The sequence below is a fragment of the Opisthocomus hoazin genome, chromosome 6 (genome assembly GCF_030867145.1).
Source record: "Opisthocomus hoazin isolate bOpiHoa1 chromosome 6, bOpiHoa1.hap1, whole genome shotgun sequence".
Classification (NCBI taxonomy): domain Eukaryota; kingdom Metazoa; phylum Chordata; class Aves; order Opisthocomiformes; family Opisthocomidae; genus Opisthocomus; species Opisthocomus hoazin.
This window is the reverse complement of record NC_134419.1, coordinates 24520895-24809252: the sequence shown is the minus strand read 5'-3', so window position 1 is coordinate 24809252 and position 288358 is coordinate 24520895. Positions and strand designations below refer to the sequence as shown.

The window sequence follows — 288358 nt, the reverse complement described above, 5'->3', positions numbered from 1 at the left end:
CCTTGTATCTAATCTAAATCTACCCTCTTTCAGCTTGAAGTGATTCCCCCTTGTCCTATCCCTACATGCCCTTGTAAAAAGTCCCTCTCCAGCTAGCTCTCTTATAGGCCCCTTTAGGTACTAAAAGGCTGCTAGGTCACCCCGGAGCCTTCTCTTCTCCAGGCTGAACAGCCCCAACTCTCTTAGCCTGTCCTCACAGGAGAGGTGCTCCAGCCCTCATTCAGTATTAGTTTTGTCCAAATTTTATATGTACCCCAATCTTTCTCCTGTGTCTGACCAGAAGGAATCCGTGTTTCCTCCTGCTGCCTGCCTTATTGTCTTTTTGCTTGTCCACATCTCTCTGTGTTAGATTTCATCTGTTTGGCCTGTTGCTCTGCCTATTCTTAAAGCTTTATCATTTTTTTTTTAAATCTTTGGTCTTCTATAATATTTGTTAGCTTAGGGAGCAGTCTTTGTTCTCTGTAAGCTGTTGTTAAGGTAGCTTTGATTTAGGTGATTGAGCTTGTTCCTAATAGTTCGCAAACACCTTATCCCCTAAATATCTCAATGAATCATGTTTAAATAAACAGATTAAATCATAAAATATGTCAAGAGCATGTACTTGGGGTTTTTTTTTTTTGTTTTGGTTTGGGTTTTTTTTATATATATACAGCTTTCTTCAGTGGCCTCTATGTAATCATCCACATGGAAATGAAGAACTGTAGTTGTGCTGCATATGCTCAGAAAAATTATAGCAGAATGAAACTCTCTGAATGGAATAGATCTGCTTCTGGTATTTTGGGTTCCAGTGTGACAAAGGAGTGCTTATTCCCTAAATAAACATCATCCTGAGCAGAGAGCTTTTCCCTTTGAACTTGTGTGAGTTGACTAAAGCTTTGTTACAAGTCTATCTGGAGAGGGCTGACACTCAGGTTGCTGACAGAACCCTGCAGATAGCTCAAGGGGATTTCTGCATCACTTCAGCTGCAGCTATGATCAGGTTTTTAAAGTTCTTCTTGAAGATGGGCTGTAACTGTTTGAAAAGCAAACAATTCTGGAAGCTTCTGTGGAAGAGGGAGGGAAAACCTAAACAAAAACCCCCAAAAGAAACTCCCAACAGCTAATAAATTGCCCAGAGGACAAAAGGTGAAGTATTACAATTGAGCTCTAAGTATATACTGAAAAAAATACCTGCAGCTTTGTGAAAAATCCTCTAAGGTGAGATCTCACATTGTTAATTGCAGTTCTGAGGTAGCACTGTCACTGCAGAAGGAAGAGCATAACTCCATCTGTGCTTTCTGTTGAGAAATTTGGACAGCAAAAACAGAAAACAGAAGGGATTTGGAAAAATATTTGTAAAGATTGGTCATCACTGTGTACAAATCACTGGTCCTGAGTTGTTAAGTAGGACTCCTTCTTGCATAGAAGGTAGTTCGGTAGTCATCTTTTAAGTAATTTTGAATTCTTTTGAAATTCTTGCTGAAAATGTGTCCTGGGTTCGGCCAGGACAGGGTTAATTTTCACCAGAATCCTGGAAGGGACACAGCCAGGCGGGCTGACCCCACCTGGCCAAACAGAGCAGGGTATTCCATACCATGTGCCACCATGATGGGTTCCGGTTGAGCGGAGCTGGGCAGTGGGAAGCCTCTTGCAGCTCGGGAACGCGCGGCAGTGGCGGGCGGTGAGAGTTCTGCTTTCTACTGTTTTGTTTTGTGTATTCTCCTTTTCTGTATCGTTGTTGTTCCTGTTCCCTTTGTTTGCTGTTCTGTTAAACTGCCCTTATCCCGACCCACCAGTTTCTGCCTGTTTCTTTCCATTCTCCTCCGCATCCCGGCAGGGGGAGGGGTGGCCACGTGGTGCTTTTGTTGCCAGCCGCAGCCAAACTATAACAAAATGCCAACTTGATTTTACCTTTTTTTTTTTTCTTTTTTTAGTTTACATTTTATATAAATCTGTCAAATCTGTTTAAAATTAATTTATGGTTTTACCCCGAACTCATCAAATATGTGTTCACAGCTTTTTTTCTGGAAATTGATTCCAAAATTTCCACTCACAACTTATTAATGAAAATAAAATAACATCCTGTACTGGATAATTTACATTCTCTGAGACGCTTCACTGTACAATAATGACTGAGATTATCCATAGGCCCCAGATTATCAACCACAATTGAGTCAGTTATCAGTCAGCCAGTACAAATGGCTATGCTTGAGAAAAGTTATTACCAGCTAAACAAATTAGTTTTATCACCGCAAGCTACTAAACTACTAGAGTACTCTTATGCATGACTAGCCTTAAGTTCTAATTATTAACTTCAGTGTTGGTTAGATGCATGCCAAGCTAAAATTAACTACAATTTAAGGAGGAAATGTTTAAATCTAGGTCCTAATGTAATGTTAATTTAGCTGTTGCTCATATTGTTGCATGTCTGAGATTATGCAGATTGATACTAGCTCCTTCTTACTGTTCTACTGTAGGAAATCCATGTTGTGATCTGAAGAACAGATACAACTCTATGCATTCCTGCTCTTTTCATACCAGAATGATTCACAAACATATACCTTCCATGGAAAGGAAAGATTTTTCCATTAAAAACTAGCGGAAAATCAGGATTTCTCTTACTGGGCAGTCTCCTGTCCAACACACCCTAAGAGGGACTATTATTTTTGTTACCTGTCTGCAGTAACTGCAGAGTGCAGTTGATGAAAACTGAAACAGAGATGCTAGCTTTCCTCTGCTTTCAGCTGTGCCATGCAGAAGATCTCCTCTGACTTTACACAGAGGAAAGATGATCAGAACCTGCTGGGACCACGAAGAGACGGATTTTGGATGCGGAAATTCGAAGGAAAGAGATTAGGTGTCAGTAAAGAGGAAAGCCCAGCTGTTAGTAATAGGTGAGGAGGAGATGATGAACTGAGTGGCTAAGGAATTTTGAAACTGTGCCGAAACACAAAGAACAGGAACAGAAAAGCAGTGATACAAAGCAGGTTTTTATAAGGAAATAGAACTGGGCCTATGCCCATCATAAAATTTGCTTTTCCTGAGCCCAGAAGAGAACCAAAGATTCTCAGATTTCTCCATGTCTATGCTTGTTAGCAAATGGCTGGGGAAGTCCAGTGACTGTCCTATGGAACTCTGGTTTTTGTCTGTGTTAGTGAAAGTATGAGAGATCATTCCACAGTCATAGAAAACTGCTGTAGAAAACTGTGAGGGAGGCAAAGATTTCAGCACTGCTTATTACTTGTATCAATGACTGAGATCAGGCCACATAATGGAATTTCTGTTTAGCATCACCCCCATCCCTCACATCTGAAAACAATTTTGCTTGTAAATATTTGGGAGATATATCTCTTCGTGTCATTCCAGGCATTTTATAATCATATAAACACTTCAGTTCCCGAGAAGGTACTATGCTACTTTAAAACCATGTGTCAGTTTATCCTAAAGCGCCTGAATTTGTTATTGTGTGTAGTATGTTTTTGTCATAGTGTTACCAAGTTTCTCCTTTGAGAGAAGAGGAGGAAAACAAAATAAAACTTCTTCAGGGAGATGGGAGCCATCTGCCCCTGTTCCGAAGAACACCAAGGGGATTTCACCACTTTTCTGTTTTTTAACCATTGACAGATTGTGCTAAGTCAGGCACCCAGTAATTTAAGAAATGCCAGTGTTTCTGATCCATAAAGCTTTCTGAAAATTGACTATCTGCTGGCCCATATTATTTTCGAAAACAAGTTCAGTGGATCGTTCCAAAGCAAACCATATGGATGTTTTAGCGGATCAGATATGAATCAAAAATAAACATTTGGGCAGCACATTTTAAAGACAGTATGCACAAATTAATATGGCGATAATTATTGCTAATTACTGGAGCTGGTCAAATATGGAATTTTATGTTTTGGAAGAAAATCTGTGTTTTCTGCAGTTTTCCAAAACTGAATAACAACAATGCATTTTACAGAATGAAATAAACCCCAGAATTGCTCAAAACCTTTCAGCTCAATAAACAAAAAGAATTCTACTTTGTTTTGTACTTTTTTGATTTTCCAATTATATTTATTTTTATATTCAAGAAGATATTCATATTTCTAAATATATTTATTTTCAATATTATTTTTATATCTGATGTAATAATTATACCGAAAAAAAATTTTTCTATGTTGGAGACGTTAGACTAGGTGGCTTAGAGCTTTAGTTCAAGGCTTTTCCCGTGCTTCTTCCTCAGTTTATAGAATGGTAATTCCTTTTTTGAAAATAAAACATTGCTGAAATTAACATATCCGACCAAACATTTTCCTTTTGTTAAAACAGCATAGCCATTTAAAAGATATCCCATCACGAAACTCCCACAAAACCTTGGAATTTGCTGATAAGTTTGACTTCCTTTTTCTTTTTATCTAACCTGCACCTCTTAGCAGATACTTATTTTACAGGGCATAGGAATTGCTTTTTATGATTAGCTGTACTGTATTAATTTCAGTTTCTTTCCTGTATTTAGAGGACTGGTATTCAAATACACCTACTCAGCAAGACTGAATGAAACAAAAATTGTTGTCCATTTTTTACATATCTGTGTATCATGGCATATGTATTCTGGACAGTGAATTATTCATTTTGAAGTCATGAAGTATTTTGCCATTATCTTTAATGGTACAAAGCTTTCACCCTCGGGATGTTGTTTTAGATTCAATTAATGCGCCGATATCTTTATTGTTGCTTCATTTAGCCCAGTTATTATCAGTGGGAACCATATACACAAGCAATTCAAAGTTTTCATATTGCAGAGCAAATAATACCCTAGTAAGTTTGCTTTGCTATAGGTTCTACTTAAATGTTAGTTGGTTGTAAAATAGGTTTTCTTTAAAGTATTAAACAAAAACTTCAGGAAAATTTTATAAAAAATGTCTCTAATATTCTATTCCAGTCCATTACCACATGGTAAAGCTTTTAAATTTTTTGTTTTGTTAAAGCAAATTAAAAATTGACTCTGCTGCCTTAGAGCATTTCAGGAAAGCACAGGAACGGATTGTGAATCACAATGCAGACAATACATTTTTCAAATGTTATATGCTGTATATATGTGCAAATTAATTACGAGCAGAAAATTTTAACTCAAATTAAGTTCATATTTTCAAAATATAAGTTCTGTTTACAAACATCCAACCATTTATCAAACAGGCCAACATACGTTTACTTGCTTGTAGAAGGACTACAAAGTAGATTTCAGTGTTTGAACCATGTAAAATTGGTGCAGTCAACAATGTGGTTTAGATAGATTTTTGATATAAGCGTTCTTCGTGAATTTTGTATTGCTGCAGTGTTTCCATTGTCTAGTCCTCATCTCTCTTATCAAACTATAGGCCCTGGTCAGAGCTATGCCAAATGATCTGAAACTGATTTCAGCTGTTGGACTGCAAACCATGACTTAAGAGCAGCAGAAGTCAAGCACAGTAATACTTCAAAATAAACAAGAAAAAGAAGCACAAGGAAAAGTGTACGCAGAAAGCATTCTGCATAAGAATTAAGTACAAAGGCAGACATGAATGAAGAATGCAGATCTTAACCAACTCACCCTTCAAAAGAATCATTTTACATGCTAGAAAAACTTTGTACAGACATGGAAGGCAAAGCTGGGTCACCGGTGGCATGGGAACATTCAAATTTGCTCCAATAGAGTCACTGTAACTATAGTCCTGTATGTTAAAAGCATTTACTGTTGGGTGAAGCACCCTGCTGCTGATCATAGAATCATAGAATCATAGAATCATAGAAAGTTTTGGGTCGGAAGGGACCCCTAGAGGTCATCTAGTCCAACCGCCCTGCAGCGAGCAGGGACACCTTTAACTAGATCAGGTTGCTCAGAGCCCTGTCCAACCTGGTCTTGAATGTTTCCAGGGATGGGGCCTCCACTACCTCTCTGGGCAACCCGTTCCAGTGTTTCACCACCCTCATTGTAAAGAATTTCTTCCTTATATCCAGCCTAAACCTACCCTGTTTTAGTTCAAAACCATTACCCCTCGTCCTGTCACTGTTGTCTCTACTAAAAAGATTGTCCCCATCTTTCCTATAGGCTCCCTTTAAGTACTGAAAGGCTGCAATCAGGTCTCGCCGTAGCCTTCTCTTCTCCAGGCTGAACAAGCCCAACTCTCTCAGCCTGTCCTCATAGGAGAGGTGCTCCAGCCCTCGGATCATTTTTGTAGCCCTCCTTTGGACCCGCTCCAACAGTTCCATGTCCTTCTTGTGCTGAGGGCTCCAGAGCTGGACACAGTACTCCAGGTGAGGTCTCACCAGAGCAGAGTAGAGGGGCAGAATCACCTCTCTCAACCTGCTGGCCACGCTTCTCTTGATGCAGCCCAGGACACAGGTGGCCCTCTGGGCTGCCAGCGCACATTGCCGGCTCATGTCTAGCCTTTTGTCTATCAGTACCCCCAAGTCCCTCTCAGCAGGGCTGCTCTCGATCCTTTCATCCCCCAGCCTGTATTGATACCGAGGATTACCCCGACCCAGGTGTAGGACCTTGCACTTGGCCTTGTTGAACCTCATGAGGTTCACTCAGGCCCACCTCTCCAGCTTGTCCAGGTCCCTCTGGATGGCATCCCGTCCTTCTGGTGTATCAACTGTACCACTCAGCTTGGTGTCATCTGCAAACTTGCTGAGGGTACACTCGATGTCGCTGTCCATGTCATTGATAAATATATTGAACAGCACCGGTCCCAGTACGGACCCCTGAGGGACTCCACTCGTCACTGGTCTCCATCCAGACATTGAGCCGTTGACCACCACCCTTTGGCTGCGACCATACAACCAATTCCTTATCCACCGAACAGTCCACCCATCAAATCCATGGCTCTCCAATTTAGAGAGAAGGATGTTGTGGGGGACCGTGTCAAAGGCTTTACAAAAATCCAGATAGATGATGTCCATTGGTTTTCCCTTGTCCACTCTTGTTGTTACACCATCATAGAAAGCCACTAGGTTGGTCAGGCAGGACTTGTCCTTGGTGAAGCCATGCTGGCTGTCTCGAATCACCTCCCTGGCCTCCATGTGCCTTAGCATATCTTCTAGGAGGATCTGTTCCATGATCTTCCCAGGCACAGAGGTGAGGCTGACAGGTCTGTTGTTCCCAGGGTTTTCCTTTCTACCCTTTTTGAAAGGGGCACATTGTTTCCCTTTTTCCAGTCACTGGGGACTTCCCCTGACTGCCATGACTTTTCGAATATCATGGAGATTGGCTTGGCAACTACATCAGCCAGTTCCCTAAGGACTCTGGGATGCATCTCATCAGGTCCCATGGACTTCTGTACGTTTAGGTTCCTCAGGAGGTCCCGAACCTGGTCTTCACTTACAGCTGGAGAGATTTTACCCTCCTGGTCTCCTTCATGCCATCCATCGACTCGGGAGGGGTGAGGAGAGAGGTTGCCAGTGAAGACTGAGGCAAAAAAGTTGTTGAGTACCTCAGCTTTCTCCTCATCTGCTGTTACCAGTTTGCCGGTCTCACTCATGAGCGGGGGTATGCTTTCTTTGACCATCTTTTTCCGGCTGACATACCTATAGAAGCCCTTCTTGTTATTTGTCGCATTCCTTGCCAAGTTCAGCTCCAGCTGTGCCTTGGCCTTCCTGACCCCATCCCTACACAACCGGGCAGCTTCCCTATACTCTTCCCAGGAAGCCAGTCCCTGCTTCCACTGTCTATGCAGTTCCCTCTTCTTCCTTGGTTTGACCAGCCTCTCTTGTCTCAGCCATGCCAGTCTCTTCCCTTCTCTGCCCGACTTCTTACACTTGGGGATCGAGAGCTCTTGCGCTCTGTGGAGTACATCCTTAAAGACCTGCCAGGTCTGTTCTGTTCCCCTTTCCCTGAGGACCATTTCCCAGGGAGTCCTTCTGACTATCTCCTTGAAGAGCTGGAAATTTGCCCTCCTAAAATGTAGGGTCCTGAATATGCTCTTTGTTATTCCCATTTCCCTCAGTAGCATTAGTTCCACCAGCGCGTGGTCACTGCAGCCCAGGCTGCCTCCGATCTTGACATCCCCAACGAGCTCACTCGCATTGGTGACCACCAGGTCTAGTATCGCATCCCCTCAGGTAGGGGTGCTTATTACCTGGCTTAAGAAGTTGTCCTCAATGCATTCTAGGAACCTGCTGGATTGCCTACAGCTTGCCGTGTTGCTTTTCCAGCAGATGTTGGGGTGGTTGAAATCCCCCAGTAGGACGAGACCTGCGAGCGCAAAGCCTCCTGGAGTTGGAGGAAGAACGCTTCGTCTGTCAGCTCCTCTTGATCTGGCGGCCTGTAGTAGACACCAACTACTAGGTTCCCTTTGTTGCCTCTCTCTCCGACTCTTACCCATAAGCTTACGACCTGCTCATGGTTATAGTCTATAATGCCAGTGGCTTCACAGTAGCTGGGCTACTATACATTTCTCCTCTGTCAAGACGCATTTTCAGTGTTTCAAACTGTGTAATTAAGCCATCATCTTCCCATATAGTTTGTTACTGATTAGTATATTCTAACAGCAAAGACTAAGTCTGATTGGCGCCAAAGTACTATGGGAGATCCAAAAGCAACAGAAAAGCTCCATGAACGTAGGCAAGTCTCTCTTAAGAAGTGCTTTATATCTGTTGATCCCACAGTTTTTATCTTAAAGCTCTCCTCTCCATCTTGCAGTTGTGTATTTCGGAGAATAAAAGCACAAAGTAAGTTACTCAGCATCACGCAGCACAGCCAGGAGAAACTTTCTGGTTTTCTGACTTAAATCAAGACTCTACATCACTGAAGTATGCACTTTTGTGTCTGGTTAAACCCATCATAATTAGGTCCATAAAAGGAATGAATAATGAATAAAAAGTCCAGTTGATAAAAGAGAAAGCTAAAATTTCATACCAAATACAATGCAAAATCTAGTGTTTTCACACTTTTATTCATGTGTTCTTGTTGCTTATGTCTGTCCTTCCCATAGGTGGCTATAATGAGAAAAGAAATAACTTTAACTTTTCCTGTTAGAAGGATAATTGTTTCAGTGATATCCACAAATGATGTGTTATGAAAAGATGTATTGGAATTACCACAACAAGGTATTTTCCTCCTAGGTTTCTAAAGTCCTAGATGATAGAGAGGTGAAGTCATTATACATTTAAATTAGATTATTTTCTGGAGTTCTGTAATGAAGTATTAATTTTGAATCAGTAGATATTGCTGTCACTATTTGTAAGTACAAATATAGTCTCGTTTAATCTTTTTAAACAGTATATTAAAAAAGTACAATTATTAGTCTATTTGTAGTCTATGTAATGCAAAAAAAAACATAATTGCTCTGCCTCTTGGACTTGATACCTGTGCCATTTATTCTCCACTTATTTCACTTTAAAAATTCAGAAACCTTTCTAACTTTTAATGAACTAGAAGCATTAGGCTAATAGGGGTTTCTGTGTATCTAAGGCAATCCTCTACTTCCACAGACATAGCATCATATAAGCCTGTTATCAATTTTAAAAGAAGCAAAGCTTTTTCTCTTTAACTAATCCTATAGGAATGCAGTTCTTGAACTTCCATGTTAAAACATCTTCCAGTTTTCCAGGCTAAATCCATTCTAGTTAATAAACATTTGTTATTATTCCCAGATATTTTTTTTAGCTCACATAAGCTATCTTTGTCCTACAGGTTGAACCTTCCAGCAGACACCCAGGATTCTTTTGTTCTTCCTTCACTAGTCTCTCTTTGAGCAAGCTCTCTGTCCTCTTCACCTGTGATACACACTTTATTTCTGATAATGTCAGCAGCCTTCCACTTCACTGGTTTCTGTATAAGTTCAAACTGAACATGGATGAACATAATAGTGGTAATACACTTAATAACTGCACTTATTCAAGATGTCGCAGGTATGTTTGCTTTCTTTGATAATTCCAATTGTGCTGTACAATTTCAGCTAGGAAACACCTTTTCGGTCTTCACTAGTTCTAACACTAGTCAGGGAGCTTCTTACTGGAATGTTTGTCTACAGAAATGTAAAGTAATTGGAGTTTCTTAAGACTGTTTTGAGATAGTTGCTTACAAATATATTTGAAAACAAGTGAAAGGCACAGCTGCATCTTAAATACATGCAAGGTTAGGTTTCCAGTATTGAAGTTCATTGTTTCAATGGAAGATTCCTAAAAATTCTACTACCATAGTTCAAGTTAGAAAACAAGCATTCATATTTTAAGTGAAAGTTCAGATGGAAGTGAAGGCCAAGTAAAATCTTTTCCTTTTCATGCATCATCACCATCCATAAATATTCTGTAAGCTCAGTTATACCCTAAGCTCCACCTGTAGAAATCCCTTCTGCAGTGAGGTGGCATAACTATAATTAAGGACAGAAATTACTTTGTAATTTGTAATCCAGTTCAGGTCCTCAGTGTTCATCAGATATTACCAATTTCAGTGGAGCTGTTCTTGTTTATTCTTAGTACCTGCCCCACAGTTCATAAGCCTGCCAATACTTGTTGAGAGAAAAGAAAATTTAGCTCACTTTCTCATGGTCTCTTAAGGCTAATGCAATTAAAAAATGTATTGTTTTGCCATTCAAATAAAGAGGTGAGACTTGGAATACAAAGCAAAGAGTGGAAGAGCTGCCTAGGATGGTGACATTTAAAGAAGATCATTTATTCTAGCGGTTCTGTATTTGTAAATTATTATGTATTATGCTCTAAAGTAGATGGCTAAAGTTATGATTGTAGGATGAATTCTGCACTGCTGTTGTCAGAGTAATTATCTGTCTGCCAACAAGATACTGTAACATAGGATGCCAACCACAGTTACTGTCTGGAATAGCTGCCATTTCTGTTCTTCATTTTCATGTATTTTGTGCAACCACTAATTCTGTTGTCCTTCCTCTTAGCTGATTTTTTGTCTTGGTTTAGCATAGCTGCATCTCACAGAGTACAGGCAATCTTGCACTTTAGGTATGCTACACATTTGAAAGAGTATAAGCTGCAAAGAGATTATCCCATGAGAACAGATTTATGACTATAGAACAAATTCAATGATGAGAGTTGTTGGATGATAGCAGTTTGTACAACCTGTATTATAAAAGCATAGCCAGAGCCACTGTATGCTAATTTGATACAAGAGCACCCTTTCTTCCCTGTGAGCATGTCTCCCTCCTTAGGTTTCCGTCCAGTTGACAAGGGGCCCCTCACACTCATGCCATCTCCTTTCCTCCTACATCACAGTGAGCCTGAATCTGTTGTTCCTGGGTGGCAGCAGGAACCATCTCTAAAATCCAGAGGGTTGTGGTTTTTTTCATCTGTAGCCTGTGTTCCTTAAGTGGAGACTCAGAGTAGATGCCTTGCTTTCCCTGGCCTTTGCATGGTTCTGCTGAATCTTTTGCATGGGTCTAGTATGCTCAAAACATTTTAGGGTGCAATATTTTTTCCCAGATTATAACGTCCCTTGTCAAACAATGCAGAACAAAACTTAGTCTCAGTTTGATTTTGTTTCTTAGGATACTTAGTAATATTATGAGTAAAAAGGTCTGTTAAGGAAAAATATTCCAGTAATCTGTGGGAAAGAGCTAAATTGGAGTTTGATCTTAAGCACGTTGTAACAAAAGAACAGGCTATAAAGATAAGCAAATGCAGGCTCGGAATGACTGCAGGCTCTGATACCTGTGCATGAAAGAATGATTGATCTTCTACTGTCAAAAGAGAATACATTGGGAAGGCCTATATAAAAACGTCAATGGCAGCAAGAAGCAGTAACACAAGCAAAGCTGGAATAGGTAACTGACTTGGAAGAGCAGGACCATAACTAAGCAACGAAGCAAGATCTAATGACAGGGAAAGTAACCCATTTGGAATGTAGGATGAGATGTGTTTGGGGAGAGTGCTGAGGAAAAAAGGCACAAAAATCAAAGACAAATGCAGTAGGTGTGCTGCCTGTAGGTTTTGCACCCAGCAGAATCGAATGTATTATTAATGGCTTGTCTGGGCAGACAGCAAGGATAAGTAGCAGGAACATGAGAGAGAGGACCTCTCCACTGGAAAAACAATGAAGAGAGCTCTTGAGAGGAGTCTTTCAGATATTTTCCTAGAGACTTAGCTTTTCTCTAAAATGATGTGCATTGTTGCTGCTGTAGACTTCAGCAGATGTAGAAAGAAAAAGCCGCCTTCCTGATGTTCATTATGAAAAAAGTGGGAGTTTATCCTGTAAAGATAAAATGCTGGCAATTAATGAACTCTTACGTGGAATTAAAAGGTTAGTGGACAAGTGTAGGACCTGAACCTTAATTTGGATTTAAGTGGAATTTATGTATTTATTTTTAGAATCTTATTTCCTGCATTCAAACTTATTTTTAATTGCAAAAAGAAATTAAAAACTCGAACCAAAACTGATAGTCTGATGATGTCAAATTACTTTTTCCTCCTTGTATTGAAGTCTGGAAAGAAAAAGGATTGGAGAAAATTTGAAAAAAATGCAGAGATATCTGCACCAGTAAAAAATTACTGGTGAAAATTTACTGAAAAAAGAGATCACTGAAATCAGAGAAAAATTAATGACAAAGTATGAAAACAAGAATTTGCGTATTGCTCTTGCTTTTTAGATAAAGCAATGATATGTTTAGGATTATAGGTCTTGAAATTGATAAATACAAAATAGCTTTCAATAGGTCAAACAACATCCAAACTAACACATTCTTAGCAGAGAATCTTCCAAGAACTACACTACATGACAATGTTTCTTTAAAAGATGCAGTAAGCTCCATACATTTCCTTGAAATATGATCCAGCAATGAAAAATCATATATAAATTATGTACATAATTACATTTTTTCTCTAGGCATCATAATTTAGCAAATGCGGCTTAGAAATATCATCAGAAAGTGAAAACAAGAAAGTCAAAGTTCAAGTCTCATAATCATTTTTTCAGTTCTTATTTAACATCAGTATTTACTTTTCCCTCACTTAGTTCTTTTGTGTTTATTCAGTTTGTTCTTGGGAAATTGATATCATTGCTGACAGTTATGCAAATTTGTCTCTTGGTGTTCTAAAACATAAGTGAATCTTTTGATTTTGTTTTAAATATAGCTTGCTTTATTTTTAGAGGATTCACAGTCTTCTGGTGTAAGTATATCTCTGCACTGAAAAAATCAGATTGTGTTTACTTGACACATTTATGCAATATAAAAAGAAAAGCCTGGATCTGAAATACTTTGAAATTAAATCGTCTGCCTGCATACACATCAGTTACACTAGATTCCGAGATCTGAGCTTCATGTGGTCTTAATGTCTAAGAACTATTTCTGAGTCTCAGTAATCACGACTAAGCAATAGAATGACTATGCATGGAAAACAGGATCTTACATGTGTGCTAAAGGAATAGAAAAGCATCTGTAGAACGAACAGTGCCTCAGAATAGTAGTTGAGATATTTGCTAGCAAAATTTTATCTTCCCAAGGGCTATTGCAAGACTCAGGTGGGCTTCTAGTTTTCATCAAGTCCAAGGAAATGTGTTGAGCACTTCCTGGAAAGGTTCATCACACAAGTCATTTATGCTTCCTTTGCCCCTGAGGGGGAAAACCAAACATAAATGATTTCTCCTGTTAAATATTTTTCCCCTATCATTCAAATCCCTTCAAATTGCGGGAGAGTAAAAGCTCTGTTTTCTTCACAGGAACAGGTATAATATGGATAGCTGCAGAGTAAGATTTTGTGAGAACCATATGAATAATTTTAAAGAAGATCAGGTAGGTTTCTAACTAAACCTGCTGAAAATCACTACGGGCTCTGGCTTATATTGTCCTTTGAAAGCACTATAACCCAGTGTACCCTTTTATAGATTTTATTAAAGTTGAATAAATAAAAATAAGCTAAAGTAAGCATAGTATAAAATAAACCTACTTTTGGTGCTTCTTGCTGAAGTGAAACTAAACTATACAGTTACCAAATCAAAGTAAGAGTATATCCATAAGGCAGTGAGTTAATGTTAATATTGCATTATAATCAGAGCACAATGTTAGTTTTGACACCAGATGAATACAATAAATTTTCAAATTTTTATATAGAAGGGGAAGATTTACTTTTAAACAAAACTACAGAATTTGTTTGGAAGCCATGTTTCCAAATTATTGCCTAATATCTCAAGGCACAGACAAATGGTCACGCTAATTCACCTTAACACCTCAGTTGTGGAAGCTGTCCATACACATGCTCTTAGCTCTCAGAAAATGGGGAAAGAAACACACCGTAAGTTAAACTGATAATGTCAGTTTGAACGGTGATTTTTAAATTTACCCCAAGCCTCATAGCTTCATGCCATCCATTCAGCACCAAGAGCTCACAGGCTATTACAATACACACACACACCTCTGATTCATGAAAAGAGAACTTTCTTATGATAAAACTGACTCTTCCCATATGTAAAGAGACTCTTTCAGAATATACTAGTTAGAATATTGAATGTTACTGAAAAAGATTAATCTCCTAGTAGTCAAGTCAGCAGCAATAAAAATGTATGATCCTACTGGAGAAATCTGTCAGACAGTACCCCATCCAAACATAAAAGAACATGTAAGTTACTACACTTTCACACCAAATATGACGCAAATTGCAGTGTTTTCCTACCTTTTTTCATGTGTTCTTGTTGCTTATGTCTATCATTCCCATACATGGCTACAAAGAGAAAATAGATGTGGAATAGTAAGTTTTAGGGGAATAATTAGTCAGAAAGATAGCTATGATAAAGGCAAATATGATACAAGAATGGATAGAGTTAAGGCATTTCCAGGAATGGGGGTGCTTTTTGTAAAAGCTTAGCATTAAACATGAAGAGCTTGAGGACAGCATTGGCACAAGAATAAATGACTATTACCTGGCCACAAATAACTTCAGCCTGCAGGTGAAAAAATGTAATGTGTGATGGAGATTTATGATAGAAGAACATACTGGGACCTTGCTGGAAAAGTAATCAAAAGCTTGACGTTTCTGGGGTTTTTCACTTGTATGCTTTCCATGATAGGTGTTAAACCTAGAGAGCAGGAGCGGTGGATTCTCAGTGAAGTTTTGTTTGCTGAAGGAACTTTTTGCATAGTTGTTACCTTAGCTTTTAACAAACATTGAACAAACTGAATGGGCAACACTGCTTAGTCTCCAATAATGTAACTCAATCACACCAAAATAAGGCAAAGTTTATGCTGACATCTTCATACAAAAAATATACTTTACAATTTTTTTCAAAATGGCTGTGTGCCCTGAAATTCCCACATGATCAGAAAGGAAAGAGCCATGCCTACTTCGGAGCCTGAGTCAGAAGGTTAGAGCATTAGCCTTCATTTCTGATACAAATGCAAGTGCCAATCTATGCAAAGACCTAGTACAATGCCAGCTGGCACCAGACACTTTCTGACCTGCAGACCTGAGCTGGGAACTAGAGCAGTCAGTTCCAGAAAAATGCAAAGTACTTGATTTTAAAGGAACTTTACTGAAAATGAATCACAAACCAAATGATGCACTATAAGTATTTCATGAAAGATATACATAAGTAGTATAATTTTATGTTCCATTAGGAAAGAAAGGATATTTTCAGCTGAAATCCTAATAAACCTTACGATGTGAAGAACTAAAATGTGGCACAGCCTATTAGGGCAAAATTATCCTTGTGCTTTAGAAGTTTGATTGAGAGGGAATGCATGTCTTTGTGTGTCTTTTCTGAAGGTAAGTCTTTCAGCAAAAATGTGAGTATTCCTGTTATTTATTAAGTAGTCACTATCATAAAGCTGTCATTTTACAAATATGTTATGTGGATGCACTTAATTTACAATCCTAAGGAGAAGAATCTACTCTTTAACCTTGTTTATATTCCATGGTTACATAAAGCAGTCTGATCATGTCATGTCACTGGTTACAGCTGCATCATTTCTTAAATATCACCATTTTGCTTGATTCTTCTGTACTTGACTTCTGGTTTTGACCTGACTAAAGCTGAAAACCCTAGTTCACGAAGTACTCTGCAAAAACATCTCCATTCTTCCTTTCTGCTTCCTACTAACTCTACAGTAGGAGAAGTCTTCTTACTTTCTTCTTACAGCAAGGTACATAACAGAGTTTTGGTCTGTCACTAGGGTTCCTAGTTGCTTCTAGGAAGTCTGTCCAGTCAATGCTGTTCTTATCAGCTAGCTCTGGGACAGTTTGGCCATATTTTTTTCTGGTAAATCAACCCGCATATTTATAACTAATAATGATATTACTAATAAAGAAGTCACATGCCTTTCTTCTGAACATTTCTTTGTTAGAGAAAATATAAAGAATATTTGAAAGTTTTAGAGTTATACCATTAGTCAGAAATATATTATTGGCTCTATATTTTTGGCTAAAAAAATAAAGATATTCTGAAATTTTTGTTTTTTTTCTTTTTTCTGGAGAGGTGAAAGTTGGTATCAAGTGGTAAATTTTCAATTGCAAAATTGTAGTAAAAGCCCATAAAATGTATTAACTAAAACACTTGTGAATAAAATGCCTTGGGCTTTTTTTGACAAAAGAACATTTTCAACACAATTTCAGAATTCAAAAATAAAAATGCAATTTTTGGTAGTAATAGTGAATGAGCAAGACTTTTAAGGTAATGGATCACTGGTGTGAGATACCTTTTCTGGTAATTTTAATCTTGTAAGATAGTAATTTTAAAAAATATGGGCTCTCACAAAAATAATTTTCAGTCTTAATATAAATGTTATCTGGAAGAATTAAAAGAAATCATACCAAATCTATCCATTTCTAAGATAATTTCCTTCCATTTCAGAATCTGACTCTGTTTAGCCACTAAAAGTTTTTTTAAACGACATTATTTATTATTCAGGGTTGACTGCAGTGAACAATTTTCCTTGAATCCATTTTCTGTCTGTGTGAAAAGGCTCATAATATTGTTCAGTCCCCTTGAAGGAAATTACTTAATGACAACTATTTAAAAGAAATTAAAAATACCAGATATGACATTTTAAAATTTCCAGTGGCTGTCTAGAACAGGCTTTCTGGTGTTTAGATGGTGGGCAGGTACCTTTTCCAGAATAGTATAACAATAGGATAAGTGTACTTAAAAAACAGCCTTTGCAGGAAGAAGCACAAGAATTTATCTAGGCAGTGGCTCAAGTAAATAAATTGTGCAAAGCATTTTATATATCTATAGTGGTGTTTGAACTTGATATTTCAGACGTTGTGTAGACAGAATACCATATCACAGGTGGGACTAGAACATCAATACGAACAAGGCATTTTCTTATATTTCCCACCCAAAGTATCAGAGCTGTTCTCCATGCATGTGAACCGACAGAGAAAGACTGGAAGAAATTGGTCAACAAAATGTCTTTATATTCCAGCCATTCTGTTCTGGTCAGCATCAACCCAGGATACTGCTGCACTTGAACATCAAATAGATGTTCTTCTTATGTCTGTGTATCACGTGCTTCTTTGAAATGATACTCTGAAACCTAATCAACCAAAGCTCTGGTGAAAGACGAGAAGGGAACTGTAGAAAACAATTGGCAGCATGTTTTGGGGAGAAATCTGTCAAACAGTACCACATTCAAGTATAGAAGAACATGTAAGTTATTACACAGATGATGAGTGGTGACTACAGAAGTCCTACAAGCACAGTGTTATGGTGATGATGTGGGACTTGTTTGTTAGCACTCTTTGGTTATACTATAGTATAAAAAAATCAGAAATCCTATTATAAAAGTTATGGAATCAGAAAACTATGGAGATAGGAAAGACCATGTGTTCATCTTGTGCACTACCATGCCAGCATAGGGTTGCTCCCTCTTCTGCACCTGTCTGTATTGCTTCTTATCTAAATGGTTATGCAGCAGTCATCCGAGCTTTCCATATTGCTTAGGAGGAAACCATTCTATTCTAAGAAGAGTAAAAAGTATTCTGATATTAGTCATGGTCTCTGTTTTGATAAGTCACTTACAAGGATTCCATTGTCATAGCAAGTACTTCCTCATACTCCTCTGAATTATATTTTTCTCTTTGTTTTTTGAAGCAGAGGTGTATGTGTGTATTGTAATAGCCTGTGAGATCTTGGTGCTGAATGGACGGCATGAAGCTACGAGGCTTGGGGTGAATTTAAAAATCACTGTTCAAAGTTTATTGGAACATTCAGCCACTGTTTTTATTGCACAGGAAAGACAGGAATCTGCATTGCTCTTTCTGTTTAAGAAAAATCATTTAAAATTGCCCGCACCCTTTTGTAAAGTTATGTGGGTGGTCGTTCAGGGTTTTAATAGATAGCTACTTACCACTATTAATATAATGCCAATAATGCTATCTGGCATGAATAAATTTCTTAATTGAAATTTTCATCTTAACCTCACCGTAGTTAATAGTATTTGCAGGACTCTCTACTCACTCATTTATGTGACAAATAGAGATTGCAGGAGCATAGTTTTTAAATTCCTGTCTTTGCAAACTGTAGCCTCAATTTCCAAGGTGTAAAATCTCTACTAAAATTATGTAAAATGGGGTACTTAGTCAAAGATCCAGGTGAATTGCTGGTCCAAAATGCATTCAAACCTAAAGTCTATCCTCATTATGTATCCTCATTTTGTGTCCATGGAATGTGGAAAGAGGGGCAGGCCACTTGGGAAGAGTACAGGAATGTGGTCAGAGCGTGCAGGGATGCGACACGGAAGGCCAAGGCCCACCTGGAATTGAAGCTGGCAAGGGATGTCAAAAACAACAAGAAGGGCTTCTTCAACTACATCAGCAGCAAAAGGAAGGCTATGGAAAATGTGGGGCCGCTGCTGAACGAGGCGGGTGTCCTGGTGATGGGGGATGTGGAGAAGGCAGAGCTACTGAATGCCTTCTTTCCTTCAGTCTTCAGTGCCAAGGCAGGCCCTCAGGAATTTCAGGCCCTGGAGGTAAGAGAGGAAGCCTACAGAGAGGACGACTTTCCTTTGGTCATGGAGGACTGCGTGAGGGATTGCTTAAGCAATGTAAACGCCCACAAATCCATGGGCCTCGATGGAATGCACCCATAAGTGCTGAGGGAGCTGGCGGATGCAACTGCTGAGCCACTCTCCATCATCTTTGAGAGGTCCTGGAGGACAGGAGAGGTGCCCGAGGACTGGAGAAAGGCCAATGTCACTGCAATCTTCAAAAAGGGCAAGAAGGACTACCCAGGGAACTACAGGCCGGTCAGCCTCACCTCCATCCTGGGAAAGGTGATGGAGCAGCTTATCCTGGAGTCCATCATCAAGCAAGTGGAGGAAAAGAAGGTTATCAGGAGTAATCAGCATGGATTCACCAAGAGGAAATCATGCCTGACCAATCTGATAGCTTTCTATGATGACATGACTGGCTGGGTAGATGAAGGGAGAGCCGTGGATGTTGTCTACCTCGACTTCAGCAAGGCTTTCAACACTGTCTCGCATAACATCCTCCTAGGGAAGCTCAGGAAGTATGGGCTGGATGAGTGGTCAGTGAGATGGATTGAGAACTGGCTGAATGGCAGAACTCAGAGGGTTGCCACCAGCAGCACTGAGTCTAGTTGGAGGCTGGTAACTAGTGGTGTCCCCCAGGGGTCAGTACTGGGCCCAGTCTTGTTTAACTTACTCATCAATGACCTGGATGAAGAGTTAGAATGTAGCCTCAGCAAGTTTGCTGATGACACCAAACTGGGAGAAGTGGTAGACACACCAGAAGGCTGTGCTGCCATTCAGCATGACCTGGATAGGCTGGAGAGTTGGGCAGAGAGGAACCTGATGAGGTTCAACAAAGGCAAGTGCAGGGTCCTGCACCTGGGGAGGAACAACCCCATGCATCAGTACAGGCTTGAAGCGGACCTGCTGGAGAGCAGCTCTGTGGAGAGGGACCTGGGTGTCCTGGTGGACGACAGGTTAACCATGAGCCAGCAGTGTGCCCTGGCTGCCAAGAAGGCCAATGGGATCCTGGGGTGCATAAAGAAGAGTGTGGCCAGCAGGACAAGGGAGGTTCTCCTCTCCCTCCACACTGCCCTAGTGAGGCCTCATCTGGAGTGCTGTGTCCAGTTCTGGGCTCCCCAATTCAAGAAAGATAAAGAGCTACTGGAGAGAGTCCAGTGGAGGGCTACAAGGATGGTGAGGGGACTGGAGCATCTCTCCTACGAGGAGAGGCTGAGGGAGCTGGGCTTGTTCAGCCTGAAGAAGAGAAGGCTGCGAGGGGACCTAATATATACTTACAAATATCTGAAGGGTGGGTGTCAGAAGGATGGGGCCAAGCTCTTTTCAGTGGTGCCCAGTGTCAGGACAAGGGGCAATGGGCACACACTGAGGCACAGGAAGTTCCGTCTGAACATGAGGAAGAACTTCTTCCCTCTGAGGGTGACGGAGCACTGGAACAGGCTGCCCAGGGAGGTTGTGGAGTCTCCTTCTCTGGAGATGTTCAAGACCCGCCTGGACGCGGTCCTGTGCAGCTTGCTGTAGGTGACCCTGCTTCGGCAGGAGGGTTGGACTAGATGACCCACAGAGGTCCCTTCCAACCCCTACCATTCTGTGATTCTGTGATTCTGTGTTAAGCAGAAAATCATTTTAATATAACACACTGGAAGGAAAGGTAGACTTTTTTTCAAAATGCACAGGCTTTATTGTCAATCTGTAGAACAATTACTAGAATAGTGTTCTTATTTGAAAAGAAAAGGCAATTACAAAATTGATTCCTAATAAAGTAGGATCATATACTCTTATTGCTACTCACCTGACTCTGTGGGTTTTAATTTTTTTTCACTAAGATTCAATATTCTAACTGATATATTCTGAAGTAGTCTCTATACATATGGGAAGAACCAGTTTTATAATAAGAAAGTTCTCTTTTCATAGTATGAAATAAAATAGCATTGGGGTTTATGGTGTATTATGATAAACTCCCTCTTGTGTTTCAGTATTTTGAAGTACTTGGATTAAAGAAAGTATAATCAAGAAAAGAATGTTTAATCCAAAAGAAAAGTGTGATATGCAAAGAAAGGTCAAATGAAATTGTTACCAGTTACTTTTTTAATGCAGCAGAATATCTGAGATTTAAGAGAAAAATCTTCAAAGATCTACATGCTTCTGCACTTTCATGAAGAGAGAGGAACAAATTAATACTTCATTATTATAGTACTTGAGTGTTTGTATTAGAAGAGGACCCATTGCTCTAGTTGTGCAAGGCATCACACCACAAAGTTTGTGGTCTATGCAGCCATAAGAAGTAATGGAGTAGGGAGGACTGCACGCAAACTGGTTTGCCTGGATTCACTTAACAAGGCAGTCACTCATCCAGGGGATTATACTACATCTTAAATGTGAGCTAATGCAGAAGAATTGGGACAGAAGGAAAATGTAGCTATCTTTCCTGTTCTTAGTATGCTAAGCAACTTCAGAGTGGAAGCATGGCATGAAAGAGCTGCTGTGTATGGGACATACTGCAGTAGATGGAAGACAAATTTCACACTAAGGTTTGAAGTAGACTTGAATACTGAAGATATCATCACTGAAACTGTTGCGTGCTATATTTTCCATGTCCATGTCTGGGTAATTGTGATGAGGATCCATAGATGACTAAGCAAAGCAAAGCAGTACAGCTAGGAATATGGAATAAATACTGGGTTTTGGCATCTAGGATGGGATTCAGCTCACTCTGTATTAAAAGGACTGTCTTTTCCTAAATTTTGGTGCATAAAATGTAGAAGTTTTTATCTGATATACATCTCTAGGTTCCTGTAACAGTCAATAAAAATTGAATCAGTTTACTCACTGGAGTTAAGACAGTTTCCAAGCTAACCAGAGCTACAAGCTTTTTTTCAGGGAATGATGAATCACCATGTAAACTCCACTGACAGCAGCCTAGTCTCTGTTGCCAAAACGCAATTGGGTGAGCTGAATCTCATCCTTGGAGTCCATATTACGAGCAGTCTCTCAAATCTTGCTATCTTTTGCCTATTCATGTAGATCCTTGAATAAACTGCCTGAGCTGCACAATGTGAAATAGGGACAGAAGGGTAAACTGCAGCTTTTGACATCTATTATTGTCTTTCATGACAGTCAGTGCAGAATCTTAATTACAGCGACTATGCACTTTCTTAAACAAAGACTTAGTGAAGTCTAGACCTGGGTTCTTCTCAGCAAGATCTCCTACCGAGATAAATAGGCATTTTGACTAACTAGGTACTGCACTCTTACAAGGGAGATACCTGAGGCTACCCACAGCCAGCAAGAATATCCAGTTACTATGAAGAAAAAGGGCTACAGAAAAGTACAGAAAAATAAAACCACTAAATTTTTTGCCTTTGTTATTTTTCTAGATTTCGTCACTTGGGGAACTCCGAATGAAAGTGTTGAGCTGTGTATCTATATATGGATTAACAGCTTAATGGTGTGTATTCAAGATCCTGCAGAACCTTTTAGACACTAGGGTTATAAAAAGAAGAAAATCAAGAACTGATGAACTTTTGCATTATAGAAATATTGTCCTTGGAATTTTTCCCTAGGATTTATTTCAAGGGACTGAAGGCAATGTTAGAGAAAATGAACTTCCACTGAGTCATGATGACACAATTACAGTTTTGGTCTTGAAAAAAAGAGATCTGAATGGTACCAGGAATTTGCACAAGGCATTTCTCTGCTCTCCATAAAATAAGTAATTTGACTTATAGATCTAGCAAAGCCTAAGAAAGCAGTAATTTGCTGAGCCTTTCTCTTTGCCCTATTACATTTTCGCTTGTGAGGTTTTATTTTAATATAAGTGTTTCTACAACAGTATACATTTATTGCTTTGGTAATTATTTGATTATGTCAGATCAAGAGAAATGACTCGTTATTACATTAGTATTACAATAATCTTAGAACGTGTGTTTAAAGAGAAACTTATATTGAACTGAAATACATTTGATTGCAACATTTGAGCAACTGGGGCAGCTACATCGCTGGCCACATTGGGATAAGTGGTTGATATTTTCTTGGGTTTTTTTAAATGTTAATGAATTTTGAAAGATTTTATTTTCTTGGACATTTATACCTGAATGGTTTAGATGTACAATCTCACAGACATAGGCAATTTTTCCATAGTGCAGAAAGAATAAAAGCAGTACCAGCAATAAAAAAAAGCCTTCAATAAAATAGAAAGACCTAAGTCACAGTATATCAAAGAAGCAAAGAAGGATGTTGGTAACTATTTGTGATTTGAAGTTATGATGTTATAACTATTTTGAATATCAAAAGTGAACTCTTGACTGACCAGTATTTGGCTGTGTGACTTCGTGCATGTTCTCAGCAGGCTTATGTTAATTAATGTTTAAAACTCTGGAAACAGATCAACGGAAGTTGCATCTCAGGAGCTGAACTGAAGGTACTTTCTGTGCTACATCTCAGGGTCCTGCTGCCCGGCTTTCTAGATGACAGAAACGTTCAGCAGGTGCAGCAGATTTTGTTTTGGCTTTGTATCCAGCCTCCTTCTTTTCCTGCAGCCCAAGGTGCATGTGGAAGAGAGGGGTTGGTCTGTAGCTCTGTCTCACCTTGTCAGCAAGCCAGCGTGTGGCCAGCAGTCTTTCTCAGAGTTGCTGAGATTAGCTGTAACTATGGACAGCTAGGAAGAAAATGTTATCAAGAAACCAGATAACATTCTATTTTTGTAGCAATTCAGCTGTATCTATGTCTTTGTTAGTATCAGCAATTATGAGTAACAGAACTGGAGGACCATGTAAATATTTCCATTGGACAATTACAGCACATATAACCAGGATAGTAAAGGATGCTGAGAAGAGACAGTCCTACATTTCCTAGCAGAATGGTTTTCAAGCCTGAAGCTGCCTTAGAAGAGAGCTACGTACAGGAAATGTCTAGAAACATGAAGCAGTCACCGAACTCGCCTGGTGTTTCAAGCACATTTGAACAACCAACAATAAACGCTACAGTCAAGCACCAAGCGTTCACACTTGGTGCCCTGTGGTAAGTCATTTTATCCAAAGGAGAATAATAAAGTTCTGTTACAACTCTTCTTCTCTTTTGTTGATGGGTAAACAAAAGTTGGAGTCTGAAAGGATGTTATAAGAGACACCTATGCAAATAGCTTAAGTCAACATTTGCAAATATGGGAGTCCAATTTTAGAGACTCAGATTTGTATTTTAGCTTCTCAACTGGATGACCTGATTTTGAGAGGTGCCATGCACCCACAAGTCTGCATCAATTTCAGCAGAATCATCAGGAACTGACTGAGATGTCTAATTTTAAAGAAATGCATGTTTGAAAATACTTGTACAAATGTATTTTTAGGTCTGTTTCCTCTTTACAAGACATGTAAGGTCTCACGGTTAAATTTTTCTATTTGCATTCATTGTGTTACCTTTTCGATCATGACCCCAGTCCACTTCTTTTTGGCTAGTTGTTGTGAGTATCAGTGTAATTAGTGGATATTTAGAACCTTAAATCTCTTTTGAACAAAATCCAATACCTATGGCACATAATGTTTTTTGTAATGACCACACATTTAACATACACTGAGATCAGAGTCTCAAGCTATCACTCAGTTTTCACTCAAACCAAATAAGCACCTACAATATGACTGCCTTGAAAACTCCATCACTTATAGGCTACCTGACTGTAAAGCGCGGGCTCAGTGTGACCCACTCATTGCTATGTAGATTTCTAATGGCAATGTAAGAATTTCACAGAACACATACACAAAGACGAATTGTTATAAGGGAAATAAGATTCCCTGGTGCCATTTAACTGGAGGCTCCTTTACTGACTTACCAAGGACAGGTCTGCATCGTGAGGCACATCTTCTGATACTAACTTTATTGAAGTCTCCAGCCCAGAATTCTGGACACCATTAATTTTGGAGCCATAAAGACCTTCCCAAAGGACCCCTGTTGTAGTGAATAGTTGGAGGATGAACAGGACACAGTGTGAGTTTAGGTCTTATTTTATTTCTGATTCTTTTCTCATATGTACAGTCCCAACTATTATATGTCTCTTAGATTGAAAACCTAATTAATTTTAATTACTGGAAGGAGTAGAGATCAGTATATGCCAGTTAATCCTTCTGTTATAGGATTACCCAACTGCTGTGCAAATTATTTAGAGGAAGCACTGGGAGGAGTCTGACCCAAATTAATTCACATAACAGGTCTTAACTAAATGCCAGAACATATGCCAGAACAGTATGAGGAATAAGTATGAGAGACAAGGTGACAGAGCTGAGAATAATCATCTTTACTGCAATGAGATGAGCATTTTTAAACAAGTAAAATGTTGTATATTGAAAAACAATAATAAAAGCAGAATGTTTGGAAGAAGTCTCTATGCAGCATGCAGCCTGTGTATTTAGGGTTAGGGTTTTTTGCTCTCTTTTTCTTTTAGAAAAGACATGGTGGATAAAAACACCAGCCCCCCAGATCTGTAGCTAACTTTAGTATTATCTTATGAATTAGTCTCCTAATATCAAAATTAGCTTCTTTATACTTTATTTTTCTGTTGTGGAATGGAATACTAAATATGCTAAATCTTCACTTAAATTATTTTTTTATATATCTCACCATAAACCTCCAGAAAATACCCTTCAGTATAGTAAACTGTGCTTAAGAATTATTTGACAGGAGACATTTTGATTCAAGGCAGGAACTCCAGTAATGATACCTTACTTTGAATGTGTTTTTATCAAATAGCTTTCTTCTGTAACTATATCTCAGGCTCTTAAAGATCAGGTAAACTTGAATAAAACAGGTTTCCAAGAAATTTCAGAGAAGATATTAAGCTACTTTGGTTTTAAATAAAATAGTGGAATAGCTTGGTTTTAAATAAAATAGTGGAATAGCTTAATTAGATGCAAAAAGAATGAGAAAAATGAACAGCTAGAATTGGCAAATTCCAAAATTACAGATTGCACAGTAGTTTTGCCTTATCTTTACTGCTTGTTTTTTTTTTCCCCTATGACTTTAACTAAGGGCAAATTAAACAACTCCAGTACTTTCTGATTAGTAGTTACCAATACACATACTCCCTTACTGATGCAAGAATAAGTTCCTAACATTGTAAATTTGCACAAAGCAGTGTCTTGTTAAACAACATAAATGAGACTGATTTAGATCTGTTATTTTAAAGGCATTAGAGGGCTTGACAGCTAATATCCCATTGACTTTTAGTGACACTTAGGTGCCTATTGCTTTTAGAAATCTAAGAAGATCCCAGACTACTAAACAGACATCATAAACAAGCAGTGTTTTGGTTTCGGCTGCCGCCGGCAACAAAAGCACCACGCGGCCGCCCCTCCCCCCGCTGGCGTGCGGAGGAGAATGAAAAGAAAGAGGCAGAAACTGGTGGGTCGGGATAAGGGCAGTTTAACAGAACAGCAAACAGAGGGAAACAGGAACAACAATGATACAGATAAGGAGAAAACATGACAAAAACACACCCGCTCTCTCGGACCGCACCAGCGCCGCACGCTCCCGAGCCGCGAGAGTGAGTTCCCGCCGCCCCCTTCCCCCGGAACCCAGCCTGACGTCACATGGTATGGAATACCCTACTCTGTTTGGCCAGGTGGGGTCAGCCCCCACCCCCTGGCTGTGCCCCTTCCTGGAGTCCGGTGAAAATTAACCCTGTCCTGGCCAAACCCAGGACATTATCCACCCCTTATTCCATACCATCTACGTCATGCCCAGGTCCCCCATTGTCCGGTTGATCACCACCACTTCTCCTGTCTCCAGATATCATTCCCTTAGTCTATGGATCATCACTCTAAAGTGTCCGTTGAGTTCATTTAATCCATGACTTCAAGCTCCATCTGTCGTTATGGTCTTCCGTGGCAGGAGAGGTGATGTGTGGTGACAGGCGGTCACTTGCTGCATCCGGAGCTCACGGCTGATGGATCTGGTGCGGCCCGTGCCCTCAGTCTGCAGCAGGAGATGTTGATCCTGATGAAGTTGCTGGATGCCAGTTGTTGAAAACCAGGTCCAGTTCCATCATCGCTGTGCTCTGCTAGGGTTCATCAAAAAAGTCCATCCTTCTTTAATCTGGATGATTCTTACTATGCTACTACTGGTACTAAATATAACAATTGTAACAGTGATAACAGTGACAGGGCCATTTAACAATTAACTTTATACAATTTATTTATGGACTATTCTCCCCTAAAATCAAATCCCCATGAAGTACATAACGGACTTCCCCATCCTTCCGCGTTACCCACCAGGTACACCTAGGTCCTTGAGCAAAAGCAATCCCGCGGACGGGCTTGCCTTTGCCCGAGGCAGGACTAACCCGAACTGTCTTCCCTAACATGTTCCGCATGTGCACTACAGGGACTTTATCTCCTTCTACGGGGCGCTGAGGTTTTGACTGGGCAGGACCAGCCTGGTTGGTGGACCCTCTGGTGTTAACCAACCAGGTGGCCTTTGCTAAATGAGTATCCCAATTTTTGAAAGTCCTACCCCCCATTGCCCTCAAAGTGGTTTTTAGCAGCCCATTGTAATGTTCGATCTTTCCCGAGGCTGGTGCATGGTAGGGGATGTGATACACCCACTCAATACCGTGTTCTTTTGCCCAGGTGTCTATGAGGCTGTTGCGAAAATGAGTCCCGTTGTCCGACTCAATTCTTTTGGGAGTGCCATGTCGCCACAGGACTTGTTTTTCCAGGCCCAGGATGGTATTCCGGGCAGTGGCATGGGGCACAGGGTAGGTTTCCAGCCATCCGGTGGTGGCCTCCACCATTGTGAGCACATAACTCTTGCCTTGGCGGGTTTGTGGCAGTGTGATGTAGTCAATCTGCCAAGCCTCCCCATATTTATATTTTAGCCATCGTCCTCCATACCACTGAGGCTTTACCCTCTTGGCTTGCTTGATTGCAGCACATGTTTCACATTCATGGATGACCTGTGCAATGGTGTCCATGGTCAGGTCCACCCCTCGGTCACGAGCCCATCTGTATGTCACGTCTCTTCCTTGGTGGCCCCAGGTGTCATGGGCCCACCGAGCTATAAAGAGTTCACTCTTATGTTGCCAGTCCAGATCCACCTGAGCAACTTAAGTCTTGGCAGCCTGATCTACCTGGTGGTTGTTTTGATGTTCTTCAGTGGCACAACTCTTAGGGACTTGGGCGTCCACGTGACAGACTTTTACAACCAACTGCTCTAGCCGGGCAGCAATATCTTGCCACAATGGGGCAGCCCAGATAGGTTTGCCTCTGCGCTGCCAGTTGTTCTTCTTCCATTGCTGCAGCCATCCCCACAAGGCATTGGCCACCATCCAAGAGTCGGTGTAAAGACAGAGCACTGGCCACTTCTCTCGACTGGCAATGTCTAAAGCCAGCTGGATGGCTTTCACCTCTGCAAACTGGTTCAACTCACCTTCTCCCTCGGCCGTTTCCGCGACTTGTCGTGTAGGGCTCCATACAGCAGCCTTCCACCTCCGCTGCTTCCCCACAATGCGACAGGACCCATCTGTGAACAGGGCATACTGTTTTTTATCTTCTGGCAGCTGGTTATACAGTGGGGCCTCTTCAGCACGTGTCACCTCCTCCTCTGGCAATGCTCCAAAATTTTTGCCTTCTGGCCAGTCCATGATTACCGCCAAAGTTCCTGGGCGATTGGGGTTTCCCATTCGGGCACGCTGGGTGATCAACGCGACCCACTTACTCCACGTAGCATCGGTGGCATGATGTGTAGAGGGGACCCTCTCTTTGAACATCCAGCCCAGGACCGGCAATCGTGTGCTAGGAGGAGCTGTGCTTCAGTGCCGACCACTTCTGAAGGAGCTCAAACACCTTCATATGCTGCCAGAATCTCTTTTTCAGTGGGAGTATAGTGGGCCTCGGATCCTTTGTATCCCCGGCTCCAAAACCCCAGGGGTCGACCTCGGGTCTCCCCTGGTGCTTTCTGCCAGAGACTCCAGGTTGGGCCATTCTCCCCGGCTGCGGTGTAGAGCACGTTTTTAACATCTTGCCCTGACCGGACTGGACCAAGGGCTATGGCATGAACTATCTCCCATTTAATCTGTTCAAATGCCTGTCGTTGCTTAGGGCCCCATTCAAAATCATTCTTCTTCCGGGTCACGTGGTACAGAGGACTTACAATCTGGCTGTAATTTGGGATGTGCATCCTCCAAAAACCCACAACACCCAGGAAGGCCTGTGCTTCCTTTTTGCTGGTTGGTGGGGACATAGCTGCTATTTTGTTGATGACATCCATTGGGATTTGACGGCGCCCATCCTGCCATTTTATTCCTAGAAACTGGATCTCTTGTGCAGGTCCCTTGACTTTACTTCGCTTAATGGCGAAACCGGCTTTCAGAAGGATCTGAACTATTTTCTCCCCTTTCTCAAAAACTTCCTCCGCTGTGTCACCCCATACAATGATGTCGTCGATGTACTGCAGATGTTCTGGAGCTTCACCTTTTTCCAGTACAGTCTGGATTAGTCGATGGCAAATGGTGGGACTGTGTTTCCACCCCTGGGGCAGTCGATTCCAGGTGTACTGGATGCCCCTCCAGGTGAAAGCAAACTGTGGCCTGCACTCTGTTGCCAAAGGGATGGAGAAGAATGCATTAGCGATGTCAATTGTAGCGTACCACTTGGCTGCCTTTGACTCCAGCTGATATTGAAGTTCTAACATGTCTGGCACGGCAGCACTCAGCGGTGGTGTGACTTCATTCAGGCCACGGTAGTCTATTGTCAGTCTCCACTCTCCAGTAGATTTTCTCACTGGCCATATGGGACTATTAAAGTGTGAGTGAGTTTTGCTGATCACTCCTTGACTCTCCAGCTGGCGGATCAGCTGATGAATGGGGATAAGGGAGTCTTGGTTAGTACGATACTGTCGCCGGTGCACAGTTGTGGTTGCGATTGGCACCTGTTGTTCTTCAACCCTCAGCAACCCCACAACGGAAGGATCCTCCGAGAGACCAGGCAACATGGACAGCTGTTTAATTTCTTCTGTCTCCAAAGCAGCTATGCCAAAAGCCCACCGATACCCCTTTGGGTCCTTGAAATAGCCTCTCCTAAGATAGTCTATCCCAAGGATGCACGGAGCCTCGGGGCCAGTTACAATTGGGTGCTTCTGCCACTCCTGCCCAGTGAGGCTCACTTCAGCCTCCAGTACACTCAGCTCTTGGGAACCCCCTGTCACTCCAGAAATGCAAATGGACTCTGACCCTTTGAAACCTGATGGCATTAAAGTACACTGTGCACCAGTGTCCACTAGAGCTTTATACTCTAGTGGATCTGACATGCCAGGCCACCAAATCCACACCGTCCAATAAACAGGGTTGTCCCTTTCCTCCACCTGGCTGGAGGCAGGGCCCCTCTAATCCTCGTCAGAGAATTTGCTGCTCACCTGCTGTAAAAATGACTTGGAGGTCCCCTCCAGAGGATCGGAATCAAGGTCAAACTGTCTACCTGGTCTGGAGAGCTGGCTGCTGGAAACTGGAGCGGCATTTTTCCTAACAGAATCCCCTTTTGTGATTGTTTTACCTCGCAACTCACGTACTCATGCCTCTAGACTTGAGGTGGGTTTTCCATCCCACTTCCTCATGTCCTCTCCGTGGTCACGCAGGTAGAACCACAGGGTGCCCCGGGGTGTATAGCCTCTGTATTCCCTCTCCTGAGCAGAGAAACGCCTGCCCCTAATAGCTGAGACACTGGCCCGTACAGGTGGGGAGTAGGACATATTCCTGTCTAGTCGCTTGACCAGTTTCTCCACAGCTGAGACAAGGGAGGAAGAGAGACTTTCCTCATATTGCCGTAGTCGGACAGCCACCTCATCCACTGTTGGTGCCTCTTTACCTTTCCAGTCTACTATTGCCAGTGAGTTGGCATATGAGGATGGTGCGCTCCGCACAAACTTCCTCCACATGGATTGTGAGCACTGCAGTTCATCTGGGTCTGTGGGCTCATTGTCTGTGTCACAGTAAACCAGCTCCCGCACAGCTAATTCCCTCAAGTACAGAATACCCCTTTCCATATTGGTCCACTTGCCAGGATAGCATACAAAATCATCACTGAAGGGGTACCTCTCCCTCACGCCTGACAGAAGTCTCCTCCAGAGGCTGAGGACTTGTTCCTTTTTCCCAATGGCCTTGTCAATGCCCCCATCCCTGGCCAGGGATCCCAGCTGCTTGGCTTCCTTGCCCTCTAATTCCAAGCTGCTGGCCCCGCTATCCCAGCACCGCAGCAGCCAGGTGACAATGTGCTGGCCAGGGTGGCGGCTGAAATCTTTCTGCGTGTCTTGCAGCTCGCTCAGGGACAGGGACCGGGTGATGATCTCTGTCTCTATCTCCCGTGATGACCCTGGCTCATCATCATCCCTCCCAGAGCGATCTGCTCTCTTTGCATCTTTCTTTAGTTTTACGGGGGCGACTGCAACCGGCACAGGTTGGTCATTGGGCTCAGTCACTGTGCCTGTGGCTAGAGCTGCAGCAGCTGTCGTGCCTGCCGGGGGAGCCGGGACAACACCAGTGGCTGCAGCAGCCGTGGTGCCGGTTGGGGGGGCTGTGACTGCCTGCTGGGCTGGAGGGGCTGCAGGGCCGGCTGGGGGGGCAGTGCCAGTCGCAGCGCCTGCCGCTTCGTTTCCCCCCCTTTCCCCTTTAGGGCACTAAATCAGGTTGAACATGGCTCGGTAGGCATGGGCCAGACCCCAGCACGTTGCTGTGATCTGTGTCTCTCTGGAGTTCCCAGGGTGGCAGCACACTTTTTGCAGATATTTTACTAGTTTTCCGGATTCTGTACTTGCTCAGGGGTGAGTTTAAAAAACTTCGGGGGTATCCACTGCCCTAGGTACTTGCCCATGCTGTCCCACACACCCAGCCACTCACAGCTATCCGGCCCCGGGGCAGGTCTCTGCACGATGTTCTTAACGACTTGTTTAACCCTAAACAAAACCTGCAACCCATTCAGGAGGCAAAACAAAAGGAGAGTGCTGGCCTGAGCATCCCACGGATACTCGAAATTCTCAAAAGCCTTAGGACCAGCCTGAGGGAAAGAGGGGGGGCGAAAGAGTGGGGGAAGGTATCTCCTTCGGTTTTCCCCACAGACTGGGTTTGATTATTCACAAATTCTAAGACATAGGACCCGAGGTACGGAAATGACCGCAGTGCTGCATGCAAATACAAGCCTAATTTCATACACAGTGATGCTATCATGTCATAAGTCGATATCGTACAGTAGAGGAAAATCATCATCCTGATCTTTTTCCCAGCCATGATGAACAGCATGGCAATGAACACATAGTGCAAGTACGGATTTACATAGCAGAGCCACTTGATCAGTCAGAAACATTTTTTTTCTTTTTTACCGGTGACTACTTAACACAGAAAAATGCGTATAACAAAATTTAAGCAAATCTAAGAAAACAGTTTTAACACCCGCTGCTCAGCCCTGCCGTTATCCCTGCCCCACGCTTGGGCGCCAATTTAATGTTTTGGTTTCGGCTGCCGCTGGCAACAAAAGCACCACACGGCTGCCCCTCCCCCCCGCCGGCGTGCGGAGGAGAATGAAAAGAAAGAGGCAGAAACTGGTGGGTCGGGATAAGGGCAGTTTAACAGAACAGCAAACAGAGGGAAACAGGAACAACAACGATACAGATAAGGAGAAAACATGACAAAAACACACCCGCTCTCTCGGACCGCACCGGCGCTGCACGCTCCCGAGCCGCGAGAGTGAGTTCCCGCCGCGCCGCCCCCTCCCCCCGGAACCCAGCCTGACGTCACATGGTATGGAATACCCTGCTCTGTTTGGCCAGGTGGGGTCAGCCCCCACCCCCTGGCTGTGCCCCTTCCTGGAGTCCGGTGAAAATTAACCCTGTCCTGGCCGAACCCAGGACAAGAAGTTACTTAATGGATTTAAATTAATTTTGAGAAAAAAATCTTAACTTAATTTCCTGAATTAAAACAGAATCATTCAACAGTATTATGACATTTTGCATTTACTTCCTCCTTTGTATTTTTAAATAAAAATAATTAGAGTTATTTCCAATCATATTAACAAGACCAAATTTTGATTTTAATTAAAAGAATATTGAGGTCAGGCCATCATGGGCCAAGTCCAGGTAGGAGGTTGTTGGGAGAGGGTTCTCTGCTTGTGCCATATGAACCAATGAAGTAGCATCAGGTCTTCCACACTGCAATCTAAAGCCAGAAAAGATGACTTGTTTTTAATTTAAAGCTTCTAGAGGAAGGATTGCTGTGCTGTAGCACCTCATCAGCTTTCCCACTGCACTGTAAAGGTAGCTTGAATGCCTGACTTAAGGCTGTGGATGCCATTTGGATAAAGGCACTGACAGTTTGTGGGTTGTTGGGGTCGATGTAGTTTGAGAGTTAGCATGACTGGGCTGCTTAAGCAGAACAGTTAGCATAACTGAACAGGCCGCTGGAAAGGACCGCTAAGAATAAACATGATGTGGGTTAGCAAAAACAAGATGTGTTCAAGGACATGGAGGCGGTCTGTTGCTATTGGCGTTAGTGCATAGTTACCAATCATAAGGGAATGTGGGGTGCGTGAACAGCACGTGATTTATGTCTGTAGCCTATCCAAATAAGCATGATCGCGTGTACAGAAAAAAGATGTATATAAGCACACAAGAAGACCAATAAATCGAATCGGCTGTGCATTGTATCAATGTGTGAGAGTCATTCCTGTCCCTGCATGGATGCTGAAACTCGGCAGTGGGTACATATGCCTTTCACTGGACGTAGATATTTGTATTTCCCATGTGAAAACTGTTCCAGTCATAAATCCAACACTGTGCATTAAATTGTAACCAAGAAACATCACTGTTAGTTTCTATAGGCCAAATATCTTTATGTCATAATGTATGCAACACAGCGCTTGGTATGACCTTCAAAAAGTCAGGACAAGTAACACTGCATTAGTGGGGTATCCCCTTGTCTTCCCAGCATAAAAAACAGGATGGAAGGGAGACCTGAGAAGTCACCTAATCCACCCCACTGCCATCAGGCAGGATCAGCTGTAGTTAACAATTCCTGTGAGATGCTTGCCTGACATAGCGATAGACAAATTCAGTGACATCGTATAGGAGTTTTGTTGAGCAGTACTCATATAGCATAAACCAGATTGTTAAAATGCAATGAGACAGAACTGTTGACCTCCACCTGAGATCAATAATAGTGCACCCATGATGGGATGGGAATTTGATCTGCTCTGTGTTCTCAGAGTTCCTTTTGCTCCACTAGCTCACAGCCAGATGAAGTCTCTACATTCCCTTCTTGAGCCTGCTGTCACTTTCATTCTTTGCTATGTCAGCTCCATACATCTAGCCAGAAGCATGCCAGTGCAGCTATTCTTTTCCTCTGGAGACTTGTATGCAGGTTTGAAATCCACTATTGGTTGGATGGGACAGGTGGTGATGAGCCTGGAGACAAAAACCCTGACTTACTAAATCAGGGTGTGGGAGCCGAAGAGAATGCTGTGCAGTCTGTCTTGGACTCCTGCACTGATGTGGCTGATGCTAGTGGTCCTCAGATCAGGAGAAGTGCCCGCTTCAGGAAAAGGAGGAGGATGTGAGAAGGAAATGTAGTCACTTGAATGAGGTCTGCCTTCCTGCATGGCAGCAGGAGATACGCTTTGCAGTGTTCACTTTTAACACTTCCAACAGACTAGATGGACCTGGGGAAGAGAGGAGAATGGCTGGACTGGTTTTCCCATTGCCTAACAAAGTCTGCATCTCTAGACAAGTTGCAAAAATGAAACAAAGTGGCTCGAGGGAAGTCTTTCAGGCGTAGACCAATTCTGTTCTCTTTCATAGTACCACCTGGCATAGATGCTGAGGGGGAAGATTGCTGGAGGTCTGGGGAAATAAGCAGTGATGGTTATTTATTTCCTTTTTGTGCTAGCCCTTATTTATGTGAGTGTTTTTCCATGTTCAGAATATGCTGTTCATTGGGTGGGTTTTTTAGTGCTGTATTTTTTTTTAATAAATAAATAAATAAAAAAAAGAAAATAAAAAGAAAAAAAAGCGTCTCAGAGACTGGTGCCATCAGTTGAATTTTGGTTTCTTTGATCACGGAGAGGTGCACACAACACCGGGCCTGCTGGCAACAGACGGATCGCCGCTGTCTAAAAGGGGAAAAAGGATTCTTGCCCACAAGGTGGCAGGGCTCATTGAGAGGGCTTTAAACTAGGTTCAAAGGGGGAAGGGGACGTTGCCCAGCTCACTAGGGATGAGCCCAGGTGTGGCATGCCAGGGTCAGGGGTGAGACTGACAGCAGAGCTCAAGTGCGTCTACACCAATGCACATAGCATGGGCGATAAAGACGAGCAGCTGGAAGCCATTGTACAGCAGCACGGCTATGACATGGTCGCCATCACAGAAACGTGGTGGGACAGCTCTCATGACTGGCAGGCTACCGTGGATGGCTACAGACTCTTTAGGAAAGACAGGCCAAAAAGGAGAGGTGGTGGAGTTGCTCTGTATGTGAAGGAGCAACTGGAATGCACTGAGCTTTGCCTGGGAGCAGATGAAGAAGGAGTTGAGAGCTTATGGGTTAGAATTAAGGGACAGCCTCATATGGGTGACATTACGGTGGGTGTGTACTACAGGCCACCTGACCAGGAGGAGGAAGTTGATGAGGCCTTCCACAGGCAGCTGCAAGCAGCCTCACAGTCACAGGCCCTGGTTTCTCATGGGGGACTTTAACCACCCTGACATCAGCTGGGAAGACCATACAGCTAGGCAGGTGCAATCCAGGAGGTTCCTACAGAGCATCGATGATAACTTTCTGATGCAAGTGGTGGAGGAACCAACAAGAAAAGGCGCACTGCTGGACCTTGTACTAGCAAACAAGGAGGGACTCGTCGAGGATGTGAAGGTTGGAGGTAGACTCGGCTGCAGCCACCATGAAATGGTGGAGTTCATGATCCTGCATGCAGGAAGCAGGGCAATAAGCAGGATTAAAACCTTGGACCTCAGCAGGGCTAACTTTGGCCTCTTCACGGAGCTACTTGGAAGAATTCCGTGTGCCAGGGCTCTCGAAGGCAAGGGGATCCAAGAGTGCTGGTCACTCTTTAAACGTCACTTCCTCCATGCTGAGGAGCGGTGCATCCCCCTGAGAAAGAAACCTAGCAAAGGAGGCAGGAGACCTGCATGGATGAGCCAGGAGTTTCTAGTGGAGATCAGGTGGAAGAGAAAGGTACATGGAATGTGGAAAGAGGGACAGGCCATTTGGGAAGAGTACAGGAACGTGGTCAGAGCATGCAGGGATGCGACGAGGAAGGCCAAGGCCCACCTGGAATTGAATCTGGCAAGGGATGTCAAAAACAACAAGAAGGGCTTCTTCAACTACATCAGCAGGAAACAGAAGACTAGGGATAATGTGGGGCCACTGCTGAATGAGGTGGGTGTCCTGGTGAGGCAGGATGCAGGGAAGGCAGAGTTACTGAATGCCTTCTTTCCTTCAGTCTTCAGTGCCAAGGCAGGCCCTTAGGAATCCCAGGCCCTGGAGGTAAGAGAGGAAGCCTACAGAGAGGATGACCTTCCCTTGGTCGAGGAGGACTGTGTGAGGGATCGCTTAAGCGATCTGGACACTCACAAATCCATGGGCCCCGATGGAATGCACCCACGAGTGCTGAGGGAGCTGGCGGATGTCATTGCTGAGCCACTCTCCATCATCTTTGAGAGGTCCTGGAGGGCAGGAGAGGTGCCCGAGGACTGGAGAAAGGCCAGTGTCACTCCAGTCTTCAAAATGGGCAAGAAGGAGGACCCAGGAAAAAACAGGCCGGTCAGCCTCACCTCCATTCCGGGAAAGATGATGGAGCAGCTCATTCTAGAGGTCATCATCAAGCAAGTGGAGGAAAAGAAGGTTATCAGGAGTAGTCAACATGGATTCACCAAGGGGAAATCATGCTTGACCAATCTGATAGCTTTCTATGATGGCATGACTGGCTGGGTAGATGAGGGGAGAGAGTTTATGTTGTCTACCTCGACTTCAGCAAGGCTTTCGACACAGTCTCCCATAACATCCTCCTACGGAAGCTCAGGAAGTGTGGGCTGGATGAGTGGTCAGTGAAGTGGATTGAGAAATGGCTGAATGGCCGAGCTCAGAGGGTTGTCATCAGCGGCGCTGAGTCTAGTTGGAGACCTGTAATGAGCGGTGTCCCCCAGGGGTCAGTACTGGGCCCAGTCTTGTTCAACTTCTTCATCAACGACCTGGATGAAGAGTTAGAATGTACCCTCAGCAAGTTTGCTGATGACACCAAACTGGGAGGAGTGGTAGACACACCGGAAGGCTGTGCTGCCATTCAGCATGACCTGGATAGGCTGGAAAGTTGGGCAGAGAGGAACCTGATGAAATTCAACAAAGGCAAGTGCAGTGTCCTGCACCTGGGGAGGAACAACCCCATGCACCAGCACAGGCTTGAGGCGGACCTGCTGGAGAGCAGCTCTGTGGAGAGGGACCTGGGTGTCCTGGTGGACGACAGGTTAACCATGAGCCAGCAGTGTGCCCTGGCTGCCAAGAAGGCCACTGGGATCCTGGGTTGCATTAAGAGGAGTGTGGCCAGCAGGTCGAGGGAAGTTCTTCTTCCCCTCTGCACTGCCCTAGTGAGGCCTCATCTGGAGTACTCTGTGCAGTTCTGGGCTCCCCAGTTCAAGAAAGATGAGGAGCTACTGGAGAGAGTCCAGCGGAGGGCTATGAGGATGATGAGGGGACTGGAGCATCTCTCCTGTGAGGAAAGGCTGAGGGAGCTGGGCTTGTTTAGCCTGAAGAAGAGCAGGCTGCGAGGGGACCTAATAAATGCTTATAAATATCTTAAGGGTGGGTGTCAGGAGGATGGGGCCAAACTCTTTTCAGTGGTGCCCAGCAACAGGACAAGGGGCAACGGGCATAAATTGAAGCACAGGAAGTTCCGTCTGAACATGAGGAAGAACTTCTTCCCTCTGAGGGTGATGGAGCACTGGAACAGGTTGCCCAGGGAGATTGTGGAGTCTCCTTCTCTGGAGATATTCAAGACCTGCCTGGACGCAGTCCTGTACAGCCTACTCTAGGTGCCCCAGCTTCAGCAGGGGAGTTGGACTAGATGACCCACAGAGGTCCCCTCCAACCCCTAACATACTGTGATACTATTGCTAGTGGCATTTGTAGAAGGTGCAGTTCTGACAACCTTCTCTTGCACGTAAACTGTGGGAAACTTCACTTTGCTGCTTTTGGAGACATATTTTGGAAAAGTAGATTATAACGTGGGATATATTGACTCTCTCCCCCAGAGCACCAGCACTGCAATACCACAATTTGAATTTTTCTTTCTTAAATTTATGGTTGATATACCAGATGCCCAAAGGTACAGACTTCTGTTTTTCCATGTACTCAGATGGTATAAATACATACACAAAAAATGAGCTTAGCACTCTCTCCATTAACTTACACATCTGATGCAGTGACTCTGTCAGCTGTTTGAATTGTCAGTTTCCCATTATAGGCTGGATATTGATAAGGACGAGGATGGGAACACTCAGTTGCTCCAAATCTTTGAAACTAGAGATGAACCATAGTTTTTGATCATCATGTGTCCACTCTAAAGCTTCTACTGTGAGTTCTTTGATAACGGAAAAGGAAAGTAATTTCTTGATGGGAGCCAAAAAGAACTATTCTATCAGATCCTTCTCATTCCTGATGATCTCCAGGTGAGTACTTCTAATTGGCATGTGGGGTGTCTATTTGTATTCTGAGCTGAACAGAGAATGCTCAGTTTAATTAAATTATAAGTTCTTGTCAGGAACAATGTGATTATGTGATAATAGCCATGAATCTGCATGGACATGATCCTGACTGGGTTTAAATACAGTTGCTATAGTGGGCAACTATAGCAATAAAGAAAAAGGAGAGAAAAAGAGGAGGAAGACAAAAGTTTAAAACTGTTTCAAGCTGCCAATTTGTCATCTGGATCTTCAGCATTTACAAAGTGTAATTTTATCAAAAGGGTATTGTGCTTTATTAGCAGAATTAATCATAGGAGTTTGTTTAACAGCAGAAATGTAATTTCCTGTGAATTTTGGGTGTGGGTGGCAGTGGTTACAAATGCTTCCCAGAAGTAGTGGAAGAGTAAAAAAATAAGCCTATTTGTGAATTTTGATAGTAAAGAATTTTAAAATTTGTTGTAAAGGTAATGCTTCAATATTTAAAGACAACAGTGAACAACATCTCTGTCATTTCAGTGTTAAAAAAGGACTTGGGAAATTATTTAGAAATGTATTGATTTACTTCTTGCAAACTTATTTCTGAAAAATGTAGTACCATATTTACCATTTACTTAAGCAGTTTCAAAGTGAAACTACCATTTTGATGACCGCAAAAGTGTTTGTGCACAGATACATTAAATCCAGCATAGCAATGTGCACTACAGTAAGCAAAAATTCCTTGTTGTCCTAGAAATCAGTAAGCCTAGATATCTTTTTCAAGGATCTAGGAACATGAATTCTAAAGAACTTGGCAAAATCTGTGGAGCAATATCAATAAAATGTGTATTTTTCAAAGTCTTCAAATACTTCCTCCAAACAGTTACTAGATTTTGCTTTTGAAAAAAGCACTTTTGTTCTCATAATCAAACTTCTGTGAATTAAATGCATTTTTTGACACTGCTGAAACACAATGAAATTGACTAAGAAACAACTTGCATAATGGAATCATGTCACCAACGTATTGAATGAGTACAGGAAAAATTGCTATGTATGTATGTATTAGGCAATTTCTATAAGAAAATAATTCTGTAGAAAGGAAGGAATAAGCAAATGTTCCCAGTCAACCTAGATAATCCATTTATACTGTCCACTTAGAAACATTGGTTTTCTGTTGCCTATAAAATTCTTCTTTCTTGGTGTAATATGCATCAACATTGACACCCAGTGGCCAGACAGACTTAACTCATGCTACTCACAACTCACTTTCTGTGTCTAGTTTTAACAAATTAAGACCCTGAATTTACTCTAATATCTATATAATTATGCTTACATGCATACAGGCACACAGGTCTAGGCAGAAAGAGATTTTTCCACTTAAAATACGGATACTAACAAACGGAGATACATTCAGTAGCACAAAATAGCATTTGGGCATCCATCTTTTTCTGACATTCAATAGCAATTAGACCTTGGGCTGACATTTATGCTAGTGAAAATCGTCGCTTATACAATGTCCTTGTCTGGTTGCAATAAGTAAAGAAACAGGTTCATACCAGTCAAACAGAATTAGTTCCTACTAGAACTAAAAAGTCCACAAAAACTGCAAGTGCCATGTCCAAAGCACAAAACTAAAGTATATTTATCTCCTTATTTTACACATTTCTCATGTCAGCGTGTACAGCGTTGATGTGAACAACAGTCTCCCAAAATTTTTGTTCTTTAAGCCAACATTATTGAATGAAGACTGTAGACAGATGCATCTGCAAGAAGTGGGGCAATGCTGTAAAATAGACAAAGAATTTAAGGACTGAGGATACTTTGCACAGATGTGATTGATAGAAGTCGTCAGGCAGTGAAAGAACAAGGTGACAGGCTTCCCTTTGTGAGAACACTGGAATACAAACAGGAGTTATGGACACTGCAATGGCGAGAAAATAGATTCTGGTAATTTTGAGGGGAAAAAAAACCAAAAAAAGACCCCCAAAAACACCCTTTCATGTTTCCTTAACGTGTGCACAAGTTTGTACACTTTTCTTATGCTACTTACTTCAAAGGGCATATTTTCCTAGAAGATGACTAGTGTCAGATAGTCTACAGTCTATGCTCTACAGATAATCTTCAGAGCATAAACCAAGGCAAGCTTGTAAAAACAATATTTGGTTCACAAGCCAGAGGCTAAGTACTTTAGATCTCAGGGCAGTTAAGTACAAAATAACTGGACTTTATGAAAGCATTTGAGAACCAGGAGGAGAATGGAAACTGAGAGAAACACACATAGTGAATAGTTTGACTGAGGCAGAATTTGTCGTCTTCATTAGATTCAAGACGCCTCTCATTTCTTTCAGAAGAGCTAGGTGACCTAGACTGTTACCTTCTCAATAAACTTTTGTCTCTTTATTGCAAAGCTTCATAATGCAGAGTGAGAAAAAATCCTCCTGGACTGAATATTCTGTCCACATTTCTTTTACATTTCAAAGTATCATTCTAAATTTCTGGGAATAATGGGAGATTTTTGTGGAAAAATTAATTACAATATTGGGGACTCACAGTAAATAAGTAAGTGCAGAATGTAGATCTTTATGGATGTATTACTGTCAAGGTAGAGAGGAGGACATCATGGGGTAAGAAAATATGGGGACTAACAGCAACAGAAATGCAGACATAATTTCTATGTTAAGAAGGTAAGAATAAAGTAAGGCAAAGAATGGCAATTCTTTTCAATAAGTACAAGAGTGACAAGGCTACCAGTCTTTGAAAGACCATCCACTGTGTCTTCATAAGGCTAAATTATACTAATATATGTATTATACTGGTAGGCATCTCACAAAAATGAAGAGCAGAAGCACAATAATGGAAGTTCTGTTATATAGGTAGCTGACATTAGAGTTCTCCAATTTACCTGTTGTTATCCAAATCTTACTGTACCTTGCACTTTTAAAGCCCTCTGCTTTGATCTCTGATATGGCTAATCCCCACACAGATATTCCAGCAGGTATAGACAATGAAAAAGGCAGTTCTGTGTTGTGCCATAAAGATTTTTTAGGCAAGGCTTGTAAGGAGTCACAATACCACTTAATAGGGGAAGGGGTTTTTATGAATAATAAACTTTCAGCACATGAGCATTGCCACATGTCTTCCAGCGGTTGGGCTGAAAACTCATGTGTTATTTCCAGCTATGTTAGTTGCTATAGTCAAATGTACTCGTCTCCCTGTAGACTTTATGTTTTCTATAGCCTGAAGCTGCTAAGGCTACAATAGCACTATAATACAAATTCCCAAGAAAAGCATATTATATAAGCATTCAATATCTGATCAACTCCATGCTGAAGGACAACTTTGGTAAACAACTTTAAAATATTAGTAAAGCAAATAAATTTGTTAAATTATTAAAAGTTTTCTATTTGCATTAGATTCAGCTGGAAAAGGACAACTGAAAGAAAGAGGAGTCAAGATAGGTTTGCATTTGCAGAATGAAAATCACTAGAGGCTAAAATAAGAAAAAGATGTTAATTCATATCCTATAAGGATGAAAAGATGTGTTCCTAGACACAGTGATCTCTGACAACATGATGACACTACTGCAGAAAGAAATGATATATGTGTGTGTGCATGTGCATAGGTGTACAATGCCTATAATTGCTTGGCCACTTCTGCAAGTAATTCCAATCAATGAATGTATATTCTGACACATGCACATGACTTTAAACACCTGGCAGACTGCTTATGTTGTGCATCAAATGTGTTTGTTGCATGCATGACTGCCATCTGAGAACATTATAGCATCTAGTGAAGAGGATGTGTCATTAGTGATCGTGTTCTAGCTGCATTAATTTTAAAAATAAGAAATGCCTTCTGAATATTTTGTCCTAATTGCCTTGAAGAATGTTAGATAAGTTGAAAAATCATTCTAATTAATTATTCAGTCACTGTTGTAGATTCACCTCTAAATGAGGCTGTTCTAGAATAGGCCAACAATAAATCTTGTAGCCTTGTTGATCTTACTATTAACGGGTCAGCCAATGGCAAGGAAATGTGTGTAGATTAGATCTCTGAAACAGTACATGAGGATAGTGAATACCTCAACTGACATATTCACGGATTACCTGCTTAACATGAATACAATAACCCTTACATTTTTCAGTATTATAAAAAATATGTTATATAGAGCAATTAATCATTATTCTTTGAAGTTTAATGAGCCCTTAGGAAAAAGGCATTGCAGTAGACAGCATAGGCTGATGAAAAAAATGCTTAGAGTCAGCATTAGTTATTATCTTTCAAGCCAAATGAAGTATAACTACTCATTAACATGTTCCTTCAGTAAGAGAGAAATGAGCTTGCCTATATTGAGAACTTACCATTGTAAAAAAAACTGAAATGAAAGAATGAACTTCTGCTAAGGAAATATAAATGAATAGAGAGAGGAACTAAAGTTTTGAGAGCTGGTTCCATATTCCTCTGCATTCCAAGACCACAATATTGTGGTTAAAAAGCAATATATTTTCAGTGTTAATCACAACAGAAATGAAAATAAACATTCGAATCCAAATAGTTTTAAGTGTTCTCCATAACACTATTAGCAAGTATACCTAGGAGATATATTCATTACTGCTTATAGTTAACAAAGCAGCTAAAATTATCCAATGAGTGGTGATAAGCAGGAGCCACAGGAAGAATGATCAAGAAAGGAAGTGAAAAAGCACATGACAAATAAAGAATAGAAGAATGTTGTCCTTCCCATTCATGATCAAACTAAATGAAGTGGTAATGATTAACTAATACCTTATGTAATTGTAAGTTTAGCACGTATTACTGCCATTGGAAATGTATCACAAAGATGTTTTCATTGTTTTGTTGTTTGTTTGTTTATTTGTTTGTTTGTTTTTTTAATATCCTTGAGAACTTTGACTCAAAATCAACTAAAGGGGACGAGAATTTAATTTTATTTCCCTAATTGTAAAACTATGCATTTCTTTAAAATGGTCCAACTTTGAAGGTGGTCCCAGAGTTTCAGCCTGCCTGCTCTATGAGCTAAAATAACAGAATACCAGCCAAATGAGACACGGCAATTTTGCTGAGTTTCCTATAGATGTAGAGTTTTACAGTGTCTGAATTCTATCCTTGGAGGAAAAGGCAGAGACAGTTTGAGTGAAGTGTAGTAAAATTCATGAGGATATTCCTGTATCTGCACTTTAATGTCAGTTTCAATGCCTTTATTTCAGCCTTTATATAGAACTTCTATTTTGCCTTTGAGCCATCACAGACAGGGAACTGAGGAGTCACCTTTCATTATTTTTCTCCAGTGCTTCAAAACCATTGAGTTAAAAATATACAGAAATATTCACCAATAGTCATGACTTTTTCTGTAAAACATGAACGAGAAGGATGACTTATTAGTGATGAACATTTTTATCACTTCCAACATTTGTCTTGAGAATCTTCCCTGTGGCTTTTTCTCTTTTTCCTGCGTCCCAGGAAACATTACAATTTTTGGAATGTGTGTGGTACCCCTTTCATATGGGTGGCACACTTTGTATGTGGTACCCCTTGCCCCACACACTATTCCGAAAGGCTGATACAAAATTATTAAATTAAAAATACAAAATTTCTTATAATGCAAATACAACAGTAACATAAAAATATAGTCAAAATACTAGTGCAAGATAATATTGCCTGAAGGAGCAGTAACATTTGATAGATGCAGATGCATTCAGCAGCGGTGGGGACCCTGCATCTTTCTGTCTACTTAAGAGGCTATGGAAGAAAAAATGATCTTCTAAAAGCTACTGTTTCTATTTTCAGTTCTTTTTGCACTAAATGTCACTGTCAGTTTCTGAAACTTTTTCTTTAATGTATTTTGAAAAATTCCCCTGACGTATCAATGTACACAAATACTATGATGCACAGTGCTTTTAGTCATAACACCTGTTAGTCTTTTATTCACTGGTATCTTGAAACATATTATTTGCCTCTTACATTCAGGTGAGATCTCTCTTTTGGTGGAAACCAATTAATCTCACAACTTGAATACTGACAATGACATTATGTAATAATTTTGCTGTCTAAGTATTGCAATGACTCTGGAAATAAGAGCAACTACTTTAAAACAGAGAGAAAAAGAATCACAGTGTGCTGTTGCTGATCTTGCTCATGAAGGTCAGAGATTTAAATGCCCTCTTGCAAGGCAAAAATGCACACTATATTTTCCACATGAGCAGCCTATTTTCAAGTGTGACCATGCTACCTCCCCTTGCAACTAGAAGGCAGCGTTATTTTCATGATTATTGAATTCTTTGGATTTTCATTCTACCTGCTCCATAATATAATTAGGACCATATCTAATAGCAGCAAGATGAGTCTGAAAACCCTGTTGTGCCAAACATGCAGGATTGAGCACTGCGTGGGAAGTGTAATTGCTGAACACTCTATAGAACATTCACTGCTTGACTCCAAACTGGGAGAGGCTGCAAACATAAGACAAGTAGAATCAAAAATGAATTGGGCAAGTAGGAAAAAACACTTGAAAAAAATTGAAGGCAATTCTGCAAAGACAAGTACCAAGTATCTTGCTTTTTATGATAGAAATCATCAACTGCAAAATAGAAGATGGGGTACACCTGGCATGGCAGTAGTTTTGTTGAATCTGTCATTCTGTTGTAAAGAGGAAGAAGAAAAGTATCAAACTGTAATGGGTATAGTAGAGTTTATACTCTTTTTAACATAAGCTTAAGAGAAGTTTCAGTATTATCTTCAGATGTGGGTGCCAGACTACAATATAGAGAGGAAATCTTTTGTTTGGAGAAGGGAAACAGGAATGAGTAGGTTAGAAAGCAAGATCTTTCAGAAATTGTTACAAACCTCAGGTTGTTTTGTTTAGACAAGTTAATTTATAGCTGCTCTACTGAAATCAGCAGAACTATTTCCTGTGAGTTGACTCAGAAAAGCCATGAGATTGCTCTTATTCTGCCCCACTTGCAAAAGCTACTGCTTTTGCCTTAAACTGGTTTCACACACTTTCCTTCACAGCTATGGCAGGCAAAGAACAGGGGAGTTATCCAAGGTGAGTTAATAGGTGGGATAAACACATGACCTGGGATAAAGTTACTTTTACAGTGGATGCCCCTTAAGAAGTGACATAGTAACAGTTTTCACATGTTAGAGATTACTACAAAGAGGAAGAGAATGCATTAATCTCCGTATTCATTGTGTATAAGAGAAAATGGAAAGGGTGTCAACTACAGTATGAAAAGTGTAGGTTAGACAATAAGAAAGGAATTCCTTTCCCAACAGTAAGCACTGGAGTGGATTTCCTAGGAAGGCTGTATAATCTCCATCAGTGGGGACAGTTAAGAGTACACAAGGGAAGTATCTGTCAAGAATTGTTCAGGTGTAGTTGATCTTGCCATGAGGATTTTTTTCTGGAATGTTTCTGTTACTGTGGTTTTGTTTGGAAGGAGCTGTGGAACCAGGTCTGCCAGGGGAAGTCTACACGGGAAAGAGCTATATGTTTCTTGTCTGACTGTTCTCACACACACAAAAAAAACCCCACTTACTTTTAATCAGTTTAGATCAGTGAAAATGAAAACCAAAATAGTAAAATTTCTGCAATAAAACTTCATATACATTCTAAGCCAGAAAATGGCTACTGGCGTCTGATCACACGTTAATTCTTCTAAATTAAATGCACTGACAATAAAGACAAGACAGTTACATCCCTAGTGACACAGGCTATTCCAACTTTTAAAGCTGGCTTTACTAAAAGCTTCAAGGACTTTCTGAAGTAACAGTATTGTTCTGCCTTGCTTTTAATACTAAGTTTACTCTCTGATAAATAAAGAGCAATGCAAAAGAGTTTCCTGCAAAAGTAGCCATAGATCACTGTTTTCCTGCGGGTATATTTTTCACAATGCCTTTGAAAAAAAATCCTGTTTGGTATCCTTCATATTTACTTTACCAGAGTAACTTTAAAAAAGATATCTAGTCAGTCAATCACTGGTGTATTCTCACAAACAGACAGCTAGATAAAATGATATCAGATAATAAGAAACTCAAATTTATCATACTGATTTTTCAAAACCTTCAACTACTCCAAAACTAAGTGCTATCAATCTTTGCCTGGTATATAAATCTTCCTCGGAACATACCATCAGAGAGTAGTTTCAAATGGAATCTGCTAATTTCTCTTTCCTACCACCTGAATGCTTCTATTGCCATGACAACTAACAAGTTCTAACTCCAGTCAAGGTTGAATGTGAAAACCCAATGTTTTGTAACCAGCTGATGTGCTTCCAAAATGACATGAAGAGGAGGTTTTTCTGGCTTGTGAATGGTGCATATTCAGTACATAATTTTTAGTAATGCCAGTTAATGAAAGAATGAATATCCACTGATTAAAGTTGTCAGAATGAGTAATTATTCATGTAAATCTGTAGGTTTATTATGAGAGAGATTTACTTTACCACCGAAAAACCTGTGTCTGGGTAGGGCAACTAAAGTGGAAAGAAATGGCTCAATCTCACTCAAGCTGGCACGTGCAGCTCAAGAAAGTACAAAGTTTGGGCTGGTTATAAGTCCAGGTGGGCAACAAGCAATTGATCTAGTGCATCAAAACTGTTAGCCCCAGAGCCATCAAGGCCTAGGGCCTATGCATACAGGTATTTTGGTGCAACTGGGTGGAAAAAGCACCATTCAACCTGCTTCTAAACCCAGGGATGCCTAGATTACCTTTCTGGGAAATTAAGTTCGTACTGGGCTGGGCCAAAGACCCCATTTTGAATTAAGTATTCATATGATTGAACATGAGGGCCCACCTGATGGTCAGGCTGTTGATATATTGATCACAGTTTGGTGGCACTCTCAGAATTCAATGCCACTTTGGTGGCATTACAGCAGAGACCTGGATATAGGCAACTAGGTGCAAGCTACGGTATTCCCTGCCCTTTCCCCAGTACTTCACATGCAGCTGCAAGACAAGGTGTGTCTCTAATTTACGAATGCTGTTCCTTTCTCAGAAAAGAACCCTGAAAACTTAGTACCTATCTTGTGTATTAGATGTGGATTCCACTTGACAGCTGAATTTATAAGCATTGTTGAATGCAACGCCTCAAATCTTCATCTTCTGCCATTGACACTAATGGGAATTTAGTGGTTCCTTTCAAGTACATAGAAAATTAAGTCCTTGGTTTCTTTTGTATCACAAGTTGTGAAGAAGGATAACAATTAAAACTATATCTGAAGACTTGTCTTTCTTTGAGGACACAAGGATTCAGCAAAAAATAATGATTACTTATTAGGTTCTTTGGAAATCCAGATCCTTTTGTAGAGGTGAGGGGCAGAGAAGAAGAGAGCATAATGTTAGATGGAAATGTTTGTTGTTTCCTAAAAAACCCTTGGTATGTTAGTTCCCATTTCTCTCTCCTGCTTCGTGTCAAGCAGAATGATTAGGAATAACTTTCTTTTTCTTGTAGCTAAGAAGCTAAAGGACTGTGGAGGATGGGGTGGCAGATGAATTGTCTGTCTCATTAACAGAAATTCTTGGGGTTAGCAGAGCTTGCACAGTCCACAGGAGAAATGCAGTAAAACACAAATTGTAACAAGCCAAAAATCACATGCGAAATACTATTGAACCAGAACAAGAAAGACTGCAGACAAGATGTACAGAATCTGAAATCTGCACTATCTGAATTTGTCACCCAAATTAACTGCCTGTGTGTCTCTGGATTCTCAGCAAGAAGAAATTATTACAGCTGCTAGACCTAAATCACAGCTGCTTAAAATACTGCAACCTTGCAAAGGAAAGGAAGGTAGTATTTTTAACTCAAGCAACAGACTTGATTAAAAATGTCACTTCTGACCTGCATCTTGCAAAGGTGCACAGAGCTTTCACAGTAGTCTGACAAGCCTGGAGCGGGCTTGTGTACCTAGCGGTGTACCTGATCAGGGCTGGGCCACCTCCTGCAATTCTCTGCTGAGTTCCCTCTACAGCTTCACCACAACTTTCCTTCAGTTGGGGGGCGGGGTGGGGAGAGAATTATTAAGAAATAGAAGACCATGGCTAGGAAGGAATTCAAGACAAGGGGAAGAAACAGGGGGAATCCACTATGGCGGCAATACCCTTTTTTCAATTACCTGCTTATGTCTCAGCAGATATAAGAAAGAATTAGACTGCTTAACCTAGGTCAGGAAAGGTGGAAAGGAATTGAAAAGGAAGAGAAAAAAATAAAAGGAGGGAGGAAGCATGCACTAAGGGTTTGTTTGTTTGTTTCTGAAAAATATGACTTCAAGGTAAAATTTCCCTTGGCTCAGGATAACAGATGAGATTTCTGTGAGCTTAATTTGAGCCAGTTACAGAGTAATACAATCAAAGATGCACCTCTGCTCTAACTGTACTTTTGCCTTTCAGATTACAGGCGTATCAATTGTCTTCGGAAGTTGGCAGAAGAGACGTTAACTACTCCTTTGTGAAAAGAAGAAATACCCACAGCTGTCTGCTCTTGGGACATAGATTTTCAGGCTAGCAGGGTTAGGCGAGCTGTAGAGAATTAATTAATTTCCCAGTTCAGTAGAAGTGTAAAGTGGGAGAGAGTATGTATGTATTTATTTATTTTTGTGTGAGAGTATCTTTTTTTGTAGAAGTAGGATAGAGTAATTCTTGTTGTTTGAATTGGCTCACCTCTTCTCTGCTTGCATTTTAAACTAGTCTCTTCTGTCTGAAAACCATTCCTTACTGCTAGTAGTTTGTATAGAACAAGAGAAAAGAACAGAATTTCCAATGCCTTTTCTTTTCTTGTGAAGGAATCGTGTTTATGCAGATTTGGATCTTGTTTTGCAGTCAGGACACTACAGGGCACATGCCATAAGTAGGGCAACAAAATGCTACAAACCTGACAATATAGGGGGATGTACAGCAGGTTATTGTGGGACTAGGCATATTATTTCATGTGCTGCTTCTCTTTGGAGTCTTCATAGATTTAGTTTTAATGTACTATATTATTTCTTCTGGAAGTGCTATTTTTTTATGCAATACTTCCAGTTAATTTTAAAGGCCTATTTTTCACTTGTATAGACTGGACCGAAAAATGGATGAGGGAACAAGGATGTAAGTTCTTTTTTTTTTCTTCAAAGATGATGAAATCTTTGAAATCCCACTAACCAAACATGATTAATCAAGCCTATAGATAGCTAGAGAGAGTGGATGAATGAAAAAAGTAGGAATGAGATAAAGACACTTCAGATGACAGAGAAAACTATCTCTGAACAATTGATTGAGGGCAAACATTAAAAAACACCCTTTCTGCCAGAAGAAATACAGCATTTAATCTAGTAATGCAGGAAAAAATTGGTGAGAGCTATTGTCACATATTTCTAACAAACAGGGAAAAGAAGTAATAGCAGATTTCATCAGGATTAGAATTCAAAACACTGTTACATTTGCTTGCTGCAGCTGAACAACAGGCTAGTAGATTAAAAACAATGAAATAATAAAGGGATAGTTGATAAATTAAGAGATTATATGCAGAAGTATGACAAACTTCAAAACCAATGGCAAATATCTTTGAAGTCTGAAAGAATATAGAATGCTTTCTGATTATAAATTAGAAATGCAAAGATCCATCCATTCTAAACTAAAGTTTATAATTACTGGTTATTTGGAAAAATAACACAGTTCTTCCAGGTATTTAACAGCTTCCTAGAGTGAATTAGTGATGAGTGAAGGGTGAAGGGTTCAGCTCAGCTTGACTGCCTTTTCAGTTCCTTCAATCAGATTTACACAGACGGCTTATTCCAGAAACTGAGAATCAGACTCTAACATAAAAATGAAGAAATCAAAATCACTAGGCCCAGCATGTAGTCTACAAATTAGTAACTGTCACAAAAGGTAGTTCTAGATTCAGAAGAAGGAAATTAGTCGTTTTATAACAGGAATAAACAGAAACTTGTTCAAATGAAGATGTAGGAGTTGCATACATGCTATGGCAGAAGATGGATTGAGCAGGAAGCCACTCCTCTGATAGAGCATACAGTACTTGAAGCAAAAGAGTATTGTCTCGAAAAGAGATGTTTAGGGCTAATTCAGAGGCATATTTTTGCCAAGAAAGCCAATTTCCAATCCTTCTATGCTTTGAATACTGCCAACTCTATTATTGATTTGCAAGGAGAGAAGAGGAAACTGAATAATGAGGTTTGTCTGACAGAATTTCTTTGAGGGGTATTAAAGTACAATCAAAGTGGTTTTGCTCTAGTCCTACCTCAGATTTTAGTTGTTATACATAGCAACTGGAGAAATGGAAGGAATAAAAGAGAAGTTTTCCAGGAAAATGTATGTTTGAACAGACTTTGCATACTGAACTGTATTTTCACTATTTCGAACTTAGAAAGGATGGACTTTTGCAGGTATTAGTAAACTTTTAGTTTAAATGAATGACTATTCTTTTTTGGAAAGCTTTTTTTGTGCTGGTAAGAACTAGTTACATTAATTGAAACATAAAGTCATTTCTTGTGGAAGCATGAGGGATGGAGACGTTTATCAGACTATGGTCTTGGTAGTAAAAATGTAACAGCTAACAAAATTCCATAGCAGCCAGACAATGTATAATACTAACAGTCCACAAATTAATTTTGTAATAGTTGCTGCAGTCTTACTGTGGTATATTAATCTAGTAGCTGATTTGTATGCTAAAGTAATTACAATACTTCAATAAGAGGTAAGCAGAAAAAATAATTCATAACAATAGCAGTAGTGGCAAATTTTCCACATAAACCTTAACAAAATCAATCCTGGTAGCTGATCATGTTCTTAATTAACTTTATCCCAGTGTCCCAAAATGTAAAAGAAGGGGGAAAATGCTGACTTAAAGCGTAGTGAAATACCATGTGAAATGATGTAAAAGGTGAAAAAAGATATTGAGAAATAGTGCATCTGGCTTATAATACATTCCACAAACCAATATCCTGGAATATCAAGTGCCTGGTGTTGTGTTTCAGAACTAATTTTCAATTTCTGTGGAGGACGTGAACTCAAAGAGTGGCTTTTCTTTTTCAAAGCCCTGTGAAACATGAAAAATTGGGAGGGGAAATAAACCTCTGAAGAACAATGATAAATCAGAGGCTTCATGTCTTTGCTGTGTGTGGCTGATTGGCAATGGTGAAACGTGCAAAAGATCTGCTCTTTGCACAGTCCACATCTTGATTTTTGGCTTCCTGGATATACAAAGTGCTTAGGCTGCTCAGCACCAGGAATGCAAATGTAGTCTTTTTTTGCAGGAGTGATCTGGGAGCGGATAGTTGCAGATCCAAATCTGTTATGGAATTGGAGTAAGGTACAGGACTTGAAAATTTCTGCAAAATATTGGTGATGCCAGTGAAAAACATTCACTTTCACACTTAATCCTGAAAGCTCTTTTGGAAGGTGGCTGGGAAGATGGCAATGTGCTCTGTGTAGCCCTTCTTCTCCTGGCTTCCCTGAAGAGTCCGCCAAGCTGCTAAGTGCCTTTGAGCCTCTCATCTTCCTCTTACCACTTCTCACTCTGAAGGCCAAGCTGGATAAGGATGCATCTCCTCTGTTTTTTCCTTTGGGGAAATCTTGGCGCTAAGTCCACAATTAGCAAGAAAATATGGAATTGTGACTACTGTTGTCCAGAATGCCTTGCAGTCTCTCTCCTTGGTTCTTTGACTACTGCGTTTGTATCACACTAGGATGTATTCTATCCTTTGTGAAAGTTGGTTAGTAGAAGAAACATTTGGTTGATTTCTTTAATGACTTGAAGGTCACCTAGATAAACCTTTAAACACCTCAGATAAATCTGAAGCAATATTTTGGCCCAGAAGCAATGTTTTATACAGAAATCTAATCTTATGGTAACTTGTTTGTTCCTTGGGTTCATTAGTTAATGTTCTCTGACATTAACTGTAACACGCTCCGGTAACAAAAATCACCACTGCTTATCCCAGTGGCAATGGTTTGATGGAAAATGTAACCATGATATCATTCTGTATGAAAGACAAACTGTGAGTGCTTGGTCAGCGTTCAAGAAAGGAGAAAAAGAAACAAGAGGGAACAAAAAAAAAACCTAGAAGGAGGGAGAAATCAAAAGCTAAAACATGAAGAAGGAGGCTGGTATAACATGTCAGGGAAAGGGGACTTCATCCTCCTTCTTCTGCCTGCTGAGGTTTGTTCACTATCTAGTCCTGAATATTCACCCTATGTAAGACATAAAAAGACAGAAATCTGAATAAGAGCTTGATTTGAAATATATTTGATATACCTACTGAATTCAGAAAATTAGGGACTAGCCCCAGATACTTAACCTGGTTAAGCTCTGAATTCGCTGACTTGAACAACAGAGTTCTGATGTGAAAGAAGTGACTCCATCAACATGGAATATATCAGACTACAAAGCACACGATATGTATCAGGCTGCAGAGACTATACATTGGGGTGAAATGCAATGCTGCTCTTCAAAGCACTGCAGCTTGTAACTCATGCCCATGGCGTGGCCCATGGCATAATTCTGAAAGTCCTAAGGAGCTATCGAAGCTAGTGCGATCTGTCTCTGCCAGCAACATTGCCCAGTTGTCTGCACTCTACCTGGTACAGTCCTGTTTTTCAAAAACCCGTCAATCTTCAGGCTTCTCTCAGGCATGTCCCTTTAGACAGAGTTTGTGAGGCACTCTTTCGGGGCCCAATTGCAACTTACGAGTACTTTATGCCAAACCAGTCATTTTACTTAGCCAAAAGTGATGAACAAAAACATCACCTCAGGAGAACAGTATTGATGACTTCAGATATCCCGGGAAAGGTGATGGAGCAGCTTATCCTGGAGGTCATCAACAAGCAAGTGGAGGAAAAGAAGGTTATCAGGAGTAGTCAGCATGGATTAACCAAGGGGAAATAATTTCTGACCAATCGGATAGCTTTCTACGATGGCATGACTGGCTGGGTAGATGAGGGGAGAGCCGTCACAGAATCATAGGGGTTGGATGGGACCTCTGTGGGTCATCTAGTCCAACCCTCCTGCTGAAGCAGGGTCACCTACAGCAGGCTGCAGAGGACTTTGTCCAGGCGGGTCTTGAATATCTCCAGAGAAGGAGACTCCACAGCCTCCCTGGGCAACCTGTTCCAGTGCTCTGTCACCCTCAGAGGGAAGAAGTTCTTCCTCATGTTCAGACGGAACTTCCTGTGCCTCAGTGTGTGCCCATTTCCCCTTGTCCTGTTGCTGGGCACCACTGAAAAGAATTTGGCCCCATCCTCCTGACACCCACCCTTCAGATATTTGTAAGCATAAATTAGGTCCCCTCTCAGCCTTCTCTTCTTCAGGCTGAACAAGCCCAGCTCCCTCAGCCTCTCCTCGTAGGAGAGATGTTCCAGTCCCCTCACCATCCTCGTAACCCTCCACTGGACTCTCTCCAGTAGCTCCTCATCTTTCTTGAACTGGGGAGCCCAGAACTGCACAGAGTACTCCAGATGGGGCCTCACTAGGGCAGTGCAGAGGGGAAGGAGAACTTCCCTCGACCTGCTGGCCACATTCCTCCTAATGCACCCCAGGATCCCAGTGGCCTTCTTGGCAGCCAGGGCACACTGCTGGCTCATGGTTAACCTGTCGTCCACCAGGACACCCGGGTCCCTCTCCACAGAGCTGCTCTCCAGCAGGTCCACCCCAAGCCTGTACTGGTGCATGGGGTTGTTCTTCCCCAAGTGCAGGACCCTGCATTTGCCTTTGTAGAACCTCATCAGTTCCTCTCTGCCCATCTTTCCAGCCTGTCCAGGTCACGCTGAATGGCAGCACAGCCTTCTGCTGTATCCACCACTCCTCCCATTTCAGTGTCATCAGCAAACTTGCTGAGGGTACATTCTAACTCTTCATCCAGGTCATTGATGAAGAAGTTAAACAAGACTGGGCCCAGTACTGACCCCTGGGGGACACCACTAGTTACAGGCCTCCAACTAGACTCAGCGCCACTGATGACAACCCTCTGAGTTCTACCATTCAGCTACTTCTCAGCCCACCTCACCGACCACTCATCCAGCCCACACTTCCTGAGCTTCCCTGGGAGGATGTTATGGGAGACTGTGTCGAAAGCCTTGCTGAAGTCGAGGTAGACAATATCCACGGCTCTCCCTTCATCTACCCAGCCAGTCATGCCATCATAGAAAGCTATCAGATTGGTCAGGCATGATTTCCCCTTGGTGAATCCATGCTGACTACTCCTGATAACCTTCTTTTCCTCCACTTGCTTGATGATGACCTCTAGAATGAGCTGCTCCATCATCTTTCCCGGAATGGAGGTGAGGCTGACTGGTCTGTAGTTCCCTGGGTCCTCTTTCTTGCCCATTTTGAAGACTGGAGTGACACTGGCCTTTCTCCTGTCCTCGGACACCTCTCCTGCCCTCCAGGACCTCTCAAAGATGATGGAGAGTGGCTCAGCAATGACATCCGCCTGCTCCCTCAGCACTCGTGGGTACATTCCATCGGGGCCCATGGATTTGTGGGCGTTTACATTGCTTAAGCAATCCCTCAAGCAGTCCTCCATGACCAAAGGAAAGTCATCCTCTCTGTGGGCTTCCTCTCTTACCTCCGGGGCCTGGGATTCCTGAGGGCCTGCCTTGGCACTGAAGTCTGAAGCAAAGAAGGCATTCAGTAACTCTGCCTTCTCTGCATCCTCCGTCACCACGACACCTGCTTATCGCTGTGCTTTCTCCACGAAGGATCCTGAACCCGACCATTTGATGTCACTGCAGCCGAGTCTACCTCCAACCTTCACATCCTCCACCAGTCCCTCCTTGTTTGTTAGTACAAGGTCCAGCAGAGCGCCTTTCCTTGTTGGTTCCTCCACCACTTGCATCAGAAAGTTATCATCGATGCTCTGTAGGAACCTCCTGGATTGCACCTGCCTAGCTGTATGGTCTTCCCAGCTGATGTCAGGGTGGTTGAAGTCCTCCATGAGAACCAGGGCCTGTGACTGTGAGGCTGCTTGCAGCTGCCTGTAGAAGGCCTCATCAACTACCTCCTCCTGGTCAGGTGGCCTGTAGTACAAATCCACCGTAATGTCACCCATATGAGCCTGTCCCTTAATTCTAACCCATAAGCTCTCAACTCCTTCTTCATTTGCCCCCAGGCAAAGCTCAATGCATTCCAGTTGCTCCCTCACATACAGAGCAACTCCACCAACTCTCCTTTTTGGCCTGTCTTTCCTAAAGAGTCTGTAGCCATCCATGACAGCATGCCAGTCATGCAAGTCGTCCCACCACGTTTCTGTGATGGTGACTAAGTCGTAGCCGTCCTGCTGTATAATGGCTTCCAGCTCCTCCTGTTTATTGCCCATGCTACATGCGTTGGTATAGACACACTTGAGCTGAGCTGTCAATCTCACCCCTGATCCTGGCACGCCAAGCCTGGGCTCATCCCTAGTGAGGTGGGCTATGACCCCTTCCCCCTTTGAACCTAGTTTAAAGCCCTCTCAATGAGCCCCGCCAGCTCGTGGCCAAGAATCCTTTTTCCCCTTTGAGATAGCTGCGATCGTCCTGTTGCCAGCAGGCCCGGTGCTGTGTACACCTCCCCAAGGTCAAAGAAGCCATAATTTGACCCATGGCACCAGTCCCTGAGCCACCTGTTAACCAGGTCAGTTTTCCTGCCCCTTTCAGTGCTGTTCCGTGCATGGGATGCATGGGATGGAGGAAAACACCACCTGCACCCCTGATCCCTCAAGGAGTCGCCCCAGTGCCCTGAAGTCTCTTTTGATGGCCTTGGGACTTCTCTCTGCGATCTAATCCCCGCCAACCTGTATTACCAAGAGGGGGTAATAATCGGAAGGCCGCACCAGACCAGGCAGTTCCTTAGCAACATCCCTAACCCGGGCCCCAGGGAAGCAGCAGACTTCCTTGTGGGATGGGTCTGGTGGGCAAATCGGGCCCTCTGTTCCCCTCAAAAGGGAATCACCTATGACAATGACCCTCCTTTTTTTCTTAGCCGAGGCAGTCGTAATACGTGGGGCTGACTGACTCATCCTAGGCAACTCCCTGGATGGAGCTTCACCTTCACCCACTTCCTCTGTGGCCGGTCCCTCACATTCCAGAGCCCCATATCTGTTGCTTAAGGGCAACTGGGCAGGTGAGGGAGGTCGGGAGGGGATTCGCTTGCCGCCCCCGAGCAGGGACCCGTTTCCATTCCCCCCATCTCTTAGGTCCCCTCTTGCTGCTCGGTGGCAAGAGGGTAGGGGGTCCTTTGCTTTTCATTGAGCTGCCTCCTGCTGCTTCTGCCTCAGGGAGGGCAGGGTGCAGCTCCACCAGTCGATGTCTCTCTCACACTCCCGATGCTCCTCAACCTCTCCACTTCCTCTTTCAGCTCTGCCACCAGGCTGAGCAGATCATCTACCTGCTCGCACCAAACACAGCCGTTGTCTCTGCTGTCCTCAGGTACGAGCGCCAGGCTCAGGCACTCCCTGCAGCCAGAGACCTGGACACCTGTGTCCTTGCGTGGGGCCTCCATCTGGGTCCCCACACTCCTTTGATCAACAGCTTTCCCACGGGTAGTAACCATAGTTAGAATGTCTCCTGGATGGGCGATGCCCACTACTTGAGCAGCCAGGAGGGGGACTGAACCCTGCCCGCTCGCCTTCCCTGCTCGCCCTGCCCGCGCGAACTGCCGCGCAAACCGCTGCGCTGCTCCCCGGCTGCTGCGCTGCCTCTGTTTGCCGGCTCTGCTCGCCCGCGCTCCCTGGGGGCTGCTCTTACACGTGAGGGGGTTTGGCTGCTTTCACACTCGACTCAGCATACTGATTTCACTGAAGCCACGCCATTTCACACCACCTGACAAATTGGCTGTAAGGATGTTGAATAGAAGCTAAGCTATTTGGAAACACCAGCAATAGAGTACAAGTACAGTGTTATCAGGAGAGATGCTTAACACTTGAGAAACAGTCTTATATCATATATCTGAGAAAAGAAAATAATGATTAGTTTTTTTAAGCATGTTGTAGCAAAAGACATCTTCAAGAACAATGCCTGAAAGAATTCAGACAGCTATGATAGTATCTTACAAAATATATTTCTGAGTTATTGTTGATACTGTCTCAGACACCAGGAATAAACCTACACCAGTGAACTTAATGGTTAGCATAGTGTTAGAAGTGCACAGTCTTGAAATTATGGAAGAAATCTAGTCAGTGATAACTTCATTTTGGACATGATCTGCCTTCTATTTTTTTTTAAAGGATCTATTGTATATGACAATCACTGAATTCCAGCCTGTTGATCTTTTACAGCCAAAAGATGGGCTCTAAGTGAAATTATCTTTTCAGACCAAAGAAATTGCCCCTTTTAAACCAGTGACAGTCTAAGAAAATAAGGATAATTATCCTGACAACTGTAGAAACATAGGTACATGAGAAGTATAGCCACCTCTAATGTCATTTGGATGAACGGTCCAAACAGTAGCCTGTAAGAAAGGAACCAGAAGATGTGTTAACATCTTTGATTTCAGCTAAATTCTACTGGAGCTGTTTATGCCTTTAGACAGCGTTCATTTTCCCTGAGAATCTAGCACTGAACCTTCTTTACATATAGAACCAAAATTAAGGAACAGATACATCTTTCGAAGTAAGTGGCTGAAGCTTTTTTTTATATAGTAATCCCACAAAAATAGAGTGGCTCATGGCCAAGACTATTTTATTTATACTAAAAGCAAAGCTATTTCAATAGGTGATTTTTGGAAGAAAAAGTATAAAAAATTGTTTTCTATGCTAGTTATTCTACAACTTTTACTTCTGGGTAATCTTTTACTGTTCACCTGAATTCTTGCAGACAAAAATTTCTGACTTCTGACTGGGAAATTCAGAACTTCTGGCCTTTAAGTCCTGGCAGCCAGTTGTTCAAGAGTACAGCCTCTTGACAGATTTTCAATTCCTGAATTCACAGTAACAGCAAAGATTTAACACAGGCTTCTTTTATATTATATATAGATCATAGATCTGCTTCATTGGAAGAGACCTCCTGAGATCATCTACTTCACCTCCTTGTACTGAGGCTGGAACAAGAAGCCCTATTCTTAGAACCTATTAGTGAAGGGATTCCATAGCTTACTCTGACAGGTTTTATTAGTGCTTATTTTCAAAGTTGCGAAGTTGTATCTAACACCTAACATATTTTTTCTACTGAAACTAATTGTTTTTTTCTTGGGCTGTTCCAATGGAAAACCAATAACTGAACATCCATCTTGCTTACATTTTCCATTTGCCGCTCTTTTGAGGGTGGTCTCTAGATTCATCTCCTTCCTTGCAATTCAGGGTTTGGACTCTTAGCTCTGTAGGGTCTCTGCAAAGATCCTGTCAATCATCTATCTTGCCTGTATTAAACACCATGCAATATGCCACATCACTATCATCACTGTATAGCAGAAAATCTGTGCTTTTTTTGTGCTGCTGTAGTACAGCTAATTGCTGTGACTGTCTTAGCTTGCTGTGCTCTGGGACCCATGAGGTTGCTTACTTTAGTTCTTGTCTTTCTTAGCAAGGACACAGTCTGCTAGACAAGACCTTACCACAACTGCAAGTACATAGCAATAATTATATAACAGACTGTAAGATAGCTAACTTCCTTCCTTCCACACTGTTTTGGTTTCGGCTGCCGCCGGCAACAAAAGCGCCACGCGGCCGCCCCTCCCCCCGCCGGCGTGCGGAGGAGAATGAAAAGAAAGAGGCAGAAACCGGTGGGTCGGGATAAGGGCAGTTTAACAGAACAGCAAACAGAGGGAAACAGGAACAACAACGATACAAATCAGGAGAAAACACAACCACGAACCGTAACGACCCAGACAGCCGCTCTCCCGAAACAGGACCGGCGCTGCGCCCCGCAAAGCCGCGAGTGCGTTCCCGCCGCGCCGCCCCCGCCCCGGAACCCCGCGTGACGTCACATGGTATGGAATACCGGGCTCTGTTTGGCCAGGTGGGGTCAGCCCCCACCCCCCGGCTGTGCCCCTTCCTGGAGTCCGGTGTAAATTAACCCTGTTCTGGCCAAACCCAGGACACACACACCTTTTAAATATTGGTTCTTCCACACCTTTTTCAGGAGGTTATCAGCGTTCACTTAGTTTCAGCTTGTGATTCACTGTCTCCCATATTTTCTGTAGTTCTGTTACATAGGCAGCTCCTCTCTCTCGTGTCTTGGTCACATGGTTTCTCCTCCTCATCTTATTGCCTGTGAAACTGCTTTGAAAATTTAAGTCTGGCCTCTTAAAATTCTTTCCATCCCACATTTTTTGGTATCAGTCAAATACAGTCCCTTCAACTTTTCTAATTTAAATGCCCTATAAAAAAAGTTGCATAGAAAATATAATCACAAAAGCAAACTGTGTGTGAAGTCCTTATGTTACAGACAACTGAATTCATAGCTGACATAACATTCCTGCAGAAAACAAAGGTGTGCTTTGTTTGCAGTGGGTCAAATGTTAAAGCAAACATAGAAATCTTTATTATTTTTCATTGATTAAATATTTCAAAAGTTTTCTTGGAAGCTTCCACTGTGTGCACTCCTGTATTAACGCCATTCAAAATAATAACAGAAGGTAAGACAAAACCTAAGGACTAGTAAATCAGCTCACAGCTAACTGAGGTTAGAGAGAGCTTGGCAAGGAAGGGAAGCCAGGCTTCCAAACTCCCAGGTTCAGTACCAGTTTGTAGTATAAACCTGCTTATTCATCTTCTTGTTAGCACGCAGTGGAACTGAACTGATTGGCACACATTGTTATCTGGATGGCTTTAGATCAAGCAGCAATGTCTCTAGAGATAGACGTTCTCTCTTCCATTCAAGATAAGCTCTTCTCTCTACTGCTTTTCCTCAGAAGTTAAAATGGAGTTTTATGCTTACTTGGCAATGTAAAAATAGCACTGCTGAATCTGCTGTTAACTCCTTACATCTGCTTCAGACTGTAAGTTTTTTTAATCCATAACATTAACACTGCTCTGGAGTACTATTCTCAAAATTCACTGCAACTCTTGGAAGAGAAAGTGATCATTGTCAGACTTTGGCTTTAATGACCTCTGAGCTGTAGAATCCACTGGGGTCTTGTTAAGCATCTCTTTCCCAGGCTATAAAGACAGATAGCAATACCTTCTGGAAAGAAGGCTTTCTGTAGTGTGATAAGGGCAGCATGATCTTAGCAAATCAGGCTAGAAGCAACATGCTGGTTACAAATGCCCACTATTTTAAGAAATAATTTTTGGAAGAAAAATTACATTTAACAATTTTTTTAAATTATCTTAATTTTTTTCTTAAGAAATATTTTTGGACAACACGCTGGTAATTCCATCACTGGAATTTCAGTTCACAGATTCTGTAATTTCTGCCAACAGCTGTGAGGTGCTAGGAGAAAAGAATCAATATTTAAAAGAAGATATCATTCAGGACTGTTAAGTAATGTATTTTCTTGTATGTATATTTTTCCTACCTGACAAAAACTTGTTTTCCTCAGTTTAAGAATGTAGCTCTTCAATATGCATAGCATTAAGCACTTGAGTAGTCCTATGGACCACAGGAGGTTGAGGAACGTATGGGAAAAGCAGCTGTTGAAGTCTTCTTTTTGGGGCTCAAACATTCAAATTGCTGTTCCTATGAACAATTACTAAATATTGCATGAATCTATCTTGAGGTAAAGTAGTATTGTGTCCTCTCAGCCTCTTACTCTCTGGAAGCAAATACCCAGTTCAAAGATTATCTCAAAGATTATCTCAATTAGTTCTACTACATAAGCCCCAAGTATGATAATTAAGAGAGAAGTACTGAACATCTGTTATCTTGTGATAATGCTGTCACCAGATATGAAAATTACGTGAGGACATTATAAAATATACAGCCCCAACAATATTGAACTTTCAAAAGACAGACTTTCAAGGAATAAATAATGGATGGAAAAAGACTGGTAAGAACCACCTGCTGTTTACTGTGGGATGTCAGAGGCAATTATAATACAGGGAGAAAAAATCACACTTATTTCAATAAAAATAAGGATAAAAATTAAATCTGATGTGCCTAGAAAGGAATATAAGGACTGAGAACAATGATAAAATGAAGCATCTAAAAGCTGCAAAGTATTTAGTATAGCAGGGTAGGGCAGAATATTAAATAGCTGCAAATATGGAAAAGCAGCATATGAGCAAATGGTACTACTCTTTTTTTATCATCAGTAAGTAGCTTTAGGCATAAATGTTGTCCTCTTAAAATAATCTAGCAAGATTTTTTTTTTTTGCAAAAGGAATAACATCTTTAAATAAGAGGCGAAAAAATATAAGATTTAGTAAGCATCCTGTGAGCATTGTGGCTATTATAGAGGTCCTGCAAGAGTACTATTGGTAATGAAAATCTGACCACTTAAAACTCAACATTCCTAAGAAATTGCAAAATGTTATATGTAAGTACACATTTTAAAACATTCTTTGAGGGGGCATGACGCAAAAAGAGAAATCCAGTAATTTCAAAGCAACTGTACGTTTTGTAAACTCATTTAGTAGTAGCTGAATTGAAGGTCATAGAATAAAGAAAACTTTACATGAGAAGGCAGAGAATTCTTTGGAGCTGAGCAATGGATAGAATTCAAGTTACATTTTCAAAGCCATGTAAATGACTTGGAGATATTGGCACACAACATCATTAATTAGGAAAGAGCCATAGAGAAAACACGAGACAACAATATCGTCTCTCAGTCCCAGAAGTGATTTAATTTTGGACTGTATATTCAGAGGTATTTTCCATAAAATAGATGTAATTTTTTTAAGACTTTCAGCAGAAGTTAGACACTTGAATACATTTAAATACAAATGGTACTGGGAGGTGGAGACGTTTAACAGCAAAAATGGAAATTTAGCAGCATTTCATTCTCTTTTGAAAGGTGGCACCTAATTGCTCCTTTTTTCTTGGAATGGTATTCTATTTTTGAAAGCAACTTGGACCTAAGGATACTTCAGTGCTCCTAAATATTTCCTTGTCATCTGTATCTCAAATACAAATAGGGTTCCAAGAGACTTCTTACATGGGGAAAATAATGCATGAAATGAGGATTAATGGGAAGGCGCAGCATTATAATTAAGCAATTATTTTGTAAATACAATGTCCGTAAATGAGGAAAAGTGATATTCCAAAAGTGGAGGTGCTGACCCATTTTTATCTGTTAACTGGAAAGAAGTGAATAACAGTACTGTGAGCAAAATATTCATGTGTGCAAGCTGAGTAACAGAACAAATAAAACAATCCAATCATATCTAGAGGAATTAAGATAATTTAACTTTTCTAGTTCCTTTATGCCAATCAATTATTCTGCTGTGTGTCCCAAGTATTCAAGCTGAAATTTGGCCAGGTTTCAAAAATTAATTTCTCTGTATTTTGTCAAGCTTTCAGATCTCTTTGATGACAATTTCTTAGATCAAAGTCAGTTGGACCCCTGTGACTGCCTAAAATAAGAAATGGTTTTCAGACATAAACAATGCTGCCGAAGTCTTTCAGTGGCTCTCTGTCACTAGTTTGCCATACTTTTTAAGAAATTAAGACTTCTACTTATAACATAGACCACCTTATTTTCATTTTTAAGTGCTTGGGTATGTCCTATATATTTATATTGCATCAGCCGCTACATGAAAATGTGGTATCATCAGAAAAGTAAAAAATATCAGTCATGAATGCAAAATTTCTTCTTTAAAGCATGAGGTATCTAGGTTACACATCAGTATAATCTTTTGATTTTTCAAAAATGAGGATGAAAAATTTTTCATCTCTGAGGATGATGAAATACCAGTAGCGTATTACAGGGCAGGGAAGTGGCACTTCAAAAATTGCCCTGTGTTTGAAACACAGCTGCATCACAGTAATTGGGGAAAAAAGGGTGGACTGTCTTAAAGATGTTCACACTTTCACATGTTCTCTCAGATAACACTGGCTGTACTAGACACCTTGTCCCTATCAAAGGCATTTCTTTGTTTACACATGCTAATACATATCAGAATAAGATTTAATTACATTTTAAATTTCACTCGTTGTTAGAACAGTTCTGATTTGAGGTAAATCCTGATTAGAGAGGGAAAAAATAAAACCTCAGTGGGTCATTGTTGCCAAGGCCAGTGACGATTGTCATTCAGAGAAGTGCTGCTACAGTCCCTATACACTTCTACAAGCCAGACTTGTGTGCCATCATGCACCTACCTGTCCTGAGACACTGGGATCTAGGAATCTATCTCAATATGTATAACCATTTTATTTATTCTGACTGATTGGTTACAAGTAAGGGAAATTCTGTGTTTCACACCTGCATGCCATTAGAGCTGTCTCCACACAAGCAGCAAGGGAGGTCAGGTGGGCCCATGGGCTACAATACTTCAGGTGGAATACCACTGAAAACAGATCTGCGTGAATTATAGGAGCTTTAAAGTACTGGCAGTGGTCAGTGCTTTGTGTCTTTAACACTTTGCAGTTTCTAGCCTATTATGTTCCTAGAGTCAGGCTTTTCTGGTTTATTACATGAAAATTGGCAGCTTTTAATGAGCACTCCAATCAGAATGGCAGCCGATACTCAGCACTTGGGGCTCCTGTGTTGTCCAACTGGGTATATTATGCTTTTTTATGCTCCTCTATGTACTATGTTTGCTTGAATGAATTCATCTTGCTGGATTTCCCTGCCGGAACCCATGTGTCATGACAAAGACTCTAGTCCCTGGCATCATGGTTTCTCAGAAAAGTTAAGATTTAAAGCTAAGGTGTAAGTCTGATTATGGGAATACAAGACAGATAATCCACACACTGAATCATGCTAAAAAGAGGGAATAAGTGGTTAAAATTAAAAGTTAATTATTCCATTTCTGTATGATGTTATATAACTCTCCAAAACCAGCAACACAGTGGGAAAACATCGTGGGGTGCTTGCTGAGTGATAATGGCAAATCTAGATTTTTCAGCACTTTTGGAAAAAAGCTAAAATGATTTGCTACTTAATAGTATGGGAAGTGTCTGAAGGGCATCAACAGAGAATTTTGTCTTTTTAGTTACATAGTGAAAGTAAGATGTGGTCTCAGGTCACTTTCCTACTCAACACATGCAGAAACGGAGCAAAGAGAAACTCAAAGCTTTGTTAAAGACAGGATAAAAAAATGTGTGGCAAGACTAAAAAATGAACTTGTTATTTTGGATAAGATATTTAGACAGTGTCTCCTTCCCTTCTTAGATAAGGAGGGCCCCTCACCAAGCTCAGAACTCTATTGTGTCAAGATAAATTGTCAGTCCTCAAAGTCCTGCGTATACTTCTACCAGGATCACACCTAGATAGAATATCTTCACTGATTGAAGCCCTGCACATGTAAATCAAGTCATGTATCTTACTGAAATCTATTTCCTAGCATGCTGTTAAGTAGAAACGCAGTTTGATGTGACAACTCCAAATCCTTGTTGTCTGCAGTCATTGAAGATCCCATTATACATTTACTGAAACTTAAGCCGTGCATTCTAGTGTATGAAATCTTCAGCTGGATTCCCTTCTTATTATAGTACATTTCTTGTAGGTATAGTAGAGATCATATGAACTGAAGTTTAAAAAAAAAGAAAAAAGGTAATTTTTGACATGTTTATTTCTAGTGAAAGACTGAAAGGTTATTCCCTAGGAAATGTTGAGGTAATTTGTTACCTTGTTTTATGAGTGTGCTGTTAAACAGCTGATTTGTTTCCAATGAGAGGTGGCTGCAGTGGTGAAATCAACTGCTTTGGTGAAATGATCCCCAGAGATTGATAATTAATTGCATTTTATTTTAGGTTTACATGATCTTTGATTTTCTTTGGGACCAGAGGCAACACAGAGTGGGAAGGTTGCTTTTATCTATTAATGAGGATTTTTTTAGCACCAAAAAGATCCAAATCCAAGCATAAGTTAAGAGATACAGAGAAATCTAGACCAATGAAGACTCTTTCCTTCCCTCTCTCTCTCCACCCCTCCCTTTCTCCTTTTCCTTTGGCAATAACAATTCATTCTCTTGGTCCATGAAATTGAAAAAGGAAAGGGAAAGTGCAGGCTGAAGTAATTAACTAGATGAAGACAAACCAAACCAACCATCTCCATTATTGCATCCTTTTTAGGTAGTATTTGTTTTAGGTATAGCTTGACTCTAAGGACAGCACAAGATGGAGAAAAGGAACTAATATCAGCATAGTAAAACAAATTCTAGTGAAATATTAAAAAAATCTCTGCTTCTACCTCCAGACCTCACCTCTGAGAAAGCATTAGCTTAAACATTACGTATTAGCACTGCTAGTTACTTGAGGACAACAATATCAGCTGTCTCCAGAGACAATATTGTAGTGGAACCAGTTATTTTCATTTATCTTTTGATTTTATTAACTGGTTTTTTACACAGAGGAGCTCACATGAGTTTCTCTAACCAGTTCTTATATACAGATGGTTTGGCATTCTTCAAAGTGGTAGAACATAGCAAGTATATTCATTGCTGCTGATGTTTCCTATGTTTTGCTTACAGACATGAGACAGACAGCTACACAAATAGATAGACAAATTACTATGTCCTTAATAATTAACTTGGGCTGCCTAATTAGGAAATCTCTCCCAGAAGACTGCTGCTAATATTTTATATTGTAGTATTTTAGAGCCTAGAAACTACCATTAAGACAATAAAGCTGTCCAAATTCTGCAGTCTATCCAAAGGGCAGTTGAGGTAAACATCATCACCAGAGCAACAATGCATAGGCACACACACAAAACCGTTGCCTTTAATTTGCTGCCTAGCATTTCAGCTCAATATATTCTAATGCAGAGAGTCAAATTTTCAGGGAAATAAAACTGGATTTTCAAAATATTTCCTGGCTGCTTGACATGTCATTACACTTTTTTTTTTTAATTCTTAAATAAAACATTCACACTTAGAGTGTCTGTTAATTAACATTGCATTTATATTCACCACAGCTTTATTTTTCTCCGGGGTTTTCTTAGCTTGAAGAGGCAATTGTTACAAAAAGTGCCAACAAAGTATTATGACAAACTCATCTGCAAGAATTCCTAAGCTGCTGGTATAAGAACAATTAGAAAAGCTCAGATGAGCAACTCTGTGTTGTTTCTTGTCTTATGTACATGAAGCACTTTTTACACATTTATGCAAAAAATAGCATCATTATTGAATAGCTGTGAGATGATCACTAGAGACTCAAACTTCATCAAGAAAGATCCTCCAAGCTGAGAAACATCCTTAGGTTTTGTTCTCAAGCGGAGAATGCTCATTCTATGTGCTTTTCTTACTGGGTAACTGGAAGAGGTAATCTAGTATACCAAATAAATTAAGAGTAGAAATGTACCTTTCCTTTATGTTTTGGAGGGAAAAAATATAAGTATTTAATAGGTGTTTTTATCTCAAAAATCCCTGCTTTTGAATATAAGAGAAATTTCCAGATCAGATGGAAGATTCAAGATCAGATGGGAGGATTAGAATGATAATGCCAGACTTTGCATTGAGCTTTATTTTAACTTTTGAAATTATGACCCACTACAGAGTGGGACGAATTTAAGATGAAGTGCTATAAGTAGATCTGGATAAAACTTTTTCATTGATGAGGATATTCTGAGATGGCGATATTTTGTAATTGGCTTTAAGACATGTCATTAACTGTGCCAGCTACAAGATGGTACATAATCGGTCCCCAGATATGAGGTCTATGCCACCAGCCAGCAGAACTACCATATGAGCAGCCAAGCAGCAATTTGGAAGACATAAATTAAACATATGGGAATAGTGGTATATGAAGGAGAGGGATTTAAAGCTAAAGGGGAGGAGACAGGGAGGCACAGAAAGAAGACGTTAGTATTGCTTGTGGACAAGTGGAGCATATGGTCACTTGTTTCATGTAGGGAATTGTTATAGTCACTGAATTCTTAGTCTGGTTAATAGAGCTCCCATTTCTTGTTTCATAGTGAAATCACCATGACTCAAACATCATTCTCTTTGAGGCTCCAGTCCAAAACCATGGGAAATTCCCTGTGCAAGAACAAGATTATTGCTACATGTGATGCCTCAATATTGGCCAGCACACAAGTCGAAGCATAAATCTCCAGATTTTCAAAATATGAATAGCTGCAGCCTGAGCCAATTCTTCCTCCTGCACTGAAACTAAGTCCCTTGGAATTGCTGCAGCTGAAACAGTAGTGGACTCATGATCTATTTATTCATCAGAGAAGTAGCAAATGCTTATAAGCTGGTTGCACATGTGCTTATGAGGGAGCAAAGCTGTGTTTCACGCTGGGTTCTCTCTTTAGCTTGTCTACATTAAGGTGTGCTCTCAGGCTGACAAAGTATCAGTTCCTTGGCCTGTTGGGAGTACACTGTCCCAAGTATTAGAGAAGAGTTTAATATATTTTAAAATTTTACCTGCAGAACAGGCAGCCTATCCAACCAGTTACAAACTCTGTCAGCTTAAAGAGTTGAGTTGGATGCCTTAATAGAAAGGGTGCTGGAAGTGAGGAGATAAAAGAAAATTTCTTCTTATAGCTTGAAGACTTGTGGGTTAAATTTTTGGGAGGAAAATCTCAAATGGAGATAGGTATGTTAAAGTGATAATACTTATCCTTAAAGGAATCCTACTATATAAAATTATATGATTATTTTCAAAATGCAGATGACAGTTGATGCGAGCTTTTATTAAATAGCTAATTTTTGTACAGACTTTTGCTATGATAAAGTAAATGTACCTGGTTTCTGTTAAGATGACTTGCAAGGAAAAAAAGGTATGGGTCCCTCTGCTTCCATTTAACATGTACAATTGAATGGAAATATTGAAGTTACTATGTAGTTTTGAGGATTGCATATGTTTCCTTATTTGCATCTTCGCTTTTTTTCACATTAGCATTTATTTCAGTATTTGGGTTTATTTCTGTATTTGGGATTTTTACCACATTTAACTTTTTACTAAGACTTTACAATCTCTTTTCTTGGATGATTCTTGGGTGATTTCATTAATTGCAGTAGGATGTCACCAATCACAGAACTATTGTGTGGAAGGGACTTCTGGGAGTCATCAACTCCAGGCCCCTGCTTGAGGTGGTACTATTACTAGGGCTTGGTCCAGCCAGCCCTGGCCTTGCTTTGCTGAGCCTTGAACACCTCCAAGGTGTTCTCTCTGAGCAACCTGTCCCTGTGCAGCATTACCTTCCTTGAGTAAAGGTGTTTTCTGATATCTATGGGAGTCTCGTTCAACTTGTTTTCCTGTTATCACTTTCTTTGGAGGGGAAAAAAAGCCTCTTGCTACTTACATCTCAGTTTTGTTGCCCTGTTACCAAAAAGCTGGCAAAATCCTGTTGAGGGTTTTTGGCTTGGTTTTTTTTCATTGAATCTTGCAGTATAATCAGGAAAGAAAAAATGAGTTACTTCTAAGGATTCTGTTCTTTTATACAGACCAAAAACATTTTTAGGGAGTAAACAACCAGAAAGAGGAAAACAAACAGTTTTCAGGCTCCTTTCTAAATGGAAAACAAGCTTTTCTTTCCTTACATGCAAGGTACATTCATAGTGAAAACTTACATTTTATGTTTTCAAGTAACAGATGAAATAACTAAGTAGTTGTCAAAAATAACTTACAAATTGGTATGAATATCTATTTATCACTTTATATTTAGAGTAAGATAGTTGAAAATGGTAATACAGAAATCCCAGTGTAGTGAATAATGTAGTACCAATTAGCTCTTTGAAATCTTATTACATTTTCAAAGTGCAGTACATTAACTAATCCTAACTGCATCTCATGGGTACAGTATTCTTACAGAAATAATTACTGGTGGCCTAAGGATACCTCCTCACAGAATGTGTTCTTCCCCAAAACTTACTTATGTACTTCAACAAAGGACTGTTATCTGGCTGACTTATTTCATGACAATCAATGCAAGCCTATTAAGGCACACAAACGACTTCAGAAACCCACTCGTCACCTGTCTTCACAACAAGGTAATCTCAATGACATTCGTGGCTTTGAAAAGTACTCTGGATTTCAAATAATTTAATTTGTTAGAATCCTGACCACCTGAACATGTAATTTAAGAGAATTTTTTTACAATTTCTCAATCAGACAAATTAGGAGAAACTTCCAGTCAAGACTTGTTTTTAACAGATTATTAGAATGAAAATGTGTTTCGCCAACTGGTGGCAAACCACTTGGGTGCTTATTTTGCAGTTCAGCTATAGAGTCTGTGTCCAGAAGTCTCTGCCTCTGGTTTACATTTTTTTTGAACCAAGACCTGATATGATCTCCTATGATCTGAGTTCTCCTATGATCTTCCCACACAGAGAACACAATGATCGTTAGTCTGTAACTAATGTCAACTCTTTGGCCTCCAGGAAACACTGTAAAGAGTTGATTTTGGAATATGAAGGCTGTAAAATGCTAATAACTATTTAAATGACTGAATGACATATATTGAAACAAATCAGCTCCCCATCTAATAGGTAGTCTTACTTCCAGTTCTGTTTAACATCTTTATCAATGATCTGGATGAGGGGATTGAGTGCGCTCTCAGTAAGTTTGCGGATGACACCAAGTTGGGTGGAAGTGTCCGTCTGCTTGAGGGTAGAGAAAGGCTCTACAGAGAGATTTGGAGAGGCTGGATCAATGGTCTGAGCTTAATTGTATGAAGTTCAACAAGGCTCAGTGCCGAGTCCTGCACTTGGGTCACAACAACCCCATGCAATGCTACAGGCTTGGGGAAGAGTGGTTGGAAAGCTGCCCAGAGGAAGAGGAGCTGGGGGTATTGGTTGACAGCTGAACATGAGCCAGCAGTGTGCCCAGGTGGCCAAGAAGGCCAGTGGCATCCTAGCTTGTATCAGAAATAATGCAGCCAGTAGGAGTAGGGAAGTGATCATCCCTCTGTACTTGGCACTGGTAAGGCTGCACCTCGAGTCCTGTGTTCAGTTTTGGGCCCCTCACTACAAGAAAGACGCTGAGGTGCTGGAGCGAGTCCAAAGAAGGGCAACAAAGCTGGTGAAGGGTCTAGAGCACAAGTCTTCTGAGGAGAGGCTGAGGGAGCTGGAGTTGTTTAGCCTGGAGAAGAGGAGGCTCAGGGGAGACCTTACTGCTCTCTACAACTACCTGAAAGGAGATTGTAGCGAGGCGGGTGTTGGTCTCTTCTCCCAAGTAACAAGTGATAGGACAAAAGGAAATGGCCTCAAGTTGCTCTGGAGGAGGATTAGATTGGCTATTAGGACAAAATTCTTCACTGAAAGGGTTATCAAGCATTGGAACAGGCTGCCCAGGGAATTATCCCTGGAAGTATTTAAAAGATGTGTAGCTGTTATGCTTAGGGACATGGCTTAGTGGTGAACTTGGCAGTGCTAGGTTTACGGTCAGACTCGATGATCTCAAAGGTCTTTTCCAGCCTAAATGATTCTATGATTCTACTATTTTACTTCATTATGAACATTCTAGTCTGCCTTTGAGAAATGAAGATAGTATTCATGCAAGCAGCTTGGAAACTTGAAGTTCTTCAAAAATCAAAGATAATTTTCAGAAAAGGTACATTGCAAGCTGGCTGCTGCGTGCTTCTTGTTTTCTATTGTTATTGGAGCATTCTTATTTATTATAACAACAAATTCTATTTGACTGTTGAATCATAGTGAGAAGTACAGGCCTGGATAATACATTGATCTAGTTTGTCAAGCCAAGGGCTGATTTGAATGTGAGTTGTATGTCCTTTTTCCATGTATCTATAAAATGATGACTATAATAATATGTATGTAAACTAGTTTGGGAAGAACAAATAGGGTTTGCAGTTTTCTGATTATAATTCTGTTTGAGATTTTAAAATAAATGTGGTGTTTTTTAAAGTTGAAACGGAGTTTTATATGTTAGTGTCCTTGTACCATTAGTTATCAGAGCCAGCCCCATTTTTGCCTTAAGTGTAAATGCTGACAGAATCAGAGCATGATGTCCTGCATGAACTTGTTCCTGATTTGGTGAGCTTACAAGAGTAGTAGGATGTCAGGTTGATGCTTTTCCTCTCTCCTCAAAGGGCAGAAAAGACCGAGATACTCAAGAGATGTGGCTCCAGTGCCAATACTGGGGTAAGCCATCACCAACATTCATTGGTCAGGGAATCTAAAAAGGCAGGTAGTAGGAATCTAAAAACACAGATTAGTTTAGCAGTTAGAAATTTATCAGATTAGATTTTATTTATGTAGTCCCAGTTTGGGCTCAAAACAGTAAATATGAAGACCTGAGAAAATATTTCTGTAAAAGGGGTGTGAAGGAGTGGGCAGGGAAGAGAGTTGTGAAGCTCTCCAAAGAGAGAGCTGGTTCCAAAGCTGGCCATATCAAAAAAGTTAGGAAAGAGGTCTGTTAGCATCATAATCATAGACTATAAGAGCTTAGTTACCATACAAGGACACAGATGTATCTTCTACTGGACAATGTTGCTTACTCACAAAATCAGAATTTGTGGTTGTTGTATCATAGAATCATAGAATGATTTGAGTTGGAAGGGACCATTAGACGTCATCTAGGCCAATCCCCCTGCAGTGAGCAGGGACATCTTCAACTAGACCAGGTTGCTCAGAGCCCCGTCCAACCTGGCCTTGAATGTTTCCAGGGATGGGGCCTCCACTACCTCTCTGGGCAACCCGTTCCAGTGTTTCACCACCCTCATGGTAAAAAATGTCTTCCTTATACCTAGTCTAAATCTACCCTCCCTTAGTTTAAAGCCATTACTCCTTGTCCTATCGCAACAAGCCCTGCTGAAAATATTTTCCCCATCTTTCCTCTAGGCCCCCTTCAGGTACTGGAAGGATAAGATCTTCCTGCAGCCTTCTCTTTTCCAGGCTGAACAGCCCCAACTCACTCAGCCTTTCCTTATAGCAGAGGTGCTCCAGCCCTCGGAGCTGAACTAGTCTCTCTTGCTGGTTGGGAATTAGTTGTGATTTGACCCAGATAATGGGCTGAGGCATTCTGAGTTTGAGTAGCATCACTCTTGTTACCCTCAGCTCTGTATCTGAAATCATCTCCATGTACAGACATGTGACTGCTATGCCACTGAGAGATGAGTAATTTCTTCTAGCCTATCAGCTGCTTGTGAATGTTCTCATGGAGTTCACCTTGAGCATCTTACTAACTTCCCTGTGGCTAATGCAGAAGGAGAGTAAGGCATACAGAAATGAAAGGAGTGCATATTAGCATCCATCCTTAATGAAGATGTTTCTTACCCTGCAGACATTTTTATCCCTAAATGTATTTCTCAGAAAATGAAAATGACAAGTGTTTCCTAAAACACGCCTGCATTTGACCTGATCTCATCAGGTCCTTTGATTCCTCAAGCCCATCTGCTGCTGTACGGTGACAAATCACTTTGCTTCCGAAAGAGCATTAACCTTGTCACCTATGCACAGACCTCATGAATTCATTGCATACGAGATCTGAGGAGCAAACCTGAGATGCTGATAAATGTTCATTTTTACTGAAATAAGGATTATTCAGTCACATTAACACATGTCCTTGAGTGTGCATTTTTAAACTTATTAAGCTCAGTGCTTTAAAAGCCAAAACTATCCTCCCATTTATCCTCTTCGGCCTCAGTAGTTACATTTCTTCTATTGCCAAAGATTGCAAGCCAAGGACTGGTAGTTAAAGATGACTGTAATGTCAAAAGCAGCACTGGAAATGTTGAGCATAGTAAATACTGGACACAAATGGGACAAATTTAACATACAGACTTTGTAATGCTGTATGGGATTAGTCTAGTCTAGGATCCTGACTCCTCAATCAGCACAAGCTGATTCAGAGGATGAAGCTGGTACTGATATGAGACAGCATCTTCAAGAAATGTTTCCCTTTTTACGCACAGTAGCTGGAGATTGTAGAGGTGCTTCACATCGCCTTGCGTTTAAAGGCTCTGTTGCATCTTTCCAAAAACTGAATATCTGCTAGACATTCAAAGGTGATTCAGATGTGGTCTCTAAAAAGTAGTAAGGTTTTCTAAATATGATCAGCTCCTACAATAATAACTGAACATCAGTGCCAACATTAACGAGAAAAACAGAAGGTGTTAAAATGAGCTAGAAAGCTTTTAGGCCTATTAGTCTCTCTGCCAAATGAACAGCTTTAATATGCAAGATTTTAGGATGCTCGTACAGTTAACCCAGTATGTTGTATAACACTTGTCAGTGACAGATAAGAATTTTATTATAATAGAACCACTTTTAGTGAAAATATCTGCTATTTCCCGATTACTTAACAGTTATGATATCTTCTGATTTTCAATCCCATAACAAGAACTACAAGTGAAGGAGGTTTTTTCTCATGAAAACACAGATTATTTTTTTCTCTCACAATTCCTATGCAGCTGCTTCAGAAATTGTTTGTCTGCAATGGCATATTTGTTTTCCATCTGAGTGTTCACTTAAATTGCATTTCATCCCTCATTTATATTTCTCATCTATACAATAGCATCGCGCATGCTGATGCCGTTACTCTTGCTATCATCCACATGACTCCCTCTAATTTCATTTGACACTGTATTAAGGTAGACCACATTCTTATTAACAGTAATAAGCACCAAGGTGACTGAGTGTTGCTTTGAATGAAGACAAATGAGTGGAGGGAAATGTAATGACTATACATACTGCGAAGCAAAAAGGCTGTCTTAATGTCCTGAAATCAGTTTATGACGATAAAATGACTTCACTAACATACAGTTGAGATGGATTTGACTGGTTCAGCCAACAGCTTGCTTAAGGTACAATATTATTGCCATATCACTAAGATCTACACAGTAAAGGGTTCCCTGAGTCTGATAATTCTGGTAGCACTCGTGCCTGCAAAACCTAATTTTACTCCTGGGTAGGTACTTAGTCTAATTTATTTCACTAACATATGCTTATTGCAGAGAATATATTTGGGTATAACATTTGTTCCTTAAGTACTCTGAAATAAAAAAAACAAAGCTACCAGAATGTCCTATGAGAACAGATGTCACAAAGACAGTCGCCAGTTCAGAGAACTGTTTTCAGCAAAACTGGCTGTGAAATCACAGTAGCATTTTCTCTAGTATAATCTTTATGCATTGCATAACTTAAACTGTCAGCTGCTAGATGGCACAGTATGCTTCCAGTTGCAACAAGCATGCATACAAACACTATATTATGTATAAAGGAAAAAAAACCATTATAATGATTTTATCATGGTTAATGGAGAAGCAGAGTTCACCATGGTGGTACAGCATGTTTGTGCAAAGGTTTTTTCGTTTTTAAACTTGCTAAGACAGTTACTTTGGAATGAATACTAGTAGGAAAGCTTTTAGGCCTATTGAGAGATGGTTGAAATAAAAAGACTTTAAATCCAAGGCAGCATTAAAATAAACAGATGGGAGTTCTCTGATCTTTATTTTATACTTCTACTGCTAACATACAAAACCATCACTGACTTTGTATTTCCAAAGACATTTTTCTTATTATATTATTACTTTATTGTGTCTCTAGCAAGTGACATCACTGGGAGTATAACAATGTATGTATACAGACACTTTTTCGCAATAATTTTACTCAAAAGTCTTGATAAAGGTGAAGCATAAATGTAGCAAGGATGTCTATTCTGTATCCTAAGAACCTGCTTTCTTATGAAAGTTGGGACACCCATTTTCCAAGAATTCCATGGAGAGACAGGACTTTATTGTGACTTTCATTTTTGACAGTGAATTGTACGTGTTGGCCAAGCATTGACTCAATCAAGGAGCAGATTTTCAGAAAAGCATGATATTTTCGCAAACATAAGAGATACTGAAAACCACTCCCTTGTGTATATTTGAGGCTGGGCAAATAATTCAAGGCAACAAGTCTACAGGAAACACATTGGACCACTTTCTGTGGCACATATTCATTGACTGTACTTGTTATTCATTTTAAATGTCTTCTTCTATTGTGTATAAAGTGCAAATATTAGAAGTGATGAGACCCTTGTAACCAATACTGAAACTTTCTGTCAGTTCGGCAGCAAACGTGGAACATGATTCAGATCGTGAGAATGTCAATCACTTAAACAAATTACATTAAAGATGTAACACAAACTCTTTTTCATCTAATCACAAAAGTTACCTTCTAGGATTACTGTGGTAGTGAAGCCCAATGAAGTGGACGCACATTGCTAGAATTGTGTTGCCTGTGACTGTCAGTCACAAGACCCCATTGATCCAAAGCAGCTTGTGTGTGCTATGCTTTTTTATGCAAAGACACAGCATGTTATGAAGAAAGAAGTGCAGTAATGGATCAATAGTACTGAACAAGCAACTCCTGCCTGGTCTGAAGATAAAGACATTGTATGAAAAGTAGAAGTATGCTTGAGAAGGAGCAGAGAGGAATGGCATACACATGTGGCAACAGACCTTGGAAATATTAAGTCACAAGGTTAATTGCAACTGATTAATTTAGAACTTTAGGACAACAAGTTTGGTTTTTTTAATAACTCCCTCCAGAAGAAAAGATGAAAACAAAAAATATAAATCTGATACTGAATTAATAAAGGGAGGAATAGCAGATAACAGGAAGCAGGCTCATGCATTCCATGCAGTTTTATATCGTTCTACATAAAGGTTAATTATGAGAGATTGGTTACTCATTTTATTTAATAATAAATAGATGCTGAGGTGAAGGCTAGCTGGGCCTTAACATTTTCTAGGCAAATTCCTGGTGTCGTCTCCTACATTGTTAAAGAAAATACTGCTTAGAGACAGACTTACTGTCTCTGTGGCACTGAATTGGGAGAAGTAAGAAGGAAGACAGAAAGTGTTCAGAGTTCAAAATCATCTAGACAGAGGGGTGGATTTGGTCTGAAGGCTGTAAGACAGAACTCAGCAATAAGTGCAAAAGTTCTACTTGTGGAAAAAGAAATGAAATGTTTAATACAGGTGGTCTCACCACCTATGCATCAGCAAGGCAGAAAAGGATTGGAGCTTAGAATGAGTCACAGACTGAATACAGAGCTAGAATGCGAGGGCTGTTGCAAGAAAGAAACTGTCATATATAGAGCCCAGGAAGTATTTTTTCCTGTCTGTTCAGTACAGGTGAGGTCTCAGCTAGCTAATTCTGGCACTGCATTATTTTTAAAAAATGATGTACACTAATTAAAGAGAATCCAGAAGAGAACAATGAGAACTGTAACAAGATTAGGAACACTTCCTACGAGGAAATGCTGAAGTGATTCCAGTTGGCTTCAAATTGTTTCAGGGAAATGAAATCTCTGGATATTGCATAAGATAATACCAAGTTTAAGCCATACTTGCTGTGGTGGGATAGCATCCACTGAGACTGAAAGAAAGAACTTCTTTGACATTAGTGGACATTCAAACCTAGTTAATCACTAGCTAATAGACATAGGTATTTTTGAAAATGGGGAACTTGCTGCAAGTTACAATAATGCCAATATGCATCCAGCATTACAGAGAAAACCCACATGTGCATGTACAACACACAAACACACAGATTAAAAATTCTAGCCCTGAGAATGCCTTTTAATTGCTCTGTTCTCTGTTCTTGCTGTCAAAGACTAGACAGCAACATTCTGCATCTACAGAGGATAAATATGGTCCAAGCAATGCTTTCAAAAAAGACTTACTTGATACATGAAAATATTACGTTAGCTTCCATTGCAGAGAGGGAAAAATATGTATGCAATCTAATCCTAGTAGAAAGCAGCTGGATCTGACATGTTGACAGAACAACGACCACAGATACAGCCTGTACTAATGAGTGAACACTCTGGTCACACTGTGAATAACAAATAAGCATGACAAGCTCTAGGCCACTGAGGACTTCACAGCGATTGCCACTGTGCTGCACAACATGGACAACAAACTTCACAGAGGCAGTAGGAAAACAGTTTACGTTCCCACCCTGACAAGGCTTTCCCTGCTGTAGCACATGCTGTGTTGGCACCCATGCTGGCAGTGCGTCAGCCCCTGCCCTGGGACGAGAAGGAAAATCTCTGGTTAAATGCAGACATGCAGGCAAGCAGGGAGTTCTCCGTGCATTCACTTTACATAGACCTGCAATACAATGACATAAATTCCTACCCTGCAAATTGCTGTTAAGCAGGTATTTAGAGAACCTTTGTCTTTCCTCTTAACTATATCCTCATTAACACCCTTTGCTCACACCCTCACGTGTCCCCTTTGCTACTAGGCAAGAGAACAGACTAAATGTGTGGACACAGAGAAAAGAGGAGAAAGGCCCCTCTATGCCAAAATGGACCTGCTAAAGGAGACAGAAATCACTATAAACGCAGCACTGCTATGCCCCAAAGTGGAGTCCCAGCAGCCTCTTCAGACCTGAAATTTTGGACTTCATCCATCTTTATTTCTGACCTTCTCTACAGACATTTTTTTTTCCCCATGTATTTTGAAAGTATTGCATACTGTCCTTTCCAATCTCCCCATAAAAATGAGAAAATTAAGCTCATACAGATGAAATTTCCTTAGAAAGAATAATAACACATATATTTTTTGGCTGTAAAATCAATCACAATGCTAATCAGAAAATCAGAATCTCTGGAAACCTTTACAAATTTGATTCTCTGACAGACAATAACTCATATAATAATTTATTGCAGCGACAATACTTGAAAAATACGTTCACCATTTCTGTATAGTTGTGTTCTAATTTTTGTTGATCCATATTTATATAAGGCTAGTAGAAAAGTTTCAGCCACCAATGAGGAAATTTTCATATGAAATTCTTTTGCTTTTAATCAGAAGTAAGAAAATGCTATATTTCATGGCTGACACCTTATATACTGCAACTCATTGATAAACCGATGCAAAAGAAAATCAATAGTAGCTAGATAGGGACATACAGTTTAATGAAGAATTTGCATATATGTCAATAAATGGAAGACTGTCACTTACACTGAGATTACTTTTCTCACTGATGTAGATCTGAGAGTTGAAAAAAATCTCATTTGCACAATCAGTACTGGTTTGGGTCACAGTAAAAATAAGAATGAGCTTTGAACAAAAGAAATTTCAAGTACATTTTTATATTTTTATTGTATTTATTCATCACATGCTGCTGCAAATGCATTAAAAAAATGCTGCATGCAACATAATACAGTCAGAGTCTTATTGATAAAGTAATTGCCACACTACTTCAAGTTTTGCTAAGTATTCCACTGTTCCTGCTACTGATTCCAAGCAAGCAGGCTGCTTTACCCAGAGAATAAATATCAGAGACCATAACTATGAATGCTGCTTTGCTGTTTATAATTTGGAATAATTTTTTTCCCTATGACCACAGTCTTTAAGAATTTCTTGTCCTTAGTCTACTTCAAATCCCTAAATAAAACAGGCAAAGTGAGGACCTGCCAGCTGATTCTTGTGCGGTGCGCAGTATACCTTTGTGTGCTGAACACAACTGAAATGTTGACCTACTGTTTTGAAACTTACTTTTTTTTAGCAGACTTTCTTCTGAGCAAGCAATGGAGTAAATAAGTAGGTACTTAATGAGCCAAAAAGTGCAGCTACTGGCCTGTTTGCTAGGGATGATTTTACATTTCCCAGCATGCATGAATTTTAAATGTTATTCAGGGCGATTTGGACTTCCAGGCCACTGCAGACTGATACCAAACAGTCATTTGCTGGAGACAGTCACTATTATTATGGTCTCAACTCCACATCCTTTGAAAGCATTGAATGATTTGTACTGTTTTTTCAGTAGCATTTGTAAAGGGCCTGTGCACCTGGCAGCGACTGGACCATATCATTAGATTATCTAAGAGATTTTTTATCAAATATATTTCTAAAGGTAACACTAGTAGAAGAACTCTTAACCTCTGAATCAGAAGATGGATGTGTAAGAGGGTTTAGTATTTCAAAAGAAAGAACTTCAAGAAAACAGCTGCTAAAAGCCTGTTCAAAGTTATGGATCACAAGCTAATCCTCTGATTTATGAAGGCAACACAGTAATAGTTTTCTAATTAATTGATCTGATTGTTCTCAAGGGTGTTGGACTCCTAATATTCACAGTCAATGAATAGCAAAAACCCTCTTAGTTCCAAAACAAAGTGGACTCAGAAAACAGAATGTCACAGCTGCTTGGCCGCACTCCATTGTACCTGTAGCAGCTGGTAGCGCAGAACATTGAGTCCCCTGCTCACGGACTGACTCACCCAGCCTTCTCCTCTGACATGGTCCTTCCTCTGTTGTACTTGCATTTTAAATATTCCCAGCACAGCTCTGAAGCTCCCTGTCTCTGATGACACTGGGAACTCGGGGCCACAGGCAGAGTGAGGTACCCAGCCCACAAGCAAGGCTGCAGCTGGGGCTGTGCGTATGACCCTTTCCCCTCATGTAGTGTGAGAAACACTGTTTTGCATTAGGCTTTAGATGAACACACCTGAATGTGCTGCGGAACAATTCCTGGGATTTTGTAATAGGATTTTAGAATTGGGTCAGATCGAGCTAACTGAGCTTTAGGTGAGATTACCGTAAAGTTCACCTCCAGTAAATTGAGCACTGACAGTCTCTCAGCCAGAAAGTCTGTCACTATTTTGCTAGCAAGAACAGATTTCCACCCCCAAGTTACAAATAAAATTTTAAAAAGTTAACTTGGAAACAATGGTATTTATATCTGCCAACCAAAGACTAAAATTTAGGTACTGTGAGAAGCTAGAAATTTAAAAATCAAATTGATTTTCTTTTTCTAAGTTTTTCTTTTTAAAAAATCAAGTACACACATTCACTTTGGTTTTTGTCTTTGATTAGTTTTAATCTCAGGTTCTCATGCAACTTAAATTACTGTTGCAATAAATAGAATTCAAACAGGAATGATAGTTTTTTGAAAAGAAAATACATATTCCCAGGTTTGTACACTCAGAAGCAAGTGAATACCTGAAGAAATTAGTCTTCATTTTTAGGACTTTCCTTTGTTGCTACAATCTGGTAACTATCTTGACCACTTTCTTAGCTATTAAGTTTATCCAAATGCCAGTCAGATATTATTGTAATTGTTACTGAGAAAATACTTATACATAGCTTCCAAAGTTTTGAAATTTATTAGGAAGTGAGAAATATGAACTCGAGAAAGCCAACAAATTTTTATCTTTATGAGTCTAGAAATGCCCTTCCAAAGAAGACAGATTTTTCCCAGAAGTCTGGCTTTAAGAAGTCAAAAAGTTTTTGAAAATATTTATTAAAACACAAAACTTTGTATGTGTCTTGCTTGTAAATAAAGGATAATGTAGTGCAGAAGAAGCTTATTTAAACTATGCATACAAATATGCATGAATGCCAATTGGATTCAATTTATCCTGACTTAATTTGAATTAACTTGATGGGTCTTTTGACACAAGCTGTACTGACTAATTACTGCTTATTTGGGTGCACTATATCAGTGAGCATGGCAATCAAAAGCTTAGCCAGATGTTCATATTTTCTTTAATTGCCCACAGTCTTAGATTTGAAGGAAAGTCAATCAGCAAAATGGTTCTTCTTAGCATCTGTCGAGGTACTGATCGCATTACCGTAAGAGCAGTTAGAACAGGTAGAATGGCTCTGATTCCCCTTTCAGTTACCCTGGTATCAGCCTTAGTAGCTCTCTGCAGTCTTGGTTTGATACCATCACAAAACATGGAAATGATGTGAAATTAGACCAAATGTCTTTATGAGTAGTTGATATCACCACAGCGAAGAGTGAATGCATTTTTATCTTCATATGAACTTATATTAATATGAGTCACTTCAATAAAAGTATCTTTTATATGTTTTATACTGGCATAGTTTACGATGAGTTACTAACTGAAGGGATATTTTTTCCAAGCATGGACTAAAAGCTTTTCAGTAAGCTGAAGAATGAAATGTATTCCACCTGTGTGCAGGAAACCTAAGCCTACTGAAACAGTTTCTCTGGATTTACTTTAAAACTTTTGGAGAGCTATAAGACACATCAAGCTTTATATTTACTGCACAAGCAATGTTTTTCAATTCAATAGTGTTTGCATGAAAGCATACACAGAAAATTAAGGTGTGTTTTTCCCTTTTTGTGTAATTTTTCAGATGTTTTCAAAGCATCTAATGGATGGAGAATTTACATTTCTTTTCAGGAGGGATACAGCTCAAAACTAGCTTAACCTTTCACTCCTTTTATCCCTAGGTATTTCAAATGTGTCCTTGCATTTCCTGCATAACTGGATCCTCGTTCATTAAGGGTAAGACTTTTTTTTGCCGTCCAAATAGGAACAGTGGTAACAAGGATAATGCATGGTTTGCAACTGTGTTAATTTAAGAATTACTGTGGTCTGGAGTTCTCTCCTGCTCAGGAATGTTTTAATTTACAATCCACACCTGCCTCTCCGGCAGATGAATACTTTGAGCAAGAATTATCATTCCATTTCTTTGCCTAGGACACCCTCAGTCCAAGACAATTCATAGCTAAGGAGAACTGAGGGGAAGAGAGCACACACTGGATCACAACTGTTAATTTGCTGCTTGTTTATGTGTGGGACTGGTGCAGGTCTCTTACTTTGTTGTACGCGCTACATAGAAACATCCTAAAATGGTGAAGAATCCTTGCCACGGTCCTTAGAAGTGATGGACTGTGGGCAAGAGGATTCCTTATTTTCAACTGTTTATCTTAAAAGTTATGATGAAATGTCATCTGATTTCAACAAGTGCAAAAGCAGACCTGTGGATAGTAACTGCGCTGAGTGCTTCTTCTCCCTTTTCAGTAACCAAGCTTGTACTTCTCTTTTACACTGTTTAATGGGTGCCATGTCAAAAAGATTAATTTAACCTGACAGATGAAGATAATAGGGGAAAGATTCTGGAAACATTATTACGTGTGATGAGCTCCAGCTGCAATTAATTCAGGAATGAGTTTACAGAAGCTCACTCCCAGGCTCAACCCCAAAACACTGAATATGGCTTAGTGTTCAATCAAAGCTTTTAGAGGAAGAGATTATGTGAAAGAGGAGCTGCCACATCCACCACAAAGCTGCTTAATAGGACTCATGTCTCAATGGAAGAGTTTTCAGTGTAAAAACTCTTTAAATGGCGTTTCAAAACTAATGACACAAATCCCTAGTTAGTCTATAGAGTTGTTTAAATATTGTTAGTATTTGCATACTTGCTTTCAGAAGTCCCACAGCTACTCAGGTTTTGCAGAACTGTGCAGCCCTTTCTACTGCAGGAACACCGAAGTAAAAACAAATAACCCATTATGTTCCCTTTACTCTATATAAAGGTTACATCCAGCTCTTCAGAGAATAGTCCTCCCATCAGTGCTAATGCCCGGGAAGCCTTTGCATGACATGACGGGAGAAAACATAAGCGAGTGGGAGGTGGCACTGACAGGGAGTCAGAAGATATGCAACGGGTTCACGTGTCTGAAGGAGAAGGCAAGGTTTGTATTTTGTGCTTGTTTTTTTTTACCTTACTTATGCCTCTGCAGATGTAGTGACAACTTGAATCCACCTCGTCCACATGCAGAGATGAAAAAATCTGTTCCTGTGCAACTGGTATGTTCTTAATGGGACGGTTTTAGGAGAAATGAGAATTGAGGGGATAAAAAACCTGACAACAAACCGCAGGATTTCTTGGCTAGAGATAAGCAGACGTACAGCGCACGTACACACACACGCGGCCCCACAAGTTACCTCACAACCTACGAGGCATTCCCCCCTGAGCCGAGCTTAGCCCCACGCGCTGCATGGGAGGGCGCCGGGCCCAACGGCCGCGGGGCCGCGCGCAGCTGTTGTGCGCCTGCGCGGCGGTGGGGCCGGGCCAGGCCGTCGCTGAGGGAGGAGCGGCGCTGTGGAGGCCCGCTCGTGTGGGTTCCTGCGGGCCGTGGCGGCCGGTGGGTGGGTTCGGGGCCTTCCCCGGGTACACAGGGCTCTGGAGGCCTTTCACCCCGGTCATTTCGGTCCTGCTGTGTCCTCAGCTGCGGGCTCGTGAGGCCGCTCTGCCCGCTCTTAGCGGTGCCGAGCTGCGGCCTGGGGTGCCGCCATCCCGGCTGCCGGCCCCGTGCGAGCGGCTGCGAGCCAGCGCGGGCGGCCTGCCTTAGGGCCGCCTCTCCCCTCCTGCCGGAGCCCAGGCAAGCGGCTGCTTGGCTCACCACAAACCCTTTCCACCAGTTTCAACTTCCTCCTTGGTAGAGGGGAAAGTTTTGCTCAGAAAAATCATCCGAATAAGTGTCCTTACTACCACCAGTTAAAAGAGGGCTTTAGCATAAATACTTGCTGAGCTGTACTTGGTCGTCTTTCTCTTCCTTTGTAATTCTCTTCTGTCATGGGTGTAGTGTTCACAGGCCTCAGGCTTTGCCCTTGTCTGCTCTTTGCCTTGTCACAGCCCTGTCCTCCGCAAGTGGGAGTTAGCCTGCGTTTATACAGAGAGATTGGAAGGCATGCATCAAGCTCTGTATTCCTTCCTTGTGTTTGAACAGAAAGGGGCTGAATGCTGTCACTGCTTGTGTAAGGAAAATATTCCAGTGCCACAAGAGCAAGAGCTCTGGAGTACTTTGGTGTTTTGGCTTCCTCTGAGTTACGCATCTCTAAATGAGAGTTAAATGTGTCATTTCATACACTATCACAGCTGAGGTCCAACTGGGTAACGTGCATCCAAATTTGCTGTGTATCTATAAGAAGTATTTATCGTGCGTTTCAAGAGGGTGTTGACTAACTGTGCTTGCATATGTTTCAGCCCTTAGTTGGCTTTCAAATTTGTGATTTCGCTTTCATCTTAGTTTTAAAGTAGATAATTCTAACCTACTCATTAAATTTAATGAGTAATCACACTGGCTAGCTGCTGTTTCTACATGGTACACTTGTGCATACAGTCATCAGAAAGATTATGCAAAACATAAGAAATGAATGCACACATGCAAAACTGCATAATGTCGTGAAATAGTCAAGAATCATTTAATTGGGAATTTTTTCAGGTATCATCAGTTCATGTATACTGTCTTTTTTTTTAGTTGTTCTATTGCATTCTCTAGGAAAATTGTCATGGAAAGATGTGACAATAGTTCAAATGTGGTTTCTCAGCATATTATGGCTTTGTTTTGAGGTTAATGTGTTTAGAAAATGAAACAGACCGACTTTAATGTGCAGAGGGAGGTCTCACGGTCCTCAGTGTGAACTGATCTCCCTATTGTTTTAATCTGACTTTTGTTGTAGAGATAGTCCTCAGGAGGACTGTAGTGCTGCCTGACCTATACGCTTCTCTGTGGTAGGAAAAGGACACAGAAACTGAGCAGCCCTTGCCACTGCCTGTTCCTAGTCTGGATGCCCACACAGGCTTTATGTTTTGTGAGTCTGCCAGCATGTTATTGTGGCTGTATACAGCATTCCCAGCCTGCTCACCCCCCCATCATCCTTCTTCCTTCAAGTGCCTGTCCTAAAAGCTTAAGCCTCTCATCCCCCTTTTCAGATGTCCTGTGCTTTTCAGTGCCACAATAAAATGTGGCTGCCCCATGATGATAGACCTCCTGCAGAGGAAGCAACTTCAGCAACGTCTAAGACAGAGGTGTGCTTGGGACAGGAGGGGAGGGACAGCAAGGGGCAGGGAAGTGGCTGCAGCCAGTGCTGCAGGCGTTAGTGGCACCATGTTTCCCGCAGAGGCCTGCAGTCTTTGCCACTCTTTTTAGGTGTGTTTTTTTGTATACCAGTTTGGCTGCTGCCTCCTAACTAGGGGGCTTATGCAACACCCCCTCCCCACACACACTTTGCAGTGACTGTGAGAAACAAACCTTGGCCACTGCTGCATACCTGCAATCACATGGGATGCTCCCAGACTGTGCCATAAAGATTTCTCACCCTCCTGCCCTGGGCTGAGGAGAGGAGGGAGCAAAGTTCTACTTTCTACTCCCATTTTCCTTTTGCCATGTATTTCCCCACTCCTTCCGTATTTGCTTTTCCCCGCTACATCTTTTTCCTTTCTGTTGTACGCTTAGAACTATTTCTGCTTGATTTTGTGCATTTTTTTATACAGATACCTTTATTCAACTGTCAGTATTGTACTCGTCTCCTGTACCCCAGCACATGGGGAGACAACCTCTGTGGTTACCAGGGGACTTCCTCCTACCAAATATTTTCAGTCAGTTTGAAGAAAAACACCTAATAATTTCAAATGGAAACACTGCAATTAAAAAAATGGGAGAGATGGACAGGTGAAACATTGTTCTGTTCAGAAATGGGAGTATGTGGAAATGTTTTACAAATTAAAATTCCATTTTTGGCCCTTTCTGACAGTAAACAGCTTTGATGTTAGTATCTCTGCTTTGAGCAATTCTGCAGGCCTAGAGCAAAGTGGATACTTCTAAAATCCTTCTGAGGAATAACAAAGGGATAAGTGATCCCTATACATCCAAATCAGAAAGTTACTGAATAGCGAATGTTATGAAGATTACATATTAATGCAGTCTTCAGAGCCTGAGCCTTCACATCGTGCTGTGTTATCTCGTGAGCCAATCTGGGCAACAGGACCACAAAGCAGATCTACTTTCTCACCTCAGCTGCCATTGGGATGATATTCTAATAAAAAATGGCATAGGCTCGAGAATTGGTATGAATAGAATATTTTTTGTTAATATTTGACAAAAAAGAAGCTTTTATGTCACTGAGAAGAACTTCATTCTAAGTCTCTCCATTTCTCATTCACTTCACATACTTTATGTGCTGTGATGAACAGTGCCTGCCCTAGAAGTCATTCAGATCAGTGGTAATACCCTAGCTGACTTCACTGGGCTTTCGGTGCGAGGTACAGAGTAAACTGACAAATAAAAAATTAGTATCCATTTCAGAAACACTAATAGTATTGGAATGTTGTTGTTGTTATTTGTTAGTCAGATGCTGAGTTCAGTTCACAATTTCAACAGTTACTTAATATTTTCCATTTAAAACCATACATTTATGGCGTGGCTCTACTCTGCTTATTACTTGTGCATGCTAGGGAACTAGAGCTTGCAGGCCAGGTGTCTGCAGGACACACCACACTATGGCCTAGCGTTGCTGCAGCACATGGTGTGCTGCGGGCTTTTTCAAGATCTCTGGCTTTGAGATAATCCAGGGTGAGATGGGAACTGAGTGGGAGGCTTCTGTGTTCATCCCTGGTCGTTAGGATGACCTTGGGACTCTGGGCAGCCTTGTTGTTCCAGCCCTGTGCACTTGGAAAAATGCTTTTAATTACCCATTACATGCTTACTGTAGTGAAAGCAGCAGAAGATTCAGTTTAGAGAACTTCTGGGGCTACAGAAGAATTAATTTGGGTTTCTTCTTGCAAATAATTTTACTGACCACCATTTAAGGCAGAATCACAGAATCACAGAATCGTAGGGGTTGGATGGGACCTCTGTGGGTCATCTAGTCCAACGCTCCTGCTGAAGCAGGGTCACCTACAGCAGGCTGCAGAGGACTTTGTCCAGGCGGGTCTTGAATATCTCCAGAGAAGGAGACTCCACAGCCTCCCTGGGCAACCTGTTCCAGTGCTCCGTCACCCTCAGAGTGAGAAGTTCTTCCTCATGTTCAGACGGAACTTCCTATGCTTCCGTTTGTGCCCATTGCCCCTTGTCCTGTTGCTGGGCACCACTGAAAAGAGTTTGGCCCCATCCTCCTGACACCCACCCTTGAGATATTTGTAAGCATAAATTAGGTCCCCTCTCAGCCTTCTCTTCTTCAGGCTGAACAAGCCCAGCTCCCTCAGCCTCTCCTCATAGGAGAGATGTTCTAGTCCCCTCATCATCCTTGTAGCCCTCCACTGGAATCTCTCCAGTGGCTTCTCATCTTTCTTGAACTGGGGAGCCCAGAACTGGACGCAGCACTCCAGATGGGGCCTCACTAGGGCAGTGCAGAGGGGAAGGAGAACCTCCCTCGACCTACTGGCCACACTCCTTCTAATGCACCCCAGGATCCCATTGGCCTTCTTGGCAGCCAGGGCACACTGCTGGCTCATGGTTAACCTGTCATCCACCAGGACACCCAGGTCCCTCTCCACAGAGCAGCTCTCCAGCAGGTCCACCCCAAGCCTGTACTGGTGCATGGGGTTGTTCCTCCCCAGGTGCAGGACACTGCACTTGCCTTTGTTGAATTTCATCAGGTTCCTCTCTGCCCAACTTTCCAGCCTATCCAGGTCATGCTGAATGGCAGCACAGCCTTCTGCTGTATTTACCATTCCTCCCATTTTGGTGTCATCAGCAAACTTGCTGAGGGTGCACTCTAACTCTTCATCCAGGTCGTTGATGAAGAAGTTGAACAAGACTGGGCCCAGTACTGACCCCTGGGGGACACCACTAGTTACTGGCCTCCAACTAGACTCAGCGCCGCTGATGACAACCCTCTGAGTTCTGACATTCAGCCAGTTCTCAATCCATCTCACTGACCACTCATCCAGCCCACACTTCCTGAGCTTCCCTAGGAGGATGTTATGGGAGACTGTGTCGAAAGCCTAGCTGAAGTCGAGGTAGAGAACATCCACGGCTCTCCCCTCATCTACCCAGCCAGTCATGCCATCATAGAAAGCTATCAGATTGGTCAAGCATGAGTTCCCCTTGGTGAATCCATGTTGACTACTCCTGATAACCTTCTTTTCCTCCACTTGCTTGTTGATGACCTCCAGGATAAGCTGCTCCATCATCTTTCCTGGAATGGAGGTGAGGCTGCCCGTGCTGTAGTTCCCTGGGTCCTCCTTCTTGCACTTTTTGAATATTGGAGTGACACTGGCCTTTCTCCGGTCCTTGGGCACCTCTCCTGCCCTCCAGGACCTCTCAAAGATGATGGAGAGTGTCTCAGCAATGACATCCGCCTGCTCCCTCAGCACTCGTGGGTGCATTCCATCGGGGCCCATGGATTTGTGGGCGTCCAGATCGCTTAAGCGATCCCTCACACAGTCCTCCTCGACCAAGGGAAAGTCATCCTCTTTGTAGGCTTCCTCTCTTACCTCCAGGGCCTGGGATTCCTGAGGGCCTGCCTTGGCACTGAAGTCTGAAGCAAAGAAGGCATTCAGTAACTCTGCCTTCTCTGCATCCTCCATCACCAGGACACCCACCTCATTCAGCAGTGGCCCCACATTATCCCTAGTCTTCCTTTTGCTGCTGATGTACTTGAAGAAGTCCTTCTCCTTGTCTTTGACATCCCTTGCCAGCTTCAATTCCAGGTGGGCCTTAGCCTTCCGTGTCGCATCCCTGCACGCTCTGACCACATTCCTGTACTCTTCCCAAGTGGCCTGTCCCTCTTTCCACATTCCATGTACCTTTCTCTTCCACCTGATCTCCTCTAGAAGCTCCTGTTCAACCATGCAGGTCTCCTGCCTCCGTTGCTAGATTTCTTTCTCAGGGGGATGCACCAGTCCTGAGCGTGGAGGAAGTGACATTTAAACAGCGACCAGCACTCTTGGACCCCTCTGCCTTCGAGAGCGCCTTCGAGAGTCTTACTGAAGTTAGATATGTTTTGACATAAATCACATCTTCACCCTTGAGAAACCTGAAACAAAGTCAAGGTCTGGCAGAGCTCCTGAGAGAACCTAGACAAATTATGTCCATGGTAGCATTGTAGGCTTTAGCTCCATCCTCTCTCATTAGAACAGAGCCTTCATTCACATAGCTTAGAAAAAAACAAGCGCAATGTTGGCTGGAGCAGCATGTGTGAATATCTGCACACTTGCAGCCTTCTCACTGTAATGATCTTCATAGTCCTTATTGAAAACAAAATGAGTAAATAGCTTTAGAGCAGTGCATTCCTTTGCAATAATCTTGGCATTGCTTTTTACCTAACAATGAGCCTCTGATATGTGCCTAGAAAAGGAACACAGATAAGACAGCTTTCCAGGTAAACAGAATAGACATGACATTTAATAGCCCGTCTTTGTAATTTTCAGGTTATTTTTGGTGCATGTACAATAGAAGGTGTTCATTCATAGAAAAATGAATAGTGTGCTTGTAATAGAAAATCAGTTGCTGTTAAGACATCTCCTACCAGGCATTAGCACATGAAGCTTAATTTTAAAATTAACAAAGCTATTCTCAAGAGGAAAAATGTTAAGCAAACAACTGCTTATTTTTTTAAAGGTGGTAGCTTTTTGTGTCACAAGGTTACTGTTGATGTTAGCCATAATGAATGCCCACTTAGACTAAAAACAGTATCTTTGTATGATTTTATATAGTTTTCCAAGAGATGTGCCAGTCATGATGAGTTGATATTGCCCTGTCCTGGATTAGAGAAAAAGAATCTCTACACCTACACACAGGACAGTTCATACCTGTATAGTGATAGCTTGTCATTTAAATCTCTTATCGTATGGCCAGGTTACTCTAGACAGAACATTGCCTCAATCTGTGATGTTTGTTGGCTTGTGTTTGCTGTGTGCCTGCTTACTCCCCTTCCATGCCACATGGCAGCGACATCTGTGTTTGCGGTGAAGAAACCATATACCAGTGCCAGTGTAGCTTTCCTCTGGTTAGAGGGAGGCTCGAAGCAAACTCTGAAGAAAAACTGCCCAGTCTGCTCTGAAGTAGGGTGAAACCTCAAGATCACAGAACTTCCAAGTTCTGTTTTGTCACTTTCTAGAGGTAAAATCCAGATGTCATGTAACAATTTAAATATTTTTGTGATTACACAGGTTTTTAATTTGTGGTATATGAAAAATACTGATCCTTGTTATGGGCTTGTTTGAGTAAGGAATTTAGCTTGCATAGTTTTGGAGTGGGTATTTTCTGTAAGAGCATATGATGAATCTGAGGCTTTATGTTTTACGGCTAGTGCAATTTGACTACAGAATCTGAAGTTTATTTCATAGACTAATGTGTGAGTGAGTTTTGATGTGAAATTTCTGTTCTGAAGAGTGCTCTTTTTGTTTATTGGTTTGTTTTTTTTTAGCACTGCTAATATGAGACATTGGTTGGGGGGAAAAATAAGTAGTATAATTTTTGCTTGAAGGCAAGAATATGTAATGGCAATTTTTCCCCTTTAATCAGAAACTTTGAGAGAACAAGAACAGCACATTGAAACAGAGACACTGGACAAACAGGAGTTAGAATAACTAGCGGTGGTGAGTTGCGTTCATGACAAGGATAAATAGTAAGGCTAAAGCCTTAGAAGGGCTAAGGAATAAACCTGATGAGTCCTTGCCTGAGAGGTGTAGAGGACTCAAGTTAATTTCCTCCTTCGGGGTGTTGTCAGCATGAACCTTGGCAAGATACTTTGACTAATTCTGCAAAAGATCTGGGTTTGTTTGGCTTCTTGCATACACCATTGCAGTCTTAGAAACACTGTTCTCCTGTGGTCTAATCCTGACTGCCAAATCGCAGCCATCTTTATTTTTTTTACCCAAATCAGCCTAAAGCACCTGACCCAGAAGTGTCGCTTTTTAGATAGGGTTGAACAGCTCAGCACCTAGCTTAACCCAGCCCACTTGAGCTGCAGAAAATAGCTGCTGCTCTGTCAAACTTACTGGAGCTGCTTTCACAGCTATTGTGGGCATAATCAGAGTTCATAAAGAACAGTTAGCAGATTAAAAAAATATAACCTGTTTTGGAGGAGGCCCCAGGTGACATGTGTCACATCTCTAGCTTGGACCCATCACCAGGTCTGGTTCCACTAGCTATAATAAGGTACTGGAAATTTTGTGTTCCAGTAGTGTCTAGGTCTTGGTTTAGCTTTTGTCTTCTGTTTCCCATCAATAAATAGGGTCATTTGCCTAGCTTATGGGATCCTACAGGGATAAGTACGAGATTGTGAAACACTCAGACATTGTGTGTTGCAAGAGTGTGGCTGGGGAAAGAATATCGGGTTCCTATCTTGTGTTTGGTAGTATTATGTGGACTGCTGCAGCTACAAATCCATACAAACTAAATGTGAAATTAGCAGCCTTGCTGCATGCTGCCAATGACCAGATCAACGTCTTTTCTATTAACACTTCTCTTTGCAGTGCTATTGCCCACTGCTTACCAGGACATGTAGTAAGATTGTTTTGGTTTTTTTTAAGTCTGAATGGTCTGGAAGCAGAGTGAAGTTACAATAATAACAGTGGGTGAGTTCTGGACATTGACAAAAGAGAATGACCAATACGGGTAGACAAGACTTGATTTTATTAATAAAATTTGTAGTTTCTTCTTTGAGATGACAGTTACAAACTTTGGTTCAAAAATAAAATATGAACAGCAAGAAGTTGACTTTTGAAATCTCACTTTTACATGTATAAACATGCGTAAGAAAATACCAGTTGGAAATGAGCCAGCAGAAACTAGTACTATTTAATTTAACAATTTATAAGAAATAGAAACAAACATTTCTTTTCAAGTCTTACATATATTATGAAAAATAATTACAAAAGGATTTGTGCTGTAAAGCTAAAATGCAATTTCTACTTCCAACTACCTGAATAAAATGATCAGAGGGAAGGCCAAACCAACTTTTTTTTTGGTGAGATTTGAATAACAAACAGTTTGGGCCAAAGACAGCTCTGTAGGAAGCAGTCCCCTCATATGTTGCTTAGCAACTATGTAGAATCACATGACCTAGACATATTGCATCCCTGGCCTTCAGGTGAAATAACAGCAAAAAATATTTCATATTAATGGGATGGGCAAATATTGTATAGACCATTCTGTGGAGCTTCTAGTATCCAGTTCAGGAAGCACACATCCGTCATTGCTTACATAAACATCTAAGTAAACACTGCAAAAAATCCATAAATAACTGTTTAGAATCCCGTTTTAATATTTATGCGATCAAGTCAGCACAATGGAAACAAATTCAGATGAAACTGAAAGAAAAAGAAGGAAAGCTATATGACTGGAAGGAAAGCTATATGACTAATTTATTTCTCACAGATTTTTAACAGATCTCTTGCATAGAATATAAACTTGTTTATTTTAGGTAGGTACAGGTATCTTATGAAATTTTGGAATTAGGAAAGAAAACAAGAAGTCTGAGGAAAACAAGAAGTCTGAGGTATAGCACCATGGAACACAGCACCTTTGAAGGTGGTTTCATTATTGAAATTGATCATCAGAGAGTGACATCAGCAGAAAAGGGCTGTTTGAGTGTGCTGCTCACCATCTTCCAGTTTTGCCACCGTAAGTTTTGTCGGCGACTTCAAATAACAAAGCTCTTCAACAACAATATATACATAGGGATTTTATTATTAATCAGAAATGGAATTGGCTTCACTGGCAATTACAGCTTTATTTTTTTCAGAATACATACACAATATTGACAATGTAGTTTTGTAATTTTAAAATAAGAGCCAGATGCAATTCAGAGACACATGCAAGTTTTGGAAATGGACAGAGAACTAACAGTATAGTACTGTACATAGAATAATTACAATTTATTAAACACTTTCTTAACACCTCTTTGTTGTAATGGAAGGAGCACCATGTCGTTCACTTTCTTACAGCACCAAAGGAATCCAGAGGCGGGGGGGTGTTCCTGAAGTGAGCCCTATGTTGTCTGTCTGTGCCACAGCATCTTTGCAAAATAAGTTTAAGTCATGTGATTCTGGCCCTACAAGGGCAACAATTACCTTCTAGATAAGACATACATACACAGCAAGACATATTTTCTATGCCATCCTTATTCAAAACTTGCATGTGGCATGAAGTGGGTTGGTAGCACCAAAGTGCAACATTTTTGTTGATCTGATTTTGTCTTAAGCTTAACCAAGGAAGCAGACAGGACTGACTTCAAATCCAAACTTCTGGTTCTGATCACCAAAGTCATTGATCATCACATCAACTATAGGCACTTGGTCTATTTTAGGTGTGTTGATTTCGATCACTGTCTTTGCATAGCCCTTTCTTGCCTGTTAAAAAAGAAGCAGAAAAAAGCAAACACAGTTACATATCAGAGCAGTATGCATGTGCTGTAGATCTTCATAGGTTATCTCTGAACAGTAGAATTTATAAATTATTGCCCTCTCATGCACCAGATATTACAAACTCTAAGGCTTATGTTTTCTTAGAATTTTATTTTAAAAATGGACATGGAAAGTTTTTGATTTTAGAAAGACATCAGCCCATAGCTTTTTGACTTACTAAAACAGGCCTACAAATGAAGAATTACTTAAGACATTTCATGTTAGGGAATTGTGAGTTCACATCTATACTTTTTAATTCATAATAACAATATTCTCATAGCAGTGCACATGTCTTCCTTGTGAAGAAATCACTGATTCATTCTGAAAAACAGAAGAAATATCCACTTCTGAAGAGTAAGACTGTAACCGTCTCACAAAATGTTACAGCAGCTGTTTAGACCAGAAAGAAAGTAGTAGTCTGACAAGACTGCCAGCTGATGCACTTAGAAACCAGCTTTGAAGGCACACCCTTAGTTCCTAAAAAAGGCTCTCTACCTCCTCTAAATATCATCCAGCCAAGTCATCATATTAGTTATCAGGACTGCACTTCGTTCAGATGATCTCTAATATCTTGCTGAGACCCCTTTCAGCTATGCCAGGGTCTTCGAGTTTAGATGAGCATCCAAGCTGGTAGATCTGAGTGTTTTCAGTTTAGTGACAGAGTTACACCCTAAATCACTTCGAGCTCTCTCTCTACACTGACCCACTGTGGATAACAAAAGCAAAATAAATATACAGGACATACAGAAAGACGCCCATGAAGCAGTTATGTATTAGAATCTCATTACCGGGGGGAGGAGACTCTGCATCTACCTGAGCTGCATCTCTGTCTCGGAGCCAGGTAGGTGTCCTGGGACTTTCAGGTCTCTGATTCACTATCAGGAACTGCCTTCAAAATGCTCCCATATCAAAACCCAAAATAATTAACGAGACTTCATATGTCAGTTGCTCCTTTGATGTCTTTGTTTCAAAGTGTTCAGTACAAACCATTGTGTTTCTGAAAGGAGGTAACAGTTGCTATGCCTACAAAGACCCTGCTCGAGAGGGGGTCAGAGAGCTGCTGCATGTTTGGACAGCTCCAGGGATTTTAGCTGATCTGAGAGAGGATTCTGAAAGGTACAATCCACAAGCTTCGCCCGGGTTTGACTCCCACAAAAGGAGAAATGGAAATACAAAGTCACATATCAAACCATGCAATTAATTCAAGATGTTGAATACATACATATGGCTTAGTTCATACATGTTTTTACCGTATTCATTAAATATTCCATTTGCATATGCCTTGATTTTTAGTATAAATATATTTTGCTGATGAGCTCCCTTCCCTGATTGTGCATTTTTGCTTCTGTTCTTCTCTTATACAGTGCTCATACTAGCAGATTTAGTTTTAGCACATTGGTGCTGACAGCCTGTACCCATGCCAGGTTTGTTCCATTTCTGATGCTTGGCTTATGGTTATTTTTTTTTGGTACATGCATGAAAATTAAATAAGGGGCTAGTGTACTGTAGTTAAAAATCTACTAAAAGGCAGTCTTTTAAAAAGAAAGTGTTTAGAAAACTTTTCTCAGAAGAAAGCTGTGAAAAAATGTATTTGTTTGATTTCTACTTTAATTGACAAGTTAGTTTCATAAAGACTCTTCTGAACCTCTACTTACTGCACAGCCGTCGTGAAGAGCTTTGATGTAAGGATTGTTATCATAAGACATTTCTTCATCATTCGATCCTAAGAACCTTAGCGCTTTGTCATAGCTGTCAGATGATGCATCATGCCAAGCTACGGACTGATGACAGTTGTAAGTGAAATTTTGTCTGGCAGAGGCACTCAGTAGTTTAAGGAATGTCATTTGGACCATATTAATGGAATTGCCTTCAACATCTAAATAGGAAAGCTGGAAAATATAAGAAGTTATGTGATTATTTATCTATTTCCATTGTTAAAATGCAAAACAAAATTATTGTTGACAAAAGAACCACCTAAGTGTCCTTAATAAAAAAACAACCAACATAAAACATTTCATGGAGTTTTACAATTCAATAAAGCTATGACTCAGTAAATAGATTTTCATGTTGTAGCCATGCATTTAGGATGAAAAGCTACATATTTTAGCTTCATTCTAATGGGAAAGACAGAGAATTACTCCTACCATACAGTGAGAACAGCCGAATCCCTTTAGGAATCTGTTTTTAGTTAATTGTAAAGTTATGTCAGCCTGCAGTCTCATCTTTGCATACTCAGTATATTTCCAGTTACCTAGAATGGGGCAGGGAATCTGTGCTCCAGCTACCTTATTAAGGTTCAGTGGTGATGTGTGGTCTGCCAGAAGCCAGATCCTCACCATCAGCTGTGCAGGTGACTACTGGGATCATTGTGGGACAATACAGAGTGGCATCCTGCTGTCCAGTGACAAGAGGCCATATAGCTGCTCTAATATTTAGGACAAAAAGGCTGGGGCTGAAAAGTCTTTTCATCATCTAAATATTTCTAAAATTCCTTGGGATCTATTCATCACTGATAACATTGTACTTGAGTTGTAAATAACTGTTACGTTTCAGTGACAACTTACAAGTTTGCCTCGCTTAAATTCACTAAACCAAGATCCTGGATTCTCCTTTGGCCATGACGATATTCTAACCTGTGTGGTAAAACAGCAGAGAGAGAAGCATTTAGAACATATGGTCACAGATATGAAGGTTTTACATTACCTGGGACAGATTTCACATTAGATCGTAAAGAATGGTTCTTCTTTCTGAGATCTCAGCCTCCTTAAAGCTCTAAAATAAGATGTTTTTCTTGTATAGAATGCCTTTAAATTAGTGACTTTAAATGGAATCCAAGGTGATAGCTTATGAAGAGAGCTAGTTCTATTTAAGGGAGACTGTTGTCATGTTAAGATTCAGGTAAACTGCTGGTATAAGTTGTTCCTGTGAAGAGTGTCTAAATAGGAGTTTTCACCGGTGTTGATGCTGATAGATCTCTGTCCTTTAGGCAAACTTTTAGAAAGCCTTCCTCTACACCATATGCCCCATCAGAGGTAATTTATAACGAGTGAGGACATTGTTAATATACATAATGTTTTACATCTACTTTGCATAGGTATAAATGCATAGATATAAATGAACCTACAATAGAAACACAGTAAGAGTTTAGCTTTTAGGTGGCAAATGCTAGATTCTGCCCTTTAACTGGCTGCACAGCTATGTTGCATTCTGAAATGTAGCGAACATTTAGCAAGCAGGTGCATAGATTCCCTGTCTGAGCAAGAGTGAAAATGCTGTTTGTTAACTCTGTGTACCATTTTACCACTTCATTCAGATTTATGCAAATTTCAGTATAATCAGAAAGACAGATATATGAAAATGTGACAAGTGTAATTATCCTGTTTAGTTCAACATTGCAACAGCATGGTAGGATCTGTCAGCAGCTGACTGAAAACACAGATTGGTACTTACCCCTTCAGATTTCTTATCGGGGTAGATGCAAGTTTCCCCACCTGCTGTGAAATTGCAGTATACTTTGAAGGAGTCTCCAGAACAGCCCTGATTAGGATCAATCCAATATTCCCCTAAAACAAATGAGAAAATAAATATTTGCCTTACATAGTAGAAATGGTATTTGGAAGATCCAGGTTTTACTGCTGCCTAATGGTCCTCCAAAGTTTGTAGCAAAGTTATTTTATCTGAATGATGAGAGAAAGCAACCCTTTCTTTTCTGCCGTGTGATTTGTTGCTGCTGTTGTTGTTTATGGAAGGTAACACCAGGATCAAAGTCTATTTTTATCTGCATCCTTTTGGTTTTGTCTAATTTTACTTCAAACCATGACTCTGTTGCGGGATACTGCTGAGGTTTTGGAGAAACTGCAGAAACCTCAGTCTAGAGGAGGAGGGACATTATGCGTGAAACATATGCTGCAGGTCTCAACTATTTGGCCATTTCAGTATTTCAGCTAGAAGGATCATTTGTGCCTCTGGTGACAGTACTCTGAGAAGCAGAGCAGAGGCAGCCTTAGGCAGAAATAAGTTATGGCTTAGGTCAGAGAGTGAAGTCTGGCATCATTTGCATACCTAGCTACATAAAAAGGTGGTCACACAGGGCTTGGTGAGGTTGTAGCTGGCACAAGTACCAAAAGCTTCCATTGAGAGAGATATACCTCAAGCAAAGATGTTTTTTCCTGCTGGGTTATGAAGCTGCAATGCTAGTGAAACTTCAGGCTGCTTTAGTTGATAAAAACACCTTAACTAACCAAGGTTAGGTGACATAGTAGGAAAGACAGTTAAAACTTGCATGAGGCTTCCCATAGTTTCAGCAGTCCTACCAGACTGCCACAACTGAGAATTCAGACCCTACAATGCTAGGGTGAATGCAGGCTGGGGATGAAAGAGAGCCGCAGTCAATCCAAGGTCCATTAAAAATCAGCGCTTTTTAAAATTTACCATTCTAATAATAACGATGATTTCTGTGATGTGGGTCCTTATCTCCATCTAGTTTCACAGCTAGTGTGAAAAAAATCATGTGAAAATCACATGATTTTCTGGCACTACTGTTCTAATCCAGTTTCAAGCAAATAGTGGAGGTTTCAAAGAGGTATGACAAATCCTTTCACCAGTTCTGTCTTCTGACAGGGCACAGACAAAGCATTGATGGTATTTTAAAATTCTATTGATTCAGGCTGTATTTACTGAAATAATTCTCTCCTACCTGTAACTCTTGTCCCTGGAGAATTCTGTATTTTAATGAACGCATTTACTTTTATTTTAACCAAAATAAGATTACTTTGATATGAAGAAAGCACCAAATAATAAGCAAATACTGGTAAATGAAGAAGGTGAATGTATTCTATAAAAAACATTCATTATTATGAAGGTACTGAATTGTAAAATATGTACTTTTCATATAGCACATACACTGCTTAACTACTCCTCAAGGCAACCATCTGTTTTTATCTATCTAGAGTGAAAGCAATAAAATATTATTAACTGTCAAAATCTATTTTTGCTCCTATTTAAAATCAGAAAAATATCGCTTTGAACTGGGAAAAATATCCACTGCAATCAAAAAAAAATATGAAAGGATGAAAACTCTGTGAAGGCTGGCTTTCATTTAAATCTTTCCAGAGGGGTAAACTCAGTTAGAAAAAAAAGAAGAAAACAACAAAGAATAATTAAATCAAGACAGTTCGTCAGAACACAGTGGCTTATTCATACTGCTCTGCATTTCATTAAGCTAGCACTTAGCAGCATTAAACAGTATCAGAGAAACTTGCATGTCTGTTTGCTGAATGATGTAGAACAAACAGTGGTCGTGCAGTAGAACAAATTATTGTTTCTAAGGGTAAAAGAATAGTAAATTTTTGACATTCATAATCAATAATTAATCTCATATAATACCAATGCTATTTTTTATTATTATGCTAAGCTAAAGTATACAGCTAATAAAATAATTCTTGTTTCTTTTAAAAGAAGCTATTGGCTATCTCAGCATGCTGTCATTTGTGGTTTTACTTTCCATTGAGCTAAATAACATTCATCTTTCTTCCCTCTCCTGTTTGGATAGTTCTGGAAATGCAAGGCCCACCTTTTAAAACAATAACTGTTTTTCATTTAGCACTTCAAAAAGTTTTAAATCTAAAACTAGATCAGGTTATGTATTTAAAGAATTTTGGCTTTTACCAAGATAATATCTCTTATTTACATTTTTTAAACTTTTATACCTGCAAAAATGGATTTAATGTGAGTGTATTTATTAAGCAACTATATTAACCACCTACCAATAATTAATTATTCTGCCAGAATATTTTAGCAGATCGTAACTTCAGCCTTGTTTGCCCTTATGATGCAATATTAACGTACCATCTGGGAAGTCTGGGTGGCAGAGTTGCAAGTCTTTGCAAGTTCGGGCTGGGTTATTCTGAGTGCCCATTGGATACTTCATATGCTCAATGTCTTGCTTCAGTGAATTCAAGGAACCAAAGATCTCTTCCATGCCATCGGAATAATCCAGAATATTATCACCAGCATCAGACAACATGTAATCAGGAGATCTTCTTGTCTTTTTGGGTGACTGGATTGGCAGCGGCTGGATTACCTCACCCGGAGGACCCTGAGTGGAAAACAACAATATCTGGTTACTTTTTTGTTTGCTTTTCAGCTGCATAAATACACAGAGGAAGACCACAGAACGTGGCTTGAAGATGCTTTGAATAGGCTTTCTGTTTCTTTATTTCACTTATTTCCTTCCTATTTATGCCAAGATGGTTTGATTTACTTGCAGAAAAAGGTGATTGTAGAAGGCCAAACCATTGTGGTGCTCTAAACTCTTCCCACTACATTGATGTTTTGGGGAAGAGTGTGCTGCCTTTGCATGAGTTAAGTGTGCAGAACTGGCTTGCGATTGTCTCTGTCCCTCGCAATTCCCTCAAGCACAGGCACAACCTATAACAAAAGAAAACTGTGGATGTTTCCTATGATAAAACTTTAAAATTCCACTTGGGGTCTATAAAGCAATATTTCAATTCAAGAAATTGAAACACTTCATTCATATTTGGACTGTTTTCATTTTAGGCTGTTATGATATGAAAAAGAAATAGTAGAAACAGAAGAGTATTAACGGGGGGAAACCAAAATAATTCTATTTCTTGTGCTTCAATATAACACATTAAATAGCTATTGCTAGGGGATTTTTTGTTTATGGGTTTTTTTGTGTTTTTTGTGGGGTTTTTTTGGTCTTTTGTGTTGGTTTTTTTTAAGTTTCTGTTGGCTTTTTCAGTGCAGACAATATATTTCTGTGTCTGGTGGATCTATGTTTCCTGAAAAAAACGAATTTTCAAACAATCATTAGTATTTTCCTTATCTGCAAGTTCACAAATGGTGTTTTCTACCCTTGTCAAAACAGGGTCATCATGTCAGTGTAATGTGCATGCATGTCAAATAAGAGTTCTTACTTACTGGAGGACCAGGTGGACCAGGTAACCCACTGTCACCCTTTTGACCAGCAGGACCCTATAAAGCAATGAAAGAAATGCAGTGTTGACTATGCTACACAATGTTAAAAAATAACCCACACAAAAGTTAAGTAAAAACAAAAAAATATGGAGAATTACTCACACTGGATCCTTTGGAACCTTTTGGACCTTGGGGACCCTACGGGTAAGAACATATAACTATAGTTGGAGTATATTCCACACAGCACAGGAGTGTTTTGAACAGGAGGACTGGATGAAACTACTTACAGGTAAACCAGGAGGACCAGGAGGTCCCAGTGGACCAGCAGGACCAGAAATTCCCTAAGAAAGAATAAGAGAATAAGTACAGAACTAAAGTATTCTACATACTGGACTGGATTGAAAAACACGTATCTGTGAAAACGGTAGTCCTACGAAGCATCCAACCCTCATGAGTTTTGATTTAGGCCACTTGCTAGGGTCCAAAACAGTTTGTAAGTTTAAAATATCTGACTGTTTGAGTTGCTTGTAATTGTTCTTATGCTGCAGTACTTACAGTCACAACTGTGTTCCCCTTCAGATTGCCTTGGAAACCTCACTTTTTACATAATGCCTTAAAGCACAGCTTAATAACAAGGAGAAAGGAAGCTACTGTAGGCAGTGCATTTAATAAACATGATGAGATTGGTGCTGTTAGTTTTATCTTGTCCCTAACCTAGGTGTATGTGTTTCCTTCATGTTCTGAAACACCCTATGATCTCATTTTAAGCTGTTTAACTTCACTGTGTTTGTACAATGCCTAGGCAAGTTTTAACCTCTAGCAGGAAGCTTTGGGTGTTAAATGTTTATAGCTACTTTATGTCTCTTGAAAGAAAGACTGGAATATGTACACTTTTCTGCGTGGAACTTGAATGAAAATAGAAGTATGTTTTACTCACTGCATCACCCTTGGCTCCAGGAGATCCCTGTGGGCCAGGAAGACCCCTATCACCCTTTTCACCCTGTTCTCCTGGAGGTCCGATTAGGCCAATCAAACCAGGATGTCCCTAAACAAGCCAGAAGAAAATATAGTTAAAACTCAATATATATAAAGTAAATGTGTTTTGCAAACATATGAATTAGAGCTTTCAAATGCCATCACTGTTGCTAGACAATAATTAACCTGAAAACAATTATTCTGAAAGCATGTTCATTATTGTTAGTTGCCCTTTAGACTTGGAGATTTTTTGCAAGCTGTGACTACTTATTCAGTGAAAGAGATCTAAGTGGCACATAGTCCTTACTGAAACTGATATAGAAATAACAACTTCAAATTTCATACCAACTTTCCCATTTAGATGTTATAAGCATATTATGAGGTTGCACATTTTTCCCCAGATGTAATATAGCTGTATAAACAGTTGATCAAGCACATAAACAAAAACTGAAATTCACAAGATATAATCCTATTCCTATCCCTTATCTGTACAGTTTTTCTCTGACACACAAGCAATCAATAAATTGTTGGGACTCTGTTAGAAAATGCTATCCTAGATGTCACAATCCATTATTTCAAAAGAAATTATTGCTACTAAACGTTTACATTTTGTTGTTTTAAAATAAAAATCTCAAATTCTTTTTATTTCTACTGTGTTTTCATAAAACCAACAGTTCTCTTTACATCAGCATCTTTGGGATTTTCATTGCAAGGAAGAATCACATGGTCAATAGATCACCACACAGGTTTCTTTCTACGTATCACCAGAATATCAGAAGTGGCTTAAAATTTCACAATTACTATTAAGGCTATGGGAGGCTGATTGATAGACAGGATCAGTGGTCTTGCTTCCTGATACAAAAACCCTAGTGTTTCTTTCCGCTAATTGATCCGAGGGCTGGAGCACCTCTCCTATGAGGACAGGCTGAGAGAGTTGGGCTTGTTCAGCCTGGAGAAGAGAAGGCTGCGGGGAGACCTGATTGCAGCCTTTCAGTACTTAAAGGGAGCCTATAGGAAAGATGGGGACAATCTTCTTAGTAGAGACAGCAGTGACAGGACGAGGGGTAATGGTTTTAAACTAAAACAGGGTAGGTTTAGGCTGGATATAAGGAAGAAATTCTTTACAATGAGGGTGGTGAAACACTGGAACGGGTTACCCAGAGAGGTAGTGGAGGCCCCATCCCTGGAAACATTCAAGACCAGGTTGGACAGGGCTCTGAGCAACCTGATCTAGTTACTGGTGTCCCTGCTCGCTGCGGGGGGCTTGGACCAGATGACCTCTAGGGGTCCCTTCCGACCCAAAACTTTCTATGATTCTATGATTCTAATTTGGTAAAGACTTTTAAACTGGATCAAAATTACAAAGGCACAAACAATGAATAAAGTATACCTTCTCTCCTTTGGAACCTGGGTCTCCTTTCAGGCCAGGCAAGCCAGGTGGACCCTAAAAAAATCAAGGGAAGTAAAGTAGCATTTAAATTACTTTATAAGTAGAAATCCGTAAAGGATTGTATGATGAGAAATCTGTGAAGCAGAGGGTTCCACTAAATTCTTCAAGAGCACTGAAAGCATCCAGTGAAGCAAGTGGTATTTTAAAAAAATATTCAAATAATTTTTTGTTGATTAGCCTAATTTTGCTTGTGATTACATTACATGATCTCATTTATTACTTCCACCGTCATTGCTGTACCATATTTTTGTTGCTTATTCTAGCCTTTTCTTTCATAAGCAGCGGGAAGTATCCTCTTAATTTGTTTACTCCCAGTTTACTACAGCTCAGTACAATTTTTGCAGAATGTAAATCAGGTTGCTTATAATAACTGCTCCTCAATATTGTTTTGTAGGAGAACTACCTCATATTTTGTTCCAGCACATAGGATGTTGTCTTGGGATTATGGTTTCCTTGACTTGCCTCCTGAAATTCCTGTATGACCCTCAATAATGCATTTAAATCTATATTTGCAAAATATTCAAGTCTTTTCTACTCACCATTGCAAGCTTACTTAATGTGATCTAGGTATGCTAGTTCCACTGACATCCAAGCTTATGGTCCTTTGTCACTTTTGTAAATGTGATTAGCTACACAAATTAGGTTTTGCAATACTAGTCTGGGCAATCCTAAACGCTTTTAGGAACTGCTTTAGTCACTTTGGGCCTCCACTCCTCATTTTTTGGATAGGGATAACACCCTTACCTTACAGAAGTGCTAAACTGACACCTTTTTAGGTACTTACATGGTTCACATCTTATAAGCAGCTTACAATTTTTAATTTCTATTTACAAGCCATTCATTATGCAGCACAGTAAAGACACACATTACTTTATGAAACTGAGTAAGAAATACTCTTAATTCTAAGTTTTATTTGCAGCTGTCCCTAAACATTACTCTATGCAACTAGAGTTCTGTAAACAGAAATATGCTGGGGCAGGAGACAGAGCTGTGAACAAACAACAGGACATCGATAGAACCATTCTACAAGCCCTTCCATATTTTTGGGGTGGGTGTCGGGAGGGGCGACCCAAAACATTCATTTTCTTCAGGTGGTTCCAATGCAAGCTGATGTTTAGAGAATCCATTGGAAAACTCCATTGCAGTCTTGCTACTTGGGAAACTACTGGAAAGGATAAACGTATTCACATGGATAGGTCTTACTTTCTGCACATCCCTTGCAAAAACCACTGAACTGTTTTCTTGTAGCTTGACACAAGCTTCTTTTCCCTGACAGTGTTTTATTTTAACTTTACTGGGGTCACAAGAGCAAACCATTAAAGATACTATTTTACCAATAGTCAAAAATATAGCTGGAGAGATAGTGGAGAAAAGATTACATACGAAGCTTGTTAAAATCTCCTTGGTCTATTGTTTTGTCTAGCTTTTTTTTTTTTAATTATTTTAATCTTTTTTTATAATTTTAGAAGAATTTGGGGGGGATTTGAGAAATCTGAGGTTCAAAAGAATGGCGGTGCTGGTTTTGCGTAATTTGTACAGAATGAGGTGAAAAATTCAGGCCACAGGGTGCATATGCAAGCACAGAAAAGGCGTTAATTACTCAGAGGCTATTAATCTCATACTGAACAGGTACGCATGAGGTGTAGAGCTGCTAGACTAAGTCAGTATCTCATCACTACTAGTCCTCTGCTGGCAGTGGACATCTGTGAAGTTACGATAGGGACAACAGTAATAAGTGACCTTTTCAACCTGGCACAGATTGAAAAGTGCCATAACACTTCATGTACAAAATATTATTCAGTGCGTATCCTTTCCATCTCTGCTTCAGGATATCATTAGATGCAAAAGCCTAGGTAAATACATAATTCATGAATGAAAAGTGAATTTTGTAAGCTTTTGGAATACAGAATCAGACATTTTCACCTGCAGTGTGTTGTGCTCTACTGCAAATATACTTTCACATTCTTGTCTTGATAGCAATCTGCTGTGGAGGGAGGGAGGGGAAGGAGGGAGACCTGACCTCAGCAATGTTTACATATAAATTTTAATTTCTTAAAATCCAGAATAAAGTTAAAGTTGCAGCAATGAGTCTAATAAAAGTTCTCGTTGAGCTGACAGGAAGCCTGTGCATTTGGGAGTATATAGTTCATTAATACACTCCACTTCAGATTTGAATTGAATATTTAAGCTCTCAAATGTTGGAAGAGAGATCTTTTGAAGATGTATTTGGAGGCTTCTGATGACTGACATGTGGGAAAGGGATGGTTCTTATTGCTGAATAATTGTTCTCTGGCTTTTAGATTTGGGCACAGAATTGCAACTAAGGAGATCAGTTTTCAGTTCCCTGATTTGTCCCCCATGCACTTTATTTGTACATTGGGCACATCTAAAAACTATGGTGAACTCTTTGGAAAGTAGAGGTTTTCATTATGGCCTTAGCACAGAAGGGAGTCCTTTCCCCTACAGCTTCTCATTCATTGTTCCCAACCTTTGGCTTACAAGCAATACGTTATCCATGAAACTTTAGGCAAAATTAGAATGTTAAAATGAAGGGCAACAAAAAGCTACAGTGTAAGGTTTCTTCAGCACATTATTTGCTCATTATTATTTTCTGAAATGAATGAAATTATATGTAGGTGCCATTGTAATACCATCTATAATTATACACGCAGAAGTGATCAATGGATACACCTATGCACCAGATCACTGTTTGTTGGAAAAAAAAGGAAATTGCTCACGTTCACATATGTACATGAATGTGAAAGATTGGTTTTGGGTAATTCTTAAGTTATGCAGCATTCAGTTTAAATTCCCCATTTTTTCCACCTTCATTTTTGTATGCTGGAAAAGTCTGATACAGAAAATTTATTGCTGATGCTCAGACCCTGAATTCTCACTGGGGAGGCTGGAATGCTCTTTGGAAAGATTTTGAGTTCATGTATATAGCTTAAGTGCAGAAAATTTCAGTATTAAGGCTACCCAAGGACCTGTATCCTTTGTGTCCTCTAAATCCATATAGGAAAAGGAACAGAGGATTTCCTTTACACTTGCTACTCAGAGCCTTACTTTTCCCCTTTAAGAACCACACCATTTCTGAAGCAGAGGATAGCTCCTTATTGCCCTGTTCTCCTAAAGTAATCTGACTGTTTATGTTGCCATAGTTAATCTTCTGGCCAAAATAATAGAGTGGATTTTACTTAGGATGCGATAACAATGCTTACAAACTGTAAAATGCCTTGACAGTGTAATACTTGTTTATTTTTTTTTCACCAAACTATAACAGTCCATGTTTTGTTTTGAAGCTTTTTATTCCCAATGCGTCACTCAACTGTGATAACAGAGGTGAACTCTACTTCAATGAGTTTAGAGAGCAAGGAATATGAGATCTTTCCACTAAATTGGATCACCATTGCTTGAGATGTGAAGAATGAACCTGCTGGCCATACTGTTTAGTTTTGGATTTCTGCACATAATGCTGAATAAGAACACCAGTATTGTGCAATTTGTGCTCACAGTGTCATTTTTTCAGCCTGTTTGAAAAAATGCACTAAAATAGTAAGTGTAAATAGAAGCAATGACATAATTTGATAATATGTCATCTATAAGCTTCCCTTGCTTTAATCATATTATTAACACAGAGTAGAACCGTGGCGTTCCCTAGATGACCTAGAAACTGGGAGCTTGGTTCATTCAGAGCCTTTTTAACACTTTAGTCACGGATTATATTTCCTGGAACTACCACAATGAACAACACACGTGATGTTGCTGTTCATTTTTATAAAACCAGAATGTTTTCTTATTTGGTGGCCCCACTTCTGATTTAATTTTTTCTTTCTCTAAGGAATAGATATGATCTAAAACTTTACCCTATGAATATTGTTTTCCTAAACTAGCAGTCATTAAAATCAATGGATGTACAAAATTTACCACTGCTAAGGAAACAAAATGATTTAAGCTATTAAGCTTTGCTGATGTGGGGACAGGAATAGATTTTTGATTGTAAGCTTCGTTCATTTTATTTTTATTTTTAATTCCATTCAAGGACTTCAAGAATTTAGTTTTACACTGCCTTTTTACCTGGTATAACTCAGCAGGATTCAGCACAGCTGCCAACTAAAGTAAAGCAGTAAAATGAAAGCAGTCGTGTATCAGATTTTACCAGCACAGAAAAATAGTGACTTTGTGCTAAGAATTGACTGCTACATTAATTTTTTCTGTATATGCACAGACACGTCAATGGTATATTTTAACGGGTGCTTTTTCTGTGTTGGCACTGCAAGGAAGGGTACTCACCAGAGGTCCAGGAGGGCCATCCTGACCTGGTGCTCCAGGTAGACCTTGTTCTCCCTAGAGAAGACATAAAGTTTGCTTTACCAGAGGATATACAAGAAATGCAACATCTAAAATACTACTATATGCTCAGCTTGCTTACCACAGGGCCAGGAATACCCCGGAGACCCTCTGGGCCAGGTTTTCCTGCAGGTCCCTGTGGACCAACTGGACCTGTTTTTCCAGGAGCCCCTTCTGCACCAGGTTCACCCTAGGAAGAACATAAGCAACAGGTCAGAGAGGAAGAGCTGACTAAGCTTGACACTGTAGGGATATAGAAGCTGCAAAGTGAGAGCAAAGTTTTGTCACTCCATTTTTTAAGAGCTATTCTAAAACAGTGTTCTGCACAGGACGGTTTTCTGAACAAAAGTCTGATAGCTTCATATAAAGATGCCAGCAAAGCATGCTCATCTTGCTTTTCTGCAGCAGTGAGCTAAGTTGGGCCTGCACTGGTGAGAGTCCACTGTGTACTCCATTATGTATTGCTACTAATTCTGGCTCTTAATTTGGATTTTATGGTGTACCTATTATCTCTTTGATAAGTTTCACACTCGGTGCATGATGAGCAATTTACATTTTGTTTATATATAGTTTACATTTCCATGCCTCTGAAAAAAAGCTTGAATGTATTACCTTTGCACCTTTTTCACCTTGTCTGCCTTCAGCACCAGTTGCTCCAGGAGGTCCCTGTAAAAGATGGAGACTGAGTTCATAAATCCGTTTTCTAAAATATTACCAGTGAAAAAATTCTGAGTGCAATTTCCACTGTATTAATAAGTAGTAAATACTAACAAAAGAACATTAAATTTCTTTCTTGACATTTTATTCATAGGATAAAAATCCCAATCTGTCACATCAGCTCTTTTTCCCCTTCATAAAATTTTCTGGGATTTTAGGATAACTAGAAGAATATATATCGGCTAACTCTGATATGATGAGGTTAAAAACAAATAAATAGCACAGAAAAAATCAAAACAGGATATAAAAGGCAAAGGAAAAGAACAATACTAATTTACATATACAATAACAGTTTTAAACTTGCTTTGCATTTGCTTCTATCTATTTGCTGTAGTTTATCCACTGATTCAGAAAGGGCCTGTCATTCTACAGTGCACAGAATGGCATATACTTCTGTATTCTCTAAGCAAGGGATGGGCTTAGTAAGCCTTCTGATTACATTTGGACAGCCAAAAATTGACACATGCCTTAATATTACCCAGTAAATATGAAAAGAAAAACAAAAATCACATTACTAGAGGTTGTAAGGAATGAAAAAAAGACACTGACTACAAAGAGCACTTGGTGTCAGGTTTCCTGCTATTGCTCTAGGAAAGCTCTGACTAAGAGGGCAGAAGTCCGTACTGCAGGAGGATGGAGAGGTGGGATAAGGTGGGATAAGGTTCAGGTGAAGGCCACAAAGCAAGAGCCACAGTCATCTGGCAGCACTGTGACTACCTATTGCTGATGTCACCCATCTTTCATTTTCTTAAGGTTTTAGTGAAAAGTAAAAGACGTTTTTCTCCTCCAAAACATCAAGGGCTGATTTTCAGGTCAGAGAATTAATATTCATAGCTTCAGTTATGAACAGAAGCAGTATCTAGAATCTAATGTACTCTTTGAAAATGGTTCTCTCATATATACTTAGTTGAGAAAAGAGACAGTCAAGATAATGGACCAACTGTTTTCCTACAAGGTTAATGTTTAGCCTGGGAAATGTCTTTATTACAAGTAACTATTTCTTGCCAACCAATGGGCAGCTTAAAGCAAAAGGAAAGAAATGTGACTGATGAAATACAAGGTGATTTTCTGAATCTATAAAACTTACTCCCTAATACTCATCTGTTCCTTAATGCAACAAGCAGTTTGTTCTGTAGAAATTAAAAAAGATGTTTTAAGGACCAGCAACAAGAAAAAATCAACCGCTTCAATTTATTTACTGCTTTTTACTTCATAGCAATAGACACAAAAATGCAGTCCCCTAAAAGTAAAGCATTAAACCACATTCTTACTTTTACAGAAAAGAACTGTTCTTCCAGCCAAGCATCTTACCTATATGCTTTGTGAGCTCAGAGCTTTAGAACAGAGTTTGACCTAATAGCAATTTTTATACTAGAGCTGAATTTCGCTTAAACTTTTTATAGCCTGAAATATTTCATGATCCACTACTACTGGCACATAACTTGGGCCACTCCACAAGTTTTAACTTAATTCCTGCAAATTTACATTCACTTTATAACTATTTACATAGAAGTATATTAAGATCATTCATTTGCTTCTTAAGTTAAGCTTTCTCCAGGGTCGAACTGAACATCTACAGTACTGTATGAACCTTTTGGCCAACAGAGATAGTTCAGGCTTTCCATCAAAGGTAATGCAAAATGAGTTAAATTACCCACAGTGAACTTTGGTCATTTGTCATGGGTATCAACAGGTTGTTCTCTTTGGTATTTGTAAGAGCTGTAAGTGGTAAAGGACTTAGTTTCACCTCTTGAAAATACAGAAATGCTAAGCCCTGCACAGTGTGGTCTGCTGACTCTTTAAAGCAGGTAGAATAATTCAAATCACTACTGTTCCAATAATAATCTTTGATGCATATACCCCTTTGTGTAGGTTGTAATTGGTTGGGTGGGTAACAGTTCGCAGCAATCACAGGAAAAATAATTAGTAGGTATATAAACAAACTCAGGAACATTTTAGAAACAGGACTTTTTTTTCTGACATTAATTAATTTACGTGCCCATTGTCTTTACTGCTTTGAAATTCCTTTCACTCAAGTTCCCTTATGGATGATAGCCTACCCTACCTAAGAAGCTGAAAAGGGTTGAGTGTGGTAGTTTGTATTTGAGTTATATGGTCTCTGCATAATCTAGAAATGCAGCTGCAACATGAACTAGCAGGGCTAAAACCACGGTGATCGCTAAATTACAAATACAATGAATCATGATTGCTAAACAAAGGGCGTGCGTTCATTATCAAACAGTGCCAATGCTGCACCAGGTGCAAAGCTGCTAAACGAACTGTTCTTTCTAACAGGCTGTGATTGCTGGCACGGCACAGATGGTGCTTCTACAGAGAAAGACTGCTAATCATTATTTATCTTACCTTCCTACACTTGAGTTCTTGGAGTGCCTCATAAGTTTTAACTGACAGAAAAGATCTCAATAACAATAATTTTAAATTAATGCATGGCTCCCCACCCTCACCACCCCAGCTACCATGGTGATTTTTATGTTCATTACACTTCAAGTTTGGACATATTGCCTGATACATTTTATGCAGAACTGAGAAAAGAAGTCATACAGAAACAAACTTGTCCTCAATTTTTGTTATGTGAACCTATTGGACATTTTTGTCTGCTCTTTGATATTTCATAATTTCATTAAAATATTTTAAACTATTGTTCATAGCTGTCTGTCATCTGACTAAAAACATGATTTCCAACGCAGAAGAGCATTACCACATTTCATCAGTCTGTTAAGATAGGAACCTGGTGTATTTTTAGGTATTCTGTGTGTTTTCAATCAAGAGAGAAAATCAGTTTAATTTTTAAGAGATGTGTGCAACCTCCTGAGGCAGCATGATGCTGTAGCCAAAATGCAAAAATCCCCTTCCTAGAAACACTTCCTTTTTTTCTAAGTTACTCAACTTTGTATAGAAAGGCAACTAACCAAATAAACTCTGCTTCTCAAAATTTAGAGGCTGGCTTTGTTGCACTATTGACATCTGTTTTATTGAAAACAGACAGTATATAAATTGTAACATTTTTTAATTGATACATGGAGCCTTATGTGTATGTGATCTAGATATCTAATTGACTCTAATAATGAAAACAGCCAAACAGCAGAAAACACAGCTGAAGGGCCTAGCACACTGAAAGGTTGAGAGGAAGATAAGCAAGAAGTACTATCTGTGTTGATTTTTATTGATTTTATGTTAATTGTTTTAACAATGAATGTTCTTTGATGGTGTCTTTTCCTCATGCTATTTTTAACATTTTTCAGCTAGAAATCAATTAATTCAAACTAAAGATATTACGCAGTACTCTATGGCAAAACAAAACAAAAAAAAATCATGCCAAAAGTATGCACAAAGAATTTAGTTTCAGAAAAAAATAGTAACAAAATAACTGTAGAGTGATTCAGTCTTTGTATCGACATTTCTTGATAAGCAGTCATTGGATCAGGAGGCCTTTTGAGATGTTCCACTTCTCATTGACCATGACTCACTTATCTCCTACTTTGGAAGGAGAAGCTGGAGAACACTACACCTCCTCAGAAACACAGTCGTCACACAGTATGCTGTTGGTCAATGCTGATGCTATTATGAGAAACAGGAAAGCTGTACAGCTGAGAACTCTCACTGGCAAGCCCATAGCAATTTGTGAACTCCCTGGTTGTCTTAGATTGCTCCAACAACAGTTAACGTTATAATGCAGTTTTTTGTCTTCAGAACATTTAGGAACACTTCAGAAGCTACATTCTTCTGTGAGGTTGGCAAGTTTCATTCCGCTCTTTTCACAGACAAATTCAGACAGCAATATTACAAATGTTTAACACGCATATAATGGGAAAAGGATTAGAAAAGGGCTTTCTAGTCCCAGAGCTGTGCTAGACTATCTGTCTGTTCAGCTTGGAATGTAATATACATACATGTAATATACATACATGTAATGCCTCAGGCTTTCTAGAGAATCTAGGCTGATCAGTGGAGAACTTGTGAAAGGATTTGATGATGGAAAGAGAGGAAGGTGCCCCATCTCAGCAGCCATTCTCAAATCAGACAGAACTGGTAAGGCTAGAGTTGGGTCTGGATAGCTAAGAAGTCAGCAATCCGCTGTGGGCTACCTCCACCAAAAAGCCTATTGTGCTGGATATATAAAGTAAATATGACAGCCGATGAAGTGGTAGCCATTGTGTCTAGCCTCTGAGGTCTTGAACTGTGTTCAGTTTTGAGCCACTCACTACAAGAAGGGCATTGAGGTGCTGGAGCATGTCCAGAGAAGAGCAATGAGGCTGGTGAGGGGTCTAGAGAACAAGTCTTATGAGGAGCGACTGAGGGAACTGGGGCTGGTTAGTCTGGAGGAGAGGAGGCTGAGGGGGGACCTTATTGCTCTCTACAACTACCTGAAAGGAGGTTGTAGTGAGGCAGGTGTTGGTCTATTCTCCCAACTAACTAGCAATAGGACGAGAGACAATGGCCTCAAGTTGTGTCAGGGGAGGTTTAGATTGGCTATTAGGAAGAATTTCTTTACTGAAAGAGTGGTCAGGCATTGGAACAGGCTGCCCAGGGAGGTCGTGGAATCACCATCCCTGGAGGCGTTTAAAAAATGTGTAGATGTGGCACTTCGGGACATGGTTTAGCAGGCATGGTGGTGCTGGGTTGACGGTTGGACTTGATGATCTTAGAGGTCTTTTCCAACCTATGATTCTATGATTGATCTGGCAAGATGCTTAAATGGGCACTGAAATCTGCAAACTGAAACAATGCATGTTTCCTAGGAAGTTCATGTGCTATGTTGAATCAGGAATACCAGGAAAATTTTTCAAGTAGCTCTAAGAGATTTCTTAAATAGTATAAGTTTACTTTTAAAGTTCTTTCATTCACATCATAAGGCTTTGGTGGCTTTGGCTTAAGATAAAAATGTAATTTTTGGAAACACTGTATTTAACTGCTGCTGAGCATTCTTCAGAGAGATGATGCAAACCTGTTAGCACTGGCCCTCTAGAATGCTAAATTTAGCACCAAAATATTGCAATTTAATTGCTCAAGTTTTCCAATCTATAGTTATGAACATATATATATATATAATGTATATTACACAATTGATAACTTCATTTTCTTTTGGACTTCAATAACAATTATGACATGCTTTTACTTCTACACTATTCTCATTCACATTCTGTGATCAGTATTCCATTACCTGGCAATTTCTGCCTAAGAAAGAGTAGCAAATGCTTCTGAGTATGTTCCTTTTATTTTAGAACTATAACCTTTTTGGGGATTACCAAGTATAAGAAAACTTTTTTAAACCAGGGGAAAGACGTTTTCCCCAAATACTTCCAACATTTACTCCTGTTTTTTTATTGTTAGTATCTTCTTTTATTAAAAGTTATAAAGATAGAATTTATACAGAATAAAAACCTGTCTTGACTATCCACGTAAAGCAAGTTGTGTATATATATGTGTATTCTTGTATATAGGAAATATTGAGCACAGTCTTTTATTTCATTGACAAGATAGTCTTGAAAAGAATTACTATTTTTTGAATTCATTATAGGGTATTTTATCACTGAATTCAAAAACAGACTTAGTCAATAATAAACTAGTCTCTGAAAGTCTGATCCAATGAGTATGTATTTTTAAATCATTTGGTGTTTTGGGCATTGAGCCTCTCTTGCATTGAACTGCAGAATCTGGCCTTCCATTTATTAATGATACAATCACTTCAGCTATATGTTTCCCTTGATAGATTTCATAGATCTAATTTTCTAAACGGTATGTACACAAATCCACGCTAGATTTGCACGCACAATTACCATAACTACATAGATGTATAAAGCCTTCTGAGCATGTATTTGTCTGATCTGATACACGCACAGATCATTTCAGAGGTCAGGATCTGTAAAACATTAATTATGATTTAATGAAAATTAACAAAAAATATATGTAATCACTCAGAGATTTTATCAATGACTATGTCACAAGCTTTGCCCTTCATAGATCATTTTTTTGGCCTATAAATATATATATGTAATCTAGTCATTCATCTGAATATAGGACTTAATTCTGAAGACACTTTCAGCTTTGTAAGGGAGAGACCAGTGTATTTGTGGTATTTTGACTTTCTGAAAGGCAATGGTGGAAATACTTTTTGGAAGAGCAATTATTAGGTCTGAAAAGTAATATCTTAATTAGGGTACACATTTTGTGGATGCTCAAATGATCCATTCTTGTTTCATCCACAGATTTAACCTTTTATTTTGATTTAGACTTGACCTAAGTAGTCATTAGCATGCTAGTCAATTTTACCTCCTCAGAGCAGGAATGTGGAACAGGCTTATTGTTCTGATATGTACTTCCTAAGTGGTATTTCTTAAAAGAAATTCACCGTACTGCTTGTCCATGAGACCCTTGCTCAGTCTGCAAGGCTCTGGTACTTACTGTCAAAGCCTTTAGACCACAACAGTAAAACAGTTTTGGTATTTGCTTATCTCACCAACTAATAGTAATCCTATTACTGTTGCCCATAAATAACTAGGAAAAATAGTTTATTCTTGACCTTCACTTGATAGTTGAATGCCACTGTGAGTAGGTATCTGTAGCTGAAGTCTCTTCGATACAACGGGAAAACTCTATTTAAATCCACGTCTTTCACTAGAATTTGTTTTCCAGGGAAAGCTGAGGGAACCTCTTTATAACTGGCTACGCTAAACACAGATTGCTCAAAACTCTGAAACCTGGTAATAAACATAATTTCATAAGACCATGCAGTGAAACTGAGTTCAGATCAGTTCCAAAATACAGGGGAAGAGGGGACTGAAAATGAATAACAGACCGCACAGTTGAGGAGTTCAAGGGACTAGATTTAAAACTATGAATCCTCAGCTCTGCGAGCTTATCATTTCAGAGACAGAAAAACAAAAAATTGGGTGGAATGTTGCTTTCTAGTACTGCACCTCCATAGACAGCAGTGTTACTGCTGAAATGGTATATCCTTCTTAATCTGGATGAAAGGACACTTGTTAGGACTTTTTTTGAAATTAATTCTACCATAAAAAAATGTTCTTCATTAGTTTTCATCAGCTGTATGTTCATTCTGCCAGCAAAGCATGGAGCTTTCAATCCTCCACTGTTTCCTTCTGGTATAATATCAATACAGTACAGACTCTCTACAAGCTTGAAACATTCAGGTACTCAAGTAATGTAGAATCTGATTCTACAAAATGTCCTCTTCAGAATTCACGAATGGGATTACTTGGCAATGTTTAGCCATACATTTTCCCAAATTTGGAAATGTGTCAAACTACAGGTGATGGGATATTTGTGTTTCTAAAGTGTTTTTCTGTTTAGGTACAAATCAGATGCAATATATCTGATCTATTAGGAATGAGCTACTGCCTTTCCAGATAATAAAGTAGGAAGTTCTAATTTGATGTCAGACAAACATACTAATTGCTAATATTCAATCCAGCCATTTTTCAGTTCTGGTGATAAGGTTGCTAATGCTACCATAATCATTTACAGTTTACCAATGTTTTGCAAGCTGGTGTAGCAAATAGATTATTGTGTAAAATAGAAAAAACTAATTAGGCATGTCAGTTCACTCAAGCCTACTAAATAGAGCAATTTAACACATTTTGTTAAATAGCTCTCAGTTTACATTTAATGATGCCCCCTCCCTAGTTTTTTAAAGTGTAAAAACTGCATCTGATTGCTCTTTGAAGCAGACCTAAAGGTTGATGCATCTACTACAGTTCTGTAAGTGTAACAGTATATACTGGTTTTGATTAGCTGTATTTGTAAAGCCTGTGAACCTTCAAAGACTTTACAAATAATGGAATGGCTTCATAAGTTACACAAATGTCTGCTTGGTAATTTTGTATGCAGAGGGATGACATAGGTTTCCACAAAAGCTGCATGGAAATTATTTTATTTCAGAGGCTAAAGACACCAAAGCAGACACATTCTTCCTGCTCCCTGCCAGCAGTCACGTGCCTAAGGATGATCTCTTGTATTACTCTCATAATCACTCACTACTATTAGCCGACTAATTCAGCACACACTGAATTTTTACCCTAGCAGACACTGAATTCTGTGAAAAGAAAAAGTGCATTTATAGATAAGGAATAGATGCTTCCCTATGTATTTTTGTTCCTATGTTCCGTGTAACCCACGTTAAAGAGTTTTCTCTGCTGTTTCTATTTTCTCATTTCTCCTATCACATTACTTCAAAGAAACTTCAAACACCATATATGAGTGTCACAACATGGAAAACAAGTAGTTGAACTTCTCTACAACATAGTGTCTCAGAAAGAGAAATGTGTAAGAGAAAATGAGAAATCACTTACTCTTTTTCCAGGTGGACCAGGTGGGCCAGCTTCACCTGAAGGACCTGGTGGACCCTGCAATGGAAAATTATGAGCTCAGTGGTAACAAAGGATAAAGTTATTGTCTTTATTAAGTGCAACAAACTTCTGCAATATGTTGGCCCCCTTCAATGGACAGAAAGGAAGGACCATAAATGCACAGAAAGAAGTATACCTGATTATTCAACAAATAATTTCTTAGGGTGGTCTTTTGAAATTTTTAACAGCTTTTGTTGCTGTACAAAATGCAGTCATTCTTTTTTTTCTCTTCCTGTTTGCAACAAAATATTTCAAATCAGGAAGTGGCTGCGCAGAAGTAACATATGGTCTTAGCCTACTGCCTAACTCCATTAAGAAGTTTCTTGCTTTCTCAGGTGCTGAAGTTGTTACTTTTGCTAAAATTTTTTCACTTACATCTATGATTTAGCTGCCCCATGGGCAGCTTTCTTTTGACAAATCTTTTGTGCACTGATAGCCATTTGGCTACTCCATCTTGATAAGCTGTGATACTCTTGAATATTTCAGGGTTGCTGAATAGTTTGATAAGCTTCTCATCAGGCACACAACACTCTAAAAGTACTTACTGTTAAGTAAGATGTACAGATACCAATTTCCATTTGCGGGTAAACCCCAGTTTAGAACTTACTTCCAGCCATATGTTGAATGTACTAGCATTTTTTAGTTTGAAACTGTAGTGTACAGGATAACTCCCTGATAATCAGAACTTCTAGAGCTAGAAAGAGACTTTCCAAAATGGAAACCCTATCTTTTGCAATAAAAGAATTAAATTAATGATGTCCTAATATGGGAATTACAGAGATATAAGATCTTTGATGCTTAATATGGTTATTGCTCAGATGATTCTTAAACAAAAAACATCAAGGTTTTGCTTCGTTTCATCAGGTGAGCTGATGAAGATTATTTGGCTGCAGAATTCCTTTCTTATGCTCATAGCTGCTCTATTTTTAGTGCACCTCAGCAGCTCCAGCACAAATCTTTAACACATCATTTGTTTCCACTTCTAAAAGAAATTGAGCTCTTGCTTCTGATTGTGACTATAATATGGGCAATTCTATCTGTACAAGGAAATAAATAGATATTTTTCAGTATAACAGAAAAAGCATCCATTTAGAAAATATTTTTAAGAGTATGAATATATAGAAATCACTGATTCAGCAAAAGATACTTTCTTAGCATAGGAGAGAACATGCAACTGAAATAAAATGACTGAAACAACTCACAGGCTGACCAGGATCACCATCTTCACCCTTCTCTCCACCAACACCATCCTGACCCTACAGAATTCATGGGAAAATAAACAAAATACAAAATTCAGCTAAATTAAGTAGCTTAGTTTCATATATGAATATATATTTTTCTACAAAGCATTTTCCTAAGGACGCTAGTTTTCAAAACTTTAAAGATTTCTAAACCTTTTATAAGCATTAGAATTATATGAACAGAAAAGCAGTAGATCTTACAGGCAACACCTCATCCCCAGACAAGGAAGAGGCAGAGTTAACTAGAATTTAGTGCAAACCAAGACTAGGACCTGTAAGTGTTTTTTAAGTATACTTACAGCTGGACCAGGTTCCCCAGGAGGACCAGGATCTCCAGGAAAACCAACTGGGCCCTAGATAAATCAGGGAAAAAACCAAGTAATGTGTCATCCATTGACAAGCAGGTAGCTAGCATCACAAATATTTTACAAAGCATATAATGAATTTAGTTCAAGTGTAGAAAATGATACACAATTCTATATGTAGCAGAACTTCAGCACTGCTTCACAGTGCTTTGTGTTAAAATTATTAAGCTCACTTACTGGGTTACCCTTGGGCCCATCATCACCTGGAGGTCCCTTAGCACCTGGTGGTCCAGCTGCTCCAGGTGGACCAGCCTCACCTTTCTCTCCCCTTTCACCTTTTGGACCCTGTAGAAAACATATGAACACAAAAATGTCAGCTGGAAACTGAATGGCTAAAAAAAGATTACAATGGCAAAACTATTTTTTTAGACCTGGGCAATGTTACTCATCAATAAATGCTGGCCTGTGAATGGGAAATTAGGACCTCAGCCTCAGATTAGAACACCTGTGAGTATCAGGTTGAGTGCCAACATCTGCACCTAGTTTGCTACAGTGAACTGTCTTCAGACATAAAAACATGCATGTCAAAGTTAATACTTCTGGAAGAAAAAATACATCCTCTCTTAGGAAGTCTTCAACTTTGTCCTCTAGCTGTTAGTACAAGATGTGATTATAATCATAAGGAAACAAATTGCATTTTAAAGGTGTAATTTCTTCACTGAAAATGTAAAGAAAATGTACACAAGTACTCAAGTAGTCTGATTAAATGCTTTCGAAAGTAAGCACTACCAGATACCTTAGTTCACCATAATAAAGGTTAATAATACAAAACCAAAATACTCACAGATGTTCCAGATTCTCCAGGAGGTCCAGGGTTGCCAGCTTCTCCAGGTTCACCCTGTAAATGTATGAGAATAAATTGATGAGTCATTAGGAAGAATATGTCTATGAATTTATTTCTGTTATTACATATTCTTCTCATATGTATTCATGTGAACAGTTTACAAGAACTGTCTTTTATTTGGTCTACCTAAAGGAGGTTGAGTTACATATGGTTTTGCAGAACTGGAATCTGAAATTTTAGAGAGAACATATCAAACTAAGATTTTAGTGAGCCAGGGAGACTAACTTTCCCTTTGGACTTTGGAAGAGCTTCCCCGTTATTGTACCATATATTGCAGATTTCATGTTTGTCATCTTTCTTTCTAGTCATAGAAAAGCCAGAGAAGTATATTGACTGTGTATGGTGTTTTCTCTAGGAGATACATTTTGCCTGGAAGTAAGTTTCTACAAAGAAGAGAATACTAATTGGAAACAAATGTCAATGGATATCATTGCTATAGCTACTGTTACAATAAAAAATTATATAAAGAAAAACATAAGGAAAAAATAATAGCGTAACAGCAAAACTTTCAGCACACACCAGAAAAGTGTACACTACATATTTACTGGTGATGGAAATAGTAAAGCAGATGGCTTTGAGGATGACACCACATGAAGAAAATCTGTGCAAGTCAAAGTTTATTCATGATCAAGTGAATGTTTAAATTCATTCAGTGTCTTTTTTGGCTCAAAGACTGTCTTTGCAATTGTTCATTTTAAAGTTTACTGTGACTGATTATTTTTTCTAGCTCAGTGGTCTGATAAATAAACCTTTATATAAACTACTCCGTTAGTAGAATATTTAGCTATTAGCATCACAGACACAGAGAAAAGATAACAGAATCTGCTTTGTGATTGTCATAGAGTGCTGAAATAAGAACTATGTATTTTTATTCCAAAGGATTTCTCAATGTAACTGCTAATGGGGGGATTTTTTTCCCCCCCATATATATTTTTTTCCAAACCAAATGAACCTTGCCAATAATTATGCCTATAAACAAGAGTACTTCAGTGCTGAAAATGCATTTCATCCAATCCCCTCTATGGAACTCAAACACAGATTTGGAATAAATTTCTGTATCCTTCATATCCTATATGACTTGCACGCCCCTCTTCATTCTATGACAATTCAATTAATACAACATGCATGTCTGTCATTTCCATGGGGACAGTATAAAAGTATAACTCATAAAATATGTATTTTAAATGAATCTTATGGTGTAGATACAGAATGTTTTTCACAGAAGCTAATGGCAGCATGGTGACCTCACTGGGTTCAGAATTTGGCCCAATGTAAATATTGCATTAGATGAATGGAAAAAGATCCGAGTACTCAACTGAATTCCAGCACAGGATAATTAACAGATTACCACCATTTTAGGAGCAATATTAAAATGTCCTTTAGAAAGGGCACTGTTAAAGGGTGAGTTTTCCTTTAGAAACTGTGGTGTGTTTTATTAGACATAATTTTTCAGTAATCTTAAAAATTAATGATCCCTCTTAGTACTTAATAGTCATTTGCTTCTGTGATACAGCATTCGTTATTTTTTTTTAAAAGTCTTATGGATACTTCAGGTCAATAACCATTAAGTATGTTTTCTAGGAAAATTCATAATCTTCATTTCCTTATCCTCTGCACAGGATTTATTGAATCTGCAGCATCATTAGTATTGGGCTTTTGTCCATGCCTACTATCAATCAAATTAGATTTATGTAGCAACAGAGAATGAGGTCTGGAATTAGAAAACAAATTGATGTTATTCAAGTTAGTAGAGGTATAATATCTAACAGTCCACAATATAGACCCCTTCAACAGGTGTCCCTATTGCAGGACTAACTGAGTGACACAAGAATGCTAACTGTGCCAAGTCTTGCCTGACAAGGACCTGTGCCAGTATAATCCCCTTATCAGCTTCCCAGTGTCAGTTGTTCTTCTGCTTTTCTGCCAAATGATACTGCAATTTATGATTATTCACATTTGATTTGTAATCTACTCTTTACCCTTCCTGTTGACAAACGCATCTTCATTTTATGATACCACGAAACAAGAGAAAAGATGGGCTTTCTCTGACATATTGACTTATATTTTGGGACAATGGGGGAACACTGTGCTTCTGGGATCTCAGGGTCCCTGCTATAGCACGCAAGTTGAATTTGGCAGAGGCAGGCAGCCTATATGAGCCTATATGAGCTCTCCCCAGCAAGCAGCAGCGTGGAAGACAGCAGAATTGGAAGGGCTAGAAAATGTCAAGGTGCTCCTCTTAAAGGGCTTCTGTGAAAGATGAGACCAGTTAAAGTTTCATCTCACATTAATACTTCTAAATCATTGCTCTGTTAAAAAAGTGTGACTCTCTCCTGTATGCAGTCCTTGTTTTTTCCTAATGCTGATTTTTATATTCCAAATATTAGGTACTATGGAAGGTTGTGCTTGTTTTAGACAGCTGTTAAGTGAGTTAAACAATGTTTTGATAGAGAAGATTGTAGCTGACATGTATTTACAGAGTGCATATTTATAGCAAGTAAAACCTGTACAATCTGTAGGTTATTGTTAGCCCTTGTCTTTCTTTCCATTTTTGGTAAGGTTGGTATTAATTCAGAATGCAAAGCACCTTCTCCATGAGAAATATCCCATGTACTTTTGGGACATAGATTTTATGAGTTAAGAATAAATTTATTTCACCTCTGGATTTTTTTTCCCCTTTTGTTATCAGGTCAGGTCTTTTAAAAGTTAGTGTGGTCTTTCTTAGGCAAAGCTCGCTCTGACAGAATTTCAACAAGCAAAGACAAAAATTCTAAAGTACAAAGAGTCATGTTGTTTCATGGACATGTTTAATTCTGAAAATCTCCTTGGATTAAGCAAGCAGAATGATTTGTATGAGGCTAAGGACAGTAGTTTAAAAATGATTTGTTTTCTTTATTATGACCAGTTCTAGGGAACTGTCCATACAAATCACAAGACAGAGAGATAGTGGATGGAAGGCTGCCACCTTTTGGTTTCATTCTGAGATGTGATGATTTATTTTTGAAGAATGAGTGGCAACTTTGCAATGATTGGGTTGTGAAACGGGTTCAGTTACACTTTTGGTCCTTTTTGCCATCCTCACAAAATAGAAAAAAAGAGAAAATTGTGACTCTAGAAGACAATCCCTTTTCACATAGGTATGCATATGTGACTGCGTACGGCTCTGTGGAGAGACAAATTTAATCAAGAGAGAAATTCTAAAGCTGTGCTATATTTAATGGGAGGGTTTATGTTTACAAGCATGCTGGAGAGATGGAGAAAGATGAGAAGAGATCACAGTCAGTGAGTCATGTAAAGTTATTAAAAGTAATTTATTAGGACATATTCAGGTAGCATAAAATGTCATAGACACATCTTTTAAGTATCCTAGCAATTGTCTGCACACAGGTGTGTGGAAAAATGATACACACACATAAAGATGTCTGTGCGAACTCATCAGATGTGTTTTTAAACTTAGTGCCAGAATACTCATTTGAGTTTGTCCTCTGGCATCCATCTGCAGTATAAATGAATGACCAATTAAGATTGTAAACTATTGATTTCACTTGTATACTGTGTTGGACGCCCTATTATAGAACTATTTAAAAAAAATATTTTAGAATGATAGAACAGGAAGGAGTATAAACCCAGATAAGTGTAGTGGTTTTCTAACATCAGACTTTTTCATACAGTAAAACAGATTTAAATTCTGAGAGGCTACAGAAAGAATGCTTAGATTCTGCAGACATTCATTTTGCATTACTCATTAACTCTGCCAGTTTAACACATGCTGCGGAAGAGAGAAAGGGTGGAAGAATGGCACAGTACTCAGTGCAGTTATCACAGATTAGCCTAAATTTGAAAGTCAAATTTATTTTATTAGGCTGCATGGAAGACAAGTCTGAGGTTAATGTCACTTGTTCTGTTTCCTCTCTGCGTTGTAAATTCTTAGATGTTGTAAAACATCTAAGGCCCAGTTTTGAGAAATCATGAGTAACTTACTGGGTATTTAGAATATCTGCATGTTAGGCCTTTGATATCAAATAAGAGATAAGCATGTGTTGGTACATTTTGTTTTTCTGCTTTTTCTTAATTATAAGCACAACAGAGAGAATAATCTCTGGGTGGAAGCTGGATTTAAGTGCTTCTGGTTCAGTGTAAGTCTCAAGACTTCTAGACCACTCCATGGAGGCTACAGGCATTAATAATGCAAGGCTACATGAACAGTTCTACTGCAGATGTCTTTGAACATTTAGGCCTTCATGTGTACAGCAAAGGAAACAAGAAGCTCATTAAAAATACATGACACTGTGTCAAAAATTGTCTATAATAAATATATTATATAGTATCGTATAATTATATATATTTATAATAATATAACTTATACTATAGTCTAACCATTCAAATATGAAAGTGAGTAAATCTAATTTCACTCCCCAACAGTGACAGGGAGAACGCCAAGACGTTTTTCCACACTCTGCAATCAGCACTGCCTTGCATTACCTGTGGTACAATATGTCTTTCCTGAAAGGGATGCAGAGGCCAAAGCGTGCTGACATAATAACAAAAACACTGGGGAAAAAATGTGTGGGAAGAAAAGGAAAAGAGAAAAAGCATGTTTTGTTTAAAAGCGTGAACTGTCCTCCCATTGCGGGAACTCCTCCTGACAAAACAACTCTTTATGATTTTGAAGCTTGCAGAACTCATTAAATGGAACTGAAATTAAGAAGGAAGGTGTCCTAAGTAGGAGAAAAAGTGGCGTGTACTAAAAATTGAGAAGGAGGAGGAAAGTAATTAGAAGAAATAAAAACTTCCAAAACAATATACTTGGGAGCTTCTCTGTGTGAATGCAGAGAATATGGGAAATAAGCAAGAGGAAATAAAAATGACAACCAGTGATAAACAGCCCGAGTTTCATGTTCTTGAATTAAATTTGGTGGGCTGATTATCACAAATAGGGATTCTAAGACTCAATGTTTTTACAGAATGACTGGAATATAATTTGACCGTGAAAAAATAAAAATTAAAGAGGTGATTGAAACCAATGGCAAAAGTCCTATTGACTTTAATGGGCCACAATATTATACAAGTTTGGTGTTTTTTTTTAAAGCAGTGAATATAATGGGTACTACCCTGGATGTAGTTTTCTCATAACATTTTTCTCAGTACCCTAGTGGTCATATGAAGAATTTTTCTTCCCACAGTGCCCATTTTTTTCTGTATTCTGTTGACATACGGACTCTCTTTTTCCAATAACTTTTTTTGCCATCTGTACAAACCCTTACATTCAGACATGTTTTTGGTACTCTTGCCAGAGAGAAAAAACAAATCCTGCACCTCTTCATGAGGCCAAGAGAGGCTGGAGGAACAATGTCACAAAATTGGGAGATTAGAGGGAATATCCTTGTTAATAATGAAGTTAAGCAGGAGGGTGTCGTGTTTTGTCTGTCTTATGCAATTATGGGTAAAAAAGATTGACACAAGAGATTGAAGACACAAGAATGCCACTGCTACCAAGAGGTGTACTGATGCTCAGAGCCACATCCTAAGAAACAGGGAATGCAATGAAGCACTGACAGCTTAAGACATGACAGTGCTATCATGAAAAAACTAGAGTATAAAGTTAGTATTTTCATCTGCTGTGCTCAGTACCCTTTGATCTCAAAATACAAAGAAGGGGAGACAAAGTAGGATATTTTTCCGTCAAGCAATATATTGTATTACATTATTCTAGTGTTCTCTTCAGCACATCCCAGAGCACTGGTGAGTGATTTATTTGATGGGCATGTAGACAAAATCATGAAACATCTGAAAATTCTATTAAAAGAATAGTTTGGTCATACTGATAAGAAGTTGGTGATTCCTTTTGACATGGCCCTAATATAAATAAAGGGTTATTTAAAGAAAAGACATTTTAGTGTAAAAAACAGACACATAACCAAAATTTTATAGTAGATGTCAACAATATTGAAGAGCATCATAAGAAAGATCTTTTGTTATCACAGAGGAATAAGAAGCTTGTAAAATACTGCAGGATGAACTGCAGATTTTCATTATTCTTTTTTACTATTAGCCAGACGAATGATCCTGGAAAACAATGATAACTTCCTTATCTTATGTAAAGAAAGGATACCTAAAAGCTCTGTGAAGCAGTGACATGCTTTTGGACAGTGATTAAGATAATGACAAATATAGGTTATTTTGATTGACCTGGTACTTGACTCATTATTTGTAAATTCATGTATCTGATGGATTTGTATCTAGAGGTACAATACTGGTACACCATGTCAAAGAAAGTATGTGGATAAATGAAAGGGAGCAGAAGTTAAGACTTCTGAAGTGCTGAAGTTCACTATGAGGAAGATAAGCAAAAAGGTAACTGCATTTAATTATCTGAAGGGACAGGAAGAAAAAAAGAAAATTTGCTTCATGAGCCTTCTGAAAAACTACTGACACTGACATTCCTAGGGATGTCTTTTCTAGGATTCATTGAGAGCAGTGTTTAGTTGTACACATATGATATTCTGTTGCAAATATTTAAATACTCAAGAGCAATCTATGTAGTTTCTCAATAAGAGAATATTTATGCAGTGGCCTGGCATATATTTGTATTCTGTGTCCTTCACCTTATGCTCCTTGCTCCTTTCAAAATCTTCTTTCCAGATCCAAAGTTAAACAAAAAATTCATATTAAATCTGTAACATCATAGCAAAAAGCTTTTAGCCTTATACACATGATATGGCTGAGGTCATCTAACTTGTTAAAATAAACATAAATAGGAATTTCAAGAGACTATCTTTTGAATATTGTGTTTGCTGAGCATTTTATGATAGTTTACACTGCTGATTCAAATGAATCACACAAAAAAAAGCCATTACTTGTATTATGTACAATATTTTTACTTTAAGAAAGAGGAAGATATTATCTGACATGCTCTTTGGGTAAGATATGAAATTTAAAAGAAAAAAATGGTAGAAAATTTTCTGAATAGAGAACTGAAAATAGCAATGAAACTGATTTTGATGAATGAATGTCATACAGCATTAGTCTTAAGTCAAGTTTCCAACCAGCACAAATCATCCTCAGACCTTTAACTTTATTGGAACTGTATCTGTCTGTATGAGGAACAGACACATATTGATGCTTCAGGTCTGCTTCACCTCACAGATGTGTTTACCACTGATACATTGGATAATAGTTTGTATTCTTAACATTCCAGATAAAGGGCTATATGATATTCTAAGGTATAGCAGTACAAAATGAAAAACACTTGAGGCCAATAATGTTACTGTAGGCAAACTATGTAGTTAAGGAAATCACCATAACCTTACTTTAATCCTTCACCTGAAAACTACCTCTTCTGCTCCAAAGCTCTTTTCTCTGATTGTTAAATATTTTTGTGATGTAAAAGATGCCAACCATGGTAAGTCAGCCATTGGGAGTATAACTAGATCAGTATTAACAATTACTAAGTCAGTGAAGGATATTTGGGAACTGTAATATATCTATATAGCTCTGAAGAAGAATCAGAATGTCTATTCATATTCCTATTCCACTGTCTTCTGTTTCTAGGAGGATATTATCAATGCTCACCTTTTCACCAACACCTCCAACAGAGCCGATTGAGCCTGGGGGGCCTTGAGGACCCTACAATGACGAAAGATGTTAGTTATCTCAAATATAGTGCTTGCTACTGAATTAGGGAGAGAAAAAAAATAGGTTAATTCTTACATCAGCTCCATTAGGACCCTGGGGACCTCTTGGACCTGGAGGGCCAGGTGGACCCTATATCAGAGAGACAATTTGATATAGTTACAATCACAAAGAACAAGTCCAGTGAGGCTTTTTTGGCCAATGAAAAATAATATACTCAATCTGTAGAGGACTTTTAATCTTCGCAGTGCTACAGAAACAGCAGGGCCAGATTGCTGCCCATTGCATGAGTTCACAAGGTGACACGGGATGCAGGCTATGTTACACAGTACCTGAGCTGGAAATGATCTGATGCTGAGGACTCCTGAGGACTCGTTTCCTGCATTGTATTTTCCCTACAGGTTACCTGCATACCCCTTCCACTGTGCAAGGGCCCTGGAGTGGCTCATCTGTCTGGCAAGAGCCATGTGACAGTAGTGCACCATGGGGCCTACAGATGGGCAATAATAAAGCCTGCAGGCTTGGCATAGGGTGTTGGAGGCAAATGTTTACTGTAGATAGCTTGCACTTCAGGCAGGATGAGCCCAGAGGCATAAACAGTTGGAAAATGTAGTCTCAAGATTACCCAGAGAAACAGAGTAAACATTGCCAAGTAGTGTTTACCATCTTCTGGCCTGCAATTAGCTGAAGTTAAAGTACAATGCCCTGAATTTCAGACAAGCAGCTCCAAACTCTCTGGTGCAGTAGCCTCTTCTTTTTCTCCTTCTTCACTGAACCTGCTTGCCAGTGACCTGTCTCAGACACGCACAGCATCTGCTTTGCTACCTGCTCTTCAGAGTATTTTCTTAAGTTACATAAATCTTGATTTTAAAGATGAGGAGATAGATGCGAGAAAGGAAAGTAAAGTCCAGAGAGAGTTTATGTTACACAAAATGTTTCATACTCAGGCACCAAACTCAGAAGTAGTTTATCAAATTGTGAGCTACAGAGGAAAGACAATAATACACGGATAATATTTATGGCCCCCCAAGGGACCAGTGGAGAAAAAGTCTTACCATTGGACCCACATCACCATTTTCACCCTTTTCACCTGGTGGGCCAGGCAGACCCTAAAACGCATGGAAGAGTAAGCAAAACTATTAGTAGGGTACCTTGAATGTTGAGCTATAAATCAATATGAAACAAAATGAATCAGATCTACATGTGAAACCTGGAAACTAGGAGGGCGTGAAAATAAAACCTGTTTGCATTAAAACAAACAAAAAAAAGGAGGGTTTTTTGTATTACAGCAAATGTATAGGTAATCCTAGGATGTTTAAACCAGGTGAAGTAGAAAATTTTTGAAAAAAAACAAACACAGAAATGTTAGTGTGGTTGACTTTAAAAACACTGCCATCATTATCCAGACTCCAGGTGGGCATTTGGATAATTTCATTTATGCTGTAATACATATGTATGTGAATAAAATGTGATTGGTGCAGCAGAATGAAGTGGTGTACAAAAATCTCTAAGCTACCTGAGTACTGGAAGCTGTATAATAAGGTGTCCAGCGGAGGTAATAAATTGTGCTGAGAGGCATTGCATTGAGTTAGGCAGACATATCCTTAGAAGCAAAGTGTCTGAGATTGACTAGTACCAAACACCCAGAGAAGGAAACTGTAGCTGGTGCTAAGACTGATAATTAGTATAATGTTACCCTATCACCATTAAGCTGGGCATTCCTAAATGTAGGATCAAAGCTTGGCTTCTATGAAAAGCAGATCCCCTGGGTCTGGAGTTGATAGCATTACATTTACATTACATTAAGATCTGGTTCCAAGTTTCACCTCCAGGATTCTGATGCTATCGAACTGTGTATCAAAGTATAGCTCACCAGATTGGAAAGCACAATTTGCCATCTTTGCCACAAAGCTGTATAAAAAAGTATGAAGTATAAACTTAGCCAACACTATGTTCATTCCTCAGCTGCCCTCCTACTTTGACACAATCTAAACAGTAGAAAGACCTGTCAAAATTCAGAGATATACCTTTTCTAAAAATTAGGTCTCTGTTGTGTACTACTGCGAAAACCTGGCTGACCTGTCAGTGCATTGTGGTTGTTATGAAAGCCTGTTTGCTACCAGATAATCAGCATGAAAAAAGCCAGCTTGCTTTCAAGTGGTGACACAGTGTTTTTTCTATATAATCCTTGCTTATTTTAAAAAATACTAGACTGTATTCTGTTAAAATGGAAGCCCACAGCTGATAATACTATCTTCAGTAACATGTACTGATTACAGTACATGCCGAGTAGTAATGCCAGGGTTATAACAACAAGTAGTTTTATTACTTTCTAACTTTCCTCATGTTTACTTTTTGTAACCTTATAATAGTTTCAGAAATTAAATTTGAATTGACTTTAACTTTTTCCTTCATTGTGAGGAGTTTTAAATAACGATTTTGTAGCTAATTGTTCTAAAGAGTGATTAGAGCAGAAGCCTAGACTTGGACTAGATGATTAGTCTTTAGAGAGATGCCTCAAATAAACTAGATCTTCCCATTGCCAACAGTTCACTAAGTTTTGCCCCGTGAGCAAAAGAAGACATTTAGCTTTCGAAGTTGAATGCCTTATGTATTATAATTCATGGTCATGATAAACCTAACCAGCCCATTCAACCACTTGCAGAGGAGGTAGTTATGAAACTTCAAAGGCAATTAAACATTTACTTGATATTTCTGTCTTTGAAAAGACTTCCCAAAGCTGTTCAGTGAACTCCTATTTCAACACTGAAAAACACTAGCTGATTTCACTGAATCAGTATTTCATGCATGGTATTTTGGGATTCCTTTCAGTTCCTTTGGCAAGAGGTAATTCACGTGTTTGTCATTTAATATTTCAAAATTTAAGTAAAATTGCCATAAATTGACTATAACATAACCTAGATAGGCCCATAGAGTTTTTCAGATGTTCTTTACTTTTAACTACTTTTGTTAAGAAACTTCCTAATTTTTTAAAATACTATTAAAATTAAATAGCAAGGAAATTCACAATTGAAGTTTTAAAGATTTAAAGTTACAAGTCTTCACTTTAATGAACAAAAATACTTTTTGCTTAATGTCCAGTGTAAGTGATATCAGTAGAATTTAACTGGAGTAAGTGTGATATAGTTACCATGGAATATTGTATATAAGACAGAGAAAGTTGTTACTCCCCAAAAGTTCATAATTACCATAAGAATTGCACTAATGAATAAAAGAAACTCCTGATTTCTCAATGGTATTTCAATACCACTAGCATATATGGGAATCTCGGTCCATGGACCAACATACTGAAATTAAAATCTTAATCAGAGAAATAAAAATCCTCATATTTATGTTTATGTAGCTTAGGGCTCATTAAATTTGAAATGTGAAGGTGAACTTTACTGAAAAACATCATTTGAAACAGTATCCTAGATCTGAGAAAAATAAGAAGAATAATTTTATTTCACTCTCTTTAAAATAGTAAAAACTTAACAATTCACAATAACACTTAGGAATCATTTTTTCTGATTTATCGTTTCTGAAAAACTTATTGTGAAAATAGAGTAAATGACTAGGACATGTTAAGTACTCCTCCAGGTTGAATCTTTTATTTAAAATGTGTATCTCCAATACAAAGAAGCACTCTTGTTAGAACAGAAATTGTTGGACTCCATAAATGAATGAGTTACTGAACGAAATTCTAAAGCCTATGGTAGCCAGGAGTTCAGTTTCAGAGCATCTTATCAATCTCCTTCAGCATTAAATCAACTATTTATGCCTGAAGTCTATGAATATGGGATCTTTCAGTTCCTATTAACCAATGCTGTCATTTATTTAATAGAAGACAATACTCATTCAGTTTCACACAGAAATCAGAGTTCTTGCAGGTGGAGGGTAAAATAATAAAGGAATTTACCTGTAAGCCAATAGGGCCTGGAGGGCCAGGGAAGCCTCGAGGACCTTCATCACCTTTTTGCCCAAACATCCCTTGCTGACCCCTTGGGCCTGGCTCCCCATCACCTCCCTATTTGGAAACGGCGAAGAGAAAAAATATCAGAGGTCTGACAATAACAGAAAAAGCTCCACTGAGATCACTGGAAAACAACTACAAGAGGGCTCAGAATCACTCCTAATATCTTTACAAATATATGTACACCAACTTGATTGAATGAAATCTGTTATACAAGTAGAATACCAGCATATGCCTTGTTTAATGTAGGTCAAATAATACTGCGTATCTCTCAAAAAATTTTCCCTGAATTCCTCTTCTCTTTCCCAACAGCATCAACATTCTAGCTGTTGAATACCTGCATATGAGTAGCATATAGTTCTAACAGCCTTCATGGTAGAAGAATTCAAAGCCTTCTAAATAAAAATAAAAATAGAAATCAATCCACCTGGTATGAGGTGAATTTTAAAAAGAGATACTCTCTTTTAAATGCATCTGGTACCAAGCTGATTTTACCACTGACTGTCATACAAAACACCAAACAAGTTCACTGGAAGGATGGGCCGCATTCGCTATTTACACTATTTAGTTTTTAATAATTCCTTAAATCTGAAATCAAATAACGCCTATTTAAGCTTGTTTACAACAAAAAACAAGACAATGTTAGAACTGTTAATAGTAAGTTGAAATATATTCCTGAGTAAGGAGCATGCAGTTGTTATGGTTTGGCTGCGGCCGGCAACAAAAGCGCCACGCGGTCGCCCCTCCCCCCGCCGGGGTGCGGAGGAGAATGGAAAGAAACAGGCAGAAACCGGTGGTTCGGGATAAGGGCAGTTTAACAGAACAGCAAACAGAGGGAACAGGAACAACAACGATACAGATAAGGAGAAAACACAACACAAACCGCACAACCCAGAGAGCCGCTCTCCCGGACCGGACCGGCGCCATGCGCTCCCGAGCCGCGAGTGAGTTCCCGCCACCCAGGTCCCCCCCACCGGAACCCCGCATGACGGCACATGGTATGGAATACCCTGCTCTGTTTGGCCAGGTGGGGTCACCCGCCCGGCTGTGCCCCTTCCTGCATTCTGGTGAAAATTAACCCTGTCCTGGCCGAACCCAGGACGCAGTTCAAAGAACTTCTAAGTATCAGAGGAGTTATGGCAAGATTGGGGTTTGCTCCGAATAAGCTACGTACAGCTATACCAGGGGCACCAACAGGACCCTGGAGACCCGGTGGACCTGGAGGACCCTGCAACAAACAAACATCCAAAAGGAAAAGTTAGTGATTATGGCATCTGGAATGAGATTAAAAGCAAATATAGAGACAACCCTATTTGCACGATCAAGGTCTATCAAGCATTTCTCCATTTCTCCACAGAGAATGCAGCATTATTCACAAGTCTTTTTCATTCAGTACAAACAATTATTATTTGTTTTTTTCTGAAAGAGTCAGATTTGTATATCTGTAATAGACTTAATACTGGCATTTATTGAAAGGACATTTGTAATGTTTCAGAGTATTTAAAATAGATTCCTGTGCAAAAATACATTTAAAAAAATATTTTTTCGCAATTAAAAATATCAGACCTTTCAAGGAGATTTGTGCAGAAAAAGTAAACCTTTAAAGCATCATCTAACAATCTATCTTTAAATGGAACACTTACTATTTGGATTAGTTTTTATGAAATTGCAAATAGTTTTAGTAACAGCAGAAAGCTTATTTTGACCTCCAGGAGACATGAAAAAGCCTAAGTTCTTACTGAGCCCTGGGAGCCACGTACTCTTTGATATTAGGTCTCTTTTCAATTGAATGGCAAAAAATATGTCTCTGAGAGGAACTTAATTTTTTCAATCTTCTTACAGAATTATAACTTTCTAAGTTATATTGTGCATAATTTAGAAGTCAGTTATGCAGACGTGATGTAATGAAGATATGTAACACTGAGAGTATGGGAATGCAAGATACTAGTTTATGATGAAGTTAAAATCATGTGCTAGGTTGAATCTGTTTTTTTGCGCCAGCTAGAGAGATTAGGATGATAAAGAGTGAAGCTAAGAATGCATAGAACCTTACACCTGGCAACAGCTAAATTCTAGTCTGCTATTTCACATGACAATGTAGTCTGCAGTTTCTAGGCTGGAAATTCTAATTTAATGTTTGGACTTACAGACCTTGCTAGGGTAAAAATTAGATTATTCTGCTCTTTATAGGGAGATAAGAAAAGAGATTACTTCGGTGTTGTAGTGTATTTCTTTCTTTGGGTTGTATGTGTATTTTAGAGTATCTTATTTTCTAAGGAGTTTGAAGTGTCAAGCTATGTATTTCTTCTATTTTATAGTTTTCTTTGCATCACATACCTGATGGCAATAGGTGAAGCAAAGCTTTTTAGCCTCTGTGGTGACACACCTAAATGAAAGGACTCCTAGGAATGCTCCTGTTGACTGGGAGGGTTACCATGAGAAAGGGAATTAGCATGCATAAATTTGTAAAAAAATCATATTGGAATGGATTGCTTCTACACTATGCAGGATGCTTCTACCTGCTCCTTCATTTTATAGGGCCAGAGCAAGATCCACACATTTTTAATCTCATTAAAATACTCATTTTGATATAAAGTATTGTTGGAAGGTACTTTGCAATTGATTAATGAGAAGTTATTTGGACACATGGCCAGACTCTTTTTTTTCCATTGCTCTGGAAGGCAAATGGAGGGAGACTGAGCAGAATCATCGGAGGTTTTGAAGCTTAAGACAGGATGTATATCAGCAATAAAATTGTGCTGTCCCCAGCTAGGATCTGGCAACATAGTATTTTTAGTTAGGCACAGCATAGTTAAACTCCTGAACATAATTCCTTGTTAGTTTCAACTGCGAATTGAAGATGTTTGCAGCTCTTCTTAAACAGGAAAGCAGGATTAATTCTTCTTTGCTCAGGGTTTGTGCTGTGATTAGGCTCTAAATGCCCACCGAGGCTTTTGTGGGTGCCTAGGTATTGCGAGTATCTATTCTTAGTGTCCTGTGATTCCAGAACTAGATACTTACTCTTCAGAATCTTTCAGAGGTGACCAACAAGGCCTTTCCGCCCTGCCCCAATATACTTCTGTCAGCATGTTGACAGGAAAGCAGATTTGAAATAAACATATTCTGAAATGTCAGGGTTCAATGACTGCAACTGTTTGCAAACAGGATTCAATACCATGACTTCAAACAGGGTAACATTCACTTCAACTAAGCACATCTGAACACTGAATTCTGTATTCCAAGAAAAACACATTACGTTCCCAAATGCCTTAAATCTTGAGACTGAGATTACAGGATACATTCTCAAATTATTATGCTGCAGGCACTTTATTTGTAAAGCAGGTCTGCTGGAACATGCCCAAATACATTAGTACTCACTATGGGAACTGTGGTCACAGTCTAATGTTCAGCATAACGAGCTATGCTGAAACAGAAAAGTGCAGTGTGTGTTTTTTCTGAATTTCTCTGATGCAGAAGCATCTCAAATGAAGAGGCATGTCAAAGGGGAAAACAAAAGGATATGCATGTGATTGCATGCAAAGTCTGAAGTGGAACTGGACCATGACCTGCTCTATATGCTTCCTCTGCTCTTTCCTTTCAACACCAAATTTTTCTGTGTACACAGGGCCTGTACTGTAATGAACCTCTTCAGGTGGACAAAGACTAGCTGCATATATCTCTTTGTATCCCACAGCTGGTTTACAACTACAACAGCAAATAGATTAAGATTGATTTTCAGTTAACTTGGAGCAAGTCCATAGTCTTAAAACCTACTTTTAAAAATGTTTTGATTTGTTAAATTGATTTTACAGAGTTAACCAAAGCATTCAGCACAGATTATTCAAGAGAATTTTAGTGTGAAGCAGAATTTGTTTACAACTTGGTTATATGTATGTCTCTTGGAAAACTGGGCTTTGTAATAGAAGTGCTCTCTCATCCATACATACAATACTACATTCCTTGTGTTAATAGGGCATTACAAATATTTTACTATAGCACTTGTGATTTGATCTATTAAAATAGGATTATGAAAAGTATGCATTTTCTACACTGGAAACTGCAGAAATCTTTCTTATAGAAATAATTTGAAAGGACAAGCTTATCCTAAAAACAAAAAAACCCTTATCATTTTTTTTTTGCACATTTTGTCTCCACACGTTTTTCTATGTAATTATTATAAAACTGTGATTTGGTTTTGTGTATATCCTTCTATAAAACATGATCTGAATACATGTAAGCCATAAATTTGGTCCAATTTTTAGAAGCAATCTACTTTTATGATAATTTGTAAGCTGTTAATCACAGTAAGCACAGAGCATTTTCAAGACAGTAAATATGCTTAGTTATGAATACCCCTATGCTGAGTTCTGAACTTTGCTAACTGTGAATATTGATGAAATATAAGAATAAAACAAATCTTTCTGCAATTACTTCTCCATTTTTTTCTTAAGGAAAATTATTCAAATAAAATGCCAGTGTAACTTGAAATTGAACAGAAGTGAAAACAAATCTTTTCTGAATTTTTGGGAAAGAAACCAAAATCAAACAAAAGAAATATGCTAGTTTTATTCTTTCTAGCTTCAAATTTTACTGTGGAAAAAGCTTATTTTTATATTTGTGGCCTCAATCAAAAGAGGAAGTGCTTGAACTTCAGAAATAATTTTGAAGACAAAACATTTCAAATTAAATCACTAGAAGCCTGATTAGTCCCAAGTTCACTAACAGGCCTAGTGATAATAGTTGAAAACTTGTAGAAGCCATTTCATCTAAGGTCTTCGCTGTTCTGAAATGTTGCAACCAGTTAAGTGTGCTCTCCAAGCTTAGATATTCTTTAAAAATTTTAAAACTATATTAGCAGATTTCTCTACTGAGTCTTCATATTCTTCATCATTATGGCTAAGAAGCTAAAGCTGGGTATGTTCACATAATCCAGTCACTGAAGTTAACTTAAACCCAGTAAGATAATGTATACATATTCTTGGTCTCTCTCAGTTCAAATGTAGAACGGATGAATTAAAATTATATAGGAAGGGTACTTAGGAATGTAGTTCACTTATTGATTTTAAAATAATTCTGTAAGCTCAAGAAATATGAGAAATACTAAATATATGCATGGCTTTTTAAGTACAAACCTTTAGTGTTGCGTTAAAACTCAACATTGTTTTGAAGAAACATTTCTGAAGTGTGTCTGTGTTTCTGTTCATTGATGTAGCAAGGCTACTTGCATACTTCATGCATAAATACTTTTTATTTATGAATAACGTAATGGACAAAGGATTTTGCTACTCACGTTTTCTCCCTTGTCACCTTTACTACCTTTCTGACCCGGTTCACCAATTTCACCCTGTAATAGAAAGTTAGAAGTTAAAGTTCTTCTTTAAAATGATCTTCTTCACACTTAGCTGAAGTCAATATGACAGTATCTTTAAATTTTCCCTTTGATACAATTATTCGGTGTTTTATGCTGCTGCTTCTAAAGGGGGCAGTTCTGCATCGATCAGTAGTGTGTCATATTAATCCAGATATTGATTGTTGTACTGCAAAGGTCAACAAGACCTGGCTTTGAAGTATAGTACAACTGAGCTCTAAATAAAGGAAATTGTGTTCCTCATGTCACCTTCAATACGAACTTATGATGAAAGCACCCTGATTTACAGACTCATCTAACTGTATGTGGCTGAACAACTGCTTCCCACTGTAGCGTACAATATTTCAAAACTTCAAAATTATTCAAATCACCAGGAAACCGTGTCAGAAAAAAAAATTTTTCTTTATACAATAATAAAAGACAATTAAACTAAATCACAGAAAATACTCTCTGCGTGATAAATAATACTCATGCATCATAAAAACGAATGTCAAAGTCTTCAAAGGTGCTGTGTCCTAACTTCTGCCAGAAGTCAAGAGAATAACTCTGCTGCGAACATATGTTTTGACACCCTCAATCAATCAACAATGGTTCCAAATCACTATACATTACTAGGAACATTTTATCTTACTCATTCAGCAAACCAAGTTTCTAAAATAGGCAAAAATCAAATTTGATATCTTCTGCCTTGATTTATTTTGCCACACTTTCATCCTTGTTTCTTTGCCAGGATATATGTCTTTCCCTCAGACATCTGATTATAGAAGGTTCATTAGTTTTTTTGCTGTGGGTGGAGGGAGTTTGGGGGAGGCAGGGCTAAGAGTTCCTGCATCACCATATTTATTGTGAGGAAAGCTACAACCAGAGAACGGTACTGACAGATCTTCCCACAGATGCACTAATACGAATTATAATGATTCACCTTGTCACCGTCTTCTCCGGGAGAACCACTAGGACCAGCAGGACCAGGCAGTCCTACAGGACCCTGTACTCCATCACGTCCAGCTGGACCTTGAGGACCTTTTTCACCCTGGTTTTGAAGAAAAAGAAGTGATCCACATTATCACAGGAGTCAAATGAAGATTTCAGTACAGGGAGTCACATTACTAATAAAAAATTTGAAAAAAAAACCACAATAGAAAAGAAACTATAAAGGGAAGGGAATGTGTCAGAAAATTATGCTAAGTAATACTGGAGGCCGACGACAAATATACTTGTACTCTAATGCACAGTGGCTGGGTACAAAGCTTTAATGAAAGACTGATTTGACAAAGTTTTTTATTATATTCACTCCTTGCTGTTGATAATAATGGGTTTAACCCTTCTTCAGTGTTAGATTGTATGACAATAAATGTTTTACTGTTTAGTTAACTGTAAATATAAAAGGAGTAGGTCAGGTATTCTGACGATATGTTTAATAGGCAAATACTAGAGTGGGGAAACATAACATTCTGGAGTGAAAAGCCTGTGCTGTGATAGCCTTACGTGACTCTGTGATTACTTACGGGAGCACCCTTCTCCCCTGCGGGGCCTGGAGGACCCTGCGGTCCAGGACGACCTGGTAGACCAATTGGGCCAGCAGTGCCTGCTGTTCCACGTTCCCCTGGTGAACCCTGGAAAGAAATAAAAAATAGAAGAGAATTCTGATATAACTCTGATAACTGTTAGTGGTTTTTATGATCCAGGTCAACAGAGAATATATGTATTATTCAGTGAGATTCCAGCTGGTAGAAGGGTACATATTCAGCATGTGTACAAGTAAAGAAAAAGGCTCAAAGAACTAAGCTGAAGTTTGCACTTAATAGTTAATTTAAACTTTTATTTTTCATAAATACCCATTCTTGTATTTGTTCATCATAATAGAAGTGTGCTTTAGCCTGTTTTCAAGAACTTATTTCCCCTCTGTGTTTCCAAAATACATTAACATACCACTTTGGTGAAACAATATTCCCCATACTAAAATACAGAACTAACCTACAACACAACACAAATTTTTTGTCAAGTTTTGTGCTGTACATTGCTGTGTTGATCAGTATGCTTCTGCATTTCAATTCACCTGTGTAAAAATCTATTGAAGTATAATGACTAATCTGATGTGTCATAGAGAGGATGCTTGGATGTACAGGTATCTTTAGACAAGCACAGAAAAAGTTAAAAATCTAATATTGCAAATTAAAGGGGAAAAGACAGGTGCTGTATGTGGAAAAAACACAGGAATTCTGTATTCTAGCATATATTTTTACAGAGAATAATAGCAGAGAGGGATAATTTGCACTCTAATATCAATAAGCCTCACTTTTAAATGAGTCATATCATTGTCATTACTGTATTCATTTAATTGTCTAAATAAGTTTGGGTTTTTTTTTTATCTGAACCTACCAAAACATCCCTAAGTGAAAATTTAGTTGCTACCTTCCCTGTCAGTTCTTTCTTTTGAAGCAGTTTAGGGCTTATGGCTGTTCCACAAAAGCCAACCTTTCTTTCAAATGTGTCGATCTGCATAGAGACGTGGCAGACAACCTTTTGTAACTGGAGATGCACCTTTATGGTTTTCACTGGATTGAGCTAACTAGACAAAATGGAGAGAATTACTAGGTATGCAAAAATCTGCAATGCTCTAAAAACGAAGAGGTACCTAGGGTGGGCTAATTTTTTCCTGTCTTATTTATTGCACTTTCTGAGAACACAGATGGCATGTACTTTTAAGTAGTGCTGAAGGGGAAAAAGGAAAGGAAACAAGGTGTTCTGGTACTAAAAAATCTTCCTGAAAGGATACAAGGGAACAGATAATAGTATAGATTAGAAGTCTATTCAAATAAATCGAATTTCAGAATCAAAATGTTAATTTTTGGTCTATCCATATTTGTTTATCATTTAGTCAAAAGCCACAATATGGAGTACTGATGTTAAGTCCTTTTTGCAAGCTGGGTTTATTTCCTAATTGTGATCTATAACCAAAGTTCTCTGCAACTCATAAGCAAAGAAATGGACACCTGTTTGGAGGCACAATACAACAAGAAATGGCAGAAAGCAGAAGACATTTACACTCGAATTCCGAGTATCTCCTTGATCACGCAGACAGATTCTGACCAAGTATTTTTCTGTATTTGTGACATGGATTCATGATAGCCCAGGGGAAAAATTTCCTGTGTCTTCATTCAGGGGTTAACTGCCATCTAACCTGCTTCTTCCTGTCTCTCAATGAGAGTCAGCATGTGCAGGGAGACATAAGCATGATGCTCTCCTGTGTACAGGCAGAGCGTGGAGAATGGTGGAGCTTCTTTGTGCTTTCTTGCACCATCACTGGCTGAGAACTCTGACAGGAAATCCAGCTGTGCCAGTCCTGATACTTTCTGAGGATTTGAGATGCTGTACATCCTTCCTGTGTCCTGTAGACAGGGCAGCATGGGAACAAAGACAACGGAGTATTCTGTTCCACTGTACTCTACATATGAGCTAGTCGTGCTTACAAGTCTGATGGGAAAAAGTATTTCACTAAGAGAAACACAGTTAACCTTGAAATTCGTAGACTCGCTGGAAGCTGAGAAGCAGAGAGCTGTCCTCTCCCTCTAACTTTCTGTATTTTCACACTTCTATAGCATCTTTGTTTTCTGTCTTTTAAAATAATTTACAATTTTTGCATCAATAGATGCAAATCACTGTTAAAGGTTTGTTTGCTGTATAGTAATATTTCCCCATCTTTTCAGCTTGACACCAACAAGATAGTTTGTAACACTTTAAAGTTATTGATAATTTCACTTTTCCAGACGGTATATTGGAAGTGGGGTGATACATCATAAGAATAGATAAGTAATAGGTGGTGTAGTCTGAGGCTCTATATAGCCAGATTTTTTTCCATGTTTAAGCGAAGATCAAATTTGATGGCTCTTGGAACACTGGAATTTTAAGATGCTTTCACCTATGAAGGCCAAATGTTTTGCTTTTATTCATGCCATACACTTCCTGGACTGACCCCGTTAGCATAACTGATACTAATTCCATAATAAGGTACTTTTCCCTCCAGATAACTGTGGCAGAAGAGAATGATGAATGTTTGCTCCAAATGTTTTTGCAGATTATCTCAGTAAGATCTAATTTTGCATGACTGTGAAAAAAAAAATTGTGCAGGAATCATAGATGACTTTATCCTTCCAAATGTTATTTTTTCTCAAGTCTGCGTGGATGCCTGAGTTGCAGTCCTATTATTTCTGTTATTTTACTTCCTAAGACTTTAGTGAATTCAACAAGAAAAACTCACTACCCTGCAGCCATACTACCATGGTCTCTGATCTTGTCAGCTCTCATAAGTTAAACAATTTTAGGTCATTTCATCAGTAGGATGCAAGAATAGAGAGGAAAAAAAAAATCCAGATAACTCATAGATCTTTCCTATATCAGACAGCAGACACTGACAGTGGCCGTAATTTCTGGTAGCTCTTTTTACTCGGCCAACTTTTCACATTTATCTTTGCATCATTTTTATTTGTTATACTTAAATTTCACATGAGTTATGAATAGGAAGTAACACTTCCTGTTTTCAAGGATCCTCTCATTTCTCTCCAAGAATGGCCTCTGATCAAAGCAGAACACATTATAGTCACAACTCAGAAAAGCATTTTAGGCAGCTTCTTAAATCTGTTCTCTCTTTCTCTCTTTCTATGCTTATTATCTTTGTTTGCCACTCTGTCCCAGTATGAAACAATGCCCTTATATTACTAAACTCATTGTTAACCTGTGGTCTCGCAGTGGTACTCACATCCTGGAATATTTTTATTAATCTGTGGGGTTTTAAAAAACTTTTCTACAGAATCAAGTAGATGCTTTGTCGTGCATTTCTCTTATAGAGGCTATAAACCCATTAGTAACCTTGTTTATCTCTCTGTGAAGAGATATGTAATTATAGCTATTGTGTACATTACATAGTAGTAGCAACACTTTTTACTCATGGTTAACAAAATGCTCAACAAGTGAAGATCCCTATGGCTGAAAAATGTTATCAAACAGAGGAAGATAGCTCTAGATAGGTCAGTACTGATAATTGGGTAGCCTACAGCTGGCTTATTCTGAGTCCAATTTGGGCATCCTATTCCTAAATGAGCTAATGAATAATGACTGATTGACATTCCGAAGCACTTTCTCTCATCAGCATTCAGCATTCCACACAGTAGTATGAGAAGGGAAGAAAACAAACTGAAGACAAAAATAGCAGATAAAAGACAGCTGTTAAAGTAAAGCAACAAAAAAAAAAAACAAACAAAAAAAAAACCCACAACAAAAAAAACCAGGAAAAAAACCTTGCTCTGGAATGCATTCATGCATCTCTTTTTGTCCAAATCCCTCTAAGCACAGTAATTGGCATGCACAGTATTTGGAGCAGTCATTTGTTTGGTACGCTTGCAGATGTATACACAAGCCCAATAAAGCTTATAATTGACTATATATGCTAGTTAGAAGCAATTAGTATTGGCAGGGAATTGGAGGAAAATCATCCAGTGGCATGAATTCTCTTCCTATCATAAATGGCAAATGAAGACTCCATTATAATTACACTTCTGTGTGTACACTCCGTTGGCTAAAAATAGAAGGAAAAATATTTTAGGACTATTTGATGCTCATGGTCTACTAAAAGCTACTGTGAAAAAAAGCAAGCTGTTGTGGTTGAATTGTGGTCCTTGCAGATGCACAGAAACGCAGTACTAAAGGCACTTATGCATCTTTTTTCACTGAAAAACACTTTCAAGATAACAAGCTAGTAATTAAAGATTAAATAGAAAAAAAAATCCCACTGAGGCCTTCTGTAATACTCTCAGGTCAGCTTGGCGCTGTTTGTGCCTCCAGTGACCTGCTTGCGCTACAGTGATCTCAAAGTATATTTAAAAAAAAAAAAGTGTTTACCATTCAAACTCTCTTTCTACTCTGCCCATAATTCCTACTGCCACTACATCTGTTTCCCAAAGATTGGAAAAACAATATGCAAAAAATTCTAAGCTTCCTAGGTGAGTCTTTCTATGAATATGTTTACCTTAGCAGAAAGCGTGGTTCCAACAGGAATGAATTTATAAAGTGAAGAAGCAGTTGCTACTTTCTCCTGACACCTGTACTCTGTGAATTTCTGGGCTATACTTCACGATAATTCTAGTCTGGCATTGAATTCCCATTAGCTGGTGTGTATTAGAAGCACTCCTGGAATTCCTCTTCTAATTTAGTTTCACATGAAAGGAATACTGTTCATGAGCTCCAAGCGAGCTCTGTGACTTGAACCAAAGGATGGTAAATGGGGATGATTGAGACATTCACCTCAAAAAGGCTCTGATATTTCGAAGTAAAACACTAATGTATACACACCCTATAAGAATTTGAAAAACATAGAACTTCTGAATTTAAATTCAAACACGTGTATTTCAGAATATGGACAACTGTCACTAAGTAAGATATGTGCTTTTACCTCACAACCTTACATGATGCATATTTATGAGAAACTATAATAGTAGTGGCACAGATACTGTGTGGGCATCCTGTCTGGGAAAGTGGAGTGCATTAAATATTAGGTATGCTTGTGCTGTCTGGTTTGTGCATGCTCAGAAGAGTTCTGGTTCATTGCACCTGAACTAACTGTCTGCTTGAGAGGTTAGTCCAGCCTTAGGGCTTCCTTTAACAAAAAATGAAGACATGACCTTTAGATTGCAGAAATTACTCTGGTCTATACTTTCTTGATTTTGATTCATCTTTTCTTCTAACAGTTCAGGTTCTTCAGGTGGGGTGGGATGATATCCCTTTTGACTCTCCCTACTAGCTTCCATTCCATTCCATTCCATTCCATTCCATTCCATTCCATTCCATTCCATTCCATTCCATTCCATTCCATTCCATTCCATTCCATTCCATTCCCAGATGCCTTATTTTGGTGCCTTTTGTGAATAAACACATACTGCATGGTGTTAAGAAGAACTGTAAATCACAAATCTAGTTCTTGATTTAAAGAATAGAACCTTAAAAGGCATTAAGAATCCAACAATTAATTTTAATAATTCTTGTACCAAGTATTAAGAAATCAAGAAGTAAAGCTTAAAAGTGTGCTACAGCAGATCTTTTCCAATAATGCAGAAATAATCCAAAAGCGAGAATCTTTATACTATGTTGTTTTTTTTTCCTGCCTGTTTAATGCATTCTAATCTCAACATAAATTGCAGGGGCATAAAATCGCTTTATTGTTGAAATACACAGAATTTCAGCTCCTCCATTACTTTTTTTGTCCAACAGGAATAGCTTTGCTGTGGTTTTTTTATTTCAGTTGGACTGAATGAAAGAAGTTGACAAGATGACTGTCAAAATCTACACAATCCACATTTGGGAATAACTGTACCATGTTTTGAATACCAGTGCTTCCTTGTAGAACTTCCTAGCATACTAAATGACAACAGAGAATAGGTAGCTTCAAACATCTCCTACTTCAAATGCCTTTCAGTGGATAACTACCAGAAACTCAAGTGAAAGAGGCAGCAGAGTTATAAATAGTAGATGACCAAACATGAAAAAAAAAAATCTAAATGTAAACAATTGTTGAGTGCAGGACCATCTAGAAAAAGCCTAGTCACGCTACTCAAGGGAGAATAGTCTACTGGTTTTGAGGAATGAGTACATATCACTGCTTTTCTCTCATAATCATAAACAACTACAACAACAAAAGAAGTTGACAGATATAGTTTTACACCTACGTTGATCTTAAAATGTTGAGAAGGAATATTACTGCATGACATGATTTTACATAGCTGTTATTCGCCAAGCAAACATAATTTGTAACAATTTCAGTGATCGTGTCTATAACACGTGGTCCACACAGCAAGTACAGTAAAGATAAAGTCTTCAAAGCAATGGATGGGTTTTGGTGATCTGATCTTCTAAAATTCTTAAGTAATTGCATAATGCATAATTTATTTACATATTCATACAATGGTATTGTTAATAAGCCATTCTTGCATGATTCATTTTCCTATGGATTTCAATGGAAGATTTCAGGTTGCATGTTACTATTTTCCAAAATAAGATTCTTTTTTATAATGCTCATCATACTTTCTCAAAGTACTTAAGCTTGCTCTACAATTTTTCCCTTTTCCTACAGAATCTAAAGTTTCATTGAAAAATATTTTTTTCAGTGTAGATACTGTGGCAAAAATAATGGTATAGTATGCCTGCTGCTATATCATTCTCTGTACCAATTTCAAAGCACTTCAAAACAGGATTAAGATGTGTTCTCCTCTTTAAGTACGTTGGGGTCTCCAGACTCTGAGTGAAAAATATCAATGGATTCTGAGAGGACTGTCTTTGAACTTTTTTTTAAGATAGCAAATAAATTGTAAAATAGTGGTGGAAAGAAATAGCCTATGTGACATTTCCCAGCTATACAGAAATTACTGAAGATTAGTAGAATATCAGTTTTGTTCTTTATGTATGAAACGTTCTCCAATCCCAATCTAAACAAAAAGAATTTGTTTCACAACGAGTTAAAATGAATCAAAACTTATGCATAGGCTGGTATATGTTTAAAAATATTAGATGCAGTAATAAGGGCGCGAAAGTAGTAATGCCACATATTTAAAAGCTCGCTTAGGCAATGCAGAACACCAGCAGTATTTTAAACATAATGTATGTCAACTGTGAGTGAACTGCAGTTGTGCAAAGAGAACACAGCTGTATTTTTGTTTGTTTGCATGGCAAGGTTTTGGTAGCGAGGGGGGGGGGCGGGGACTGCAGGAGTGGCTTCTGTGAGAAGATGACAGAAGTGTCCCCGATGTCTGGTAGAGCCCGTGCCAGCTGGCTCCGAGACAGACAGGCTGCTGGCCAAAGCTGAGCCAACAACAGTGGGGGCACCTTTGTGGCAACATATTCAAGAAGGTAAAAAAACCTGCAGCAGGATAGAGAGAGGAGTGAGAATATGTGAGAGAAACAAGTCTGCAGACACCAAGGTGAGTGAAGAAGGAGGGGGAGGAGGTGCTCCAGGTGTGGGAGCACAGATTCCCCTGCAGCCCATGGAGAAGACCATGGTAAGGCAGGCTGTCTCCCTGCAGCCCATGGAGGTCCACAGTGGAGCAGATATCCACCTGTAGCCCGTGGAAGGGACCCCACGCCGGAGCAGGTGGATGCGCCTGAAGAAGGCTGTGACCCTGTGGGAAGCCCCTACTGGAGGAGGCTCCTGACAGGACCTATGACCCCATGGAGAGAGGAGCCCACACTGGAAGATGTTCTGGCAGGACTTGTGACCCCACAGGGGACCCACGATTGAGCAGTCTTCCTGAAGGACTGCATCCTGTGGTAGGGACCCATGCTGGAGCAGTTCATGAAGAACTGCAGTCCATGGGAAGGACGCACACTGGAGAAGTTCGTGGAGGAGTCTCCCATGGGAGGGACCTCACACTAAAGCAGGGGAAGAGTGTGAAGAGTACGCAGCGACAGAAACAACATGTGATGAACTGACTGCAAATCCCATTCCCCGTCCCCCTGTGTCACTCAAGGGGGAGGAGCTAGAGAATTTGGGAGTGTAGTTAGCTCGGGAAGAAGGGAGGGGTGGTGGTGGGAAGGTATTTTAAAATTTCTTTTTTATTTCTCATTATCCTACTCTGATTTGATTAGTAATAAATTAAAGTCATTTCCCCAAGTTGCATCTGGTTTGCCCATGATGGTAATTGGTGAGTGATCTCTCCCTGTCCTTATCTCGACCCACGAGCCCTTCATCATATTTTTTCTCCTCCTGTCCACTTGAGGAGGTGGAGCGATAGACTGGCTTGGTGAACACCTGGCATGCAGCCAGGGTCATTCCACCACAACAGTATGAGTTCACTATCTGCTATCTGTAGATTTTCCACTATGAAAAACCTCTTTCATCTCAACAATAACTTGTGTAAGTGGCAAGTAGAAAATAATTATTGATCACTTTGAATGAGATAAATCTGTCTGCTGTTTTACAGACTGCATTGAAGAAAACATCACAGCATGCAAAGAAGAAAAAAGGTTACTATGTAATACTGTTTATATTTCCACAAAATTATGTTTACTTACAACTGGGCCTGGTGGGCCTTGTGGGCCTTCCCCTCCTTTCAGACCAGCTGGACCCTAAAAAATGGGAAAACAAAACAAAACAAAAGCTATCTCTTACACTGGAAAATCCAAGAGTTATTTATGCAACACTTATAATAGGAAGAATGTGAAAATCCAAAGACAAAAAACTGAACAAATTCCTTTTTCGCTTATATAGCCAATGATATTTAACAATGTTGGATGCTTGATGTTTGTTCTCCTATTGCATTCATTTTGAAGCACAATAGAAGGTTCCATGAAATAAAAGATTTAATCCATTCTTTCTTATATTTAGAAACATCATGTCAATTGTTCTTGTGCTTGTATCATACCTGAGCACCTGGAAGGCCTCTCTCTCCAGGGAAACCACGAAGACCGGCTGGTCCATCTTTTCCAGGAATGCCTTGAGGGCCTGGGTCACCCTTGGAAACATATTACATTTTTATAAAAAAAAAAAAGTGTAAAATGCTTATGTTAGTCATTAAATGGGTGATGAAAATGAAATACCAGATGCTAGTTATAGTAATGACAAAAAAGATTATGCCCCCACCTATTCACCCACTAATTCTTTTAACATTTTCACAGAATATCACAGAATATCACAGAATAGTAGGGGTTGGAAGGGACCTCTGTGGGTCATCTAGTCCAACCCCCCTGCCGAAGCAGGGTCACCTACAGCAGGCTGCACAGGACCTTGTCCAGGCGGGTCTTGAATATCTCCAGAGAAGGAGACTCCACCACCTCCCTGGGCAGCCTGTTCCAGTGCTCCGTCACCCTCAGACGGAAGAAGTTCTTCCTCATGTTCAGACGGAACTTCCTGTGCCTCAGTTTGTGCCCATTGCCCCTTGTCCTGTCACTGGGCACCACTGAAAAGAGCTTGGCCCCATCCTCCTGACACCCACCCTTCAGATATTTGTAGGCATTTATAAGGTCCCCTCGCAGCCTTCTCTTCTTCAGGCTGAACAAGCCCAGTTCCCTCAACCTCTCCTCGTAGGGGAGATGCTCCAGTCCCCTCACCATCCTTGTAGCCCTCCGCTGGACTCTCTCTAGTAGCTCTTCATCTTTCTTGAACTGGGGAGCCCAGAACTGGACACAGTACTCCAGATGAGGCCTCACCAGGGCAGTGTAGAGGGGAAGGAGAACCTCCCTCGTCCTGCTGGCCACACTCTTCTTGATGCACCCCAGGATCCCATTGGCTTTCTTGGCAGCCAGGGCACACTGCTGGCTCATGGTTAACCTGTCGTCCACCAGGACACCCAGGTCCCTCTCTGCAGAGCTGCTCTCCAGCAGGTCCACCCCAAGCCTGTACTGGTGCATGAGGTTGTTCCTCCCCAGGTGCAGCACCCTGCACTTGCCCTTGTTGAACCTCATCAGGTTCCTCTCTGCCCAGCTTTCCAGCCTATCCAGGTCATGCTGAATGGCAGCACAGCCTTCTGGTGTATCTACCACACCTCCCAGTTTGGTGTCATCAGCAAACTTGCTGAGGGTACATTCTAACTCTTCATCCAGGTCGTTGATGAAGAAGTTAAACAAGACTGGGCCCAGTACTGACCCCTGGGGGACACCACTTGTCACCAGCCTCCAACTAGACTCAGCGCCGCTGATGACAACCCTCTGAGTTCTGCCATTCAGTCATTTTCAGTACAATAGTCTATCAACATGATTAAATTTATAACAAGCTTTGACAAAACACAGTATTAGTTATAGAATATAAATACTGAAAAACACAGCAAGCAGTAAAAATATGTTTAAAGCTACTTTCATTAAAAATTTACCATGCCCGTTTAAAATGGAAAATTGACTAGAATTACACAGCAACTGGATAAGCAATATTTTTCTTGTGTCCCAATGGTGGCCAAAAAGTAAGTAAAGAGCTAAATTTGCTCAGTGAAATTCTGCCTTGCAGCCAGTACTACACATCCTACTTTAAATGCCAAGGTACAATTTTCCACCTTGTTGTGAACATGTCATTATTACATCTTTCCTTAGTGAATGTGTGGTATATGTAAACTATTTTTTTTATTTTTTTATTAAAAAAAATACTAATTATTGGCTCAATAGAATTCTCTTTATTTCAATGGAAGCAGACACAGCTCTAAAATTGGAATCTTCCAGTCCTCCAAATGCTTCTGCATGTAACGTGCCAATCATGATTTTTTATTGTATGTTCTGATCTTGTGCTGCATGTTCTGCATGATGATTTGAAATGTGAGACTGTCAGGCCCTTGCAATTTGTTCCCTAAAGCCACATCATACCTTAGCACCTTCTTTTCCTGCAGCACCTGGGAGGCCTTGTTCACCTGGTGGGCCAGGAGGCCCTGGATGACCTCTTTCACCAATTGGGCCAGTTTCACCAGTAGGACCCTAAGCACAAAAGTGAAACTTCAGTAACCTCAAGGTATTTAATGTCTTGGGGGGAGGTGGGGGTTGGGAGAAGCAGATTCTTAACATCCAGCTGTTATGAGTATCTGTTACAAAAGAGTATTACCATTGGTTAGCATACATTCCTCACCTTCCCTCCAGGCAAAGCTGACTTACAAAATATCTTCGTCCTATAAAATAAATCTTGCATTGAATTCTGCCTGCAGACACGTTTGTACAGCTTCCAAAGAGTGAAATCCTGGCCTTCCTCCTGAAGCAATGAAGCTTTAAAATACAGTGCGTACCCATGTCTGGGAGGAGGTTACAAAAAGGACACGGGACGGAAATCCATGTACTATGTGATCTTGAAACACTGTACTGGTTTTTTTCTGAATGATCTAAATTGGAAGGTAGGAGAGTTGAAAGATATCTGTTCAGACTCACTAGCAGAAAATTTTCACAGAGGGAATTACCTAAAAAAGCTCATGCAATCCGAATACTTGATTTTGTTGCAAATAAGTAAGATTAGATCAAATGAAATTTTGATAGTGAATCCCTCCACAATCTAAAAGTGACTGAAATCTGGCCTCTGACAAGAAAGTGAGATGTTGTATTGTTCTTTCTAAATCATTTCAAAGTAGAAAACTCTGCCTTCTTGACTTCTGTGAACCACCAACTTCATAATCACATGAAGAAAACACACAACAAAGGAAGTGGAAAGTTAACCCCAACATTTGCATATTTTGTGGAATCACTAATGATTGCTAAGTACATCTTTCTAAAATTGTTACGTATAATTTGTTACAAAAGTTAATATAACTATCAATATAGTCCTTCTAATACAACTGAAGCAACTGCCTTAGCCATAATATAACCATTAAACATTGGTCTTATGATAACCATGAAATTAAATGATGTACCTGAGGGCCAACAACACCACCAGGACCAGGAGGACCAGTTTTTCCTTGAAAACCCTGTGAAATAATTATTGAATACTATGTTACCCAGGACAAGATACAAAAGAGCAAAATTCATATCTATACTCAAGAGGAGAAGGAGAAATTCTACGTCACACATTCCTTCTCTTCAGGAAATAAAAATGAGAAATTATTTTTTCCTGTGTACGCTTAGAAATGAAATACTGATTAATCTTTCTTATCTCTATCAGTTCTAATCGCTCTGAGGTTGTACAGCAATAAAAATTCCACTCAATTTTGCAGATCTCTCTAGGTGAATTTGATTAGGTGATGCAATTAAAAGACTACTGAAAATACCTTTTTACATACATACATTATCATATCATGAAGCCAGACATACAAATGCTTTTTAAAGAAAGACACAGATTGTGGATAAATTTTGAGGTGCATTAAAGATAAAGGGGAGGTTAGACAGAAAGCAAATGAAAAGAAATAGAGATCCGGGGAAGATGAAGGTTCTGCAGAGATGGTAATCTCTACAAACAACAGCATGAGTGCCACAGAAAGGATGAAGTTAATGAGAAATTGATATGATGATAAAAATTGGGAAGCAGAGAATAGAAAGTGTTTTTGGGACAGTTTTCAGAACACTCGCAAAATTTACAGAATTTTCGTTTTCCAATCAGTGGCCCCACACTTCCTTCCAAAATTAGTCAATAAGCTGAATGACCACTTCATTTTATAGTAGCACTTTTGAATGTATCTTTGAAATGTGCTAAATTATTTCTTTCAAATACTGGAAGGGTGTTGCTGCATAAAGTTAGGAGAGTGCATTCACTGCTGTATCACATTTAGGGTTCCACATAGTATCCCCTGCCTAACAGCCTATATCTGCCTCCTACTCTGCTCACCTGTGTAAAAACAAAGGTGTCATCTGGCCCTATTCCTTATAAATGTTGGGCCTTGCTCAGCATTCCTCTGGGCAGTCTCGCTGACACTTGCCCCATTCCATCAGATCCAGTTTAAGCTTTTATTACCTTCCTCAATCTGATTCTCTTCTTGCTGCTAGCCAGACATTATCATGGTTCAGTTTCGTCCATAATTGTTTAGTCACTCTCTCTCAGACCTCTGAAATGATCCAGATCAAAAAGAAATACAAAAGTACCCCTTTGCTCTAATGACTAAATATCAGAACTGCCACAGATGGAATCATTCATGTGTCCCTTCCTTTACATAGTCAAAGCTTCTTCTGAAGTCTATCGTAAGGAAAGACAAAGGAGTGTTGAGTATTATCCATTTCCTGAAAGTACCTTGAGGAGACCTGCTGTTCCCAGGTTTATAGAATGCATTGATATACGCAGTATGTTCAGTGATTCTTGATGCTAATGATGGTTTTACTACACTGTTTTCTTTCTTGTGTCACCAGCTTATCTATTCCTACAGATTCAGAATTGTAAAAGAAGCAATAAGCAAAGATTTCAGCAGCAAATACTCAAAATGATCTGAACATCCCATGGATTCATCAAAAATATTTAGTATTAAAAAATTTACACTAATGTCTCATGCTTGTTTTTGTAAGTACCTAATTAGCCCCATTTTTTTGTTATTTTCTGTGAAAGGCAACTTAATAAAACTGAGTTTATTGTAGTAAGAAGGTCGTTGATTAATTCTAATAGATGAAACAGCTAGTATGTTTCTATTTTATGCTTTCACAGGAATGAAAAACTAACCACCAGATAATCTAACAATCTCTGCAGCTGATACCTCCTGCCAATCTGAGATTGATATCACCAAAGCTGATAATCAGTTCTAAGGAGGTACTCACTTAATACTGGTTTTCAGTATGTAGTTTATTCCTACATTTATATTCCAAATTATTTATCATGCTATTACTGTTCCAATGCCTAGAATTTCAGCAAAAAATGGCAGTTCTTCAAAGTACGTATGGCTTACTAGGCGAAGAAGCTGTAGCCTCTTCTCCACTAATACTTACCTCAGTTTCTGTCAGGATATGCTTATTATTCCAAAAGCTAGCTGCAGAGCGTAATCTGGGAATCTGGCTCTCTAATGTGTTAACCTTACGTATGTCTCAGCCTAATTCCCTAATTGTTGTAATGCCCACATGCACCACTGAACTTTAATGAGATACATAGCTAAGTAAGAAACAGAATTCTTAAGACTCGGATTTACCAGTAAGTGCAATGAAAGTTTTCTGATTCATACATTTTGAAAAAATCTAAAATGGAAACGTTCATCAAAAAGTCTACCGTTTGTTTTTTAAAAAATCGTTTTTTCTACAAACATATGCATGAGAACCCATGGGGGAAAATATTTTTAAAATAATTCTGGCCCAAGTATACATATACACAGGGCAGAAAACAATGATAATGAAAAAGTGCATTTGCTCCTAAATTACTCAAGTTTTATATCACTCTAACACTACTAAACCCAAACGAGATACAAAATTAGAGAACCATAGTATTGACTGAACCCAGAAGCACCTGGTCCAAACATCACACAGTAGCAGAGTCCATAGTTTCATTGTATTTTGCATCTTCCATTCCTAGTCATGAATGAAATCAAGAAATCATAGAACGGTTGAGGTTGGAAGGGACCTCTGGAGGTTATTTGGTCCAACTGCCCTGCTCAAGCAGGGCAACTGAGACCTGGTTGCCCAGGAATATGTCCAGACAGCTTTTGAATATCTCTGAGGATGTAGACTCTGCAACCTCTCTGGGTAATGCGTTCCAGTCCTTGGTCACCCTCAACAGTGAAAAAGGGTTTCCTCATATTCAGATGGAACCTCCTGTGTTCCAATTTATGCCCATTGCCTCTGGTCCTACCACTGGGCACCACTGAAAAGTCCCTGGCTCCATCTTCTTTACACCCTCCCTTCAGGTATTTATATACTTTGATAAGATTCGACTTGGGCTTTGTCTTCTCTAGGCTAAACAGTCCCAGCTCTATCAGTCTTCCTTCATAGGAGAGATGCTTTTGTCCCTTAATTATCTTAGCGGCCTTTTGCTGGCCTCTCTCCAGCAGCTCGCTCTCTTTTACTGAGGAGCCCAGAACTGGGCACAATACTCCGGGCCTTGGCAGGGCTGAACAGAAGGGAAAGATCACCCTACTGCAGCCCAGGATGCTATTAGCGTTCGTTGCTGTAATGGCACGTTACTGGCACATGTTCAAGCAAGTACAAATAAAGGGAAAATAGCAACTGTGCTGCTTCTTACCAGACTAAAGAACAATTTTGAGCTTCCTACATTCTAAACAATGATTCAAACTCATTTTTATGGTACACAAGACTAGTCTTTGCATCACTGCAAAGAAGAAGAACAAAGCAGTAGTCAATAATGTTTCTCTCACAAACAAAAAAGCCACTATCATTGCAAAGTAAGTGTTACAATGCTACAGTACTAGCAGAATAAATAGAGTTTTTCAGAATGATGTGTTACTGTAAGTTCTGTGCTCCCCCTTCCAGCAGTGGAAGTGACTCAGCAGTCACTAACAGATTTCCAGTGAAGCTGGAACCCAAAACACCTTCTACATGCTGAGAAAATTTCTCTCTAAATTTATTTATGGCTTTCTCTAGCTCTGAAAAATCTGAGTAAGAATTTTATTTCAGTGGGATCTCAGTAAGTTTTTGGCACTACATAAGTAGAGAGTTTTGTTAAATAATCCCATTCAAACTCTTACATGTTATTTTCTTAATTTTGCTGCCAGAATTTACTCATTGTGATTCTTAGGGGGATTACACAGGATATAGTTTCAAAAGTTTAAGATTTTTTTTACAGGTTGAATCATTCCTAATTTTACTTTCCAAAGGTGCTGGATTTTGAGTTTCCTATCTGCTTACCATTAATAAGACTTTTTATTATGTTATTATTTATGTTATGTGGCATTCAATGAGGAAAGAACCATATAGTAACTGCCTGACAAATCTTTATTAAAATTGAGATCTGAGTATTAATTTCTTTTACTTCTATTAACTACTGAAGCTCATTGTGATGTTACTAACTGGGCATAGCAAAGAACAACCTCACTCTTGTAGCATGGAAATGAAATAAAGCGTTCTCATGCCTAACCTACCAACCATAAGAAAACTACAGTTTTATAACCTCTCATGCCCAGCCTCTTCTCCTTCTCTTTGTGTCTCTGTTTCTTTAGTTTTGATCACACAAGTCATGGCCTTCAGAGGTTTACAACAGTAACACAGTAGAGTACATTTACTTACAGTCTCACCCCGCTGTCCTGGGTGCCCAGGCAAGCCATCTTTTCCAGGCGGCCCCTGAAATTGTGAAACACATAAATCAAAGCATTTCTAAGCTATTCTTAATTCTGGAAAAAAGTGTGCAATTAGCTGTAAGAATCTCTGATCTCTTTTTTCTAGAGTAGTCTCCAGTACAGCTTAACTGCCCCTATATCAGCTAACTATGATTTTAGTAATACATTTTCCTTGTGTCCTCCTTGATGCATGTTAGCAGTCGCTTGGAGAGTGACTGTTAGGTGGTCAGATGCATGCATGTTCAAAATGGATTTCTGTAAATTGAGGAATCATGGAAAGTCCCTATATTTCCCTTCCATTTTTCTTTGCTTAGTGACTCAGTTAACACAAACTTAAGCATTACAGGCGTATTTGATGAACTTTAAGTTTTTGGCATTGGAAATAAAAATAACAAATGCATGGCTGGAAAAAATCACAGGTGGTTTGATGCTTTTGTACTTACTCCACATAAGCAGTAACACACTAGAAAAACAGTGTAACTAGTTTGGGCTGCAGCTCAAATGTGCTATTACTTCTATACATTTCTGCTACTACTGAATGTCTCCTTCCTCTTTGTTTTTTGCTCAATGAATCAATTGTTAGAAGAAAATACAAACCAGCAAAGTAATATTTTGCCTAAACTCAGTCTGTCACCTGGACATTGGCATCAACATACTAGATTTGCAGTTAATATATTATGCTGAATGTCATATGAGCTGTACCAAAGATAATTTTGAATATGTGAGTTCTTGTCTTAGCCTTAAAGCTCAATAAGCTTATTTGCAATCTATACATAAACCATCCCCTAAATAAATCTTCAAATACTAACTTTAGAAATATTGTATGAAAAATAACATTCCCGTTGTTGCACACAATTAAAAAGAAACTTACTGGAGGTCCCTTTGGTCCGGGGAATCCAACAGGTCCCTGAGGCCCTTGTGGTCCCTAATATAAAGGCAACCAAACACATAAAGTTTTAGTCTAGGTGCCATGACACTGGATGGAAAAGTTTGCTTAAATTATAAAATATATGAACTCAGCAGATGTCTGGTCATCAGTACACAGCCTCAGCTCCACTGCCATAAATAGTCGTAGCAACAACTCGCATGCATAGACATTGGAGGGGATTTCCTGAAACCAATACTGCCTGTGCAGGAATACAGTAAGAAAAAAGAAAACCTACTTATATAAAGTATGTCTGCATCTGACCCCTGAAACTGTGCATAATAAAGTAGGAACAAACTGTGAGTAAGAAACATTGTTTTCCGTGCTGCATAAAACGTGAATTAATTAATAATCTGGTGGTCTTTTTAACTTTGAGCCCAACATTCATCTTTGGCGTTTCTTACACTCTGACAATATTTCAAGCCAGTACAACAATACAAACATACAGATAGAGTAAGATGTCCAGAGTTACCAGAGACTAAATACAACATTCTTTCTGTCATGAAAAATAGTTCACATAGCTGAAAAAACCCCATGATGCATGAACATTTTATTTATATAGTTTTGTATATACATATATATATGGAGAAAGAAAATTTCATGCAGCATGGTTTTACATATTTAGTTAAAGATGATCATGTGAGTTAGTGCATTGTGTATGTATACATACAAGTATATACATATGCATATGTACATATATGTGTGTAAATACACATAGATATTTACACAAAGTACTAGCTTACCTGTGTGTTTTCAAAGTTGTCACCAAACAAAATGGAGGCCAGTTTTTAAAATTTATTGCTGATATGCTGAAAGGGACTATGTCAGCTTACTAAAAAAATTTTTCCTGTGTAGTTTTTAGTGTACTAAGCCAAAGAGTAGCAACCTGAAAAACCTTATTTATTCTGCATGGTTCAACAGCAGAGTCACGTATCCTAATCAAATAGTGCAAGACTTTATCCTGTTCTACTTGGTATATGATGTCTGGTTTTGCTAAGACATCAGCTGTCAAAATATGTTAGACATGTTGGTTTGAAGTTTGATGCAAAAGACTTGAAGCAGGAAGCCACATCTCCCAAATTATACTACCCTTTTGCTCCTCTGATAAAGGGCCAACTGCTTCTGAGTGCCATAAACCTCATACATTAGAGCCCAGGCTCACTTCTAGAGCATGACTGCCTCCTGCAGTAGGCAAAGCAGTGTGTGAATGTAGCTGTGGGAGATCCCTTGTGCCCAACCTAGGAGAATTTGCTCTTAAATTAATCTTATTCCAGGGAAAACCTTGATTATACTGTAATACTAAATCTGAGTCACCTAAGAAGTGCTAGGTAAAGGAAGAAATCTTTATGATCTTACTGCACTACCTGTCATTTTTATCTTCTCTTCCAAAACAGGTGTGAGGTTGTTTCTGAAACCTCCATAACACACAAATATGTTCCACAGGAGTGTGTGAGTTTTTTTCATTCTGCTGTCTCTGTGAACAAATGACCTTTCCTCATTTGCTTCTGGATATAACATAAAGCATAAAGTTTCCAAAATAACAGAGGAATTTTATAGAGGAAAACTATTAAAATTGACTCAGCCACTGCACAAAATATATGAAAGAAATTGGTCCCTCTCAGGAACTGAGTTATAAGAGCACAACTCAAAGTTTTACTGTTAGTTGCACCCTCTTTCTCATAAATTCTCACTGTACTTTGATCCTCACATCTTGAGGCTTTTTAAGGAAAGAGCATTTGCATTTTATTTTATTCACAACATGGCTTGCAGGTTTCAAACCACAGGACTGATGGATTATGTTAGAAAAAGCTCTAGAATACTAACAGCATGTTGCAAAATTACATTTTCTTTTTTGTCATTAAATTTCATTTTAACAGTAGCTACACAGGACAGATTATTTAATGTTACATGTCTGGTACCTGAAATAGTCTCAGCAGAGTAGAAACGACAGTTTTATTTTTTGGCTGAAATTCACCCCTATTGGGAAGCAAATAGATACCTCACACTTATATTACACAAGTGATATGAGATGTGGTGCTCTGCTTCATCTCTTTGCTCTAATCTCTCTCCAGGAATGTCTTCATGTTGGATTGATCCGCTCATTGTTTTCAGTCCCCCCCCCAGCTCCTCTTCCTCATAACCTCTTGGCGCTGTCAGCAAACACCTCCTTCATGAGGTTTTGCTGTTCACCTTCTGGTAGTCTGCCTCTGATGTTCCTCGTCAGTGTAAAACAACCTACAGTTTCTTTTTTGGATTATGCCTAGTTCCCTACAGCCAACATCCAAGTTAACTCATTCTTCTCTTGAATCCCAGCTTCCTACATCATCATTCCTGTTTCACCCAAACTTTCCACTTATTCCCGCTGTCCATGTTCCACTTGGTACATTGTCTTTTGCTTGATATACAGCTACTTTCAACTTCTTACTGCAGCCTCCCTCACAGTGTTGCCTTCCATATGTACTGGCTACAGTCTAGTCCTTCAGTCCTCAACTTTCCTTCTGTTCTATCCTAGTTCTCTTCTGTATTGCAAGAACCACTATAGTGCTCCACTAACCAGTCTCTTGGACAGTTAGGTTATATTCTGCTTCAGGAATGAAACAGCTAAAACAATGCATATGAAAGGTTTTTAGTAAACTAAAACTTTTGTTTCCAGAGTACTTGGTATTACTTTTTTTTTTTGGCATGTGCTTCAATGGCTCTCAGTCAAAAGGAAAGGAATCCTTCTCTTAAGCAGAAAAATATAACATTAGATATGTAGGCACGTGCATTCCTTTAAGTTTATTAATACTCTACTTACAGCTGGATAAACCAAACTAAATTAACCTTAATAGATTTCTGCAGACACACAAACTGAAAATTTGGGATTTCTAGAACACACTCACGCCATGCTTTTGTTATCATTAGTTTTATGGATGTCCTTATCTCCAGTAATCAATCAAACTATGTGGTCTGATCCTATAGCCTTTTTCCTTTTTCAGTTTGCTTTGTTATTCTAGCAAAAACAGTTTGCAGTTGTTCTGCCAGTATTGCTACATCAAAGGCGCACATGTTCAGCAAGGAAACAGTGTAACAAAGTGACATTATGGAACAGGGGAAAATACACAAGGAACTACCTCCTGAGGGGTAAGACTTCTGGAGATCACTGGGACTTGGGAGTGGGTACTGGGAAAGGATTTACAGATTCTCTACATGAAAAAGGTTAGCAGTTTAATGAAATATGACTATGAAAGAAAAGTTTGTTCTTAAGCTTTGCAAAAATACTTTGGCAAAGAGCATTCCACTTAAATTATCTGAGTTGGTTTTCAAGTGCTGCTGTTACAAATCTGATTTATTAATATTGTGTTTCTATATACTGCTGTGTAATGGGCTGACTGTATGTTATATTTGTGTATTGATTTGTAATATAATAGCAAGCAGAAAATTTTATTTTAGCAAGCACAATAGGATTTCTCAAACATGCAGAAAGTAGGTTGAAGGGAATTCTTGGCTGATCAGAACAAAACAAAATCAGCTGCTTCAACAAAGAAGCTTCTGGAGATGGCTTGAGCGATTTGTAAATCCCATAAACAAGCAGTATGCTGCAGTAAATGGGGCATTCTTAAAAGCATAGGCTGGTAAATACAGCTGTAATTAGCAGGATATACACAAAGTGCATGAATATAATACAAAGTGTATTGTCTGTGTCCTATTTGTACAAAACTGAGCTACAGATGGAAGAAGCTTTCAGCAAACTTCAGCTACCCATTCACAACTTTGTGAAAAGCATCACTGGAATTGAAGTTTTGTTAGTTCTGGTTACTCTGCTCAAAGAAGGGCAAAGACATGAGGGGAGTATTAAAAATAAAACAACTTTCCCACTCTCAAATCACACTCCTACATAGTGGGAAAAACAACATGTTCATAAACAGCTTTCACATACCCTTTCACCTGGTGGGCCAGCAGGACCATCATTGCCTGCAGTACCCTAGAAAGGAAAGTCAATATGTTAAAAGATTAGACTTCTGTTTTATTTAAAAGAAACAGCCTGTGGCCAATCTATACAGTGTGCTTGACAATTACCTTTGGACCTGGTTTACCAGTGGGACCTCTGGGACCTCTTGAGCCTCTTGGACCCTGTCAATTCAACACAGATGCACTTGAGGATACTATAAATAAAATAATTCTACATGGTATAGTGTAGGTAATTAATATAGGAAAGCCTCTAAATTTCAAAGCAAAAGTACTACATACTGTTGGTCCTCGCTGTCCCCTGGGGCCTGGTTTGCCATGTAATCCCTGGAGAGAAAAGTTCACAGAAATGATCTTAGCAGACACTGTATTTGTGAGATAAAGTTTCTTTTACTGAAGTGGGGGCAGAGTGCAACTCCCTTAGGTTTAAATGTTATTTTAACTTTAAGTATCTACTTTGCATTTTAATTTACAAAATCATTGGCCTTGATAAAATATATTATCCTTCTGAGTTCACTGGGACTTGTAGTTAAATGCGCTAAATTTGCCTCAGAGTCAGACTCTGTCATAGGCATTAGAACATTTTAAACTACTTTAAAATAGCAGAGAAGATGGCACACAACAAGCAGAGTCCCTCTGCAGTAGTCTAAATGACTTGGCATCATTTCCAATGTAATAATTGCCTTGAAGAGAAAGTTCCCAGGTTCCTATGGACAGCTCAGGTTAATAGAGAAAAGAAAGGGCAAGCCTCTCTCTTTTTAAAACAGAGATGGGGACTGTAATACCTACCAGGATTCTGCACACTTGCACAGAGATACAGAACTTGCCAGAACTATCTTCGAATCCTACTCAACAGATTTTTTTTTTTCCTTAGACTTGGCATTAGTATTGCTGTGCATTCTAATGCAAAAAGAAGCCTAAAATTCAATAGAGTATTATTCAGGTAGAAGAAGGAACCTGATGACTGGTACTTTCTAATCTCTGAGGTAAACATAACAGCAACAGAAAATCAGCAGGCATGTTTTAGTAGAAAACTTGCTTTTATTTGAAACCAACTAAATGCACACACCTGTTTTCTTGAGGGTTTTCTTGTGGGATTTATTTATTTATTTTATTTCACTTATCAAAATAAAAATTATGTGTTGTTCTTAAAGTGCTACACAGCTTGTGAACTTCTCAGTGACAATGACTGTCTTTTCTAGTACTAGTGTGCGTGGTAGCGTAAACCATAATGATATCCCTTTAGGCAAGATTAATAATAATACCTGATTCACATTACAAAACCAGCAGCTATTGTCTCATTGATGATCAGCATAATACTTAATTATGCATGCAGTTTGATGGTATTAATTACGTGGTTAGTACTCTAGCTGAATTGAAAGCTTTATGAAGGCCAGATAACGGAACAATATAATTAGATTTTCATATTTTAAGTCTGCTCTGTGATGTTATCATTTTGCTTGTTGTTTTAATCTGATATCTTGATTAGCAGTCATGTCTCATTTTTTCCAAAAAGGATGAACGGAACATTATTTTATTGCTTGTGTCTGTCCATAACAACATATTGTTATCTTAGCTAAAACAATACAAAACAATTTAAAGCACACATAAGCAACACAAATGCAACTGGGTTTCATATATTTCATCTTAAAATCATGAGTTTCTGCTTGTTTCATGCCACAAATTAAAATGGATTCTTAAGAACAATGATATATATTACTTCAGTTTGACTTTACGTTACTATCATCTTAGAATTCTGAATCATCGTCTTAACTTTATCATCTTTCTAGGAACATGTTCAGCTATGTTCAATTAAGCTTTAGAGACAACAGCACAGTGACCTTCTTTCTAACCTATATTTCAGTTTTACAGTTTGAAGAATATGCATAACAGATTTTCCCTCACCTGCTTCATGTAAACAAAGCAGAAAAAGCTGTCATTTTACATCTATTTTTTAATACATGTAATAGTACATTTTCTTCATCTTGCCTGGTATATCTTGCATTTTCAAAGCTCAGCCTATAAAAAAGCTTGTGGCAAATCAGAATACTTATGAAATACAAGTTGAAATTCCTTGAGGGTAAATTGCATGGTAGCAGGATAATTCATGGGATACAGGAAAATAGTGCTTGCCAACTCACTGAGCTATACTGTCAAAAAAGATGCTTCAGCAAATTTCTTTCTTTTCCTCAAATATATAATTGTGGTAGCATACACAATGAGAAAGTGTCTGAGTTCCTGCATATTTAGAATAATACCTTAAGCATGAGAACTAGTGTCTCAGTATGTACTGTTTTATATAACTGCAGAGGTTCATCTTAAGTGTGAAAAGCCTGGTTTATAGTTCTTTAGATAGTAGCTTGTGTCCTTAGGTTTCAGTGACTTCCCACAGCACTGAGTTCCAAAAGTTAATTAAGCATCATGCAAGCACGAATTATCATACCCTTGCACCTTTCTCTCCATTGGCACCTGGAAATCCTGGGAAACCAGTTGAGCCCTATGTAAGAAAACAATGCAAATATCAGAGGATATCAACAGCAAAACAGTAGTATAGACAACATTTAATTTATATGTAAAGCACACCTTCAAAGTCATGCACACTGTACACGTCAAATTTGAAAGTGTGACAGCTCTGATGAATAGCTGTAAATTAACTTACCATAATGCCTCATGTCCAGAATGCATTAAAAAAGTCAATGTATAGAATGGACATTATTTGTCACCTTATTAGACAATAAAGTATTCATTAAATCTGCACCATTTTTAGCAGTAGGAAAGAAATTATTAGTAACAGCCCACTAGAAATAACCATATTGTAATGAAGAGGAACAAATAAGGCCTTGTTGCCTCACAGTATAATAATTCTTTTACAAAATAACTTAATTCAAAACAATTGTAAGGTGTTGCCACATCTGAACAGTGGTACTCTGTTCACTTTACTGAGCTGTAAATTACTTCAGGTGCTTTATTCACTGTAAACTGACCACTGGCCAGTTTCATTTAACTGATACATGCAATTTGTATATGTGCTTACATGCTCATCTCATAAGCAGAAATTATGGGGAGAGTATCTGACTTTTTTTATCCTTTTTTCTCCCATTTTGTCCTGTTAACTGCCCAGTCTAATCTGAACAGTACTATTTCCTTCTTTATTTCTGGTATACAGGTCCAGAGGGACAGCAGACTTCTTACCTGCCAAGGTGCTACTTTGTTGTAAGGGACTTGGGCTCAAAAAGATGCTAGATTAGATAAAATATACTTTTAAGTGCCTGGAGGTGAAAATCAACACAGCATTTGGTTTGGTCAGCCACTAAAATAATGCATCTATATTTGTGCAGCTTGCTATTAGTATTTTAGTGGCAAATAAAATGCATATAATAAAAACTTAAAATAGAATTTCTCAGTGCTCTTCTTTGAAACACCAGTAAGTATTTTTTTCTTTTTTCTCTTTTTCTTGCTTATGTTTTACATTTAACGAATCTTATACACACCATCATTCCAATTATCCTTTAATGACTTAAATGTAGTACAACTTCACTGACACTGATTCTAATGAAAACCTGATTGATGTTCACTGGTGGGAGAAAAGTAACAGATTTTATTTTCTTTTATTCCTTACTTTCTTTCTTTCTTTTTAATTCTTCACCAACCATAACTTAAAATGTGAATAAAACTGTGGAAGTTCTACTCTGCAAAGCCCAAGCATGTTCTTTATAATTAAAAGAACAGAGGAAAAAACAAACTGTAATGATCATGCATTAATAGGCATGACTTGGTTGTAGATAGCTTATATATACACAATACTTTTTCCAGTTGTGTTAATCAAGAGGGACCGGACAGGAGAAAAGAAATAGTGAAAATTATCAGATAATGGCAGTACTCTAAGAACAATTCTCAGAAGAAAAATAATGAAAAGCAAGTAAGCGACAATACAAAGAATGGTGTGAACCTTCTTGACAATACTGGGACAAGATTTCTTATTTGCTTTACACAGCTAATATGTTTTTCTGCTGCTTCTTTGTTTGTCTCTCCCTTATGTTAATTTGAACTGGACTGTGAATAAGTTTAAAAACAGGTCTGTAGTGAGTTGATGTATTGCAGCTGTCATTGCTCTTCCCTGGAATTTTAAGTGACAAATTAGAAGAGCAAACAGTGAATTCAGCTTGAGAACTATTTTCAATTTTAATGTGATAAAAATTTTAGGGAATGAAATTCTTTATCAAGTCTTTGCTAAAAAAAAGAATCAATCAACTTTTATTTGAAGTGTTACATCATTTTTGTTCTTAGAACTGAATAATGTAAAACCTCTTTCATCTTATACTTTTCAAAAGACAGTTCTAAAGGAGAACAGAGAGACTGAAATCTCAGACATTTGAGTTAAGAAACAGAAGAAAAAACCCATGTCTCAAGGTGAATAGTTTTCATGAATACTTTGCATAGATGGTTTTGATATTTTTCACTGACACAGTGTTCAATGAATAGGCATTCTTCAGATAGTTCACTCACTTGACTGAAAAAGGCCAAAGTATAGTCCAGAGTTGGAAAAACACTTTGCCTAGCCAACCAGGAAGTTGTATTTCTTCAAAAAAGATCATTATTTCAAAACTGAAAACAAAACTAGATCCCAAAGTAGAGCAAAGTTGAGGATTTTACTGCAGGTTGACTGTTCAGTTGTGTAGAAGGGGTAAGGGATTATTTTACTTGCGGTATTTCCCTAGATGAGTCATCTTGAGACAGCCTGGAGATGCAATGTCTCCCTAATTGCCTCTTCTGCACTGGGAAACGTCTGTAGAATTATGTTTTTATTCCATTTTTTCGTGCTTGGTGATCTCAGAAAAGAGAGTGTGCAATTAATTTAGCGTGCCCATTTCCTAAAGCTGTGTTGGGATGACATTTTTAAAAATATGTTTCATAAAAATCTTTTAAAAATGTAAGCCTTCACCTAAATCAGAAGCCACCTATATGGTTTTCTATTGCAATCAAAACATAAGAGATAGCTGAAGGATAGATGTAGGCACATAAATCACCTAAGAGTTGGGGTTTGTCATGTTTGTCTTAACAGAAGCAAAAGGAAAACACAATGAAAATTGTAAACTATGTTTCAAAGATACATGGCTTATTCTATGGAAGAAGCAGTAACAACACAAAAGGAATCCTTGTACCACATGGAAAATTTCCATCACTATCAGCATCCCTTTAGTGGTCAATGTAGTGCTTATTCTCTTTCAATCATATCAGCAGTTACTTCATTTTCAAATTGTTTAATGCATGCCACTCTGGTGCTTGCACAAAAACACAATTCATGAGAGGATGGCAAAGGTTTGAAGGCAGTAGAGCTAAGAAGAGGAAACATAGTGCTCCTTAAAGACCCTGCCTTAGGGATCCAACATTTTTAAAGATTTTACTTCAGAACATGATTGTCAAGAAAGAAAATGTGAAAAATGCCCCTTGCTTTGATGCCCACATTCTGCTTCCCCAAACACACAAATAAAATAACTGCCATTGTGATTAATGTCAAAGCACAAGATACACAGCTCATTTCCAGCTCACCTTTGGACCTTGTCTTCCTGGATATCCTGGCAATCCGGGTACACCAAGCTTACCCTGCAATAAGAAGGGAGTGTTAAATTTTATTTTATCCTCCTTAGTGGTTCAGCAAACATCTGTAGAAAATATTTTTTTACACAACTTAGAGTGATGATATTTCAGCAGATATAACACTCAATTAAATAAATGTCTTTTTTTAACTACTAATCACCAGTGGGCCTAGTTCCCTTAACTTATAAATCTCACTCCAATGAATGAGTTCAGCAAAGCCAATATCTCAGTGTCTTCTTTTTTTCCCCCCATGAAGTGCTGTGTAGTGGTGCAGGGCTGAGGTTGTTAAACTATTAATAGTCCCTAAGAAATCAGCCTGTTAACAGGTATAAGTGAGAATAAATCCTTTTTAATTTATACTGTATGATGACTGCTTTGTTTTCCACAGACTTTTCATGAATAGGCATTTGAAGGATCAACTTTTTTCTTAAATAGTTCTGACTGGTTTGAGACTATGATAAATCATACCCCACTGACTAACTGCTGACAAGAGATGTGTCAACAAATATTACCACCTTGCTATGTTCAGAAAGCACAACAGGATGAGCAGTCTGATTAACACTGACATTAACAATTCCTAGAAATGAAATACACTAACCTACCCCACTGAGTTGGTCTCTTCGGACCTCTAGAGGATGAGTGATGGTTGGCTACTTTCAAAGGCAAGGGAAAGCAGTTTCAGTCTTTGAAAGATGGGAACTCTGGGGAAGAAACTGCCTATTCACTTATTCTAAACACAGTACATGTTCCAGACTATCACATTTTGGAGAAGATGTCAATGGAAAAGATATTATTATACAATATAATATGGTACTCTACAGTAACCTTAGATAATGAAAAGGAGGAAGGAGAGCCCTTTGTGGGAAAGGAAATTTGACAATATAAACATGTCTATTCATAAAAAAATGCAGCATATGAATAAAAATGTTGAGTATTACCATATTAATGTAAATGCATGTATTAAACAGCTCTGATTTATGCAAATAATTATAATGCTGCCAGTTATGTGCCACACAAACAACCTGCATGCATTACGACTCAAATGTTTTGCAGCGTGACAGTGCATCAAACTCTTGCCAACTTCATTGAAAGTTTTGTCCCTGATTTTAGGATTAACCTAGTCCAGCTGCCTAGGTTTTGAGTGTGGATACGGACGGTTTCTTGATTATAAGCTCTTTTCTGATATGCTCCTCATTTTTTTGGCACCACATTGGTGTTTTCTTTACTAAGCAAATCCTGCCCTAGATCTACCTGGGAAAGAGAGTTTTCTTATCATGGGATCAGTTGAACATAGAGAGTAGGAGACTACTCTGGTACTTTCATTACTATGGAAGAGTAGTACCTTTGCATTAAATAAGTCATAGGAATGACAAGGGAATAGAACATTGATAACTGGTCTTACAGGCACTTCCCTAATATTGTGGGGAGATATAAGAATTCAAAGATTATTCCAGTCTTTGTGCTAAAATAAATATCACAGAACCAACATAACAGAATTCTTCTCTGACCCACTCTGTTCTGGCCAAGTGTCCACAGAATAGCCACAGAAGATGTTTGACTTTCAATGGGCAAGAAAAGGTATATATATTCGTAGAAAAGGGAAAACTTTGGGTCTACAATTCCAAGTTCAGCTAACTGTGTTATCAACACCAATAATTTTTTCAAATATCTTCTGATATATAGGGCTTTAGATTCTGGATTTGTGAGACTGTGAGAGTCCCATATATGTCATAGTGAAGAGGAAATGCTTGAAAATGTATATCTTTATTCACAGTGAGTAATTCATTAAGAAGAATTATTTATTAAATTCTTAAAATTTTAAAGCATTAAGTATTAATTCACAAATAGTTGCCAATAGTTAAGTAAACCTGAAAATAAATCTTTTTTTTTGTAATGAGTAAACTGAGTTTTTAGATACATACTTTTCTAAGAGTTTGTGAATGGCATTAGGCTCAAATTATAACCATAACATCTTTCTGAACTTCTATGAATGACACACTTGCAAAAAGTAGCAACTTTTTATCAAAAGAAAGTTTGTTCCCAAAGTTGCTGAATACATTTTTTTCTTCCTGGCAAAACTCTTAGCTGTGAACCTTGCTAGCTTTTTAGCAGTACCACATACTTATTAAGATAAAAAGATTGAATAAGTAAACATTTCAGATGGGATGTTCGTAGAAAATACTAACTGTTCCTATTTTAAAGACAGCAAAATTAAGAAAGAAATGTAAAATGCATCTTCTGTCCTATTCTTTTCATGACAGAACTATAATTAAAGCCACAGTTACCAACAAAATTAAAGGGAAGTATTTTCACCAGCATCTTCTCGCTTTTGTGAAATAGAGTATACATATTTCTGAACCATCATTTTTGTTTTCTTTTACCATTCTTTCCCAGTTATCGAAAATGCCACTGCTGTAATCACCTTTCTTTTCTGATGCTCTCACCCAGTGACATATGATACCCGCACACACATTCCTCAGCCTCCCGTTCTCTATATCAAACTCAAGTGTTTTTTGTTGATGTCAGAATTCTACAGAGATTTGTACTTATCTTTGTACTTGTTCTCTCTTGTATTTCACATCACCATCCTTTTTTTGGTCCTTCCTTTTAACTGCCCCTTTCACTTTTGCTAACTCTATTTTGGATTTTTATTCAGGATGTTTTCTGTTTAAAACAATTTTCCTGTCACACATTGTCATAATATGACTATGAACATTAATTCACTCTCCAGCAGCACCTTTATCCTCCTCTGTGCCCAACTATTTTCTTTACATCATATCTTCCTTAGATGGCGTGCACTCTGTGTAATTTGGGATAGGAATTTAGCTGCCTTGTATGACGATGAAGGATTATAATGCCTTCTTGTATACTTACAAAATATTGATTCTTAATACTTGTTCAAATGTGAACTCCAGTTATCTGCTGTAGTAGTGTCTCATAAAAACTACCGTTAGGTAGCTAAGGATTTTGTGGACCTGGAGGCTTGTTTTTTAATGATGATGATCATGGGCTCCCTCTATGTTACGAGGCAATGACATGTTTATGTTATTATCTGGCTACTGACCTTTTCTCCAGCTGGACCAGCAGCACCTGGGTCCCCAGATGGACCTGCTCGACCTTTTGGACCTTCTGGACCGTCTTCTCCTCGTGGACCTGGCTGACCAACTTCTCCCTAAAATACACCAATATGGAACAATTGCGTTTATGCATCTGTTAGATAGATTACCTACCATTACTTGAAGATAAGTTTTCAGTAAATGTAAATAGATATTAGGATCATAGAATGGTTTTGGTTGGAAGAGACCTTTAACGATCACCTCGTTCAACCCCCCTGCAGTGCACAGGGACACCTGCAACTAGACCAGGTTGCTCAAACCCCTGTGCAGTTTCCCATTAGGAAATTACCACTGCTTATGTTCATTATATAAATGCCAATACATATAAATTAGGCACTGAATATTACTTTGACAAGTGTAAGAGCCCAGTGGCCTTGCCAGAAGAAAGTTGCATTTGGAAAATGCATATTCTTATTTTTGCGTCCCTAAATTCTTGTGAAGGCACTCTGACAGTCTGTAGAAAGAAAAATGTCTGGATCTAAGTACTTATGTGGATACCATCTTCACAGTTATTTACCTATACAGACAACAGACATAGGCCAGGAGCCTTTTGTGAGAAGTTTTTTTAGAACCTCCACAACACTACCCATAAAAGGAAGTAAGTGCCCATTGGGCTAAATAAACAACATTTTGGCAGAGATTTGCAAGATGCTAGGTTGGAATGGAAACATCTTTATTCTGGATAGATTAACTTTCCTCAGGCAAATACTGGACATCTTGGAATCCGGAAAAGGAGATTCCCGAGTAAGAAGCTTAGTGAAAAGGATATCCAAGACTGACATTCTGTTCGTCTTTATAACTGTGTCATTGTGATTCACAAGAACAAAACCTCCGTCTCAAATCTGTACATGCGCAGGGAAGAGAAATAATTTTAAGCTACTAGCTTTTATTTTATTTTTGGTTTAAATTTATTTGTTTACTTCTGTGATCCTTTCAAAATAGTATCACTTAAACTTTTGAACAACACAGGGGCTATGAATAAATGCTTACCCGATCACCTTTAAGGCCCATGTCACCTTTAAATCCTGGAAAACCATCTTCACCCTAAAAAAGGCAGAAATTCACATAATGGCTTTTAGTAATAGAGAGGATTTTTTTTTTTCTGCCAACAGAATAAGTGAATAGATGAAGTATAGATTAAATAATTTGCATAGATAAAGTGAGAACTTCAGACACTAGAAAATCTAATATGGCTATTGCTATTTTAGAGAAAGTATATCAGTGAACTATACAAAATGACTTTTTAGTTCAAAAGTTCCTAAAATCTGTTTAAAGATAGAGACAATATAATTCTTCTGTCTTATTATGAATTATCTTGTAAAGTCCTTTCTTAACTTCTAAACTTTTTTTGATTATCACTTTTTAAAATAAGTTCTAAAAAAGTTCATTACTTCAATTAACTAAAAAATTGGTGGCAAATTATTCAGTGTTACTCTTTTTAATAGCAGAACCTTTCTTTTACATTAATGTCTTAATAGTATCATGAAAGGAATCAAAAATTTGCCTGGTTGTAACATCTTCATAAAAAAAAAAAAGGTATGAAGGTTCACAATCTAAAAGAAGACGTAGTCGTCTCTATACAGTAATTCGATGTCCGGCAATACTCAGCCCTCCCTGCTGTCATTGGCTGACGTGATTGAAAGAAAGCACAAAAACCAATGGACATTAAGATTGAATCCATATACAGTGGCAAAACAGCTGCACATTGTTGTTATTCCTAGTGAGAATTACTTACTGCCTAGTAAATTCTGGCAGGGAATTTACACCAAGTATTCTAATAGCTCTCCATGCTGAAGTACAAGCAGACAGTACACAGAGAAGTTTCATTTATACCTGTATGAGTTAGTTCAGATACAAATAGAAATCTACAGAGTTGTTCAGTGGAGTTGTTCACAACTCACTCTAGCATAACTGATCAGCTTTTGGTTCTCTCTTTCTTAATCTAACTCATCATACAACTACTATTCCAACATCCAGACAACAAATATTATTGACTACATTTTTATCTGATGCTTAGTTATATCCTGGAAGCAAAGGTCTTTGTGATGAATGAGCATGCAGTAAAATGTTTTACTATGCTGCTGTTAGTTTTTTTACATGCTGAAGTAATGTTGCTGACTTAGAATCTGAGTAATATTTGGACTGTCAATAAAGCCAGGAAAGAGTGATACTGTGCTCCACTTTACTGAAAAAAAACCAAGAAAGGCTTTCTATTTCATCCTCACTTTGAAAAGGAAGCTTGCATTTTGCACTCCTGGGCCCACAAAGACTTTATCTTCTCCCTGATCAGCAACTGAGACAGATTGCAAGGCTAAAGTCATTTTGACTCTGTTCAGAAGCAGTCATACTGCATGCACAAAAAACACTAGAAAGGGTGATAGAAATAGTTTTGCTAGTGGCAAACAGTTCAAAATAGATGAAGAGACATTAAAATAAAAAAAATAATCAAACAAGCAAATATAAGTTCTCAATAGTATGTGTTCATGTAAAAAAAGATGAGGTAACCCATCATGATCCATTGAAAAAAATATACTAAAAATCGTTCTAAAAGCAGGTTTCCCATGCTTTCTAGACAGTGAAACTAAGCTTTATATGGTCATCTTATATTGCATAAATTAAAATTTCAAGGTGGTCTCTCTTAAAATTTAAAGAGAGGTGAAAAAGGTGCAGAATGAATGAAAAAATTTTAGTTGTAAAAGTCACTCAGTTATGGCCATGGACAGTAATAACTATCTGAGAACACTTTGCAACATATCAGCAAGGACTGACCATATGCCAATTACTGACCAAATGGCTGCCAAATGAACTGAAACTCTTCTTCAGCTTTCACAGTGAGGTTCCAGCTATTGAGATCTACAAGAGGCTGGTTTATTCCATGTAGGAGGAGAGAGCTGAATGCTCTATTTCCTCTTCTGCTGTTAATAAAAAATAAAATAGCTAAAGACTTCTAGTCACATTTACTGGTCAGTACAGACATGGACCTCCTCTGATATCCCTGGGACCATTCCACATCTACAGAGAATTTCCTGAATGATCAATTTATTTCTTTCTGTCTCCTACAGTGCTTTCCCCCATGTAATGACATCTGAATAATTTCAGTAATAAAGGCATGTGTAACAGACCTTTAAAGCACTGTGAGGACAATCTGTGAAATAACTTTGTGTGACCTTTTGAGGTATTCAGTAGAGTTCAGTGTCTTTCTGCAACTGTGAGATCAATTTTTAGTAACACAGACATACTGTGAAGATTATGCTAATCAGTATTTATTGATACACACACATATATTAAGCTTATTTATATGTGAGTCCGGTATTTTGTCCTAGTTGGATATTAATCACTCGATAAGGCAAAAGAAAATCTGGGTTTTTGAACTGTCCAATTTCCACAGGTATTAAACACATTCTTTTTCAGCTTATATTTAATGAGCAACTCTAAAATGAGTATGCAGACTAGACAAGCTGTGGTTTAGGAAAGCCTGGAAACGTACAGCAGCTCTTGGCATCTGAGCCTGAAAGACAGCTCTCTAGTGCTGAAATCAAGCTTTTTGGCAAGAGTGAGTCTTCTGCTTTAGAAATAGCTATAAATATATACACGGTAGCCACCAGAGCCACAATGGTGAATCTGCCTGTGTGGTCAGGAGGTTAGGACTGATGGTATTTGTTGTTTGTCTCTTATTTTGAGTGCTGAGAAAAGTGGGAATTTAAACCAATATTGGCTGTAGTTTCAGCCACTGCAGACCATCAGAAGTCAGCAGAGATTGCAGCAGTTGGTGTTTGCTCTAGTAGGAGCTCTGTGTACAGAATGTAATGGTATTAGGGGGATGTAAAAGCTTTCTTCCTGTTCATATATATGCATCTGACTGGGGCTGTTCATCACTTTGGCAAAGCCAAAGATCTGGAACAAGAATACCTGGAACTTAGAAAGCCATTGGCAAAATGTACACAAAAAATACAAAATCTAGCCTACAGCACTATCAAAACAGATAAAATAATACTATTATCGCCACAAATCTCTCTGATGCATAAGCTTCTCAGTATCCACTATAGTATCTGTTGACAAGAAAGGCAATGTCTGATTCTCTACTTAGGAGCACCTTAGAGAGAAGTTACTTAAACTGGTGCAGAGAGCATCCAAACCATTCTAATAACTGCAGGTTTTATATTCACTTCGTACCAGTGTAAATAACCATGGAGGTCACTGATTTATGAATTGGGCTTGGTATGTCCTTAGGGTAAGGCAAAAATAAACCCACCTACTGCAAGAGAAAACACACTGCAGTGAAGGAGACAGAAAATGTTGCAGTTAAATAAGGAACACAGAAAAGGGAAAGGAATTAAATAAATGCAGTCAGATTTACCTTTTCACCTTTGGATCCCTTTAGACCACGGACACCGTCAGCTCCCTGAGGAAAGAAGATACACAATTACCCACATGCATATATTCAAAAAGGTGGGGGGGGAGGAGTCCAGTAACTAAATCTTACCTTTACACCACGAGGACCTGGATAGCCAATGGGACCCTGAGGACCTGGAGGCCCCTAAAATATATTGGAGTAAAGAACCTTTATTTCTACAGTACTTGGTTAGCAAGCAGTTCTCTTCTGAGTGTAATCCTTGTTCTTTCACTATAATGCAGCAGTCTTGTGTGAGATATCAAAATAATACTGGGTTACCTGCCACTAAGAAAAGTCATGGCATCGCAAAGCACCTATCAATGCTACTATAAAACTACTAACAGAATTATGAACTTGGTTCTACTTGTATATTTGGGAAACATCTATCCACAATATACATTATCTCAAACAATGGTCATTGGAAAATGTAATAAACAGACAAACAAAACCAAAAAAACCCCATGCCAATTAGAAACCAGTGGTGTCTTGCTGGAGAAAATTTATATGTTAATATGATGATGACACAAGTCAAAAGTAGAGATCAAAATAATGATAATAATAAAAAATTATGGTCTTTTAAAAAGAGAGTCCAAACTTGAAAGCTAAAAGGCTCACAGTACTGTCAATACTGACCAATGTCTGTATGCTGTTATTTACTGTTCACTGAGCATTTAACAGATGCTCAACTTTGATAGTATGCAATCCACTGGCAGTGTCTAAAGAAACTGAGTTCTGTAAACAGTGGAAGCAAGGAAGCCTGGAAACATACACATCTGTGTCTGAGGCTGAGCTGCTTTGTTGATTATCTGATGTCCAAGATGGACATATAACAAAATCTTTCCCTAATGGGGCCACTGATAAGGTCTTTTTCCCCTTTCCAACTGTGTCTTTTCACAAAACCTTTAGACTGTTAACAGCTCTGAGAAACAAAATTTTCTATCAAATCTGGCTGAAACTGATGAGTAAATTCAAAAGGCATAACGAAGAACTGACAGATGGTCACATACCTGTACTTTCAAAACATACATGCTCTGTGTAAGTTTATTTTCTTAATAAATTAGGATAAAATCTACCAGTCTCTAACAGATAACAGCATTTTGGACAAATAGTAATATGCTAGTGTCAGTGGAATTGTACTTTCTGAAATGTCCTGTTCATTCATTCATCCTATTTATCCAGAATACAACCTTTTAGTATTGCCACTGAAATCAGTACTGCAACTGAAACCGATTTCAAGTGCTATAAAGGGTGCTGTTCTGGATAAATAAGGGTCAATATTGAGCAAGCAATTTGCTTTGAGGAGCCCCAGGACCTTCAGAGCTTCATAAAGAAATAAAGAATTTACTTTTCACTGTCACTGACTTGAAGGTGACCTAAAAAATACAATGTGTACGCATGCATTTGTAAATCTTTAAAAAAAAAGGTTCTGAAGAACCCTAGTGGGGACTCTATATGTATATGAAATGTATGCAATTTTTATTGATTGCCATTCTGTGAACTCCACAATCAGTTTTACATTGGTAATCTATATTATTTAGAATCTCTATAATATTTAGAATATAATAAATATGCTTGCACATAGATGCTCTGAATGTGTCATGGGTTTTCTGTTATCTTCCTAAATTGTTCTTGGAGCAACAAATGTGTCATAAAGCCAAAGGTCTTTTTCAAAGATATGTAAATAAATGGAAAAGTTTTAAAACTCACCAATGCACCTTTATCTCCAGACTGACCCTCTTTGCCAGGATGACCCTGATTTAAGAGAGATGTATCTGATTTGGAAAATATTCATTTTTCGGTAATGACATTTTATTATAAAAACACAGTTAAACACTTGAATTTCAGGTCACTAATCATCCTTCTTCTGTATTAGAACACACACACAAAAATTTGAGGAAAGATTTTCCTTTCAATACCAATTTACATAATAAAGGAAAAGCTGGACATAATAGTTATGTTGATATTAATGTTAATGTCTTAGGAATATCCTGATCAGCCCTTCTGTTTAGTTAATGTTTCAGCAGTAAGACGGTTTTAACGCAAGACACTGTCAAATTTGGTTTTGAAACAGGGTGATTAATATTACAGCATGAAGACATTCCTAAAATTATTTAAAGGATTATGGAATTTATTGCAGAAGCCAACAGAAGTCTGATCTAGTTTTAACATTCTATCTTTGTTTTAAACTGTGACTTGCTTTTAAAACAAAATATGTTTATGTCTTAGTCTTTGTTCTACATCACTGGTATTAGTACTGCGGCACTCAAAACATTAACCAATCCATTGTTTTTGTTTCTTACAAAATTTACACTAAAATGCTGCAAAATTTCAAGGCAATTTAATGAAATTAAAGGTTAATAGAAGATTATTGTTTATGACAATCAGTCAGGACTCCTGTTGATGTTCATCAGTGTTATCAGAGGAGCATAGTAAATCTCTAGTTTTCCCAAGCATGTGGCCCCACATAACATGTAGCCATTTACTAAAACCATTAATGTTTTAGTGTTACTGACATCCCAAAATGTTTTTAGTGTGTTTAATATGATATGACTTTGATGTGGCTGTTAATTTTATATGACTAACCCGTGGTGCTTATATTGAATTTTCTGGCCTTGGAAAATGGTTTAAAATATGTTCTTTAACAAAAGAATGATTCAAAGTATTTGATACTTGCTTACCAGCAAGTGTTAATTTTCCTTGAAAGAGTTTGTCTTACTATCATTGAATATTTGTTATTTGTGTTTTAAAACATATGTATGTCAGTTGTTTAATCCTAATCGCCTAGAATATGCTTTCTTCTGTGCAAAATTTTAAGTCTCCATCCAGTATCAGAGATCTCTATAACATTAAATTACTTTTAAAATGCTGCTATTAATGAGCATATTTGTATCCCTTTAGATTTCCATTAATTCCGGTATAATATACCACTTTTAACAATGTCTTACCTTCAAAATAGAAGGACATTTCCCCACACGGAAGTGAAATGAAATAGCATAGCAAGAATTTTCCTGATCTCCTGAAAACACACTCTTGAGCTTTCACCTGACCCTAACATAGATATCACAGAGGCAGTTACAAAGCTCATTGTAATAAGGAAGACACTGCCCATTGCCTTTAATCACTAGTGTAATTCTATGGTTGTAAAGAGGTCATGCCAATTAGAATGGACTTAGTGTAACGTGCCCTTCCTCTGAACAAACCTACTTGTGCATGAGGGAGATAATTTTCGGTAGGGGTACTGGGTCTGGCTGGGATGGAGTTAATTTTCTTCATAGCAGCCCATATGATGCTGTGTTTTGGATTTGTGACTAAAACTGTGTTGATAACAAAACCAGTGTTTTGGCTATTGCTGAGCAGTGCTTGTACACTGTGTAGGCTTTCTCTTTGTCCCATTCTAACACCTCAGTGAGTAGGCTGGTGGTGGGAAAGAAGCCGGGAGGGGACACAGCTGGAACAGCTGTCCCAAATTGACCAGAGGGATATTCCATACCATATGATGTCATACTCAACAATAAAAGCTCAGGAAAAGGAGAAGGGAGGCAGGGACATTCATGGTTATAGTGTTTGTCTTCCCAAGTTACCCTTACATGTACTGAACCCAAACTTTCCAGCAAGTGGCTAGCCATCTGCCTGCAGATTGGAAGTAGTGAATGCATTCCTTATTTTGCGTTGCTTGTGTGTGTAGCTGTGCTCCACTTATTAAGTTCTTGTTGCCTCAACCCATGAGTTTTCTTGCTTTTAATCTTCTGACTGTCTCCCCCATCCTGCTGTGGGAGAAGTGAGCAAGTGACTGGCTGGGTGCTTAGCTGCTGACTGGAGTCAACCCACCACAGCAAGGGTTTATATCAGGTACAGACCTGTGCTAACACCCAAATATCTCTTACAGCATTTACCCCCAGCTTTTAAGGTTTAACAAGGTGCAGGTTTTAAAATAATGCTTAAGTTTTGAAATTAATATTGTTTCCAGCATGCAGAAAAGAATAAGGGGGAAAGTTAAAATGTTTAGAAAATGATTCAAGATAGAGACTTCCAGCTGGACTATCATTGCATATTTAACACTCTCCATGAAACTGCTGAAAGTCAGGTTTAAAAAAACGCAGATTTAACCTAATAAGAAAAATTGTAAGGCAAAATGGTATGGGGAGGAGAGAGACAGTCTGAGAAGTCACACTGTCTAATGGCTCTTGGTGATATAAAAAATCAATGTTTTTGATGCAAGAACACTAATGTATATGCATGTCATTAGGAACAATGATTCGATTTAAGTTTAATGCCTGAACTGTAAGCAATGCTACTCAGGTGATTACACTCTCTGTTCACATGAGTGAATGCATCCTCAGAGCTAAGCTGAATTCCTTTGCGATCACAAGATTCTAAGGTTTGGCTTAGGTCTGTCCCACTGGAGACAATGACAGAAGCAGCCCAAATATGTAATACGCACCTTAGGTCAGGAAGCAGAGAAAGATCTAGTCTATGTTTCCTCAGAAAACAAGCGTGAGCATTTTTATAGATGATTTCCTTTGCCATATTGACATAGTAGGACTACAGTGAAACAGTATCTGGCCCTTAGTGTGTCAGTTAGGTTATTTCCACATTCTTGCAGATGTTTCAGATGCATGTCTTCATCTGGGGCCACATTTTTAAAAGCCCACAGCCACTTTTAGCAGCTGCTTCAAAAATGTCATTCTCTTAGTTTTAACAGCTCAAAAGATACAGGGGTTTTAGATGGATTTTATGTTTAGATGGATTTTATAATGCCAGATAGGACTACTAGTGCTTTTACTCTCCATTTTCTTTTTGCAACGCAGGTATCCAGAAATATCTATTACTTGGTAAAAGTATTTAAACATTCAAGTGATGAAATGTTTGGTTACTTACAGGAGGCCCATCGGAACCAGGAAGGCCAGGAAGGCCAGGCTTGCCTTGAGGTCCCTAAATGCAGGAACAGAGATACATCTTAAGAAAAAAAGTGAACATTTTATCATTTGCCAGGATGATGGAGGAACACCCTTGCTGAGGACTGGTATGTCCTAAACCAGCAAACTACATTAAATCTTTCTAGTATTTTAATCTCTGTTAAAACAACTGGCAAACCCACCCCAGGTGTAGAGTAGCTATAAGAAAAATAATAATAATTAAAAATAAAAAAAGGAAAGAAAAAGGAAAAAAACCCACCCCACCCATATCCAATACTTTTAACTCTAAGAGCTAAGGATATAAAATGTAGTTATACCTCAACCCCTGGATATGGATTTCAAGGATAAACCAAAAATATAACAAAACTAAACCCAGAAAGATACTATCATACAATGTGTAAGTGCATACCAGCTCTTACAATCTTTAGCCAATACAAATCACCTGTATTTTTCAGTACAGTGCTTGCCTGAGAACAAGCATAAGGAATTGCCCTATGAACATGCACACACACAACACAAGGTAGGGAAGAATTCTCCAGTGTACAAAATTAAGCATTATTCAGAATTTCAGGAATAAAAGGATTCACCATATGAAAAATACCAACAAGATCAATAGGCAAAGAGTACATGTTACAGAACTCCAGCACTGCTAGCTGAAAGGCGTGGTACATCTTTGTGAAAGCCTCTGGAATGCATATATTGTGGACCTAGCCCATTTTGCTAGAATAATACTTCTTAAGCAGACAGGCAAGTAAAAAGCATGTATATTGTTTACTAAAATGTCCTTCAATTTCTCCTGAAGTATATACTAAACAGTACAGGGAAGCAAAATTAAAGAAGAACCAACAGACCAGGAATTCAGCACTGAAGGGGAGAAAAATAAAATCAGCATAAAATTCAATAGTGACATATTAGAAATTAACAGAAGACATGTTTCAAACCACAAGAACATGTACAAAAAAATAATTCAGGGAAAAAAAAAACCAAGTCCCACTACAGTATGCCAATTACGCTGTAGAGTTATGACAAAATATAATACTTGAAGAAAGAGAACAGAATCAGACTTGTGTAGGTTAAACTGTGCTGTAAAGAACAGATTAACAGAAGTAATCTTCACAGCTTGCTGTGAAATTAATTAACATACAAGTACACGCTGTTTAATATTGTAGATGGGATTCTGAAGCTAATAACAGAAAATTAATCCAAAATAAAAGGAGGAAATTTTACTTGTGAAAAAAGTGTATATGAGGGGAAAGCCAGGCCTCCATTGATTATTCATTTACTTCATGATTTCAGGAAGATCTGCTAATTTTTAGATCTTAGGTTACTATTCCGTAAAACATAGCGAAGCCCTTAAGAACATTACCAAGGTCGTTGCACAGAACTCACTGTGAAATACCAGAATAATTCTGTAACTTACTTTTTCACCAGGAGGTCCAATAGGACCTTGCGGACCAGGAAGCCCCTATTAAAAAGAAACCAGTGTGAGAAACCAGGAAGAACAATATACATACATTCACCCTAGTAAAGGTCCCTCATTAATCTGTTTAAACACACTGGCAAATATAAGTAGCTTTTTTTCCCCCCCTTACAAGTTAGATCAAGAGTTTTGTGTGAGCCTTTTGCACAAGCCACTATTCTTGCAGGAGGTCTGTAACAAGATCCTATTCAGAACCCTCCTCCAGGTGTGGCTGTTCCTGCTGCATTCCAGGAACACTGAATGAGTCATTTTTCTCCTGAATGAAAAATCCCTCTGAAAGCTTACTTGAAAGCTCTGCTCCCACTGCCCTCAGCACATTTGCAGCATTATTTATAAAATTCTTGAAGCTTTATCAGTTTTGCACACGAAAAGCTAACCATTTAGTAATTTCCATTTATTAAACATTTGCTGCATGTTACATCGTATTTCTTGAGAGCTATTTTACACTTACTTGTGGGCCTGGGATTCCTTGCTGACCAGGAGGTCCTGGTTCCCCTTGAGGACCCTACCATGCAAAAACATACCAGGGGATTAGGTTTGCATTTCTACACAACAGATCTTCATTGTCAGGACTAAAAGTAATACAAATTCATCTTTATTCCTCCCTCTTTAAAGTCCACCACCAACTTTCTATCCAGTGTGATATTTTTTCATGCTAATGAATATCATGGCCTTTTCTTTAATAGAGAATAACAGCCCACATATAGGACCTAAGCACTGGAGTCCATGGTGCTAAAGGAGCTTGAGAGAAAGCATGGTTAGGCCTTTTGGCTGAAACCCAGTTAACAGAAGGCTTCTCTTTACTATGTAAGATCATAATGAATCTGACTATTTTGACAGGAAAGTTTAATTAAATGGAAGGGATGGCATAGTGGCAGGGACGAGAGAATGTGGAAGGCATTCTTGGAATCTACTCCCTTTTTAATTCCCCGCTTACTTACTCACCATGTTTCCTTTTGGGCCTGAAGGTCCATCAACACCCGCAATGCCCTACAATAAACAATATAAACATGAGCAACTTTCAGTGGACTTCCATTCTTCTTCTGAAAATCGCAAACACAAAACAGTTCATACGTACAGGTTGTCCAGGGGGACCAGGTGTACCTCTGGGGCCCAGTAATCCCCGTGGACCCTGTAAGAGAAAAAACACCTATTAACACCTGCATGATTTTTTCTGAACAAAGAGAGTCCCAGGAGCAGGACTGGGCAAGGAATGTCTTAAGGAGTTGGAAGGATGAGGGGAAGGCATCATGGGGGTTGAGGAAGGAAAGGGAAGAGGGAAGAGGGAAGAGGGAAGAGGGAAGAGGAAGGAAGAAAGTTAACTGATAACAGATTCTCCTGAAGGCCACCATACATCTGAACAGAATGTCAGTGGAAGGGCAAGCTTTGATTTAGCCGCTGTATAGTCATTTCAGAGAACAGTAGGAGATAACTATTTATATTTCCTGGTGCACAACACTGGCACAGCATCTTCCACTAAAGTTTCAGCTCTGTCTTGGCCTGAAGGTCTGACCTGAATAGTAGCATACATTTGCATTCCTATCTTTAAAAAATGTGATGGTCTGTCATACTCTATACTACTACAAAGTGAAAAACAGGGTTGTCCAATAAATAATTAAAAATTACTAATAATTTTATTATAATAAATGCAAGGCATCCTGGAAACCAAAATCAGATTTGTTCCTCTTACCCCTAAAAAATTCCACAAAAGACCAAAGGCTATTCTCCTAAATAAGGTGTGCAAGATTTGGTCTATAACATAATCTATTGGCTTTATACTGTGTAAATGAATATTAGTTTTCATCATTTGTGTTATCATTCATGTCAGCTGCTGAAGTAGGCAGGACTGAATCCCCAGTCTCCTCATGTATGATACAGTCACAAATCATTAACTCTGACCCTGTAGCAACTTCTTCCTACTTTGCAAGTAGGAAGCAGTATAGAGGTTAGGGTAAATTTCCCTTTCTGAGGCTTGATTTCTTGCCTGCAATGCAGAACTCTGCTCTGCAGTGACAGCACCTGCAGAATTCCAACTGACAGCAGTGGAAATTATGTATGTGAAACAAGTGTAAAAATACACAATGAAGCACAGTAGTATGAAAAAAGAGGAGAAGGCAGGCCTTATTTTCTAATAAATGGGTGTTTGGAAAACATTTTCAAAGCAACAGGGGCTTGGTTATAGTCTCATGTATCAAGGACTGCAGTGACTGATTTTATACAACAGGATAGGAAATAGCCTTTGTGGTTCTGGAAGTTGTGTATACTTGGCTGGATATGTCTCTGACTTAATTCTAATCCTGTAAGTAGTGCTTCACCCCTAACAAAACTGTTAATTTGTTTGCTTTTCAGCCAGAATCAGTACTCTATATATACACACACATGCAGTAATTTTTATACCTGGAATTCACAACAGTTCAATAGAAAGGAAAAAAAGCTGAGTGTGACTTATTTGTAACAGAAACAGAAGAATAAGAAAACATTGCTTACAGCTTCACCTGGGAGACCTCTTGGTCCAACTTCCCCATCTTCTCCCTGGTTTTGTACAAAGGGAGTAGAAGTTTTAGAAAAAAAGAACATGTATCATGACCATATTCCCATTACATGAGGATTCACTCTAGATTTTACTGTGTAAATAGCAACTTACTCTTGATCCATCTTCACCAGGCAAGCCAGGAGGTCCCTGTGGGCCACGGTCTCCCTGTAGAATAAGGGAAGTAATTAAAATAATACATCTGTTGCTAGAAACAATAATGGATGGGAAATGTGTTAGCTGAAGTCTAATGTGTCAAAACATGTCTTGACACAATGATACAAATCTGTAGGTTATAATACTCAGCAAAGTCTTTTATTACATCAGTATAAAAACAAATGAACATTATTGAAACAATGAACTATTTGTGTTTGTAAAATTTCACTCTGCAACTATTCTTGGCCCCAGAACATACACAAACTACTGCTACTAAAGGCAGTACTACCCACATTTTTTCTTTGTCTCATCGGCACCTTCTCCCTCACCCTAGACAATGTATTACTGCCAGTAAAATAGGGCATGTGTACTTGGGTCAGAAGTTAATAAACCAGTTGTTGAGCCCTGCAATATAGACGCTAAAGTGCACTGACCACCTTTCACAACCATGCACCCTTGCACCAGTCATTGAGAGCCTTGGGTCGGATTTGTCTGAGGCTTTGGAAGGCAGCCAGCCTTTCATACTTCCCCTCAGAGGCTGGGGCTTTTAAAGTCCATATATGCAGAGCCTCAGTAGATTCTGGACCATAATTTTAAGATTTATTTTTCTTTCCCCATTTCTAAAGAGAACTAGTGTGCTGCATAACTCAAACACCACTAACTGACCTCTTTCTGGGCAGCGGGTTTTTAGACTGTGACTTCCTTCTGGCATTGGATAACAACCAAAGTATTCATGCTGTTTTCCTTAAATTTATCAGTGTCTCCAAGGAGGCTGACCACTTCTGTGGTTCCCTGCAGTGATAGATGGAGTCACTCTTTAGTGGCTCCATTCTTTAGTCTTTCAAACTTTTCTAGGGAATTTTAGGTGACTTGCTCTCTTACACCAGAGCTACCTAATATTAGGGATGTCAGGATTTTCTTCTACTGCCTTTCTGTCCTCTATAAGTTGGAGTCAGCATGGGAGAGAATTAAAGTCTATGAACTGCACTTTCACACCTGTAAGATGAATTAATACAGCAACTTCTATATTTTGCAAAGTTTGGGAACTACTCAACATGATCTGCTGATAGAGCATGTGTTTTTCTATATGCTAAATGACACTTCTGAAAGATGATACGAGACACATGATTTGTCCTCTGGCTTCCAATTAATATCCAGGTGAAGACTGACTGACTGAGTTCATGCCCTCAAGGGCTGCTACCCTTCTTGTCTTGCAATCACATGGCACTTAGATTAGAAGCTAGCATTCAGTGTCCTGGAATTGTCATGCACTAACAGCAAAACTTCCTATCATTATCAGCATTCTCAGTTCTTCAATTCTCTAATTCTTTCCTTGAAGTGTTCCGTTAAAGCCTGAATTTCTTTTTCCTTCGACCTTTTCTTCTAATATATAGTGTCTTGCTTTTATACCGGAGAAGGGTTATGCATCTAGTAAATCTAAATAAGAAAAGTTCAAAGTCATAGATATTGAGGCTAAAAGGAGTATTACACTAAGTGGTCTAATCTCCCCCACGTTAGAAGTCAGAGAATCTCATCCAGTAATTCCTGTCTGACAACTTATGTTTGACAGAGGCATAACCTCAGAGACATCTAATTTGCAAGTCATAGTTCAAACATGACTAATTCTAAAAGTACTCCTAGAACTTTGTAGTGGAACAACTTCTACTCTAAAGCTATAGGTTTTCAACATCAATTCCATTACAGCTGAAAAAGTGAAACAACAGAAAAAGTGTTTATCTTGTCTTTCTTTCTGTGCTCTTTATTGCAAGCCAAAGAGAACTGAATATTTGCATTATATGCTGTCAGTATATATGAATCTGAAGAGCTAAAGCTATCTGATCTGGCTTTGAATTGAGCTGCTTTCAGAAAACTCATAGCTCATACATTTACAGAAGATTTCCATAGAAATATGAGAATGCATTGATTTTTAAATAGTGGGGTGAAAGAAATGACAAAAAGAAGTCATTATTTTCATTACTATTTTGCAAATTTCAACCCAAACTTATTATTCTATTTTAGTTTTTTATTTGTTTAGGAAATATGAAACAAATAGAATAATTGACAAAAACCCCTAATTTTTTAATGACTTGGAGGGTCCCACAGACAGACAATTCTGGTATTCCAGGTTGGAAAGCAGACACACATTCCCTGACTGAACCGATTCCTGCAGTAGCAGCAAGAACTTAATGTCTGGCCCCCTCTGCTGGTTACGTGCTGATCAAGCTGGATTTCGATTTAATCCTCTTTAAGTAAAAGGGAATGATAGAAGAAGATCAAGACATTTCCGTATGACACTAGAAGTTCTTTTCCCATTGCAAACAGAACTCAAAAGAGTATCCTTAAATGCTATTACAAAAAACTAAATTACGAGCCAGTAGCCAACACAGTTGAGATTTTCTGGGAAGTGCAACTGTGCTAACTGCGCTAACCCACTGAACGGTGAGAGCTATAATCATTCCTTGGTCATCAAGATTTAGCACATATGGGAAAGGTTCTGCTGACATTCCCACTCACTGTTTCTTTTATGGTGCATTGCACTTACCAGGTCAACAGTAAGGGAGGTACATTATGAGTAGAGTATGTTGTTACCAACATCTATATTAGGGGTATAATTTAAAGCAGATATCCCCTGCTGTGATCACTTCTACACTTTGTAGGGAAAGATGCAGTCTCCTCCTACAGATTGATGTGACATAAGGAGCAAGTACATTAGCTGTTTTAAATATTACTTCAAATTTTCCAAACTTACTTGACTTGACTCTGTCTTTCTTTAAGCTGCACTTATTGGAATAAGCCACACTGAACATTTCAGTTTGCAATTCAAATATTCATATGCATTTTTTGAGCAAGGTTCTCAGCAGGTTAAAATCTGTCATGTTCCCAATACAGAAACTTCATGCTAATTTCCTTTTCCTACTACTATTTACTTTAACAATCACTTAAATCCAACAGGCAAATTCCTTAACCAAGAAAAATCAGCAAAAGCTAGCTGAAGATGTGATCTTAATTCTGAAAATATATTTAAATAATTAATATATATATGAATTGTTGTCTATTGATTACTAAAATGTTTCATGAGGAATACAGTAGCTGACAGTGTAGATATTATTCTGCAGTGTGAAAAGTTGACTTTCTGTTTTAACTTTCCCCACAGTCCTTAGTGCTATTCTTAATGAATAGTGCATTATTTCTGTGACGGTATCAATTTATTATGTATAAATGTACACGTTTTCTTACCCTGTTACCTTTGTCACCAGGGAGGCCAGGAAGACCATCAAATCCTCTGTCACCCTAGAAGAAATCACAGCTTTAATAAATGATGGTTACATTCTGTATTACTCTGAATAAATTGTGCCTTCCCTCTAAAAGTTAATTTCTACGTTTGTTATATGTACACTTGTGTTGTTAAATGAAACACGTGGAGGGGAGCACGTAGATCAAACTCACAAAATTTGCTTCTATGCATTAAAGCAAGAGAAGATGCCACAACAACTTTTTCACTGTGCTGTAATTACGCTGTTTATAAAATGAAGTCTACATTGCTTGATTCTTGCTGCACTTTGGAGTTGCAAAACTGACTTTACTGTTATTGATACTCTGTAACTAGAAACTGACTCAGAAGGATAGGAAACATGCCCCAAGAATCAAGTTACTTCAAGGTCAGACTACTAGCCATTACCATTAATTACCATATTTTAAATGGATGATTCAATCTCCGCTCTTGCATCTGACCCAGCTATCTGAAACCTCAGTATTTTCAGCTGAAAGAAGAATTTGGGGTTGGCCTGGAGGAAACTGTGGTACCTACATAAAATCTTTCTAGCCCATACCAAGACTGAAATAAAGCCTCCGGTCTCATTATTATTTACCTTTGCACCAGGTTCTCCTGGAATTCCTCTGGCACCATCAGCTCCAGGACGTCCCTGCAAAAACCAAGAGGGGCAAACATTTGAAAATGCAGTGGAATTAGTTAATACTTCAATATATTTAAATAGAAACTATTTACCCAGAGCAGGATCGATCTATACGCTACTTACCCTTTTGCCAGCTTTTCCACTTGGACCAGGGGCACCTTGAACACCGCGAGGACCCTGAATTTAAAAAGTGTAATCCTGAGAATCACATTCATGTCGGAAAAAAGCTAGTTAAACATCTCACTTCAAGATCAAGATTTTTTTTATACACAAACCTGCATTTTTTCCCAGGAGATGGATTCTAGTTTCCAATTTCCCAACAGTTTTAATAGAACATGGGCATCCAAACTTGCTTTAGCACTACCAGTTTTAACCCTAGTTTTCATGAGACGGCACTATACATGGCATAGTTTGTCCTTTCACATAAAAGCTTCTTAGATTCTTTCATGGCTTTGAAGATTTCATTCTTGTGGTTTGAAAACCCTTCTTCCTCTCATGCCAAAATTATTTTAGTCACATAATAATTATTTGATGAAAACTAAAGAGTGCTTATTTCAGATCGTTAACTCATACACAAACATTAGTTGTACTGGTAAACAGCTCACATATGTCTTAGCTTTACACAGCAATTTTAACTAGAGGAGACCAAATTACCCCAGACTGAAAAACCTAATTCCACTTTTGAAACACATGTAACTTTCACTTGTATGAGTATGTTTCTGTGGAAGCTTTCTCATCCCCCACCCAAATGCATCTTCTCTGAGTGAAAATAGCAATGGTAAGGACTAGCCATCCAAAAATACCGAGTAGGAAGTGAAAAAATACTAAAAATGTAAGTAAGCAAACTGGAAGACTGACCAGCTGTTCAGAGTGCTTTTTCGTTTAATTGCTTTATTTTCCTTCTGCAAATATCCATGTGGAGTTTTGAGACAGCCACTTACTAATGTAGCAAAATCATGATACCACTTGAGATCTGGCAAAATCCTTGTTCCACAGACTCCTATCATGTTCTTTAAGAACTCCCTATTACTTTTAGGTTTAAGCTGAAAGATTTCAATGTCTTTCAGTGTGCTTTAACATCACTGCACAGGAGCCGATACAATAGTAAGCTGAGAAGAAAAGCATACAATGATTCCTAAAGACTTATCCTTGGTATGTCATGTCTTTCTTGAAAATATCCTGTTTAATTACCAGCTAAATTCAACCTCTCTCACCTTATGAGATCTGATAAGATCAGGGCCCAAGGTCATACAATTGCAGACTGACATATGATTATTTAACAGAGAAAAGAGCCTGAAGTGACAACATTAAAGCAGGTTTTCAAGTGATGACACTCTACATGTGATAATTGCTTTGTTATATAAAGAAAGATTGCTACTTTCATATTTCAAAATGAACAATCAAGCTATTGCATTTAGTTAGGGTAAAAGCTATTTTTCTTCAATTGCACATGGAAAACGTATCATTGATTGATTTCTTCTAAGTGATGTGAATGTATTTTCTTAAAGATAAACAAGCTCAAACATAACAGGCAATATTATTGTACCTGGGGACCTGGTTCACCACTTTCACCCTTAGCACCTGCTGCTCCAGGTCCACCCTTGATGAAAAAAGCAAAACATACTGTTTAAATATACAAAAAAATCTTCAAATGAATGATACTTTCTATTTCTATACATTAATTACAGGGAGAAAAACGAAACAATCCCTTACTCATTAGGAGGTGTGAATTCACCATTTTAATCTGCAGATATACCTTGATATATCATTGTCTAGACACTGGGTCTAACTGGGCCAAAAACCTCTCTATTACCAAGGAGAAAACCCATCGATTTGAATGCGATCAAAGGTAACTCTTTCTCCTATATTAATATTTGAGAGCTAAATATGAGCACAGTAAGAACATGTCATGGAAACAGAAGTGCATCCACTGTAGGGAAGGCAACAGAAATGAAAGCCACCTCTTCTTACCTTTATCTATTTCTGTATTGTACAGAAAATAAGAGTCCTGGACTTCAATCCAAAGATCACTACAGTCAATGAAAAATACCCTGTCTAATCTTGTCATGAACTTCAGTGATGTTTTAGCCAAGGTCTTTGTGCATGTGGCCCTGAAGAAGTGGGAAATCTATATAACTGCATCTCTTTACTGTCATTAAATGATGATACAGATTTTCAGACTAAATTTTACTCAGAAACAGACCTAAAAGACATCTTCATCCAGGGAAAGATACTGTACACAGAATGTGGGGCAGAACGAGTCAAAGTAAGTTTGGATTTTCTTAACAGTGGACAAAAAATCTCGACATGCTCACTTAGAATATGGGCTCCGGGAAAGAATATACAGGAGTTTACTATTATGGGCATTTTTGACCTCTGAAACAGGTCATGACCAAACGTATGTGTTGAATATGAAATGAATCTTGCAGACCTTGGAAAACTGATAATCCTCCTATATTCACCATCGTGACCATTCAAAGAAAGAAGTGGTCTTGCGGCTTGGCTTAGTGATGAGCATCCTGGGCTGGAAAGATTCCTACTGACCTTGCAGGTATTGAATCAAGTTCTAAGCAAAATGAAAATCAGATCCTGAGCTGGTACTGGCAGTGAAGAGAACAGTGGCTTTGGTAAGTAGTGACTGTTTGTTTGGGTTTCCCTGATGTAAACTGTGCTTTTTATTAATATAATTGATTACACTTGACACTTATAGGCAGGAGTTTATTTTGTATTCTATGCCAATTAAGCATGTGACCTCTAGACTCAGTTGAAGCTAGACTGGGGCTTTGACAGTGCTATGTTTAAGACTTTTAATAACTGATATTTTTCTAAATGTATCTTATTGGCTACTAATAATTTAACAAAATACAATTCATATTAAAAGATCCAACTATTTCATTCTTAAAATAAACTGGGCTCACAAACAATTGACAGACTGAGAATCCGTAGCTGCTTCTGGAACTGTAGGCCAAAAATGTTGCCAAAAAGTTGGATTTCTAGAGCCTCCTGGTGGCTTAGAAGCAAAACAATTATGAATATTATTCATTTGTTGAAGTTTGCATACAGAAATTCATGAAGGCTTTTAAAACAGAAAAGCATGAGTACGAGGTCAGGTTCTACATCAGCTAAAGGCATACAACCCACTGTCAATTTAATACCAGTCTTTTCAAATTAATTCCTGGTTTACAGCAGTTGTATAGTTATTTTGTCTGTATAGACTGAACGTTATCCTGCAGGTCTCTTGATTTAAATACACTGCTGGAAATAGTGTATTAATTTGTTAAATAGATACAACATGTCTGACTATTTGTAAGTAATGCATACCTAATCATGTTCAATCAGGAGACTTTGAGCAAAATTCTCTGCTTGGTAGCAACTATTTACCTTGGAAGAATTACTCTAGAAAAGAATTGCTCTTGTATAGGCCTGCTTAAAATACAAGTAAAGTCCAGTCATTTCAGTTTCTGGGGACTAAGTGAGATTCTGGTGGGATATTTAGCTAAAATTTACCCGAGAAGAGTAAATTTCACCTAGATAAGCAGACTGGGTTCAAGAGACTGGCCAATTTGGAGAACAGCATGATCTAGAACAGAATTTTGATGCTATATGAAGATGAGGCACAGTACTACCAAGCCAACCTAGCATACAACTTACAACAGCTTTAGTATCATGTAGCTTTCAAGAGTCACTGAACAGAATGTTAAGCTGCTAGGACCACGGAAGAACATGATCCAGAGTATGCTCCCTAAAATAAAATATTCCTTCAACAGTATGTAATTATCTTATATCCCCCTGGGTTTTCTTTGTTAATAAAAGTGGTCACTGGAGAGAACAGCAGCGAGAGCCACCAAGTCAACCTTTCAGTTGCATTGTGCTGCTATAATTATACACAATGAGATGGACAATAACCTAGCCAGTATTTTCTGTTGGTAGTAGTAGGCTGCTATATTCACGTTTGTCCATCTGCCTCTCCTACTTTCAAACTAACAGACACTGTACATTAAGAAGGGTGAGGATTAGTGGGAAAAAGAGGAGCCTGGAAGGGGAGGACTAGATTGTTACTGTTCAGCCATGGGCCGTTGCTGAAGCATCACATTAAAGAACTACTGCAAAAGAAGGGAAAGGAACCGTATTTCTTATACTGCAGTCTCACCACATCCAAGTTATGACCAAATCTCCATAACTGGACGAGTGGAAGGAAACTACTTTGTAGGAAAATGTTATTGCATTCTGAGACAAGGAGAAAACCATGTGGCCTCCAGCAACTTCTGCTGCCGTCTTCTATATATGCTGCTATAGCTGTGACTGGCTTATCTCTGCAGTCACTTTTTCTTCACACAATAAACCAACAGGAACTTGCTTCATCCTTTTCTCTTGGCTACCCAGTAATCACTTGTTTTCATTTCTCAGTAGCACAATTGTATTCTTGTCTGTGTTTCACAGCTAGATGCTTGTCTAATTTAATGAAAATTGCTAACATTACTCTTTATGTCCATCATCATAATGACAATATAAATAAAAATTACAGCAGACATAGATCAAAATTGTATTTGCCAATCTAGCTGTGCCATCAGAGTGGACAAAATAACAGTTTGCAAATTAAGTGGATCTTTCAAATACGGATGTTATACTAACTGTAAAAGAGAATTTCACTCTACATCAGAGGATAAATACAATCACCTGGGAGAAATTTAAAAAACACTAGGCTTCTACAAAGCTTATGATCGTGGCTGCAGCATTTTTTATTTTATATCAAAGTATAGATGATCTATAACAGCTTTTTGAAAGATGGTAGATGCTAAATTACACCGTTTAGTGGACTGTTGAGTCTGAAAAGTATCCATTTCCTAAAAGAGGAAATTGCAATTGTGAGATTGATCAGATGGTTTTGGCTTGCTGAGCTTCCTACTTGGTGTTATTCTTTCATTGTGAGTATCGTCCTTTTAAAGTATTTGTAGGGATTACAGAGGCAAACCTGTTTGTGATAAAAAAATTGTTCTGCATGTCATCAGAAAAACTGATGTGTTCCACGTATAGACTTCGTTTAAGTATTAAGCTTTTTTAACAGCCATAAGGCCATTTTGCAGATCATTTGGTATTAGCAGTCAAGCCAAATTCAGGACTGACATTAAGAAGTACAGTTCTTTCAGAAGTCTGTATGGCTTTTACTTGCTTATAGGAATGACTCTTAAGAACTTTCCAGAATATGGTTATATATTGACCCGAGGTCATTCTGCACACTCTTGCTTTAGTATCTCCTTCTGTAGAATTTCATATTTACCACAAGATATTTTGTAAATATTATTACAGAGATGACTGACTGTAGAGGCATATGTAGTTACTTATGTAAAATTATTTGCTAGTTTTGTAAGCCTACCTGTGTGCTTCATCCAGATACCCCAAAATCTACAGTAAAAACTGACTAAATAGTCACATTGCATTGAAAACCTTGAATAAGAATACAAAATATGGCTTTAATTATATTAGTTTCTTTTCATATAAAATAAGTACAAATATAGAGGTGTAGGCAAGGCCAGAATGAGATCCATGGACTTGCATTACTGTGTTCTTAAACCTGTGCCCTGTTTTGTTTACATACCACAGGACCTGGTCTTCCAGTGAGTCCCATTGGACCAGGTGGACCTCTCATAGCAATCTGAGAAAACAAACAGAACAAAACAGCAGGTATCAAGAAAAAGCTGCCAGTCAGCATACAAATTCTATATTAATACAATGTCATAATGCATTAGCAAATAGGCCCCATCGTTGACTCAGTTGTCAATACGGATAACTACTTTAATGAGATGATGCTTAAAGCTCTTTACTTCACATCCTGTGTGATATAAAATGGAAATCTTTTGAAGCTGTACCGTTGTGGCAGTTTTGTTTGCAGGTTCCTTGTGCTCACCCTAGCTTGCTGAAGAATAGCTTGTGCTTGAGCTTCCTGAGCTGAGATTGTTGGGCCCTTCTCACCATCTCCACCAAAGCGGAACTGCAGGTATCAAAACAAGAAGAAGATTCAGAATTTATCAAATTAAAACCATACTTGTTATTCGCTGCAACTGTGTAAACCACTTCAAAAAAACAGAGTTGCTGTCTTTAGTTCATCACTAAATTCAGAAGACTGCTACATTGAGGCCACTGGATCCAGCATGAATATTAATTCATTGGTAACAGTTTAGAACTGAAGTGCAAATCTAACCCCTTATGAGCAAACATTTTCTTGATTTCATAAGATTTTTTTTTTCATTTTGCTTACTTGTCTGTTTCAAAAAAAGGCCAGAATAGACTCTAATTATCTCCAAAACCTCATTAAAAATATGTATCAGAATTAATTAATTCTCTGTACATTGGTAGCTACCCACAGAAAAATGCAATTCAATTTAAGGGAGACTTCAATTTGAAAAATATTTGGTATCTAAAATGAAACAGTTTTGTGTCATTTCTGACAATTTCAAAAGAAATGACAGAATAAAATTTAAGTACTCATTGCTGCACTCCTGGACTGTTTTTGCTCATGAAACTGCTAGCAAAATCTTCTCAATGTTGCAGAGACACCAAGTTGCAACAAGAAGCATGGCTTTCCAAAGGTATGGCATAGGCACACTGCATATCAGGGCCATGAATCTTTCACTGCCCACAACAGTTTGTTCAGTTTGCCTACACTCAGAGTTGTCACTGTAACTGAGGTCTTTCTCCTGTAGTCATAATATTATTAGAATGGAAGAAGTTTTTTCTGGAAAGTGATGCAAAACTTACCCCACCAATTACCACCTGACTTCTTCTAAAATGAGAACCTAGCCTTCTATCATCTGAAAGGAGGTCAGGTGGTTTGTAGAGATCCACATAATGTGGAATCACCAACATTTTCAAAATATTTTTCCAAGTAAAAGTGCCTAAATTCCTTGTCTTGCATCCATTTAAAAGGTGAACCCATTTTGATGAATTCTAGCCCCACACATAATGATGAAGAGCAACACATCTTACAAAAGGTGTCTCCCACATGTTACTTTGTGTTTTGAATGTATCTCGGTGACAAGACAGTCTGCCACTGCTAGATTTAATTCCACCTCTTTACTCCTTTATACCAGTGTGGGTCTCAAGCTAGTGAGCAGGTCATCTGTTATAAAAGGATAGTGGCTTCTCAATGGGGTTTATAAATGTGGAAAAGAATTCTGGATGGTGGTTAAACTACTAGGCTGGAATTCAGGGGACCTGAAGCCAGTTCTGGTTTGACTTCGTAAATCACTTATGGTGAGACTCATTAACACCTAAAAATAAAGCTAGTGACATTTTGCAAAGTTACTGATAGGTTAAGTATTAGTCCACACTTACTATCTTTAATGGAGCAAATTGACACAGCAATTACAGATGGAAGAATGATTTGGAAATAATTCCCCTGAGGAGTAGTGGCATTCTTCCATCAACTAATTACTGGTAAACAAGTATTTCTGTTACACAGTCAGCTGTGATAACAGAACATGGTGCAAGCATGAGGTCAAAAATGTTAGCTTATTTTAATAAACTTCCATTGATTGTTTCATAAATAGAAAATAAACTTTACAAAATCATCATTTCCACATTGATACCGATGGAGTCCTGCCTCCTGTATCAGAACTGCAGTAACTACAGCTCCAAGGCTTTTTACTTAATTTGCTTTACTCACCAAAAATACTCCCCCTTCATTTACAGTTGGTTTATCAATTGTCAGGAATGGCAGTACTCATCAAAACTTTCACATACACACATACACTTAGGAATAATGAATTCCATGCATCTAGGACTTTTCATACCACAGTGCTGCAAGATAGTTTAACAGCTTTGGGCTTGTTCCTCCACCTGCTAAAACAGATGGTGTTTTGCTTTGACTCCAGTGGGAGCAGAGCTGGCTATGTGCATATATTTCTATTCAAAGGATGCACTGACTCTTCAAAGAGGATACTGAAGTCCAATTTTAAGCATGGAATGCTTAAAATTCTCCATGTCAGGGAGACTTGAAAGTACACACGCCTGCTGGGAGTACACTCTCTTTGTGGAACAGTAAACTGCTTGTTTAGGACATACACTAGCAAATAATAGTTACTGTTGACAATATAAAGAGGATTTCAGTGAGTGTAATATATTGATGTAGCATCCAATCTGGGACCCATGTAGGAGCTAAAGCATGTGCTTTCTTTGAGAAAAGAAAGGTACCCGATCAACTTCAGATGCTTACATCATACAAGAAACTCTGTATCATCTCTCATTTAAAGACAAAATCAGACAAAAAAACAAAACACCTATACATTTCTTGAAACACACTTTCTCTTTTCAGAGGCTGGCTACCCTGTAATCATAATACTACTTACCGGCAACATTAACATGGTACCTGGGGGACCTGCTAAACCATCAGCACCAGGGAGACCAGGGCGACCAGGTGGACCCTAAGAGAACAAAGGGACAAGAGAAAAAGGGATGAGAACAAAAAGATAGTTATGTAAGATAAACCTAAACACAGGCTTACACTTGTGTTCATAATGACGCACTTGGAGGTTTAATATTCTTTCTGCAAACGGTTTGGGAATGTTATTCATTATTAGTAAGGTAAGGTAATTAAAGAACGGAGTTTGGGGAAGACATTCAGTAATAGGGAAGAAAGCTATTCTCTTTAATTATTTTACTTACTAATCATATTAAAAAATGGAGTAGGAAGTACCTAATTACAGAGCCTCTGCTCATGATTTCATAAGTTGGGCTGAGATGAGATTATCATGTTCCAGGGCTTGCTTTATTTGATATAGAAAACTAACACTGCTGATTCTCTTTAAATCCTTTGAATAGGCTTAATTTTCAAAGGCTACAAAAGTCCTGTAGCTATGACTTGAAATCTATTTTTTATGAAATCTAATTCTCCCTGATAGTTTAAAAAGAGCTAAGATTTTTGTGTAAACTGAAGTTGAAGAAATGTACCAATCAATGTGTGTACATGATGCTCATGATCATTGATCCAACATGCTGCATAGATAAATATTGCTGTTGTGACAACAGTTAGATTTGTAATTGCACCTTTCCTCCCAGCAATTTGCCTGCTGTATTTCTACTAGCTAAAGCTCTCAAGGGGAGGAAGAACCTGCATCAGGAGTGCTCATTCGCCTGCTGCATGTCTTCCAAACAAAGTACTCGTTCACCAGAACAACTCTCTGCAGGGCTACAATGATATATCAACAAACATCAAACTGTCTTAACTGGTTCCTCCTGCTCCTCAGGAGCTGAACAAAACAACGGGAAAGCAGATCTGAAAAATTTTGGTGTTTTTTTCCCTCTTTTAAGATCAGTAATCTGTTACCGAGTCTCTTTTTTCAAAAAAGCGTGAAGCATCAAAAAATAAATCTGTACTAATCACACACTATAAATAAATCTTAAATTGAGAATTATTACTAATTCAGGTGTAAAATACTGAATAAAATGTTGTAATTGTTAAAGAAACTTATTATATATCCAGGCAATTTTGAGTTAAGTTTAAAAAACAGAGAAATAATTAAATACACTTGCAAAGCACCCAAAGAACCTTCACTCTGACCTGCAGTGACTTTATCCCATATGATTATGAGTGCTTGTGAAGATCAGAACTGAAATATTAGAACAGAAGATGCAGATTCGATTACTGAAGATGAAACTGAAGATGGGATTAGTTTTCACATTCTTCCAACGCACCATTTTATATGAGTGAAATTCATCCCTAAAGTGAATGAAAGTGAGACCACTTATGGTCCTCTCCAGTAGGGTATGTTCCTTCATTTCTCAGTTGTCTTATACCCATTATTAAGATGAGAATGATATAATTATTTAGTACAAAAGCTGAAGCACCATAGACAACTACAAAAAGTGGTAGATTTCTCAACTAATTGTTCTATAGTTCTGTGCTTAAACAACATTCTGAATTATTCTATGTATTAATGTGGGCTTTTTAAAACTAAGCAATGTGCTTTTCTTGAGTAAATTTATCAGAATGTTACTTTTCTAAATTTTTCATCTAAGATGAAAAGTAGTCAGAATAGTTATAGCAAGAGCTAGAGCCCTTATTCATACACACTGTTGTTTAAGTAAAAAAACAAACCTATCCTCATATGTTTAAAATTTGAAGTAAAACATGTCTTTTCATTAGGACGGAATCTAACAGTAGAATCTGGTTGCAGAAATTCATATTGTTCTCATGAGTCTGGTAACTCATTTCTACAATTACTTATTTGTGTAACGTGTCCTTTTCTACATAAAACATGAAGTCTGTTCCATGACAGGCACATGATGTGTTTAGTCAAGAATTTCCTGATGACTAATTCAGTAAGCAGTTAAAAAACTGAGTATTATCAGTAGTTATTCCATTACAATGTGTTAAAATTCTGAATTTAAGTTTAATTTTCAAAAATATGTTGTTTAGTTTATCTACAGGAGAGAAATATAAAAGAAGTATGGATGCTGACGACTAAAGCATTGTTGGGATTTTAACACTATCTCATTATTCAGCGATGAATAGCATCTTCTCAACATCTTCTATACACAAATACAGCATGAACATGCTAGACTCATCAGTAAACTATCACTGATAAAAGTCCGGAAAGTTTTTTTGCAGCATATTTTCCTCAAATCAATATATTTAGGCTGTTTCAAAATTGTGTCAGTTGTGGCATTAAGAAAAGGCTTGTGAGAACACATCAGACTAAAATAATTGCTTAAATTTTAATTATATTAACGACTGGATAGGCTTCTCATGTAGTATGTTATTTAATGTGGCAAATAAATTCTGCCTAGATCATCTAAATATTATTCATCACTTTCAATATTTCCGTGTGTATTTTGACTCTGCAGAGCTTGTTCTTCTCTGTATCTCTACATGTTATAGCTCAGGTCATGCTGATTTGTTAAAAACTCAAATCCATATGAAATGTTTGTAGCTATTGCTTTATTATATTTTAAAGTAATTCACATCAAACCAGAGAAATATAGACAAATAGGAACGCAACTTTTTTCCTGTATTTACAGTACATACTTCTACTACTAAGGAAATGTTGGTCCAGATTCTCAGTTGATTTGCTCAACTGAGTAAATCACCCTCAGTTCCACTGAAGTTTCTTAACCTATGTGTATATATTTCATATCAAGATCTAACCCACTTACTCTTGTAGCAATTAGAGCAAGACATACCATAAATATCCAGGATAATCTGTATTTTGACTTACCCTTTCACCAGGGTCACCTGGAGGACCAACAGGACCTTGTAGACCTGGGGGACCTGTGAGACCCTATGGACAATGAATGACACAATTATGCTGAATGACGGCTAACAGCATTTTTTAACTATTTTTTCTCTGGAAAGTTATGTTGAACATATTTTTGGATAAAACAATTTATAAGGCAGCATACTTTTTTCTTACAAAGATTTGTAGTTAACATTCAGAAGTTTGAGTTTCATGTGCACTCAGCTTGTATCATGCTGTCACTGAAAATACTGGAGATGAACATTTTTTAATCCCTTCTAAAAATTTTAATTCCACTATACCATTTGGGAACCATGATAAGATCAATATTAATTGTGTTAACTCATGAATACCAAAGCACAGTGGATAAATCAATGGCAATAAAGGGAAATTGTGATTAATCTACTTACAGCAGGTCCTCTTGGTCCTGGTGGTCCTTCAATAAGCATACCCTAGGGAGGCATGAAAAAAGAGACTAAATTGGTTGTTTATTGGAGAAAAATATAAAACATCTTTCTAGCTAAACTACTAAAGTTAATATTTCTTAGTGTCTTAACTTTTCTGGAGATCTCTCCACAGTTACTAGAATTGGAATCTGAATTGTTCTGTGGCTTTAAAAGTGAGAAAGACTTCTAGGCTGGAAATATCTCACACCATTTGATTAGAAATTTTTTTTTCTTTTTGTTTTTAATGCTGTTGAAGAACTTGATGCGAATCGCTCTGGAAATTTCTGTGTTGTGGGTCTTATAGCACCTCCTAGTTCCTTCTTTTGAGTGCAGACGCTAGTCCAGATTTCAGGTCATGGTAAGACCTACAAATACACGATCCTCACATGTACTTCGCCTTCCATAGGAAGGAGGGCTGGAAAAACAAGGTTGAAGATAGCTGTAGTGAAGTCCAACAATTTTGGAGACTGGCAGTGGATCCCTCTTCAGGATTATGGATGTAAACTAAGTGCATCTCGAAATGGTTTAAAAAAGCCGTGTATTTTATGAGCTAACACACTCTGAGCTTCTTCACAGATCACAGCTGAGAGGTCACAATCTTGATTTGTAAGTTGTTCACTATTGTAGTCCTTTAACTATGGTGATTAGTAATGTAACCAAATGCTAATCCTGAGGTAGAAATATAGAATTAACAGGGAGCTTATGGATCACAGAATCCAGACCTTTAATATTTAGGTAACAATGACACATCATAGTATTTTGGCAGGCTTCAACTTGAGTTAATTTTTTTCCTTGATATTTCTGTACCTACTTTTCTATGAAACAAAAACCAGATTAAACTTTAATTTCTGTTTGGGTCAAATACATATTTGAAAGCAGATCTTGAAAATTCTAGAAGAGTAAACCACACTGGCATTCAACTCCTGCTAGATACTATAAAATTACTATTTTTGTATAATCTATGCTGTCTTTTAAATTCAGTTTCATTTTAGTTTCTAACTGTAACACATGACGCTACAGTATAACTTTGTCCTACCCCAAAAGCTGCTTAGTTACTATACTACTATTAAAAGATGAGAGAAATTCTGTAAGCTACTGATCTATTATCTTGCTTATGACCAAGCTGTAATCTCCGAAGAAAGTATTTAATTAAACTTTTAGCAGTTTGATTGCACCAGCACAGGTTAACCATACAAGCATTTAACTTGTCAGACGGACTTCCTTGCCCTTGTTGAAAGCTGTAGTTACAGTGTTACCTGTGCCTAAGCTGGAAGCTATCTCTGTAGGTCTGTCCAAGCTGTAGTTACTAAATGGCCTGAAGAGCAGATCTATGCTGTTTTCCTCTGTGCAATTAGAATCGCCTTGTTTTAAGGAACATGTGGTTAGTCCTTTGTGTAACCAAAGGAGCAGGCTGAACAGGCTACTTACTGTGTGTTACGACTTTTACACCGTCCACACTGCAGTGGATTGTTTCAGAGATCACGAATAACATTACTGTCATCCTATCATGAACAAAATGGCTCGATAATGATGTATCAACAGTGTACATACATTATATAGTACTAAAGAAAAACTCACCCACATCCGTACTTACAGGTTCAATCACAGCTGGTTCTCCCTTTTGGCCTTTTTCTCCATAAGCCCCATGTCCAGTCACCTGGCCAGTAAAAACAGCCCCAAAAATGAAAATAAGTAGAAGGTCTAAGGACCTGGTACAATAAAGAACTGCAGCAACTTCTACCTCAAAGCTAAAGCTGGAATTGATCTGTGCTATGAAAAACACATCACAGGCTCAAAGTATATCAATCAAAAATATATAATACATGAGAAATGGAAAATGTCAAACCTGCACACATACATTTCAAATTATTGGATATTGTCCATTTGTAGCTTTCCAATGAGCTGCAATAGTTTGTATCCAATGGTTTGAATCAGGACTTCAGACTAAGAATCTAAAATTTCTCTGCAAGCCACAAAGTTGTTTCTTTTCTTATTTGAATGGACATATGCTTGGCAGTTAACAATGATTCTTCATGGCTTTCTGAGTTAAGCAAACCTAAAGCAAACTGGAAAGAAAGATCCCTTGGTCCCATACAGTACCCTTCAAGCTCATAATTTTATTCATTAGACATCCACAACATGTACAAAGGTCTGAGAAGAGTCTGTGACTTCATGGCACAAATGGGAAAGGTGTTAAGTGGCATTGCAAACATTAAATAATATTTCATGGATAGCCAGTTATGCCTCCTAGGTGCAGGAATTAGCATCAACTGCAAAATTATTTTAGGATCAGCTCTATGGGAAGGTTTTGGTTCAGGATTAAGATTAAAGAAGTACCTAAAACAATAGGTCAATAACACATGCTACTGACAGAACACAGACAGATTCTAGTTTCAAACAAAGAAGAAGAAACTAATTTTTTCTTCAGACCAGGAGATAGGTAGTTTTCTTCAGAAGTACCTCTCTTGATTGCTAAGAAATCCACTGCAAACTAGAAATTAAATTTAGCTCTGATCAGACAAAAATTTGAAATGTTTATTTTTATTTTAGTAGAGTGATTCCACATTTACACTAAAATAGGTATGGATTTGAAAATGTTGATGATATTACACTATTTCAATATGAAATATTTTGGAAAGGAAAAACAGAGATATAGATTAATGGCTTGTGTGTTTTCTATTGATTTATAAAGGCACGGATCTCACCAGTAACAATGCAGTAGTTCATAAAAATCAAGTAGCAAAAAGGTATAGGTAAATATGTTTCATTATATTAATGAAAATTGGTTGTAAAAATGACATCGCATCTCCATCTTTAGAATCACTGCCCCTTTTTTGAAAGTTTCAAGTTACTTTTCATCTTGCCTTTTTTATCAAAGGTAGAACTTCACTTGTTTTAACCAAATCAGGACAACCTCCATATGTCAAAGGAAAATGATATGATGTATCTGGGTCAGCAAATGAAAGTTGTAATAAAGCTGGCACAGGTCACAGCCTGGGTTCTAATTTACACTTCCTGACTCCTTCAGTTTTGTAGTGAGGCATTTGAAGTCGAAATTTATACCAGGGGATACAGTCTACACAGTCATTTGCTTAATTCAGGCACAAGTGGTGCCTTATGGGCTCTTTGCTTTGCAGATAATCTGACCTTTTCTGTGTCATTCTGCTACAGTGTTCCCATCTGTGCTTAAAGGAAAAAAGTAAGCTTGTATCACATTGCACAGATAAGGATCATTAAAAAATACAATGACTCCAACAGGGATTAAAAAGAAGTGATAAACGAAATACAGAAGTATGGGTTTCAAGGCTGGCAGAGAAAAGCAACCTTACAGCATTTGCTGTTATTTCTTGGATCCTTTGTAAACTGAAGTTTGTAGTTTGTGAGGAGAAAATAAAGATAAGACTGAGGAAATACTGCAACCAAAATTCTCCCTTCCTACTATGTTCAGGGCCTTCCCAATTAAAAATCCAAGTGGAAATTAATTTTGCTTCCAATCCTAGTCATATTAGTTTTCTTTGCAGCTTCCACCGTAAAGAAAACTAATATGTTTTCTAATATGTCTGTAAACTGGTAAACAAGGATCTTGGCACAACCAAAGGAAAATTAAAGCCTTGCTGTCAAGCCTGTGATCAAGTCAGAAGGAAAGAGAGAGCTATAAAACACACAAAAAAGAGCATGATTCACAGGATCCACCATGTCATCCTATCTTTCTTTATATCTACTGAGCTGTAAATCACTCCTGCAAGGTCATAAACCTGTCACCATTGACTAAGCTTGTTTTCCTGAAAGCGTTCAGACCTTCACCTTCCCACTCATTAATATTCTCCTTGGAAAGTAGCAGAAGCCACAGGATTCTGGACACTTATATGAATTTCGACTTCTTAGGGTAACCATACAAAAATATTAATTATGGTACTTGCACTTGCATTAGAACTTATATTCTTTCCAGCTTTAGCTTTAGTTTAGAAAAAAATTTTAAACTGTTCATTTTATCATTTATTTTTGGAATTCCACCTTTTCTTTTCTCTCCCTCCCATCTTCAACCCTCCCTTAATCCCTCACCAAAAGGAACAAAACCCCTGCATTTAATAAAAATGAAATTACAGGGTTACTAAAACAAGCTTGACCCAAAGCCTATCAGAAGTGGGAATATATCTAATATGTACAAGGAGCTCTGGATCAGGCTCTGTACAGCACTGAGACTGTATAACTATAAAAGAATTGCTAATTACATTAATCTGCATTATGCCTTCAATCAACTTACACTCGTTTCTGTGATATCGGTCTCTGCAGGAACACCTGGACCAAACTCCTCGTTAGTGGAATCAGTTGGTTTCTCTTCATATTCTTTATATTCATAAAAATCATATTCGCCTAAATCTCCATCTACCAGCAGATCAGATTCACTGAGGTCTACTCCTCTGCTTCCATATTCAGTTTCCTCATTTTTTTTATCATAATCCTCTCCAGTTATGTATTCTTCAGCAAATACTTCTTCAACAGGATTTTGCTATTCATATCAGTAGCAAAGATTTGGGAATAGGAGGAATACGTGAGTTTTTGTTAGTAAAGCAATATAAGCATATGCCGATCAACCATGATGACTTGTCAAAAGAAAGAACAGTAGAACTACAGCATGTTGTCTTTTAATTAGAGTCTGAAGGAAGTCCAGCCTTTCAGAGTAATTAAAAGATCTTTGTATAAGCTGTATAAAGAAGTAATGCTTTCATACGCCTTTTTTTTTTTATTTCCAAAAACAGTGAATTCAATATATCCAGTAGGCTATGTGTACTGCTTACTTAATGTTACTTTAGTGCCAAATATAGCTAAATTTCCCTGCTTGGTTTCACAGTTACAAGCATTCATGAATAAACACATGAACTGCAATGAGCAGTGAATAAATTCAGACCTGTTTACAATAACAATGTAAAGGAAGTGCAAGCATCACTTTAGTTAAGTCCAGCCTTATTTATTATTTTGTGTCTATAAATACCAATGCTGAGCTAAATGTTTAAATTTCTTTTCTCCTGTTAATGACTTTGCAGTTTATTTATCACTCAAAAAGTTATGGTTCGTGTCTGTCATGGTAATTTATACACTTTTTGGCTGAGGCAAATTCCACCTGCAAAACTCAGATTAATTTTAACATTTCTGAAATCTAAGTTTACATCTTCAAGTATATAAACTGTCAAACCAAGCAACCAACTTAGAAGCACCAAAGCAGTTTAAAAGAATGATATATTTGAGATGTACAAAACCATTTGTGAAAAAAATAAAGATCTGCTTTATTCTATTACAGAGGTCTCTTGAAAGAACAATTTTGAAAGAAATAGAAGTGCAGATATTCCTAATACGAGACAGATATTCTAGATGGTCAGACATGATGAACTAGTACAATCACAAAAAATATATTAAGATGCTAATCAATATCCAGGGTAATTAAAAATACATTAATCTAAGCACAATATTGAACTATATCACAATTAAAATAGAAGGCTAGATTCTGATTTAACAGTTGCCTAATTCCATTAGCTAAAGGACTACAACTTATGCCTTATAGCTAGAGTAAATGCAGATCTGGACCAATTCTAAGCCAAATCCTGCCTTTATGCAGAACTGTTTTCACTAAGGAAAGCATTTATCACTTTGGATCTACATCATAACAACTGTACTATTGTACCATTGGCCTATAATTGCCCAAGAAACAGAATGATTTAAATGTGCTTCTGTCAATCAACTTGCAAGAAGTAAACACGAGATTTAACACATGATCAGTTTATAGTAGAATGAGTAAAATATGTCTTAATTCACCTTCACTTTCCAAGAAGCATAAAGGGAAAATCAAAAAACAAATGTGGACCCTTTTTTGTTTTTTCAAATGTTTGGGGGGGAGGGTAGTAGGCAGTTTTGTACATCTTTTAAGCAACGTATCTTCATTTTGAAAGCAAAATGTAAAATACAATGAAAACAATATTTCTTATAATCAGCCATCATTTTTCTAAAACTAGCATTAATTAATATGCAAGCATATTAATCAACACTGGCTTTAGGTGTAGTAATCTTAGCAAAATAATGTTTAGGCTTGTCATTGTGGCTTTCTAAAAACGTAGTTTCTGACATAAATCATAATAATAATTTTATCTTTTTTGACAGTTCAAAATACAATGTTTCATAGAACCTCAGTGAAAAGCAAAATAATTTGGTTTTGTTAGCTGAAGAACTATTAAAAGGAAATGATAGCTTCTGACTCCAATATGCTGCTATGGTTGTAGCCATTCTTTGCCTTGTGTTAGACTCATTTTATGCTGCATCTTAAAAGTTACGCGAAAATTTAGAGACTTCACTTCCTCTTAGATTAGGAGAACTATGTCTAGTATTTAACCTAGTTTATACTAGACATAGCTCCATGCACATCCACACTGAATGCAATAACCCTGCATTCCCACAGCATTTATCACTGAATAATTTCCAGAATCACAAACCCTGCAGTCTAAAGATTCAGCAGATCTCTACAGAATTAATGGGATTTCTGCCCAAGAAAATAGTATGTTCTGATATTGGCTGAAAAAGCATAAAATTGCATTAATTGCTGTTATGTATAGATATGTATATTTAAACAGACACACATTCATCCTTTTAAAATGTGTTTGTGCTTTTTAAATCATTTGCACCTGGTGGGCAAGTATTTTTGCCTATCATTTCTCAAGAGTCCTTATTACCTCGTTTGCTTCAGTAGTTCTTGAGGGAGCTTCTGTCTGGGGTCCATAGTCATTTTCAGCTATGCTATACTCTTCAAATCCATCAACAACGTTTGCCTATTATTAAAGAAAGGTACATTATTAAAAAAAAATCCTGCAGGAAAAATTCAAGAGTTATCACTTTTACTGAGGTTATGGTATTAGCCAGATGTACTCATCTAGTGGGGTTAGGTATATTTTTGCTTATTATCAGAGATCTTCCAGTCTTGGCCTGGGAAAGATCTTGATTATTTCTTGGCGACCTTTACCCCTAGTTTGCCTTTTGCTGCTGCTTGATAACTTTTCTTCTTCTTGGATGCATATTTTTCAGATTTTTTTGTTGTGGCCTTTTGGGGTTTGTCCTTTGAGCTAGCGGCCACTGTCCTCTTCTTCTTTTTGACCATGGTTTTCCTTTTCTGCAAACGTTACGAAAGATGGAATGGGAAAACATAAATAAAATGAAAAGAAAACTGAGAAAGCATGAACGTAAGAAGGGTAACCAAATGTGAGCTGAATGCTATCAGCCGTGAGAACTTCCATCTCTAATTGAAAGCAAGTGTTACAGCTACAGAGTAAAGAAATGAGTGAAAGGAAAGCATTAAGCTTATATACAGAAGACACAAATGGACAAACCATGTGGCAGGGGACAGCTGGACACCACACAACAAACAGATCAGGTTCTGTTACCTCTGTTTGTGCTACTGTCTCTTCGAACAGTGGGGGTCCCTCTGTTACAGAATCAGTTTCTTTATAATCTGCATCCCCATACTCATAGTCATATTCGACAAAATCTTCTGGCGTGTACTACATTATAAATGGAAAAATATCAGGCATTCTCATGTTAGTGGTAGCAAACTAGATTAGCAATACTTGAAAGCATCTTAAGCTTTATTTCGGAGTGAAGTTTAGGAAAATTAAGATAGTATGAACAATTCAATACAGTTATCTATTTGAGGGAAAAAAATACAAATTTTTATTTCTTTCAAAGCACAATACAAAAGTAATAAAAAAACTAGTAGTGCCAGAAAAAACCTCTCTTTTATTGGACTGCACAGAAGAATCAACTATAATTTGGATTACTGGGAGTGCCAACTGACCTTTGTGAAATCATATATTTATTTAATCTTTAAATCGCAAATAATGCCTCTTTTTACCTATACTCTTTTACCTGTGTCTTTTTTCAGGTGGCCAGAAGAGCAGAGAGACGCCAATATCTGACATGAATAGGGTAAATAACTTGAGCTACAAGAGGTCACAACTCAAATAACCATGGCTATCCTCCTCTTGTTTGCTGGAGAGTTCTCAAAACCAGGGCAGCTCCATGATACACATTGCCTAAGCAAATGCTTCACTGGTTTAATTTCATTCAAAGGTCAGATCCTCGGCTGCTGTAAAATGCTCCATAGATCTGTATCTATAATAACTAGTATCAAATGAAGATTTGGCCCACAAAATTTCTACAAGATAAAATGGGTTTATAATTGGCTTGTGTAGTGTTGCGAACATGATCCACAGAGTCAGGAACTCTTGAGCTGTAATCTTGGCTGTGCCATGAAGATAATGGTCTAGATACTATGCGCACCAAGCACTACTCATCACAGCTGAGAAGAAAGGGCACCTTTAAACTACATTACTACTCCTGTCACTCTTGAAGCTACAGAGGAACCAAAGGAAGGTGGAATTGTGGAAGGTGGAATCCGGCCAAGTGTCTGCTTTCCCTGGCTTAGGAAGAAATATTCTAATCTGCCATATGTGAACTAGCCACTTCAGAAATCTCCTCTCCCCTGTTACAAGTCAGCATCACTCTGTAAAATGAAGACAGTATCTGTTTGTTTCATTAGTGCACTTCCAAATGACTCTGAGGATTCACAGAAGTCATAAATACCATCAGCATCAGAAAGAGACTGACATTTTAGAAGAAATTATGAATGATACTTAAAATAGATCTCCATATCCCAAAATATATTCTACCATGTGACCAAATTACTAGTTTAACTGCTTTGTCTCGTAAACCCTTTTGATACAATTCTTGTACTTATGACCTTTGTGTGTAGAAAATATGAAGTTCATTTCCTCGGGAAGTATGAGACTAACACTGAAAGGCCTTAATTACTTCCAAATCCCTTCTGTTACTCCTCAGAGTCCTACCATGAACAACAGCTTTTCTTAAAAAGAAGATACAGATTTTTTTAAGAAGTTGGATGCCTTTTGTTTGTCCTTTTGATTATTTCTACACTCATGCACATATACTTAGACATCAGATTTGATAAACACATAGAAAGAATGCAACACACTTCTGGTAATTGTCCAAAACTATACTGCACATTAATAACAGAACTTCAAACTGCACTTAAATAACAAAACATCATCTTAGGTGGAGAATATCCTCTCTGTGAAGCACATTGGCACTTTATACCTGCCTGTTATATAAAGTAAGCAATGTTTTGATTTCATCAGTGGTATCACTGGCATTACAAAAATAAGTTGATTTTATTTATACTTTTCAAAGCTAGAAGCATTTTAGACTTAAACCTAGTAAGTAATATGTGATTATTCTCTTTCCTGTTCAGTAAATTAAGATTCAATCCTAATCCCAGTGAAGTCAATGAAACATCTTTGACTTGCAAATGGTATTGTCCAAGGGCCTCATGGGCAGTGATGATACATTTTTACAGATGTGTAAATGTATAAAAACATAGAATCACAGAATCATAGGTTGGAAAAGACCTCTAAGATTATAAAGTCCAACCATCCACCCATCACCACCAGGCCTACTATCCCGAAGTGCCACATCTATATGTTTTTTGAACACCTCCAGGGACAGTGACTCAACCACCTCCCTGGGCAGTCTGTTCCAATGTGTGACCATTCTTTCAGTAAAGAAATTTTTCCTAATATCCAATCTAAATCTCCCCTGATGCAACTTGAGGCCATTGCCTCTCATCCTATCACTAGTTAGTTGGGAGAAGAGACCAACACCTGCCTCAAAACAACCTCCTTTCAGGTAGTAGCAGAGAGCAATAAACAATAACATGTTTTCTGGCCTGTGCAATTCTGGAAATGCAACTCAGTACAACTTGTTTCTACTAAAGTATGCCACTGACATCCAGAAAAGAAAATACAGTGTCGAGTTTCTACGAGACCGTAAGCAGACACATAACGGAAGTAAATAAAACAAATAACCACATGGATATTTCTATTCTGAAATAGTTACAGAATAGAATTGAAATTTCTGTATTTCTTTGGAAATTATAAAAATGTGTGCAAAAGCATAAAATCTGATTTACTTCTCGTCTGTCAATGCAAACTAGGTTGATCTACAAGAAAAAAAAAATTCTTTAGTGGAATATACCTCATCAAATTCAGAAATTCTGCCCTACCAGTCACAATACATTACATACATTTAAATGCTTCCTGAGTCAAACAATATGAATATGCATCCAGTTCTGGGCTCCCCAGTTCAAGAAAGATGAGGAACTACTGGAGATTGTCCAGCGGAGGACTACGAGGATGATGAGGGGACTGGAGCATCTCTCCTATGAGGAAAAGCTGAGGGAGTTGGGCTTGTTTAGCCTGAAGAAGAGAAGGCTGAGAGGGGACCTTATAAATGCTTATAAATATCTTACAGGTGGGTGCCAAGAGGGTGCGACCAGACTCCTTTCAGTGGTGCCCAGCGACAGGACAAGGGGCAATGGGCACAAATTGAAGCATAGGAAGTTCTGTCTGAACATGAGGAAGAACTTCTTCACTCTGAGGGTGACGGAGCACTGGAACAGGTTGCCCAGGGAGGTTGCGAATTCTCCTTCTCTGGAGATATTCAAAACCCGCCTGGACGAAGTACTGTGTAACCTGCTCTAGGTGACTCTGCTTTGGCAGGGGAGTTGGACTCGATGACCCACAGAGGTCCCTTCCAATCCCTACCATTCTGAGGTTCTGTGAATCAAACACTCTGCTATGTAATTTTTACTGGCAACAGAACAATAGACACTGCCCATGTTAAATATCATCTAATATACCATGGAATAAGTGGAAGAAGATTTTGGACAGAATTACTGCTTCATTAGCTGGATTTAAATTTAAATATGCTGTTAGCAGTTTGTTTTAATAACTTCCAGACACATAGATTCCTTTTTACTAAACATTGTAGACCTATTCTTAAACTGGAAGCATTCCTTCCCGCATTCATTTTGACCAATTAACAATTAGAATATAACTCTGTGTTGCTCATTATTATAACTGTTTTTCAAATGTCAGTAGTATGGCTTCTCTCAAGTTAAGCTGAATGGTTGTGCTGAATTGTGCCAACTATGCGACTAATAAAACTACAACAGTGGGTTACAAAAAGTTCTTCAGAGGCCATAAACTAAACAGAAATGTTGACTGGAAAAAAAAAAAAAAAAGGAAAAATATCTGTGCCAAGTATGTTAGCATTAAAAAAGAAAGCAATGAATAAATTGTTATTTATGCAAAGATCTGCCAAAGCCATAGCTTGGAAACCCAGAAATTCATGAATGAGAACTAGAAAACTCTCATATAAAAAAGCATGAGTATGTGGAGAGATCTATTGCATCATGCATAATCACACAGAAAATACTTTACTTTTGGGTTATTGTGCTTCACATATCTATTAAAGAAAATCAAATGCATGCAAAATATTATCACAAATACAGAGGTACATTTGGATTGCAACGATACGCAGGCGTACAGACAAAAAGAACAGGAAAGGATGAGAAGTGGGGAACGCCAGTTTCCATGCTGGAATCAGATTACTGCCAAGCAAGTGAAGATCTCCACAGACTTTTTTTCCTCCTTTTTAAGAGCATAATATCAGAGGGGCATTATGGAAGTTCTTAAATCTACAAGCGAGGACATGTGGCCACCATGCTGAAACCATATTTAAGTAGTTTTTAATTGGCAGTATTTTGTAGTCCCCCTGATACCAGGGGGACAAGTGGGAATATGTAGTAGCTCTAAATTTCCTACACAGAAAGACCTTACTCTTAGCACTTGTTCCGTTCCAGATGTTTCTTTCTGAAAGACCAGCAACCCTCGCCTTTCACACCAACCAATAAACACAGATGATATGTTTTGTACTGTACTGCACAGGTCTTGTTGCAACTAGTAAATACTGATGCAAAAACTTCCAGGTGTATTTCCTGAGGCACAATCTGTCCAGATGGAGGAATGCATCTCTACACCCCTAACTGGTATAAAGATGTACTTTAGAAATACGATTTACTCCACAGCATGTTCTTATCAACTCAACCTGATAAAGGCTATTCCTCATTTCTAAGATGAGATAACAGGACTGGTGAAGGACTGGCCAGTTAAATGAGGACTAAACTGAACAAACACCAGGAACCGATTTAATGGAGTGAATAACGGGGCTTTAGTCACCTGCTGCGAAGCTGGCAACTTACACTTACCCTGCCATTAATAGTCAAGATTGGATATGTGGCACATATCCCTTCTTTTTCTGGAGCTACACAGCTACAGGGTCACCTTTCTCAGATGACCAGAGACAGAGGTATGACCCACTCAGGTTGAGGTCTCAACAAGCCTTGAGAAAAGCAGCTTCACATTTTGGATGCAAACATTTCTGAGTGCAAAACCCACGCTATCTCAGGCCTTGATATTAGTTCGCAGAAGTTGGGCAGTTCACGGAAATATGGCATGGTTGCACTGCTAATCAAAGAAAGAGAATAAGCAGACTCTGGAAAATATAAAAGAGAGCATCTAGAATTTTAAAATTAATTAATGCAAATGGAAAAGTATCTTCTGCCACTTTCTAAATTTAGTCAAGACTACTAACTCTAGCAAGAAATCAAAGCAGGGAATGAAAGCATGTATGACAGAGATGAAGAGTGTAGTTGAAGAGAGCATACTTTGTTCTGTTAGCCATGTACCAAAGGAAGATGTTACTGGCCAGGAACACAGCCAGAGAATCAAGAAGCTGGAATGGGATTTAAAGGGGCATTCAGCTTGTGGATCATTCTGATGATCCTTCTATGGGTACAGACTTAGCCGAGTGCAAAATATACCTGCCACAGCTGTGCAGCTTTATTGCAGTTCTGCTTAAGAGATCTGTCTATGAAAGTTTACCGAAATTCTTACACTGCTAGATAATGGGATGGTTACAGAGACGAGATTCACAAAGTGCTCACAGTAATAGCAAAATATATACAACTGTATTAACTTTCCCAGTGATTTCACATCAGTATCAAAAAGATTGATTCAAAATTATATCTTCAACTTGGACAATAGCTGGAACTTGGTGAGGGATTTCACCTAAGAGACATCAGGTAACATACTTCAAATGTGATGTAATTTTCTGTTGTTTTTCTTTCTTCTCTTGTAAGACCACCAATAGATACAGAACAGCCATTCTTGTAATGAATATTGCATATGACTGTTTTCTTACAAATTAAAGGAAGAATAAAACCTGCTGTTTCTTGCCGGGACAAAATCTTTCCACTATGACCTCATGCTTTCTTTACCAGAGTGATTATATTTCAGTACCAGATCATCATGCAATTCCAATTAGAGAGATGAACTGTTTTCTTCATCATGCGATTTTTAGAAGCAGAATATCAGCAGCATGCAAGGTTTATTTCAGCTGTGGAATGACTTAAATTTTCTGAAGACAGCCTTACTTTGAAAATGGATTCTTCTGCTATCCATACTGTAAATACCCATCCCTCCATTCCAAGTTGTATATTTTAGCAATTTTTGTTTTACCTCTCCAAATTACAAGGAACTAACAATCTAAATGCTAAACCAAGGAACCATCATAAGCTCAATTAACCTAAAGATTATGCTAAATCACCTCTCTAGCTAAAGAGGCAAAGATGGCTTTGAAACATTCTAGGCACAACAACACTTTAGAAAATGCAATAAAATAAAGGACGTCATGCAAAACAAGAGTTTTAAAATCAGATGCTGTAATATAAATAAATAAATGATACTAGATGTCAGTCAGCATAGAAGGAAAGTTAAAAGCTTTTAAAGACGGCCTCTTCTACCACATGGACCGTATATTGTTCATAAAAGTGATAAAAGGAGATAAAATGACATAAGAACAAAATCTTCAACTTCCAAAGACAGCCTCTGTCAAAAGGAGAACGAGACACCTAAGGATCTTTGTTATGTTAACAGCTTAAATGAAAAGTCTATATATCTATACAAAGAAAAGGAGAGCTAGGAAGATCAATGTTTTTAACAATACTTGAGTTAGCTAACTGCAGTTCTGAACTTGACATTAAAGATGAAATTAAACATGAAATAATTATCTTTCTGTATTCCTCAGAAAGCTAGTCTTTCTGATCAGTCAGACACTTGAAAGGACAGTAAATTAACATGGTCTGAAAGGACGCATGAAGCCTCCAAGTTGACATATTTTGGGGGCCATTTGCACCTTTACCAAGTTCATTTCATTAAAAGCAAACATTTAATTTCTTTAAGTAATCGATTATTTTGGGATAGGTCCAATATAAATGGAGCAGAGTTCCTTCGGGGAGCAATTTCTTCAGCAGAAGTCACACAGTGTGATTTATTGGGTTGCAGAAGAATCTTCCAAGAGAACATTTGAAAGCCTGATAGCACCTGATGACACTCCAGAAAATATACTGCCCAGCATCAAAGAAGATGAAGACTGGCTAGGTTTGGCTTTCCATGCTCTAATTTCTGTGAGCTGGCTGAGCGTACGTGATTAACCGGAACTGAATTTAATACATTTCCATTTACAGTAGAAAGGGTTTTGAAAACAAGACAGAGGCCAGAATATTCACAAGGTATTGATAAGAAAAGCCCAGGTGCGTAACTTCCTTAGGAAAAGCAATCCTGATAATTTAAAATACAACTTCATCCCCACACTTGATCCATAAAACATAATTATACATTTGGCATGAAACAAATATAATGATTGCTGAATAAATCTTGAAGCTCAGTATAAAAAAAACCTCTGAGAAAACCCAGCAGAAGAGACCCAAAAAGCTTAAACAAAATCAACAAAATAAAAGACCCTTTCCTCCCAAAGACACTGTTCACCAAAATGGTTTATTTGCCACAATGTTCATGAACATTAGTGAGTAGTAACTCACTGAATGTTAGAGTTGACAGGATGAATTACTATGGAGCCACTGGTGCTATCCATTCAGATACATTGCAGGGTTCGTGAAGATACCATATTGTTAATGATCAGACTTTGTTCTGTAGAATTCTACGATGGAAGGATAACAATCTAGTACAGAGAACTCACATTTCTGACTCATTTCCTCTCCCTGCTTCCTACCAGTTTACTTCTTTGCAGCTCTTTGCCCCTTAGTTTATCTGCTTTCTCTACATAAGAGCTCTCCAAAATTTGCAGGCCATAGGAAGATTTTGTATGGTAAAATGACTGTGACACTACAATGAAATCATGCAAATACACTATTTTAGTTACTTTCTAAAGTTCCTGGCCAGTTTGCTCTCCACGTAATTCTCTTTATCTAAAAGCTACTTGATTGCACCAAACATTCTGAACTCTCTTCTGACATAAGACAATAACATGCAACACTTAATGAACATGTTTCAGGATACAATCCATTCCTTAAAAATCTGGCAACCTCCTCCCTGTTACAAATTAAACACAACGACTTTTATTTGCTTGGAATTTCTGAGAACTGAGAGTTGTGATCATCAAGTAATGATTTGGTTTGGTCCATTTAGGAGGTACTCTCTCTCCCTTGCTGTGTTCAAACTTGAATGTTTTCTATAATCAGATACCCCTTCTTTTTCCTCCAGAAGCAACTACAGATTCAGCACAATTTTTTAAGCAACTTCTAGGCAACACCTTTTTGGTGTAGTGATAACTGCTGAGGTCATCACTCTGTACTTGCCAATTTATGGAGATTCATACGTAGCTATTCACAAGCAAGAACAAGGACAACTGATGCATACTTCAATTAAAGCATGTCATGAAGGTGGAAATAAATGATAATAAACAACAGAGTAAAGTGTGTGGATATTACTACTAATCTACTGCTTTCCCACTTTCAAATTTCAGACTGAATGACAGTTAGGTCTGATGAAATTGGAACAAAACACAGAGGAATAAAAGCATTCTGTACAGGAATATCACTTACATGCATCTCTATTCTAATGGCTTAGCCTGAACTGCCCACAGAAAGCCCCAGGGTTCTAGCAAACAGCCAAATTGATTTTGCAGAGCCTGTACACAAAAGGTAGTTAAATGTTACACAGTTAAATCTTGCATAAACATATATCACAGTTACTTGGATCCAGAAAGGAACTAATATAATTAAAATGGAAGTGGAAATACAGCATCCAGCTCCAAAGCTTCTATCTTTAAGTCCTTAGGTCACTCCTATCCAACCCCCTATAGGAAGGGAAAGGTGATGGAAGAGGGTACAGGAGGTTGACCTTGGTTATGTAGGAGAATGGCATGGGGATCAGGATAGCACAGCTGACTAAGCCTGTAGAGAAGGGTAGAACATATGATATGTCCTCCCTTTGTAGGCTAGCTAGGTCTATGTCTTTATCCACAGCTTGCTGTTTTTGTGAATCCCATTGTATGACGCTTTATTCTTCCTGAGCTTTATTTAGGGTAACTTCAGCACTTAACTCAGGGATGAAGGGACACTGCAAGCAAAAAGCAGGCATTGAAATCCTCTCTGTTGCATCACCCGAATCACAATTTGAATATGATACTAAGGTGAAAAGAAAATGTAACAAGAAAAAGAAAATATCAATGAAGCACGTAAGTCATCATCAGTAAAGACACTCTGATTACAAAACAGCGTCCACTAAATCTACGTATGAAAGCAAAGTCAAGGTCTTAAGGTCTTGAGACAATCCCAAACATTTTAAAAAGCAAATATTGCACTGCTGATGTTGCACTGATGTGACATGCATCCTCAGGCTCATTTAATGGAAGATCACTACCATAAATTTCATAATTTTTCCCATTTTATGGTTGGTAAGTTATTTTTAGTCTACATGAAGTCTCAGACCTTGCCCTCAACAAACGCATAAACAATTCTACCAGTTGAACTGGAAAGATAGCATAGGGTGGAAATGAGTACAGAAAAGGAAAGGACTCATTTAAGACAGCACTGCTATTGAAAGAAATGCCAAAAAAACTACAGAGTTGGGTATTTAATTGCTCCTTTGCAGAAAGAAACACTGCCTAGAGCAATGAGGATTACACGCATTAAACACAGTACTTCTGCCTTTAAACCTATATCATCTTAGACAGATCTTTCTCTCCAGATGTTTCTTTAGTGGTCTAAAAATCATCCAGCTTTTCAGAATATCTCCATTCCCAGGCTGTGAACCTACCAGGAGACTACAAAGGGGTTGTGATATAAAAAGAAATCCTATTCAGCTTCCCAGGTGTAACTCTACAAACGTAATTTACTCTCTCGCTGACAAAAAATCAACCACTTCCTTTGGTTTTTGTAGTCAGTGTTAGAAACACACATTAATAGGCTCTGCAATTACAAAATTTGTCTCTTTCCTCTAAGTCAAGCATCAGTTTCTTATTCTGGTCTGCAATAATTCAAAGGCTCAGAGGTGTAAGGCCAGAAGGGAACATTAGATCGCCTTGACTAACTCCTGTATACTTTCAGGCTTCAAAACTCCTTACAGTCACCCTGTAACTGACCCAACTAAAGTATAAATGACATTTCCCAAAACTTTTAGAAAGGTATCTGTCCTTGGCTTGAAGATATGAGACACCATTTTGGTCATTTGTTCTTTCATTCCTAAAAATTTGAGTAGATCTCTTCCTATCTGAAATTATCTAACTTTCTTTCTTTCTCCCTCCCCCTCCCCCCCCCGCCATTTATCTGCATCCAGTATTTTCTTTCTGTGAAGGTTCTTCGCATATGCGAACTTGTAGAGGAAGCAGTGATTATATTGGTTCCATGTATAATACGCATAACCCAAAAGGCACTAGAGGTAGCTGTGAAAAAAATTTTTGTGATGCAACTAACACAAATTGAGCAAATGTTTTTAAGGCAATGATAAGATAGCTTAGCTTTTTTTGAAAAGAAAAAGGCGGAGTTGTTGGGGTCGATGTAGCTTGAGAGTTAGCATGACTAGGCTGCTCAAACAAAACAGTTAGCATAACTGAACAGGCCGCTGGAAAGGACAGCTAAGAATAAACATGATGTGGGTTAGCAAAAACAAGATGTGTTCAAGGACATGGAGGCGGTCTGCTGCTATTGGCGTTAGTGCATAGTTACCAATCATAAGGGAATATGGGGTGCGTGAACAGCACGTGATTTATGTCTGTAGCCTATCCGAATAAGCGTGATCGCGTGTGCAGATATGAAAAACGTATATAATCACGCAAGCAGACCAATGAATCGAATCGACTGTGCATTGCATCAATGTGTGAGAGTCGTTCCTGTCCCTGCATGGATGCTGAAACTCGGCACGAACTGAGACACGTTTCAAGCTTTTGTCACTATTGTGGACAAGTCAAACACATTAAGTTTTCCAGTTCCTAAAGTTACAACAATTACATAGCTTTTATTTGAATCACTTCCATTTTTTCAATGTTTCTTTTAATGACTAAACACGTAACTAATGACTAAACAATATGTGATGTTCCAGTATATGTGTCAACCCACTACATACAGAGAAGTAGTATCATATCTGTGTTCTTAAACCTTTGTTTACAAATCAAGACATGCACTGCATTTTTTTGCCAGTTTTGCTTTGAGTGCTCATGTACAAACTGTTTCCCTACTTCAATAACCAAAATCTTTCAAGGCTACTGTCCAACAAATATTTTCAGCTTCTGCTGGGTTAAGCCAAACATGACCCTGAAAGACACAGTCCTGCCTAGCCTTTAGCCCCGTGGTCTCTTTTACCCTCTTTCTAACACAAGAGTTTGTGTGAAAACATAGGAGATCAAACCAGGAAATCAATCTAGCTAAACAGTAATCTTTTCATGTTGGCTTTCAGTTTGATTAGTATCCTAGTCTGGTAAATCCTGTACCCCCAAAATTAATTTCACTGATATAGCAGCAGATGAAGCCCACAGTTGGGGACAATCTGCTGCACACAAAAGGTATTTACATTAACACATGCAAGCAGCCTGTATTGCAGTGTGTATTTCCTATGTTTGCCCTGCATTTCTTTCTTTTTCTTGTATGTGTGTAACTTTGCCTTTAGTTATGTTAACATCATTGTTTACTGCTCTGCAATATCACAACTCTGACAGATTTTAATACCATCCATTTTACACTCATTTCCATATTGCTAGCACAATTCCTAAGAAACTACGAAAAACGTAATTCAGTGGTAACTCTCAGTTTATAGTAATTTCTGAAATAAGGCAGCCAGATTTCAATCTGTCTGTCAGGTACTTTATCTTTGCCATGCTTTTTTTTTTTTCCATTCAAATACCGTATGTTGACAAATCAGAAGCTTTACAAAGGTTTAAGTCTATAAATTCTATCAGATATCACTATCAAACTTATAATCTCCTCAAAACATGCAAAGAGTCATTTAGAAATCATTGTTTTCCATATAGACTGGCTGTAATGATATTTTTGTCTTTTAATGCCTTACTTAATTTTGCAATCAACAGTTTAGAAAAATCAGAATTGCTATCTTCTATAACTTTTTCCACTACATAAGTAAGACTTGTTTCATTTATTTCCTTAGAATGAATTATCTATGTGATTTGATAGGCTGCATCTCAAATTATCTTTAACAAGTTAATTTTTTATCATTTAGCAGACAATTCTATAATTCTGGGCAATTCAGTCAGTCATTTGTTCTATTGCTTATTCATTATGCTGGCAGAATTGCCAATATGATTATTTCAGATTCACAGAATAGAATCATAAAATACTTTGGCTTGGAAGGGACCTTTAGAGCTCATCTAGCCCAGACCCCTGCAGTGAGCAGGGCCATCTTCAACTAGACCAGGTTGCTCAGAGTCCTGTCCAACCTGGCCTTGAATGTTTCCAGGGCTGGGACCTCCACTACCTCTCTGGGCAATCTGTTCCAGTGTTTCACCACCCTCACGGTAAAAAATGTCTTCCTTATACCTAGTCTAAATCTACCCTCCCTTAGTTTAAAGCCATTACATCTTGTCCTGTCACAACAGGCCTTGCTAAAAAGATTATCCCAATCTTTCCTATAGGCCCCCATTAAGTACTGGAAGGCTGCTATAAGGTCTCCGCGCAGCCTTCTCTTCTCCAGGCTGAACAGCCCCAACTCTTTCAGCCTTTCCTTGCAGGAGAGGTGCTCCAGCCCTCAGATCATTTTGGTGGCTCTCCTCTGGACCCACTCCCACATGCCCATCTCTTTCCTGTGCTGAGGGCTCCAGACACAGGACTCCAGGTGGTGTCTACTAGAGTAAAGTAGAGGGGCAGAATCACCTCCCTCGACCTGCTGGCCACAATTCTTTTGATGAACCCTGAACACAGTCGGTCTTCTGATCTGTGAGCACACATTGGTGGCTCATGTCCAGCTTTTCATCCACTAGTGCCCCAATAGATTACTATTACACAAGATGTTAAAAAGATACATTGACTTCACTGGGAATATTCATACAAAGTAACACATATAACCCTTATGGACAGCAACAAGCAAATCATGTCTCAGTTCAGAAATCAAAATGATTCAAACACCACTCAGAGCAATAAACAGAAGCAGAAAGAAATGGCAGTTCTCCATTTTTTTAATCTTTTAGCTATTTTCAAATTTTTTCAAATTCATATAAAAATGATACATTACAAATTAAGATCTTTGATTTCACTTTTTTCTCTGTAGGTGCTCCCACAAACTGTATGTGTTATTACAGAGCAAAAAAGTAGTCCTTAGAAAAACACATTAAAAAGCCACTAACCCCAAGAGCATTTTTGCAAAGGCTGCTGAATTTAATAAGATATTTGCTGGCTGCAGTGGCAGTTGCATTATGCTATAGATGATGTCTACTCAGGATGCACAAGAAGAACAGTGCCAGTTCTTTGATTTTATAGTTCCCTTTCTCTGGTGCTCACAGACTGTTCTCAATAGATGTGCAGTATACAACTGGGAATTCTATATGATGAGCATATAACTATATATGTGTATATAGTTTTTATAATTATGATGTGGCTTATTTTTTTAATCCACAAATGAGTGCTCTCAACTGATGCTAGTGTTAAACAGCTTTGATATAGTATAAACATAACATTTGACAGCTGGAGATTTAGCTAGTCATCCATTACCGAGGGAATGTAATCCCTGGACTATTTTACTCACATTCTACATCCTTTGGAAACATTTAATTACACTCTAATAATTCACCAGTAGTCATTTCTAATAACTAAGCACAAGTATTCATTCTTCTTAATCTCGAATAGATTTTGAACCTACAGTCTGATCCCAGCTAATTTCTGTGGACTCCAAGCCTTCTCTACATGCATTTCACTAAAGGACAGGAGTCATCATTGCCATTAGCAGTGGCCAGAGCAAACAAATATTTGCAATCTCACTAAGCCGTGTTAACTCCTGCTTAGGAGTTGATGTGAGTTTGGAGGTGACAGTATTCTCAACTTAGTTAAAAGATTTTAAGTATTTATATATATTCCTCTTCAAGAAAGAGGCCAAGGGATGATTTTAACAACTTTTCCCACAAAGATCAGTTTATTAGATTGACTACTCTTCAGTCTTATTTCGAAGTAGAAAAACACTAGCCTATTCAAACCTTCAAGCAGGAAACAGAAAAAGAATGAGAGTGCTAAGTCACATAGCAGCAAACCCAGGAAAGTTCCTGAGCAAATTTTCAAATTTCTTTGGAATTTAATAATGAGAAAAAAAATCAGTTTGATTTTGCTATCTTTTATTTTCTTCATGTAAAATATCAACAATATGCTTTCAGTCTGGGTTTTTTTCTGGAATATAGTGCATGGAGATCCACATAGCCAGGCACACAGACAGGTTCTACAGGGTCCTCATGAAGTGATCAGGCTCCTTACACTGTAATGTAGTGTAAAGGCCTCTGCCTATGTGTAATTGACTTGACACATCTTGAACTATACCTCTGATGCAATGGGTGTGCATTTGAACTAAGTTCTGGGACCTATGGACCTTAGTCACTTCATGACATAATTTTCAGTCAGCTAGAATAAGTAGTAACCACAAAATTATCACATTAGGAAAAGCTCTGTCTCAGAACCGACTCAAAGCAGGCATCTGAGAACAATCCAGCAAGTTTTAAATAGTGATCTCTTGAGCAATCAGTAACAACAATCAGATCACACACAGTTGAGTGCACATGAACTATCCAGAGCCAAGTTCTATGAAGACTAGTTACATTTTGCAAAAGCTTTCCACTTTACAGTGTTTGATGCAAGTATTTAGAATCTGTACAACAATATATACAACTGCTGACCCTAAGAGGTCTTATCTGAGGAACTATCTTGACCTCAGTGAATTACTCTACTGATGGCTGTGAGAACTGTCTACAGTAACAAATGGTTTCTGTAAACATTTTTTGTGTTTCTGGGAAAAATTCCAACAGTTTCGTCCCTGTTGATATTTACCTGCTACGAGTGGAGCTGGCTGAAATAATTTTGTGTGTACATGCATTTGTACACTGGACACAGCTCATTAGAACATGTGCCATTTCTAGCAGAAGTAGTTTACAATCGCAGAATATTCATAGCTCCCATATCTTTCAAATGTGTCATTTGATGGTATTCAGCATCAGTGAAATTATAAAGGTACACAGGAAGAACAAATAGGTACAACTAAACAAACTCATATTGCTATCATTTTTAAAGGAATTACAGTTCAGCTTCATTGAGCATGCTGGTTATTGGAATACCAGTGTGACAGGTTCTTTCAAATGTTTGACATAAATAAGTGGATAGCAAAAATGAATGCATTCCTGCAACCTTCCTCTCTCGAATCTAGAACAACGCATACCATTTAGCTGTAAAAGCATCTTGGGTAACTTGTATCCAGTACAGTCACTAATGTGCAATAAATCTAGTAATACATGACTGATTACTCACCTCATCAACTTGAGGATCTTGAGCCTGAGCAGCACTGGGCACTGGGGAATCACAGTCTGGGCTATAATGCTCACAATAGTCATATGCAGCTCTGGGGTCAGCTATAATCAACAGCTGCTGGATCTCACCCTGCAGAAAAGCATAGGCAGATTAAATAACAAAACCAAAATTTGTCTACAGTTCATCAGGAGTACAAAGTTTTCACTCAGAAAACAAAACTATACACATAATAGTTATATTAGATATTACATTAACATTTGTAGTTATAAATAACATATCTATTTAATTTTTTCTGCGAATCTGGAAAACATCCTAACTATTGCTCACATAGCAAAACAATGCAAATTAATACCAAATGGACTAGGTGAAAACTTCTGGCTTAAAATGCTGTCTGATTTGGACAGGAGAGGGTGGGAAGGTGTAAATCCTGCTCTGTCACTTTCATGCTGTTTTACTTTTTCACTGAGAACCAGTCTAAAATCCTAAGATTTAATTCAGGGCACTTCCTATTACCAGCATGCAGCTCAGCATGCAAGTGATAAAACAGTATAATTCTGAGAGTTTTAATCACATCTGTACTCTCAAAGAAGGGAGAAAATAAAATAAAAAAGGCTGTACCAGAGACAATTATTGGAATAAAAAATAATTAATTTAGCACTATGTAAATACGTACTATAGAGTATGTTGAAATAAAAATTTTAACAGCTAACAAATGTTATTTTCATCTCTATTCCCATATATCATGTGTAAAAACAACATCACAGTAAAGAGACCCACTATTCTGAATAAGAAAAATAGCTCTGATGAGATTCCCTACAGAGACCTTGAATGTTTATCATTTTCCACAGAAAGCTGTCTGGTATCCAGTGCATTTCTTAACATAGTGGTATCATTTAAATAGTGTTAGGTAAATTCTTGCCAACATTTCCACTATAAATTTCTTCATTCAGGAGCTTCTCATGCTGTCATAAAAATAAGGTTGTTGAAAACTGGCACATTTTCTTGGTCAAAACCCATTAACATCAATCTCTCACTATTTCCCCAGAAGGGAGGATTTTTAAGCTTTTATATACCTCTAATGTAATTTTATTTTGTTTTTATCAAAAATGGGAGCAAAGGAATAACTTTGTTCATATACCTAATGGAAATGTACAGCTGGGAAAAATCACAATTATCTCAGTATTTCCAAAATTGCTTTACATCTCTCAGAACAGTAGCCTTTAACAAATTAACAAAACTGGAGAGTATTTTAAAATAGTAAAGAATAATTTGTAACATTCCTTCCTTTCAAAAAGAAAAGTCACAGAAAAAAGCAAAAAAACCTCAAACTGAAAAAAATCAACCTCTGCAATTTTTCTACTTCAACAATATTTTTTAACTTATTCAACATAAAATATGAAATACTTATTTTCTTAGCAAATAATGGCTATGAATTACAAATCTGTTTTTTACAATACTCTCAAGTCTTTTTTCTTTATAGATTCATGTGTGTCTCCGATTAATTTAGAGTTGGAATATTTTTTTTTTAAGCTTCCAGAAATACTAGAAGTTCCCCTGCCAGTGGTTCTAGACTGTCTCTTATTTTCCTTAGCTCACTAATACTCCCTGATTTGGGCATCTTCCTACAAAACCTGCTATACATATAAAGAAATTCCCCCTTTGATTCTTTACATGACTCCCTCAAGAGTTTGAGTGCTTTGAGAGGTTTTGTACAGTCATTTTCAGCCTGGGCTATGCATCCCCCATCTTCAACAAAGTGTTTCCAAAGTGCTCTGCATTTGCTCTTTTACCAGCCAAATTAAAACTAAGTGAAGAGTAAGTTAGAGAAAATAAGCAACTGAAAGACAAAAGAGGTAATTCTTTTGGAGACACCATTAGAGATGGATGTCTGGAACCCCTGTCCTCGCCCTGTTGAGCTCAGGTTATTGTCTTGCTATATGGCCCTGAACATACACGGCTTTCTGAGATGCCTGTACAGATCACTCTTTATTCTGTGTGCCAGCTACTGTGAGTAAGGCCGGAACTGCTCCTGAAACTAATTCTGTTTAGTATGATATGCTAAGAGAACCCAGGTAGGGGAATATAGCCAGTATTCTGAAGCTTGCTTTCTGCTGATCTTGAATGCCGTGGAATTTTGGCACTGGATTTTCTCGGATTGTGTGTTTGCAAGAAGCACTCAACATACTGTTACCACCTGGCTTAGAAATCCCTAAATTGGTTAAAGCTGTTCCTGATCCATTCACCGTACTTCCGAGCCCTGCCTGTCAGCCTGTCACAGGTCTACACAGAGGGAGGCCCTCAGAAGTCTCACGCAGTATTCATAAATTGCTACTGGCTATTCATGTGCCAGAAGTGAAATTATACAATACAGGCTGGGAGTATGAAAGGATCGAGAGCAGCCCTGCTGAGAGGGACTTGGGGGTACTGATAGACGAAAGGCTGGACATGAGCCAGCAATGTGCGCTTGCAGCCCAGAGGGCCACCTGTGTCCTGGGCTGCATGAAGAGAAGCGCGGCCAGCAGGTCCAGAGAGGTGACTCTGCCCCTCTACTCTGCTCTGGTGAGACCTCACCTGGAGTACTGCGTTCAGCTCTGGAGCCCTCAGCACAAGAAGGACATGGAACTGTTGGAGCGGGTCCAAAGGAGGGCTACAAAAATGATCCGAGGGCTGGAGCACCTCTCCTATGAGGACAGGCTGAGAGAGTTGGGCTTGTTCAGCCTGGAGAAGAGAAGGCTGCAGGGAGACCTGATTGCAGCCTTTCAGTACTTAAAGGGAGCCTATAGGAAAGATGGGGACAATCTTTTTAGTAGAGACAGCAGTGACAGGACGAGGGTTAATGGTTTTAAACTAAAACAGGGTAGGTTTAGGCTGGATATTAGGAAGAAATTCTTTACCATGACTGTGGTGAAACACGGGAACGGGTTGCCCAGAGAGGTAGTGGAGCCCCCAACCCTGGAAAAATTCTATGATTCTAAGTTTACTGAGAAATTGACTGATATTACATTTGGCACCTCAAATGTCAATTTTCCTCTTTTTTCCTTTTCTGTTTTTTTGTTTTATGTTTCTGTCTTTGCTAATTAAATGGCTTCTTTAAGTATTTGTATGTGATATATTGGCAGTGCTGTTTCACTAGTCAGTGAAGAGCTTTCATTTCAGATCAGGTCAATCATCTCAGCGCATGAAATTCCACATACATTATTGCAGATTTTATTATTGTGATTTAGTTATCATTCTAAGGTATTTGTTGGACAAATCTACACTGAGAATTTTTCACAGAATGACTTCAGTCTTCTCAAACACATTGTTTGATTTTAACTGCTTGACTTTGAGAGACTGAAATAGAATTTTATAAAGTTCTTTGTGAATAAACTGCCAATACTTAATCTGGCCATACTTCACAACCTGGAGTCATAAATTAGGCATTTAATGATCTACCTGCACAAGTCCCAAGAACTTTAAATGAAAGCAAGGATAAATGGAGTCATGGATTATTAACAATTCTAATAGTTGGTCTCTGAAAGCCCACTGAGTAATAATACATGCATATGTGCATAATGTTATTGTATAAAAATTGCACAAAAAAAAGGAAGTCTCACAGGACAGAATGATGAAAGCAAGAGAGGGAGAACAAAGATGGGGAAGGAAACAGGAGAACAGAGTAAAATTTACAAATACATCTGAGCAGCCTTGAAGTTCTCTGAAAAGTGCCCAGACAAAAAAAAAAGTACAAAAGGCAGCTGTCTGTATTTCCTTCCCTATGAAATTGTTGTGACCACCTTTGTTGGGAAAGGCTGCTCAGTCAATTTCACAAAGTTGATAGATGATACACAGTGTCTTATACAAGTCAAATGTTTGATGTCTTTGCTGAACCAGTCTACCACCATGATTTGATGTCAGGAATAAGTGGGATGGCAGTACAAGGCACAGGCAGAGAGCTTGTGGTGGGGTATCAGACAGATATGCAGAGCCACTTTTTCATGTTATTATTTGTAACAATGTGCATGCTTAATTTGCCCTCAAAAGCGCTAAAAAACTATTTAGCACTTCAGAAGAAAAATCTGCTGTCTTCTAACATTTTTTAACCCTGGATAACACTTAAATGTTTAATAAACACTACCTAAAATACATTGTATTAACAGTACTTGCATATTAGGGATGAGAAAGCTGAGCGCTAGGTCTCTGCCTTAGTTGCCCAGAGGTGAAGGGGAATATCCAGCAAGGTATTCAAGCATAGCCCATACCCCACATTAAGCATACAAGTACCGCTTGTAGGTAAAATGGATCACTTTGGAGTCTTTATATTTAGCTTGGATCATAAAAACTTTATTGAAATAGATACTAAGTTGTTGTCAAGGCCACACATAGCTCACAAAGTCAATGCATACTTGACTAATTTATCTCAATATGGAATAAAAATAGTTACAGTCTATGAAAATTTTAATTCCTTTCTGTTTTGGGAATGTGCTCATAATTAAAATCAGAGGCTTTTGAATCAGTCTCGTGGTTATGTGCAAAAAGCTGCCTAAGAATCATAAAATATCTTGCCTACCAGTTACGCTTAGCATGAAAACTTGGTACAGAGGGATGACTTCTGTACCACTGTCCTAAAAGGTACTCTACCAAATGAGCTACTCCTTGCAGAATCCTCTAAGACTATTAAAATAAGTTAATTAGATCTAAGGAAACGTTTCCTTCTTTGTGGCATGCCACAGCAAATGTGGAGCACCAAGCTACAGAGCTACAAGGAGAATATGCTCAAATCAGTTGAAAGCCTGCCTATTGGAACAGCTGCACAAACACTCACTCGAGTTAACTAGGAACTGCCCAGCTAAGAATGAGAAGTGTGTGGTGAATTCAGGCATTGAAAATTCCTCTATGAATCTCACAGACACTCCACAGTGATATTCTAGAATAAGAAAGTTTACGTGTATGTACACTTCCAGGATTTGTTGAAAAACAGACCTCACTAAGTAGTCATGCGCAAGGTGGGGTATCTGCACTGAAAACATAGCCTCTTGATATGAAAATACTTTGCAACACTGGAAAAATACAACACTGACTAACAAAAAAATGAAAATGTAGACCCAATTTGCAGGCAAGCAGTAGATGACCAAATTGTCTTTCTAAATTTACTGACTCTCTCTTGATGTAATTATTGTTTTAGTTAGCCTCCTGATAGTAATTGCTATACTCGATTCCACATTTTTAGAGCCTTTCTTAGATTCCACAGCAGAAATCAAAATAAGAAAAATCTCCAGTTAGACATGGTGTCAGATTTTCTCAATGAAGTAAATCACTGAAGGCCTGAGAAGTAAGGAATTAAGTATTTGGTCATTATAAGCAATAAATGTTAATGACTGCTTATTATCTTAATCGTGAATTCATAAAAAGTCTTAGATATTATCACTCTTCTTGAAACATTCTCTTTTCCTTTTAACTATGTAATCTTACTAATGCTTTCTCTTGTATTAGAGAAGTACAACCATAAAGTATTCCATTTATAGTCTATTTATCAGCTAAAAGTTTCTGTCATTGATAAAAGACATCTCTACTATCACCTGCCAGCATAGTTAAAAAGGCAAAAGTATGAATTTATACAAGGCTGTAAGAACACTATATGAAGGGATCAGTGTTGGAATTCTTGTTTTTTTCCAGTATTTAAAACTTTATGGTCTAGTTCCCTAGTTCTATAAGAACTTCAAACAGTTCAGTTGTAGAGACAGGTTTTTGGGATATCTCTTTCACAAGAATCTTAATAAAACAATAACCCTGCTATGCAAAAGTGACCTCTGTCCAGGGAATACCAGGTAAGAGTTACTTCAGAAGTTCTGCAGGATCCTTTCCACAGAAGCAAACTTCACAAATTATTAAAAACAAAACCAAAACAAAATCAAAGAAGAAGTGATCTTGGCAGTTGCACAACTAGGATACTACATAACAATGTGGCTGGAATAGAGTTGAGAACTGAAGTTGCAGTTTCTTATTGTGAAATAAGCTCATTGTTCTTTTTCTCCGCTTGACAAAAAAAAAAATATGCAGCAATTACTTAAATGTCTAATTTACATATTAGATGTTCTGAAAGACTTTCCACAACTAAAGTGGGAGGGTTAATATTAGCAAAATACCACCCTTTGCATTCATATTCTGGATAAAATGAGTACCTCTTATGTGCTTATAAGGATAATTAGATTTTAAAGATGACTACCTAAATGGTGATAAAAGCATAACAAAACCAGCACTAGGCACTGTAACAATTCAGGAGAACATCACTAGTATCTTTCATTTTCACATGATGGCTAAAGCTTAAGAATTACAGAGTGGACTCTTCAGCAAATCAGCAGAAACCCTAACCTGTGTGCCACCTTTCTCTAATTAGTTAAGCGACAGTACAACTAAAGACTCCAAAGAACAAAAGTCTAGACAGCCTGGATATTATTACTATGGAATTCAGAAAAACCTGCTGCAGAATTCATTTAATCTTCCTGCAAAGACTTGAGAGGTTGAAGAGTTCCAGGGGCCTTTAATATAACATTCCATAACCCAAGCCCATTGCATAATATAGCTAGAGAAAGATACTTAGACCCTGCCAGACTGAAGGACTGTAAAAGCAATAAATTGTGAAAGCAGAATCTGTACAGGTCAAAGTTTCCGTACAAATCAATGTCTCCTTGATTCTTTGAAACTCCATGGTTACAGTAGTATATATTCAGCATGGTTAAGAAATAAGATGATATACCAATCATAAATTTTTAACCCGCAAAACACAGCTGTTCACAGACCAAAGTTTACTGCAAGTCTTGGCTGAGAGATTAGATTTTTATCACAATGCTTGTATATACAGCATGTGTACATAACACACACTTGCAGACACACACACACGTGTGACGAAGGACATCCTATTTTCTTGAAAAAAGACCTGCAAATCTGTTACACTGTCATTTATCTTTGAAACCTCATTTACAGCTATTCTTCAAAATTTAAATGTATTCCACACAATGTTACATGAGGTGATAATAAATCCTATCTGTAAAATTTGCTGGAGCTGATGTAACAGGCAGCACTTTTTTGAGCCCAGTTTGTAATTTTAACTGTAATTACTGTTTCTTCAAATGACTGTTCCTTTGTTTCTTGGGAATATTCCTTGAAAATGAACTTGAACTCCAATGAACCACCAGAACTTTGCTTTCTTTTTTTCCCCCCTTTCTGCTTTCAAAAGTAAGGAAGGGAAACAAGGAAAACAATTATTTACTTTTGATCATTGAGCATAAGTTTAGAAATACTATTCAAAAAGTAACAAACACCAAATCACCATTCTCTTGGATAAAAAAAAAAAAAAGGCAAAACAATTAGAAAGCTTTTGTAAAAAAATCTGGTTCTTTATTAAGTGCCTCTTAAATGGAAAAATTGTTTGTTTGGCTTTTTTTTGTTGTTGTTGCTTTTTTTTCCCCTCACAGAGCTGGAATTTGGTCACTTCTCTGGTGCTGATAGCTCGAAGGTTGCTTCTAAATATTTTTGCCGGGAACCTATTGTATTTCTTGGTTTCTGTCCCACTTATATTAAACATTACTTTTTAGTCTGACACTAAACATTTAGTGGGTCACTAGCAATTACTAAAGATGATGTATAATGGGAATCATTTTGGCTAGTAGTGCAGCTGAACAGGACAGTATGAAACAGAGGATACTGACGACACATCATTCACACAACATGCCCTTGGGGGAGTTTTACTTCAGGCTGGCTTCCCTATTCTACTTTTGCTGTACAGCAGTTTTGGTCTGTCAGTGAAAGCTCTACCCATTCTGCTACTGCTACCTTCTTCATGGAATGTGCACACAGATGAATGGCCTTTCTGCACTCGCACACTTGGACTTTTGATGCTTCCAGATATATGAGGGATGGTTACTCATCTGAAAGGATCTGTAAGTTAAATCGTATTGCTGTCAAGGTAACATCACTTCAGCTGCTCATTCAGGCTCTTTAAAGGAATCCTACATTGTACACAAGAGTACGAAGGCGTTTTTTTCATGAAAATGGGTTAATGCCCAGTATCAAAATCTAAACCCTTTATTAACAAGGATTACTGCAACGATTTGATCTCATAAACTGTGTGCAGTTAAAGCTTTCATTGGCTTTAAGTGAAAGTCGTATATACATCAGGTTTTTTCCTGTTATACTCATTTACTGCACAGTGCCTAAAAATCATTGTATTGGTCTGATGTGGGGAGTTTTGAAGGAAAAAAGTCTCTATAGGGAAATATCTGCATAAAAACTCAATTAGTTATTAACTTATTATAAAATACTTCTTATAAAAAACTGTTGTATTGTTCACACCAACGGTAGTAAATGAGGAGTGACAAATCCTTAAAGCTGGCAGAGAATAAAAAGATCCCTGCTATTTAACAAACATCTAAGCTACAAACATATTTCAATGGATACAATTCAAAACTCTTTTACTGGATGCCATGTACCAGCATCTAATTTCTTTTTTTTTTTTTTTAATTTTTGTGTGCTATTGTAGGAATTCTGTTCTTTGCAGCAAGCACTTACAAACCAGCCTTTCTTGCACTATGTATTTGAAAGCACAGAAGAGATTAATTTCAAACGACACATGGAAAAGTTTGAGGTATACTGTGTCAGTCTTTCATAAACAAGCATTTACAATTTAGTCCCACTGATAACAATAGATCCACATCAGCGAGCAAGTGCTTAGCAGTGTAAATGAAGGTCCCATAATTTGGCAGTTACTAATAATACAGTTTCTAGACAGGATGATTTTATTATTTTAAGACTTGTTCACAGTTTATAATTTGCTTCTCAAGCATTTGTATGCACCTGATGCTTAATGCTTGCTTGTATTCAATATCTTGTTTGTGATATCATATTGATTTCCCTATTAAATGAGCACAATGACATAAAATCTCAGATCAGCACTTACATTTGGGAATGAGCAGCAGGCAACTCCAAATTAGAATTTCCTCACATAAAACACACAAAACACCCACAAGATTTGGAAAATACTTAAGATAATTTTTTTTTCTTGCCTTTAAAGCTAAAACAGAAGATCTTTCTGAGAGCACTACTAAAAAATGCCTCTGAGCTACAGTACCAATAGGGAAACTTACCAAGGAATATTAAGTTTGTTGAATAGAAAAGAATAGCAGATTAGGTAGTTATTTATCATTTTCTTAGGAAACTAATCAGCCTTTTCCTTCTTTCAGTGGTGATCTATGTGATCTCTGGACACCCAGTATGCTTACTTACTCAGAAATTAATGATCATCAGCATAAAGTTACATCAAAGGAATGATGTCAAACTGATTAAAATGTATGCATTTAAAATTTCCCAGTCTACTATAACATACCAATGTGTTAGCAATAGTCAGAATATCAGAATCAGAACAAAGCTGGGCGAACAGCCTAGAAAACAGAAGTTAATATTAGGAACGGGAAAAAGAAAAGGAAATAGCCAAGAATTTAATTTCATTAAATTTTGTTGTATTAGAAATCTAAAAAAACCCCCACAGTTAGAAACAAAGAAGAATATTTGATCCACTGTGATGTAACACTGTTTTAAAATAAGTGTGAACTAATCCTTATAGGAGTAATATTTATTCTGAGGATTCTAAATGAACGGTCCATGCAAATCTGTTAGAGCAGTATGACTGAAGAAGTAATTATTTTTTCCAAAGATACAATCAAATTTCCAGGTGGTCAGGATAATGTCATGTAATAACATCTATTTCTGACTCATGTGTGTACACAAGAATTCATACAGGTTTAGATGTACTCTCTAAGGGAACAGGAATATTTGATGTATCCAATTGTTTACAGCACTGACAGCGCTGAACTCTGCTTTCAATGGGAATGAATTACCCTACTGATACAACTGCTTTTTGCAAGGTTGAGTTATGCTGTATGAAGGAGTTCAGGACAAGAAGAAATCCTAGCATCTTCAACTGGTAGGTCACTGAAGCCTAAGATTTCATTATATTTATCTACAGGTTCATTATTTCCACTTTTCATTCATTTGGAGGAGACTGAAGAGTGCTCCACAGTTCCTGTGATCAAATCATTACTATGACTAAAGCCATCATTATTACCCAAGATAAAACAGCCTTTGTGATGCATGGATACAATATGCTGTGAATGCCAACAGGTCACTATGCACTTAGATATTTCTTTTTAAGTGCTTCCCACATGTAAGCTAACAAAGGCATCAAATGTCATATGGAAAGTATGCCTTAAACCGTTGTAAGTCTTAAACACTTAAATCTAATGTCATGGCTAAATAAGTTCATTTCTGGAATTTCCTGAACACAGAATAAGACACATAGTGTTACATGTTTCTTCAATGCCTGTTTTGATCTCAAGATACAGCAGGGTTCACAACACAAGTAGTACCAAGGAGAGCCCTGGCATCACCAAACATCGCTCCGTGCTACCATGAATGAGATAAACAGAACATTTAAGACAGAACCAGGAGACTCACAAGCAGGAGACAGATTTCAGGGAACAGCCACAAACTTTAGAATATGTAGCAGCAGTAGCTAAAGCATGCATAAAGTCTTGTTAAAGAAACAAAAAGGATGTTGTTTGGAGAGTAGAAAAACATGAGACAAACTCAAAAAGAACTAGATTGTATTTTGCTTGGCCAGACTTTGAAGGACACATCATTAAAACCATATATGGCACAGTACTTTGTTTAAATTTTGAGGGACATTCTAATTGCCTAATTTCGACACACACATTTCTAGCTAAAGATTCAAATAACTGAACATAGGTATAAGTGTACATGGTGGCTGTACAGTAAAACAGAAAGCAGAAATCTATCATCTCAAAAGAAAAGACTGTAAGCTTCTAATTTCAGTAAGAGACTTCAGACTAAATCTAAGCCCCCAGCAATTACAAGAACAGCCTTAGAAGAATGTAACTGAATTGAATGTTCGCCGAATAAAGCAAGAGAAAAGGGGTGCAACCAGTTAAGTAGGAAAACCTAATAACTGAAGGAATACAGAAATGTACAGTGATATTACAAATGATAGAAATGCTGATGTTCTCAGTGCTGAATGTTAGAACTCAGCCTGTAAACTGACTTTACAGACAGCTGCACAATTTCTTGGCGTGTCCAAAGAAGGGCAGTGAAACTGGTGAAGGGTCTAGAGAACAAGTTTCATGAGGAGCAGCTGAGGGAGCTGGGGTTGTTTAATTTGGAGAAAACAAGGCTAAGGGGAGACCTTCTCACTTTCTACAACTACCTGAAAGGAGGTTGTAGCGAGGTGGGTGTTGGTCTCTTCTCCCAAGTAATAAGTGATAGGACAAGACAAAATGGCCTGAAGTTGCATCAGGGGTTATTAGGAAAAAGTTCTTCACCGAAAGGGTTGTCAAACATTGGAACGAGCTGCCCAGGGAAGTGGTAGAGTCACCATCCCTGAAGGTATTTAAAAGACATGTAGATGTAGTCCTTAGGGACATGGTTTAGTGGTGGACTTGACAGTTTTAAGTTAATGGTTGGACTCGATCTTAAAGGCCCTTTCCAACCTAAATGCTTCTATGATTCTATTCTATGATTTTTTGTGATTCTAAAGCCATCTTTTTTCTTAGTGTTCTCAGCTGGAAATGAAGCACTGACTTGCCATGTCAATATAGGAGATTTCAGTGAAAAATTTGACATAGGATCACTAGTTTCCTTTTTAATCCTTCCAACACATGACAAAAGCCCTCAGAGTAAAGTACATTTATTTAAGTCATTGTCACAAAATCTGTTAAAGTTATATCCTCATGTCTGTGTTGACTTCCCATAAGCTTGAATTCAAGAAAAATGTAAGGTTATTTTTTGGGTTTCTTCAATTAATCTGCTAATTCTGATTTTTAAGTACCAATTTCAATTTGCTAAGTATGTCTTCATCTAACCTTACTGACTCTTCCAACAGTTGCTAACCAAAAAATAATTGCATTCTGCCTCATCCCTTCCATTCTCTTCTCCCTTATAGGGCTGGAAAGAGTGGAAGGAATTGTATATATAGCTGCAGACGGTATGCATGGAGGAAATTATCACTGAGGAGGAAGTGCTAGGGCAGGAATTATTTTGCCTGAAAACACTTACTCTTTGTCATGACTCAAAGTTTCATCTTTCTTTCTGAGTGGCTAATAAACTTTGTGATAGAAGAATGACATAGCAGGAAATTTTCATAACTATGATTTTATTTACCCCTTAGATAGTCTATGCTGCTTCTCTATTCCCATGGAAATGGTCTTAATCTCTCTTTAACAAAAATTTTTTGGAGGATTTAATATTTAAAGTTTTTTTGACAGATACAATATCATAATACTCAACAACTTCAGAGATGAAAGGCCCCTAGCGTGCTTCTCTTATTCAACACGTTACCTAATGCAATTGATTAAAACAAATGTCTCCTTTCATGCACATATCATCAACAACTGTACTTATTTTCAAATAGCTATGTACATTTCATCACCTCGGAAACTTTAGACAGGTCTTTCTATTTAGCAATTGCACTGAGTAAAACAGACTAAACACCAGTGTTTAGTCATTGTGCACTTCCCTCCTTGACAATTTTTTAAATGGTGACAAACTTTGCACGAACAAGCCAGAGCCTGTTGCCTTAGTTTCTACAGAATCTAAAATCACTTGTAAAACACTAGAAAAATATCGCTTTATCTACTTGTATTGCATTTTTTTCCTGAATTCTTTTGACTTATGTATATTAACATTGCACATATTTTGACATTTTATTGTCAAATACACATATTGTGGGACTTGGTTTCTGAGCTAGGAAAGAAATACAAGTGAAAATTGAAAGTAATTATTCCATGTGGAGACCAAAGATCCTTGTCCCACCCCAGACAAGGCATCTGTGGAATTCATCGTCAAATGGAAAATAAAATCCCTCAGATGTGCAAACTCTGTTGGGGACTGCAGGTAAATTAGGCTCTGAATACCAAACCGTTTGACCCATTAAATCATCCCAGAAATTTCCCCATTCAAAAGTCTCCTGTTTCATCATGTCCATGGAAATGAAAGATAACAATGCCACAGTGTTGCACTCAAAATTCGTATTTCCTCTCTTCATATTTATGCAGCTTCTCAAGCACATGTTTTCCTTAAAGCTAGGATTACAACGATGGACATTTATGGAGCTCAATGTTCTGTATATGAAGTAAGTTAACTACTGAATCTGTATATCCTTTTTTTTCAGTTTTAATTTAAATTTGACAGTTTAGACTGTTGTAAAACAATATTATAAAAGGAACTCAACAGTCTAGATTTAGAGAAGCTTCATTATTAGCCTGTAAAAATAATCATTGATGTAAGGATTCTACCTAGACAGGCCTCATGATTGGCAGTCACATACTTCCTTAGAGGCATTTTACCCTTCCTATATGTACTTCTTGGCCAGTAAATGATGGAAACACATATGTCCTTATTGCCAAAGTATGTTCCAGTTACTGGAAAGAGTAATAAGTGGGATAAACAATATAAGAGATTCATATTACACAGCAAACTTTCCAGATTGTTCTCCCCCTCTCTCAAATACTGTCAGCACGCACAAATATCTGTAAATGTTTAATAGAGACAGAACTAAAGTGATTCAGTTACTCAACTTTCCCAGATTAATTCTCCTAAATATCTCAGATATCTCAATATTAGGCAGTAAGACAAAAAAAGCAAGCCCCTTCTAGATAATCTTCTAACATAATCTAAAGAACAGAAAAATGTGTCATGTCTTCCAACAACAGAGACACTTCCCAGTTTCACTTCTATTTCACCCTATCTTAACAGGTTCTATAAATCAAAGTTTCTACATTATACCAGCATTTGCCCTAAAAAATTTATTCTGATTTGCATTAAGCACTTCACTCAACACAAAATCTCTCAATTCCATTTCTTCATTATTGATTTTTACCTCAAAAACTTCTTCATCCAGAATCCTGGTTCCAAAGACAGTGATGCCATTGGTGTCCACAACTGTTTTGTCACTTCTTTCAAGTGGTTTTGTAGTTTTTTTATTACAGTCAACAATCATTGTAACACTTTTTTTCTCCACACTAATAGCTACTCGATGCCACCTATTAGAAAAAACCAAACATAATTCTATTGCAATTTATGTTTTGAAAACTAGGTCATTGTGTTCTTATCAAGAAGAGTTTATTGCAGATTGCACGCCAATCAAGTCACATTTAAAATTTTAAATGTGTCCATTTATTTCCTTCTTTCAGATGCACACAAATGTGCACAATGTTTTGTCTATTCACTGTACAACTTCTATCCTTCGGTACAAGCTCGTTGTGAATATCCTATATAAGATGACATTCAAGCTGACCTTCGTAAACTCAAATTAGAAGTGAGTGCACTTTTTACTTACTATTAGATTGAACGATCTGATAGCAGATTTTATCTTTATGAATGCGTTTGATTTTCCAAATTAAGGAATTACTTGTGCAAATATATTTAATCCAGCATCTTATTCTTCGTTATCTACATTTTACTATTTCTTCTCTGTGATCAATCACCAAAATTTTACCATGTTCTTTTGCTTATTTGAATGTATCCCATAGCTACAAAGATTTTTTGAAGATGTACAACAGTTCCAGCGTAGATGTTTTTCCAGATACATATACTTACAAATGCTTGCCAATAGCTTTGCCCATATAAATACTCACCAACAAGTGAATGAAGTGATTCAGAACACTGACAAATTATTTTATCTCAAAGACATTTGAGAATAAAGTTTTGTACAATTTGCCCAACTATTCTATGCTCTTTTTGAGACTTTATTATTATGACAGACCACATTAATTTAGTGATCCTCTCTGCTATAACAACTTAAATATCTAAGAGCAAGAGTAAGCCACTCTATAATCCAATATGGAGCAAAATGTCAAAGAATCTTTGACAGATGAAGGCAAACAGTGTCAAAGCATGTCATATTAGTGACTGGTGAGAGGAAGGCTGGAATCAAATTATTTTAGCTGGCATTTGTGGCACTAGGGTTGTCTAAATCAGAGAGACAGCTTAGATCATTGTTACAAAGAGCTTCTGTATATCAAAAGGAACACCTCAAAGCTAATGGAATCTGACTGCTAAACAGTATGAATGAGCCAGAACTCTAATTCCATGTTTCCTTTGGAACACAGTAGAACATTATCATTAGAAAAGTAAACTGTCCATGCATCCTCAGGCACATTACACTTTCTAAATATATCTCATTTTGGACGAAGATTGTTATCCTAGATCCTTCATAAAACAGCTAAGTCAGAAGAAAATCATCGGCCTATCTTTTCAAAGCATGTAGAAGCTGAAAGCATGAAAACACAGCTCACTGGGGATAGGACTGACTTCAGCTGATTTATAAATTGTATCGTCTCACTGCAGAAAATTGTACCAAACCAAGTTCATTTTGATTTCTTCATTTTTATCAGTTTCTCAGCATTTCTGGTGAAATTCTGAAATCCACGTCAAAGCTTTGTTATTTAGAGGAATTCAATGAAAAAAAAAGTTTGCTGCTTTATTTTATCACTCTTACTCAGGAAATGCATCAGATTTAGGTGTCATGGTATAATTCCATGCTCTCGTAATACAAGGTCTAGAAGACAATTATTTTTTTCTTTTCTCCTTTATTGTTTTATAAACATATTTCATTCCTTCTCTACTGATTTGTATTCTTTTGCTTTAATAAAATTTCATTCCCTGTATCTCTGAAGACTGTGGCTGCTCTTCCTGGACTGCAGCACAACAAACAAAAAGCTTTTGAAACAACAAACATCCATTTACAAGCACTGGAATGACATTCCCAGAGAATGATTGCTTGTCTACAAAGGGAAGTTAGGTACAAAAAATTAACAACTGCATTAATAACGCAATAGGTATTTGAGATTAATGGCCTTTACTGAGGGTGCAGTATAAGTCCTTGTAACATTTCAGATTAATTGTCCAGCTTATTCTTCCTTGATTTCCTTATCTGTAGACATCTCAAACCATGTTATTTATCTGATAGTTTGGTTCAGGATACAAGAAATTCTGTGTTGTTTTGTCAACTTGCTTTCACTATGTCTATCACCTTCAAATGGACAAGACATCCCTTCTAGTGAGACTATTCCTCGAGCTGCTTTAAAAACAGAGTTTCTTTCTATATTGCAGAGGAAGAATCTTCATAGGTTTAGTTGTGGTGGGTTTAACTTCTATGACTATTTCTTCCCTCTTGATTTATAGAGATGGCAAATAAGAAAGGTGGTTTGGCTTTATTTGTAGCTGTATACACCATTTGAAGCTGGAACTGTATTCTGCTGCAAAGGTTCTCTGATTTTGTACCACAGCAGTCCAACTAGCTGGAAATTGTGTTACTGATTCATTTAAATATTTAAGGTATCACTTGGAAAGACCATAATCACCTATACAGTGTTCTGTGGTACTATTTTTCATGTTAAAATTTTACACTTACTTGCCATCAGCAATGTTGACTGTTCTGAAAAGAGGATACTCTTCTGGGGCAGGTTTTCCATTTTGGTCTTCAAACAGGAAGACAGGGGATCTACCAACTTCAACACCTACTTGCTGAATTCCTTGCTCATTGTAGACAGACAAAAGGAAGGACTGGATACCCTTTTTAGGTTTTACTGTTATTAATATTGAAAAATCTTCTGGAAAATCTCCACCTGTAAACAAAGTGATATATGGAGTTACAAATTCAGAAAAAATTAAACTATTCTTCAAAGGTTTACGTTTTTCTATAAGCACAGAGGATCCTGCATACAAACTGTTGGGGTTTTTTAATTCTCAAAAATGAATACATAAAAAATTACACTAGGAAATTTTTTTATCTCTTTCTTTCTGGTCTCGCTTTAATTCCTGAAAGATATATTATTCATGGTTCTTAAAATCATGACTTGTAAATCTATTGTGAAATTATGTTACAATAAAATATATGCAAGAACCATGATAGATTCACATTTATTATTTTTTATATTCATCTTCTTTTTAGCAACATTCTAATGTAAAAGCATGCACTACAATTTCACTTGAAAAAATAAGTATCTGTATTATAGCAAATAAGATCCTAGGCACTTCATCTGCCTCGATAACCACTTGTTTTACTTTCTCTCTCCCAATATGTATTTGAGTCTTTCTAGAATAATATTGTGCATAACATTGAAAAAAAATACATAACTAGTTTTATATAATAGGACCTTTAGGCAAAATCAAACCGCAGTTAATTTTCATTTATTCCCTGATGTTTTCCCTTTGAAGTAAAGATATATATCAATCATTGTTTCAACCTTTACAACTAAAAATAAACAAAAATGAAAGGTGAATATAGCTTGTTTATAAAGGACAGACTGAGGTTTATACTCAGTACTGCTCCTGTTAAATCTGGTGGTAAATCTGCATTTCACTTGATGTGAAAGTCTATTAGGCTTAATAACAAATGAAGTGTAAGACTAAGATTCTAGAATTCAGAATATACATTGGATCTGTGTGGCTTCAGCTGCAACTTCACATGAAACAAATAGAGGAATTAGAATCTAATCGTAGTGTTGGCTATGAATATAACTGCAACTTTGTGTGCACGACAGCATGTAAAATCTTTTTAAAGATTTTAATAACATCATACAATAAGTTTTAATAAAATAAGTTACATTTTTGTAATGAATAAAAGTATGTAAGACTTCAACAACAAAAGCTGATTTAGGGATTGTTTCTTCCAATGGAGCAAATATACTATTTTTCCAGGACAGGTCTTGTGGAAAACTTCAGGATTCTACAGAGTCTTCTGTGAAGACAAGCTTTTGATAGCATTAACTCTGTAGTTACAATATGAAAACAAAATGCATAAAATCTTCATTGCTCCTTAAACAACATACTACCCTTCTAACACAGAAAATCCCTAGTGCTGCACTTATTATATTGCCTGCTGCAATGTTGTTTTATGTGCTTTCTACCATCTTTTTAACCTTTATTGTAGAAGGTTGTTGAAACACTAGTAACATAGACCACTTTAGGGCTTGCTATGACATCTTATTTTGAAGGGATCAACGCTCAAAAAATAGGAAGCATTTCATTTACTCTGGTGAGCCTTTGGTCAAGTTTTTAATAAAGTAAAGCTGCTAGTTTACAGATTAAATTAAACTGTATGTTATACAGATGACAAAAAGAGGAAGAGAAAAGATGACTGTCAGCAAAAGCCAAAGAAATTATTTGAAAAACACTGAACACTTGCCCTGTCTGTACTGCTAATCTGAAAGATACGTTGAAAATGCTTAAGGCAGGTGACACTAATTCAGCTAGTCTGGGCATGTGCTCTTCAAACAAATAAAATCCTATGAAAAAAAATCTGGGAGCTTTCTAAGAAAAGTGACTGAAAATGAGTCATGTGCCTCAGTTCAGTAGTTTGTTATCACTGCTATGACATAATATTCTCAAATGTTTTATCTTGCACCTACATTGTGTAATTATAAGTAAATTCCTTCCAAACACAGTTTTGATTGAAAAAGTGAAAAAATGAATGACATTCCAACACATAAAACTTTATGTCTTGATATGTTTATGTAGCTCTTGGACACATAGTTGGAATAGTTATCAAAGTCTTCTCAACTATTCTTAATTTTCTTGTTTATTGGTATGGTTCTATTTGAACAATAACCAAAAATAACAGTAACAATTGGAGGGAAAATCGCTAGAAAAATCTTTGTATATATCTGGGTTGCCATTCCTGTCATTCCTATATGATCTGTAAAAGATAACTAAAAGCTTATAAACAGATAGTATAACAAAAATCTAAGTGGTTATCTTTACAATTATATAATGCCTTCCAGTCAATGAAATCAATGCCGATCAAATTCTGGGAAGTTGGTAAATATTATTAGATCTGTTTTTTAAAGACGGATATATTGATGATCCCAGCTTTTACCATTCATAGCAGCCTTTGAGATATGGTAGGTAAAAGCTAACCATACTTCCTGATGAGTTACAGAGGTTAGATGAAAGCAAGCATAGGATGCATTACAACTTGTATTGTTTAGCCAAAATGATGTCTCACAACTTGGCCTTGTCTTGGATATCTTCTGTAGTCTTTTCACTACTACAGAGTGCTAAGAAAAAAGGACATGATCACTCAAACATCTTTAAGAATAATCTCTTAAAAAGAAGGATTTCTGGTGGTGGGGAAAGGATGCCTGTTCCGCAAGATTCAAAAGGAAACAATTACCATAATCACCTCCAAAAAAATTGTTTCTAGGTTCTTTACTGAAGTAGTGGATAGCATTACATTTTCCTGCATTAAGTAAAGTTTTGTGGTGGCTTCTGTTTACACTGTGAGTGAACAACGCTTTTTATTAGTCTCCTGCACACAGAAGTGGTGCAACAGATTGGTAAAATCAAGCAAACTCATTCCAGCTGTAAAGCAGAAACTGAAAGCATTAATAAGAAGTGTACCTAAATGAAGGCAGTCAAAGGCTGTAGTAATGTAGATGTCAATCAGCAACATGAGGTACATATTTGTTCTGGCATTCAAGAAGCATATGAAAAGTTATTACTGCAGCTGCAGATCTCCTCTTTACGCTACGATTTGATTCATGAACAAGTGCAAGTCAGCTCAAGCTCTCTGACTTCCAGCTCTAGACTTTCAGGCTTGTACTGCCTGTACTATTCTAAACTATAAAAAATTCTGTGATTCCAAGTCAGTTTAATCTTCTGTCCAGTTGTATTTGAATGCTCATTTAATGTATTTTGTTGTACCACTTGGCTTCATTGACATACATTGTAAAACTCAGAATTTGAAGGTGTCAACTTATTACACTGTGCAACTTGTGCAGCTTTTCAATACAATGGATCATTTTTGCATTTTTTAATGAAAGAGCAGCCCTTATTCTGCTAACCTTACTTAGGTGAAGTAGTGATTAATTACACACATAGTCACACTAATATCAGCAAGACATTGTAGACAGTAATGCGCCATTCAGTGAATGATATTTTCAGCTGGATAGTTCTGTCAACTATGCGCAACTTAGTTGGAAGGATATATTAAAAACCGATAAATAATATAAACGTTACCTCTGTAGTGAATTTTGCTTTGATCTCCCAGGAATAAAGAAGTAAACTGATGAGTCAAGGCAACATGTAAGTTACGCTTGAACTGTGTATAGCTGTTGCCCGTGTTGCTCTGGGAACCCAGTATTACTACAAAATAAGGTATGTTTCCCCTTTTTATAGATCTTGAATGATATCTATACGATTGTTACTTTAAAAGACAGAAAGCATTTTTCTTTGGCATCATCTAATCTGTGTGTCTATAGACAGACTTGTTCAAACTCTGCATGATGTATCAAAGCAGAAAAATTAGTTGTTCCACAATTTTGGTTTTTAATATTCTTATTATCATTTTCCTCAACAGCTTGGGTCAAGTCACAAGTGGCAGCAAAACAATGGAATAAAATTCTCTCCTCAACATCCAAATAATCTTTTCCAAAATGTGATTATTTCATTTTAGAGAAATTTGAGAGAACTTGGAATCACATTACCTAGGTACTACAGGCCAGTCAGTCTTAACTCTGTGCCTGCCAAGATCATGGAGCAGATCCTCCTGAAAACTATGTTAATGCACATGGAGAATAAGGAGGTGATTGGTGACAGCCAACATGGCTTCACTAAGGGCAAATCAAGCCTGACAAATTTGGTGGCCTTCTATGACAGGGTTACAGTGTTGGTGGATAAGTAAAGAGCAACTAATGTCATTTACCTGGGCTTGTGCAAAGCATTGGACAGTGTCCTGCATGACGTTCTTGACTCTAAATTGGAGAGGCATGGATTTGATGGATGGACCACTCAGTGGCTAAGGAATTGGCTGGATTGTCACACTCAAAGAGTTGTGGTCAATGGCACAATGTCCAAGGGGACACCAGTGACGAGTGGTGTTCCTCAGGGGTCTGTACTGGGACCAGCACTGTTTAACATCTTTGTCAGCAACAGGGACAGCAGGATTGAGTGCACTCTCAGCAAGTTTGCCGACGACACCAAGCTGTGTGGTGTGGTTGACACACTCGAGGGAAGGGATGCCATCCAGAGGGACCCTGACAGGCTGGAGAGGTGGGCCTGTGCAAACCTCATGAAGTTCAACAAGGCCAAGTGCTAGGTCCTGCACATGGGTCGGGGCAATCCCAAGCACAAATATAGGCTTGGCGGAGAATGGACTGACATCAGCCCTGAGCAGAAGGACGTGGGGGTGCCGGTTGACAAGGAACTCAACATGACCCATCAGTGTGTGCTTGCAGCCCAGAAGGCCAACTGTATCCTGGGCTGCATCAAAAGAATTGTGACCAGCAGGTTGAGGGAGGTGATTCTGGCCCTCTGCTCCACTCTGGTGAGACCCCACCTGGAGTCCTGCAGCCAGCTCCGGAGCCCTCAGCACAGGAAAGACATGGACCTGTTGGAGCGGGCCCAGAGGAGGGCCACCAAAATGATCTGAGGGCTGGAGCACCTCTCCTACAAGGACAGCCTAAGAGAGTTGGGGCTGTTCAGCCTGGAGAAGAGAAGGCTGCAGGGAGACCTTATAGCAATCTTTCAGTACCTGAAGGGGGCCTATAGGAAAGATGGGGACAATCTTTTTAGCAAGGCCTGTTGTGACAGGACAAGGTGTAATGGCTTTAAACTGAGGGAGGGTAGATTTAGACTAGATATAAGGATTTTTTTACCATGAGGGTGGTGACGCCCTGGAACAGGTTGCCCAGAGAAGCTGTGGCTTCCCCCGCCCTGAAAGTGTTCAAGGCCAGGCTGGACGGGGCTTTGAGCAACCCGGTCTAGTGGAAGGTGTCCGTACCCATGGCAGGGGGGTTGGAACTAGATGGCCTTTAAGGTCCCTTCCAAGCCAAAACATTCTACGATTCTATGATTCTATCCACAACTAGCCTTGTTTAGTCCCCCAAATACCCAGATACTCTTAATTAATTCTTAATAGATGGTACTTCTGGGAAGGATTTTGCAATGGTCAACCACAACTCTTTTCTACCACTGCAGCATTACTCCAGGAAGTACTCCTTTTAAATGGACTACTGAAACTGCAGGAAATTTGCCAAAGCCACAAAATAAGCTTTCCATCAGATAGCATCATGAAAGAACACGTATTATGACTTGCAGGCCAATTCTGCCAGTGAAACAGAATTTGATGAAGAGCTTTATAACTGAAGCTGATAAAAAATGATTCATTCAGTGGATAAAGAGGCTGTCTTGCCGGTCGTGTGAAGGCCCAACTCTAGGGATGACAGAAGTGTTTTGTGGTACTGACAATGGACTACATGCTGTGCTTCAGACACCATAAAAACGTAGGCAATAAGATAGTTTACCAAAGTAATAGCTTTCTGACAATCTTACCTGGGTACAGCTGCTTTGTTGGGGCACTCAGCTGTGCAGTTTTTGAAACTCTGTAGGCGACATCCGATCCTTTTGAATCCCTTCTGTTTGTGCAAAATCCTGCTGTTCTTGACACTCCTTCTGGTGAATTGTGAAATTCTAATGCTTTTAGCACATCAACGGGTTCAGCTGACAAAGAAAAAAAAAAACCCACAACAAAAAGAATTACTCATCTTGCATCTCTACAATATACAGCCTCTAAAAAGGACATTAATGTTATTGCAAAAGCATATGTATAATCATAGCAGTAGCTGCATCCTATTTTGATTTATTGATGATCACTCCTACACCAGAACGTTATTTTAACAGGATTATTCATTTTTAAGTATATAAGAATTCATCCCATCCAATGGAATTGTTATGATCAGATTTTCAAACTACTTGACTACACACAGAAAATTCGTTTCCCAAACGCAGAGAATCTTGGTGGTTGAAACTACAACACATTCTTTTAATGAGTGAGAATGGATTTTAAAAGTTTGCACAAAAGATTCAGAAGTGATAGGCAAAGTTAGTTAATGCCACAGTGCAGTTCGATGGCATGAAGAAGCGGCAGATTTACCAAATACATGACTTTGCCTATGTTTTTACACTCTTGTTGTTTGCACATAGCTGTTCAAATAGTTCAATATTCACACATAGTGAATTCTGGGCCTTAAGTTGGTATTTGTTGCTACATAAAATGAGTAATAACAGAGAGAATATTTTAACTGAAGTCACTGATGGAAACATCTCTGCCTTCTTTTCTTACTATTTGTACAGTTCTAGGTAGTGTTGCTATTTTTTTGTCACTGTAGTATCTTGGAAGTCACTTCTATCAATGACAGATGTGATCAAAGTTAAGTTTAACTAGAGCATCCTACCAATGTCCTGGCATTCACTGATATGAAGAATTCAACTTTGTGGTTAAACCTATCTTTGAATAACATCAAAAGTATATTTTTTAAAAACAAAATCTGAGGTTTTCTCATTCAGCCTAGAGTGCACATAACTTCTTCTGTCTTAGAATATATTCAGGAGAAAATGCTTGTGAACTACTTTAATTTTTTCACATCATGCACTTTACCATTTCCTTTTTCCATCAGAACATGTTATCAAATAAGAATCCAATAGCCAACGTTTGTTGCAAGTTAATACATTTAGAATGAATGCTACAGTATACACCTGCATTTACTTAAAATCTACATATTGTGCAGATTCAAGAAATTATATTTAAACATTCTCAGAAGAAAAATTTAAGGTGTGCAAAATCTGAAATGTTAGTCTTACCTCTCTGCTAAGTACTGATTAAATAATTTTAATGGATATAATGTACTTTCTATAGGTATTCCACACAATTCTAAAGTTACCCCCATACTGAAGGAACTGTCACGCTTTTTTTCTGGTAACCAATGGCTATTTTTGCAGTGCCTATAATAGTTTCAACCAGTAATGTAGAACCAGTCACTGGAAATATTAGTAAAATTTCCAAGTTGCTGTAGAAGTCAACCACTGCTACATTCCTTTTTCCTTTGCTCTTTTCTATAATTTGTACCAGATTCTTCATTATTTTTTAGAATAATGGCTGTTCCTTGCCTGGCTGACTGGGAGAGTATTCTTCCATAAACAAAATTATTCATTACTCCCTGCTAGTTCTGCTGCTAAAAAACTTCCAGACAAGAACCAGAACAATAACAGAAGAGAAGAATCTTCAAAGCACAAATTCCAAATAATTAGAACAAACATTTTGTTAATAGTACATAGATGACATTTATTTCCACAAACTGTGATTCACAAAATGTAAGTAGCAAAAACACTAGTCAGTTTACAAGGATTTCTAGACATATAAATTGTCATTTCTATGACAAATTATATTAAGAAACTTACACAAAAAAAGGTAATTAGTCTATCTCCAGTGATAACATGGCTGACTCACTAAATAGTTACAGATTACAAGAAACAGAAACTGCTTCCCTAACTTATATGAAAGATTTCATATAGCCACTTGAGACAATGGTTAAAAAGTAAAGTTCTTCAGAAGTCTTTAGACAAACCAGGCAGGAATATGTAAGACTTAACATGCTTCTTTACAAAAATTCGCTTTTGGTAGAATCCTACATATCATTCAGTCCGTAAACAGCCTGAGTTTGTGCCTCTTCCACATAAATATTTCCATAACATTCTTGTGTGTCTCATTATTTAACCTGGGCCTTGAGTCTTATCAAATTCCCAGATCCTGTACTTCAACGGCGATGTATCAGGCCTGGAAGTCCCACAGCTGTTTTGCCATGTCCCAGCTGAAAACAGGTAACATTTATTTAAAAATCTGTATGATTGTATATTGCCAAATAATTATGCAGAGTTTCAAACAGCAGCATTGATTGATTCATTCTATGATTCTATAGAGAATCAACTTCAGAGGATCATTCTTCTCACTAAATACTACAGTCCAAAGTTCAACAGCCTATGTCCTTGATTCAAAAAAGGTCAGAGACATGTGCAATTTTCACTGCCGCTGACAGACTATACAGTAGTAGCCAGAGGAGAAGTGTTTGAAAGTACAGGAATTTCTGGAATGGCAAAGGAGAATTCTTCAAAAAACCCTTTTTAGACAACAGAATTTTGTGAGATGGGAACTTTAGTGTCCTAGTATCTTTCAAGGTACCGAACTGTTAATCATTTAGCTCCAGCATAAGCTCCTGGTTTTCAAAAGTAAAGGAGATAAAGCATTAAAAAAAAATGGTGTAACATCTCAAGACCTGAAATAACATGTAACTTGCATTATTTAAAACTGTAGAGCCAAATTCTGGTATTCATTACTGTGGTATGACTGAAGTACATCCATTCACTCAATAAACTTTCCATATTTATAGTGGTATGGATACAAGCGTTTGGTCCAGAGCATTTCATACTAAACATAACTCCAAAGCCATATTTAATCTTCCTTTGCTTTCCCTTTAGCTTTCTTACATAGGAACTAAATGGGAACCTTAGGAGAAAAAAAAAAGACAGATTGACAGAAATAAAAAAATCTTCTAAGCTACTTTAAAAGGTACTAAAATATGTGTAAAAGCATGTTCACTAAAAAGAAGAAGAAAAAAAAAAAAACAACTTCCATCAGCATATCTCTGCTGGTAGTTAAAAGGATTCAGTGGAGTTAAGTAGCTGTAAACTGGATGCTAGACCACACTTTTACAGTGCCAGGTCAGGACAAAATACCAGGAGTGAATTACAAGAGGGAAACTTCATATGATTTCTGTTTTTTTGGAGAGGAGGAAAGTGCATACAAAAACTGACTTCCAATTCTGGTTAGCATTTCAAGCCTAGATATTCTATATATACAATGATACATTTATTTTAAAGTCTCTGACAATGCATTCTGTTCAATGAATTAATAACCACATCTTTTTAAAAATATAATGCAATTACAGATTGAAAAAGAACTTCTGTGAATATCCAGAGTACATTTTGATCACATATTCACAGTTAAAAATATCACAGCTTTCATTTCATTCCTCAGTCTCAAAACTGGAATAAAATCTGTTCTGTAATATATCATCCTGTTAATACTGACACTACACATATGGATCAAATTCTGATGCCTTTATATTGCATTATACCTAACAACTACTGCCACTGCTTAATGTTATTCCTTCTGGAGTTAAGTAGAAGCTGGTGAAAACAGCAGATTCATTTCTGATAGGTTATAATGTCATAAATACAAACAGCACTTATTATACAAGATCAGAGGACTTGCTTCCTTCACTTTGACCTCCTGATACATCAGAGTCGGAATATATTACGTAAAACGGCTTTCTCTTCGTTTTAGTGGAAACTGTCCATGGAGGAGGTTCCCAGGTACCATAACAATACAGGTTATGATATCAGAGAAACGAGGGGCTAAGAAACTGTACAACAATGGAGAAACTGAAGTCCTTTGGATACACAGATGACTTTTCAATATGTGACATCAAACCTCCTTGTCTTAAGGATGATCTCAGTTTTCAGTATAAATGCTTAGCATTTCCACATATCTCTGTGGGAACGTTTCTTGTATGTGACCACATAACCCTAGGTAAAAGGATACACATTACAAGACATGGACAAGTTGTATCAGATGCAAGAAATTTTGCACTGGAATGGTCAGGTCTGGTTCATAATGTTTGGATTTATTTAAATGCAGATGGTAATTAAATGAATGGTGTTTAATCATATCTTCTTAGTTTATAAAATCTGTATCCTGTCTGTAACTGAGATCATGTCAAACTTAGTATCTTAGTGATAGGCAATAAAATTTCTTGTCTGTGCTTCAGCATCCACCATTGAAATTCCACACTGTGATAAAGCCCATCTGACCCTGCAAAGGCAAACTGTATAGAACACAAAAAAGCTGGATCAACAGTGCATCTAATGGAAGCAATGTCATCTTTGGAATTACACTTGCAGCATTCATTTTGGATAAAAGAATAAAATCTATACATATGATCTCTCTACCTACAATCACGTTGTAAGGTTAATTATATTTATTTTAATAACTTTTCACTTATGAAAATGTTTTGATCTACAACAGATGCTTTTTTACAGTTTCATAGCTACTGATCAACTGCAGTGATGATCCAAAACCAAAAAAAGTTCTCCATATAGGCTTACTCAAATTGCACAGGTTTAGCCAAATTAATCTAGTGAGTGACATTAACGTAAATGATAGATATGTAAATGTTAGGCCATTAACAAACACACTGAAAACAGAGCTGTATTTTTTCACAAAAGTAGAACGTTCTGTCCTGTATCACTCTAAGCAGTTAATGTGTATAAGTCAATAAATTTACACTTAATCATATGAAACACTTGAGCTCCTGTTTCTTAGCATACATATCAGCTTCCACCCACAGTATCTTAGTAGTAATTTAAGTCTGTTGCTGTCACAAATCCATTGACAAATTCTATGTCGGATTCATTTCTTTGATAGAATATGACCTGGACATTTTATTACTAAAATTTTTTTTTATTTGCAGAAGAAAAAAATTTTCTGCATACTTGTGAGTGCTACCTCAGAAATTCTTTTTGACCTATACAGGCTAATTGGCTATCAGACAGGTTTCTAACCATCCTTTCTTACATAAAGCTGTATTGAAGCGCAGTTTACAGGTCAATTCCATGAGTGGCCGCAATTCCCCACTACTGTGTATATCACTCAGTATTTCTTGTCTTACTCAGTAAGAGGTGAAACATCTAGAGTGATCTCATCATAGATGCACTCCGTGGTTCTCAGTAGACATGGAATATATGAAGATGATTGAAAATATATTATTTATTGAATTGAGAGTTCTTTTGAGTGAATTTGATTATTCCTTAAGAGATAACCAAGGAAGTCAGAATGGACAATTGTCCTTCCTATCTCGAAGGCCCCACACCTTGAGTCTTCTTCTATTCTACGCAAAAAATGCTACAAGCCACTTAAGAGCTGCAGCAAGAAATGAATATAACCCTGAACCTTTTTAGATAGGCTATAGCAAACTTGGCATCTGTTCACTTTCCATGAACTGTACAGCAAAGCATTTTTAGCTGCAGTTAAAGGTGCTGGTGACTAAAGACCCAAGAGTTCAAGACAGACTTTTATTGAAGCTAGGGTATACAGAGGAAACAATCCTCTGCATTTTCAGAAGAAAGCACTTCGCTGCCAGGCTTCAAAGTGAAACTCTCCAAGACTGACAGGAAAGTGACTGTGGTGGCAACTTCTGGCTATAAAATTCAATACCATAAGAAATTGTTCAGAGGATGACTCATTTAGATGAAATTATTTTTCTTTCTGTTCAAATGCCTAATGTAGAAGTTGAAATCCTATTATATTTAGATTTTAGTCTGGTAACTCCTGGGTCTTAGTCTCTTAATTTTATGAGAGAGCTCAGGCACAATGATCCTTCCCTATTTAAAGGCTATGTTCACCTATATAATTTACATGATGCTCCCAGATTGCATGCTTAATATGCCCCAGTAAAAAGAATTATCTGAGAAATTTAGGAAGACTAATGTTTCTAAATTACTATTATTTCACTTCATGTTTTTCCATGGAAATATGTTTCGTTCTGCCAGTAACCTGTTGCAATGGAACCACCACAAAACTAAAACAAGAGCACTGAAACGTTAATCTTCAATTCTAAATGGAGTGGGTTTTCAAAGTTTAGTCCAGTTTTATTTCACTGTGACAGACCATTTAATGAGTAAAAGCTGTTATAAACTGGTCAACTAAAATATGCGTGTTTGGTGGATACTGATGAAAGGACTCCTTGTATTTGTGGACACGACTTTCAAAATAGGTTGTGTGGTTAGAGTTCTAGCTATATATCTAGGAACTTAAATAGAAGGTACTGGCTGCTCCACAAGGTTTTGAAACGATGCTACCTATTAAAGGCATAATAGCCTACAGTTATTTAGTTTATTTACTTTTCTTAAAATTTTGAATCTTCATTACTATAATCGCTCATTCTAAGGGCTCTCCATGTATTCTATAGGTGCGTAAAGATAAAATCTACTATGATTAAGGTTTCTAACTGACACTCATTAGATGGTCCAAGGCTTAACGAATGTAAGAGGTGAAAATATTTTGATGAACAAGAAGAACTCATATGAAAGGGTAACTAGTCTTCAGTTTCTGCTGTTGACCTCTCAGACGGTGCTGTCAGGCCAGAAAAAGCGAGGTATATTTTTCTTTTAAAAACAATCTTAAATACAGATTGTGTCAAAGTTCTTCTACATAGGTTTATTTTAGCTACTATTTGTCAAGCTGTTTCAGCAGTTCTCCAGCTGTGAAACCTGAAAACTTTTCCCCTCCTTGCATTCCTTCTCCCAGATTATTAGTCCAGTTTCTGATTCTATCAATTAGCAAGCAGTTTAGTTTACCAGTTAGACCTAAGTTTGCTGGAGCAGACAGAGTAATAAATGCTGCCACCTTGTCAAAATTATCAGTAAGGAAGTCTTTACTAGCAGTGTTAGAATCTGGGTTTGTTAAAGTGTTAGTCTGTTGACCTTTAGGATATAGTACAAGGCCCGTCTAATACTAGAAATCTGTGCTATTTCTAATGCGGTAGGAATATTTTTGTTCTTATTTTTACCTTTATACACTTTTACTTATTGTGGGCAGGTATGATGGATATCTTTTAACAACAGAAATATATATAATTATTATTATTATCTGTACTTATTAATTTACTGCGTTCTTCATTTGTTAAGCATTAATACAGGAGGAAACATCCAAGAGCAGGAATTCAAAAGTATGCTATGCCCGAAATGCTTCACTGAGCTTCCCAGTTCTTAGAAAGGACTCTGTTACCTTCCCACTGCAGACTCTAGTCTCTGTATCCCAAGCAACGATTTCCTGCAGTTCTGCCATAGCTGTCTAAGCACCAGAAAAGGATCAGATGCCCTTCTGTCCTTAGCGTTTCCTACTGGCTAGCTCTGGGCAGATCTGCACTTCCTCACAGGCTTTTGGGATTAGGCATCCGAGAATTGCCTGCCTCCCAACTCTACTGAGAGCCCTGACATGTAAAAGACTGTTTTGGGAGCAAGCATCAAAAGCATCGGTTCTGCAGTGTCCTTTGTGAAGGTTCCAATACTTTTCATAGCTGCTAACCAAAGGACTTTACAGAGAGCAAAGCAACTAAGCTGCCTGAAGTAATTACATAGTGCTCCTGAAAATCAAGCTGTTTTTTCTAGGTAGCTAAATATAAATACATGACATTAACTGAATGTATATTGCCCATGTATATATTCCTAGAGACATGCTTCAAGGATGTATTACCCATTAAGAATTCTCCTACATGTTAGCTTTTAGATGAATTATGATCTTGCCTGGCAATAGTTTCAGAAGAAGGTGTTACTGCAGTGCTTTAATTTTTAATGATCACAAGAACTAGAGATTATCCAGATGCATACAGGAATGCTTTAAATGGCCTATGATTGACTATTTTACCAACAGAAGGCTTGTATGAAACTGCTCAGAACTGGCTACTTCTGTTCCCACACCAGTTATTCAGAAATTTTTCATTGACTTCCTATACGCTGCAATTTCAAAGGCAACAGAGACAGTCTGTGCATATATGGGATGCATTTTTGTTACTCACCAACTACTAACTACATCTTTTTTTAACACTCATACAGAAGAAAAGTAAAACGAACACCAAAACCACACCTAAATCCTATACTGAAACCAGTAGAAAACTTGCCTGTATACAACTATACACTCAGATCTGTAATAAGATTAGCTTGCAGACTTATCTGTTTACTAGAAATATTCAGAAAAAAGTAGGAATAGTTATTTCTGGTTTTTGTTATGTTCCACAATTCTGGAGTGTAACCTAGATTTTGAGACTGACATTTCACATTTGCTTTATATATTTCACCACAAACCGTGACTTTTTTATTACTTAAAACTTGCTGTGAGACTAGATAGGTTGTTCAGCAACATTTACTACAATCAAGAACTAAAAACCAGATCCTGATTCCATAAAATGCTTCACTTGTTATCCACAAAAGATCGGGCTACTTCATCATCTGGTGCAGACCTGTATTGATCCACCAGTTTACAATATTTTAACATCTGCCTCAATACTTCTTTGGAGTTCTTCCTGTTCTGCACCACAGCAGATTATACTAGAACTGCAGTCCAAATGTCTAACTATGTTGAGGCCTCTGCTAAAGATTCAAGAAGTTATTTTTGTACAGACAGTGGAGACAGTACTTCCAACTGTGAAAATCAGCAAACCAAGTATTAAATTCTTGGAGTATCCTGTTTCTATTACCATATCAAAAAACATACAGTCTAAAAATGGTCACTGCTACAGGAAGAGACAAGGTGCTCCCTCAGCAATTAAACATGAAAGAAACTGAGCCCACTTCAAAGCTTTGTTGATCCAGGTATTTATTCAGAAAGAACCCCAATATACTTTAAAAATGTCTTGTAATAAATGCAAGCTTTGAAATGTGGAACATTTGTACATTTTTCAGCTACACGTATAGAAAAAAAGCAAAACGCAGCTAAGGACAAGATTTACAAATAGTGCCATTTAAAGTAATCCTATTTAATTTGATAGAAAAACAACTAATTTTGTTTTTTTTTTTAAATCATACAACTAAAAACTTTCACCATACTTTCACTGATGTCAAAGGTATTATCTCCCTTTTGAGAGCAATGCAAGGAAATCAGACTCAATTCTGTATCCTACTGATATCAGCAGGAATGTCACTTAGGAAGGGTATAAAACCTTGAATTTTATTTTTTTATAAACTATGAATGTTTGATAACCTATCAGATTACTATGATAATTTGAGTTAAATATACAGGCAAGGAATAGAGTAGGTAAACTTAGACTATAGTAGTACTTTACCAATGTGACAATAATTTGACCCATAACTAAGTTGATTCGTATTATAAAAAAAGCTTAGCTGCCAGTGACATTATTCATAGCATGATCAGGATCTTCATTTTTTAATCATGTTTTATAATACATCTTTCAATTTGATTTGCAGCAAGCACTTTGCTTCCATTATACCAGCTCTGCCAAATAACTTCTATTTCACGTACTGTATGCATTAACACTTTGACATACACTGAAGTCCTAGAACTAGAATTTACAAAGGTTTTTACAACCCCTTATGTGTGATAAAGTGCTAAAAAATTTAGGTTCTGGCAGACTCTACTGATATTGTATTAACAGGGTCAGCAATTAATCCTTACATTTACAGTCTGTAAACTTGGTATTTAATACTGAGTAGTACTGTTATAAGCCCTTTGGCATGTGTGTTCACCTAGTTCATTTTAAGCCACTGCTCTCTATTGTGTCCATCCAGAGGGCAAATCTCTTATCACTGCATGAAACTTCACATTCTTAGAACATTAGAGATTTCTCCCAAGCTTTGCTTAGTTTATTCCACCCTATTATCAACAAATACTCAGAACAACGATAAATTAATCAATGCTGGGAGGATTTCTTCTGAAAAGAGGCAGAGAGCTCTACAGGGAAAAGCAACTTCTTAAGCTTGCTGGCAGATGGAAACCCTACTGTTCACCACTGTACAAAACAAATCTGGGAGAGACATAATTACTCCAGTGTGTTTTAGGTATAACTTCAGTAGCAATGTCGTGGCTCTCTTATTATGCTGCAAGCTTGCTAGAATTAAGGGCCCTATTTGGAGGAAACTAAATAGTTTTGAGAAAGACAATTGTAAAGCTGAGTATGACAACTCCTCTCCTGTATTTTACAACCGCTACAGACACCAATTTTACCAACAACGTTTTTCTGGTTTTTTTAGTAATCAGAAGACAACATAGCACCAGGAAAGGTTTTATATAAAAAATTATTTTTTCTAGTGATATTCCTATAATAGGTGCAAGGCACAGATTATTTCAAGCCAAAAACATTGAATGTCCATGGGTATTCTATATGTACTTATATACAGCTACTTTTGTCAAGATACACACAAAGCTGAGAAATTTCTTTTCTGCAAAGCTAGTAAAAAGACTGCAGCAGTTCCTGTAGCCTGAACAGTCCTTTCTGGGATCCTTGTCAAGTCTCCTTCCAAATTAAATGCAACAATTCATGCTCTAGAGAATCTACAACATATACCAGTCATTTTTTTCTGTGTCAGATGTCTGCTGCTGAAGTTGAAATAATTATTTTACCTTAGAAACAATTAAAAAACAATCTAAATTATATAGCATACCAGAAATATACATGCAGGTCTCTATTTCACTATACTGGGAAGACTGGACCATTTCACCTGCTGATCCCTGGGACTCAGAAAAACTTCAGCTAGGACCACTAGCTTAATCTAGTGAAACTGCCCTTTGACTGAATCACTTCTGCTCACTTTGTGAATATTTATCCGAGAAACCCCTGTACGTCCTGCTTCTGAAGGTTAATGGCATTTTGTTAAACTAAAATCAACACACAAGACTATTTCACTGTAAAATAAAGGAACAGTGAAAATGTTTATCTTCTTTTTCAACCTTAAAAGTGAATTGATCAGTTATAATCAAAAGTGCTTTACCTCACTAACAGTTCTGAGATTCATACGTTTCTAGTTTAAAATAGCTTTTTGTACAGCTATAGACTAGTGAGATACATTAAAGTTTTCTTTCAAGAAACAGATCCATATCTTCCCAGTGTAACTTACTAAGCAATTACAATTAAGTAAGAGTCTCAAGTATGCATTCCTTCTGCACCTAGAACTCCCACTAGTTTCCAAGCCTGTGTGGATGAAGCACAAGGAACCTTTGTATTTCCTAAGATGACTGTAAAAAAGTATCTATTCTATATTAGAAACAAATCTGCTTCTCACTTACATAGAAGGTAATTTATATAGCTGTATATAGCTTCATACCCTCATTTTCAGTAAGGATTCTTAAATCTTTTTGCACTTAGATCAAGAGTTGGATTTCCATTTGCTTGAAAAAGCTTATAAATAATAAAATGATTTTTCATTTCTTGCCCATGAAATTAAAATCAGCATCACAATAGTGCATTGATGCCAAGTCCTTGCAAAAAATTTATAGTGTTGAAGCCATGCCATTTCAACTAAATGAGTTTATTCATTCCAAACACATTACCAACAGATGTAGTATTAAAGGTGAGGAAGGGCAAAGGAAATCAAAGTATGTCTTTTAAAATACTGAATTTTGTTTACTTTAGCCAAGTCATAAAGCAAAAATATTTTCTAAAAAGAGCTGCTTAAGAGCTGGTGGGAACTGAGCTGACCAAATACAAGTCACCAGTTTTCCCATTCAGTTGCTTCTCACTTCTGTAACTTTTCTGTCTAAAGAACAAATAACTCAACAGCCCAATCAGATCTTCACACCCCCCCTTCTTGGTACTATGAAAGACACCTCATATTTCTCTGCCTTTTTTGTGTTAAATAAAGAAGCATGAAAATAAGTCAAGAATTTTAGGAATCTTTTGAGGTTTCTCTACATGGAATGGATTCTGTAGTCTTAAAAAGAAGTCACTGCTATATGATTAACATTATATGAATACATCATGTAATTTTCTTTACATAGGGGTAGTTTATGAACAGACAATTGAAGAGTATAGGATTTAATTTACCAGAGTTTATAAGAGCAATGATTCACATTTTACCCAGCATTTTTACTTAGTCATTATGTTTACCTGCTCTAATATGCTATTTTATTTCATTCCTTAGTATTTTCCCTCTCCTATTTTCAAATATAAATTACTATGCCCTAATTTATCTTTTAACTTCTTTAAATAAGATTAGAATACATAAAAGATGATTCAGAAATATCTCCCTTGTACTCCGTTAGGGAAATTAGGTCAAATCCTACTCCCTCTGTAGTCAATGGAAAAACTCTAACTGACTTCAATAACAAATCAAGCCCTAAACACACAGCTCCCTGTAGTTTCTAAGCAAATGGCATACTGTATTTCATAAAAGTTCCAGAACTAAGTTCTTTTCACAATTCTTCTATGCACATGAGAAGCCTCTAGTTTTACGTTTCTGAAACTTTACGTTTCTAGTCTTTATACAAAACTAGAGGAAAAGATTTTTAATTTTTAATAGTTACCAAAAACAAATTAGTCTGCCTGATGTTGCTGAACATATTTCAGTAAGTACCAGATAACTTTTGTTTATTTTTCCTAGGCTGCTTGGGTTTAGATTTTCTTTTAACTTTCTATTTGCATCCAATCCATTCTGTAAATACAATCTACATAAATCCTGCTTAATTAAGTCAGTTCTACTGTGAATGGTGACATGAAAAGTGGCCTAAGAAATCTATCATGCCTTTGCGGACAGTATTGCTTCTTGAAGAAATTTAGTTTCAACCTAGCCGCGAGAAGCCGAGCCCTTGAAGTTCTGGGAGGTTAATTCACCCTGGGCGTCAACCCGCCGGAGCCCGTGGGATTGCAGAGGGGGCGAAGCGCGACCCCTCCCGCCCCCGTGAGTCGCGGGGCCAGCAGGGGGCAGACGCCCCGACCGGTCTGACACGGCCGAGGCTGCGCCCAGGTACAAAGGGCTGGAGTGGGAGCCCGGCACTGCGCTGCGCTCCCGCCGGGACGCCCGCTGGTTAGGATCGAGAAACACCTCGTTGAAACAGTAAATGAATAAAAATCAAACCTTCCTTTTCGGAGAGTTAAGCCCCTCCATAGATGCCAGACCCACCGAAAAATAAACCTCAGTCCCAGCCAGACTGGCCCCCAGATGCGCCTGCGGGCTCCGGTGGGAGCGAGGGAGGTAGGGAGGGAGGAAGAGGCAGCATTTCCACCCTCGGTAGGAGAGCAAAGCTCTCCCGCCACCGGAGATTGCACGCTGCAGCTCCGCAAACGTGCCGCCACCACAGCTCCAACAGCCGGAGCGCCTCGCCGGCGCCCAGACGGGACGGGGCGCTGAGCCGCGCCGGGGAGCAGTGCGGAGGGGAGAGGTGCGGGGGACGAGAGCGGTGGTGCGGGGAGGGGGGCAGCGGTTCCTTCCTGCTGAAGCTGCCGCGCTGCTGCCTGGCGCTTGTTCCCACTGCGAGTCCCTCGCGGGCTGCACCCTGCCCACCGGGTCCACGGACACCTAAGGGACCACTCGGTCCCCCGCGGAGGCCGCAAATGGGGAAAGAGGCTGGGGACGGCGCCCGGGCGCGGACACCGCCCGCGTGGAGCCCAGCGACCGTCAGGAGGGGCACCCCGAGTCCCCCCGCCCCCCGAGCCCCCCCTCCCCAGGCGGCTCCGGGCCGGGCGCTGGGCGCACCACCTGCGGGAGCCGCTCTCCTCGGCATCTGGCAAAGGGCCCCCCTCGAACAGATTTTCTCCTCCCCTCGCGTCCTGGAAAACTTTTTGCCCACTGAAGCCCTTTGTAAAGGGGAAAAAATAGTAAAGGGGAGAATGGAGAAAATCAGAGCGTAGAGCCCCCGCCCCGCAACCTTCCCTTTCCTCGCCCCTCCGAGGAGAGGGCAGATACTTGTCGCTCCATTTCAGCCACAACTTGGTGAACTTGAGCAGAGTAACGACTCTGTAAGCTCAACGCAACCGAAAATCGTACACACACTCCACAGAATTGAGTGTAGCGCTGGCAGAGGAGAAGCTACTCTGTTCAACCAGTATTTCTTCCACCTTCCCACCCCGCCGGTGCATCCGAAGCAAAACGCTGAGGCTTGCGGGGAGCCCCCCCCTCCACGGCACCCGGGAGCGCCGTCCCCCGCCCGCGCTGCCGGGGGCTCCCAGCGGGTCTCCGCGCCCCGAGCCGGCCCCGAGCGCTCCGTGCCCTCTCGCCTCCCCAGCCGCTCTGACAGGTTTCCTCTGAAAGGCGGCCCCAGCCGAGGCGGGGAGAGAGGCGGCTGGACTCCTCGGCTGCCCTTTGCTTTCTTACCTCCTCTGACCTCTGCAGCCCGGAGAAGGATAGCGAAGGTGGTCAGCACGGTTAGAGCCGAGTCCCAGGGCCACCTTCTCGTTTTCCACCTTGTGGACCATCTCTGCATCTCCATGGTGGGCACGCACAAGTGTGAGTTAAACCCGGGCGCCTTCAGCTTATACCAGCTCCGTCCTTTCCACTATATTCCCAGAGATGACTTCTCCTATAGAGCCATACGTGATATACCAAGAGGGGTTTCTCTCTCGCACCCCCCTCCCTCTCTGCCCGGCCTTGCGCAGGCCCCTCCGACCCGTCCTCCCTGCCTTCAGACTGAAGGGAGACGAGGGGCTTTAACCAAAGCGCGAAGAGCGCCGCATCCCCCTAAAGGCTTCATCCCGTCAGAGGGCTGGGCGGGAGGCTCCCAGGGCCACCCCTGGAGCTCAACTGACAAGCCAGCCGCCGGGCGGAGGCCAATCGCGCGGCTCCCCCGGCTGCCCACAGCACCGCCCTCCGCCTCGGCGACAGCACCGCGGCCGCTGGCCGCCCGCAGCACCGGCCGGCCCCGGGGACGGCGGAGAGCGGCCGTCCCGAAGGCGCTTGGCGAATGGGGAACGGCGGGGCAGGAGCGAGCCGGAGAACGCCGCCGGGCTGGGCTGGGCCGGGCCGTCCCGTTACCGGGCCACCGCTGCCCCCTCACTCCCGCCGCCCCTCGCCCGCCCCACCACCGCGCCGCGGGCCTCGCGCGCCCTGAGCATGCGCAGTGCCAGCCGCGCCGGCCGCGGCTCCCCTCGGAGCTGAGGGGCGGGCGGCGCGAAACTGGGATGCGTGGGGAGGCGGGAGGGGCGGGCAGGGGGGCGACCCTGGGGACGAGCGGAGAGCAGGGGGGGGACTCCGGGTGGGAGGGGGCGGGGGGGGGGGTATGTTTGAGGGGAGAAGTGTGCGTGAGAGGAGCCAGGGCGCTGGTGAAGGCCTGCTGCGGGGTAGCCCTTCGGCCACCCCGAAACTGCCTGCGGGTGTTGGTGCGGCGGCAGGTCCGTGTCCCCTCGCACCAGCTCCCAGGCACAACTTGTTGTTACACACCCGTGGGGGACCTACGGAGGCTTAGCTTTAAGGTGGCTGAAAGCGGGGGGGGGGGGCGGGGTGATGAAGGAAAAGCCCGCCACCAAAGAGCCGTCCCCATCCCCCGCCTCACCACGTCCTAGAAACCGGGAAGCAAGGTCTCACAGCTCCTCTCCGAGAAACCTCCGGTTCTCACTCGTGTCCTGCTGTCCCACCCGTGCAGCAGTCCGTGACGGGGACCGACCTGTAGGTAGGCAGTGGAAACCTCTGGCAGAGCCGAGCCGTGCGGCAGGTCCGGCCGAGATCCCCCGGAGGGGTCAGGTTCTGCCCCGGCTCCTCTAGGAAATGAGAGAAAACTGTGATCAGGTTGTAGTGGAAGCATATACCCAGTTTTAAAAATTTGCCCCCATTGAGATCTTTAACGCCTTACAGCAATTAATAAACATACGGTTTATCCACAAAATATATGTTGCTTTTATATGTCAGATTTCAGAAGTGTATTATTCTCTGCTACAGTATTTTACGTTTTACTGCACTGTATTAGTATACCCAGCTCTTTCTGTCATTGGTTTTCAGGAATAGTTGGTATCATAGTCGTTATATTTACAAATGAGGGGACTGAGGTGCATAGCACAGCTACATCTAAGCTCCCTTTTGAGCCTTCCTGTTAGCCTAAATGAATACAACTAAACTGTATTCTAGTAAAAAGAAAAAAAATCTGTCTTTGCCCAAGAGACGAAATGGAAGCATTTCAGATAGGTGGTGAAAAAGAATAGGTATTCTCACTGTGTAGAGAACAGTAACTTAACACAGTGCCTTTACAGTTATTTAAATTTTAGGAGGTGTGGTTCAGCCTCCAAAGTGTCAGTGAAAACACCCACTGATTTTTGTGGTCCTGCATGAATCTGAAACAGAACAAATAGGACAAAATGCTGAGTATTTGGCAGAATTTTAGATCCTCGCAAGGCGTTAGAAGGAAAATATGTTAATCCAGGTGAGATAGCATGCTTATATTAATGTACTATGTTGTATAATTCTATATTAAGTCTAGTACCAGAACCACATTTTTGTAGAGCTAGCTAAGTTATTTTTGTGTGTCAGCATATCAAGCCACACAGACTTGTAATAAATTACCATCAGATTCTGCAGTTACAAGAGAAAAGTTATGTTCCATTTAGGTGAAGATCCACAACTCACAGCCTGTCAAATTCAGTATTTAAGGACTATTGATTTTCATTTAACCGATTTTCTTGTCTGTAATCTTCTTAATTGCCATGATGGTGTTCCAGAATGAAGTAACTGCAGCCTCGGTGCAATGAAAATATGTCAAAGGGTAGATAACTATTTAGAGCATAGGTAAGCTTTATGAGTGATATAAAATTATTCTTAAAATATTTTTGATAGAGAATTTCAGCATTTAGGCGTAATTTCAGGAGAAATATATTGTTTCTTGAATCTGAAAGAGGGGTAAAGCATGAAAATGTTTTCAGAGAAAAACAGAAGAGAAGTCAATAATGTTATTTTTTAAATTAGCTGTGATCCACAGTGGTTTGTTCTTTCTGTTGGCTTTCTTAGTCGTCATTACTCTTCAAGACAGTTTTAGTGAAAAGAAAGAGTAAGCACTGTGACATTCATTACGTTCTGTCCCTGATACATCAATGTTGGCAGTTTAGTCCATGTTTAAATATTAGGAATTGCATTCTTGTATGTGCACAGATGGGTCATTGTTGTATTTTGGGGCAGAGAGGGGGAGGGGTTAGGAACTATGGAGAAGAGAATATGTTTCCTTGGACCACTATAGCTTACAAGAAACTCACAGCAGCAGCGCTTTCACATTCTTCAGACTATAGGCATTGTAATAAAATATAACTGTAGATGTGATGTTCTTTGGCTGTCTTGCAATCATACTGTCTTTCCTAGCATATTCCTTGATGTCACCAAAAGCAAGAGACTTCTCTCTGTATATAAAGGGGTCATTTCACTGTGAATAACTAATGTACTGTAAGGAAAAGTATGCTTTAATTGTTGGTTTCCCTGTATCTCAGGGACATTGACTTGGCTTAAACTACTTTGTTTCTAGCTTCACACAGCTGTTGATGCCTTCTAAAACTTGAATTTCTTTCTCCATGTCTGTTCAAAGCACAGAAGTGAATACTGCAAAATAAATGGCTGTCTTAAAAGTCATCACCCACTGCCTTCTCTATGACTTTAATTCTTTTGATTTATGTGAGTATTTCATCCTTGTCTGATTTCTGATGCAGATCTATGTTTTCTAAGAGTTTTCTGTTGTATGATTAATACTGGGAAGAAAAGTGAGTTATACTACTTCAGTGAAGTGAACCATTGTAAAAAAAGATGTCTTACAAATGGACATTAGTGCAATGATTTCTGCTAGGTGAAATGCTGATGGGCTTCTTTTTGTAGTTTTAAAGGGAGAGAAATACATGAATGCATGCATATAGACAAAATAAACAACTATTTCTTTCCATGATTCTATCTTCAAGAAGTGTAGTATACCATTTGCTGCTACCAGTAATACCTTACAGCTTCACTGAACTCCCCCGGTTCCGTTATCTGAGGTTCTGAAAGATGAAGCCAAGGCTGTCTCTGTGCCTCACCAAATTCTTTGGGCTAGGGAATGGCTCAGTGTCCATTGATTCTTTCTTTCAGATGCCCAAGAATTAGAGGGGACAGATGATAGTAAAAGAAATTCAATACAAAACAGCGTAATTCAATACTCATTAGCTCAGGTACCAAGAGACTATAGAAATATTAGCATTACTAATTTTTTTCTATTGAGAATGTAAAGAAGCCTCTTCAGTTGACACAGGCAAAGCTGGAGTGGCTGGATGCAGCTGCACTGTGCAACCTTGCACAGCTCCAAAAGCAGGGCTGGAATGTGGGTGCAAGTTGGATGCACATTTGTTGCTGTAGGTATATTGAAGGTTGAATTTGTACAGTTTCTGGTGAAAAATTCTTTACATATTAAAACTGAATGTGCACTAACTGGAGTTGCTACCAGAAACACTAACGTGAGACATTAAAACTTCTGTGCCTGTGTAAGGAATAAAGTTAGCGTTAAGGTTAGAGTTAGGGGTTTAAAGGATGAAATTGCATGACTGCTCTTTGAAAAAGACAATCTGCTGATTTGGAAGGGGGCTGTAGTTGGTAGGAGCTTATACCTCTCTCTTGCTGCAGGAGTTTATCCCCTTTTTTGTTAATATGGTTTATGTTGAGAGTTAAAAATGTAAGCCATCAAAATTGCATCCTGTTCTTCAGGATCATGAAGATAAGAACAAGTTTGAATGAAACCATTACAATAACCTGTGTTTTCTTTTACTTTAGGGATAATCCCTCATACATAAGTAAGTATAATCCTTCTGCTAGAACTTGGTTTCCGTGGAAACAATGAAAAATTTTGTATTTAAGGGAGTTTGATAATAAAGGCTTAATCTCTCACCTAGAAAAACAAGAAAATCAAACTTCTTTTGTGCTCTGAAAGTGAATTGAAGATAGGTACAAAGAAGACAAACAATAATATGTGATACAAAACTCCTAATATAACCTTTTCACAGTCTTCTCCAGTGAGGCAAATTCTAGGCCAGCTGATTGCTTCCTTCTTTCGCAGTAACATGTAGTTTACAATGTAGGATTATCAAATCTTTCTGGATAGCAAGGCCAGATTCAAGCTGCTACTGGTCCCATTTGGAACCGCCTCTTTTCTGGTAGCTGCTTGTCTCTCTGCTCCCAGTAGCTGTTCCTACCTTTCCCATTGTCTGCTCCTACACCCTCCTTCCTTTCTGCTTCTGGTTTCACTTCCTGCTCCCCTCTGGAGTTCTCTGGGAGAAAATATAAAGGTGTATGGTGTTTTTCTTCAGTTTTAGGACTCAGCTGCCAAGTTTCATAAAATTCAGGTGAGGATAGGCCTAAGTCAGGGTTTTGGAATATGAAGTGTAAAGATACTAGTTTATTGTAGGATGTTAAAATAGGAGAGAGTTTGGAAATGAAATTGTCAAGAGCACTAATGTGGATCTGACAGTCCCCCTAGACGCTTGAAGGGGCCTGGGTCAGAAAACCCATTACTTCTTGCAGTTTTATACTATAGTGATTAGCCCTTGTCTTTCCATAATTTGTATATGAGAGGTTATATGTGGGGTTTGGTCACAGTCTGGGAAATTTGTTTTTGAATTTGGATTTTGTAGACTCTGCAGAGATTGCTGTTGATAGAAACCAATACCTGATGAAGTCTCTCCGTGTAGGCATTCATGTCACTGTTAGCAGTAAGAAAAGGGAAAAGATTTGGCACGGAGTTAGGGCTGAGGATTTTGAAGTCTTAAGCAACCAGATTGTTCCTAGACCCTGCTGATCGTTGGAGACAGTAGTTGTGTTGATAGAAACCTGTGCTTTGAGTTGTGTCCATCCTATAGGAACTAGTAAACTATCTGTTTAGGAGGTAGATATGACAGTTAGGTTTAGGCTGAAGGTTTTAGCAAAGAGCTTAGGATATGATACTCTTCTACAAGTTCCCCCAAAGTGAAGTGTGTTGGTAGAAATCATTGACTAGTATTGCCTTTAACTATGGGGGTTACTCCCTTATGTGCTAGTTAATTCAAGTTATAGTTAACGTTTGAGTAATAATGTTAGGGTTTGAGAATCATAACTGTCCTAAAACCCTGAGTAATGCTCAACTGTGCAAGACTGCCAAAGATGAGTTGCAGGGAGATATTGATAGAATCTGATGTACTGTGTTGTGATTTCCTGTAGAAATTGGTGCCCGTCCTAAAAATAAAACTACTATTAGAAATTAGTTTAACGCTGATACGTGCATTCTAAATTGTCCCAGTTTCTAAATTGTCCCAGTTTCCACTTGCATTTTGAACCTATGGGTAAAAAGGAGATAAGAAGGAGGCAGGCATTGACAGAAGCTAGTGCGTTATACCAACTGACAGAAACCAGTGACTTAGTCTTCTGTAGGCTGAGAATAAGCCTAGGGTTAGGCAGAGGGTTTAAGGCTTAGGAAAATAAAGCATCAACAGGTAAATTCATTTCTCGTAAATGCAGAACTCTTGGCAGAAAGCTTTGTGCTCATGTAGTTAGCAGCCAAAGCCTTTCATCATTTTCTTCCTCAAGAGAAAGTAATATTTCTACACCAGATGGAGAAATAAGCTAAGGGTCTATATTTTGTTTTACAGTTGGAATTCATTTTCTAGATCTGAACAAGGCTTTTGTTACACTTGAGGTTAGATTTTTTAATATGATGTGTCTGCGTCCCTGAGTAAAGTTCTACTCTACAGGGTCCACTGCAGGTAAGCATAGAAACAGTACAAATGAAAACCGGAGACTGATATTGTCTTATATCACATCAGTAGGTTCCTATGTATAAATTACAAATTAGTGTTGGACTCTACAGAGGCTACAGAGGTGAGAACTGGGCAGATACTGCTAGACGCCTTATATTGTCTCTTGCTCTGTCAGTCTCTGTAGGAACACTTGTCTTAGGAGAGTGTTATTAGTGTTGAAAACAGGTTAAGGGTCAGTTTTTGGAAACGGATTACCAAGTATAAGCAGCATACCTTATGATAGAATCTACAGTGTTCCCAGAAATAAGAATTAATAAGACTTAGCTCACATTAATAGAAGCCATTGGCTTTTCCTGTAGCAATTGATCCTGTAGTTACTAATAATGCAAGAGTTAGAATTGGAGGTGTAGGGATTTAGGATTAATATTTGGGTATCTTTAAACTGAATCTAGTAAATAAAATGGACCAGGGACTGTTTTGTGGCCTGAGATGTCTGGTGTTCTGGATGGGGTTGAGATTAGATTTAATATCTAGAATCGAATTTATTGTTAGTCTCTGGAAGGTTCTTAGGGGCAGGAAAGAGATCAGTGATACTACAAGCTGATGCCATTTGTTCTCTTTCAGTAATTATTTACTGTCTTTCAGATTAAGATTAGAGAAGTGTTAAGACCCCAGTCCACCATCAATTTTTGCAGATCTGAAGAGTTACGAAGATTACTGTCAACAGGATGAGAGGTTTAGGTGAGGACTCAACAACATAATTCATAGACTACCCAGTTCATTGGATATAGAGATACAAAGTGGTCTGGTGTCATCAATGTCAAATATCTTACTTTCAGTTTACTATCTTTCTCATCTGCCAAGCCTATATACAGTTGTCATTAAGGTTACACTACAAAAGATAACTTCAGGAGACATAGTTATTGCTGGGGAATACGAAGCAGCTAATTGCTGTCAGTGGCCTATGCTTTGTTTTCAGGACTGGGTATAGTGAAGATTAGGGATAAGACTGGCCTGAAGATTAGGGTTGAAAAAGAATATTTTCAAGACCCAAACTTATAGCCAGATTCTGCAAAGCTTGCAGGAATAGGACCTTGTATGGAATCATCATGAGCTAATACTCTTTTTTATTACCTTGTGTATGCATATGAAATTAGGGATTGAGGTGGAATTAAGAGGTATAATTTAGAAAACGAAAACTTGAGCATGCTGGATAATTGTTGTGTTCTGCACTGCTCACTGAGATATGAACAGCTCTGACAATTTCATAGGCCATTCTCTTAGTTCTAATATGGCATAAGTGTTGCCAACAGGCTATACCTGAGGTTATAATTTAGTACAGTTTGTACAGATCCATCACCTCATAGAATCATAGAATGGTAAGGGTTGGAAGGGACCTTAAAGATCATCAGTTCCAACCCCCCTGCCATGACCAGGGACATCTTCCACCAGACCAGGTTGCTCAGAGCTCCATCCAACCTGGCCTTGAACACTTCCAGGGAGGGGGCAGCCACAGCTTCTCTGCGCAACCTGTTCCAGTGTTTCACCACCCTCATGGTGAAGAATTTCTTCCTAATATCTAATCTAAATCTGCCCTCTTTTCGTTTACAGCCATTCCCCTTTGTCCTATGACTGCGCACCCTTGTGAGAAGCCCCTCTCCATCCTTCCTGTCGGCCCCCTTCAGGTACTGGAAGGCTGCTAGAAGGTCATCCCGGAGCCTTCTCTTCTCCAGGCTGAACAGCCCCAACTCCCTCAGCCTGTCCTCATAGGAAAGGTACTCCAGCCCTCTGATCATCTTTGTGGCCCTCCTCTGGACCCGCTCCAACACTTTCATGTCCTTCTTAATGTTGGGGGCTCCAGAGGTGGACGCAGTACTCCAGGTGTTGTCTCATGAGAGCGGAGTAAAGAGGCAGAATCACCTCCCTCGACCTGCTGCCCACGCCTCTCTTGATGCAGCCCAGGATATGGTTGGCATTGTGGGCTGCAAGCGCACATTGGTGGCTCATGTTGAGCTTCTCATCCACCAGTACCCCCAAGTCCTTCTCCTCAGGGCTGCTCTCGAGCCACTCTCCGCCCAGCCCGTACTTGTGTTTGGGATTACCCTGACCCACATGCAGGACCTTGCACTTGGCCTTGTTGAACTCCATGCAGTTCACGCAGGCCCACCTCTCCAACCTGTCAAGGCCCTCTGAATGGCATTCCTTCCCTCCAGCATGTCAACCACACCACACAGCTTGGTGTTGTTGGCAAACTTGCTGAGGGTGCACTCAGTCCCACTGTCCATGTTGCCAACAAAGATATTGCTGCAATGGAAGTAATGTTTAGGATTTGGGTTATGTTTAGGGCTTAAGATAACAAAATTACAAGAGTCTTGCTTGTTTTCAGACACTGCAGGGGTTGCTGGTGTTATGAGAATGTGTCACGTGTTGTGTTATGTTTCGTTTTGTTACAACTGCTGGTTACCTAGCTATGTATTACTTCAGGGCTTGAGAAGCCTTCACTTAGCCCAGATTTTCAGTTGATTTCGTATGAATTGCAGATGTAGTAATAGGGGTCAGTCTCTTAGTTTCATGTTTGCTGTGGTTGTTGGTCTCATTATGGTTGTGAGCTAGGAAAAGAAGGATGAAGAGCCCTCCTCATGTGGATTCTCTGTGCATCAAAGGGAGAGGAAATAAACTGATGTTATCAGAAGCTAATGCATTATTTTCCATTTTTCTGTTGGTTTTGTTTACTTAGTTATAATGGAGATCAGGATTGTTCGGAAAAAAATAGTTTATTGCTTGATTCTGACCTATCTGTGCAGACAAGATGAGGGCATGTGTTCTTTCCTTGACACCCCTACCCCCTTGCTACTTTGATGCACACCTCCATGTCACACAGTTGCCTTCCTTCACATGTTCTGCTCCCCAATCCTCCTTTTTATCAGCATGCATCTATATTGTTATATGAGAGATAAAATAACTGACTGCATTTACATAAAATCTTGCCACAAATAAGGTCACATTTTTTCATTAACTTTGTTCTTTCCATTCATAAATGTAGTCTGACAGATTTGTAGTTCTTCATGAAGTTCCTCCTTTCTTGCTTTACATTGTCTTAATACATACAAAGTAAGCACTGTTCTGATGCTGATACAGATGACCTATTTGAGGAGCTACAGCATATGGTATGACTGGGACACCAGTTTCTCTGTGGATTGTGGATCTGTATGACCACACATTTCTGAATGGAAGATTTTCTGACTGGAATTGTTCTAGGAATGTGCTATGTGTTTGGCCTCAGGTTAAAAGAGAATGTTAAAACTCTGTCAACCTATGAAGTTTATTGATGAAAAGCAGCAATCACTGTCTTTCCTGGTCTCATTGACTTTGTTGGATGTTAATCATGACTATCTTGTAGAATAGTCTGCTCTTCTTTCACCTCTCTCGGTAGAGAGAAAAATATTGCTGAAATAGCGTTTTACAGCATATAAACAGCACAACTTTTCCATCCTCTTCAGCAAGCAGCAGGAAGTATCAAGTATCATGCAGCATTGCCAGCTCAGCTTGGTAATTTGGCTGAAGCTTTTGGGGCTTCTTTCAGCCAAACTCTCTAATCGTTGAAGGTTCACCTACTGACACTTTATAGCACAGTGCAGTGTAATTAATAGAGCAACCCACCATTCCTTTTTCATTTGCATGGATTTCTTGTCGGGATCATAACCTGTTGTAATCATAATTATATTTAATTCAAGAGAAAAAAAATATGATCAATTAGTGTAATGTGTAATACATCTCGTAAAACATGACATGTGAAGGATACTAGAATCTTCCTCATTTAAGATAACTGAAAGTGAGACATACATATTTGATGTGGGGATTAGTTTCTCAGTTTCTGTCTAGTTTTTCAATATTGCCATTACACACTAGAACTGTCAAAAATCTACATTTTCATTGCCATTTCTGAATTTATTCAACAGCCAACTAAAACTTACCTTTATTATAAGTCTGTTGTGGTTTTGCAACACACTTTCAAATATTTGCCTTTAATTGATGGTATCTAATTGGTTCCTTCGTTCATTTGTTTTTACGATTTATCTGAGACTTTCTTTTGCTGCAGACCAGTTGGAAGAGATACATGGGCTGGGGGAACTAACAGGGGACAGTTTGGACAGGTTTAATTACTCTCACTGCCAAGTGTTTTATCTTATTATCAGACAGAGTCTCCTTGATCAGTTCTGCTTTTATCAGTTTTGTTCTTGAAGCAGTGGGCCAATATCTACATACCACAGTGCATTTTTAATTATGAGTTGTGACAAATTAAGAACGCAGATGTTTAAGTATAAAAGGCCTCTTACAGTCCCTGTTCTGCATTGTTTTGTGGCATTGTTTTGTATTGGGGGAGTACTGGTGGCCTATCTAATACACAAGGAGGCAGTGCAGGCACAGACTAATGGTCTGCATGCGTGACACACTTGTAGCATGTTTGTTTGTTTCTGGCAACACTCATGCTACCACCCTCACAGTTCGTTTTAACTGGGGGAAATTAAGACAGGGAGATAACAAAGAAGGTGAATAGCTAACAGCAAATTGAGTTACGCCTAGTCATGACAGTCCTGTACTACCTCCTGCTATGCATAGACCCCTCACAACTGAATCACGTATTAAAGTACTTTGGTGTAGAATAAAAGTTTGTCTTGTTCTATAAGAAAGAGCATCGGGAAAACAAAGGTAGCATTTCAGGGAGGCCTGCTTCAGGTAGCTCCCTGTCTCATGCCTGCCCTCTTATTTGCCCAAGTTTGAGAAGAGGAGGACAAAAGCATAATGTGTATATGAGCAAGTAAAAAGGAAAGAAAAAATATATTAGTAGTTTATGAATATTTAAGTCCCGTTATATTTAACTCATATTCCTCCAAAATAACACATCCTGTCAAAGGAGTCGTAGAGGTTGTCAAATGATAACTGCCTTGGAATATGAGAGTGCTGGCAGACTTGTTAAAATATTTCTCATTATCCATGTCATGACCATTTTAATAGTGCTAGCTGATGAAAACTGAGTCGCATGCGTTGTCATGCCATGTAATAATTCTTCAGTAGACATAATTCTGTATTTATCACAGAAAAAAAAAAAAAGGAACCCCTGTGAGGAAAGTGGTTGAGTTATGTGTAGTAACTTCAAAATTAAGCCATGGCAAAACTTTTAAATTGATTTGATGCCTTTTAATTGCTTAAGATTTGAAAACTCTGTTTAGGGCTGACCATGCCCTTCTGAGATGTGAGGCAGCCTTCAGTATTTAAGCCCTACCAAAGTATTGGAGACCAGTCCCGGGAGGCCTGTGGGCTGTGTGTGTGTTAACAGCAGTTCCCGGAAGGCACTGAGTAGTTCATGTGACAGGGAATGATGAAGCAAGGATTGCACTACAACTGCCAAATTGCCGTGAGCTTCCTGTCCATGGGCATGGATATCTGCAGAGCACGTGGTTCCTCTCTCAAAGGCAGTGTATTTACATGTTGTTTGTACATTTATATGCATGTTGAAAAGGCAAGTCTCTTGAAAATACTATTTTAATCATTGTTTAATGTAATAAAATGTGAATATTTGCATCTGATATTAGGATAAACAGAGGAGAATATAGCAGCTCTGTTAGAATCACAAAACAATAAGTAAATGCAGGACCAGCAGAACATCTTTGCATACACTTTGTCCTATTTGATGATATCATGAAATTGTGATTCACTTTTTTTCTCTGTAATGTGTGTGATCAATATGTCGATTGCTACTTCGTTCACTTTTAGTGGTATTCATCTCCACCTAATGCTTTAAGAAAATATCAAACAGGTGCTCACAATGCTTCAGTAACTCTATTGCAGTCTATAATAATCTAAGCTACTCATATTTTAATTTTTTTTTCTAGAAAGTGATTATTTTTTAGGCAATACCATGAAAATTATTAACTTTATCAGAAAAATGGCAAGTTTTTCTTTCAGCATGGATTTTCAAACAGCAGTGGGTGTCCAAGCTCTACTGTCTGCCAGGCACATTGCCCAAACTGTCAAATAATTGGATTAATTTGTAGCCAGTCTGGACTGAAGCAAAAAGTAATGAGATCTACTGGCATAGTGATAGTTGAGGAAGAAGAAAACAATAAACTGGAAAAATATATAATAAATCCCTAGAAACAAAATGTAAAACTCTAGATTAAAATTTAGCTTAACTTATTAATATTAATTTAATGAGATACTATAAAATAGGAAATAAAAAGATAGAAATATGAAAGTTCATATTTGGAATCTTAGTTAAAGAAATCCAAGTTGCATTATATTGCTGCTTCCTCTACTATATTATTTTATGAGTTATGTGATCTGGCACTCAATATTAAAGTGCTAGGCTACTGATTATTAAGTTATCATAGTTTCCTGCTTGACCAACCTGATCTCCTTCTATGACCAGGTGACCCGCTTAGTGGATGAGGCGCTGTGGATTCAACATTCAGGCTGTGAATGTTGTCTGCCTGGACTTTAGTAAGGCCTTTGACATTGTTCCCCACAACATCCTCCTGGAGAAACTATCTGCTCCTGTCTTGGATGGATGTACTCTTTGCTGGGTGTAAAATTGGCTAAATGGCCGAGCCCAGAGAGTGGCGGTGAATGGAGTTAAATCCAGTTGGCGGCCGGTCACGAGTGGTGTCACCCAGGGCTCAGTTTTGGGGCCAGTCTTATCTTAATAAAATATTTATCAATGAGCTGGATAAAGGGATTGAGTGCTCCCTCAGTAAGTTTGCAGATGACACCAAGTTGGGTGGGAGTGTCAATCTGCTCGAGGGTAGGAAGGCTTTGCAGAGGGATCTGGACAGACTGGATCGATGAGCCGAGGCCACCTGTATGAGGTTCACCAAGGCCAAGTGCCGGGTCCTGCACTTGGGTCACAACAATCCAATGCAGTGCTACAGGCTTGCTGGAAAGCTGCCCATCAGAAAAGGGCCTTGGGGTGTTGGTCGACAACCGGCTGAACATGAGCCAGCAGTGTGCCCAGGTGGGTAAGAAGGCCAACGGCATCCTGGCTTTGTATCGGGAATAGTGTGGCCAGCAGGAGTAGGGAGGGGATCGTGCCCCTGTACTCGGCACTGGTGAGGCCGCACCTTGAGTCCTGTGTTCAGTTTTGGGCCCCTCACTACAAGAAGGACATTGAGGTGCTGGAGTGTGTCCAGAGAAGGGCAACGAGGCTGGTGAGGGGTCTAGAGAACAAGTCTTATGAGTAGTGGCTGAGGGAACTGGGGCTGTTTAGTCTGGAGAAAAAGAGGCTGAGAGGAGACCTTATTGCTCTCTACAACCACCTGAAAGGAGGTTGTAGTGAGGCAGGTGTTGGTCTCTTCTCCCAAGTAACAAGTGATAGGACAAGAGGCAATGGCCTCAAGTTGCATCAAGGGAGGTTTAGACTGGATATTAGGAAGAATTTCTTTACTGAAAGAGTGGTCAGGCATTGGAACAGGCTGCCCAGGGAAGTGGTAGAGTCACCATCCCTGGAGGTGTTCAGAAAAAAGTGTGGATATGGCACTTTGGGACATGGTTTAGTAGGCATGGTCGTGTTGGGTTGACAGTTGGACTTGATGATCTTAGACGCCTTTCCCAACCTATAATGATTCTATACTATGATTCTATAGTAATAAGTAAATTTTATACTAGATAACAATCTTCAGTAGGTGCTAGTGAGGCCAGAATTCAATTATTCCAGCATTAAATTTGTTCTGGTAATTTTCATGTAGATTATGAGAATGTAAATGTTTTGCGTATTTGTATACTGAAAGTTCTAGAGGTATAATAAAAAAAAAAAGATGATAAATTTATACATAATGCCTTGAAATTAGATTGCTAAAGCAAAATATTGATCAGAATAAAATGGTAACATTCCAAAGTGTAGTACTGTGCAATGACTATAAAACAAGTTGCAGAATTTCTGAAATACAGTGGGCAAAACAATGGAGGTTGAAATATGCCTACTTGTTTGTACTGCTGTCAGACATCGAAACCAGAGATTGCTTCTCTGTGCAAGGTGCAGTATTAATGTAGATTCTAATGTCCAGAGAAATCAAGGCTGAGATGTGCTTATAGCATCTACAGTCTATGTTTGCAGATTCTGAAGTGTAGGAGGCAATGGTTACTCTATTTTATGCTAAGCATTAATTTGTTGTATCCATATTGATTCCAGGTGATAACTGCAGTAATTTCTGAAAATGTATTACATTGTTTAGTCTTCTAATTCTCTACCAAAATGTAACTAGATATGAGAGCGAGACTGAGAACTGGGGAGAAAAAAATATATATTTGACTCCAAATACTGATTATTTAGCTACCTTGCTGTCATCCCTAGATTGCTCAGAACCTTTCAGAGCTCCCAGAGATAGACGTTAAGGATCATCACATTTGCAGACAAAAGCCTTTTCAAAATGGTGCTTTGTTATGCCAATAGGATTTTATACATCTGTTTTTAGGTATGTAAAATGCTCAAAATTCATTCCAGATGATATATAGCAATCTTGTCTTTTACTTTCCCCTAGGTAAGAACATCCAACCTATCTTAACCATAAATCCTGTTCATATTCTCTATTTATTCCCTCATCTGCAAGACAGCTATGACTGATCTTTCTAGTATTTTGGCAGGTGCTTAATTTTTAAGTGTGTAAGTATTATCTGTGTATCCCGTCGGTGTATATGTGTGTGTGTGTCTGTCTGTCTGTCTATCTGTCTATCTATCTATCTATCTATCTATCTATCTATCTATCTATCTATCTATCTATCTTTTTCTCCCCAGGACTAGTTTCAACGACTACAAGGTAGATAGACATCTAAAATCATTGTATGTAAGTGGTCTTTTTATAATTGAAAAGTAGGATTAATACATATTTCTTTGGCATCTGTATGGTGGCTAAGACAAAGATAAACTGGAATGATGTTACAGTTATTTTGAGTTGAAGGAGAGTTGAAGGAGAGTTGAAGTGGACAAAAAAAAAAAAGATGATTAGTTCACTGCAGATACTTTACTGTTGGACCCAGAATGGATATGGTATTGAAAAGGCTGGAAATACCTATAGGAAGAGGGGAGTGAGAAAGTCTTATCTGCAGTGCCCTGCTTTGGGAGAGAAGAACCACTACACGAAGCTGGATATTCAGTCTCCACCATTCAGTGATGCCTGTGCTGCTGATGTCCTGGGAAAGAGACTGATGGAACATTGATGCTAAAACCCAGCAGAAAAATATCGGATAGTATCTAAGCTCCAGTCATGCAGTTTTATCTTTTGAAGTAATCCCTTAAATTCCTACAAACCCATGGTAAATTGCATCTAATTGAATAGGATCAAAATTTCCTGCATTTTAAGACACTGAGATAAATTTCTTCATGAATATAAGCAAGCATAACTATTGACTTCAGTGGACTCATGTCAGATTATTAGAGCTCTGAATTTGGCCTGTTTGCCTTTGGAGCCTAAAGTGAATGTTTTGTGAATGACAGTGTTGCAAGAAGGATGTATTTTGACAGGAATGAGAATAATAAACAGGCAGCTGGAAATACCTGGGCATGTTATGCTTCTTGGCAGACTTCACAAGTAGTAGAGCTGCTGACTTCGGAGTTGCCTGTGGGTCTGTCACTTTGTTCGTCTCTGTCGGAGTTGATTTTTCAGAACTACTTTGTCTCCAAGGCGTCATTTCCCTGAAAGCTTACCTTAGCCTGTAAGGAATTTACATGTTATTATCTGCTTCAAATATGTCTTAAATTCCCAAGAAAACTCTGGAGCTGTTTCTTTACTATAAAATGTAATGGGAAAAGAGATGGTCGTTTGTCATCCCGTTATTTGTTTAGAAACATAATTTGTGATAGCATATCTTTATGATGTGTTTCTATAACTCACTGGACTTACTGATTTTGAGAAAAAAAGCATTTAGCAAGACCTATGAAATTACCCTACAAAAGGAAGCTGCTAATTTATTTAATATTAGTTGCCCTTACACTGTTAGCAACATTGTGAAATTTAATCTACTACTGCAGTAAGAAAGAGGTACACAAACAATGTTATAAAAATTGTGGTGGATGAGAGAGCAATAGTGCACTGACACAGCACATATTCACAAAATTTCAAACACCTACATCAATCAAACAATAAAAAACTGAATGAAAGAATGCAGAGTTTGATTTCAATCATGTCAAGCTAATACAGTCTACTAACTTTGAAACCTGACCACAAGTTTGCATTAACCACTCTTTCTGTTTAATTTCCAGCTGTGGGAGCCACAGGAATGGGCTTCAGGCATGGGAATGCTGCTGTCCCTTCAACAGGGAGTTTCCCTGTTCCTGACTTCCCCTCCCCAAAGGCAAAATGGTCTGGCTTGTAAAACAGTGGCTTCTTTCTATGCAGAAGACAGCAGGAAGAAATGCAGGAATAATTTTGTTTCTGAGAAATTCCCCTTAAAAATAGATGTTCAGTGCATTGATTCCTCTCTCACTGGTTAGGTGTCTCACTTTAAAAAATGTGTTTACTCTCATTTCTTAAAAACTTGCTGCTTTTATTTAATCAGATTAAAACTGTGTATTCTGAGGGTCTTAATTTGGTAGATAACTCAGATCCAAGGCTTCCAATAATTGTCTTGGAAAGAAGCAGTGAAGTGTGAAGAGTTAATAAAAATTAAAGCCCATGCCAGCCTCCCATAGGTCTATGCCAAACCTATGTTTGGGGATTTTAAAAAAAACACACCAAAACAGCAAACTGTCTTAATACCAGCAAAGGCCATTTCATGGGAAAAGATGACCTGTCTCAAAAAAACAAACTCTGCCCTGCTGTTCCTTCTCCAGTAAAGCATTGTTGCCTGCAACAGAAACATGCTCTTATATCTATCCAGCGATATTTGAGCGTGAAATTAATAAGTCTAATTTCAAGTGAAAAGAACAGAGATCATTGAGGTCTGCTTGATTAAGCACATGTTGAAGAAAAGCTTTGCAGAACTCCACATATGAGAGCTTCTAAGGATTCTCCACTGTTGTGGTGGTGCCGGGAAGGGCTAAGTGGTACAGAACATCGTGCTGCACTGTGAAAGTAAGCAAGCTGAATTCCACAGTCACAGAATTTTAAAGTTAACAATTAAGAGTTGAGCACTGTCTTCCATTCATGGTGTGATGAAAGGGGTGTTGTGCCTCTGCTTGATCACAGCTTACTGTGTGCTACACTTTATAAAAAGGTGAGAATAGGCCTGATGAGGGATTCATTCAGTTCAGGTGAACTTTTACAAAGGGAAGGGATGGTGGGGCTTTACCGGAATTAGTTTCTTAAGTTTTACTGGCCATGCTCAGCTGGCGGAACTTCTGCAGCTCAGTGCAAGCAGCTGGGAAGTTTGCAGAGGACTTGGGAAATTCTTATAAGAGGCAGGAAGCAGCCATACAACTATGTATCAAGGGGCAAGGAAAGTCTCCTTGGGCTTTGAAAAGGAATGATGAGTTTGTAGCAATTGAAGAAATGAAAGCTGCTGGACCTGGGAGTAATATTTGGATGTACAGGCACAAAGGGTGGGGAAGAGGTTGTTTACAAAATGTTGTATTTGAACCTGTCTCTTTCAACAAACTTGCTTTTTGTCTGTTTGAAAAGTTACCTCGTTCCATTTTAGGTTCTACTAAAGCCTGGTTTAGGAATTGAAAACCTTTAATTACTTTTGAAGTGCTGATTGTAAGGAAGGTGCAGACAGTTCTACCTTAAAGTCCTGGTGTCTGTACTTGCCCTGTCACACAGGGTTATAAAAGCAGTCTCCTCTAAACTAAGTGTGTTGATTCTTGTGGTGGAGCTAAGCTGGAACTGTCTCTTTGCCTGCTTGTTAGCATATGGCTATTGGTATTCTTATGATGAAATGTGGAGTTATGTAATAAGCTTCACTTATCATGTGTCTTTGATTTCACCTGCATTTTCCTCTTCAGCCAGCTGTCCACAACATGCCTGTAACATTCCAAACCTTTGAGCAGTTTCAGTCAGTTAACTTTTTCTTTCTTCATATAAACTGCCACAAAAATGGACCTTTCCCATCTTCCCTGTGCCAGCTATGGAGTTCCATCTCACAGTTAAGCTAACCTGAAGCCCAGAAGGGCAATATTCCATTCTTGACCAGTGTCGAGTTGTTTTGAGATGGTCTGTTAGAGCAAGAAACAAGCAGTGAGAGCTACAACTAGGAGACTAATACCATTAAAAAGGGGAAATTACACTGAGTTAACGAATCCTGAGATGCCAAACATTAAAGCCTAGGTAAAATAAACCAGATTTGCTTGCTTTTAAAAGCAATCAATAAACACAATTTCTCAGTTACACTATTTCTTTTCTTGCAAAGTCTGCACTCATCAGACTAAGGCAGTCTGTTTTGCAATCACAGGAATTTTAAAATATAACTTAATTTAAATGTTTTAAGTTGAGGAAAAATATCTAAAAATGCTATATACTTGCTCCAAAAGAATATATGTTTGTGGTTTGCTATGAAACTTTTATCACTCGTCATTTGGCCTTGTGTAATTTGGCTGTAGGTCCTGCTGTGCTAAATTATATAGACTTTCCTTCCTTTCCACTCTGTGTGTCTAGATATGTATGGTATAATAAGTATTCAGAAACTGATAGTAAAGAAGATAGCTACTGACAAGCTTGAGTTCTGAAACACAAATATCTCCATAAGAGAATTTTAATTCAGATCGTACAGAGCACAATCTCATCCTCATACTGGTTTTACATGGTTGATTAAATAGACTTAGGTTGATTAAATAGACTTACAAGGTTGATTAAATAAGTCATCAATGAGTCATATCAGAATTACATGATTTGGTATTCATTAACTGAGGTTATGCTATTCATTTTCATTATAAGTCTAAGAAAATCAATATATCTGAAGTATAGAATTTTTTTTGCATATATCCTTATCAGGATAGATTATTATAACCATATTATAAAATTTTATGTTGCTTGCCAATATGTTACTAGGAGTTCTTTGCCTATTGTTTTTGACAGGTGCAAAAATGGATCCGTGTTTATTGCTTCAGTATTGTAGTATTCAACAACAGTCTTAGGAGGTAAGTGAATGCTGTATGTTTATATTCCATATTTTCAGCTGAATTTTCTTAAAATTTACTGGTTTTGTAATTCCTATAAATCATTGCCATTTTACATCGGTCAGGATAGCGGCAAGAGGCAGGCAAACTCTTCTGTTCATAATTTTCTAGCATTTCACTTCTACATTTTAACAAGCAGAAAACAAACTAAAACACCAATGCTATATAAATGTTATCATCATTTTTTCCAAAATTATGAAGAAAGAAAAAATTTGGTGAGAAAACGGAAGTCATTCCTGGGCTTTTCTCTGGTTTTGGTTGTGGTTGTTTTCCTATTTCTCACTTGAAAAATGGTTTGTGGTGGAAGAAGGGAAAAGGAAACAAAAAATTTAAAAATATCTACCTAAATAATATTTAGGCAAAGATGCTATTTCTATTCCAAAAGTTTTTAAGTGTAGAACATCCATTTAGATTTACTAGTATCAGTTTCCCACTTTTCTAGTGTTCTTCAGTTACTAACACTGAATTGCATGTTAAAGGAGCATTTTTTAATTTATCTGTAAAATTACAGGAAAAATGTGTTCATATTTATTAAAGATACAAATTAAAAATAAATTGAAAAACCTTATTCCTAGAAAATGTTCTCATTCAGAATTAAACTGTGCACGTAACTCTAATGTGTTTTGGAAGGAAAGTGAGGTAATTACACCTAATTATAGAGATTAATTCTGAATAAATTTGTCTACTCAGCCTTTTGACATGATGTTTGCAATGTGATTTTGAAATTCAATTTGGATTGTTTTCCCAAGTGACCCTGTAAAGATTGACTTAGATCTAGTCCTTAATCACTAGTTTATTCCTATTACTTGGGTGGTGTAGAAAATTGACACTCTCTGTGAACTATACACAGTAGAATCTGTAATGTTCTTATTCTGCAAATAAAACATTCAATTTCATGTCTGAAAATAACTAAGATAGTGGTGGTAAGAATCCTATATAATACGAGATTGTTAAATAATTTTAAACATTAGGAAAATTATTTCACAGTAACAACTGTACAATTTAATAATACTAGCTGGTAGTATGGGTTTGATGAACAAGCAGCAAAGGAGTCATTGTCACAAGATCATTTATCTCTGTAATGTTGTAATATCAGAAGAGAGGTAAGCAAATACTTGCTGTAGCAGTAGTGCTGTTACAATTATGCATCAAAATATATAAAATAACTAACCCAGTGGCGTTTTCCAAGTATTTTAGAACTTTAACTTTTTGCTGTCAGGTTAGTGGGAAAGAAAGGGGTGGGGAAAGCTGAGAAGAGATTTGAAATGATGAAGTGAAACCATAGCAAACCATGTAGCCATAGGCTGATATAGTGACTATTTTCTAAGCTGGGATAGTTATCTGCATTTAATGAGTTATTCCTTATAGGCATTTACACTAATATGATAAGAAATAAAACAGTGGATTCTTGCCTTGTTCAGTAGTGGTGAAAGCAAGTACGACTGGGTAGTGGAGCTCACCAGGCTTTCATTCAAAGCAATGAAGTTAGCATTCTAAACTTCTATTCTAATAAAATGCTAAATAACCTAATTTATAAATGGATAAAATCAAGATTGTGGATTATTGGAAAACCCGCCTAACAAACTGTGCAAATTATTTACTCCATTTTCTGAATCTTAACTGTATTTCTTTCTCGGGGCTGAAAAATATTTCAGCCACCAAGCTGCATGTAAATCAAGTCAGGATCTGCACCCCTTTGACTTCATGCCTATAGAAAGCAGGGAACATGTCTCCCTTGGGAGTGTATAAAATACAAGTCACAACTGTGTCTGTCGGTACAACTAAAATGTCTTTTACTTGCTGTCAGACAGGCATCTATCTAATCATATTTTTAAACCCCAGTTACAGCTGTCAGTATCTCTAGGTAAACCTTCCCAGCCCTTCTTGGTATTGTGAAGAACATGAAATTATGGCTGATTTAAAAGCATTTTAAATAAAATAGATACAGCCTGCTGCTTTCTGTCTTTCTTCTTCTGTTCCTCAGAAATGTACTTAAGTAATTGTTGTAAATCATGCATTCAGGCTGTAAGACTGAATTACCTGAATGCTTCGAGCATTGCGCTATTTCATCTCCAAGGTAATGATTTCAAAAATGTTAATTTTGTGGAACAAACTGGCTGAAATTTGAATGTACAAAGGACTGTTTCTATAACCTGTCCACACACTGACTTGTACTTCCATATTCAACTAGTTATTTGTGCCCAGGGTGAGTATAGATTTAAGTTGGAAATTGCCTTAAAAGCAATAGTAATGACCTGAAATGGAAAGCTTGGATTGTATAAAGTAGTTTAGTCCGTGAAAGAAGATTAAAATGGTGATGGGAGAAGGAAAATATTGGTAACTGAGATATGGAATTAAGGATTGGTCATAGAGAGTATGACCCATTTACCAGCAAGAAAGAAGCAAAACCTATTATGAAATGCTTTAGAATGGGGTAGAGCAGCCATTTTGTGAGAGCTAGTATGATAGTAGATCTGTCTTCTGGATGACTAGAAATGTGTTTCTATGGCACAGTTTGTTTTTAGAGGTTTTAAAGGGGAGGCTTTGGTTTATTTTAGATTTTTAGCGTAGGGTAGTACACAGACAGCCAGACCATACCATATAAAGTATGTGGACAAAACAATACACATCTGGGAGTTTTGGTAAACACACTGCCAAACCTATACATAGTTGATTCGTTTAAGAATAAGTTGCTGGGCTAAACATAGGGTCTCCACTTCTGAAACAATAGCTCTGTTATGAAGCAAAAGAAACAGCTCCCTGAGCTTAAGCCAGCCGAGTTTGTTGTAGTCAGTCCAGACTGCTTTACAACCAATAATTCTTCTAGTTTATATACAGTACCCTGTTATTTCCAGAGGGATAGTTTTATTTGACTATCCATTCACCTAGGATACAAGCTGAACTTAAAATTGATGGTGCCAAGTATGGCAAGTTGATGTTATACCACTTTGATATCTCACTTTGCAAAGCCAAGACAAGCATTACCAAGCGCCACAATTGTGGCTTACCAGACGTACCATTAAATGCAGCATTTTAAAACTTACTGTGGCATATCAAAGGAATGTGATCATTGAGATGCACAAGACTAAAATCACAGTGCCAGAATCCTATCATTATGTACCGTTTCTTGTGTTTTCTTTACACTGTCATGAAGCATAAAATGAATGCTACAAAACACAGATTAACCAAGAATAACTTTAAAACATTAGGAAAGGATTCCTGAACATAAGAGGTTAATAAATTTGTAAAACCTCAATACAATTTTAATTTTCATAGATATTTTAAACTTTTTTTTCTTTAAAATGCTAATTTCTATTTACGGAATGAGAATTAAGCAAAGTTAATCTATACCAAATTAAATGTATGCAATGCCTGGCTTGAAAGTAAAGCAACTTTACACAAGAGTTGTAACTCATGTTACTACTGATTCTGTGTATTTCTCATTCTAGCTGAGGACATGGGAGCAGATGACGCTTCAGTGCAGGCAGAAGGGCTTAGATACCCTCCCACTGACATGTGTTCCTCTTAATCGCACAATAGGGTCATTTTCCATTCCTTTCCCCTTTTGTGTATTTTGATATAGCCCTATCCCATTTAAGTGTACTGTGGGAGAAGGAGTCTCTGTGGATAGCTGTCATACTCTAACATAGCAGCTTTTCTCTTGTTAAAGGAACCAGATGAGATGCAGCATGTTTTTCAACAGACTGTGTTTTGAGCTGGTGTTACATGAGGGAAACAGCTGTGTGGAAACAGGGGCCAAAAAATCCTTCATCTCCTTGCACTGTCTGTGCTATGAAAGGATCTAATTGTCACAGTTGTGTCAAATCTGGGACAACAATCAACAATGACAGAATAGCTCCCTTACTGTCCTTCCATTTTTGGAAGAATTGTTTCCTCCAGCTGCTATAGGCATCTCATTAGTAGTTTGAGGTGTCAAGAAATGTTGGCATTTAGGTTTGTACAGTTCAAATAATTTATAAAGTGCCTTTTTTCTCTGTTCTTTTTTATAAGTACATGCAGTTATTAGCTTGCTCTAGTACAATCAAGTCCTTTGCTCAAAGTACAGCCAGCTTCAAAAAGCAAGCTGAATGTTTGAATGCATAGGGATCAGGATAATGTGGAAATAAACCCACAGGATTACAAGAAGGGACTTCCCCAAGTCTACTCTTTTGGTATTTCTGGCAACTCTTAAAATGCAGTCTCTTTCGTGAATTTATCAAGCTTCATCTCATGTGAGTTCAGTTGTTTCTGTAACTGAAAGGTTGTTCCAGTGATGTAAAGAAAAAAAAATCTTCTAATTGCCTGACTACATTTATGCATGGCTAACTCATACCTATTTTTTTACGCAAGTGCATGATTACTCTTTGTGCCTCCAGCCACTCATTCACCTGGTGTATTGATAGAAAGTTATCATATTCTCTGTTAGCATCAGCTTTGGTAGACTAAAACAGGTTGTTTTTAGTCGTTTCTTGTAAAAAGTGCTCTCATTTTCCTCGATACTTCTTTGCATCCATTTCGTTTTGAATGCATCTTTTGAAAGAAATGCTTAGGGTCTTTTGGTGAAAGCCTTTACCTGGAATACTTGTGCCTTACAGATAGTTTGATAATATACACTACTTGTGGGCTTTTTTCTTATTCTTATGTGTTATATTTGTTATGAAACATCCTTCAGGAGGCATTAAAAAATTCACAGCCTACTGTAGCATCTGATTTCAAAGCAAGTGAATTGTCCTGATCCAAATTTCCTGGTGCAGTGTGAGTCTTGGATACTTTTGCTGCCCTCAGCAGACTTTTTTGTGGGTTGACAAAAGTATACCAGAGTCCACAGTTTGGTCCTACCTATCTCATTCTTCTGAACTTTTCAGATGTGAAGGAGGAAGCTATGCAGCAGGTTCCCAAAATACATATTATTCCATATTTACTAAGATTAGCTCTCAGTTTGCACTATACTTTACAAATGCGTACATGACAAATCTCTAATCCCATTTGGATTACACTCCAGCTTCATTAAAATGCAGAAATTAAGATGTGAAGAAAAAAAATGCAAAAAATCAAAACAAGCTTCCAATGGGCCCATGTGTCTCTGGACATAATAATAAACTAGGGCTAAAGACCTTGCTTTAGGCTTAAATCTCAGTAATTCCTTTCACTGGGAAGTACATATTTTAAAACTTCAGGATTTTCTAGGAAATTTCCTGATGCAAGGATGCTTACTTTCTCTGTTAAAAAAAAAAAAAATTATACAGAACTATTCTGCTTCCAATGGTTGTTTACAGGTGCAGCTGGGAAGACGTTATTAGCTATGTATGAAGTCTGAATATGAGAACACTGGATGGTTGATACTTTAAAGGCGGGAGGGGAAAACACCTTCATCCAGGTCATTCCCAAGGTACCCCAGCTGACAGTTTGAGACAGCTGACAGAAACCAAATGCAAAGACATGTAAAAAAATGACAGAAGGTAAAAATCTACTTAATTATTCTGTCAGTCCTGTTGTATGCCACAGACTTCATTTTTTGAATCATAGGCTGACTGTGTTAGGCTAGGCCTGATAAATTTATTAATGAAATGTCCTTTTTAACATCAAAGTAATTATTTTTAACTTCTAGCTTCACGCACACTATTATTCAATATTTGTTTTGGTAAAATGAATAATGAGTGAGGATAAACTATGTAGTGGGTGTCCTACAGTGATATTTGAAGAGGAAATATTTTTGATTTATCAAAAAGTATGTAAATTTTAAGAATAGTATGTTATTGCCTCTTTTGCTATGTTGACTCAGTCAAATATAAGATGGGCTATCTTTAAAGTGTCACATGAATTTAAAATAAACATACTACATTGGCACATGAATTTCAAGAATCTGCGATTAATTTCTATGAGAAGGATTGATTTTTAAATACACATTGTGTAGTATATAAAGGAGAAGAAAATACTATAGAAAAGTAGGGTACAAGTAACATAATTCTCTAGAAGAGACAGACATGGGGGAAAAAGGGAAGCAGGAGATGATAGATACAGAACAGGAAATGAGCCATTTTGGACATTCTTTCTGTGATTTTTTTCCTCAGTGGAATACAAAAAAGACATTAAAGCAAAGAGTACTAACTGTCTGTAGTGTCAGTACTGATGCAAGATAAATACCTTGTGGTGCCTTTCAAGGGGTGAAGGAGGTACTTGCTTTATGTAGCCAACATTTTTCAACAGAAAAGATGCTGGGTTTTCAATTGTTTCTGAGACAGCTGGTGATTGTAGAATAGTAATTTTGCATAACTACTGCATCATTAGTATTTAGCTTAGTACTTCATAATGTGCATGATTCAGTTGCTTTGATTCTTCCATGTAGAGAATTTCTGTAGGATTTTCAAAGTTGATGTAAAACTGCAAATACTGTTTTTTTCCATATATCTTCAGGATTTTTTTTGTAAATAGCTATAGCTTCTTCAGTCTTTTTGCCAGCTCCTCTTGAATTACTGAACTTCCTTAATATAAATCAAGGCTTTATCACCTCAACAGGGCAATTTTTCTTGGCCTAAAAAATCTGAAACCACAGCAGCTATGTAGACTCTGCAAACACTAATCTGTTATGAATAACTTCCTTAGTCCTTGAACAATTGGAACAATGTACTATGGCTAGAACCATAGCTGGCTAGCACTGAGCTGGACAAAAAAGTTACTTCACATGCTCCCAATATTAAAATACATTAATTATTTCTAATAATAATCTAATAATTTCATGCACTTCTGTATTAAAAGATGACCGAATTATTTTAACCCATTAATTTACTGGTATGGATTTATTCTCATTATGAAAACAAAAATGTTTTTTTACATCAAATCACAGCATCAGTCATAGAGTATAGAATATTTCTATTAAAAAATAATATTGTCAGCCACTTGGTTCTGTTTCCATATTAAAGCTAGATCCATCTCAAGTATTTCTGTTCATAAAAATGAGATTGATGTAGGCAGTCATCTTGCTCTTTTAAGGAGTTATATTTACAGTATAAAATGCAGTAGTATCTAATTTTGTGCCTACATCATCATTTTTTCTACTGCTTTATTTGTGGTAAATGATCATGTCTCATGAGTCTAAATTACTTGCTTTGCAAGGCGTGCCTTCTTTAGCAATTCGTGTTGTATTGTCTCTTCCAGTTGTACATTCAAAGGAAGACACTCCTTGCTTGAATATAGCATGTCTTCATAGAAGACATTCTGGGATTACCTGTTTTTGTTGCTTTCATATTTGGTAGAACTTCAGTAAATGGGAAATGTAAAACATTGCATTGTCTTTTTGTTCAGTTAATGTATTGCTTTGTTCGTTAGTACTATTTGCTAAAAACTGTGACTTCATCCTTTAGAAAGCATTTTAACGGATACCTACCTTTCAGACTTGGTTGCCTTGCATGTATGTATATTCTATATATCTGTGCTTTTTCTGTGGTTTCTGTTACTACTGTATTTGAGTCACCTAATTTAAAACAGACTTTCTGCTGTTTTCAACTATAATGGGTTTGTGGCTTAGTATGTAAAATAGAATTGACTGCACGAAATGTGAAATTCTGATGCTAGACATTCCAGCTAGGTCTTTACAGACAGGAATGTGCATTTGTCTGGGCAAGCATTATAGTCCTAGGGGTGCTGAGCTCTTTTAGTGACAGCCTGAATATTTTGAAGTAATTCGATTAAAAAAAAAAAAAAAAAAAAAAAAAAACCCACACACAAAAACACCAAAGGAAAAATCCACACAGATAGAAGCATTCATTTTAAGGGAAAGAAGAAGAATAAATTACCTTGGCACAGCTCCAGCATTTCCAGTGTAAATCTCACACGATACAAACTGTGGAAAAAAATTGTGAAAGAAACATTGAAAGGAGAATAAAATATCTTAAGCATATAAAGCCCTGAATATTAAGTAAACTGTACAAGTTAAGAGAAATGTTTACTGGCGGGGATAAAGTCTGCTAAAAGAATCTCTGGAGCATAGATGGCTCCTAACCATCATCTACTTCTGATATTTAACTGCATCTGCAAAGGAATGCAAACACATTAAATCCACAAATCCTCTAAAGGGTTTTTAAAATTTAACGCATGAGATGGTTTATCCCACTTTTCAGTCCCACCTTCAGTTTTTGGGGAAAGCAGATACTTCATGCTGCTCTGGTAGTGATGATCCCAAGTCACTAGAACAGCCACAAGAAGTTCATAGACAGAGAGAAAGCTGTTCAGATGGAATTGTCCCAGTGGGGAAGGGATAGTCTCTCCAGACAAGGTTAGGAGAGAATGAAGAATGAGAGGAGAAGCTCCCACTCCCAGGACAGGTGAGAGAGAGGAGGAGGAGGAGTTTGAACTCCTCTCTGACAGAAGCTTCTCAGGCTGGACTGATGGGAGTTACAACTACTGAAAGTACAAGCCTTTTTTTTTTTTTTTTTTTTTTTAATTTAAGTTCAGGTTTCAGAATATACAAAACCTCTTCCCTTCAGCCAGCTGCTAAGAACCACCTCCTTCCTCTGCCTGCAGCGATTTCAGTATGTCCTGTTATGGCTTTGCATTCTAGAGCTGCCTATAAAACCTTTGGTCATCGTTCCTAGAGACAGGAGCAACTGAGCAAAACCCATCTGATGGACACACTGATACATAGCATGACCATGTAGTCCTTCCAGAGGACACAAGCTGAAAAATACTGCATTCCAAATTCATGGCCCAGGCAGTGCCAGAGATCATCTTATATTGGCAGCTCAAATTTCTCCTCCATTCTCCAGCAGCCTAGCTATCTCCAGCTAGCTATTGGTAGGACTCCTCTTAGCAACACCCAAGTCCCAGGCCAATAGCAGGATTTTTCTTAGAGGCTCCCTGCAGCTATGCTGATGGCTGTGGTTGTTCCCTGGAGCAGCAGCATGTGAGATGAGAGAGAACAGGGCGCAGACAGGTTAGAAATAACTGCAATTTCTGTCAGTTTCTGTAATGTCAGTTTTACATGTCAGACTCTGGTTAAAACAAGTGACAGGCCATTCGTGCTACCAGTTCTTTTAAATAATGTAATGGAATGAAAATAGAACAGCGCATAGTTTGGATCCATTCTTATCACTGACATAAAACTCACTTCCAAAGTAACGTGTTAACTTCATTTTAATTGGATTTTTTACGAATAAGGAGACCAATTTTGCTATGAACTGAAATGAAAATGGTAAGAGAAAACAGAGCTCATGTTTATATTGTAATATACAGCAAGGCACAAGGCTCCTGAAAGACAGGAAACTGAATGTTTCAATTGGTAATTCTCAGTTTTTTCCATTCTGAAACTCTACCTACTCCCAGGACCCTTCTTGTGTCTGCTCAGGAACTAGAGAAGATTTCCTGTCTATTGAGGAAGCATACAGTAGTCAGAGGCAGAACAACTTACGTTAAAGTCTTACAATTTAAATACTGTGTGATCACTGAAACAGCTGGATCATGCAAATTTCTTTTCTAGTAACTTTAGAAAGCGTTAGGATGCTTTTGCAGCATTCACATACAGTTATACAAAAATAAGCATGTCTACACTGTGTCAGATCCAAGATCCATCTAACGCAGTATCCTGTCCCAGAGAGTGGCCAGGAGTGGAAGGTTACAGGAGTGTAAGAACATCTCCCAGTGCACTATCCCGGCATCTAGGGATCTACTATTAAACATATTTTACACTGGAAACATCTTCACTGTCATGTTTGAAAGCTACTGACAAACCTATTTTATATCTGTTTCCTTAACAGTTTTTTGAATCTGTTTATACATTTGACATTTAAAATACCGCAGCTACGAATGCTATCATTTCAAGATGCAACATATGAAAAAGTATTTGCTATTTTTAACTTTAAATATACTGACTGATAACTTCTTCAAGTGACTGCCAGCTTCTTGAATAAGAAAGAGTAAGAAATAACTACTGACTGCTTTCTCTATTATGATTTCTAATTTTTTTGTGTCTAAAGCAACTCATATCAAAGCTGAAGAATCTTGATCTTTTAAATCTATCCTTGTCCAGGAACCATTCCATACTCTCCTTAAACTGGTTACCTTGCATCTTAGTGTGATACTGAAACATCCTTTTGTACCACCAGTAGCAGTGCTCGGATGTGTGTGCTAGGGATTTAGTCGGTGTTTAATGATTTTCTCTTGTTTGTGTTATCTCATTGCTATTATTTTTTAACTTGTATTTGTCTTTTTTTCAGCATCTGAGTACTGAACTATACTTTTCAGAAAATTACCCAGAGTAATTCTGAGATCTCTAAATTTTTGGTAGTAGTTTATATACCAACATGTTCTGTGCATATTTAAGGTAGTGTACTCAGTCTGAGAAACACAATTCTCTTTACAAAGGCTTAAGTGTGCTGCCGCCTTTACACAGTGAAACGATACTGTAACTCTGTGTGTGTGTAGCAGGGGAGGGCTGGTATATAACACAGAACAGATCTCATAGGTCACAGTTCTTGTGAGCACTGCAGAATCTCAACTGCAAATGGCAACCATGTTTTTCTAGATGAGTAGTTTGAAACCCCTCATACTGACTGCAGATTTACTACAACTGCTTTATAGTTTTGATTAGCCATGGGAAAGATGTATTAGTGCAATATGCAGTTAAGAAATTGAATACTTCTCACAGGTTATCTAAAATTTTTCAGTATATCTAACAGAATTTTTGTATGCCTTTCTGTGAGAGAAAGCTGTTCAGAAATCAGTTTGGATGCCCTCTGTGAAATCATTTACTATGAACTGATACATGCTTATAGTCTGCTTTTTTGAAGAGTTTGTTAGGTGTTGCTATCTTGAAAGTAATATGATATTCCATCCTTTTTTCCATATTTGTCACACATTCATGTAAGAAAGACCGATGTTTAGAAAAAATGAAGATGTAAATGAATACCCAGTTCATGAACACATGCATCAAAACTGATTCCCAGTCTAATCATTTTATGCATACGTACAACAATTAGTGAATTAGTCTTTTGGTGTCAGTAACAAAGAAATGTGTATTATTGTAATCCTTAATATTTGGTGTTTACCAGTAGCCTGCTTTGTGATCTAACTGCTAATTCCTAAATAAAAAACTTTACAATAATTCTCCTTTTATTTAAGCCAAAGTTACTACGCTTAACTAGTAAGTTTCTATCCACATTTTCCACTGTGCTAGCTACGTGAAAATAAGGCTTTTTTGTAAGGCTACACATTTAGAGAAAATGCTACAAAATTGCCCCTGTATTAATAGAATCCAGAGCATTCCTTGGTGGTGGCTCAGCACATTACCATGTGAGCTGCTTGCCCTTGAAAAGGCATAATTTGATCTTAACAGGTTTCCTGAATTCTCTGGTAGTTACAGAGAACAAGTGACCACAGTTCAGTTCCTCAAGCCGAAAGCTGAGTTTAGAACCACAGTGGTGCTGACTTATATGTTTCAACAAGAGAGCGAAAATTCTTTCTTGCAACTGAGTCTTATTCTAGCGAAGAGTTGAAAAACTGAAAATAGCAAAGTGGTCCCAGATGGAGATTTTTTTTTTTTCTTCCCCCTAAAGGGTGTTTCAGTGGTAGAGCTATCTGTCAGCTTCAGTAGATATCTCTTGTAGGGTAAGAGGCTGGATAGCGTTGTGCTATACCCAACAGGAATGTCAAGCAAACGTTACAAAGGGCAACATTTGTTCTCTTGAGCCTATAAAAATAAAACATTTAAGAAAATACCTTCAATATTTTTCAGAGTTGTTTCAGCACACTGCTTATTTCCCTTGCTAAATTACCAAAGAAAGGAGTAATAGTAACTTAAGTGATATCCAAAGAATAAATTTCCCCCAAAGACAAAAGAGTTAATAGAAGATTGGAAAGCTTAAAATAAAATAACTACCTACTTCCTATCAGCTGCTTTTAAGCAAGAGAAACGAGTTCAAAGGCCACATGCTGATCTTGGCTACAGCAGGGGAAATCCAGAGCAGCTATCTGTGAAAACAGTAGAATAGCTGAAGATTCACATCAGCATGAATAAAACTAAAATTTGGCCATTAGAAATTTTATTATGAAGGAGTGTATATTTATCCTGCTAAGTCTATTTCATGTTTCTTATAGCAGAACATTAGTAAATTCTATTTGTAGCTATTTCTACAGGTTTCTTAAGTTTGGTTTTTTTTTTGACTTGCCGTTGTGTCTTGCAGCATAAGAGTGTCGATTGTATTTTATTTAAATAATGATGGGTTTTGAATTAATGAGATGATGTGAAGTGGTATTATTAATGGACATTTACTAGTGACAAAACAGTGCTGCATAGGCACATCTCTAGTTGGGATAGTGAGGCAAAACCTGAAAGCCTGCCTGGAGCAGAGGAGGAGTGAGCCTCACCAGGGCACAGCACATAAGATGTCTCTGGCAAGTGCATATAAGTAGCAGCTGAGAGGATTCGACAGAGAAGCATAGATGGCAGATACTGCATCTCCCACAAGGATAAACAGAACACCAAACAGATAAAGATACACAGCTTTAAGCTGAAGGAGAGCTAATGCAGATCATTTCTACAAGGGTGCTATACACATATGCCTATTTCTTTATTACTTGCCAGGAAGCTGACTTTTCAGTGAGCGGATACTATGTAGAATTCAGAAGATAAAAATGCAATAACTTTAAAACAAAGAGCAAGGACGGAGATCTCAGTTTAATTTCTAGTGGAACTTGTTATTTTTACATTGAAATGAATAGCCTGTGTTTGGAACCATATAGAATTGATTATGTCTCCAGCAGAGGACGTATATGATGCATAGACCCAACTCCTTTATGCTCACTTTCTGCTTCATTAGGAATTAACATTAGAAATAAACAATTTCTAATTATTTCATTCAAAATGGATAAATCGAAAACATATATGTAATTATAAATGCAACAGTTTCAGTGGGCTATTGTAAAAAAAAAAACAAAAACGTTAATGGGGAGTTTCTTAACTTTCAAAACACAGGTCAAATCTTAGTTTGAACACCATACAGATATCAAACATATGAAAAAGAAACAAATGGCTGTTGATCTCAGTCTCTACCATAAAAACCAAACATCAGTGCTAGGTGAGATAACTAGCAGGAGGACAGTGTCATTGTACAGTCAAAGTTATCTATGAGAAAAGCAGCAAAAAGCCTATGTAGAGGCATACCATGTGGAAAGTCCTGTAAACATGATTCCCAGTGAGGTGGTGAATTGTATGGCTTGGTACATAAGCTTGTTAAACAGCTGTGAATGTTACCGTTTGCTTGCATACACACAGCTGTTACAGCCAGTCAGAATTTGGGTTTAAAAACCAATGTTATCAAATTATATATTTTGAATATACTTGCAACAAGCTGGTATTTAGCAGTAAATTATGCTCTCAAATGGTACTGACAAAGAAAACTTCTTTAAAAGTCTAATCTTCAACTGAAAGCAATGCCTTGGGTTTAGAAAAATAAACATATAACACACTAACCTGAT

At 38.5% G+C, this 288358-nt stretch overlaps 1 protein-coding gene across 3 annotated transcripts; it reads right to left on the bottom strand.

The window, feature by feature from the left end:
* Positions 1-91701: 91701 nt before the first annotated feature.
* COL11A1 (collagen type XI alpha 1 chain) lies at positions 91702-255824 on the bottom strand. Of its 3 annotated transcripts, XM_075422261.1 has the most exons (68): positions 255449-255824; positions 241067-241234; positions 235146-235359; positions 232611-232773; positions 218687-218815; positions 203349-203465; positions 202931-203077; positions 202644-202739; positions 200189-200434; positions 197519-197581; positions 195889-195930; positions 195461-195523; positions 192593-192667; positions 190153-190236; positions 189844-189900; positions 185794-185847; positions 184371-184424; positions 184203-184256; positions 183571-183624; positions 180292-180345; positions 180135-180179; positions 178726-178779; positions 178593-178637; positions 178099-178152; positions 177588-177632; positions 176130-176183; positions 172959-173003; positions 171342-171395; positions 171216-171260; positions 167849-167902; positions 166807-166914; positions 163695-163748; positions 160588-160641; positions 158427-158471; positions 158256-158309; positions 158116-158160; positions 154143-154196; positions 153222-153275; positions 148991-149044; positions 147966-148073; positions 146042-146131; positions 145692-145745; positions 137144-137251; positions 136561-136668; positions 135561-135614; positions 131445-131498; positions 130217-130324; positions 127353-127406; positions 126376-126429; positions 126238-126291; positions 118606-118659; positions 117999-118106; positions 117756-117809; positions 117418-117471; positions 116159-116212; positions 107724-107777; positions 107194-107301; positions 107055-107108; positions 102702-102755; positions 101274-101381; positions 100624-100677; positions 100499-100534; positions 100340-100393; positions 99245-99494; positions 96848-96960; positions 95962-96030; positions 95053-95286; positions 91702-93343 (listed from the first exon to the last, which is right to left on the bottom strand). In XM_075422261.1, the coding sequence occupies exons 1-68, from the start codon at positions 255561-255563 to the stop codon at positions 93197-93199; spliced, it is 5571 nt and encodes a 1856-aa protein (XP_075278376.1). In that variant the 5' UTR covers positions 255564-255824; the 3' UTR covers positions 91702-93196. The 3 variants fall into 3 exon arrangements, with proteins under 3 accessions (XP_075278376.1, XP_075278378.1, XP_075278377.1); XM_075422263.1 differs by lacking the exon at positions 200189-200434; XM_075422262.1 differs by lacking the exon at positions 202931-203077.
* Between the last annotated feature and the right edge of the window lie 32534 nt (positions 255825-288358).

Excerpts from the sequence above, each read along its gene's own strand:
- COL11A1 (XM_075422261.1), bottom strand. The coding sequence starts at position 255,563 with ATGGAGATGCAGAGATGGTCCACAAGGTGGAAAACGAGAAGGTGGCCC. Across the intron at positions 171,396-172,958 it reads CTGGAGATAAAGGTGCATTG|GGGCCTCCAGGTCCTCAGGG; the intron begins GTGAGTTTTAAA and ends AATATATTTTAG. Across the intron at positions 146,132-147,965 it reads CAGGAAAAGAAGGTGCTAAG|GGTGACCCAGGCCCTCAAGG; the intron begins GTATGATGTGGC and ends TATGTTTCCAAG.